This window comes from Anolis carolinensis, unplaced genomic scaffold, assembly GCF_035594765.1.
Source record: "Anolis carolinensis isolate JA03-04 unplaced genomic scaffold, rAnoCar3.1.pri scaffold_9, whole genome shotgun sequence".
NCBI classification, from domain to species: Eukaryota; Metazoa; Chordata; class Lepidosauria; order Squamata; family Dactyloidae; genus Anolis; species Anolis carolinensis.
The window spans coordinates 20,172,608-20,460,965 of NW_026943820.1; the positions used below are offsets into that span (position 1 = coordinate 20,172,608).

General features: G+C 39.8%; 1 protein-coding gene across 1 annotated transcript; it reads left to right on the forward strand.

The window, feature by feature from the left end:
• Window positions 1-82,475: 82,475 nt before the first annotated feature.
• cdh11 (cadherin 11) lies at window positions 82,476-199,765 on the forward strand. Its single transcript, XM_003222973.4, has 13 exons — window positions 82,476-82,638; window positions 124,975-125,092; window positions 143,560-143,964; window positions 149,820-150,114; window positions 154,210-154,329; window positions 158,080-158,247; window positions 166,373-166,560; window positions 170,061-170,314; window positions 172,251-172,387; window positions 174,248-174,369; window positions 180,503-180,620; window positions 194,101-194,352; window positions 198,464-199,765. The coding sequence occupies exons 3-13, from the start codon at window positions 143,737-143,739 to the stop codon at window positions 198,958-198,960; spliced, it is 2,379 nt and encodes a 792-aa protein (XP_003223021.2). The 5' UTR covers window positions 82,476-82,638; window positions 124,975-125,092; window positions 143,560-143,736; the 3' UTR covers window positions 198,961-199,765.
• The last annotated feature ends 88,593 nt before the right edge of the window (window positions 199,766-288,358 follow it).

The window sequence follows — 288,358 nt, forward strand, 5'->3', positions numbered from 1 at the left end:
GCCCCAGAAGTATGTCAAACAACCCCAGAGCCTACTTCTCCCGTGTTCTTGCGCCGGGAGTTTTGTAAACAACAGAGAAGTTTGGATTCAGCTTCGCGCAGGAGTGCGAGGATAGCAGCTAAGAATGTTGCCAATTAACATTGGTTCTCGTGAGAATCTTTAAGGAGTTTAACATCTGGTCTCAGAGTTTAGCTTTCGTTTCTGATTCCCAGAGAACCGCTTTGGTGAGAAAGTTGGACTCTATATAGGTGTTTTGCCCGCGTAGCAACTTCGCGGAGTCAATTCGTCAGCCTACGGAGCGAGTTGTGTCTGGACAGCGCGCTCCGATTCAAGCCTCGCTTCAGCTCAAGCCTTGCCTTGCTATCCAGCCTTCGCCTTGCTTCCCAGCCTTTGTTTACCTACGGACTTTGCCTTGTTTCCCAGGACTAATCCTTGCCTTGTTTCACGGATTTTACCAAGTTATTCCACGGACCTTGTTCTTGTTCTTAGTTACCTTGTTCCACGTTCAAGCCTTGTTTCAAGTATCAAGTTATTTCCTAGCCACGCTCAAGTTTTATGGACTAAGGACCTTGTCATCTCCCCTCACTTTGCTTGGCAAAGTGAGTGTTTCGGTTATTGGATTACAACTTTGGACCTTAATATTTCTTATTGGACATTGCTTTTTTGGACTAATTCTGACCTTTCCTGAAGGGTCTAATTCTGGACTATTTTCTATACTTGTTTTATTAACTTTATATATTCCTTCAATAAAGATATTAGTTAGATTCTGGCCTCTGTGTATGGTTATTGGTGCCTCTGCCGCCTAGGTCGTGACAGTTTGACTCCGCCCCCCATAAGCACCAACTAACCGAGGCCAGGATGTCTACCGGAGCCGCGCCGGCTGGACAGCCGCTCAGCTACACCATCAGCAAGGACGAAGTGGACCGCATCCGTGACAGACTCAACGCGCAGGATGGAGAAATAAAAGGGTTGAGGGAGCGCGGAGTTCGCCTCCCGGCCATGGCGTTGCCTACCAAGTTTTCTGGAGAAGCTGCTAAGGTTCATGTTTTCCGCCGCCAATGTCAAGCTTATCTAGAGGCCCGTGATGCCGAGTTTCCCCAAGAAGACATCAAGGTGGCGTGGGTCTACAGTCTTCTAGACGGACCAGCGGCTAGCTGGGCGACGGCCCTGTTTGATCAAGCCTCCCCCCACCTAAGTTCAGCACAACGCTTCTTGGATCACCTTAAGGAGACCTGGGGAATCGAGGACAATTTGGAGGCAGCCGGTCACAAACTCCGGCGCCTCCTTCAAGGAGACAGACCCATGTCTCAGTACATAGCCGAGTTCCGCGTGCTGGCCCACAACACCGGCTGGAACGATGTAGCCCTCAGAGGACAATTTCGGGAGGGTCTCAACATTGAAATGCTGGAAGAAATCTCCAAGGTGGATCCTCCCCAGACCCTCGAGGCACTCATTGATCAATGTTTACGGGCTGAAGTCATGATTGCCAACAGGAAACAATGGGTTCGAGGCCAGGGCGGTAGAGCCGGGGCAAAACCCCCCGCTCCCGCCAGTGTTCAGCCACGTCCGGTGTGGAGACCCCCGCCGCCAACCCCATACCCCAGAGGAGGCGAGGAGGTGCCGATGCAGTTGGGCAATGTGCGTCCCAGACTAGATGCCGCCGAGAAGGCCCGTCGTCAACGCTTGAACCTCTGCTGGTACTGCGGGAACGGGGGCCACTTCGCCAGAGAGTGCCCAGCCAAAGGGAAGCCTGCCGCCCGTCTTGCGGCGGCGTCCTCCACGGAGTCGAAGGCGTCTGAGCCGACTGGCACACAGCCGGCGGGGGAAGCCAACGACCGGGTGTAGAGAGGCTCGCCAACCCGGTCAAAAAATCCATCCAAGAGCCGCCAACCGGGGTCCTGTTCCTTCTCGTGGTCACATTATGGTCAGCAAAAAGGGGACCCGTCATGATCCACGCCATGATAGACTCTGGAGCTACCAACAATTTCATCGATAGAGAGTATGCCGACTCTCTGGGATTACAATATCATGATTTCAAGAATGCCCGTGTGGTGCAAGCCATAGACGGCCGTCCCCTCAAGACGGGCCCCGTAAGCCAGTGGTCGGAACCCACCAGGATGTGGATACGGGAACATATGGAAGAGATTTCCTTCTTTGTTACCGAGGTTCCCCATTTCCCTGTGATTTTGGGAATTCCATGGCTGACACTCCACGACCCTAACATCTCCTGGTCCAACAGAGAACTGCAGTTTGCTTCACCGTACTGCCAAAACCATTGCCTCGTAGCCAAGGTATGCCATGCCACAGACTCCGAGCCCATCATCACCTTGCCAAAGAAGTACTCCGAGTATTGGGATGTATTCAATGAGAAAGAAGCCGAAAAATTACCCCCACATAGACCTTATGACTGTGCCATTGACTTGGTGGAGGGGGCCCCGATCCCGCGAGGGCATCTCTACTCCCTGACTGAACCAGAGCAAGAAGCTCTCAGGGAATTCTTAGAGACAAACCTTCGCAAGGGGTTCATCAGACCCTCTCAATCCCCAGCCGCCTCCCCAGTGATGTTTGTGAAGAAGAAGTCAGGGGAATTACGCTTGGTGGTGGACTACAGAGCATTGAACAATATCACCAAGCGGAACAGCTATCCCCTGCCCTTAATCTCGGATCTACTGGACCGACTTCGAGGAGCCAAGGTCTACACCAAGCTGGATCTTCGGGGGGCTTATAATCTAGTTCGCATCAGAGAAGGGGACGAGTGGAAGACCGCCTTCCAGACTAAATTCGGATTATTCGAGTCCCGAGTTATGAATTTCGGTTTATGCGGAGCTCCCGCAACGTTCCAGCATTTTGTCAACGATATTTTTCAGGACTATCTAGACAGATTCTTGATAATCTACCTGGACGATTTTTTGGTGTTTTCCAGATCACAATCAGAACATGAGAACCACGTCAAAATGGTGTTGCAACGACTGCGGGATCATGGACTTTATGCCAAGCTAGAAAAATGCGCTTTTGATCTACAAGAGGTAGATTTCCTTGGCTACCGCATCTCGCCTCTAGGGCTTTCCATGGATCCAGCCAAAGTTTCAGCAGTATTGGAATGGCGGGCGCCAACTAACAAGAAAGAGGTGCAGCGTTTCTTGGGGTTCGCGAACTACTACCGCAAGTTCATTCCAGATTTTGCCCGCTGGTCCGACCCCATCACTAGCTGCATCCGTGGAAAGCAGCCTTTCCGCTGGACTGATCAAGCAGAGAAAGGGTTCCAGCAACTGAAGAAACTATTCACCTCCCAGCCAATTCTACAGCACCCAAATCCTGGAACCCCTTTTGTGGTGCAAGCGGACGCCTCTGATGTGGCAATTGGGGCTGTACTCTTACAACCGGTGGGAGATCACCTCCACCCCTGTGCCTTTTATTCTCGTCAACTAACCACACCAGAGAGGAATTACACCATTTGGGAAAAAGAACTACTGGCCATAAAGGCAGCCTTTGAAACTTGGAGACATTGGCTAGAAGGGGCCAAATTCCCCATTGAAGTCCACACTGATCATCGTAATCTAGAACATCTAAGAACTGCCCGCAAACTAAATCAGAGGCAGCAACGTTGGGCTTTATTCTTTGAACGTTTCAACTTCCAGATCCATTATGTGACCCCAGCTCAAACCAAGCAAGCAGACGCCCTGTCACGTAAACCGGAATACGCTGCAGGACGCAAGGAGACCTTTGAATCCCAACTGCTACAACCTGAGAACTTTGCCACGCTCACAGTGGGGAACACCAAATCCAGTCCCATTGGTTCAACTTCCCCTACTCCAGGACCCATCTGTGCTCAAGAAATCAGGGCTAGTCAGCAAGCAGATGCCTGGGCGCAGGACCAACTTCGCCAAGGTCTGCATTTTCCCTTTTCGCTTAAAGATGGGCTGCTCTGCTATAGAAATCATGTTTATATCCCACCCGGACCGGGCAGGGAAAAAGCGCTTCGTCTGTGTCATGACTGCAAACCAGCAGGACACTTCGGACTATTTAAAACCATGCATTTGATCCTAAGAGATTTTTGGTGGCCCAAGATCCGCAAGGATGTGGAAAAATATGTCAACACCTGCCCAGTATGCCAGCGCTCCAAGATACGAAGGGAGAAGCCCTCAGGGCTTTTGCACCCCCTTCCTACCCCATCTCGCCCATGGGAAATAATTTCCGCGGATTTCATCACTGACCTACCACCTTCCTGTGGATTCACCACGATCTTAGTGGTGGTGGACCTATTCACCAAGTTAGCCCATTTCATTCCCTGCGAAGGCCTCCCCACGGCCAAAGAAACTGCGGATCTATTTCTTCAGCATGTTTTCAGACTACATGGATTGCCCAAGAGTTTAGTCACAGACCGTGGATCTCAATTCACCTCTCGTTTTTGGAAGGCACTACAAAAACTACTGGGCATAGACTCTCGCTTATCTTCAGCTCATCATCCCCAAACAGATGGGCAAACGGAGCGCACCAATGCCACTTTGGAGCAGTATCTTCGCTGTTATGTAAACTACCAACAGGACAATTGGGCTTCTCTGTTACCACTGTCTGAGTTTGCCTACAATAATGGAGTTCAAGCTTCTACAAAAGAAACGCCGTTCTTCGCAAACTACGGTTTCCATCCACGTTTCTTTCCCCCTGTCATTGAAACTTCAGTAGTTCCCGCAGCAGAGGATTGGCTGCAGGAACTCACAGCGGTGCAACAACTTTTGCTCCAGCAACTGGACCAAGCCAAGGAGGACTATAAACGCCACGCTGACAAACACCGCCAGCCGGGCCCCGAAATCAAGGTAGGAGATCGGGTTTTTCTGTCCACTCGCTTCCTGCCCTCCCACCGCCCATGCCGGAAGTTAGATGCCCGCTTCATTGGCCCCTATCCAGTGGTGGCGCAATTAAACCCCGTGACTTTCAAACTCCAACTTCCGCGTTCAATGCGCATTCACCCAGTGTTTCACCGTTCCCTGCTCCTTCCGGCGGATGGTGTGCGTCCTGATACAGACCAACCGGCCCCCCCTCCTGTTTTGATGAATGGGGAGGAGGAGTTCGAGGTTGAGGACATTTTGGATTCTCGCTTTCATCGCCGCCGCCTACAATATCTCATTGACTGGGTGGGTTTTGGGCCTGAGGAACGCTCTTGGGAAGACGCCTCCACAGTCCATGCTCCTGATCTAACCCGTCGCTTCCATCTGACCTATCCCACCAAACCGCGACCTCGCGCCTCGGGGAGAGGACCCCAGTTTGGGAGGGGCCCTGAGGAGGGGGATAGTGTGATGAACCATGGGCCTTGTAGTCCTGCTCAGGACATTGTAATCCCTGATGAAGATGAAAACTTGGGTTTTTTACCTTCCCAGTCTGAACTGGATTCCTCTCAGCCAGATCCTTCCCAGGCAGATCTGGAAACCTTGCACCTGCAAGAAAGTTGTGCCCCAGAAGTATGTCAAACAACCCCAGAGCCTACTTCTCCCGTGTTCTTGCGCCGGGAGTTTTGTAAACAACAGAGAAGTTTGGATTCAGCTTCGCGCAGGAGTGCGAGGATAGCAGCTAAGAATGTTGCCAATTAACATTGGTTCTCGTGAGAATCTTTAAGGAGTTTAACATCTGGTCTCAGAGTTTAGCTTTCGTTTCTGATTCCCAGAGAACCGCTTTGGTGAGAAAGTTGGACTCTATATAGGTGTTTTGCCCGCGTAGCAACTTCGCGGAGTCAATTCGTCAGCCTACGGAGCGAGTTGTGTCTGGACAGCGCGCTCCGATTCAAGCCTCGCTTCAGCTCAAGCCTTGCCTTGCTATCCAGCCTTCGCCTTGCTTCCCAGCCTTTGTTTACCTACGGACTTTGCCTTGTTTCCCAGGACTAATCCTTGCCTTGTTTCACGGATTTTACCAAGTTATTCCACGGACCTTGTTCTTGTTCTTAGTTACCTTGTTCCACGTTCAAGCCTTGTTTCAAGTATCAAGTTATTTCCTAGCCACGCTCAAGTTTTATGGACTAAGGACCTTGTCATCTCCCCTCACTTTGCTTGGCAAAGTGAGTGTTTCGGTTATTGGATTACAACTTTGGACCTTAATATTTCTTATTGGACATTGCTTTTTTGGACTAATTCTGACCTTTCCTGAAGGGTCTAATTCTGGACTATTTTCTATACTTGTTTTATTAACTTTATATATTCCTTCAATAAAGATATTAGTTAGATTCTGGCCTCTGTGTATGGTTATTGGTGCCTCTGCCGCCTAGGTCGTGACAGTTGCATCTGTCAAGTAGGGAAATTTAGGTACGCTTTATGCGGGAGGCTAATTTAACTAATTTCCAACATCATAAAACTGCCAGCAAAACACGAGGAAAGGAATGAGGAAGTACAGCCACTAGTGGACAGTGAAGCAACAGCTCCCCCTGTGGCCGGAATCGTGAAGCTGGAAAAAAATGTTAAATGCCTCTGTGTCTGTCTATATATGTTGTTTGTCTGTTGGCATTGAATGTTTGCCATATATGTGTTCATTGTAATCCGCCCTGAATCCCCTTCGGGGTGAGAAGGGCGGAATATAAATACTGTAAATAAATAAATAAGTAAATATGACACAGCAAACGAGATGTATATGTTGGATTTCGTATCACAAAATCACAAGTCAAACACTTCCCAAGCGTTTAGGACTGTGATTTTGAATGATGCGCACAGATCCACGTAAGATGACCTTTTGCAGTTGACGCTCAGATGTTTGATGTTTTACCATCCTGTGGGAGGCTTCTCTCATGTCCCTGAATAGGGAGCTAGAGCTGACAGACAGGTGCTCACCCTGCTCCCTGGTTTCAAACCACCGATCTTTTGGTCAGCAGTTTAGCTGGCACAAGCGTTTAACCCACTGTGCCACCGGGGGATCTGATGATTGAAGATAACATGACTTCAAGAGGCAGATTTAAACTTGCCGTTTTGGAGACCTCCAATAACTACAGTAGAGTCTCACTTATCCAACACTCACTTATCCAACGTTCTGGATTATCCAACGCATTTTTGTAGTCAATGTTTTCAAAACATCGTGATATTTTGGTGCTAAATTCGTAAATACAGTAATTACTACATAGCATTACTGTGTATTGAACTACTTTTTCTGTCAAATTTGTTGTATAACATGATGTTTTGATGCTTAATTTGTAAAATCATAACTTGATTTGATGTTTAATAGGATTTTCTTTAATCCCTCTTTATTATCCAACATATTCACTTATCCAACGTTCTGCCAGCCCGTTTATGTTGGATAAGTGAGACTCTACTGTACTAGTGAAAAGAGAAGGAATGAGAGAGAGAGAGAGAGAGAGAGATTGAGAGAGAGAGAGAGCTCTATTAATTTTTCAATACATCTGTTGGTAATAAAATGTTGAAATGGTTATGGTGAATATTTGGAAAATTGTTATTAGATGAGTTCGATATTTCTGAATCTTTTTTATTTTATTTCTAAATAAAACAAATGGTATTAATTCTCTGTTTACCCTTTGTGATGATTTATTAGTCTAAAGCTGTTTATGAGACTCTGTGTGGAGTGGAATGTATTCTTCTCCCTTCCTCTGATCCCCCCTTATCCCAAATGTCTCTTTTTGGTGGTGGATATACAGTAGAGTCTCACTTATCCAACATAAACGGGCCAGCAGAATGTTGGATAAGCGAATATGTTAGATAATAAGGAGGGATTAAGGAAAAGCCTATTAAACATCAAATTAGGTTATGATTTTACAAATTAAGCACCAAAACATCATGTTATACAACAAATTTGACAGAAAAAGTAGTTCAATATGCAGTAATGCTATGTAGTAATTACTGTATTTAAGAATTTAGAACCAAAATATTACGATGTATTGAAAATATTGACTACAAAAATGCGTTGGATAATCCAGAACGTTGGATAAGCGAGTGTTGGATAAGTGAGACTCTACTGTACTTGATTTCTCAGTGTGATTCATTTTGTAAAACAATCTCCCACTCGTTTGAGGAAATTTTGGACTGCCAACAAATTGATTTGTTATCTAATTGACAAAGTACATTATTATGATATTGAACATTTAATTCATATTCAGGAGCATATTTCTCATTTGATTAGAAAGTAAACCAGTTTTATGTTCTTTTGCTCTCCTCATTAGTTAAATGTAGATTCTACTTTGCTGTTTTAATAATTAATATTAATAATGATGCAACTGACCATTCATTTAACTTAATCATCAGGCATCTTGGTTCAGGAGGGTAATAATATACCAAATTATTCATTTCTGGGTCAAAAAGCAAGTTCTGTGAAACCTGAGAAACCCCATAGGAAGAATAGGTCAGGGAGAATATCACAATTTGCAAAAGCACTGCAGTGGGCCAGAATAATAGGGTATCTTGTTGCTAATTACAGTAGAGTCTCACTTATCCAACATAAACGGGCCAGCAGAATGTTGGATAAGTGAATATGTTGGATAATAAGGAGGCATTAAGGAAAAGCCTATTAAATATCAAATTAGGTTATGATTTGACAAATGAAGCACCAAAACATCATTTTAGATAACAAATTTGGCAGAAAAAGTAGTTCAATACGCAGTGATGCTATGTAGTAATTACTGTATTTATTAATTTAGCACCAAAATAGCAAGACACATTGAAAACACTGACTACAAAAATGCGTTGGATAATCCAGAAGGTTGGATAAGCGAGTGTTGGATAAGTGAGACTCTACTGTAGTTTGTTGGTAGACTACATGCTTTATGTGTGGAAAGTTCCACACATAATAGAGTTCCAGTTGCTTCAGCTATGAATTGCAGTCTGGGTGAAAGGCAAACTATAAATTCTATTAATATAAACGCAGACGGGAGAGCAATGAGTCACTGACCAGGAGGTCATAAGTTCGAGGCCCGCTCGGAGCTATGTTGTTCGTCTTTGTCTTGTGTTAAAAAGGCATTGAATGTTTGCCTATATGTGTCATGTGATCCGCCCTGAGTCCCCTTCGGGGTGAGAAGGGCGGAATATAAATGATGTAAATAAATAAATAAATAAATAATGTGCTAGAACAGTGATGGTGAACCTATGACACGCGTGTCAGCACTGACACACATAGCCATTTTCAATGACACGCGGCCGCATGCGGCCACATACAGAGAAGTATGGGGCCGCATACCAAGAAATATGTTTCATCCTCAGCTCCTGCATGGCCAGGACTCATAGCCAAGGATAAAACATTTGCTGTAGTGTTGACACCCTGTGCCGGAGGTCTATAGACCAAAACCACAGAATTCCAACACAGAGCGTCTAGTTCTGGGACTTCTAGTTATTTATTTATTTACAGTATTTATATTCCACCCTTCTTTCTCACCCTGAAGAAGACTCAGGGCGGATCACAATGCACATATACATGGCAAAGATTCAATGCCATACGACATGCAACATATATAGACAGACACAGAGGCAATTTAACATTTTCCAGCTTCCGGCTTCATGAGGATATGCTCGATTCCGGACACAGAGGGAGCTGCCGCTTCATCGTCCTCTTGTGACACCTGAGTTCTTGATGGTATTACTTCCTCATTCCTTTCTGCATGCTGCTGGAAGGTTTTATAGTGTCGTAAATTAGTTAAATTAGCCTCCCCACATAAAGCGGTATCTAGATTTTCTACTCGACAGATGCAACTGTCTTTTGAGCTGTATAGATCAACAGCGAGATAGACTATTAATAGTTGGGACCTCACTCCGACCCGGGCTGGCCTTGAAATCATGACCTTTTGGTCAGTAGTGATTTATTGCAGCTGGCTACTAACCAGCTGGGCCACAGCCCTGCCCGGTTAGGCCTTTAGGAGATCTTTGACCTCACTCCCAGCTGGAGGAGCAGGGAACAGTGGAATGGCGTGAGGGATGTATCTTTGAGGGCTTTGTGATTGCTCGGGCTCTGGCGCAGGCTGGAGAGCAGCTGCAATAAATCACTGCAATGAATCACTCTGACCAGGAGGTCATGAGTTCGAGGCCCGCTCGGAGCCTATGTTTGTCTGTCTTTGTTCTATGTTAAAAGGCATTGAATGTTTGCCTATATGTGTGATGTGATCCGCCCTGAGTCCCCTTCGGGGTGAGAAGGGCGGAATATAAATGCTGTAAATAAATAAATAAATAAATAAATTACCAGAAACCACATAACCACAGCAACCATTTATTTATTTATTTATTTATTTCCAACATTTATATCCCGCCCTTCTCACCCGAAGGGACTCAGGGCGGCGTACAAAATTCGCAACAATTCGATGCCTATACATATCCAACCATCATCCAATCTACTGTTCTGGGGTGTCGTGGATTTCTAATTGACCATCATTACTGAGATAAGTGAGGGGGAGACTGGGAGAGGCAAGGGCCTGTGCTATGGGTGCTGTTTCCTGCCATTGGAAATAGTGAAATGACAGAGTACCTGAGTTATGCTCGGTTCTTTGGCGAATTTTGACACACCAAGCTCAAAAGGTTGCCCATCACTGTGCTAGAAAATGCATTTTAAAGATGTCAACACAGTGCTGCAGAGGGCACAGCCCAGTGCATGTGGCTGCCATCAGAGCTAATCTGGGGCAAAAATGCTCCAGACTAGTTCCAAATTAAGCACTCTGTATAGACACAGCCTCTGAGTTCTGAACTGTCCATTTGCTGCTCCATTTCTAACATCCATGTGTCTATTGTTGCTTCTAATGAAATTTGGAGATAATTATTTCTACTTGGTCTATAAACAAGGTTGCGGTGTCACTATTGTTACGGATTGATGATGATAAATGGAAGCTCTTATGTGTGCCCGCGATCCAGAGTCATCCGCAGAACAATAACATGCACTCAGGTTTGCAGAACAAACATACAGGAACTTTACTGATTCCAAAAGATCAAAAACAGTAGTATATTTACAATGGTCCCGCTGCTTCAGAGAAGGATACAGTCCTGGTTCTTCTCCCTCTTTTCTCAGCAGCAAAATAGGCCTCAAAATAGCAAGGCCTCTCTGAGTACACTGCTCTCTTTACCAGAAGTAGTCAGCAACTGAAAACTTGACCAAACTGGTTCTGCAGCAGCAGAATCAAATCAATCCCCAGGTCTTCGCAGGCTCAGCCAATCGGCTCCATACACTTCATTTTCCAGTTAACACACACACCACAATGCCTTTGCAAACTATGACAACTCTGTGTCTTTATTGAATCTGTTAGATTTGTGTCTCAGATGGGATTAATTATTGGTTTAGATTTGATTTAGCCATTGGTTGCAGGATGCATTGTCCACTGCATATTTTGACCATTAAAGAGCTACTTTCCAGCTCTTCAGGTTACTAGGGCCCCATCTACATGGACCATTTAATGCAGTTTGAAGCTAGCTAGCTTCAAACTGTAGCAGCTAGAGCAGGGGTCCTCAAACTTTTTAAGTGGGGAGCCGATTCATGGTCCTTCAGATTGTTGAGGGGCCGAATTATCATTTGGAAAAAAAAACAAAAACAAATTCCTATGCTCACTGCACATGTCTTATTTGTAGTGCAAAAAAATAAAAATAAACCCCAGCAGCATTTATTTATTTATTTATTACATTTATACCCCACCCTCTCTCACCCCGAAGGGGACTCAGAGCGGTTTACAAGTTGTATGTACATACAATATATTATATTATTAGCATAGCACAATATTAGCATTATATATTACTATATTGTACTACACCATTATACCGTAATATTATTAGTAATATTACATTTAATATATAATATATAATTAATATTATTATATTATACATTATTATTATATTGTATTATTATTATTAGCCGCCCTGAGTGCCCTATTGGGTGAGAAGGGCAGGGTAGAAATACTGTAATAAATAAATAAATAAATATTTTATTGTACAGTAGAGTCTCACTTATCCAACACTCGCTTATCCAACGTTCTGGATTATCCAATGCATTTTTGTAGTCAATATTTTCAATACATCGTAATATTTTGGTGCTAAATTCGTAAATACAGTAATTACTACATAGCATTACTGCATATTGAACTACCTTTTCTGTCAAATTTGTTATATAACATGATGTTTTAGTCCTTAATTTATAAAATCATAACTTAATTTGATGTTTAATAGGCTTTTCCTTAATCTCTCCTTATTATCCAACATATTCGCTTATCCAACGTTCTGCTGGCCCGTTTATGTTGGATAAGTGAGACTCTACTGTATTACATTATAATATTTATTATCAATATTATATGTATACACAATATTTTTTTTTATTACAATATATTATATTATTACCATATCATTCATTTACAATATTTCATTTACAATATTGGTAAATGAAAAAACAATACAATATTTAAAAATAAAAATAATTTTAACCAACATACCGTAAACTTATCAGGATTTCAGTGGGAAGTGTGGGCCTGCTTCTGGCCAATGAGATCATCAAGCAGGATTGTTGTTGTTGTGCCTTCAAATCATTTCAGACTTTGGGCGAGCCTAAGTCTAAAACTGAGGGTAAGGGCTGGGTAAATGGCCTTGGAGGGCCACATCCGGCCCCCGCGCCTTAGTTTGGGGACCCCTGAGCTAGAGTCATTTACTGATAAGGAGAGCAAATGAACATAAAACCAGTGGTTCTCAACCTGGGGTCCCCAGATGTTTTTGGCCTTCAACTCCTAGAAATCTTAACAGCTGGTAAACTGGCTGGGATTTCTGGGAGTTATAGGCCAAAACATCTGGGGACCTGGGGACAAAAAGAAGCCCTTAATGCACATCAGTACACTGTGGTTTATGTAATCTCCATCGGATAGATAGAAAACAAAGTGGAAGAGGAAGAGAAGATGAGAAGTGAACCTGCTCAAATTCATCTTGCATTATCCTTGTTCTCTAAATGCTCCCTGTCCCCTTCACTGAGAGCCAAAATGAAGTTTAAGGCTGTGATAAATCTCCATATAATCGAATTAGGTGCGAGTTTGCCAAGCAATTAGTTAGAACAAGGTCATTATGAAAACATGGACCACCAGCCTACTTTATGAAGAGGCAAAATATTATGTCAGATTTTTTTTAGTTACTTAAGAGTGAATAATAGCTCTTTTCTTGTTACATCCAAATGTGAGTCCAAATGCCTTTTTATTGAAGTCTAGGCTGGAACTTTGAAATTATTAAGGTTAACTAGTATGTTATTATGGCTGTAAAATGCATTTGACAATGTGAAGGACTTTGAATAGAATACATTAAAATACATTTAACCCTGGCAAAATTTTGTAGTTTTTTACTTTCAGCTTATTCATTTTCTATGACAACAAGTGTTACGTATTTTTGCCATTTTTTTTTAAAAAGAGCATAGTCACACACCCCAGATTCTTTAGCACTTTTATGATCCTCATGTGCTTTTTCTCAAAGGGGGGGGGGGTTTCCAGGGAATAATGAAGATTTCCATTTAATTTGCTCTTTTTCTACACTAGCCATTGCAATTGCTCTGAGTGAAGAGAGAGGGAATTTAGGATAGATAATAGCAATATGGTTGGCAGACCCATAGCCAGGATTTTGATTCAAGGGGGGGGGGGGGAGCTGGGATTTTGGTTTGGGGGGGGGTGAGTCTGGGTGAGAGAGGATCTACCCTAGCAAACCTTTTGAGCATGGTGATCAGATCAAGATATGAATAAACGTAACAATTTAAATAATAAATGTAAGGCCTTCTTGCGGACCACCCTGAGAATTGGGGGGGGGGGGGGGCTGAAGCTACATGCCTGGCAATAGGTATTATTTCCTAAGATCTAATGGTGGTTTTAAAGAGACTACTGTTCTTTGGGATTATACACATTTCACTTCCAACTCTGGTTAAATAGAATGGTAAATTGGGTAGATTTTTGTATTTACCATCACTATGTAAAAGTGATGGCCCTGGTGGCCCAGCGGGTTAAACCGTTGAGCTGCTGAACTTGCTGGCCGAAAGATTGGTGGTTCGAATCCAGGGAGTTGGGTGAGCTCCCTCTGTTAGCCCCAGCTTCTGCCAACCTAGCAGTTCAAAAACATGAAAATATGAGCAGATCAATAGGATCCACTCCAGCTTGAAGGTAACTGCACTCCATGCAGTCACACCGGCCACATGACCTTGGAGGCGTCTACGGACAACGCCGGCTTTTTGTCTGGCTCTTTGCCCACCCTGGTAGCATTCAGAAAGAGCTTGAAAACCTGGCTCTTTACTCAGGCCTTTAGATAAAGATTGCTCATCCCCATAGCAATCTGTATCTGTGACCATTCTTGTACCGTTTGTACTTTTTACCTTTGTCAACTTGATATAGACACAGGGTCTATTCCCATCCCAATTTGCACTTTCAAGAATTTGCAGCACTTTATCAGTCACCTCGTGTTTACAATATTTATATGATGGACCTTACCCAGGCTACTTTTACAACCTCTCCATTTTAATCCATGTTTTTATTAGTTTTTGCTAATGTTTAAATTTTATAATTGTGCATGTTTTTTGTCTATTGTTGTGTTTTATATTGCTACTGTTTTTATTCGGGCTTGGCCCCATGTAAGCCGCCCTGAGTCCCCTTTATTATTATTATTATTATTATTATTATTATTATTATTGACACAACAACATTGTATGACACAGCAAACGAGATAGATATGCTGGATTTCGTATCACAGAATCACAAGTCGAACACTTCCCAAGTGTCTAGGACTGTGTGATGTATTATTATTATTATTATTATTATTATTATTATTATTATTATTATTATTATTATTTGTCTTAGAAATGGAGATGAACATTAACCTCCACAGTCGGACATGACTAAACTTAATGTCAGGGGAAAATCTTTATTTTTACCTATGTAAAAGGTGTATGATTAATCAGTAAACACTCTTTTCGACATTGGATACATCTGGAGATACTTTGAACCTCTTCAGACAAAGCAGAGGGAAACCATTTTATTTAATTCTCTCCCAATTTTCCCCATCATGTGGGATGGCCAGCCATTTCATGTTCTTACCATGTTGATTCTCGTCTTTTCCCCACTTTCTCCCATCTTAAAGCTGTTTGGAGATGGGTATAGGGCTCCGTTTTCATATGCTGCAGAAATGGAGCTCCACTAAGTCCTACTGGACGTGGTCTTACACCATGTGATAGCCTCCATGGGACTTCTGTGAGGCTCCATTTCCACATCACATGGAAATGGAGCCCTACACATGTCTGATAGGGTTCAAAAAGATGTGGTCAACTGAAGCAACCACAAAAGGAAAACTATCAGCACATGAAGGGGGCATATAATTTACATACAATTCGTATTAATTATATATTCCTTTTCCTTCAGAAACTGTCATTTGTTGTTTACTAACAACCCTACAGATCTTTTCAAATACAGTAGAGTCTCACTTATCCAAGCCTCGCTTATCCAAACTTCTGGATTATCCAAGCCATTTTTGCAGTCAATGTTTTCAATACATCGTGATATTTTGGTGCTAAATTCGTAAATACAGTAATTAGCATTATTGCATATTGAACTACTTTTTCTGTCAAATTTGTTGTCTAACATGATGTTTTTGTGCTTAATCTGTAAAATCATGACCTAATTTGATGTTTAATAGGCTTTTCCTTAATCCCTTCTTATTATCCAAGATATTCGCTTATCCAAGCTTCTGCCGGCCCGTTTAGCTTGGATAAGTGAGACTCTACTGTACTAGAATTCTGAGTTCTCAACCTCGCCTTCAAATGTGACTAAATATGTTGAAACAGAGAGCAAAAAAATGCAAAAAAGGTTTGTTTTTGCCTACATGCAGCATGCTTCAATGGTGTCAATAGTAATTAAATGCAAATGCCTTTTAATGTTGCAGAGCTTCATTCAACGGGCATTAACAATGATCTCAATCCTGACATTTTCTCTATGTTACCATTTAAAACATACTGATATCAGTTCACATTTCATCGAACAGCGGCTTGAATGTTGAACTATGACCCTTCATCCATGGAAACCCATTGGGCAAACTGTGACGAATCACATTCTCTAAGCCTCAGAGGAAGGCAAAGACAAATATTTTTTGAACAAATCTTGCCAAGAAAACTCCATGATAGAGTTGCCTTAAGGTTGCCATAAGTCAGAAATGACTTTGAAGGCATACCACAACTAGCAACAGCAATAGCTTTCTAAATCTAGACTAGAGGGATGTTTCTCAATATTTGAAATTTTAACAAAATGGAGAATTAAGATTGCTACAGAAGACACACAGATTACTACATAAGATACGCAGGCAAAAATGCAATTTGTTGATCCAAATGAAAAGTACTGAAGCACTTTCACTGGAAAAACAATTGTACAATGTGTGTTCTAATAACGCTGGAAACCAGGTGAGTACAATTTATTTTCACCTGTGTAGATAATCTTTCATAAACCTGCACTATTTGCATTTCAGTTAATGTAGGCAGCTTGCATGCCCTATGCAGAGAAAACACTAATAAAAATAACATTTCTCCAGTTAACTGATCCTTTGAGAGTTACTTCATATTATGTCAGGCCATTGTCCAATGAGGGTTGTGAAAAACTGGCTGACCACACTTCACTTGTCCAATCTAGCTTGCTTTGAACTCTACTATTCATCTGCTAAACATCCAGAATTTAAATGCAGGATCTTGCATTCTCTCCTCCAGTTTCACCATGCTGATGAATAATAGATAATAAAGAGCTGGTCTGTTACATTAATAAAGTGCTTAGCATCCATTGCTGGGACTGAAATTCCCATTGAATGTGTGGACCATTCCAGCATACAATGTATCCACTGTGAAGATGTGTTTCTGCCAGATATCTCTTTTGTGGTGAAGTATATAAAATGTATCACAGTGTTCCAAGGAGTCTATTTGAGAAAGGTCAGGTATTGATACTTCAGTCAATTTTGTGTCCTCTGGTACAGAGGGATGCATCCACGTGAGCACATAATAGATTACAACATGGAAATCTCAACAAGGGACCCTTGGCCTAAATGTCCTCTGTCTAATGAACAGTTATGTTATTACATGGCCATGCTGTTAACTTGAGTTATTTGGGGAGGGGGAGAGTTGGAAAAGTTGGCCAGAATCATGTATGGGAGTTACATCTTTGTAGGTGGACTTAACATATGCTGGAATTAGAATTGGCCAGTTTCTTAAAATCCACATTGAGTAAAAGGGCTGCTATTACGTTATGATACAGCAGAGTTGGCAAAGTGCCTGACTCTCATTATGCATGGATGTACTTTGGGCACTTTTACTGGTGTTCTGGTACACATATTTACAACACTGCTTGAGCTCTGCGAGTGCAGCATTTTTCAGAATGAAGCAGAGAGTGCTTGATGATCAGGACATTCGTAGAGATCCCAAGGTGCTTGTTTTTAAAGCCATTGTCCTCCCAACCCTGCTCTATGCCTGCGAAACGTGGACAGTCTACAGACATCACACTCAACTCCTAGAGCCTTTCTATCAGCGTTGCTTCAGAAAAATCCTGTAAATCTCTTGGGAAGACAGGCGGACAAATGTCAGTGTGCTTGAGGAAGCAAAGACCACCAGCATTGAAGCGATGTTCCTACGTCATCAACTCTGCTTGACTGGCCACGCTGTCCGAATGCCCCATCACCATCTCCCAAAGCAGCTACTCTACTCCCAACTCAAGAATAGAAAACGTAATGTTGGTGGGCAGGAAAAGAGATTTAAAGATGGGCTTAAGCCAACCTTAAAAACTGGGGCATAGACATAGAGAACTGGGAAGCCCTGGCCCTTGAGCACTCTAATTGGAGGTCAGCTGTGACCAGCAGTGCTGTGGAGTTTGAAGAGGCACAAACGGAGGGCTTAAGGGAGAAGCGTGCCAAGAGGAAGGAGCATCAAGCCAACCCTGACCGGGACCACCTTCCACCTGGAAACCGATGTCCTCACTGCGGGAGAACATGCAGATCAAGAATAGTCTCTTCAGCCATCTACGGACACACACCCAAGATGGAAGACAATCATCCTCGATCTACGAGGGATTGCCTAAGTAAGTAAGTAAGTACACATATTTGCAATTCAGTAACAAAAATTTTGGCACCTCTGCTATCACCTGGGTTGGAAGGGTTAGTCCAAAAGAATTCCTTTAAAAACTCTAGTTGTTTTCTTGCTTTCAATTTATTTTGCAGTTCACAAAGCAAACTTTGCCCATCTGATTATCTGATATAAAAAGAAAGCTTTTGGAATTCAATGTAATTTAAAAGATGATTTCAGTGTCAACTGTTGCCCCTTCACCTCCTTCCCTCTTCTCTGTAAGTTCTCTCTCAGCTGCCCAACCAAAATTGGAATAGTCAGACAGGTCAAGAAAGAAAAGAATCTCAGAGCCCAGACAGTTCACTGAGCAAGTTGGGAAGAAGAACGAGGAGGAGGAGGAGGAGGAGGAAGAAGCAGCAGGGGAGGAGCAGACTAGGTGGGGAGAGAGTGAATTAACAAGGATAAGAAGGAAATGGGGATCAGAATAGTTATGCAGCTCAATAAAAAAGAAAGTGTAGAGCCCCAAGAGTTCAAGATAAATTGTGCTTTTTAAAAAAGTCCCAGAAATATGGGTGAATGAGGGGACAGCAGCAGAGAAGTATCCTTTTTGGGGATAAAGCAAATTCTCAAGAATGAGAAGGAATAAGGGAGTTAGAGTAGACAGACAGATCAAGAAAGAAGGGGAGTATAAAGCCCAGGAAGTTCAAGAAGCAAGTTGCACAAAAAATAGCCCAAAAAAAGAGAGGCCAAGGACAAAGGGGAAGGCCAGCCTTGATGGAATGAAGTGAAATGGAAGAGAAAATATTCAACATTTTCAAAGTTAAGCTGTAAAACTTGGGCTTTGTATTTAAGGAATGGTGTATTGCAGGGGTCCTCAAACTAGGGTCCATAGGCTGAATGTGGCCTTCCAAGGTCATTTATTTATTTACAGTATTTATATTCCGCCCTTCTCACCCCGAAGGGGACTCAGGGCAGATGACATTGCACATATAAGGCAAACATTCAATGCCATAACATAGAACAGAGACAGAGACAGATGCAGGCACAGGCTGGCCTCAAACTCATGACCTCTTGGTCAGAGTGATTTGTTGCAGTTGGCTGCTAACCAGCCTGCACCACCCCCACCCCCACCCCACACACCTTAAACTTTAGACTAGGGTCATCCTAAGTCTGGAACTACTTAGGGTGCTTCCACACAGCAGAAAAGTCCACACACCAGCCGTAAAAGCCTATACTTTTGCAGCTGGGTGTCCAGATGTGCTCCCAGTACCTTCCAGGAAAACACCAGACACCCTTACCCGTAATTTAGCCCAGAAAATCATGGGACTGCTGTCTGGACTGCAGTCCTGACAGCAGAAGTAGTGGGTTTATCCTGCACCTTCCAAGAAGGCGTGGAAAAAAACCCACTATCAAATTAATTTACCACCAACCAGGTGAATTAATTCGTGTTTTTTCATGGACATCATCTCGATAGCCCTCTTTTTATTTCTACATTTTTTCCCTCTACTTTGGAGAAAAAATATATTTTCCCCACTGTTCTGGCCTGGATTAACAAGTCTTGAAGTACAGTAGAGTCTCACTTATCCAAGCCTCGCTTATCCAAGCCTCTGGATAATCCAAGCCATTTTTGTAGTCAACGTTTTCAATATATTGTGATATTTTGGTGCTAAATTCGTAAATACAGTAATTACTACGTAGCGTTACTGCGTATTGAACTGCTTTTTCTGTCAAATTTGTTTTATAACATGAGGTTTTGGTGCTTAATTTGTAAAATCATAACCTAATTTGATGTTTAATAGGCTTTTCCTTAATCCCTTCTTATTATCCAAGATATTTGCTTATCCAAGCTTCTGCCGGCCCGTTTAGCTTGGATAAGTGAGACTCTACTGTATTTGACAAATTATTCAACACAGAAATGATTATTCTGTCTTGGGCATCTCTCACAGGATCTCTACCTTAGATTAATCAGATGGCACTTTAGTTACAGCAACTGCGTTATGTTAGTTTGTTTCTTCGTGATAAAATTTGTGATAAGGTTACAAGATTTCAAAATACTACTTGGTTACAATTGCTATACACAAAGTCTCCTTCCCTATAGTCACTGTGCTTTAATTCATGTAGCATTGTGGTAACAAGAACAGACATCAGATTGGGGGGAAAATCAACTTATATCACCATACCAAGAAAGGGAAACACTAAAGAATGCTCAAATGTTTGTACAGTGGCGCTTATTTCCCATGCCAGTAAGGTAATGCTCAAGATCCTGCAAGGTAGACTTCAGCAATACATGGAGCGAGAGTCGCCAGATGTAGAAGCTGGGTTTAGAAAAGGCAGAGAAATGAGAGATAAAAATTGCCAGTATCTGCTGGATAATGGAGGAAGCCAGGGAGTTTCAGAAAAAAAACATTTATTTCTATTTTATTGACTATTCTAAAGCCTTTGACTGTGTGGATCATTATAAACTGTGACAAGTTCTTGGTGGTCTGGGGATACCAAATCACCTTGCCTGTCTCCTGAGGAATCTGTATAAAGACCAAGTAGCAACAGTAAGAACAGACCACAGAACAGACTGGATCAAGATTAGGAAAGGAGTATGGCAGGGCTGTATACTCTCACCCTCCCTATTCAACTTGTATGCAGAACACATCATGCAACATGCAGGGCTTAATGAATCCATGGCTGGAGTTAAAATTGCTGGAAGAAACATTAACAACCTTAGATATGCAGATGATACCACTCTGATGGCTGAAAGCGAGAAGGAGCTGAGGAGCCTCCTAACCAAGGTGAAAGAAGAAAGTGCAAAAGCTGGGTTGCAGTTAAACATTTTTAAAAAACAAGATTATTGCAACCAGATTGATTGATAACTGGCAAACAGAGGGAGAAAACATGGAGACAGTGACAAGCTTTGTATTTCTAGATGCAAAGATGACTGCAGACGTGGACTACAGCCAGGAAATCAGAAGACGTTTCCTTCTTGGGTCTCTCTCCACCAATTTAACAAAGTTTCAGCCACAAAAACAAAGTTTCTGAAGTAGAACAATGACTTTCAAAGTAAAGACAACCCAATGAAACAGGAAATAAGACTTTCGAACCAGGAACATATTTCTGCAATTATTAAAAATGGTTTATTATAAAAGCTATGAAAATTCGCCAAAAATCAGAGGATAAGGAAAACGTTCTGAAATTTTGTGAGCTAACCGTGGTAAATGTGTTCTACCACTGTAGAAAATTTCATTAGGATAGCTCAAAAAATGAGGGAGAGAGAAGCCTCTCAATTTTTCCCATTGACAATAATGTTTTCCTTCATGCGCATCCACCATTAACAAAGTACATACGAAGATTTGGAAGTTTCGGAAAGCTTTAAATATTTTGCTTCAAAATTCGGAAATAACTTTAGAAACAAAGCAGCAGCACCCCCTACTTTTGAAGCGAGTTTTGAACCATTTTTTTTTTCATGGATCACACATGCCTAGTAGAGACATCACACTGGCAACGAAGATCTGTATAGTTAAAGCAATGGCATTCCCCATAGTAACCTCTGCATGTGAAAGCTGGACCATAGGGAAGGCTGAGTGAAGGATTTTCAAATACAGTGCACAGTTAAAAACGGGGATAGGTGCAAAAAACACAAGGACAAGGGAAAAATACAAAAAAAAATAAACTCAAGGAAAGGGGAAGTGAGGGGGTAAAGAAAAGGACGGGAAATGGAGGGATGGGAACAGGGGGAAAGGGGGCACACATTACAGGAACAAAAATATTTTCCGTTTTCCGTTCATATCTTTCAAAAGGAACGTAAGTTTGTCCATATTTTGAATTTCTTCTCACTTCTGTATCCAAAGATCTTTTTTTGGAGTTTTTTCCGCTTTCCACATTTTCGCAAACGTCATCCTAGCAGCTGTGGCACAATATGTAAATAAAATATCATCATTTTTATCAAATTTAGATTCATTATCTGTAATCCCTAATAAATAATATTCTGGTTTTAGTGGGAATTTCCTTTGTAATATTAACTGTGTTTCTTGATGGATCATTTTCCAATATTTTTTTGATTTTTCACATAGCCACCATAGATGATAATACGAGCCTTCCTGAGTTTTGCATTTCCAGCACCTCTTATCATAATTTTTATACATTAAGCCTAATTTTTTTGGTGTCATGTACCACCTATGGAATACTTTCAACCAATTTTCTTTTAAGTCGGAGGCATATGTATATCTCAGCTTTTTATTCCACATCTCTTCCCATTCTATTAGTTTGATTGAAGATAAATGCTTTTGAACTGTGGTGTTGGGGGAAAATTCTGAGTGCCTTGGACGACAAGAAGATCAAATCAGTCCATATTCCAGGATATAAAGGTGGCTCACTGGAGGGAAGGATATTAAAAGCAAAGATGAAGTACTTTGGCCACATAATGAGAAAATAGGAGACTTTGGAGAAGATAATGATGCTGGGAAAAATGGAAAGAAAAAGGAAGAGGGGCCAACCAAGGGCAAAATGGATTGATGTTATCCTTGAAGTGATTGACTCGACCTTGAAAGAGCTTGGGTTGGTCAATGGGGTCACGAAGAGTCGGAAATGACTGAATGAATAAACACACACACACTGTTGGTAAACATGCCAATTCAGCTAAAACTCACCCTTATAGTTGCAATATATTGAGCTTTCCATCTCAGAAGATTTGAAAACAACAACTGTTGCCATAACCAGGCAAAGAATTGTCTAATCTTATGGATGCTTTATAGAGTGCAATGCATCTCTTTTGAACTGTTAGTAACAAGCCCTAAGAGAAAGAATATGTGACTTCCCAGGTGAGGCATTAGGAAAATTAACTTCTGGAGAATAAATGTTGGAAATATCCCTTCATGAGAATAACCTACAAGTGCATTTGTGCATTTCTGCTAAGAATTTGCATGCAGAAGCATAAATCTAAATTAGAAGCTGGCTAAACATGTTTTGCATAATTTTTAAATTCACTAGGATATAATGGCTTTGAAATATTGACTCTGGCTGAGATGCTTGCAATGCTTTCCCTCGTGGATATTGCATGAAAATCTGACACCATGAAAGAGAAAAAGAAATATATCTTTGGAAGATTTTTTTTCTCTCTAAACAAAACAACAAAAACCCTGCCTGATGTCTTTAGAGCTTTAATCCAATTCATCAGAGTTAAAATCCAATACAGCAATAGGGCAAAGAATTTCAAACCAAGGTACAACACATGAGAATTCTCTGAATGGGTTTTATTGTATCTACAGATGGTCTGGAAACCAACGGTCATATTTAGGGTTGTGAAAGAATTAATGATGAAGCTGGCAGTGTTAGAGGACTTTAGTTGTCCAGCCTCTACAGCTTGGAGTTTGGTTCACATGTCAGAATTTGCTCCAACATCTCTTTATGGGAAATCTGTTCCTTATGACAAATAACTTGCAAATAAAAAAATGTCCTGTATTATTAGATATATTTCAGTGTGTGCATCCTGATGATGTGGACAGGATCCTATGAGATTTGAGATCCACCACATGTACACCGGATTCTTGCTATCCCTGGCTTTTGGGAGCACTTGTCTAAACAGGGGAAAGGAGTGGTGAAAGCCTCATTGCAGCAAGGAAAACTTCCATCCTGCCATGACTTAAAAAAAGGTCTCCTCAGAACCCATAATTCTGGGTAATTATCAGCAAATCTCTAACATTCCATTTCTAGACAAGGTTCTGAAGTGAGAGGTGCCTTTTCAGCTCCATCAATTTCTGGATGACATGAATTGTCTGGATTCAATCGAACTTGGCTTCAGGCTTAGTTATAGTGAAAAGACAGCCTTGATTGCCTTCCTCTTTTTTTAAAAAAAATATTGTGATTATGTAAAAAAAGAATACAATCTACAAAATTTAACAATCAAAATACAAATATTATTTTGATTCCATTGACCATTGTATCATTTTAAGCTTTTCTGAGATTGGATTTGAGACAACTGTTAAATAGTGATCGCAGTCTCTATTGGAGGTGTGAACTCAAATTAACTATGAACTACATTGACAGTATTATTAACTATTAACCTACTTAGTGTAATGCAAATTTTATTTATCCATACAACTAAAAAGTATTTATTTATTTATTTATTACAATATTTATATCCCACCCTTCTCACCCAACAGGGGACTCAGGGCAACTTACAATAAAACGCATATATAAAAATTATACAGTGCAATATAAATCAGTTAAAATTATTATTAACTTACATCAGTATTCATAAAACACATTATAAAATACAGGTAGGCATGTTCAGTTCAAAAAACTGGGTCTGTAGATTGAGTTCCAGCGTACATGATAGTAAGCATAAAGTAAGCATATTTCTACTTATAGTAACATCTACTCTTCTTCAAATGATAAAACATCAGCTATTCCAAGAATCTCTTAGATGTGCAACAACTGGTAATCAGTCTTGCTTAATTGTTTTCTGTTGGACACATCCTGGAAATCAAATTTTTGTTGTTAAGATAAAATTGTGTTTCAAAGTCTGATTTAGGACAAGTGTACATGAGCAACAAAAAGTGGATTCCGCTCCGACATGGTGCTGGCTGTCCCCATGATGTACACTGACATCTGATTGGTGTCATAAGACTTTTTGATCTAATAACTTAAACATTGCTCTGTTTTGGGCAAAGTTTGGAACTACTCTGGAGCCTGCTGGAAACTCCAGAGTACCCCAGGCCTTCACGGCAGTCTAGACAGCTGTATTGAGTCCAACTAGTCTGATTCACTTTTCCAGATAGATATCCCACCCTCTCTGATCAGCACAGTGAAAAAAATAGCTTGTCTCTGCTAGCCATGGAGCTCTGTCCAAATGCCTAACTCCCATAGTCTTGGCTGTGATGTCAAAATGGTCTTCGTCTTCTTATTGGCCCATATCTTCTCCTTCTTATAGGTTATGTATGGTTCCTATTTTGTCATTGCAAACATAACAGGTGATTGCCAAGCACTCAGAGGGAGCTCCATGTCCAGCAAGGAGCAGCAGTGGTGATGGTCCAGGGACCAATACGGTCTCAGCTTAGTGGACTGACTAGCAGCCAGTATAGATTTGCCGTTAGTTAACTCACAACTATACAGTTTGTTTGTCTATTTTAAACCTCTCACTCAGTTGTCTGGTGGTATGTCCATCACTTTCAAATATCTCCATTATTTTCATCCTATATTGCCCATTTTCCATCACCAGCATGTTCTTGTAAGCATCCCTCTCTTGAAACCTAATTTCCTCAGAGAATATTATTTCAGAATATCGCCAAGGATGCATATTTCCTTACCTCCAAAAATTTCGGATAGAATCTCAGAAAGTGATGGGATGTTTTTGTTGGTGTGAAGTTGTTCAATGTGAAGTTAATTGCAGTTTTAAAAAATACCAATAGTTTTTTAAAAGTAAAAAACTATGATTAACGGTCAAAAGTTTAAGGTTTCCAAAGTTTAGTGAAATGCCAATGATAATAGTGGGAGATGTATATGTCAGCTGCTTGTTGAGGCTTTGAAATGAAATGTTTCCACAAAAACATTTGAAGTGTGTCACTTGTGTACAGTAGATGAATGAGAAAAATGTTAAGTGTTCCTACTCAAGTACTCTTCCTTGTAATTGCTAAATCAAGGACTTTTGTATCTCTGTGCTACTGATTCTTAAGGGTAGATAAAAATGTGCTTGGGAAAGACAGTAACTCCAAAGGTATGCAGGGGAGGGAATGACTCCAGAGATGTTCAAATAAGATCCATTTTTTAGAGAAGGACAAAAGTAGGTAGCAGAGGTAGTATAGAATCACCTAGGGACTCTAAATCCATCCAGAGTTAAGGGAACCATGAAGAGCATCCAAGGAAAATAAGGGATTTGCAGATGTCACTCAAGATCTTCTGTGACTAATGTTTGGCTGCACCCAGTTTGGCTGCACCCAGTTTGATGGCTGAAATCTATGGAATTCTAGGATTTGTAACTTTGTGAGATACTCTTCTATGTCAGAAAGTGCTGGTGTCACACCAAACTACAAATCCTAGGATTCTATAGAGTGGAGCCATGGCAGTTAAAAAGGTGTCAAACTGCTATAAATTGATCTAATAAATGAAAGTGAAGTATACCTTGTTTCCAGTAGGCTTTTGGCAATGTTTCTCATAGTATTCCATGCTCCATGAGCTGGGGAAACTTAACCTGCAAAAGAGAAGGTTAAGAGGAGATATGTTTAATATATCTGAAAGGATGTCATAAGGAAGAGGGAACAGGCTTGTTTTCTGCTGCCCTGGAGACTAGGGCTGGATCTACTTCCTGATATCCCAGGATCTGATCCCAGATCATCTGCTTTGAATGGAATTATATGAGTCTACACTGCTAGATAATCTGGGATCAGATCCTGGGACAGGGGTCCCCAAACTAAGGCCCGGGGGCCAGATGCAGCCCTCCAAGGTCATTTACCCAGCCCCCGCCCTCAGTTTTAGACTTAGGCTCGCCCAAAGTCTGAAATGACTTGAAGGCACACAACAACAACAATCCTACTTAACTTGACTATCTCATTGGGCAGAAGCAGGCCCATATTTCCCATTGAAATCCTGATAGGTTTAGGCTGGTTACAATTGTTTTTATTTTTAAATATTGTATTGTTCATTCATTTACTAATATTGTGCTATGGTAATAATATAATATATTGTGTATACATATAATATTGATAAAATATTATAATGTAATGCAATATAATATTTATTTATTTATTACAGTATTTCTACCCCGCCCTTCTCACCCAGTAGTGGACTCAGGGCGGCTAATAATAATAATACAATGTAATAATATTGTATAATATAATAATATTAATAAATATTAATAGGAGCCTCCGGTGTCTCAGTGTGTTAAAGCGCTGAGCTGCTGAACTTGCAGACTGAAAGGTCGCAGGTTCAAATCACAGGAGCGGAGTGAGCGCCTGCTGTTAGCTCCAGCTTCTGCCAACCTAGCAGTTCGAAAACATGCCAATGTGAGTAGATCAATAGGTACTGCTCCCAGAGTTGGACACAACTGGACTTAACGTCAGGGGAAACCTTTACCTTTACTAATAATATTAATTATATATTATATATTAAATGTAATATTACTAATAATAATATGGTATAGTGGTATAGTACAATATAATAATATATAATGCTAATATTGTGCTATGCTAATAATATAATATATTGTATGTACATACAACTTGTAAGCCGCTCTGAGTCCCCTTTGGGATGAGAAAGGGTGGAGTATAAATGTAGCAAATAAACAAACAAATAAATAATTGTTGTTTGGGGGGTTTTTGTACCACAAATAAAACATGTGCAGTGTGTATAGGAATTTGTTCGGTTTTTTTCCCCTTCAAATGATAATTTGGCCCCTCAACAATCTGAGGGACCATGAATCGTCCCTCCACTTAAAAAGTTTGAGGACCCCTGTCCTGGGATATAGGGCAGTGTGGAAAGGGCCTAGGGCTCCAAGTAATGGGTTCAAATAATGGGAAGTGAGATTCCACCTGAACATTAGGAAGGACTTCCTGACCATAAGAAGAGCTGTTCAACAATGGAACTCTCTGCTTTGGAGTCAGATGGAAGTTCCTTCTTTGGAGACTTTTCAGGCTGAATAACCATCTGTCCGGTGTGCCTTGATTGCGCTTTTCCTGCATGTTAGTATGAGGTTGGACTGGATGGCCCATGAGGTCTCTTCCAATTCTGTAGTCTATAATTCTTGTAGGTAGGCTGAATAATGTTGTTTAGCTAATGCTACTCTTAGTGGGTAGGCTGACAAAGCTCAAAGAATAATCTTTATTTTCCTGGAAAGGATGAAGAAGTGGCAGTCCCCAGAAAACAGAATCTAGATATAACATGACCTTCACAGTTTCAAGAACTGGGGTAGAGACAATCAAAATGCATTTCAAATCATCACAATAGTGAAAACAAATATTTTCCTCAGTATTCTCCCTATGTTTAAATGCCAATTTTATGGGAGTGTAGTGGCAGAGGGAACCACCTTGTTTTGCTCTACGACATTTTGGGATGCTCTAATGATCAGTCGTACGTCTGATCGGAGTATTGGGTGGCAACCTGTGCTTGACGGGGTCGCATTCCCCCTGAAGGCGCAGGTCCGCAGCTTGGGGTCCTCCTGGATTCGGGGCTGACGCTTGAGGCTCAGGTGTCGGCCGTGGCCGGGAGGGACTTTGCACAATTAAAACTTGTGCGCCAGCTGCGACCTTACCTTGTGAAGTCTGATCTGACCATGGTGGTCCATGCCTTAGTTACCTCTAGACTGGACTATTGCAATGCGCTCTACGTGGGGCTGCCTTTGAAGACGGCCCGGAAATTACAACTAGTACAGCGATCGGCAGCCAGGCTTCTAACTGGAGCGAATTACAGGGCACGTTCAACGCCTCTGTTTAAGGAGCTCCACTGGCTGCCGTTTATTTTCCGGGCCCAATTCAAGGTGCAGGTTATCACCTACAAAGCCCTGAATGGTTTGGGACCCACCTACCTTAGAGACCGCATCTCCCCCTATGAACCCGCACGTTCTTTTCACTCGTCGGGGGAGGCCCTCCTCTCGCTCCCACCACCCTCACAGTCATGGTTGGTGGGGACGAGAGAGAGGGCCTTCTCCGTCGTGGCCCCCCGGCTTTGGAACTCTCTTCCTAGAGAGATCAGGCAGGCCCCTACCCTCCTCTCCTTCCGTAGGAGCTTAAAAACCTGGCTCTTTCAAAAGGCCTTTGACACTTAATTTGTTGTCGGACCGATCTATCTGCCATTTTATAACAGCCCCATTCTCGAGGTGTTGCCAATGTTATATTGCACTTTGTCCATTTCTACTGTGAAATTACCTTCCCCATTTTGGCCCATTTTGGCACATTCTGCACTTTGCCTGGGTTCTATGAATTAGTGTCCTGTGTTAATATTGTATGTTTTATGTCGATTTTAACGATTGTTTTTACTGTAATTGATGTTTTTATGGGATAATTGTTTTATTGCTGTGTTTTGATATTTGATTGTTTTATCGGGCAAGGCCCCATGTAAGCCGCCCCGAGTCCCTTCGGGGAGATGGGGCAGGGTATAAAAATAAAGTTATTATTATTATTATTATTATTATTATTATTATTATTATTATTATTATTATTAGAAGAAGAAGAAGAAAATTGCATAAAAATTTTCTGGACTATTATTTTTTCTAAATTGAGTTTTCCAACTCTCAGGAAAAACAATGTTTTTTTCTAATAACCTGCAACTGTAAATATCCCTTCCATCCCAAGTCCTGAGTTCTGCCTCCCTTAGCCATTTGGTAGAAAAGTGTCAAAGTAGCAAAACAAGACAATGCAAGGTCATCAGATCATAATAATCAGATTATTTTGGTGGGAAAAAAATCTTTCACTTGGGAGAAGCCATAATCTCTTCTCCCACCGATACACCTCGGTTTTCCATAAGAGATGATTTCTTGTTTATCGCTGCCATCTCTGGGACTGAAAATCACGAGGAATCGGTCATGTCGTTCATGGAGTTCATTAGCATTTGCAAAACATATTTCCATCATTAATAACCTCAGTGCAATTATTCAGATCAGCTGTGGGAAAACTCCAGCTTTGCAAGATGTTTCTTTAAAAACAAACACAAAACAAACCATAACCAAACAGGATGTGAAAAAACCACAAAACGGCACCCAGCATTAGAAGACATACATGCTAAATTCAGATCTGCATCATTTTTATTCACCTTTCTAATGATATACAAAATGTCATTTCCATTTAATTACAGCTTCAGCTCCCTCACCAGCCAAACAGAGGGACTTTATTTCTTATTTTTATTACATCGTCAAAAATACGGCCAAAATAAAAAAAAACAATGACACTAGAATAAACAAACAAGAAACTGCAGTCCCCTAACCCTGTCTCCCCAAGGAGGAACTTTTTATATTCTTCCTATTGCTGGGATCATTACGCATCCTTGCAGAGGAAGAATGTTTCCTTCTCTAACGGTGTCCACCTTGTGTTCTCCATTGTCTCTTGAGATATCATCATTGTCTTTACTGACAATGGGAAAACATGGAGGAGAGAAAAAGGAGAGGAAAATCAAAAGTAGGTCAGACAGTATGAAAATACTCAATGACAGACCACTAATATAAGTGATGCTGATATACAGCTTTCAGACATAGTGGTCAGCAATCCGTCTAGAGCAGGGGTCCCCAAACTATTTAAACAGGGTGCCAGTTCACAATCCTTTGGACCGTTGGAGGGCCGGACTATAGATGGCCAACAAGCAATAATAATAATAATAATTAATAATAATAATAATTATTATTATTATTAATAATAATAATAATAATAATAATAATAATAATAATAATAATAAAGAGGATTGGAAGAGACTCCTTGGACCATTGAGCCCAATCCCCTTCTGCCTTTGTGCACCGAAAGCACAAGCAAAGCACCTCTGACAGATGGCCTCCCAGTCTCAATGTTAATAATAATAATAATAATATAGGCCACCCTGCTGGGATCTGCGTGCATCATCCGAAAATACATCACAAAGTCCTAGACACTTGGGAAGTGTCCAACTTGTGATTTTGTGATATGAAATCCAGCATATCTATCTTGTTTGCTGTGTCATCATAAAATAATAATAATAATAATAATAATAATAATAATAATAATAATAATAATAAAAAGAGGGTTGGAAGAGACCCTTTGGGCCATTTAGTCCAATCCCCTTCTGCCTCTGTGCACCAAAAGCACAAACAAAGCACCCCTGACAGATGGCCACCCAGCCTCAATGATGATAATAATAATAATAATTATTATAATTATAATTATAATAATAAAAAAAATTACGATCTGCCAACTGCAAAAGGCCACCCTACTGGGATCTGCACGCATCATCCGAAAATACATCACACAGTCCTAGACACTTAGGAAGTGTTCGACTTGTGATTTTGTGATATGAAATCTAGCATTTGGATCATTGATGTCGCCATCCCAGGTGACAGCCACATTGACGAAAAACAACAGGAAAAACTCAGCCGCTATCAGGACCTCAAGATTGAACTTCAAAGACTCTGGCAGAAATCAGTACAGGTGGTCCCGGTGGTGATGGGCACATTGGGTGCCGTGCCAAAAGATCTCAGCCGGCATTTGGAAACAATAGACATTGACAAAATTACGATCTGCCAGCTACAAAAGGCCACCCTTCTGAGATCTGCGCGCATCATCCGAAAATACATCACACAGTCCTAGACACTTGGGAAGTGTTCGACTTGTGATTTTGTGATATGAAATCTAGCATATCTATCTTGTTTGCTGTGTCATAATAATAATAATAATAATAATATAATAATAATAATAATAATAATAATAATAATAATAATAATAATAATAATAATAATAGGGTCATTTAGCCCAACCCCCTTCTGTCCTTGTGCTGTGTGGGCCGGATAAATGGCTTCGATGGGCCGCATCTGGCCCCCGGGCCTTAGTTTGGGGACCCCTGGTTTAGAGTGTATTTTCCATCACTTATACACATGCATTAAAATAGATCTATTTTTTACATTAACAAAATCTAACTCAGTTTACGAAAAAAGTAAGAGAGCATTGTCATTAGTCACAGCTTTCTGCCTTTCCCTTGTACTGTTGCAGCATTATTCCCATCTCCCTCTCTCCTCCTTCTATCTGTGACATTTTGCTTGACCTATTTATGACTGTAGCATCAGAACACCTGGCACTACTTACATTTTTTAATACAGGAGCTGACCTGGAGACTCTACAGCTAATGATGGAAGGTAACATCCTTCAATAACAATGACCTCAAGAAGTGCCTTCCATGCTGCCCGAACTATAACGGTTTTCTAAGCAAATAGTACAAGAAGATGTTGGTGCACTGTTGAACTGGCTGGAACCAGAAGAAAGAAAGAGAAAAGGTCTGGAAGTTCTTTTTCTGTGTTAGTTCCTACAATTTCCTCTAACATGGATGAAAAAAGGTTGCATTGGATACTTCCACAAATAAATTATGACTTCTTTCTAAAGCTACAGTAGAGTCTCACTTATCCAAGCCTCACTTATCCAAGCTTCTGGATTATCCAAGCCATTTTTGTAGTCAATGTTTTCAATATATCGTAATATTTTGGTGCTAAATTCATAAATTGGGACCGGGCTGTGGCGCAGCTGGCTAGTAACCAGCTGCTATAAATCACTACTGACCGAGAGGTCATGAGTTCGAAGACTGGGTCCGACCATTAAAAGCCCTGGCTTGCTGTTGACCTATGCAGCCCTGAAAGACAGTTGCACCTGTCAATTAGGGAAATTTAGGGACGCTTTATGCAGGAGGTTAATTTACAACACCATAAAACTGCCAGCAAAACACGAGGAAAGGAATGAGGAAGTACAGCCACTACTGGACGGTGAAGCAACAGCTCCCCCTGTGGCCAGAATCGTGAAGCTGGAAAAATGTTTTTAAAAATGCCTCTGAGTCTGTCTAATGTATGTTGTTTGTCTGTTGGCATTGAATGTTTGCCATATATGTGTTCATTGTAATCCGCCCTGAGTCCCCTTCGGGGTGAGAAGGGCGGAATATAAATACTGTAAATAAATAAATAAATAAATAAATAAATAAATAAATACAGTAATTACAACATAACATTACTGCATTTTGAACTACTTTTTCTGTCAAATTTGTTGTATAACATGACGTTTTGGTGCTTAATTTATAAAATCATAACCTAATTTGATGTTTAATAGGCTTTTCCTTAATCCCTCCTTATTATCCAAGATATTCGCTTATCCAAGCTTCTGCCGGCCCGTTTAGCTTGGATAAGTGAGACTCTACTGTACTTGCTAAAGCAATCTAGGGATGGGAAACCTGTCGTTTTTGCTTTTTCCTCATTCTGTTTTATTCTTTTACTTCAAGGTGTTTCCATCCCAGATCTGAATAAATTTGTTAACTGCAAAAATGTGTAACTTGCCATCAAATATGACCATACAAATGTGAGACCTCCAAGTCACCCTTTTATCAACAGCTCAGGTCAGATCTTGCAAAATTGGGACTGTGACTTCCTTAGTTGAGTATGAGTACATCTATTTTTAGTGTGGCCTTTCATTTTTTCCTACTATGTTTTCATGCCTTGCCAAACCTCATTGTCTTTTCTAATGAGTCCTGCCTTCCCATAGTATGTTCAGAGAATGACAATCTCCATTTAGTCATCTTAGAATCCTAGTCACAGGATCATGAAGTAGGAAGGAGCCCTATAGGCTGTTCAATCTATTCCCCATGTGAAATTTAAATCCTTAGTGATGCATGGAAACCAACTGAATGACATTAGACAAGTCGGGTGCTTTCTAGTCTTAAGGGAAGGCAAGAGAAGGCAAACCTTCACTGAATAAATGTTGCCAAGAAAGTTCTAGGACAGAATTGCCATTGGAGCTGACTAGAAGGTATAAATTTATTTATTTATTTATTTATTTACAGTATTTATATTCCGCCCTTCTCACCCCGAAGGGGACTCAGGGTGGATCACATTATACACACACAGGGCAAACATTCAATACATAGAACCGAGACAGAGACAGACAGACGCAGAGGCAATTTAACCTTCTCCTGAGGGGATGTTCGATTCTGGCCACAGGGGGGAGCAGCTGCTTCATAATCCACTGTGACCGCACTTCCTCATTCCAACGTTGTAAATTAGTTAAATTTGCCTCCCCACTTTTTATAAGTAGTACCTTATCTCCTACTTGATAGATGCAACTATCTTTCGGGTTGCTAGGTCAGCAACGAGCAGGGGCTATTTTTTATTTTTAATTGACGGGTGCTCACCCCGCCACGGGCTGGCCTCGAACCCATGACCTCATGGTCAGAGTGGTTTATTGCAGCAGGCTGCTTTACCAGCCTGCGTCACAGCCCGGCCCCTGCATGTCTGTTATGCCTGCATGTTCATAGGACCAATTAGCAAATTGTATTTCTTTCATATTTCATATTTCTTTCATATTTCTTTCATATATCTTTTTTTGTAACCTGGTCTGTTTGGTTTAGCTACAGAAGAGAAAACTACAGTCTTTATGATCCCTATTTATTATTTATTTATTTCTGATATTTCTACCCCGCCCTTCTCCCCGAGGGGACTCAGGGCGGCTTACACAACTGGCAGGATCACTATCAGTATATCATAATACAATAAAATAACAAAACAGTTAAAAGAGTTAAATAACATATTAAAATACAATATATAAAAGATTTAACACAGTGCAACGCTGAATATATATGCCAGTTATCCATCAGACCTTGTGCAAGAGCCTTAATCCAATCCATGTCAACGCTAACTATTGAGATTTTTAAAGATAGTAATTGCATTTTCATATACAGTAGAGTCTCACTTATCCAACATAAACGGGCTAGCAGAATGTTGGATAAGCGGATATGTTGAATAATAAGGAGGGATTAAGGAAAATCCTATTAAACATCAAATTATGTTATGATTTTACACATTAAGGACCAAATCATGTTAAACAACAAATTTGATAGAAATAGTAGTTCAATACGCAGTAATGCTATGCAGTAATTACTGTATTTACGAATTTAGCACCAAAATGTCACAATATATTGAAAACATTGACTACAAAAATGCATTGGATAATCCAGAACATTGGATAAGCAAGTGTTGGATAAGTGAGACTCTACTGTACTTGCATTTTCATATACAGTAGAGTCTCACTTATCCAACATAAATGGGCCGGCAGAATGTTGGATAAGCGAATATGTTGGATAATAAGGAGGGATTAAGGAAAAGCCTATTAAACATCAAATTATGTTATGATTTTACAAATTAAGGACCAAATCATGTTATACAACAAATTTGACAGAAATAGTAGTTCAATACGCAGTAATGCTATGCAGTAATTACTGTATTTACAAATTTAGCACCAAAATGTCATGATGTATTGAAAACATTGACTACAAAAATGCGTTGGATAATCCAGAACATTGGATAAGCGAGTGTTGGATAAGTGAGACTCTACTGTAATTGCATTTTCATATATTCATATACAGACCCCTGACTGAAAAGGAACAGGTTAAAAATTGCATGATAAAATGGACCCAAAATTTAAGAAGGCCAGTCCAAATGAAAGAATGGGAACAAATGTGGAACAAAAAATTAAAATATACATATGCAACGGATTTGAAAGAGAACTGGATAAAAATGTTCCACAGATGGTATACTACACCGAAACAATTAGCCATAATGTACAAAACAGTTTCTGATAAGTGTTGGAAATGTAAAGAACAAGTTGGCTCCTTCTATCACATGTGGTGGACTTGTAAAGAAGCAACAAAGTTTTGGATGAAGATTCATGAAGAATCACAAAAGGTTTTAAAGAGAACATTTATAAGAAAACCAGAGTATTATCTATTAGGATTTACAGATTTAGACTTACTATTGATTGAACAAGAAGATAAACTTTTCACTTATATTACGACCACCGCTAGAATTGTTTTTGCTAGAGAATGGAAACAGGAATCAGTCCCACCAATTGAGGAGTGGGTGGAGAAGATCAGAGAAATAAAGGATATGGACGAACTGACTTTTTTGGTGAAGAAAAATACAGTCAAGATAATGAAAAGAAAAAATTGGGACGATCTTCAGGACTATCTGGATAATTTGAGAAAATGAAGATTACAAGAGACAATTTTGCTATTTTTTTTTTCTCCTTAGCAAGAAAAAATATTATTGAATAATAAGAAAATATTGTCCAAGAAGATGCAATGGAAGTCACATTTTTTTGTGTGTGTGTGTGCGGGTATATTTTTGTAGATTGTAGACTTTTATCTTTCTCTCTTTTTCCTACTTTTCTATACCTTGGTTGTTCTCACTCTTTCGATGTAGTATAAAAAAATTAATAAAATTCTTTTTTAAAAAATACAGACCCCAATAAGGCTTATTTCTGAATAGATGTGGGTGTGTTTACCTTCAAAATATGTTCAAAATCCTATGAAATATACCCACTTGCTTTTGGTTTACCATCTTGTCCCTTCTAGCAAATGACCCATGCTACTTCCAAAAGATTTTCTGCATTAGTTCTTCACTTTGACTGATACCCTTGAGAGTATATAGTGGTTAATCAATCTCAACATGTGACAAAACCATGGTGCTTGTCAGAGATAGAGCCATGACATCACTTTGTGACAGATCTGGCTGCCAAAACCATCTTCAATCATTTCTTCTGAGATGGGGAGAGATTTGCTGCTGCCTCAAATCTTTCATGTTCATTTAATTGCACCTCTTGCTCAAGGCTGAAACATTACACCACTGGGACTTGTGGTTCTGCTTTGATTTCATTTCCCTCCTTCTCCCTAGACACGGCAACAAACAACACCACTTTTGATGGAAAATGTCGATTGGAAGGGTGACAAAGCAGGCTGGAAGCAAAGGCCAATTTCCTCACCTCAGAGCAACATTCCCCAGGTTGTAAAATAGAGATGAAAGAAATTGCTCATGACCCTCAAAGCTCTCCTTAATCCTTCTTCACTGTCTGTGCCTTATTCTTAATCTTTACTTCAGTGACATCTGTCCATTAGTTGCCTAAATGGCACCGTCTGTCCACCAAAATGCATTTAATGTGAAGAGTGGAATGGAAGAACTCCGCATAGCTTCTATATATGGGAGGTTGGATCTATGATGAAGGGAAAGTGTTTTGCATGGACAAAGGCGATGTTCTGAAACACATTTAGAGAGAACTAGCTGTGCCCGGCCACACGTTGCTGTGGCGAAGTATGGTGAGACTCTACTGTATATTGATAATCTTATATTATCTGCTTAGAACTGGATTATATGAGGTCCCTTCTTCATAGCTGTATAAAATGCACACTGAAGTGGATTATATGGCAGTGTGGAGTCAAGATAATCGAGTTCAAAGCAGATAATATGAGATTCTAAATGGGTTATATAGCTGTGTGGAAGGGCCTTGAGTCTACACTGCCATATAATCCAGTGCAAATTAGATAATCTGTGGAAGAGGCCTAAGTTAGGCCTTTCCCCTGGGCTGAACAGGTTGCTAGGAGACCAAGTGGGTGGAGCTTAGCCTTCTAACTGGCAGCAATTGGATAAAAACAATTATTCCTCTCCTTCTAATTAGAACTTTATTTTTCTTTTCTTTTTGTTGTATCAACCTAGAGCCGTGGATGATGGGTTGTGTTGTCAGATTTCGAGGTTGGGGGGCCTGTAGTTTTGTTGTTTTGTCCACTGCCCTGATTCCATCACTCTTTTATATAGATAGATTGAGCTCCACTAGTCATAGGCGTAAATACTGGTGTTAAAAGCCCCTCCACTCCACAATGTCCATTGGATAAGCGAATATGTTGGATAATAAGGAGAGATTAAGGAAAAGCCTATTAAACATCAAATTAGGTTATGATTTTACAAATTAAGCACCAAAACATCATGTTATACAACAAATTTGACAGAAAAAGTAGTTCAATACACAGTAATGCTATGTAGTAATTACTGTATTTACGAATTTAGCACCAAAATATCATGATGTATTGAAAACACTGACTACAAAAATGCGTTGGATAATCCAGAACGTTGGATAAGTGAGATTCTACTGTAATAATAATAATAATAATAATAATAATAATAATAATAATAATAAAGAGGGTTGGAAGAGATACCTTGAGCCATGTAGTCCAACCCCCTTCTGCCTTTGTGCACCAAAAGCACAAGCAAAGCACCCCTGACAGATGGCCACCCAGCCTCAATGTTAAATAATAATAATAATAATAATAATAATAATAATAATAATAATAATAATAATAATACATCACACAGTCCTAAATGCTTGGGAAGTGTCTGACTTGTGATTTTGTGATACAAAATCCAGCTTATATATCTCGTTTGCTGTGTTATACTGTGTCTTTGTGTCAATAATAATAATAATAATAATTTACCAAAGGCAAGAAGATTAAATGCTGGAAATGTGGAAGAGGTGAAGGATCATATCTACACATATGGTGGTCTTGTGAGAAGGTAAAACCATACTGGAGGGAAATCCATGACAAATGTCAAAAAATTTTAAAGATAAAAATACCACTACTCCCAGAATTCTTTCTATTGGGCATGACGAATAACCAATGGGGAAAGAATGAAGGCAAAATCTTTACACACTTAACAACAGCTGCCAGATTAGTTCTTGCAAGATTGCAAAGTGGAAGAATGGATAAAAAGAATATGGGATATAATGAATATGGACTACCTAACGTTCCTGCTATCAACAACACAAAATAAGCCCAAAAAAAGGATAGATTGGACACCGGTAAAGGACTGGATGAAGAAAGAAAAAGTTAGAATATTGTTATAAAGCTCTTAACACGAAGGAGAAGTGTCAACTGTCGACACAAAAAAAAATGAATGATACCAACAACATAAATAATACAAATAGTTACGACAACTTTATAGAGAAGAATGGAAGTCAAGAATCGACAAGGACCCCGACCTCCCCTACCCTTATTACCCCTTTCCCCCTCACTTTCTACCACCCTCCTCCCTACCCCCCATCCTTTCTTCCCCCCCCATCCTTTCCTAACCCACTAAAGTGGATTTTATTGTTATTTTCAAAATTTAATAAAAATTAAATAATAATAATAATAATAATAATAATAATAATAATAATAATAATAATAAAGAGGGTTGGGAGCGACCCCTTGGGACATCCAGTCCAACTCCCTTCTGCCTTTGTACACCAAAAGCATTAGCAAAGCACCCCTTAATAATCAATTATTAATTAAATAATAATTAAAATTCCGTTATAAACAAGCAAAGCTTTGGAAGGCATGCACTTGGTGGAGGAGGAGGAGCCACTGCTGTGAGGGCCGGATAAATGGCTTCGATGGGCCGCATGTGCCCCCCGGGCCGTAGTTTGGGGACCCCTGGTGTAAGGTGTAAAGCAGGGATCCCCAAACTAAGGCCCGGGGGCCGGATGTGGCCCATCGAAGCCATTTATCCGGCCCCCACAGCACAAGGGCAGAAGGGGGTTGGGCTAAATGACCCTATTATTATTATTATTATTATTATTATTATTATTATTATTATTATTATTATTATTGTATGACACAGCAAACAAGATAGACATGTTGGATTTCATATCACAAAATCACAAGTCGAACACTTCCCAAGTGTCTAGGACTGTGTGATGTATTTTCGGATGATGCGTGCAGATCCCAGTAGGGTGGCCTTTTGCAGTTGGCAGATCGTAATTTTTTTTTTATTATTATTATTATTATTATTATTATTATTATTATTATTATTATCATCATTGAGGCTGGGTGGCCATCTGTCAGGGGTGCTTTGTTTGTGCTTTTGGTGCACAGAGGCAGAAGGGGATTGGACTAAATGGCCCAAAGGGTCTCTTCCAACCCTCTTTTGTTATTATTATTATTATTATTATTATTATTATTATTATTATTAACATTGAGACTGGGAGGCCATCTGTCAGGGGTGTTTTGCTTGTTCTTTTTGTGCACAAAGGCAGAAGGGGGTTGGACTCAATGGCCCAAGGGTCTATTATTATTATTATTATTATTATTATTATTATTATTATTATTATTATTATTATTATTATTGACATTGAGACTGGGAGGCCATCTGTCAGAGGTGCTTTGCTTGTGCTTTTGGTGCACAAAGGCAGAAGGGGATTGGGCTCAATGGTCCAAGGAGTCTCTTCCAATCCTCTTTATTATTATTAATAATAATAATAATAATAATAATAATAATAATAATAATAATAATAATAATAATAATTGCTCGGTGACCATCTACAGTCCGGCCCTCCAACGGTCCAAAGGATTGTGAACCGGGGCTGTGGCGCAGACGGGAGAGCAATGAGTCACTGACCAGGAGGTCATAAGTTTGAGGCCCGCTCGGAGCTATGTTTGTTTGTCTTTGTCCTGTGTTAAAAAGGCATTGAATGTTTGCCTAATATGTGTAATGTGATCCGCCCTGAGTCCCCTTCGGGGTGAGAAGGGCGGAATATAAATGATGTAAATAAAATAAATAAATAAAAAAACTGGCCCCCTGTTTAAAAAGTTTGGGGACCCCTGGTGTAAAGGAAACTTAAACACATTTCATGTTCAGACTTGGATCCCATTCCAAGATAACTCATTATGCATGGATTGGATATGGAAACATTGGCATTCCAAAATCCAAAAAACATCCAAAATTCCAAACACTTCAGGTCTCAAGCATTTCAGATAAGGGGAACACAACTTGTGTTATCTCAAGCCTATCATGCAGGCCAGCACCAAGTGATGGAAGTCTGTTCTGCTGGTGATCAGGATGCAGCAAGTTGATATACCAGTGATCTCCAGTGTAATAAAGAATTGTCCGATTGTCACAGACTCATACACCGATGAAAAGAGGCTGGAAATATCATCCTTTGTATCAGTTATGAACAGATCAGACACCCTTCTCTCAGAGTGCTTTGGCGGGGGGCATTTATAATTATGGAAATGCTGCTACAGTTAATAAAACAAAGCATAACTGAATACAGAGCAGTTATGGCTCCATAGCTGTATTTTGCAAAAATGTAAGTGTAATATTATTTACAAGACCATAAGTACAATACGGAATGCCAACCATTATTTTCACGCTTTTATTTTGTAATAAGCAGAGATGCATAAAGGTTGTGTGTGCATGTAGTTCCCATCCAAGGGTTTCTAAAGATGGTTATCATCCAGTAACAAAGCAGACACCAATATAACATGACCGGGGATGAGATTAGATAAGTTTTTAGGTCGCAAGCTAAAAGTTTGCTAATGCTCCCAGGCATTCCTTGTCTAGGAATGTTTGTTAAACTCCCTTCCCTTTGCTGCGTTTCTTTAATCTCTCAAACAGCTGTCTTCCATAAAAATATATTTCTGTTTTTAGTTACAAATCTGTTTAGAGATAAAAACTCACCCATAAATACACAAGCACTTGCCCAGATTTTGGGTTGTTTTTATTCTGCTGACAATTGAAAACTGAGACCAGATGAATAATATTAAAAGTTAGTTTGGGAATGTAAAAGTTTACTATGCTTAGCCAAAAAGAAAGAAGTGCATCTTTGTATTCCACAATAGCTCGTATTTTTAACACTGTGCCAGCAGCTCGTTGATAAAACTTTATTGCATCACTATTTCTGAGACATCATGAGCGGATCGAGGATCAGGGTCCGTCATACCATTACGCAGAAGAAATACGCCACAGATGCTGGGGGTGGGGTGACACTTTTCCAGCTGTTCTTACTAAACCTTCTGGCCTTCCTTTCATGGCTCTCAACAATGTTGTGCTTGCTACAAAGCCTATTACCCACACATCCTGTTCTCCTTCCATTGACTGCACAAAATGCTGTTGCACAGCTCCAAACAGAGACTCATTTGATGGTTGGCATAGATAAAAGGTCACCTAGTACTATTCACCATACTGGTAGCACAACGGGTTGTGGTGGCACAACGTTGTGGTGGCACAACGGGTTAAACCCTTGTGCTGGTTTAACTGCTGATCTGAAGGTTGGCAGTTCGAATCTGCAAGATGGGGGTGAGCTCTTCTCTGTCAGCCTTAGCTTCCCATGTGGGAACATGAGAGAAGCCTCCCAGCAGTATGGAAACACATCTGGGCATCCCCTGGGAAAAGTCTTTGTAGATGGCCGATTCTTTCATATGAGAAACAACTTGCAGTATGTTTGCTTCTGACACGATAAATAAATACAGTAGAGTCTCACTTATCCAAACCTCGCTTATCCAAGCCTCTGGATTATCCAAGGCATTTTTGTAGTCAATGTTTTCAATATATCGTGATATTTTGGTGCTAAATTCATAAATACAGTAATTACAACATAACATTATTGAGCATTGAACTACTTTTTCTGTCAAATTTGTTGTATAACATGATGTTTTGGTGCTTAATTTGTAAAATCATAACCTAATTTGATGTTTAATAGGCTTTTCCTTAATCCCGCCTTATTATCCAAGATATTCGCTTATCCAAGCTTCTGCCGGCCCGTTTAGCTTGGATAAGTGAGACTCTACTGTACCATACTTGACAAACGTTTTTTTTTTAAAAAAATAGAGAATGAATTGTTTATTGTACTAGCCATAGGCCATGACATCAGTAATATACAACCTTTATAAGCACTTTCCAATATAAACATTAAAACTTATTAAAAAATTTAAAACTAGCTCTTTAAAATTATGATAGCAGCAACATAACAATGACAGTGTCTGATTTGTATCATCCCAAACCATCACCATTTCCATTTCTGTCCTCAAGTATGGATTTTGCTACTTTAGCTCTGATCTTTTGGGCTGCAATTGCAAATGTGGCAACCTTTAGTGTTATATTTTTGGAATAATCTGCTAGCAAGTCACAGATCACAGCAGATTGTTGCCACGCTGCCCTTTCTTCCAAGAGTGTTCCCAGGAGATTTTTCCTAGGATCATTATACAAGGGGCAATGTAGCACATAGTGTGTTAGGTCTTCTTTTTCCCCCGTGCCACAAATGCAAAGTCGTTGTTAGCTTAACAAACGTATGTTAGCTGATAAAAGGACATGAGATCTCATGGCTTTTTATCAGCAGACAGGTGTTTTTTGAGAAAGTTGTGGTAAGGACCTTATAATATGGGGAGGGGGAAAAGTGAGGTAAAGCGGAGGAAACCGTCTTCTTTCATTCCCTACAATTGAGGTCCCATGTCTTTCTGTTTTCTGTGATGGCAAGTCACATGTTCTTTGTCCGCCTTTCCCTGCTTCTATCCATATTCTCTCATTGGGAATCAAGTAGCACCCAACTTCTGAAAAGGCAGTCTTTGTTTCCCTGCGCTCCCTGTTAGAACCTGGAAGCTTTTGGAATTAAGATACACTCACAATTAATATCTCTGGAAACAAAGTCTTTATTTCCTCTTGCCAGCATTCAAGAAAGTCAGTTCTCATTATCCTCTCTCTGTCCCTGATATATATCTAGAAGTTAATCCCCTCCCCTCTGCTAGTTTGCATTCTCACAGTCTGCACTTTTGATTCCCAAAACACTGCCAGATGCTCTTATCTCTGTAACATTCCCGCAATTCCTTCCCATCCTCCATTTTCTCTCCAGCATGGCTACTCTTCATGTCAGGACAACCTGGTGAGCCTCTTCACATGGCTGCATCGAGCTTCCTGACACTCCTGATATGGAGTCCCAGAGCAACCACCAGAAGTGGCCTTGTGTCATGTCTATATGCAGAGCCGGCCCTAGGTAATTTTCAAGTGTAGGCGAACAAAATTTTGGCGCCCCGCCCCCCAAACCAATCACTGAAAAATAAAAGCATTGGATAAGTGAAAATGTTGGATAATAAGGAGGGATTAAGGAAAAGCCTATTAAACATCAAATTACATTAAGATTTTACAAATTAAGCATCAAAACATCATGTTTTACAACAAATCAACACAAAAAGCAGTCTCGACTGCGCCCCCGTATGTTTTGCGCCCGAAGTGACTGTTTAATTCTGCTCATTGTTGGACCGGCTCTGACAATATGGTTACATTGTTTGTAAAAGTGTTTCAAAGGTGTTTTGAAAATTTTATTGCTTCAATGGTTATTCTATTTGGTTTGGATTTGTGCTGTCATATTTCTGCTCCCCTAATATGCTTCTGTAGTTGAAAATGTGCACTGCTTTATAAAATATTTTTTAAAAGTGGTACAACTTAAGTAAGATGTTAACATACATCTAATCCATAAAAATACTTTTAATACAAAAAGGAGAGAAAGCACCTTGTTTTTATGCTTGTGCTTAGACTCCATAACTTATGTTTTAATCAGATAGTATTCCACCAGGGTTGTATATTCGTAAGATGATGAGGCCAGTTCTGAATAATTTTCTTTCCATTTTTTTAAAATGACCATAGATTAGAATTTTATCCAAAGACTGACCTGCATTTAATTTGAACGATGGTTTCTTGAAGTAAGCCAGCTTCATTAAAAAAAACCTAAAGAGAGGGGATGAATGGAATATTTCTATCATGATGCTTATCTATATATATAAAAGAGTGATGCAGACAAAACAACAAAACTACAGGCCCTCCAACCTCGAAATTTGACAACAAAACCCATCATTGATGGCTCTAGGTTGATACAACAAAAAGAAAAGAAAAATAAAGTTCTAATTACAGGGAGAGGAATAATAGTTTTTATCCAATTGCTACCAGTTTGAAGGCTAAGCTCCGCCCACTTGGTCTCCTAGCAACCTACTCAGCCCAGGGTACAGGCACAGTTAGACCTCACTTAGGCCTCTTCCACAGATTATCAGATTTGAACTGGATTATATGGCAGTGTAGACTCAAGGCCCTTCCACACAGCTATATAACCCATTTAGAATCTTATATTATCTGCTTTGAACTGGATTATCTTGACTGCACACTGCCATATAATCCACTTCAGTGTGCATACTAAACATAAAGACTACCATACAACAGACATTCAGTACCACCACTAACTCAACAATTTCTCACCAACACCACCAGACAATGCCACAGCAACGCGTGACCGGGCACAGCTAGTCATCATATATGACTCTAGTCACCACCTTTAAATACTGAATTCAAACCATAATTAGTCTCTGCAAATGCACCAATCAAAAGTTTAGTATCTTTCATTTATACTTCTTTCGGAAATGTTAGTTAACAGTCATGTATTAAATCATGATTATCGGCCATCAAATAATGAATATTTAGGGAATAAGAAAAATTGACATTATGAAATTTAAAACAAAAAGCTTTCATATCCTGAATGAAGCTTCAGACTCTTTGTATGTTGCTGTTCGTTTCTGTTATTTCTTTTGACCCATCCTCAACAAAACTGTATAACACTGAACAAGTAAAAAAATGAAGTGTTTTCATGTGTTTTGTTTAAAGCCACTCCTCTGGTGCCCACATGTCTGACACATCTGTTTTACTGATTAAAATGGGGCCAACATTTTAGAAAGAAAACATCCAGGAAGATCACTCTTTAAAAGAAAAAGAAAAGAAATGAAATGAAATGCAACCCTGATGGTAAGAATTTGAGGCTTTGATGTTGCATTAAGACAGAGATAGAACAAGTATGTTCACATGGAGATATTTTTATTACTATTATTTATTTATTTTCACAAGAAAGTTCAGGCAATGGTATTTCCTCTGTGATTTCATTTGTATTTGGTTTTAGTATTGGGCAGTTCTCAAATGAAAAAGCAAAACAAAAAAGAACCAACTAAGGCTGATGATTAAAAAATAGTAATGACTTCTTGCATTAAACATGGTACAGGCAGTCTTCAAGTTACAAACAAAATAGGTTTTGAAAAATTGGGCTTCTAGTGGAAATGTTGTCGAACACGGCACCCCCCCCCCCCCCCACAGGATATATAGTTCACCTAGGACACACAATCAAAAAAGAGATAAAATTATTTCCTATTTCCTGCTCCACGAAGCCTCCGTGACTCCACGATGGGCCAGCAGCAGAATATGCTCCTCAATGCTCACTTTCCACCTTCTATATATACCGTATATACTCAAGTATAAGCCGACCCGAATATAAGCTGGCATCTAATTTTACCACAAAAAAATCTGGGAAAACATTGACTCCAGTATAAGCTGAGGGTGGTAAATTTCAGAAATAAAAATAGATACCAATAAAATTACATTAATTGAGGCCTCTGTAGGTTAAATGTTTTTGAATATTTACTAAGATAAGACTGTCCAACTCTGATCAAATCATTATTCTCATCTTCTTCAATGTAAATGTGCTTATGTATCCTTTTAATAATAATAGAGTAAAATAATACATGTAATAATAATAATAATAAATACAGGAAAATAATACAAGTAATAATAGAGTAAAATAACAAATATATTAATAATAATAAAAATAGAGTAAAATAAATGTAATAGTACCGTGTTTCCCCGAAAATAAGACAGTGTCTTATATTAATTTTTGCTCCCAAATTTGTGCTAGGTCTTATTTTTAGGGGATGTCTTATTTTTCCATGAAGAAGAATTCACATGTATTATTGAACAAAAAAAAATGAACATTTATTATATACTGTACAGTAGTTGTCATTACAAACCAACATAACCAAACCAGACAAACTATGACTCCTGTCAAGAATTTCTTGTTACTACTGTATAAATACAAATAATATAACATTTTAATATATTATTACCATTATTTCCATGTACAACTGGCATATACATTTACCGATCCTGCAAGTTCTGATGTTTTGTTTGGCGGGCGTCGGGCATGCTTCCAAACAAAAACTTTGCTAGGTCTTACTTTCGGGGGAGGCCTTATATTTAGCAATTCAGCAAAACCTCTGCTAGGTCTTATTTTTTGGGGATGTCTTATTTTTGGGGAAACAGGGTAGCAACAATAATAGAGAAAAATAATAAATGTAATAATACCAATAATAATAGAGAAAGAAATATATTTTTTCGTGTCAGGAGCAACCGGAGTTGCTTCTGGGGTGAGAGAATTGGCCGTCTGCAAGGACGTTGCCCAGGGGACGCCCAGATGTTTTGATGTTTTACCATCCTTGTGGGAGGCTTCTCTCATGTCCCCGCATGGAGCTGGAGCTGATAGAGGGAGCTCATCCACACTCTCCCCGGTTGGAATTCGAACCTGGCTGATGTGAGTTGCAGCTCACCCATGTCCTTATGCGTTTTCTAGTGGGACCATTCATAAAATTCAGAAACAAACAATGGCTTTTTCTAAAGTTTTTTCTTACCAAATTGCCTAACCCAGGCAACACTGGGTACCTAAATCTAGTAAATAAATAAAAGGAGACATGGAGAGATGGGACAGAAAGTGGAAATATTCTGAAAACAGAAAGAGGGTGAGAGATTAGACACATTTATCCTTCATCAGGATAAATAAGCAAGTCTATCTGTTTTGTTAGCATCTTTGTCTTTGTGATGCAAACAAAATTCTGCATAAAGGGAAGGGGAATACTCCCAAACATCATGTGATTGGCAAAATGCCAGTTGGATATTTAGAAGAAGAAAAAAACAAAGAAGAAATTGCAATAAGAAATACTATCATCCATGATACGTTTAAGGGCCCCCCACTGGTGGCACAGTGTGTTAAAGCGCTGAGCTGCTGAACTTGCGGACCGAAAGGTGCCAGGTTCAAATCCCGGGAGCAGAATGAGCGCCCGCTGTTAGCCCCAGGTCCTGCCAACCTAGCAGTTCGAAAACATGGCAATGTGAGTAGATTAATAGGTACCGCTCCGGTGGGAAGGTAACGGCACTCCATGCAGTCATACCAGCCACATGACCTGGAGATGTCTATGGACAACTCCGGCTCTTTGGCTTAGAAATGGAGATGAGCACCAACCCCCAGAGTCGATCACGACTGGACTTAACATCATGGGAAACCTTTACCTTTACTATGATACGTTTTGCCCATGTGGAAGATGCTTGCGAATCCTTTGTTTTGACTAAAGGATATAGTGAAATATAGCTCAATGGAATATACCTATATATAAAATACGTCACTGTGTGTGTTCTGCAACCTGATGTTTATAGAGCAAATATCCTCCTCAAACCAAGTGGATTAGAATTAATGATTGGGCGTGGGAAGTCCTAAATCAAGCAGAGAACGTTGCCTCTTGACATTAATTTTACTTTCTTTTAATTTAAGAAGTTTGCCTTTCCTCTTCCTCCTTTGAAACATGCTGGAAGTCTCCTGCTGAAAACATGCTTTGTCTTAGTTTGCATCCAATTCAGCAAAGCCTTCACAATTCAGTCCTTTCCTTTAGTTCCCCTCTGAGAAAATGTGGGAGTCCCCCACTGAGAAGAAGTTATTAGACCCTGTTTTAACTTCTGCTTCATCTATAAATCTTCCTCTTTCCAGTTCACATAATGAATTTGTCCTTACATTGACCCCAAATCTTCCCACAGCTTCTTTTCCATTCCCTAGCCCAGCCTTCTCTAACCTGACAACCTCCACCTTTAACTTTCAGGATTCCTGAAAGCTGGATGTTGTTGTTGCTGCTACTGTGATAGTGTACTTCAAGTTGTTTTTGACTTATGATGACCTTAACACAGGGGTCCTCAAACTTTTTAAGTGGAGGGCCGGTTCATGGTCCCTCAGACTATTGCGGGGCCAAATTATCATATGAAAAAAAAAATACGAACAAATTCCTATGCACACTGCACATCTTATTTGTAGTGCAAAAAACCTCCCAACAACATTTATTTATTTATTTATTTACTACATTTATACCCCACCCTCTCTCAGAGCGGCTTACAAGTTGTATGTACATACAATATATTATATTATCAGCATAGCACAATATTAGCATTATATATTACTATATTGTACTATACTGCTATACTGTAATATTTTTAGTAATAATATATAATTAATATTATTATATTGTATTATTATTATATTGTATTACATTATAATATTAGTACCAATATTATATGTATACACAATATATTATATTATTAGGTAGGTTTTCCCGCCTATGAACGCCCTCCCCATTGAAGTCAGGCAGGCTCCCTCCCTCCTATCCTTCCGTAGGAAGTTTAAAACTTGGTTGTGGGGCCAGGCCTTCGAATAAGAATCAGCAGCATTAATTACTATTATGTATGCTGGAACTCAATTGACAGACCCAGTCTTTTAAACTTGAACACGCCTATCTGTATTTTATAATGCGTTTTATGAATGTTTTATGTAAGTTAATTTTTAACTGATTTATAGTGTATTGTACAGGTTTTATATGTGTGTTTTATTGTAAGCCGCCCTGAGTCCCCTGTTGGGTGAGAAGGGCGGGATATAAATGTTGTAATAAATAAATAAATAAATAAATAAATAAATAAATTCCCCTGACGTTAAGTCCAGTCATGTGTGACTCTGGGGGTTGGTGCTCATCTCCATTTCTAAGCCGAAGAGTCGGCGTTGTCCGTAGACTCCTCCAAGGTCATGTGGCCACTGGCATGACTGCATGGAGCGCCGTCACCTTCCTGCCGGAGCGGTACCTATTGATCTACTCACATTGACATGTTTTTGAACTGCTAGGTTGGCAGAAGCTGGAGCTAATAGCGGGTGCTCATTCCGCTCCCGGGATTTGAACCTGCGACCTTTCGGTCTGCAAGTTCAGCAGCTCAGTGCTTTAACACACTTCGCCACCAGAGCTCCTATTATATTTTTACCATAGCACAATATTAGTAAATGAAAGAACAATTAAAATATTTAAAAATAAAAACAATTTTAACCAACATAAACCTATCAGGATTTCAATGGGAAGTGTGGGCCTGCTTTTGACCAATGAGATAGTCAAGTAGGATTGTTGTTGTGTGCCTTCAAGTCATTTCAGACTTTGGGTGAGCCTAAGTCTAAAACTGAGGGCGGAGGCCAGGTAAATGACCTTGGAGGGCCGCATCCGACCCCCGGGCCTTAGTTTGGGGACCCCTGCCTTAACACAATCCTATCATCGGGGTTTCTTGGAAAGATTTCTTTAGAGGGGATTTGCATTTCTCTTTCTCCAAGACCGACTTGCCAAAAGTCACCCATGGGTTTCCATGGTTGAATAGGGATCTCAAGCCACTCCAGCCTCTGAGTGATGGGATCCCAAATCCACACATCTAGAAGATGCCAGCTTGTGTGTGTGTGTGTGGGGGGGGGGCTGTCACAATCACAAACACACAAAACTCTAACAATATGCAGAGATAGGAAAGTTACTTTCCTGGACTACAGCTCCCTGCATCCTTCAGGAAATTCTGGGAGTGGTAATCTGGAAAAAGCATCTTTTTCATGCTCTGGTTTTCTTGGGAAAGTATTTTCTAAAGCCAAAGAAAAGCCTAGGATGTATTTTTGTAGTGCTAAGCATCACTATAATGGAGCATAAATTTAGGTGACAAAAAGTACATGGATGACAAAAATATAGAAATATGCTGTAGTAGAAATATAAAAATCACATGAGAGTGCACACATTTTGTATAATTACTGGTTCCTCTGATGCCTTGTAGCTGCAACAGCCAGTCTAATGTGCCACCAGAGAGGGTTTTCCTTGGCTTCCCTCATATTTGGTTAAGAAGCGGAGTGTTTATGCATGTGTAGGTCACTTCAATGTTATCATCTGGTTTCTTTCAAGTAATTCACGCTTTGAACAAAATAACAAAAAGTCCTTACTTCCCACATATCCCATCTCTTATTTTATTTCCCTTTAAATATATTCCCCAGCGAGACATTTGTGCTTCTCTCAACATTTAATTATTTCAGGATGAGGAAGGGAATGCTTTAAATTAGGATATTTTATTCAGGTTTTTCCCTTATCTATTTTGTTGCAGAGAGTGGATGTGTAAAAGACAAGTGCTAACATTACAGTTATTATACATCTGTTCAGATTACACAAAGGTAAAGCTGCAGGGCAGTTCTAAAGCTGCTTACTTGGAGGGCTGTTGCTGTTGTGATGGAGTCTTCGAGTAGAGATACTACTAGTTGTGTTAGAAGAGGCAGGAAAACTACTCGTGAGCAAGACTCCGATGAGGAGCAACAAAGGAAGAGAATTCGGGAAATACTTATGGAGCCCCCTGATAGTGATACCTTTGAGGGTTTTGAAGGGGATTGTGGGGCTGGGAGTCAGGAGGATGGGATGTCAGACTCTGGGAGTGAGGAGATGGATTGGACTAGGGTTCAGGAGATCCGGGAGATTCTTGAGGAGCCCACAAGCAGTGGTACATTTGAGGGATGGTACAGAGAAGATACAGACGGATCCTGGGGAGTTATGGGTTTGGATAGAAGGTAGTCTGGCTGGAGAGATCGTAGAAGGGCTGCAGCTGGAGGTGGGGCGTTGGGTGACTCCAGCTCTGATGAGGATTTGCAGCAACAAGGTTCAGCTGTGGATAGGGTGTTAGGTGGCTCAAGTTCGGAGGAGGACTTGTAGATAAAAGTAAGTTTGTTGCTAATGTAACCTTGCAATCGGCAAGGTGTTTTGTTGGGCGCTTTTCGGGATCTCTGTTTCAGAAGACGTGTTTGGAAGACTGCTTTGGGACCTGCCGGCTTGCCTCCGTCACTTTGACTCTTTGTGTTGACCTTGGACTGGAACTCGATGCCTGTGACTTCTCCCTAACGACGCGGACTGGAACTTGATGCCTGTGACTTCTCCCTAGTGACGCGGACTGGAACTCGATGCCTGTGACTTCTCCCTAGTGACGCGGACTGGAACTCGATGCCTGTGACTTCTCCCTAGTGACGCGGACTGGAACTCGATGCCTGTGACTTCTCTCTAACGACGTGGACTGGGACCCAATGCCTGTGACTTCTCCCTAATGACGCGGACTGGAACTCGATGCCTGTGACTTCTCCCTAGTGACGTGGACTGGAACTCGATGCCTGTGACTTCTCCCTAACGACGCAGACTGGAACTCGATGCCTGTGACTTCTCTCTAACGACGCGGACTGGAACTCCATGCCTGTGACTTCTCCCTAGCGACACAGACCAGTTGTGGCAACTGTGACTTCTCCTTTACGACGCGGTCTGGCTTCAACAATGTTTTGGGGCATAGTGTGGCCGCTGGTCACTGTGGGTAGTTGCTGGTAGCTTTCCTGTGATTGTTAAGCTCCATTGAGTAGGTGGAGCAAGTTTCCAGCCGTTTTGTCTTAGTTTGTTTTAATCCGGATTATTTCCCAGGATAATCCGGATTATATCCTGAGTTTGGGTTTTTTGAGATATTTTTGGACATTGTTACTTCACACTGAAAAGAAAGTGTTTTGAGCCCTTTTTTGGTTGTTTCCTGGGCTCTTTTGTGTTGTTTTGCAATAAGCTGAGTTATTTACATTGGCTGGCATCTGACTCAAAACAGTTGCAGTCAAGGGTTCAAGTGATGAAAACACTGGGTCCAAACTCAAGCCTTTGTTTTGTTTTAAGTAACAGTAAAATGACATTATCAGCCGTTCATACTTTTCATTCTTCCCTACTCCCTATATTGAACTGCAAAACTAAATGTCCATATCCTACCATGAGTTATAAAGCATTCTATATATGCTAGTTATTCTGTATTATATTTTTAATTGTATATGAATGGCCTATGATGCAAACATTGATAACAATTTACTACTAATATAGAAAAAGTATGAGTTGAATTGCATACTCATATTAGCCTTTACCTTAGGAATAATTACCAGAAGAAAAACAATGCAGCCACAGGAAGTGCATATTTGTGATCCTAGGAAAGGAAAGGATGCTCAATGCCATAGAATTTGTATAAAACCTTTCTTTTTGTATGCAGATTTATGGAATTGTGATTTATTAATTGCTCAATTGATTTTAATTCCTTGGCATAGATAGTATGAAGCAATACTAGCTGTGAGCTGTGATTACTTAGGAAAAGCACTCAGTACATACAACATGTGGTTATTTGTTATTGCTAAATTTGTGTGAGTTCATCCTTAGTTGTCCTCCCTCATGGCATCAATTGCTTGCTCAGTGGTGGATCTGTCAACAGCAGGAGGGCTGTCAACCTGGCAATCAGTCAACAGAATACTGCCAGCTTGATTGCTCAATTAAACTCACGGTGCCTCCTGATGTTTCCAGGATAATGGTAGTGATTGACAAGGCAACACATAACCCAGCTTCTTCTGTTATCATGCCAACATTTCCTTGCATGTGCAATGTTTTGATTTAGAGCCATTCATTTCTTTTCTTCCTTTTCCAGCTTTTTTCTTCTTCCTTCAAAACATTAAGTTTCATTGTTTATAATGGTAGAGTTGTAGTAGTTAAGTACTAGCTGATGTAAAAAAAAGGACAAGTGAAGTGATCAAGAGGCTGGAGCAACTCGCCTGTAAAGAAAGACAATTTGACAACTTGGGGGGCGGAGAGTCAAGAAAGGGGGATGTTTTAGAGCTGAACGAAATTACTAAGGCTGGATCTACACTGCCATATTATCAGTTTAAACTGCATTATATGGTCAGTGTAGACCAGGCCTGCAAAGCCTGTGACTTTCCAGGTACAGTAGAGTCTCACTTATCCAAGCTAAACGGGCCGGCAGAAGCTTGGATAGGCGAATATCTTGGATAATAAGGAAGGACTAAGGAAAAGCCTGTTAAACATCAAATTAGGTTATGATTTTACAAATTAAGCACCAAAACATCATGTTATACAACAAATTGGACAGAAAAAATAATTCAATACGCAGTAATGTTATGTTGTAATTACTGTATTTACGAATTTAGCACCAAAATATCATGATATATTGAAAATATTGACTACAAAAATGGCTTGGATTATCCAGAGGCTTGGATAAGCGAGGTTTGGATAAGCGAGACTCTACTGTATTTGGGATTTCAGTTCCCAGGAGCCCTAGCCAGCTTGTGCAGTCAAGAATTCTGGGAGCTGAAGTCTAAAACACTTGGAGGGCCACAAGTTGTACAGGGCTGCTGGATATGCATATAGTGTCATTTGAATTGCACTGAACTGCATTATATGGGTATCCATTGACCGTATTTATTTTTTATTTATTTACAGTATATATACCCCAGCCTGAAGGGGACTCAAAGCAACTTACAGAACATACATACAGCAAACATTCAATGTCGATTATACAATTAACATGGTCAGACAACACAAACTGTTGCACCCCAAGGCAGCGTGAATACTCAAAAACCAGACAAGAGCCAATATAACACACTATATCTTTATTAAAACAATTATAAATCCAAAAGAAACTAGGTATAGAGTCTGAGTAAGGAATACAGTAGAGTCTCACTTATCCAACGTAAACGGGCCAGCAGAATGTTGGATAAGCGAATATATAGGATAATAAGGAGAGATTAAGGAAAAGCCTATTAAACATCAAATTAGGTTATGATTTTACAAATTAAGCACCAAAACATCATGTTATACAACAAATTTGACAGAAAAAGTAGTTCAATACGCAGTAATGTTATGTTGTAATTACTGTATTTGCGAATTTAGCACCAAAATATCACTATGTATTGAAAACATTGACTACAAAAATGCGTTGGATAATCCAGAACGTTGGATAAGCGAGTGTTGGATAAGTGAGACTCTACTGTAGTTCTTTTCAGAAAGTCAACAACACTTTCAATTGTGTGAAGGAAAAGGTCTGATATTATAATCCACAATGAGAACTCGATAGCTCTCCCAAGAAATCAAAGTCCATAAAGTTAAACAGGGAAACAAGGCTGGGAGAAAACAGAGTTCTATCAACTGGAAATGCTTCGTAACAATCAAGGCAGCAAAGTTGTTAAAGCTGAGGCAAACTTGGAACAGGAACAAGGAATACCATCTGAAGTAAAAGCAAGGTCTACTCGAGAGCCGCGGCACAGCACGACCCAACTGGAACTGGGAAACTTGGCTTAGAAACAGGAGCTAGAAACGGGGAAACCTTTCTCCAAAAAGCATTGTTGACAACGCAAGGAAATCCGCCAAACAAAACACTTTTAACAGATTCTGGACTGTTCAGAATTTAGGGAGTACAAACTCCCAAAACTTTCCCAAGGGAAATGCTATCCATTATCCCATCTATTTGCCAGTCTCTGGCTGCGACGAATTTCCTGTTTTGCACTTCTTTCTCTAGTCACAAAATCTCTACGATTAAAAACCCCGATCCCAGGAGTTTCTTCCACATAACAAGGAAAATGTTGATCTTCTCTCCTTCTCTATTAAGAGGCTTGGTATCTTTTCCTCTTCCCTATTTGCTTTCAAGGACTTTGATTACAGATACAGTGTTTTGATGGTCAATGAGGCTTACACAGCCTTCCATACAGAAAATGCATAATGGTGTGGTAACCTTGTTATCTTCAACATCATTCCGCCTCTAATAGAACTTCTCTTAACCATTCCCATCAATCTCTACACATCATTGACATTGCAAGATGAAGTTGACATTTTTTCTCAGATTTGATTGCCCCGTTATAAATAGTTGGCTTAAGTTGCTGAAATACTTCCAGGTTTGTGTTCCATGAGTTCACAAGGTTGGCTCCTACCTTTTCTGTATAATTTTTTTTAAAGTAAAGCATATATCTGTAATGTTTTTATTCCATAGCAATGCATCAGGCTTGGGTAGGCTATTAAGAAAAGAGAGCCATGTGCCCCATGAACTCTTTTGGCTGATCTTCTTGAGTTCTATGGGTAATTGACTTTATCTTAGGGATGACTAGTGAATGTTAATTGTTCTTCTGCACAATTGAGGTTCAGCTCTTCAGTGGGTAGAGGATGCCATGAAATCTACTGTCAACTGCACAGAAAGTATAGGGGTGCCATCATCTCTTTTGACTCAAGTGGTTTGTTTTGGGCTTCCAAACCATGGAAAGCATAAATATATTTATTTATTTATTTATTTATTTACAGTATTTATATTCCGCCCTTCTCACCCCGCAGGGGACTCAGGGCGGATCACATTATCCACATACAGGGCAAACATTCAATGCCCATAAACACATAGAACCGAGACAGACAGACAGACAGACAGACGCAGAGGCAATTTAACTTTCTCCTGAGGGGATGTTCGATTCTGGCCACGGGGGGAGCAGCTGCTTCATCATCCACTCTGATGGCACTTCCTCACTTCCTCATTCCAACGTTGTAAATTAGTTAAACTTGCCTCCCCACTTTTATAAGTGGTACCTTATTTCCTACTTGATAGATGCAACTATCTTTCAGGTTGCTAGGTCAGCAACGAGCAGGGGCTATATTTTATTTTTAATTGACGGGTGCTCACCCCGCCACGGCCTGGCCTCGAACTCATGACCTCATGGTCAGAGTGATTTATTGCAGCAGATGCTCACCAGCCTGCACCACAGCCCGGCCCCAAGATAAATCCATCTGAAATTTGCAAAGATGCATATCTTTTTCCACTGACATTTTTAGGAGGACTTCCACTGCTGGCAGATAGAATATTAAAGAGGTGTAAATGTAGAAAAATTCTATTTTAGTTTAAATCATTATTATGAGATTACTGCATCATGGCCTAATAGCATATTTAAGTGCTGCAAACTTGTTCCTACAGAAAGGTGGAACACAACACCAGCATAGCCTTTCTTCCTATCGCATGGTCTCCCTAATCGCACTATCTGCAATATACAAGGGACCTTGAATATATATGGATTTGGGAGCCTGGAACCAAATCATGGCAGAAACCAAGAGTTTTTCAATAAGTACCCCCCTCTTGAATGTTAAATTCTTGTACAAATGGTTATCCTTGATCGGTTGTATCCACATGGGTAATTTCTCTATATAGCCTCAGGGTTCAACTCACTTTTGGGTTCTCCCCCATGTTCTTAGAGCACTTTTAACTTCCTCCATGTTTACAAGTCTCACTTAGTGCACTTTGATCAGCCCATCCTTATGTTTTTATTGATGTGTTTTAACTTTGTCTTATTAATGGTTTGATTTTAATCGTATGTTTTAATTTTTCATTTGTGCGTTTTCGGTATTCGATGTTTTTGTATGTATACTCTTTTGCATTTGTAAGCCGCCCTGAGTCCTTGCAGGGAGATAGAGGCGGGGTACAAGAATAAAATTATTATTTTATTATGACACAGCAAACAAGATAGATATGCTGGATTTCATATCACAAAATCACAAGTCGAACACTTCCCAAGTGTCTAGGACTGTGTGATATATTTTCGGTTAATACGCGCAGATCCCAGCAGGGCCTTTTGCAGTTGGCAGATCGTAATTTTGTCAATGTCTATTGTTTCCAAATGCCAGCTGAGATCGTTTGCCACGGCACCCAGTGTGCCGATCACCACTGGGACCACCTGCACTGGTTTCTGCCAGAGTCTTTGAAGTTCAATCTTGAGGTCCTGATAGCGGCTGAGTTTTTCCTGTTGTTTTTCGTCAATGCGACTGTCACCTGGGATGGCAACATCAATGATCCAAACCTTTTTCTTTTCCACAACTGTGATGTCTGGTGTGTTGTGTTCCAGAACTTTGTCAGTCTGGATTTGGAAGTCCCACAGTATCTTTGCGTGCTCATTTTCCAATACTTTTGCAGGTTTGTGATCCCACCAGTTCTTTAAATTATTATTATTGTTATTATTATTGTTATTATTGTTATTATTATTATTATTATTACTATTATTATTACTACTACTACTACTACTACTACTATAGAAAGTGTAATTCCGCTTCACAGTAACCATTTGGTTCCCTAGAACATTGTCTACCCGCCTCCCAATAACTACTTGGAAAATCACTTGGCATTTAGCATAGAAATGCCAGCCTCTGCTTTTAAACTTTATAGTGAAACATGTGCTTAACCACTTTGCAGACTCAGACTTAAAAGGCAAGCTGCCATAAACATATCTAATAACAAAGTGTCAATGCAACATACACATTGAAGAACAAAGTGAAGGTCTCATAAATATCCCTTTAGCATTCCTTACCTTTGGAACAACTTTCCTTTTATCTCTCTGGGGTATTCAATTCACTGCATTTGATCTTTTCCTGCCCAGATTTCAGATTTGTAAAGGAACTGCAAATGCTTCTTAACCCAGACCGTGTGTAAGTGTGCATGCGCACGTGCACATGAGCACACACATTTTCAAATCATGGCCAACTTATGGTGACCACATGCATTTCATAGATTTTTATTAGACAAGGAATATTCTGAGGTGGTTGACCATGGCCTTCATCTGAGAGACAGTCTCCATCACCTGGTATTAATCTAATTGGCAGTCTCCCATCCAAGTAATAACCAGGGTTGACTATGCTTAGTTTCCAAGATCAGATGGGATCTGGTACCTTTAGCATTTAGGCCCTTTCAATTAATATGCATATGGTGAGTCAACTGATTGATACATTTCATTGAGTAAATGGGTTTATTTTTATTTGGCTAGCAATAGGATTAAGACCAGCATCTAATAGTTTGAGAAAATAGATGCATATATTCTGCAAAACTCAGTAAACTTCACACACAGACCTTGGTACTGTTGTTTTGTCCAACGAAAGTAGACCCATTGAAGAAATAACTGAATAATAGCACCAACACTAAGTTTTGTGTTTTTAGGAATGCTAAAAACAACAAAGGTTTCTTGGTGTGGAGATGTACTTCCAAACATTACTTCAGAGTATTAAATCAGCCACAATGTTTGTTTCAAAACTTAATGTTTGTGCTTAAATCAAGTAGAAATTATTCTGTTGTAAACTTTAAAAAAATTCTTGGCAACAGCACTTTAATTGTATCCAAGTATCCAACCATCATAAAATCATGAATAATGAACAACCTTAGATTCCAAGGGAAAGCTGAGCTCCTCCCCAGATTATGTTTCACCTTGTTCTAACACCCACCTTGTGCTGGACATCCTCATGTTGTGTAGTAATATCCATGGAAGCACAGTGCAACCAATTTTTATCAGTATGAAATATTCACAAGGCATTTTCTCATGTGTCTGCATCTTTCTCTCTCTCTCTTACACACACATTGTCACATACAGCCTGGTAAGCATGGATGATGCAGAGATCCTGGTGGAAGGCTCAGCTATCAAATTGGAGTCCAACAGTGCCCAGAAGCTCCTTCAGCCAAGCTTTGAAGAAACATCCATGAAAGGAGCTACTACTTCTCAACCTGCAGAACAAGTTCAAGCGAGTTTTTTTAAGCAGACTGAGGAAGAATAAAGTTCCAACTTTCATGGACCTATGAAAAAAGAGGTCTCAGCTGTGAAGGTCCTGGAGACTAATTGACAAGAGAGGTTAACACCTGTGAATTTAGGATTTAAGGAACTGGCACCTTGTAATTTTCTGGAATCATTTCATCATCCCAGTTACCAAATTGGACCCTCTTCCTAGGGATCTCATTCCAAGTGTGCCAACACTCTCAGCAGCCATTGTATAAGGGGACAGGCTGTGGCGCAGCTGGCTAGTAACCAGCTGCTATAAATCACTACTGACCGAGAGGTCATGAGTTTGAAGCCCGGGTCGGGTTAAGCCTCCGACCATTAATAGCCCTAGCTTGCTGTTGACCTATGCAGCCCCGAAAGACAGTTGCATCTGTCAATTAGGGAAATTTAGGGACGCTTTATGCGGGAGGCTAATTTACAACACCATAAAACTGGCAGCAAAACACGAGGAAAGGAATGCAGAAGTACAGCCACTACTGGATGGTGAAGCAACAGCTCCCCCTGTGGCCGGAATCGTGAAGCTGGAAAAATGTTAAAAATGCCTCTGAGTCTGTCTAATGTATGTTGTTGTCTGTTGGCATTGAATGTTTGCCATATATGTGTTCATTGTAATCCGCCCTGAGTCCCCTTCGGGGTGAGAAGGGCGGAATATAAATACTGTAAATAAATAAATAAATAAATAAATAAAATCAAAATCCATTGTCCTGTTCTGGCCAGACAACAACAAAGCTATCAAACCCCATTACCTCCAACACAGTCTCCGGGCTGTGGCGCAGGCTGGAGATCAAGCCAGCTGCAACCAGCTGCAATGAACCACTCTGACCAGGAGGTCATGAGTTCGAGGCCCGCTCGGAGCCTATGTTTGTCTTGTCTTTGTCCTATGTTAAAAGGCATTGAATGTTTGCCTATATATGTAATGTGATCCGCCCTGAGTCCCCTTCGGGGTGAGAAGGGTGGAATATAAATGCTGTAAATAAATAAATAAATAAACACAGCACATTCCCTTTCTCCTAGACTCCTTTCCTAATCAGACCATGAATAGCTGCTAGAGTTCAAATTCAGTAAATGACCGTTGATTAAATTTCCTGCCACAGCTGGAGCCAATCAGCTGTGATGACGAGCAGCATTCCTGAACCTATCAAGGAGTGGATCCTAGCTGGCACTAATTTAGACCAATCAGCAGCCAGCATGGCAAAGTATCTTTGTTTTGAATAGCTGTCAAAATACTATAAATAAATCTGTTTGCAATTGCAGTTATGTCAGTCCTTGCATTTATTATCTTGCATCACGTACGCGAGATGATGGGAAAGGTGCGGGAAGTTTATCCTAAGCATGTTTGCACATCTGTCCTGTGCATCTTGGGGCATCCCTGTTTAGTTAGATGAAATATAGGAACACTTACAACAGAATAATAGTGTCATTCTACTTATGGTGTCCAGACAAAGAAAACATCGTTGTGTAGGAATAACATGCTTTTTACTCCATTCCCTCATTTTATGTTTTTATTGCATTGACATGGATTGGATTTAGGCTTTTGCACAAGGTCTGATGGATGATTGGTATATATATTTGGTGTTGCATTGTGTTAAATTTTTATATATTGTATTTTACTATGTTATTTAATTATTTTAACTGTTTTATTCTTATTGTATTGTATTATGATGTACTGGTAGTGATCCTACCAGTTGTGTAAGCCGCCCTGAGTCCCCTCGGGGAGAAGGGTGGGGTAGAAATATTGGAAATAAATAAATAATAAAATAAATAAATTGCTGTGTTTTTCATGTGTTTTATAATGATTGTGATTTTTAATGCCTTTTAAATTTATTTGTGTGTTTTTGTATTTGATATTACTGTATGCTGGTTTTATATCTGTAAGCTGCCACGAGTCCCTCTGGGGAGATGTGTCAGAGTAATTTACACAGCGCAGCAGCAGTTGGATGGAGTCAGAGGAACGCAGAACGAAGAGACATCAGAGACGATGGTAAAACTATATACAAAGTTTTACTGTACAAGACAAACAGACTTGCAGACAATGGACACAGGACTTGACTTCTCAGCAGACAGCAGAACAGAACTGAACTGATGCAATCAGTAAAGCATACACACTTGTGTCTGGACACTCCCCAGTTCCAGCCACACATCAAGGTCATCACAGCTTCTCAGTAATTAACGCTTTACAGACTATAGTATAATCTGGATGATGCAATCAGTATGCAATACAAGCAAGACACACATTGCATTTAAACACTACCAATACACAAATCCCACATTAACAAGATGGTGGCGGGGTACAAAAATAAAATTATTATTATTATTTTGCTTTAAAAATGTTTTTTTTCCATAATTGTTCAGTTGCTGTACCATGCGGAGGGGCAAAGTTACACAATCAAGGCAGTGCCCTCCATTTAGCATTGAAAATATGCAACTGTGGAAAAACTGTTTGCTTAAACAATGTGATTGCTGAGACATAACAGGATGATGTGATAAAGCATTAAGCAGGAGTTTCAGGAAAGTCCTTATACAGTGCTATATATGCTGTCAAAATTCCTCTTAACACTTTTGCCTGATCAAGAAGCCAATGAAGCTTTGAAAGCTTGCATGTCATTTGTCATGCGTATGCTCTATTATGGAACTTGGATGCAAGATGCAAACATTCCAAAGAAGAATAAATGTGAAATATGAAATGCTGGATGTGATTGGCTATTTCAAGGTGTGAGTTTTAAACATTGGCTAAGTGTCACCTTCTGATATTCCTCAATATCAGAGGGCCAGCAGCAATATATTTCATTTAGAAAACCTATTTTGCATACATTTGGTTCATTTGCAACCTTAAATCAGATGCTAACCTAAAGACAGCACAAAATGGGTCTGAAAGATCCTTCCAGGGAATGCAGAAAATTGTTTTGTTTTGTTTTTAAAAAAAAAAAAGAAGAAGAGGAGGAGGAGGGAAAATAAAGCCCATATAAAAACAGTCCAGTGATGATAGACTAACAGAGCAATCCCCTCAAAAATTATTATAGTGCTTAAATGTCCTTTAAGTTAACCTATTGCATTCACGATTCATACGTCATTTTTGGCAAGAAGAAGAAGAAGAAGAAGAAGAAGAAGAAGAAGAAGAAGAAGAAGAAGAAGAGGAGGAGGAGGAGGAGGAGGAGGAGGAGGAGGAGGAGGAGGAGGAAGAAGAAGAAGAAGAAGAAGAAGAAGAAGAAGAAGAAGAAGAAGAAGAAGAAGAAGAAGAAGAACTTTAGAAGCAGATGGAAGGAAAAGCAAGAGATTGCACTTATCTAGGACTGGAACTAAACTGCCCTATATTCCAGGATCTGACCTCATATTATCTACTTTGAATTGGATTATATGACTCTACATTGCCAGATAATCCAGTTCAAATCTGAATTTGGCAGTGTAGATGGGGCCTAGGAAACCAGGGGACAAAATCAGGCCCTTCCCTGTAAATCCAGGCAAAAGCAAACTGCTGCAGCCTCTCCTGATCTCTCCCATTGCATCCTGATGTTTCTTGGCTTTGTAAATCCTACTTTTCATTTGTAAAACATTGCAGGGTATATTTACATATTATAAGTGGTTATCTAGAAAAAAAAGGTGTTTAAGCATAAGCAGTGCTTTTAAGCCCGGTTGTTATGAAATCATAAAAAAAATGAAATAAACAAGAAAAATGTTTGTTTAGGGAGGATAAAGTTTCATCATCATTTCTAAAGCCTCCAATATGTGACATGGGTTGCAGAGAAAAATCTGTGGGTGGAGGTGGAGAGGGGAGAAAAGCGAGAGAAAGAGGAAAAGAGGGGAAAAGAAACCCCTTTTTTTAAGGAATGCTAGATGGAGAAAAACAATGCGACAAAGACCTAAAAAATAAAGCATTGCATTTTTGCCTTTTGTCTGATTTTACTTGACAAGTCTTTGAATTTGTAGATCAGTTGACCCTTGCATTGACTAAAATAGCATGAGCAACGGCCACTTTACTTCTTACAAAAAAGCTGAGGAAAAAAGATGCTTGGGATGAGTCACCGATCTATATTATGTACTGAATGACTCTTCCCCAAGCTAGTCCAGGGGTAAAAAGCAGGCATATGGCTTCACTCCAACTCAACATGCAGAACGAGTTCTGCTTTCATGCTAAAACTGTACCATGTCTTTCTCTGAGTTAATGGTGTGCTATGTTTTTAAAGGAGAAAGAAAGACAATTCAGTGGATGTCACTGAAAATATGCAAGATATCTTCAAGCAAATCTCTATGTTGCATTAAATAACACAGTATATTGTAGTCTTATATTCATACGCATCCCTCTTTTATTTCTTGATTGAGATGTAAGGTGGCTCGCAACAATAAAAATGTAATTTAAAATTCACAATGATGACCGAAACCCCGGCTTTTAAATTAATTTGAACTCGCAGCGGAGAGTTCCGCAGATCACTCACCAAAAGGGAACGGAGCGGGACCGCAGCAGACTATTATTAAAAGATCTTTTTTTCTTCACTTTCCCCTTTCCTGCACTATGTAACAAATCCCCCAATAAAAGTAGCATTTATTTTAACAGTAACACTCTCTATCTGGTTATTTTGTGTCATTCTCTGACTCCTTCCTTTGCATGTAATTTCTCTCTCTCTCTCTCACTAACCCGTCTGATCTTTAAAAACCCTGGCGGAGGCTTCTCCGCCATAGATTAATACGGCGGACGGTACAAATTGGCTCATATCTTTATCAAAATTACCCCTAGCACACTCATCTTTTAGTCCTGACCCTTTTTAAGGCCCCTGACTCAAGGACCACCAGCGGAACCGAAATCGGTCCAGTTCTCGGCACCTCAACAGCTGACTGTCAAACGGGACCGACTGCTCCTTTCAAGCCAAACTGCTGCCTTATCCCGGACTTTCCTCTCCCCGCGACCCGCGGAATGGTTTTAAGAGATCCCTAGCCCCTTTCTGTGAACTGGGGATGGGGGGATCGCTCTCTCGCTGGGGAGACATAGTTCTCCAAGGACCCTCACCCTCTCTACAGCTGCCAGGGGGTGCCCGGACAGGCGCCCTCCACGTTTCATTCATACCTTAATAATTTTATGAAGGAGAAGAACACTCGTCCCCAGACCTATCCCTGGACTTATGAAATCTTATACTTCCCAAGACTGCAACCCACATGTGCCCCTTCCCCATGCCATCTCTATGAATTCCTTCCATCACAGATGAACTCTTTTTCCTCATGTATCCGTGAATTTTCATATTCTATGTACCTGGACACCCACATGACTCACTGTTGTATGAATTTCTAATCGTTGGGCTAACTTCATGAATTGTGAAATCATGCTGCTAGAACTCCACTCCTATGACTTTCCATATTGGGTTCCCCAGATGTTGTGAACTTCATTCTTATCAAATGTTTTCAATTGTTTATATCATTCATGATTCCCCTTTATGCAATGTAACCCACCTTTATGGATTCTCCCTTGCTTCCTTGAAATCTATCTATCTGCCTATATGTATTTGTACTCTTTGGGATCCCCGGAAAATATGTGTTTTTCCCAGCTGGGTTTATGTTCTAACTTTATTTTAATTTTCATTCTATTTCATATAATCGTCAAAACATGAAATCAAATGGGAAATATTTTGACCCCAACATGAACCCCTGCTCCTATGACCCAGGCTCCCTTTCCCAAAAAAAACAAAAGGATAATCTGCCACAGCTTAACCCAATCTAATTCAGATTGCATGGACAATATAAGGCTTGAGTCACCAAATTCGGAGTATAGTCCTAAAGGTGATTCAGCCCCCAGAGCAAACATTGTCATATCCCAGGAAATTCCAGGACACCTCAGGAAGGCGCCCTGTGGAGCCTGTCAATTTTGGCTCATCAACACCCATCACCACTTCCCCTCTGACACCCCAAGGCATATCTAAAATCTGTGAACGTGACAGGAACCCGGACATCCTTGATGGGTGCCATTAATTCCTTTAGAAATCGGTCTGGCAGGAGTTAATCTGATATTTCCTGCCCTGGCACTTCATTGTTTCAATAGCTCCCGCCTCCTCCTCTCTGATTGGCCCGAGTGGGGACAAAAAGCGGCCCCCCATTGGGCCAGCAGAGCAAGGCGGGAAACGAAAGCCCGCCTCGTTCAGCCTTCTAGCCTATCCGCGATCAGATGGGCGGGGGAGCGGGGCGGGAAATTCAAAGGGCTGTCAGACCGAAACATTGTATAAATATGGCTTTATTTTGAATGTATGATACGCTAGTAGACTGAATGATCGCTACTAGTGTCCTTTTCAGCTGAATCGCTCAATAAAGACTCCTTGGCGGATTTTCCTTCATCTTTGGCGGACCTTCTTCATTTCGGCTCCAGGTTGTATTGCGGCTCATATTCTCTTATTGGCTCCGCCAAGGTCCGTTCTCTCAGGACCGGATCGGCTCTCTCCTTAAGGGGCCCGATCCCCTTGAAACGCGGTCGACAACAACAACATACAAATATTAAAATAGAATAAAACATGCCAGTCAATTAAAATCTATATATATAAAAGGGTAATGAAATTTCGGCCTAGGACAAAACAACAAAACTACACATCCCAGAAACACTAAACTTGGCAGCACAACCCCTCATGCATGCCTCTACGTTCATACAACAAACAGCTCCAGTTACTCCAGAAAACGGCCAGGCTTTGAGACTGCAAGGCTATTCACTGCTATTCCACCTGGCCAACAAAGGATTCCCATAAGCCACAGCAACGCGTGGCTGGGCAAAGCTAGTTACATATAAGCATCTAATTCAAGTCAATTATGGTCCATTTTTCAGTGTAACAGTAAGGTTTATATAGATAAGGATCACTGCCTCTTTGGAGCTTTTTGATCCCTTCTGTAATCTTTCAAGTGAGAACCCTTTAAACACTAGAACCCCAAAGATAAACTTTGATTGATGATGATATTGATGATGATGATGTTCTTACCCCACAGCAAACTCAAGGGCCCTGATCCACCATAGGTAGGCATAACACCCCTCCCCAACATTTTGCTTTAAAACTACCACTCAGTCCAACCCAGAGCTGCAAAAAGGATGGTTCTGGTGATGCTAACTGATTTTTTTCTTCTCTTTTTTCTCTCCACCTTCCATTAAAAATGAGCATTTAAGAAGAGAAATGAGGCTAACAAGGCCAAAATGAGGGAAATGCAGGTGGATTTGTAATTGGTTGAGTGACTAAACCCAATGGGTGTTCACCAGTGGTTCCTCTTCATCGTGGCAAGAGGTGACTAATGGGGTGCCATAAAGAGGGTTCTGTCCTGTGCCTTTCAGTGCTGGTCAACCTCTTTATTAATGGCATACTTATCAAGTTTGCAGATGACACTACATTGGGAGGGAGAGCTAATACTCAGAATTTAAAATGATCTTAACATATTAGAAAGCTGGGCCAAATCTAACAAAATGATTATCAACAAAGAGCAATGTAGAACAGTTCACTTAGGTAGAAAAATGAAATGCAAAGATAAAGAATAGGTAAGGCCTGGTTTGACAACAGAACACGTGAAAAATATTTTGGAGTCATAATGGACAACAAGTTGAACATGAGCCAACAGTGTGATGTAGGAACCAAAAACTCCAATGGGATTTTGCATCAAAATAAGTATAGTGCCGACATCAGGGAAGTCTTCTGTTCTGCTTCCTGCCCATAAGAGCTGTTTAACAGTGGAACTCTCTGCCTCAGTTTTTAAACAGAGGCTGGATGGCCATCTGTCAGGGGTGCTTTAATGGTATTTTTCCTATATGGCATGGGGTTGGACTAGATGGCCCATGTGGTCTCTTCCAACTCTATGATTCTAATATTCTATGAATCTATGATTATCTGTTTTGCAGGCAATCCAGATTATCTGATTTCAACTGGATTATATAATTCTACACATTCATATAATCCAATTCAAAGCAGATAATCTGGATTTTATATGACAGTGTAGATGGGATTGCAGTCTTTCATCTGCACAATTTGGATTTAATTTTAAGATTGTGTACTTGCTTTCCATTAAATTATTATTATATAATATTAATTATATTTTTAATAATTAAAAAAGAAGCCCTACAACCCACAAATATAAAATAGCAGAAGGCTGTACTTTAATAGATGAAGGCCTCAAGGAAGCTAATTTTGTTCTGTGATGCCCAGAATTGGACACAGTATTCTACTTGAGGTCTAACCAAAGCAGAATAGAGAGACACTATGACTTCCCTCGATTTTAAGAAACTCCCATCCGTCATTAACTTCCTTCTCTTTTAGTATTCTTGCCCATAGAATCATGCTCAATATTTCCTTAAATTTCCTGAAGTCAGCTCTCCTAAAGTCTAGAATGCATGTTAGACTTCTCTTAGTATCCTTTGTATCACAAACTCCAGGAGCACATGGTCACTCCCACCTAAGGATCTCATCACATCCACTCCATTGACCAGATCATCACTGTTGGTTAGGATTAGATCCAAAATGGCTGATCCCCTTGTCGCTTCTTCTACCTTCTGGACAATAAAATTGTTTGCAAGGCAAGTGAGGGATTTGTTGGACTTTGTACTTTTGGCAAAGTTTGTTTTCCAACAAATATCAGAGTAGTTGAAATCCCCCATTACTACTATATCTCTTCTTTCTGCATGTTTATTCATCAGGCTTTATCCAGTTCTTCAGTCTGGCTTGGAGGTCTGTAGTAGACCCCCATAACTACATCTTTTTTCAGTTCTTGTTTCCTTAATTCTTATCCAGATGCTCTCAGTCTAGTTTCCATTGAAGTTTTGCTACTTCACCCCCTCTCCTGTTTAGTCTATTTCTCTGAATATACCCCTCCATTGCTACATTCCAATCACCTTTCACTTTCAGGTCTGCCAATCTGTTATCACAGATGTTTCTAACTTAAACACATTGATACACATAAATATATCATGCTTAAAGTAGGTACATACTTTCCATGTTTATGTCTGAATTTTTGTCACTCTGACAATGTATTGATAGTGGGGAATTGTGAGCAAACTGTAATATTTGCTTACCTCTCCCTCTCTATATCTCTGTCCAGTTAAATGATAGAAAACATTGATTGGAACAAAACAGTCACAACATTCTAGAAAACATGCAGTTTTATAGATGCTACTAGCTGTGCCCGGCCACGCGTTGCTGTGGCGAAGTATGGTGGCATGGGAAATAAAGTATTGAGGAATTGGTGGTAGTTAAGGTAAAGGGTAAAGGTTTCCCCTGACATTAAGTCCATTATAAATGGGTTATATAGCTGTGTGGAAGGGCCTTGAGTCTACACTGCCATATAATCCAGTTAAAATCAAATAATCTGTATTTTATAGGCAGTGTGGAAGAGGCCTAAGTGAGGCCTAACTCTGCCTGTCCCCTGGGCTGAGTAGGTTGCTAGGAGACCAAGTGGGCAGAGCTTAGCCTTCTAACTGGCAGCAATTGGATAAAAACAATTATTCCTCTCCCTTTAATTAGGACTTTATTTTTCTTTCTTTTTGTTGCATGAACGTAGAGGCATGGATGAGGGGTTGTGCTGCCAAGTTTAGTGTTTCTGGGATGTGTAGTTTTGTTGTTTTGTCCTAGGCCGAAATTTCATTACCCTTATATATATATATAGATTGGATTACTATTTCTAGAGCCAATGGTGAGGAATTATATATGAACTACAGTCCAATAATATTGAGAAGGCTGTGTTGTATTATTTCCACCCGGGACTTCAAAATAGGTGAAACTGACATAGGGTGCATCTACATTAATTCTACAGCATACACTGGCATTATTTCTTATTTTCAAGAGAAATAATATGAAGCTACTTGGAACCTGGGACCATTGCTAGGTTTTCAATATTTTCTGGGAAAGAAAATATACACTTGACAACAAGCACACATTTGGAAAACAAATACAAACCCCAATGCACAAGCAGGTTTAATCAACAGGGACATGTACTCACAAATGCATTTCTTGAAAAATGAAAACATAGATTTCCCATCCCTTTCAATAAGAAAACAATCCAAATCGATGTGGGAACAAATGAGAAGGGGAATGATATACCATGAAACAGATTTAGCCGATTGGTCCATGTAAGGGCTAATGTTCATATATGGAAATAGGAACACATGTGGTCAAACGACATCAAAATGTGACTGAGATTGTCGAAATTATTAATGAGGAATAATGTACAAACTCAGAGAGGCTGCAGCAGTTTGTTTTTATCTGAGCCTACTGGGAAGTTCAAGAATCTGCCTCTCCTTACCCTTCTTCATGCTGAATTAATTTAGTGTGAACCACTTTTGCCATTGAACAATTGACATTAGCTGATGACAAAAGAAAAAGAATAGGAAGGGGAGAGAAAGACTCTGAGATCTGAAAAGCAGATGAAAAAGTGGAATGAGAGAGGATTAATTTGGTCTGTGTCTGTCTACCAAACTGGGACAGTTAGACAGTATGAGATTGCCTTTGCTCTGATTCATCGGCCTCTTCTTATTTTCTCCTACTCTTTTCTTGCAATAGGAAGAAAAGAAAATTGAGCATCTCATGAACAAATTTGTTCTTTTTCATTGTCAAGGTGTTGACATAACAGCTTGATTTCAGTTATAAGACGTTTCCTTTTCTAAACATGAAAGTTGATGCATTTTATGATTTAATACAATTTGCACTCTTAAATCTTATAGAACTGCATCTTCTCTTTTTCTTAGGACTTTTTTTTGTGGAAAGGCTCGTGTGGCTTCATATTACATCCACATGTTTTTGTTGGAGTTTGTGCTTTTTGGTTGCCAACACCTGAGTCAGTTTGTGAAAATTGTTGATTCAGCTGGACAGAGGATAAGTTTGCCTTTGATGGAGAGTATTGATTTTGGGATGAAATTATGATTGACCATCATCTCCTGGGTTGTATCCTCAAACTTACAATTTCGTGGCAAAGTGAAGCTGACAAGTCAAATGTAATAGGGTTGACACCTGATTGACCAATTACATAGCAAATGGCATTGGAGTAATTTGTTACAATTAAAAGAATGAATGAAAAATTTAAATATCAGTCATCAACTGCGCATCCCATTTGTGTCTATCATTGGGGATGGAAAATAAGTTCACTGAATTTGGGGCTGTATTTTAATGCAGATTCACTGTGGGGGGAAAAATCATCATTATGGGCCAAGTAGAGTCTTGGCGGTTGGTTAGTAAATAACTATAAAGACCTATTTCAGATCCATATGGTTTTCCACATTGATTTCAAGTGGAACGTGGTCACTACAAGGGTTTACTTGGTGCGCTTTCCTCTTGGCATATTTCTTTCTTTTGTCCTCTATTCATACCTCCTCAAAATCCATAGCACCATTTGTAACAGTTGACCTATGGTTGGAATGCTCAAATGCCAGGGCATCCCAGTTCTTGATATTTATATGATACTAGCTGTGCCCGGCCACGTGTTGCTGTGGCGAAGTCTGGTGGTATGGGAAATAAAGTATTGAGGAATTGGTGGTAGTTAAGGTTAAGGGTAAAGGTTTTCCCCTGTAGAGTAAAATCTCACTTATCCAACATTCGCTTATCCAGTGTTCTGGATTATCCAACGCAGTCTGCCTTTTAGTAGTCAATGTTTTTGTAGTCAGTGTTTTAAATTCATTGTGATATTTTGGTGGTAAATTTGTAAATACAGTAATTACTATATAGCATTACTGCGCATGGAACTACTTCTTCTGTCAAATTTGTTGTATAACATGATGTTTTGGTGCTTAATTTGTATAACGATTACCTAATTTGATGTTTAATCAGCTTTTCCTGAATCCCTTCTTATTATCACTTATATTGGGTAATGAAATTTCGGCCTAGGACAAAACAACAAAACTACACATCCCAGAAACACTAAACTTGGCAGCACAACCCCTCATCCATGCCTCTACGTTCATACAACAAAAATAAAAGAAAAATAAAGTCCAAATTAGAGGGAGAGGAATAATTGTTTTTATCCAATTGCTGCCAGTTAGAAGGCTAAGCTCTGCCCACTTGGTCTCCTAGCAACCTACTCAGCCCAGGGACAGTTAGGCCTCACAGGTTGAGAACCACTGTCCTAAGCCCTCTGAAGAAAGTCTGTGGTAACTTCCATAGTATCAGTTGGAGAATTTAGAAAATTTCTAGACAAAATACACAAAACTATATGAAGCCTTGGAAATCATGTTCACAATGCTGTCTTTTAGAACGGCAGAAATATGTTACATAAAATTGTGTACAAAATACACATTTTAGGAGGAATGTACAAACAAAATACTCATATACAGATTTTCATGATAGGGTTTTTTGTTCTTTTTTTAATGGTAAATTTTATGGTGAACTAAGCATTCCAGTGTAAAAAAGTTCAAAGTTCAAGACAAAGCATATAAAAGAGGGAGGAAATGAGAAATGCAAAGGAAATGGGAAACGCAAAATCTAAATAGACAAATTCATCCATTGTATGTACTTTGGGCAATTCTACTTTAATTTCTTTGGCAAATCTTTAGTTAGCAGTTTTAGCTTTGTTTAGTGAGGAGTGACTGGTTTTATTAAAATCTGGATCAGCATAGTTACCCAGATGCACATCTGCATGCACAGTTGGGAGAAGAGAATAAAGCTTGGAATGTTCCATTTCAAAACATTTAATTATAGTTATTGTCCAAGCTCCATTTTTCCACATTAGCTCCAGTTCTTAAAAGCAACTCTTCATTTTGCATCTCTCAAAAACTAACTAGTTAGTTCAGTATTGATTTTGAAATGAATCTGCACAAATTGCTGGCCCACAATTCATATTATACTCAGTTAGTTCCTGTTCATCTCATCTTTGTTTCAACATCCACAACGCAATGTGAGTCAGCAACACAAGGCACAGCATGGGACAATACTTGAATCATTTAGTATTTTTCCTGTCATTTTGTGAAACTGCATCCTGTTAACTGTAAAGGTGACCAAATTGTTTCAGCTACATTTCATGAGGAAAAAAGTCATTCCTTCTTTAATTACAATTAAAATGCAATGCAGTCATAGCAGGTATGGGCAAACATTGGACTTCCAGGTGTTTTGAACTTCAACTCCCTACCAGCTGTTAGGAATTGTGGTAGTTGAAGTCCAAAACACCTGCAGGGTTGAAGTTTCAAGCCATGTGCATAAGCTATATATGAAACATAAATGAATGTTTGTGTTTAGACTTAGGCCCCATCACCAAGATATCTCATTATGTATGTACAGTAGAGTCTCACTTATCCAAGCTAAACGGGCCGGCAGAAGCTTGGATAAGCAAATATCTTGGATAATAAGGAGGGATTAAGGAAAAGCCTATTAAACATCAAATTAGGTTATGATTTTACAAATTAAGCACCAAAACATCATGTTAGACAACAAATTTGACAGAAAAAGTAGTTTAATACGCAGTAATGTTATGTTGTAATTACTGTATTTACAAATTTAGCACCAAAATATCACGATATATTGAAAACATTGACTACAAAAATGGCTTGGATTATCCAGAAGCTTGGATAAGCGAGGCTTAGATTAGTGAGACTCTACTGTATATGCAACAATGGATATTCCAAAATCTGGAAAAAAGAACACCTCAACCATTCTTGTTTGGGATCTTGTGTGTTGTTACAATTGCTAAAGGGGTTATACTGGTATATATACAGTAGAGTCTCACTTATCCAACACTCGCTTATCCAACATTCTGGATTATCCAACACATTTTTGTAGTCAATGTTTTCAGTATATCGTGATATTTTGGTGCTAAATTCGTAAATACAGTAATTACTACATAGCATTACTGCGTATTGAACTACTTTTTCTGCCAAATTTGTTGTCTAACATGATGTTTTGGTGCTTCACTTGTAAAATCATAACCTAATTTGATGTTTAATAGGGTTTTCCTTAATGCCTCCTTATTATCCAACATATTTGCTTATCCAACATTCTGCCGGCCCGTTTATGTTGGATAAGTGAGACTCTACTGTATATTGTTCCATCGGCAGATCTCACTGCTTTCATTTCTCATGGATATGTATTTTATAGACAACTTCAAGTGTATTTTTGGAAATATGGTCAACATATACACACACATACATACATACCATATATCATATTCTATCGACAACTCCTTGTTTCTTTTTCTTTTTCTCTTCCTCTTTTCTCCTTGCTTAGTTGTCATGCATTTTAAAAATCCAGTAAAATGTAATAAAACAAAAAGGAGAAGGAAGTTTTATAGAGACGGCAAATGATATCACCTCTGTTCATCAAAATATTCCTCTGAGAGCTCTATTAGTAGAAGGAGCTCCATTGGCCAGTTGTGGAAATTGAGTTTTGGATGACATAGTACATATTAATAATAATAATAATAATAATAATAATAATAATAATAATAATAATTATTTATTTGTTTGACCAGTCATGTGACCATTTCAAAGTGCAACATAAATAAAAACAAGGCAAAAAGGATGGGAGGACAGGCAGCTGACCGTCTGTTTGCCGACAAAATCTTATTTTCCTGATTCTTCTTTCAGGAAATGTGCTCTTTTCTTGATAGCTTTCAGGATAAAAAGGCTTACTCTAATTATGGTGGATCTTTCTTGTCCTTGCAAGAGGACTGTCAGAAGATCACTTCTGTTGGGGGACCTAAAATTAGATAGTAATGGATGTAAATAACTGTGTCGAAGTTCAGCATATGCTGGGCAGTCAATCGAAAAATGTTCAATATCTTCCACTATTTGGTCTCCCCAGACACAGAATCTCTCATTTCTTGGGATGTTACAGTTGCGACCAGTTTGTATCATAATACCGAGTTGTTCAAACCTGGCCCTGGTATATATTCTTCTTAAGGGTAACGGAACTGGAATAGTCAAATAGTGTTCTAAATGAGTATTCATTTTGTGGGAGGCTAAAAACTTTGTGGCAGAAGACCTACCTATACTTGCTAGGTCCAATTGAGCATAGATATCATGAGTGCGTTGCATGAGCACTTGTTTTGCCCTAGGTCCTAGATCATTCAAAAATTGTAAAAGGAAGGCCAATTTTAGCCATCTCATTGTTTAAGGCCGCTACCCATGATGACTTGTGGGCACACTGGTCTTGATCCTCTAAACATAGGTGAGGAAGTCTACTGGAATTTATCTGATTTACCTTTCACCAGTAATTGAATTGTCTCATTAAAATTTGAGCTTTTACTGGGAGCATTCCTAGGTCTGCCCTTACAGCAGCCATCAGTGTTGTTCTGGAAAGTCCCAGGAGAATGCGAAGCTGCTTAACTTGGAAGGCTTCGATCTTGGCCAAATTGGTGTGCCCCCAAATTTCGGCCCCAAATATGAGTGTTGGCATTATTTTTTTGACATAGTACATCTTGAGAATCTTATTTGTCATGGAAGAATTGGAATATACCTTTTTGTTTCCTCTTTCCCAGTGTATTTCCCCTTGCTGTCTCTTTTATACTTCCCACTCCAACTGCACTCGGAGCAAACTCTTTGAATCAGAACATGCCATAGAGTCTGGAGATGCTCACACATATGTTTTGCATTTGGATAATGCCTTCCATACCCTGGCTTTTGGAATGTTTGTTTTATTTCCTTTTGTCTCAGAAGAAATGGGGCCTAGTCTCCCTCCCTCCCTCCCGTGTGAGATCTGACTTCTGCTGACGTTATTTGGAGAACTCATTGGGATTTAAGGAGCAATGGCAAGAAACAGAAAGCATCTGATGCTTTCTGCTTTCAGTAAAACACAAAGATTTGGGCCGTTTTTCTATACTGCAACTTTTAACATGGGGTGTGGAACCACTGCAAAGAGTCTTGCAGATTGTTTCAAATTCAGACCTACTCCCTTTAAAGCAGAGTTCTTCCCGAAGATAAATGCATTCAGGAAAACTGCTTTTCAGGCACATTCCTTCCTTTTGCAGTGAACTCCCTTAAGCACTTCCCTCTCATCTAAAGCACTGCCATCTGGACCTCCCGTATCTGTTTACATTTATATCCTGGAATATGTTCGGTTCCCTCCCCGCTATCCTCCTAACTCTACCCAGAGAGCTCTAGGAGGTTTTGTTCAGGAGATCTCAGTCCCAAGGGCATTGCTACCTCCCCAATACAAATCTCTGCCTTCTGGGCTGTTTCTGGCGAGCAAAGCTTCTAGGGCACAAGGCAAAGGACCAAGGTGAAAGGAGGAAGAAGCACCAGCAGAGAGGCCCTTCCTCTTTCTCCGGATTCCTGAAGGCGAAAAGGCTTGAACTACCCCACCCGTTGTGCAGGATGGACACAATTTGAAATCGCTACATTTCTGCAACCACAAATCCATCCATCAATGAAACTTTTACCCTTTGAAGGGATGGGGCATATTGTTTTGAAGGATTACTGCTGAATACCACTCTTTTTTTATTGTTGTTTTGTCGTTTTATCCCACTCCCACCCTCCCACCTTCTCCTCCTTGTACATGCACTTTATACAACAAACTACATAAGTTACATTTGAAATATCAATCTCAATCTTAATTTTTCCACTCCACATCTTAGTACGTTCTCTAAATAGTTCTTAACTGGTTCCCAGATCTCCTTGATTATTGCAATATTTTCAATTTTATCTATATTATTCCATTTGCAATTTGTGATTTCTACATTTAACATATCAACTATATACTTATACCAATTCGTCAGAGTCCATTTTGTTTTATCTTTCCAACCCCTCACTAAAACAATTTGTGCACATGCTATTAATTTGTCAACCATTTTTTCTTTTTGTATATCCTTCACTTCCGTTATCCTTGCATGTAGTACAGGGGTCTTCAAACTTTTGAAGCAGAGGGCCAGTCCACAATCCTTCAGACTGTTGTGGGGCCAAATTATCATTTGAAAAAAAAATACAAATTCCTATGCATACTGCACATGTCCTATTTGTAGTGAAACAACAACAACAACAACGAAAGAACAATACAGTATTTAAAAATGAAAACAATTTTAACCAACATAAACCTATCAGGATTTCAATGGAAAGTGTGGGCCTGCTTCTGGCCAATGAAACAGTCAAGTTAATTAGGATTGTTGTTGTCGTGTGACTTCACGTCATTTCAGACTTTGGCTGAGCCTAAGTCTAAAATTAATTATTTATTTACTGCATTTATTTACTATATTTATATCTCACCCTTCTCACCCTGAAGGGGACTCGGAGCAGCTATATGTACATACAATATATTATATTATTAGCATAGCAAAATATTAGCACTATATAATTCTATATTGAACTATACCACTATACTATTATGTTATGTAACATATAATTAATATTATTATATGGTATTATTATTAGTATTATATTGTATAACATAATATTATTATCAATATTATATGTATATACAATATATTATATTATTAAAACTAATACAAAAATATTATATTATAAAACTGAGGGCGGGGCCAGGTAAATGACCTTGGAGGGCCTCATCCGGCCCCCGGGCCTTAGTTTGGGGACCCCTGATGTAGTACATTTCTATTCACTATTACTATTTGTAGATTTAGCATTCTATTGATTTCTCCTTCAATCATTCTCCAGTATTCCGGCACCCAATCACACTCCCATATCATATGATTGAACAGAATTTTGGCGCTGCTCCCCCAAACCAATCACTGAAAAATAAAAGCGTTGGATAAGCGAAAATGTTGGATAATGAGGGATTAAGGAGAATGTTGGATAATGCGGGATTAAGGAAAAGCCTATTAAACATCAAATTACATTAAGATGTTTTGCGCCTGAAGCGACCACTTAATTCGCCTCATTGTTGGATCGGCTCTGCCATTGCGAAATTCACCAGTTTGACATCCGGCCCCTACCTCCAAAATTGCTTTTCTGGGACTGTATGTCTGTGCTTCAGCACCCAACTGGAGGAATCCTTTGTAAGTATATGAATGGGGAAAGGCCCATTCAGTGACTCTTCTGAACAGGCTGGCCAGAGAGGTGGTGCCCTCTGAGCATGCAAAGGCAGCTGAGCCTCCACCCTACATTCCTTGTCATTCTGGGGTTAACAGAAAGTCTAAGCATGTCCTCTGAGGAGCTTCTTCAAGAGGTCCATATATTATTTAGACTGCAGAAGAGAGGGTTGAGAGGAAACATGATAGCTATGTGTTATCGAAGGCTTTCATGGCTGGAATCACTGAGTTGCTGTGAGTTTTCTGGGCTGCATGGCCATGTTCCAGAAGCATTTTCTCCTGAGGTTTTGCCCATAGGTATGTCAGGCAGCCTCAGAAGTTGTGAAGTCTGTTGGAAACTAGGCAAGTGGAATTTATATATCTGTGGAATGTCCAGGGTGGGAGAAAGAACTCTTGTGTATTTGAGGCAAGCATGAATGTTACAATTAATCACCTTGATTAGCATTGAAAGGCCTTACAGCTTCAAAGCCTGGCTGCTTCCTGCCTGGGTGCATCCTTAGTTGGGAGGTGTTAGCTGGTCCTGATTGTTTCATGTCCCTTGTTTTTGAGTGTTCTTTATTTACTGTACTGATTTTAGAGTTTTTTTTAATACTGGTAACCAGATTTTGTTCATTTTCATGGTTTCCTCCTTTTTGTTGAAATTGTCCACATGCTTGTGGAATTCAATGGCTTCTCTGTGTAGTCTGACATGGTGGTTGTTAGAGTGGTCCAGCATTTCTGTGTTCTCAAATAATATACTGTGTCCAGGTTGGTTCATCAAGTGCTCTGCTATGGCTGACTTCTCTGGTTGGATTAGTCTGCAGTGGCTTTCATGTTCTTTGATTCGTGTTTGGACACAGTGAAGACTCCTGAGCCTGACATTCTTGGAGAGCCACTAGTATCTCCCCCTACGAACCACCTCAGAGTCTAAGATCATCTGGGGAGGCCCTGCTCTCGGTCCCACCACCTTCGCAAGCATGGATGCTGGGGACGAGAGATAGGGCCTTCTCAGTGGTTGCCCCTCGGTAGTGGAACTCCCTCCCAAGTGATGTCAGGTCAGCCCCCTCCCTCCTGGATTTCAGAAAGAGAGTTAAAACCTGTCTTTGGGAGCAAGCCTTTGAGAAGTAGTTGTGCATTAAGTTTACTTGAAATCGTGAAATTGACTCTGGATCAGCCTTAGACCTTGTATTTTGATGTTGTGTCTTAACACTGGATTGTATTTAAATATGTTTTTTATGTATGCTTATTTTAATTTTAATGTAACCTTCTCATGTTTTATGTTGTAGGCACTATGTAGTGCCGTTTCAGAAAGGCAGGATATAAATTATGGCCCGGTGCCGTTTGGGGGAGGATGGACCATGGATGATGGGATTTTCAGTACTTTCTATTGCTTTGGCTCCCACAGACCACTGCGACCCTCACCAGTAATGGAACTGGACCAGACTTGGCAGAAAGAACCCCCACGACCCCCTTTACATCCTGGTGTGGTTTGGGGGAAGATGGACCATGGATGATGGGATCTGCTGTACCTTCACTCACTTCCTGAGACCACTGTAAGTAAGTATCTTTATTCTTATACTCCGCCACCATCTTCCGACAGGGACTCGGGGCAGCTAACAAAACAAATACAACAGTTAAAACACATAACAGTAAATAAAACCACAATAAAATTGACACTAAAAAAACAAAACATTACAATGATCATAAAACTCATTTAAAAGCATAAAATGAGTACAGACATAGTAAAATGGAATGAACCACCAGGTTAATGGAGGGGGGTAGTATGGAGGGGGCATTTCAACAAAAGTTCAGTAATATTGTTATAAAGTGCTTTGGGAGAAGTGACAAGATGGAAAAAAAATTAATCGTTTACAGGGGATGGGCAACTGCAACTGCCACGAATTACAGAACTGAACCAAACATGGCACACATATCCCAAATGGCACATTTTACATGCTGCAGCAGATTGGGGGGGGGGGGGGGGAGGATGGACCAAAGATTATGGGATTTGCAGTACCTACACCCAAATCGCCTCCCACAGACCACTGTGAAACCCATGAATGATGGAACTGGACCACACTTGGACCATGAATGATGGGACTTCCAACACCTTCACTCACTTCCTGAAACCACTGCGACCCCCATCAATGACTGATCAAGACCAAACTTGGCACACAAAGCTCTCATGACCCACTCTATATCCTGGCACTGTTTGGAAGGGGATGTTACCATGAACGATGGGACTTGCATTTGGGAGTTGTAGTTCATCTGCACACACTGAACCCAGCTGACATTGGATCTAGACTACACTTGGAACACTGGTAAACAATGCCTTTCTCAAATAACCCAGGCACGGCTGGGTCTCCAAGCTAGTAATAAATAAATAATACTCTTCAGGAGAGTAAAGACAAAGATCCACCCAGAGAAAAGGTGTTCTTCTTACCATACATCAAGGGAACCACTGACCGCATAGGCAAACTGATGAACAACCTACAAACCATCTACAGACCAACAAAGAAAATCCAACAAATGCTACGGTCAGCGAAGGACAAGAGGGATCCTCTCACCTCTGTAGGAGTCTACCGGATACCATGCAGCTGTGGACAAGTCTACATAGGGACCACCAAACGCAGCGCCCAAACAAGAGTCAAAGAACATGAAAGGCACTGCAGACTAATCCAACCAGAGAAGTCAGCCATAGCAGAGAACTTAATAACCAACCTGGACACAGCCTATTATTTGAGAACACAGAAATGCTTGACCACTCCAACAACTATCATGTCAGATTACACAGAGAAGCCATTGAAATTCACAAGCATGTGGACAACTTCAACAGAAGGAGGAAACGATGAAAATGAACAAAATCTGGCTACCAGTATTAAAAAACTCAAAAATCAGAACAGTAAATAAGAAACAACACTCTGAAAACAGAGGAGTTCCAGACATGGGAATCAAGGGCAGCTAACGACTCTGAACAAAGGATGCCCCCAGGCAGGAAGAAGCCAGGAGATGAAACTACTCAATGCTGATTGAGGTGATTAACTACAACATTCACACTGGCCTCCAACTGACAAAGAGTTCTTCTCTCACCGTGGACTTTCCAGATACAGTAAAGTCTCACTTATCCAACATAAACAGGCCGGCAGAATGTTGGATAAGCGAATATGTTGGATAATAAGGAGGCATTAAGGAAATGCCTATTAAACATCAAATTAGGTTATGATTTTACAAATTAAGCACCAAAACATCATGTTATACAACAAATTTGACAGAAAAAGTAGTTCAACACGCAGTAATGCTATGTAGTAATTACTGTATTTATGAATTTAGCACCAAAATATCACGATGTATTGAAAACATTGCCTACAAAAATGCGTTGGATAATCCAGAACATTGGATAAGTGAAACTCTACTGTAGTTGTGCCTCTGTTTGTAGTCTGTCTGTGCAATTTTCTTACAGCAGCTGAGAATATGATCAATGGTTTTGTCGGTTTCCTTGCACACTCTGCATTTTGGGTCATCAGTTGATTTTTCGATCTTGGCCTGAATTGCCTTTGTTCTGATGGCTTGCTCCTGGGCTGCAAGGCCTGATGGCCTTCTGTCTCCTCCTTCAGGGTCCCATTCGTGAGCCAGAGCCAGGTCTTCTCCTTATCAGCTTTTCCTTTTGTCAAGGAACTTTCCATGCAATGTTTTGTTGTGCCAGCTGTCAGCTCTAGTTTGTAGTGCGGTTTTCTTGTACTGGTTTTTGTCTTCCGTGCTTTGTATTATTTTTATTATTATTACTAGCTTTGCCCGGCCACGCGTTGCTGTGGCGTTGTCTGGTGGTGTTGGTGAGAAATTGTTGAGGTAGTGATGGTATTGAATGACTGTTGTATGGTTGTCTTTATGTTTAGTATGCATTTGGTTGTTTGTGTACTGTGTAAGTGGTGAGGATAGAGGGGGTCTATGTCCCTGTGTAGTATTGTATAGTATTTATACATTGTCCATGTGTTGTGAATGCTTGGATTGTGTCCTGCTGCATAGTAGAAAGGGTTGGGCTGGATGGCCCTTAGGGGTCTCTCCAAACTCTTGTGCCTGTCCCCTGGGCTGAGTAGGTTGCTAGGAGACCAAGTGGGCGGAACTTAGCCTTGTAACTGGCAGCAATTGGATAAAAACTATTATTCCTCTCCCTGTAATTAGGACTTTATTTTTCTTTTCTTTTTGTTGTATCAACCTAGAGCCGTGGATGATGGGTTGTGTTGTCAAATTTAGAGGTTGGGGGGCCTGTAGTTTTGTTGTTTTGTCCGCTGCCCTGATGCCATCACTCTTTTATATATATAGATAGACTAGCTGTGCCCAGCCACGCGTTGCTGTGGCATTTTCTGGTGGTGTTGGTGAGAAATTGTTGAGGTAGTGGTGGTATTGAATGTCTGTTGTATGGTAGTCTTTATGTTTAGTATGCACACTGACGTGGATTATATGGCAGTGTGGAGTCAAGATAATCCAGTTCAAAGCAGATAATATAAGATTCTAAATGGGTTATATTCCTGTGTGGAAGGGCCTTGAGTACACTGCCATATAATTCAGTTAAAATCTGATAATCGGTGGAAGAGGCCTAAGTGAGGCCTAACTGTGCCTGTCCCCTGGGCTGAGTAGGTTGCTAGGAGACCAAGTGGGTGGAGCTTAGCCTTCAAACTGGCAGCAATTGGATAAAAACTATTATTCCTCTCCCTATAATTAGGACTTTATTTTTCTTTTCTTTTTGTTGTATCAACCTAGAGCCGGTTGTGTTGTCAAATTTAGAGGTTGGAGGGGCCTGTAGTTTTGTTGTTTTGTCCGCTGCCCTGATGCCATCACTCTTTTATATATATAGATTGTATGACACAGCAAACAAAATAGATATGCTGGATTTCGTATCACAAAATCACAAGTCGAACACTTCCCAAGTGCCTAGGACTGTATTTTCGGATGATGCGCACAGATCCCAGTAGGGTGGCCTTTTGCAGTTGTAGTTATTATTATTATTTTATTATGACACAGCAAACAAGATAGACATGCTGGATTTTGTATCACAAAATCACAAGTCGAACACTTCCCAAGTGCCTAGGACTGTATTTTCGGATGATGCGCACAGATCCCAGTAGGGTGGCCTTTTGCAGTTGTAGTTATTATTATTTTATTATGACACAGCAAACAAAATAGATATGCTGGATTTCGTATCACAAAATCACAAGTCGAACACTTCCCAAGTGCCTAGGACTGTATTTTCGGATGATGCGCACAGATCCCAGTAGGGTGGCCTTTTGCAGTTGTAGTTATTATTATTTTATTATGACACAGCAAACAAGATAGACATGCTGGATTTTGTATCACAAAATCACAAGTCGAACACTTCCCAAGTGCCTAGGACTGTATTTTCGGATGATGCGCACAGATCCCAGTAGGGTGGCCTTTTGCAGTTGTAGTTATTATTATTTTATTATGACACAGCAAACAAGATAGACATGCTGGATTTTGTATCACAAAATCACAAGTCGAACACTTCCCAAGTGTCTAGGACTGTGTGATGTATTTTCGGATGATGTGTGCAGATCCCAGCAGGGTGGCCTTTTGCAGTCGGAGATCGTAATTTTGTCAATGTCTATTACTGTCATGGGTGGTCTGTGGTTCGCTCTTCTCCACACTGGCATGGCGTGGACCCCTCTTTGTCGCCTAAGCTTGGCTTAGGTGCCAGAGCGCAGTGTGTTTCTTGAGCGCCTTCCAAGGCGCCTCAGTTTTCCGTGTGCCCAGGAGGGAGTCTCGCATTCGGTATGATAGAAATGAAAGGGGGTTGGGAAGGGGCTTTCTGAGGCCTCCTTCGCCGGGGAGCGGACGAGGCGCCCTGCCCTCCCTCCCTTTGCTTAACCTGCTCCTCCTTCCCCCCCTCCCTTGCCTGCTTCTCCGCCTCTCAGTCCTTCCTCTGGCTCCAAGCCGCCTCCTTCAGCGCCGTTGCCAGCGGAGGGGACCAGGCGGGAGAGAGAGAGAGAGAGAGAGAGAGGTGGGGGGATAGAGAGAGAGAGAGAGAGAGGGCGGGAGAAAGAGAGAAAGAGAGAGAGAGAGATGCGGCGACGCTGCTGCTTCCCCTCGTGAGCGGGAACTCAGCGCCTCGCTTGTCTCCAGAGGTGACCCGCTGAACGAACCGCCGGACTCTGAGGTGAGCCCCGCCGCCGTCTTTTGCGCCTTTTTTCTTGAAGGGGACGGAAGGGTTGGAGGCCCTCCAAGGTGTGGGGCCCGGGGTGGGGGGTAGCACGTCGCTCTGTCCCTGCGCCAAAGGCTGAGGGCTCCCGTTATGTCGCGTCCCTCAGCCCCGCGCCGTTGTTTTCGCCTTCTCCGCGCCTCCTTGTCGGGCCAGGCCCACAGCCCTATGGAGAGAAGTCTCTCCCTCAGAAAAGGCAGCCCATCTTCTTCCCCTCCGCACAACTTTCCCGTTCCCTGTCGCGACAGCGATGCCCACACGACGACCGGACTCCCCGCAGAATGGCCCCGTCCTTTGAGAAACGACACCGTTGCAGGACGTTGTGTCCTTAGCCAGGAGGGATGAATCTCCAGCAAATGAGCGTCTGAGCGCCATCCCAAGAAATGAGAAAGGCGCAATGGACCCCTTCGCCAGGCATCCCCATCCCACAGTAGCCTTTACTTTGTGGGAAGATCTCCCCATTTCTGCGCCTTCCCCATCCCCATTAATTTCCAAGCCAACCCAGTATTGCCCTTCTTCCTGAGCCTTCTCTTGTAATGGCACAGGGTGGATTTCATAGCCCTTGGCCTTTCCACACAGCCCTATAACCCCGAATTAAATATCAAGGCAGAATAACCCAAGCTTTGATCTGGGTTATCTGAATACACACTGCCATATATCCCAGTTCGAAGCAGAAAATGTGGGATGTTATTCAGCTGTGTGGAAGAAATCCAGCCCTTATGGAAACCCACTCAGTGACCTTGGGCAAGTCACACTCTCTCAGCCTTGGAGGAAGGCCAGGGAACAAAGCCTGTCAAAGAAACCCCTGCAATAAAGTCCAAAAGATACGAAGCGAGGACACCGAATGAAACCAGAAATGGAATCTCTAAGGAGCCATCCCTTTTGTTGCCCCCCCCCCCCCCAGATCTGTCTTTCTTTATTCCTCTTAATCCCACTCATTCCTGGACCTACTTCTCAGTTTGGAAGCACTCCCCTTGGTGGGTTGCTGTGAGTTTTCCAGGCTGTATGGCCATGTTCCAGAGGACAGCAAATGAAATCAGAAATGGAATATCTCAGGAGCCATTCCTTTTGTTTTGTCCCCCCCCCCCCCCCAGGTCTTTCTTTCTTTATCCCACTCATTCCTGGACCTACTTTTGAGTTTGGAAGCACTCCCCTTGGTGGGTTGCTGTGAGTTTTCCAGGCTGTAGGGCCATGTTCCAGAAGCATTCTTTTCTGACATTTCGCCTGAATCTGTGGCAGGCATCCTCAGAGGTTGTGAGGTCTGTTGGCCATGTTCCGGAAGCATTATTTCCTGACGTTTTGCCTGAATCTATGGCAGGCATCCTCAGAGGTTGTGAGGTCTGTTGGCCATGTTCTGGAAGCATTATTTCCTGACGTTTTGCCTGAATCCATGGCAGGCATCCTCAGAGGTTGTGAGGTCTGTTGGCCATGTTCCGGAAGCATTATTTCCTGACGTTTTGCCTGAATCTATGGCAGGCATCCTCAGAGGTTGTGAGGTCTGTTGGCCATGTTCCGGAAGCATTATTTCCTGACGTTTTGCCTGAATCTATGGCAGGCATCCTCAGAGGTTGTGAGGTCTGTTGGCCATGTTCCGGAAGCATTATTTCCTGACGTTTTGCCTGAATCTATGGCAGGCATCCTCAGAGGTTGTGAGGTCTGTTGGAAACTAGTCAAGTGGGGTTTATATATCTGTGGAATGTTCAGGGTGGGAAGAAGAACTCTTGTCAATCAGGGCCAGCTAACCCCTGCCGACAAAGGATCCCCCAGGCAGTAAGCAGCCAGACCTTGAAGCTGAAAGACTATTCAATACTAATTTATTTATTTATTAGACTTGTATACTGCTGCTCCCAATTTGGCTCGGAGTGGTTTACAGAAGTAGATTCAAACAATACAATTAGCTTTAAAATATCAATAAGGACAGACATAATCAATGTGGACAATTGCAACATTCACATTTGCCTCCAACTGGCAAGAGTTCTTTCTCACACCCTGAACATACCACAGATATATAAACCTGGCTTGACTAGTTTCTAACAGACCTCACAATCTCTAGATGCAGGCAAAACGTCAGGAAAGAATGCTTCTGGAACATGGCCATACACCTAGAAAACTCACAGCAACCCAGTGATTCCGGCCATAGAAGCCTTCGACAGCACTCCCCTTGGTGTTTGGAAAAACAGATCACGTTCATTCGGGAACCAGTGCTTCTCTCCACCCCCAGACTGAGTTCTGGAACAGGAGCCTTGTGCAATATCCAAAGTGTGCCTTGATGAACGCCAGCACCCCATTGGGATTTCAAGCTATGTTGTCCCTATAATTATTTCCATTCCTTGGGAATGGAGGGAGAACAAAAGTGCAGCTGTTTGCTTGGGTCCCACAGTTTCAGAGAACGGCATCCGCACAATTCCATGGTCTTGGAAGAAAGAGGCAATAAGAGGGAGCTTGATGCAGGCAAGAGCAGTGGGCTGTTCCTCCTCCTGCTGCTTCGGCATATTTTAAGGAGGTTCAGCACCCCAGGAAACAGAACTTTGAGTACAGTTGAAGAAGCAGCTTTTCTTACTGGCGCCTGAGTATAAATAAGGTCGGAAAGTGGGATTTCAGCACCTAAACTGGGGGGGGGGGGGGGATGCAACAAAGACGGCTCATGCTCAATGGAAAGATGGCTCATGCTCCCCCTGTTATGATTAATATGTGCTGGCTTGCTGAGCTGCAGCGAAGAAATTCTATTTTAACCCCCAAACCCAGTAATGCAAATAGAGGAATTTGGTGACAGGGAGAGGCTATTTATAGGTTGTTCAAGAGTTTCAGCTTTGCAGAAATGTACCAAGTTTTCACCTCTGGGCAAATTCATTAACAAAGGAACTGTGACAGTGTGCTCTGTCAATAGACTGGAGAAGAAATGCTATTTGCAGTTGTGATAGGTGATTTCTCATTGTGGATTCTGTGGAAAGGCCCATGTACAGTTGGCAGGACAAAACAAAGTCTTTTCTTTCTTCTTCCTAAATATGAAGGATGTGATGAATATGAATAAGGAGGAGGATTCTTGTGGTCCTGCCCCCATCTTCATTAGAGAAATCATTGCATTTTCTCATTTCTCTAGCAAATCGCAATTAGCACGTCATTTTTTCTTCAAATAGAAGGGCCTTGGGTTAACAAAAATCATTGTTGGAGTTCAAGTATTTGAATGATGCTGTCTGGATGGGATAAACATTAAGAATAGTTGGGTTGTTGTATGTCTTTCGGACTGTGTGGCCATGTTCCAGAAGTATTCTCTCCTGACGTTTTGCCCACATCTATGGCAGGCATCCTCAGAGGTTGTGAGGTATGGATAAACTAAGTAAGGAAAGGAAACAATATATATCTGTGTAGAGTCCAGAGTGTGGCAAGAGTCCTTTGTCACTGGGAAGCCAGCATTAATGTTTCAGTTAATCACCCTAATTAGCATTGGAAAGGTTTTTGTCTCTTGCCTGGGGGCATCCTTTGTTCAGTCATTAGCTGTCCTCTGCCCTCAGAGTGTTGGTTCCCATCTACTGTTTTGATTTTAGAGTTTTTTGATACTGGTAGCCAGATTTTGTTCATTTTCATGGTTTCTTACTTTCTGTTGAAGTTGTCCACATGTTTGTGGATTTCAATGGCTTCTCTATGTAGTCTGACATAATAGTTGTTGGAATGGTCCAGCATTTCTGTGTTCTCAAATAATATCCTGTGTCCAGGCTGGTTCATCAAGTGCTCTGCTATGGCTGATTAAAAATAGTTGTATGATAGTATTAAGAATCCAGTTCCGTTTTGTTTCTAGCGGGATCTTATTGAGTCAAGATCTTTGTAATTTAGCAACAAGATTGTGTGAGAATGCAAATAAGTTTTAGAGGGGGGGGGGGGAATCTCTTTTCCAAACTCTTGAAAATAGTTCTGCCTGGATTGTTTAACAAAGAACCCTGCCTGCAAGAAAGGAATTGCATTTTCATCTAAAAATGAGTGCTTGGGCTTCTTAATTCATTTGGGAGCCATTACGTGATGGCAAATCAGATGATCTGATATCTCTCTGTTATTATCAGACACTCACACCTACCTCCATCTATATGTCACTGAGCTTTAAAATGTCATTGTTTTTTCTTCCTTGTTTCATTGTACCTACCACTTTATATCAGTGAACATTTTCTGGGTTTCTGAGTAGACCAATCATCCATAGGAATTCCATATATACAGAATGCTGTGCATGGAATGATTATTATTTGAATTCCATATCCAAGCAAAAGGTATTTGGAAATGGGAAGGGAAGGGTTTCTCAGAATCAGACTTTAAATCACAGTTTGAGTAGATTGCAGTTTCCAGCAGCCTTAGCAAGCATTGCCAATGGTGAGGAATGCTGGGAGTTTCAATCCAGCATCATCTGAAGTGTCAGGATTTTAACTCCTTTAGATTTGTAATACAGTAGAGTCTCACTTATTCAACATTCTGGATTATCCAATGCATTTTTGTAGTCAATGTTTTCAATGCATTGTGATATTTTGGTGCTAAATTCGTAAATACAGTAATTACTACGTAGCGTTACTGCGTATTGAACTGCTTTTTCTGTCAAATTTGTTGTATAACATGATGTTTTGGTGCTTAATTTGTAAAATCATAACCTATGTTGATGTTTAATAGGCTTTTTCTTAATCTCTCCTTATTATCCAACATATTCGCTTATCCAACGTTCTGCTGGCCCGTTTATGTTGGATAAGTGAGACTCTACTGTATATGCATCCTTGCTGGACAATAATGGATAGGAATCACTTTGTGGTAAATAGATGTTGGATCAAACTATTAAATTGTGAAAAAGAGTTAGAAATCTAAAACATTGTCTTCAAATGCCTCAGAGTCATTGTTATCTCAGGCTCTTAAAGTGAATGCCTGGAAAAATAATTTAAAATGGCTTTAGTTCCATGTAAAGCATAGAGTTTTAAAAGAAGAGTCCATGGGTTTGGCTGTGCCTGCTTTGTTTGTGATTACTGCTCAAGTTGGATTTAAGAAATGGCATTGTGTTTGTGAAAGGCATTGCCAGACACGTCATGCCTTGAGGTGATATTCGGAGGAAGTCTATAGCCCTTGCCTGTATGGTATTTAGCAAGCCTTTCCGAAAGAGCCGGTCCTTGCAGGCGCGAGAGGGCGCTGATGCTCTTTTCTAAGGAGATGCTTAGAAAAGCCCATCTGCTTTTTAGGCCACGGTGGAAAACTGTTTTGTTACCACCAGCACTGCGCCACCTCTCAGGGGAGATGAAATTCAATCTCTCTGTGGTTCAGGGTAACGCTCTGGCAGTTTGTCAGGATTAACATCTTCCTAGTCAGTCTTTCTAGTGTTACCTTCAGCATCATATTGCCCACCTTGGAATTCTCTGCAAACTCCTGGAATTCTTTATCCCAAGAATATCAGACGGAAGAAAAAGCCGATTCTACTTTCCACCTTTTTACGTCATTTCAACCAAAACGTCTTATCAGAAATGGATGAAGTGATACATTTTCCAAACCGTGGCCAGCATCTGAATTTCAGCCATGGTGCATTAGAGGACTGGCCCTAGCTTCGTGGTAGGACATGTTCTTTTTGTGTGCAAGGTCCAAGATTTTGTTCCTGGCACTGAAATGTTAAACTTAACCAGCAGTATGTGATGGAAATGACTCCCCTGTGTGCCCAAGATCCCCGATAGGAGCTGCCAAACAGATAAGATTGCAATTTTCTCAATACAGTAGAGTCTCACTTATCCAACATAAATGGGCCGGCAGAACGTTGGATAAGCGAATACGTTGGATAACAAGGAAAGATTAAGGAGAAGCCTATTAAACACCAAATTAGGTTATGATTTTACAAATTAAGACCAAAACATCATGTTATACAACAAATTTGACAGAAAAAGTAGTTCAATATGCAGTAATGGTATGTAGTAATTACTATATTTACAAATTTGGCACCAAAATATCACGATGTATTGAAAACATTGACTACAAAAATGCATTGGATAATCCAGAACATTGGATAAGTGAATGTTGGATAAGTGAGACTCTACTGTACTTTCCACCTTTTTATGTCATTTCAACCAAAACATCTTATCAGAAATGGGTGAAGTGATACATTTTCCAAACCGTGGCCAGCATCTGAATTTCGGCCATGGTGCATTGGAGGACTGGCCCTAGCTTCGTGGTAGGGCATGTTCTTTTTGTGTGCAAGGTCCAAGTTTTTGTTCCTGGCACTGAAATGTTAAACTTAACCAGCAGTATGTGATGGAAATGACTCCCCTGTGTGCCCAAGATCCCAGACAGGAGCTGCCAAACAGATAAGATTGCAATTTTCTAAATACAGTAGAGTCTCACTTATCCAACACTCGCTTATCCAACGTTCTGGATTATCCAACACATTTTTGTAGTCAATGCTTTCAATATATCGTGATATTTTGGTGCTAAATTCATAAATACAGTAATTACTACATAGCATTACTATGTATTGAACTACTTTTTCTGCCAAATTTGTTGTCTAACATGATGTTTTGGTGCTTAATTTGTAAAATCATAACCTAATTTGATGTTTAATAGGCTTATCCTTAATCCCTCCTTATTATCCAACACATTTGCTTATCCAATGTTCTGCCGGCCCGTTTATGTTGGATAAGTGAGACTCTACTGTATACAAATATATTGACTTGGCATTTACATTATAGAGAGTTTTTTCCCCTAAACATTAGAAAGAGACTAGCTGTGCCCGGCCACGCGTTGCTGTGGCAAAGTATGGTCGTATGGGAAATAAAGTATCTTATATTATCTGCTTAGAACTGGATTATATGAGGCCCCTTCTTCACAGCTGTATAAAATGCACACTGAAGTGGATTATATGGCAGTGTGGACTCAAGATAATCCAGTGCAAAGCAGATAATATAAGATTATAAATGGGTAATATAACTGTGTGGAAGGGCCTTGAGTCTACACTGCCATATAATCCAGTTAAAATCAGATAATTTGTATTTTATAGGCAGTGTGGAAGAGGACTAAGTGAGGCCCAACTCTGCCTGTCCCCTGGGTTGAGTGGGTTGCTAGGAGACCAAGTGGGCGGAGCTTAGCCTTCTAACTGGCAGCAATTGGATAAAAACAATTATTCCTCTCCCTCTAATTAGGACTTTATTTTTCTTTTCTTTTGTTGTATCAACCTAGAGGCATGGATGATGGGTTGTGTTGTCAAATTTTGAGGTTGGGGGGCCTGTAGTTTTGTTGTTTTGTCGGTCGCCAGGATTCCATCACTCTGATGGTGAGAGCTGTTTGACAGATTGCCTTGGAGGGAGGTGGAGTCTACTTTTATGGAGGCTTTTAAACAGAAGTTGGATGGCCATTTGTTGGGATTGCTTTGATTGTGTCTTTTGATCTCATGTTGGCCCAAAACAACAAAACACCTCACAGCTGAAACATAGTTGTAATTCCTTTATGAGATCCTGCTACGTTGGCCATGTCCTTAGCTGCATGGAAGAACAATGGAAGTTTAAGTAATAAGAGATTATTACAAACCTTTTCACTCTATGGCAGATATTATGCACTCTTGTAAACTCCAGCCTTTGAAATAACTTCTGTAGTTCTGACCCAGTTTACTTTGTCCTTTGATATGAATGTGAAATTGTCTTGGTGAAATGTGAGATTCTAAGGCAATACTGATTGATTGATTGATTGATTGATTGATTAACTGTGTATATAGTCTGCCTTTCAGGGATGCCTATTCATACAAAGGAAAGACCCAGATATAATGTTTAGAAATTGTCCAGTTAGTTTCATTTGATTCTGTTGCTCGTTACAGTATTTGGAACAGAGTCTAGAAATGAAGAAATGTTAACATGTTAGATATTTCTAGTGACCTTTCTTAACATTTTAGATTTTCTCAATTGCATTGAGTTAATTCCACATCTTAAGACATATTAATTTTAGAGCCTGCATACATTTGTTATAGGACTGACTATCATTCCGATAAGTTCAATAGAATAAGAAGGCCTAAGTATAATAATTAAGAATAATAGCTTTGTTCCTGGTTGTGCAGAAGGAGGGTTTTTCATTTGCTCAGAAACTTAAAGCATTTCTGACTCAGACTTCTCAACTCTCACTTAATCTTTTTAGTTAGCTATATTTTTCAGTATCTAAAGAAGAATGCATTCTACAGCATTTGAAATTGACACGTCATTTCTATCTGACTCTTAACATTACTCCTAATTTACAATAAGGTATCTGAAGGGCAAGTGGTATATATATGTTTTATATATATATATATATATATATATATATATATATATATATATATATATATATATAAGCTGTGCCCGGCCACACATTGCTGTGGCATTGTCTGGTGGTGTTGGTGAGAAATTGTTGAGGTAGTGGTGGTATTGAATGTCTGTTCTATGGTTGTCTTTATGTTTAGTATGCATTTGGTTGTTTGTGTACTGTGAAAGTGGTGAGGGTAGAGGGGGTCTATGTCCCTGTGTAGTATTATATAGTATTTATATGTTGTCCATGTGCTGTGAATGCTTGGATTGTGTCCTGCTGCATAGTAGAAAGGGTTGGGCTGGATGGCCCTTAGGGGTCTCTCCAAACTCTTGTGCCTGTCGAGGTTGGGGGGCCTGTAGTTTTGTTGTTTTGTCCGCTGCCCTGATGCCATCACTCTTTTTTATATATAGATATATGTGTATATATATATATATGTGTGTGTGTGTGTGTGTGTGTGTGGTATATATATGTTGATGGGAGTGGTAAAAGGTAGGAAGAGCACAAGAGAGATTCAGATAGTAAAACTAATTGAACAGGTTGCAAGATAAGGCCCCATTATGTGGACCACCCATTTCCAACCTCATAGTTCCTAGAAATGAAATAACACCATCTCCATGTAACAATTGCATTATTGGCTTTGTAGTCTGTGGTTTAAAAATCCAAAAGGGGAAAACAACTTGAAAATGTTCAAGATAGCATTTTTAAGGATGCCAGTAGTAAAGCAGCCACTAACTAAGTGACAACTTTTGTGCCATTCTCTGTTAATCTTCTAATCCACACGTGTGAAATTTAAGGCTCACAGTCCAAATTCGGCCTACCAAGTCATTTTATGTGGCCTTCCAGATGCTGGACTACAACTTCTGTATTCCTCTTCATTAGACGTCATAACTAGAGCTGGTGGCAGTTGTGAAACAGTAGCATCTGGAAGGGTGCAGTTTTTTCTGTTTAGTCAGGATAGTAGATTTTGAATTTAGATACAAATCTTGTATCTGACGTCTCTGACTTTAAAATGTCCTTTAGTATAGTTCAATATATGCTAATATTGTGCTATGCTAATAATATAAAATATTATATGTACATACAGCTGCTCTGAGTCCCCTTTGGGGTGAGAAGGGCGGGCTATAAATGTAGTAACTAAATGTAGTAAATAAATAAATAATTTTAATGTGTTGTGAAAGGCTTTCATGGCCGGGATCACAGGGTTCTTGTATGTATTCCGGGCTGTATGGCCATGTCCCAGAAGTATTCTCTCCTGACATTTCACCCACATCTATGGCAGGCATCCTCAGAGGTTGTGAGGCATGGATGTCTGCCATAGATGTGGGTTAAACGTCAGGAGAGAATACTTCTGCCATAGATACATACAACAACCCAAATAATTTTAGACTTAGGCTCGCCCAGAGTCTGAAATGACTTGAAGACAGACAACAACAACAATCCTAATTAACCTGACTATCTCATTGGCCAGAAGCAGGCCCACACTTCCTATTGAAATCCTGATAGGTTTATGTTGGTTAAAATTGTTTTGATTTTTAAATATTGTATTGTTCTTTCATTGTTATTGTTGTTGTTGTTGTTTTGCAATACAAATAAGATATGTGCAGTGTGCGTAGGAATTTGTTCGTTTTTTTTTCTTCAAATGATAATTTGGCCCCTCAACAGTCTGAAGGATTGTGGACCGGCCCTCTGCTTTAAAAGTTTGAGGACCCCTGGCGTAAATTATTTAAACACATCTATTGAAATGATGGTGTCAGACATTAGTTTCAAAGCTACATCATTATGTCTTTTGAATATATATGACTTCCGGTACCACTCTGTGTGAAACAAATATCTCCAAAAAAAAAAAAAAAAAAGCCTACCCTTACCTTTACATTAATACATTCCCCTTGCCGCTACTTTAAAGTTTACTTTTGTCTTTTTTTCTAAATATCCAAATACAAGCCTCAATTTCTTAGCAAAATCTTCATTACCTCCTCCCCACATGTCATTGAAGAGCTTAGCCATTTGGATACATTGTAATAATATTTCTCTCCAGATCTTTAGAAGTAACTATTTTTCCACTTCCCATGATTTTGCTATTGTTATTCTTGCAGCAACAAAACTGTATTGACAAATTTCTGCATCTTCTTTACTACTTCTTTCACAAAATAAACCTAACAGACACATTTCTGGATTTTTCTTAACCTTTTTTAGTAATCATTTTATTTGTTTCTTTAATCACTTTCCCCCAAAAAAGTGTACCAACTACAAGTCCAAAAAGAATGTTTCTTTTAACAGGGTAAATTAAATTTTAACATGGTACAGAAATAACTTGGTTTCAGTCACTGGGAGAAGAGGGGGAAAACAGTGACATTAAAATCCATTTAATGTTGCAACCAGGGAACTGATTACACTTTAAACCATTTGCATATTTAAACAACATGTTTTTAAAAAGTTGTTTCCAGATATTCAATCCACAACATGCTTTGTCTTGAAAAGACACATCTTTCAGCAACATAGTAAAACAATGAATCATAAAAATAAATAAATTGAACCAAGATATGCTGACAGTAGCCCCTTTGAAATTTTCGTATAAGTTGACTTCATGTATTATAGTCGAGGGCAGGTATGGGTGCCAAAATTAGGTGATGTGACCCAGGCCTGTAGCGAGGGGGCGGTTTTAGGGGTTCAACCCCCCCCCCCCCCCCGAAATTTTTCAGGTTATAAAAAAAACCTGGTTTACTCATGAATTTTAACTGGTTAACCAAATCCCCATCCTAAGTCTGTGAGATGCAAAGCATTAAGAGTCCCTCCAGGCACTATCTCAAGCAGATATTGACAGGTTTGTAGCGGGGAGGGGTGTGTGCTAGGGGTTCAACCCCCCCCCCCCGAAATTTTCAAAACCCCTCCCGAATTTTTTTTCTGGCTACGGCCCTGATGTGACCCATGATAAACTGGGGAGACATTCTGTGAAAAGGCTAGAAGAGCCAGTGCCACCTCCAGCACCTGAAATGTTGGTGGAGAAATCCCTATTCCCAGGTATAACCCTGTTTCCCACTTTAGACAGCAAAAGAACTTGATCACCATTCTTTTCCTACACTTCATTCAAAGTCAGAGAGTAAACCAAAACGACTCCCTGGAGATTATTTATTTCAACTCCCTCATATGAGGGTGGTGGCAATGTTTCTTTATACCCTAGGGGTGGGATGAATATTTTAAAATATTTGAAAAATAGTTGCAAACATGTTTGTCAAGTGATCTGGACTGGTGAGAATCTTCACAGTTTGAAACACATTCTCAGCAAAATATTCACATGGTTGTATTTATGCATTAAGCAGAAGCTTCTGTGCACGTTGTCTGTGTGGAAAATGCTGTTTAATGCACAAACAAACAATGCAAAAACATACATACAAAATGTATGGAAGGAAAAAAAGGATCTCTTATTCTAATTAATACAGGAGAGTCTCACTTATCCAACACTCGCTTATCCAACGTTCTGGATTATCCAACACATTTTTGTAGTCAATGTTTTCAATACATCGTGATATTTTGGTGCTAAATTCGTAAATACAGTAATTACTACATAGCATTATTGCGTATTGAACTACTTTTTCCGTCAAATTTGTTGTATAACATGATGTTTTGGTGCTTAATTTGTAAAATCATAACCTAATTTGATGTTTAATAGGCTTTTCCTTAATCCCTCCTTATTATCCAACATATTCGCTCATCCAACATTCTGCCGGCCCATTTATGTTGGATAAGTGAGACTCTACTGTAGGTGTAGAGCTGCATCATTTTGAAGATGCTTGTCCCAGACATTTTGATGCCTGAGGTAGAATAGCAAAATCAAGTCAGTTATTTTGGATAAACGGACAGGAAACCACATTGGCAGCTGTTCTCCATGAAAAATGCAGCCATAGAAACAAACAATAAAAAACCCCTTAAACATGCTGTCTTCTCATCACACCTAAAACTGATTGCCAGATGTAGCTGCCTGATTCTGCATAGAGTTCTTAGATAACCTCTTGTTTGCAGCAGAAACTGGAAGGAAATGTTGTGGCATTTAAACATTTATTGCAACATAATAGAGCCAGCCCTTCGTTGGTTACTCACGGTGGAATGCCATTTTTTAAAAAAGAAATGTTAATGGTGCATGCATTTGATGGGAAAAACTGGATTCACAAAACTTCTGCAGAAATGACTGCCCTATGCTTATCGTCATGGCATTGTTAGGAAACTGAAATCTTCAGGTTTGGTAGTGCTTTTACATGCCTCCCCACTGTTTAGATTAGGGGCAGTCCTGATTAATCATCTGTCATCCCACTTTTCCAACTGCTTTTAAAACATCCCACTTTATCTTTCCTCATTCTCAAGTAGGTGCATTTGGTGAAATGGATGGGAGTCCACAAAAGCTTTTCTAGAATTCACCAGTGTATTACTGGATTCCTGTGCCTTTTCATACTTTCCAAAAGTAATTGAAGAAGTGAAAAGGCTTTATTATTTTAAAGAAACTGAGAGAAATATAGACTGAGAGCATTCAGAATAAGTTCATATAAATTAGAATTAATTGTAACCAGGGTGATTAATAATTATTTATTTACTAGCTTGGGGACCCGGCGGTGCCCGGGTCATTTGAGAAACTTGTGTGCCAAGTTTAGTCCAGATGCGAAGTTGTCTGGGTTCAGTGCTGTCTGTATAAGGGTGAACTACAACACACAGAGCACAGGCCAATCACCCCGATACCCTGCCTGTATGCATAGTGTGTCATTGGCTGGGTTTAGTGCTGTCTGGATAAGGGTGAACTACAACTCCCAGAGCCAAATGCAGATGAACTATAACTGCCTTTCTCCCCCAACTTGTCCTATACATTGTATTGGTTATGGGGGCTCTGTGTGGCAAGTTTGGTCCTGGTCCATCATTGGTGGGGTTCAAAGTGCTCATTCACTGCAGGTGAACTATAAATCCAAGTACCTACTACTCCCAAATGTCCAGGCCAATTCCCCTCTAAACCCACCAGTCTTCAAATCTGGGCATATCAGGTATGCATGGCAAATTTGGCCCAGAGCTATCATTGTTTGGGTTCATAGCGTTTTGGGTATAGATGAAGTACAACTCCTATAAATTTCCCAGTAGGAGTCACAATGCTCTGACTTGATGCAGGGTAAACTACAACTTCAATCTCCCAAACTCCTCCAGTAAGTTTAGTTGTAGCTTAATTTTGCTGTTTGCTATACAGACAGATTGGAAAGGGAAGGGGAGTAGGCAGGGTCATGCAAATTTCACAGCAATGGAGAACCCTGGAATGCCTGCCTGTGGTGGAAGAAAAAGCAAAATGTAGGATAAAATGGTCCCCAAATGAAAGCATTCCCTGGGTGGTGGTTTGTAGTGTTTGGGGAGGACATTGGCAGGGGTTGGGCGACATGTTCAAGGTGCTCGCTGTAACCTCAATGTGAGTGCAAAGGAGTGGGAAGGAGTGGGAAGTGTAGCCTGTTTGTGGAGGCTGGAGGCTGTCTGTGTGAGCGGACACGTGTGCCACATACACACATATGGGTTTTCACTTTTATTATGGATTTAGATTAGATTTAGATTTACATCCCCCTTTCTCCTAGGTGTGTTATAACAAAGCACAGTTAAAACTATGATAATACAGTAATATAATGTGCTTAGAAGCAGGAAGGTAGCCAAAATTTCAGAGTCTTTACTCAAATCCTCTACTCAACACAACTTTTAGCATTCTTAATTGCATGACTTTCCAACTCTTTCCAGATGTGTTGGCCTATAGTTCCCTTCATATCTGACTGTAATGTTGCTAAAGTAATGTTGGCTGGGACTAAACAGAGTTGTCGTTCAGCAACATTGGGAGAGAGTCTGGTCAGAAACGGCTAATCTACAGCTATACGATAATCCATAGAATTAACTGTATTTTCATATCCCACTACTATCGATCCATCTATCTTCCTATTTGCTTCTACAGTAGAGTCTCACTTATCCAACACTCGCTTATCCAACATTCTGGATTATCCAACGCATTTTTGTAGTCAATGTTTTCAATACATCATGACATTTTGGTGCTAAATTTGTAAATACAGTAATTACTTCATAGCATTACTGCGTATTGAACTACTTTTTCTGTCAAATTTGTTGTATAACACGATGTTTTGGTGCTTAATTTGTAAAATCATAACCTAATTTGATGTTTAATAGGCTTTTCCTTAATCCCTCCTTATTATCCAACATATTCACTTATCCAACATTCCACCGGCCCGTTTACGTTGGATAAGCGAGACTCTACTGTATTTATGCTACATGATTTGCAAATTTCATTATTTTTGATTGTATTCTGTCCTCCTTTCCTACAAGATTATCACTAAAGGATTTCACTACTATTATTTGCTTCAGTATACGTAAAAACACACTACTTTTGCTTGTAAGATTTTACAGTGAGATTTCAGAATTATCTAGTTTAACACAAAAGAGGTACGGAAACCCTGGAGGGTAGGGTAACCCAGTAATGAGTTAATATAGAAAAATCTTGCCCCCCATCCTAACTAATCCCACTTTGCAAAGGGAAATCATTTTTGTATGAAATCAGTATGTGAAGTTGTTCATTCAGCCTCAGTTCAAATATCTGATACATGTGTTATGTATAAACAAGCCATTGATAAATGTTGGAAATGTAAGACTAAGGAGGGCACATTTTATCATTGTTGGTGGACTTGCAACAAAGTAAGAGAATTTTGGAATATGGTGCATGGTGAAAGTCAGAAAATTTTAAAGATGAATTACTCAATGAAACCAGAGACTTACCTTTTGGGCATTTTGGATAAAAGACATTTTTCATGATATCAACAAAGAAAAACTAGTAATATTTTTGTCAACGGCAGCAAGGATGGTCCTTGCAAAGAAGTGGAAGATGGAGCAGATACCGGATAGAGAAGATTGGTTAAAAAAATATGGGAAATAAAAGATATGGACCAGCTAACATATTATTTGAAAAAAAAAATACTGGTAAGGGGGTAAAGAAGACTGACTGGTCAATATTTGAAGAGTACATGAATTTAAATTACAATCCTTGAAGAATAGACGGAAAAGAAAGATTTTCTTTTTAATCAAACGGGAGAGAATTAAAAAGAATTAGAACAAAAGAAAAACAGAACAGGAACAAGAGTTGAGCGAAAGTTCAAAAAACCTTTTTTAAAAAATACTATTTTTTTCTTTTTAAATATTTTTTCTTTATTCTATTTTTTTCTTTCTCCTCCTTTTCTATTTTTCTTAACTTTTCTATTAAATATTGTTCCCCCTCTTTCAATGTATAAGTTGTTTGAAAATTTTCAATAAAAATTATTTTTTTAAAAAAAATATCTGATACATTTTGGAAATGCTCTTTTACTCTGGGGGCATTCATTCTTGTACAATTAATGCAGTTTGATGCCACTAACTGCCATGTCTCAATGCTATGGATTCCTGGGAGATGTAGTTTTCTGGGGAAGAATGCTAATGCCATAACAAAATGTAAACCCCAGAATTCCTTAGCATTGAGTCATGGCCATTAATGTGGTGTCAGACCTGCATTAATTTGACGGTGTAGTTGAACCCTCTGTTGCCTTGCCAATTTAGTGTATCATATATAATTGCATCCCTGGAAAGTCCAATTATATTAATATATTAGTTCTTTCCTTGCCAATAATTGCAGAAGAAGAGGATTTTAAAGAGATCTAGCACTGTGTTTCAGGATCAAGGCATGATCACACAAAATGATACTGGATTTTTCACCCGAGACATAATCAAAATTTATTCTAGTTAATTTCATCATACTTAATGGCATAGCTACAGCTATAAAAAATTCTAGTTAATTTAGTGTATGAGTCAAGGTAAAAGTAGATAGGAATTGCCATTTGAAAACTGTCTTGAACTTGTATAATAGTATTGACCTTTTCCACCCCAGCTCTCAGCACAGAGCTACTTTTTTAGGTTTGAAAAGATTATTGAACTCAACTTTGTTAAACTTGCAATCTGCATATTTGCTTCTCTGTGAACTGACATTAAAATTAGTCTAATTTCCCAATCAAAACTGAAGCAGAGTTTTCTGCAATAATTAACATGATAGCAAGAAAAAAAGCTAAAATGGAGACTTTCAAAGATGTGACAGATGCCTGTTATCATGACCGTTCTTCTTTTATAAAAGGTTATGTTGAAGGTTGAAAAGCTCATTTTCTGTAGTTAACTATTTTTCATGGAATTTCTTAAACCATCTGTCTCCAATCTAGAAATATATACTGTATATACTCGAGTATAAGCCTAGTTTTTCAGCCCTTTTTTAAGACTGAAAAAGTCCCCCTCAGCTTATACTCGGGTGAGGGTCCTGGTTGGCTTATATTTGGGACAGCTTATACTCAAGAATATATGGTACATTTATTATTTTTCTCTATTATTATTGATATTATTACATTTATTATTTTATCTATCATTGTTGCTACTATTACATTTATTTTACATTATTATTATTATTATTATTAATACATTTATTATTTCACTCTGATCTTATTATTATTAGTGCATTTCTTATTTTACTCTATTTATTATTACATGTTTTATTTTCCTGTATTTGTCATTATTATTATTATTACTACATGTATTATTTTACTCTATTATTATTAAAAGGATACATAAGCACATTTACATTGAAGAAGATGAGAATAATGATTTGATCAGAGTTGGACAGTCTTAGCTTAAATTTGAGCCTTATGTAAATATTCAAAAACATTTGAGCTAATGATGCCTCAATTAATGTAATTTTATTGGTACCTATTTTTATTTCTGAAATTTCCCACCCTCGGCTTATACTGGAGTCAACGTTTTCCCAGTTTTTTTGTGGTAAAATTAGGTGCCTCGGCTTATATTCGGGTCGGCTTATACTCAAGTATATACGGTATATTTAAAATAAATAAATGAAACACAATCTTTTCACAGTGGAAGTAAATACTAGAAAAGTATACTACCCAACAGGCAATAGCATGCATTATTTAGATTGCACTTTTTAGGGTCCAAAACATTAAACAACTACAAAGTATAGGCCAATATTTATAATATTTAAAGGCAGTTTGGGGTACTGGGCCCAGTACTGGACTGGTGCTTAGGAGACTGTCATATCCAGTTTCATGCAAATTTTCTGAAATTGATGATGATGAGCAATATAACATGAGTTAAGCACGCCACTAGCTTTGATAGTCACATTCCTCTTTCCCCTTGTTTAATCTTTGTTCGGTCTGTGTCCTGGAAACAATAGCTGTGTATTCTAGTGGCCATCATTTTAGTTGTGGGGATGAAAAAAAAAGGCAAGTACAAATCTATTTCACTTAGAAAAAAAAAAGGTCATTCCTCCACAGTCAGCATAGAATGAATGCAGTATGACATCCCTTTAATTACTATGGATAAATGCTGTGGAATGATGGGAGTTGTCATTTTACAAAGTCTTTAGCCTTTTTTGCCAAGTAGTGCTGGTGCCATACCAAATTGCAACTCCCAGAATTCCGCAGCATTGAGCCATGGCAGTTGAAGTAGTATCAAACTATGTTATTTCATAGAATCATAGAATCAAAAAGTTGGAAGCAATGCCGGATTTACCATTGTGCTTAGGTGTGCTTAAGCACAGGATCTCCATTGGTGAAGGGGGCATCATCCTGCCATATATACGATAGATTTTGCTTATGATGTGCAGTACTAAATCTGCAGGCGTTCTGTTTCAAAACGATTCCAGACATAATGATAGAGTTGATAGTCTATGGGAGTATGCCCATAAATAGCACAGGGCTTCATTTGTCCTAAATCTGGCACTGGTTGGAAGAGACCACAAGCGACAATGGAGTTGAAAAGTGGATTAAACCAAATTGATTTCACTGCAAAGCACCTACACAATCACCCTAGGACAGGGGTCCTCAAACTAAGGCCCGGGGGCCGGATGTGGCCCTCCAAGGTAATTTACCTGGCCCTCGCCCTCATTTATAATATAATATTTTTATATCCATTTTAATAATATAATATATTGTATATACATATAATACTGATAATAATATTATCATTTTATACAATACAATACTATCAATAATATCATATAATAATATTAATTATATGTTATATATTACATATAATATTACAGTATAGTGGTACAGTTCAATATAGTATAATGCCAATATTGTGCTATGCTAATAATATAATATATTGTATGTACATACAGCTGCTCTGAGTTCCCTTCAGGGTGAGAAGGGTGGGATATAAATGTAGGAAATAAATGTAGTAAATGAATAAATAAATAAATAAATAAATAAAATGAATAAATTTTGGACTTAGGCTCGCCCAAAGTCTGAAATGACTTGAAGACACACAACAACAACAACAATCCTAAGCAGGCCCACACTTCCTATTGAAATCCTGATAGTTTATGTTGGTTAAAATTATTTTCATTTTTAAATATTGTATTTTTCTTTCATTGTTATTGTTGTTTTGCACTACATATAAGATATGTGCAGTGTGCATAGGAATTGGTTCGGTTTTTTTCCCCAAATGATAATTCGGCCCCTCAACAGTCTGAAGGATTGTGGACTGGCCCTCTGCTTTAAAAGTTTGGGGACCCCTGCCCTAGGACAATGATGGGCAACCTTTTGCGTTTGGTGTGTCAAAATTCACCAAAAAACCTAGCATGACTTGGGTGGTGTGTCACTTCGAGAAAAAAAACACCATAATTTCACAATATATATAGTTTAAATAACAAAAATATATAATTGTAATATATAACTGTATTTAATAAATCAAAAACTATTTACTACCATTATTTCCATGTACAACAATCTATGGTACCTCTTGCAATTTCCACGCTGATTTCTCTCTATTGTAGTTTCAATGTAGTCACGAATAATGAATAATAGAATAATAATATAATAGTAATAATATAATAATATACTACAATAATAATAGAATAATAGAATGATTATATGTGTGTGTGTGTGTGTGTGTGTGTGTGTAATGTGCATAATTCCCATGGAGTGAACAACAAAACCACTGGACCAAATCACACCAAATTTGGCCACAAAAGACATTAGCCATCCAATCAATCTGCATGCGGCAGCGTGTCAGCTGATTGCAGATTGGAACTGAACTCAGAAAATGCTGAATCTGTGGCTAAAAAGTGGCTGGGAAATTCAGGGTTTTTAAAACCAGTCTGCCGAGATGCACTGACGGCAGAGGCGGTTCAACCACCAGGCCAACTAGGCAGTTGCCTGTGGTGCCATCTTGTTGGGGGCACCATCGAGGCAACTCCTATCTCCTGCGGCCTGCCTCCGCAAGGTATTGAACTGCTTTTTCTGTTGATTTGTTGTAAAACATGAGGTTTTAGTGCTTAATTTGTAAAATCTTAATGTAATTTGATGTTTAATAGGCTTTTCCTTAATCCCTCTTTATTATCAAACATTTTCGCTTATCCAACGCTTTTATTTTTCAGTGATTGGTTGGGGGGGGGGGGGCAAAATTCTGTTCGCCTACACTTGAAAAATACCTAGGGCCGGCTCTGACTAATGAGCATATCCATGCCAATTTGGGATTCGTGCTTGGGTATGGTGAGGGCCAGGAAATGAGAATAAAGGAGCGGAAAGCAGGGATTCCCATGGGAATTATGTGGTTTCCTTTCTTGAGGATTTTTTTAACATTATGTTTCTGGCAAAATGAATGCTTCAGCATACATTGGGGCTGTATGTTTTGCGGGCACCGACCTTTGAGCCGGTCTTGAACTGCATTATACTGTCTGTGTAAAACTGCTCTGAGTCACTTAGGCCCCAGGCTAAAATCAATCTGAGGTTTCAGGCATCTGTGCTATTTTCCAGATTTAGAGAAATATGAAAACTTGTCCCATACTGAGTCAGGCTGTTATTCCATTTAATGCCAGGGAATATTAAATGTCCTGGTAAGATTTGAGCCATCCAAAATTTGTTCAGCCTTTTCCAATTTCCCTTCCAACCCTCCCATAGTTTCCAGTGACATTTATCTGCAGTCCCTGTATCCCTTGCATGCAGGGAAGCTCTTTGCCATCTCCAACCCACTTATTGTCTCAGTGCAAATATGTTTATTATTTTTTTACTGATCTGTGCCCATCAAACTCATTTTTTTAAAATGTGGTGGTTCTTTATACAGGACACCTGGGGCATTCTATCTATAAATTTCAGCAGGGAATAGAAACTGACGTAGCAGGAGGTTCATTGCTAGTCACAGGATATAAATGTGGCAATATGGAGCGAAAAATGCCTTTGGAAATGAAGATGAAATCAGAACACATGCAACCTAAATGAAAACATTAGTCTCTTCCCACCTGCACTCATTTATCTCTCAACTGATACCATTGGACCAGATTTTTGACATTACAAACACTTCAGCTAAGCTAATGATGTATATATTTCGGTCCCTGTATGTGTGTGTGCAAAGAATATAGATGATACATTAACTTTAATTTATAATATTGCTGGTTCAGGAGCTTATTTGGGAAAGAAATAAAATGGGAGGGGCTTCAGTGCTTTAAAAATGCTCTAGAACATTTCCTCCTGTCCTTTCCTTTTGTTTCTGCGAACTGAGGTCAAAGAGCCAAAGTAGTCCTATCTCTGATAGGAGAAGAAAAAAGAGGGCAAGAATGTTTGCCCTTTTCAGTTAGCTCAGGCAAAACCAAAATATTGCAATATCTCTGTTTTTGAGCACTTCCTCAGTTATCTATTTTGCTATCTTGACACAAATTGTGATGTCTCTTGGTCACACAAGTCCCAGTTTTTATCTGTGAAATGTTGGGAGGTGTGTTAATGTGCTTAGGACTGCAGCCATAAAGATGAATCAATAGACTGGGATCCTAATCAAAACTTTAAAGAACAAAGTATTTAGAGCTCTCCACCTGGTTTGGTAGTCAGTGTAGTGTAATACAAGTGCACAATCCAGATCAGAATGTGGATTAAATAAATCCAGTTCCAGCATCCCAGGAATCACAAAAAAAGTTCCTGTGGCATCCACAAAGTTCCTCTTATGCAGAATCGGCCCAACTCAGCAACATGAGCTTCCTTACCCCATTGGGAGAAATGCGCCCAAGTGCTGCAGTGCATTGGATGAGAATCAGCAATGGAACTCACCTTCTAACTCAAAAACAAAATGGGGAAAGCAATTTCCTTTTAAGGATTTCCTTTTCTGGATTTTACAGCATTTGTACATGTTGCCTATGATTTTGGAGACCAGGGTTTGAATCCCCACTCTTTTTGAGGACTCACTGAGGGCGCTTTCAGACAGTACTAAAATCCGCGCCAAAGCGGGTTTAAAATTCTCATCCCCACTCCCACCAAAAAAATCTGGGCTTTCCCAGGGTGAGGTGGTGTTACACCCCTAGGCAACTGGAGCACCGAAAACCAACACCAAGACCAATAACAATATAATATCTTTATTAAAGCAAATAAAGTTCCAAAAGGAAATAAGCAGCAAAGTTGAATAAGCAATTGACCTTTCAGGAAATATCAGATTTAGTCCAATAAGTAAAAGTCATACGTCCAGTATTAGAGTCCAAAATCCAGAAACCGAAACACACTCAAACTCCACTTGAGTATTGAGTGGGGAAAAAAGCAAGTAGCAAGAAGAGTTCTCTAGAATAAATGTCCAAAAACAGGATTTCAGGGCAAGGCAGGAACTATATGTTCAGGAGCTGAAACACAGTCCATACTTGGCAAGGAGGTAGCCCGGGGCCCAGTCTACTCAAGAGTAAGCGCACCGACAGGCCGCTTGGGATCCAGGAGCTGGAGACTATGATGTTTCTCAGTGAGAAGTAAAGTTGTCACCGCGAAGGCAAGTTCTCAACAAAATACTTTTATTGAAGTTCATAAGCTCCCCCAAACCAGGTGCCTGACTCCCTAAAACTTCCCAAGAGAACTGAGCTTGTCACAGTCACTGCACCAGGTGTCTAATTCCCCAATTCTTCCCAAGAGAACAGGGTTTAGCCATAGTAACCACGCTCCGCTAATCTGGCGCTTCTCCGCAGGCTTTGTCTTTGTGATCTTTCTGTTTGTACAAATGCTCTACGATCAAACACCAAACTTTCCGGAGAATCTGGGAGAGCCGGCACTGTTTCAAGGGCATTCTTAATTGGCTCTGGCTCAGAGATGTCAACATGAGGCATCTGGAAGGGTGTTGAATCTTGCTGACTTGGGAGAAAACCAAAATCTTCTTCATCCTGGTCAGGAATGGGCATAGGGTCCAAGGCCAAAGGTGCCCTAGGCATCACAGGTGGGGAGGAGTGGGGTGGGGTGGGGTGGCATGCAGCCACCCTGAAGCCCCAATTTCCCCCTAAAAATTAAATAATATGTACCTGGCCATCATACCTTTTGCTCCTCGTGCCCTCCTGGGGTTGTCACTCCATACAGAACCTAGCGAGCAATTCAGACTACTCACAAAGTTCACTTCAGATTTGGCTTTATTGCTCAAGCTTTTACAGTCAAAGAAAAAAGTAGCTAATGGCGTTCTCAACCAGAACCCCCTGCTTTTGCTACTATTCTCACTATGACGTCCATTCCAGTCCTTGCTTTTCCCCCAGTCCCTTATCATAATTTTCCCATCAGAAGTTAGTCCATCCAGTTGCCAACAGGTCTTTCCACCAGTGCCTCCTGTTGACCTTGAGATGTCATGGGGAAGATTTGTGGTGAATTTCTTAAACAGCAGAAATTAGCTCCTAACAGGCGCTGAAGTGGCTGTGTGGATTGGGCCTGGGAATCACTTGACGTGGTCCCTGGTCCAGTCCCTACCGGGCCTACACCTGTTAAGACCTGGATCTTACCTTAAGATCCTGATCTTACCTGGTATTTAATTAATTCAAAACAAACCGGAAGCATCGTTTGGATGCCTCTGGTAAAAACCCAGACAGGTCCCAGGATATGGACCTCTCTGGACGGGCCCCGAATAAACTTGAGCAAGTCTCCCTTTTTCAGCTTCAGAGGAAAACTCTGAAAACCTCTTTTGCCTCTTAACAAATCTTATTCAGAAAAACCCATGTTGGTGTCGCCATGAGTCGGAAAAGTCTTGAAGGCACACAGCAACAACAACCAACTTCAGTAACATTCTGCTTTGTCTATCATTGCAATTGAAACTCTTTCCTTTAAAAAGAGGGACACCATTAAATAGAGAAAGTTTCTTCCAAACAAATCGAGTGCGTTCACATAAACATAATTTACCTCTTATTGCATTTATACACCAGCAGGATTTTAATACATTGTCTGCAGAGTCCATCATCTAAGCAGCAAGACTGCAATGTTTATTTATATTCACTATATTGGTGTCATATTTACATTGTGAGGTGAGATGGACTTTCTCCTTCTTTCCTGCCTCCCTCCTCAGTTTTTATATTAACTGTGACTGTGATCATCATCTAGGATAGCTATATTTATTGAGATATGGAAGATTTTTCATTGATTTCCCACAGCAGAAATGATGGAAACATCTGTTACAGGGTGTTTTACATTTTGGAAAATGAAGATTCAGGATTATTAACTAGATAAGGATACCTTGGGCAGGGCACAGTTCTGGAACATGGCCATACAGCCCGGAAAACACACAACAACCCAAGGATAATATATGTATACTTTACTGGAAAATCAGTTGCATCATTGCGGTTTTCTTTCCATATAATCATTTTGGTCATATGGTGGTATATGTATGTTTATCATGTATCATTAGCCCCAGTGGAGTAATGGGTTCAACCCTTGTGCCAGCAAGACTGATGATCGACAGGTCAGCAGTTCAAATTTGGAGAGAGTGGGTAAGCTCCCTTTGTCAGCTCCAGCTCCCCATGCAGGGACATGAGAGAAGCCTCCAACAAGGATGGTAAAACATCAAACATTCGAGGGCAACATCCTTGCAGACGGCCAATTCTCTCACACCAGAAGCAACTTGCAGTTTCCCAAATCGCTTCTGACACAAAAAAGCAATAAAGTCATTTTAAAGAAAAAACTATATGACTGTGGCATGTATAGTTAGCATTCCATCTGAGGTGATTCCAGGGTTTTTTGGCTAGTGTAGACGATCCCTATAACTAATGGTGTCATTTTTAGTTTCTTCCTATAGTGTATCAGATATTTTTGGCAATCCACAACAAGAGTGTCATGAAATGTAACAACATTTCCTCTGCTCCATGGTTTCTCCATGCCATGTCTTTCTTAGCACTTCGTATCCATTGCCATACAGCCTCTAAATATGAATGTCCTACTATGCCACTTGGCTCCTCCATTAATTTGTATGAGTTTTTATGAAATCAAAATGTTAACTTTTTTTTTGACATTGCCTATTTTGGAATTCTTCAGAGAGTGGTTATAAAAGTTTACCAAAAAATCTTTTTAGAGTTTACATCCCAGATTGACACAGTCGGCATGGCCGTTTGTTATCACATGTAGAAAGATTGATATTTATTTTAAAATGCCTTAAATATAAGTGATATTGAGTAACATTATCCACCGTGTGGCTATTTCAAGCTGGTCTTGGCAGCTGAACAGGAAATCCAATGCCAGTGATGAGAGATGAGTAAAAATTCTTGGCAGCACATAACTTATATTAATGGCGAATCCCGAATAGGGACTTAAAGAATGGCCATGGGGGATTTGTTATCAAAATTGTTTTCATTCCTGTTGAAATACATTGAATGTTTTGCCTTCACAGGAACTTGTTAAGAAATCTGAATTTCTCCCTTCAGATTAAAGTGACTGGTAACACTTTCAGTTATTTATTTTTAAACAAGAACACATGGTCGTTCATCGCCAGGAATGTTGCATGCCTTCCAACATTCCACAAATGAAAACCAGGACATATGTGTCCAAAATGTATCAGAACATCATCCAAATACACGCTGTTTTGTATGTGCCTTCAAGCTGTATGTTGATTTATGGTGACCCCAATTTCATAGGGTGCTTTAAGGCAAGGGATACTGAGAGGTGGCTTTGCCAGTTATTTCCTCTGAAATAGACCCTGCAGTGGCTAGTATTCTTTGGCTGCTTCACATCCAAGTATTAACTGGAGAGCAAAGCAGGTGGTATGAAAGGTGGATAGGTTTCCTGCATGGCAGGGGGTTAAACTGGATGGCCCATCTATGATTCTAGGATTCAGAAGTAAAACCCCGTGAATTCAATGGGGCTTGTTCATTGGACTGCTTTTTTGTTTCAGTTGAGAAATGGTCTCCCTTGCCCATAATACCACACCCTCTAAGTATCCCCATTGGGCAGAGGTAGTCCAGATTAATCTTCTGTCATCTTGCTCTTCCAGCAGCTTTTACATTATCCCTTTGCCCTCCTTCCACTTTTCCCCTTTATCCTCTACCTCACTTTGTTGCTCCAAATTCAGTTCAAAGTGCAAAAGTAGTTTGCACTTAATTAAATCAGCAGGGAGAATAGGGAAGGATGTGGTGGAATCTGTAACACCCCTAAGCAGTGCGAACACTGGAAACCAACATGGAGGCCAATAAACAATCTAATATCTTTATTAAAGCAAATAAAGTTCTAAACGAAAATAAGCAGAGTAAGTCAAGGAATTGTCCTTTTAGGAAAGATCAAAAATAGTCCAAATAAATGAAGTTATATGTCCAGTATTAGAGTCCAAAGTCTATAATCCAATAACCAAAACACACTCAAACTCTTTGGAAGTTTGAGTGGGGAAAGAGCAAGGATTCACAGGGAGATTCTTGAAGTAAAGTCCAGACAAGGATTCGAGGCTAGGCAAGGTAAATTCGTGGTGGATCTGAAACACAGTCCAAACTTGACCAGGAGTGGGACGCAACTCCCGGTCTACTCGTGAGTAAGCACACCGGAGGGCCGCTTGGAAGCTCAGGAACAAGAGACGATGTTCTTCTTTGAATAGTCACGTTGACACCGCAATAGGGAAAGCTCAGTGCAGAACTTTTATTGAAGTTCAAGAGCTTCCCTCAACAGGTGTTTAACTCCCCAAATCTTCCCAGAGAACAAAGCTGTTTCAACATCATACCAGATGCCTGACTCCCTGAAACTTCCCAAGGGAAACGGTTTAATCACAATCGTCTCTCTCCACTAACTTCGTGCTTCGTCTTAGAAACTGCTTATGGGAGCGATGTGTTTTGAGAAAAGCCTTCCTATCAAACACCAAACTTTCTGGGGAACCAGGCTCTCTTTCAAGGGTGTCCCTAATTGGCTCTGGCACGAAAATGTCAACAGGGGACATCTGGAATGGAACAGAATCTTGCTGAGATGGGAAAAAGCCCAAATCCTCTTCAGTTTGATCTATGATGGCTGCGGGGTCATGGGCCAAAGGTCCCTGAGACATCACAGAATCTCACCCTTCCCAGGAGACTCAGGCAAAAGCAAGCTGCTGCTGGCTCTTTTTGCCTTTGTGTTCTTCCTCATTACTATCTTTTACTATCTCAATACTCTGATGCTGCATGGCTGGATGTATCTTGGTATTTTCTCCATAAAATGTTGGCAAATACCTGCTTATATCTAAACGTTCCCAGGCAATGCTTTATTGAACACCACCCTCGACAGATTGATCAAAATAGTAGTTTTCCTGTGCTCCAGTTGTTTCCCGATGTGGCACTCATAAGATTTGTCCTTTTTTGCACATCAGCTTTCTTTTGGTTCACATAATTGAGACTCCTTCTGGGCATCTTGCTGTCACAAATGTGTGGCACACTGAGAAGGATGCATTTATGAATTTTGACAGCGTAATGGTGTATGAACGGAATGGATGAGGACTGCAGTCAGTTTTTCAAATGTAATTTAGTGGATAAGAAAAAGATTTGTTCTTTTGTGCAAGCACTGTTTAGGAGGATTACTTGCCTGCTTTTTTCTCACTTCAGTTTACATGGATGAGAACATTTCAGTGGGGTACTTCTCAGAGCAGAGGAAGTACACCATTCGATGCATGTGCTTACATCTCTGACCATAATTTGGTATTGTCTTTTTTAATGCAACATAAAACTTCACATTGGGAAGCTGGAAGTCTAAACTATATGTGCAGCATACTTCTTGATTTTTTGATTTTCTAGAGGTAGTTTCATTAGGGAAGACAATTGATGGCCAACAATGAAATAATGAGTTGAACACAGAAACCTGAATTAAAAACGAGCCATTTACCCTGTTTCCCCTAAAATAAGACATCCCCAGAAAATAAGACCTAGTAGAGGTTTTGCTGAATTACTAAATATAAGGCCTTCCCCAAAAGTAAGACCTAGCAAAGTTTTGTTTGGAAGCATGCCTGCTGAACAGAACACCAGGGCATTCAAGATTAAATGTACATACCATAGAGTGCTGTACATGGAAATAACGGTAGTAAGAAATTCTTAATAGGACTCATAGTTTGTCTGATTATGCTGGTTTGTGATGACAACTACTGTACAGTATATAATGTTCATTTTTTTGTTCAACAATCAATGTGAATTCTTCTTCAGGGAAAAATAATACATCCCCTGAAAATAAGACCTAGTGCATCTTTGGGAGCAAAAATTAATATAAGACACTGTCTTATTTTCGGGGAAACATGGTAGTTGACCTAGAATGTATTTAATTGAATTGTGTCTGGGATGAGCAAAAATGGGAGAAAGGTCTATCTGAAATTACTAGGCATATCATGGACTAGTAATGTCGAATCTTGAGGTTCCAAGACCATGCTGGGATTTGATTTGCTGTTGTTTTATAACGGTCTATGTTCTTAACTGGTTTTAACTTTTACTTTTTGATAGTTTCATTACTTTTTAACTTTTGTATATGGTTAATTTAAAATATGCTTGCTTTAATAGAAAAAACTGGGGTGTGGTGCAGCTGGCTAGTAACCAGCTGCTATAAATCACTACTGACCGAGAGGTCATGAGTTCGAAGCCCGGGTCGGGTTAAGCCTCCGACCATTAATAGCCCCGGCTTGCTGTTGACCTATGCAGCCCCGAAAGACAGTTGCACCTGTCAATTAGGGAAATTTAGGGACGCTTTATGCGGGAGGCTAATTTACAATACCATAAAACTGCCAGAAAAACACGAGGAAAGGAATGAGGAAATACAGCCACTTCTGGACGGTGAAGCAACAGCTCCCCCTGTGGCCGGAAGCAAGAAGCTGGAAAAATGTTAAAAATGCCTCTGAGTCTGTCTAATGTATGTTGTTTGTCTGTTGGCATTGAATGTTTGCCATATATGTGTTCATTGTAATCCGCCCTGAGTCCCCTTCGGGGCGAGAAGGGCGGAATATAAATACTGTAAATAAATAAATAAATAAATAATAACAATATAACAATACACATGCAGATTAGAAAGCTTATTGTCTGTTTAAAATCAAGTGCATAGTTCCATAGTTTAGGTTGAAATGACAGAAATAAGGACTGTCACTTAAAGTCAGCAGACAGCTTCCCTTTAGAACTAGCTTTCAGTTCAAATGAAAATATGCAGGCTAGAGGTCCCAAACAAACTCCCGAGAAAACCATGATTCTCCCTTTATCTTGTTTCAGTTCAGGAAACACACCAATCTTCAACTTTTAATAGCTTTTCGGGGAGCTATTGCTTTCAAATCAGTGGAGGATCAAGGCTACGGCTGGTATTGCCAACTGTGGAAGAACAAGGGAAAATGTGAAATGTCATGTAACTAAATGAATCACAGCAGATCCCTGGAAGACAGTTCATATACACTGTAAATTATATGGCTTCCTCGGCACAATTAGATATCACATAAATAACGGCAGGTGAACAAGAGCTGTTCTGCCTTCTCCATCTTATGCTATAGCTGGCAGGGTTGTTTTCTGTTTTCAGAGAAAGCACTGGCAGAATCAAGTAACAGATTTGGCATTTGGGACATCTTTTTATTATTCTTATTATTTTCGCTGTACTGATTCTGGGCTTCCACAAGATAATTATCTATCAGATTGTCTGTGCTTCAGTGGATGCAGGTCATGAAGCAATGTGAAATTTGCACTCAATCTGTTTATGACAATGGTTAATTTCAAAAACAAATGAGAGTTGGAGGGGAGGGTGAGCAAATTCTGCTCAGTCAATAACATTCAGATTGAACACAGCAATCTTACAGCAATAGCAACGTGCAATATTTTGCACATATATTTTTCCGATATGGCATGTACTCAGCCAGGTGGCAGCTGATAAGAATTAAAAAATAATAGAATCACAGCTCTGAGATATAGAACGGAGAGAATTACATAAATGTTTATATGGATTTTTATAGGATTGAAAAATCCTTCATCATTGGGTCATTTTTGGTTGTTACAGAGAAAAACAACACTGCTAATATGTTTAGCTTACCCTAAATGTCAGTTGCTCTCACTTGTAGAATGTAACAGGACATCGTTTTATCCTATTCAATGTGTGCTTCCTTATTAGTTGGGAAATTCCTATGAATAATGAAAGGAAAATAAAGCACTATCCCCAAAGATACTGTATATACTCGAGTATAAGCCTAGTTTTTCAGCTCTTTTTTTAAGACTGAAAAAGCCCCCCTCGGCTTATACTTGGGTGAGGGTCCTGGTTGGCTTGTATTTGGGTCAGCTTATACTCGAGAACATATGGTACATTTATTATTTTTCTCTATTATTATTGGTATTATTACATTTATTTTACTCTAGTTTTATTATTAATAATAATACATTTATTATTTCACTCTGATATTATTATTATTATTGCATTTATTATTTTACTATTTATTATTTATTTTACAGACCTCCTGGTCAGAGTGATTCATTGCAGTGATTCATTGCAGCTGCTCTCCAGCCTGCGCCACAGCCCGAGCCCGAATTAGAGCTTTATGTAAATACAGTAGAGTCTCACTTATCCAACACTCGCTTATCCAACGTTCTGGATTATCCAACGCATTTTTGTAGTCAATGTTTTCAGTATATCGGGATATTTTGGTGCTAAATTAATAAATACAGTAATTACTACATAGCATTACTGCGTATTGAACTACTTTTTCTGCCAAATTTGTTGTCTAACATGATGTTTTGGTGCTTAATTTGTAAAATCATAACCTAATTTGATGTTTAATAGGTTTTTCCTTAATGCCTCCTTATTATCCAACATATTCGCTTATCCAACATTCTGCCGGCCCGTTTATGTTGGATAAGTGAGACTCTACTGTATTCAAAAACATTCAACCTACTGATGCCTCAATTAATGTAATTTTATTGGTATCTATTTTTATTTCTGAAATTTTCCACCCTCGGCTTATACTGGAGTCAATGTTTTCCCAGTTTTTTTGTGGTAAAATTAGGTGCCTCAGCTTATAGTCAGGTCGAGTATATATACTCGAGTATATATGGCACTTAATTATTCATAGAACCATTTTTTTCTAGATAGCCAATGGAAGGAAGGAATCTGCCCTATGAGACTTTGTTTTCAATATTTTAAACACTCGAGTTTTAGTTGCTAAAAATATGCAATTAACTCAACTCAATTGCTTCTATACGATCCAATTGCGAGTCAGGTAAAGACAGCTAAGATGTCCCATTTTTTCAGCTACCTTCTAAATCTCCCAAATTCTTTCTCCTCATTCAATTTTTCTCCTTTATCCTCAAAATAGTTTCCACTCAATTGACTCAGTTGGGTGGAGTGGGAAGGAGAAGAGGGCGAGGTGTAGGAGGAACCCTACATTGGTTCCAGTTTCCATTTGTGAAATGTTGGAGGATATGTTTCTGTTGGTCGATATTCTTACCCAAGTTCTCACTTGCAGTAACAGTATATCTCAGGACACGAGAAAATAATGTTTAAAGGCATGGCCCTCAGGGCTTCCATCTGCAAATAATTACCTGGGGGGAGAAGGGAAAAAGAAAAAGGGCTGCAAGCCCAGATCAAATGCTTTCGTCTTCTAAGGAAGCGAAGTGCTCACAGCCTCTTGAGGATCTCAACTGTGGCAACTGCCAGGAAGGTTAATGAAGAAGATTTGAATTATTAATGCAACAATATTAAAGAGGTATTATTAAACCCAAGGAGATGTCTGAAGAATGCCTATTTCTGACTGATCAAGATAATACCTTTCCATGTTTTTCCATTATTTACTGTGTAATTACTAAAACCAGGGCTCATCCACAGGCATTTTTTTTTCATATTTTTATGCAGTAGGAAGCTTAGGAAGCCTCTGCTCCTAACAATGTTCAGGGATGTAGTGCATCTTCAAAGTTAATTTGTGGAAGGACTAAAGAATTGGAGATTTTGTCTTCTGGTATTCTAATTTGTTGAGGAATTCTATGGGGATATAGGGATCAGCTTCCTTGTTAAAAGAAGCCTATGTATTATTTACAATCTGTATCTCAATATTTATGTTGCTGACCCCATTTTCAAAATAAGAAGAATGTGCTACATTTTAGAATGCTACAAATATTAAACCTGGGTGAGTGATCATTTTTATCAGGGTCATGTTCAGGATGTGTTCAAGAATAAGAGAATAGCAGAATACCCCCTATATATATATATATATATATATATATATATATATATATATATATATATCCACATATCTTTTCTTTCTCCAACTACATTAATATTGATGGCATTGCTAACTTCTTCCAAACTAGGCAGTGCTGCAAGCAAATCCCTGGTTTGTTGTTGCGGGATTTGTGAGAGGGTCTCTTCGGCCACATTTCAGCAGGTTCTGGTAGTGCTCTTTCCAACGTAGTGCAATTGATGTTTTGTCCTTCAGAATTTTGGATCAAGAATAGGTCTCTTCAGCCACCTAAGAACCCACCCCCAAGACACCAGAGATGGAAGACAATCGTCCTCGAACTACGAGGGATCGTCTAATGAATGAATGAATGAATGAATGACATTAATATTCGTTTACACATTATTAAGCAAATAATATGTGGGGTTTTTTTTAAAAAGATACCCCACTTTCATATACATAAAATAAGTTAGTTAATGACAGAAGCATTTATCCATATCTCCTACACGATGTCTTGGCTTTCTTTCACTCTAGACTTAATCCCTGCTTACTTGCTATGTTCTTGTTTTGTATGAATACATGAGCAAGTGTGGTTTAAAGCAAGGGTCCCCAAATTTTTTAAGCCAAGGGCCAGTTCATGGTCCCTCAGACTATTGTGGGCTGGACTATAGTTTGGTTTCCTATTAACATTGCACATATCTTATTTGTAGTTTAAAAAACATGAAAGAAGAATACAATATTTAAAATAAAGAACAATTTTAACCAACATAATCTTACCAGTATTTCAATGGGAAGTGTGGGCCTGCTTTTGGCTGATGAGATGTTCAAGTTAATTAGGATGGTTGTTGTGTGTCTTTAAGATGTTTCAGACTTAAGGCAACTCTCAGTTTAGGGTGGGGGCCAGATAAATGACCTGGAGGGCTGCATCCAACCCCCAGTTTGGGGACCTCTGGTTTAGAGTTTTGAATGGTGGACTATGAAGAGTCAAATTCTACTTTATCATGGAAATCTGATGACCTTGGACAAGTCATATCCTCCCAGCCTCAGAGGAAGTCAGTGTATGTGGAGAGGAACTTACCGTATAAGCAAATATAATTTGTGGCATTAGGCGATATTGCAGGTTAACGTACATATAGTATATCTGTTAAAGCATCTGTCTTAATCAAGAAAAAGGTGATAAAATATTGATGCAAATTGAGATTCAGTACCTTTGGAAAAATAAAACAACTGGGATTCAAGAAGACATAGATGACTTTTGAGGAATTCCAAATGAACTGAAAAAGCATTGGAATGAAATCGCTATACATTATCGCAGTTAAAAATGTTTGGAATACATATGGAACAACATCTCACTGATTCCTAGATTCTTGAAAAGGATCTGAATAATTGATTTAAAAAATCCAGGCAGTACAATTCTTTATTGATTAGTCATTTTTGACCATATCAAAACATGTAAAACATACAATGGGCTTTCCCTTAATCCCTCCTTATTATCCAACATTTTCGCTTATCCAACGCTTTTATTTTACAGCGATTGGTTTTTTTTTTGGGGGGGGGGTGCCAAAATTCTGTTCGCCTACACTTGAAAAATACCTAGGGCCGGCTCCGCTAAACAGTATAATTTCTCCAGTGGTGTAGGGCGCAGATATCCTATGCTAATGCGGCATGTCTCATTAAGAGCCACATCCACTGTTTTAACGTGGTGAGATGTATTCCATACTGGTCATGCATATTCAGCAGCAGAGTAGCAAAACACAAGGACAGATGTCTTGACTGTGTCAGGTTGTGATCACCAGGGCAGTCAGCTTTCATACGATATTATTTCTAGCGCCCACTTTTTGCTTGATAGTCAAGCAGTGCTTCTTATAAGTCAGGACACGGTCCATGGTAACTCCCAAGTATTTTGGTGGTCCAAGCAACTGCTTTCAGAGTACTCTGAACATCTTATTTATTCTTGTAATATGAACTGCCGTTTGAACTGAAAAGATGGTGGGATAATATATATCAAATTGGAAAGAACATCTGATATGCTTAAAGGGGGAATCCATTCTGTGGAAGTATAGATTTAAAGATATGGATTGTTCACAACATTTAGTATTCAGTGCTGTCTTTCAAACAAGCATAGTATGATTCAGGGCTACAGAATGTTTGATTAAAAAACTTCTTCAAATCATGAGCTTGATCTTCAGATTGGGAACAAATTATGAAATGGTTGCAATTAAATAATTATCCAAAAATAGCTACCAAAGCAAAAGAAAGGAGCACCTGTCAGGTATTCTTTACTTTGTAGGAGATCAAAGTTTTCCATTTACAGCCGTATGATATAATGAACAACAAGAAAAATGAACACATTATGGAGCCTGGAGGTAAAAGGAAATGATTTTGTTTTATTTGTAAATGTGAATCAAATGTTGCTCTTTTTATTCATATTTATAAATAAATGCTGCTGTTTTGATACCAAGTATCTGATAAATAGCCATGATCTGGTCAAAGTCAGCATTTTAAAATCCTGTTGATTTCAAAGGGTAAGAAAGGCACATAAGTAACTGAAATTACAGAGATTGAAAATACAGGATATTGCCTTGGACTTTGGTTGTAGCTAGGCTGCTTATTTTCACTCACAGATTGTGTGCATTTGTATTGGGGTCCATATGGATGAGAATGTTGTTTCCATAGGTTTTTCATAAGAATCTATGATTCTATGATTTACAAATGTCCACAAATTTAATCACAAATCACAAATAAGAATTTATTCTTATCCTAAATGTTGGTATAAACATATGGAAATATTTCTTTTAAGATTTTCATATTATCTAAATTGCTATTTCATTATACAAATTAGGCTAAGTTTTAAGGTCTTTGGGGAAGGTTTACTCTTATTGCTATACCCGCCTGTCCGGTTTTGATGGATTCGTTTCAACTTGAAGACGTTGACAAGATTCTTGGAACGTTGAGGATGACCACTTCTGTTCTAGACCCTTGCCCATCCTGACTTATTAGGTTGGCCAGCAGCGAATTGACCGAATGGCTTTCGAGGGTAATAAATGTATCATTAGAACAGGGACACATTCCAGCTTGCCTCAAAAGAGCAATAGTATGGCCTTCTCTGGATCCCTTGTTGCCACATAAGTACCAGCTGATTTCCAATCTTCAATTCTTGGGCAAGGTTCTAGAACTGGTGGTGGCTTCTCAGCTCCAGGAGCTCTTGGAAGAGACCGATTATCTAGACCCATCACAGTCTGGTTTTAGGCCTGGCCATGGTATGGAGACGGCTTTGGTCGCCTTGGTGGATGACCTCCACAGAGAGCTAGATGGGGGGAGTGTGTCCCTATTGGTTCTCCTGGATATCTCAGTGGCTTTCGATACCATCGACCATGGTATCCTTCTGGGACGGCTCTTGGGAATGGGTCTCGGGGGCATTGCTTTGCAGTGGCTCTGCTCCTTCCTTGAGAATCATACCCAGTTGGTGAAGCTGGGGGATGCCTGCTCGAATCTCTGGCCATTGACCTAAGGGGTCCGGCCAGGTTCTATTTTATCTCCCATGCTTTTTAATATCTATATGAAACCGCTGGGTGAGGTCATCTGGAGTTTTGGAGTTCGGTGCCACCTCTACGCGGATGACACCCAACTTTACTACTCCTTTCCACCTAATTTCAAGGAAGCCTCTCAGATCATGAACCAGTGCCTGACAACTGTGATGGGCTGGATGAGGGCTAACAAGTTGAAGCTCAATCCAGACAAGACGGGGGTCCTCCTTGTCAGTCAGGGGACCGAATGGCATATTGGGTGGCAACCTGTGCTCGATGGGGTAACACTCCCCCTGAGAGCGCAGGTCCACAGCTTGGGGGTCCTCCTGGACTCATCATTGTCACTTGATGCTCAGGTGGCAGTGGTGGCTGGGAGGGCCTTTGTACAATTAAAACTTGTGCCCCAGCTGTGACCATATCTCGAGAAGTCTGACTTTAAAAAAAAAAAGATTCTTCTGCCGGATGTCCCCTATCTGCCCTCCATCTTGTTCTGAGGAAGCCTTTGAGGATGGTGGGGGACCCAGTTCCAGGACTAACAGGTCTGTGTGGGGACCCGCAGTCAGGTCTCAGGACTTTTTACCCCCTTTAAAAACCTGGATTTTGGTGCTGTCTGGAAGTGACCTAAAACGGTCACCTCATTAACTAGTCCTTCATAGAGTTGCTGTGTATAGAGGCTGGGGAAAACCCTTTTCTACTTCTAAAGTCCTCAAAATGTAGGCAAACCATAAATATAACCATTAGTTTCAAATATATTCTGTTAGGGGCAGTTATTTTGATAAACTTGTCACCAGGCATAATTTTAATACTGGGACATGATTAAGGTTAAAACAAAACAGGAGATTGTAATCCAGGGTCAATTGCTCCTTTTGTGGCATTTGAAGCAATTGTATCAAATGCTACCCAATAGTTCACTAAAATAGCAGGCCAAAATGAAAAGAAAAAAAAAACTTAGCAAGGACTGCAAAAGTTTGCTCATGTCTGAGTCTGTGGAGAAAGACCAAACTCCACTCTCCTCCCACCCCAGTTAATTGAATATACAGTAGAGTCTCACTTATCCAAGCCTCGCTTATCCAAGCCTCTGGATTATCCAAGCCATTTTTGTAGTCAATGTTTTCAATATATCGTGATATTTTGGTGCTAAATTCATAAATACAGTAATTACAACATAACATTACTATGTCTTGAATTACTTTTTCTGTCAAATTTGTTGTATAACATGATGTTTTGGTGCTTAATTTGTAAAATCATAACCTAATTTGATGTTTAATAGGCTTTTCCTTAATCCCTCCTTATTATCCAAGATATTTGCTTATCCAAGCTTCTGCCAGCCCGTTTAGCTTGGATAAGTGAGACTCTACTGTACGTTATTTTTTCAGTTTGAACTCGGTTCCAGCAAATGACATAAGCCTAGAACAATGGTGGAAAGTGGAGGATGGAGAAATAAACTTTGATATTTTAGAAGTGTCTTATAAAGTGGGACAACAGAAGATTAATTTGGATTGCCCATATAAAGCTGGGACAGATGAAAAACATGCTGCCAAATATTTAGAAATAGAAATAATGTGCTGAAAGAGAGCTCTGCCTCTGGGCAGTCTACCCTTTAGCCCGTAAGATATTGTGCTCTTTTTAGGTGTTTCTGTGGAGAGAGTAGAGAATGTTTTCCCATCAGCAGTGTTAAAGAAACATTCTTCTGTTAGTTGTGGGAAATAAATCAGCTTCATTCTTGTATCCCCCACTTACTTCCCTGCCTTGCCTTGTACCTAAGTCATCATTAGAGATAGGCTGAGTAGGCATGTGATTCAGAAATCATGACTTATTAAACTGCCAATTGTTTGTTTTAAAAAGGATCACTGGAGACACAGGCTTTACCAAACTTCTTGGGAACTTAAATTAAAATCAATGAGAAGTGCATGACTAACATCCCTAATGGGATTCCTGGAGAATTTAAGGGTTATTTTTAATTTGCGAGTAACCGGACTGCTTTATCTACTTGAGAGATTGGAGTCTTACCAGCTGCTGACTTCAGTAACTTGAGCACATTTTTCTCCACTAAAGCTTTTGTGGTTTGCTCAGTGTTGATTATTTTTGGTGCTCCTGGGACTTCATATCAAATTACTAATGTTATCCATAGCAACTTTAGATTTCGGTGGCATATTGTCCTGAGCTATATTATTGGAGTCCAATAATATTGCTTCATTTTAAAAATTGATAACAAAGAGACTGGCAAGATGAGGTAGTCATCACAAGTTGCAGTGCGACATACCTTTCAAGTCTCACAAAAGGGCATAGACCGTCTCAATTGTACCCATTGTACTCTGTTGTGCCATTTTAAAATGTTAAAGCTTCTCTTTTGCCTTCCCACTTGTGAGCAAGCCCTTGGAGCAGTCTTTCCCACTTCTGTGCTTTCCAAATGCTGTAATCAACTATGGGCCCATTGAGACAGCCCCTTTAATGCAGGGCTTCCCACATTAAAAAAGGGGCTGTCCAGACATTTCTGGAAACCACAAATTAATTCACCACAAACCAGGAAAACCCTAGTTTGTGGCGAATTAATTTGTTAGTGGGTTTATTCCGGGCCTTCTAGTCCCATGGTTTTCTGGGCTAAATTAGACTGGAAAACTGTGAGGACACCTACCCCCTCTCCAAAAGCTCCCCAAACCACTTTAAAAGTAAAAAAAGCTTACTGGGCCTCCCATTAGCCTTCCTGCAGTTCCTTTTAGACTTGAGCATTTAAAGCAGTCTCCATTTAACAGATACTTCATGTTAAGCATTGAACAGTTTTTTTAAAAAATATTTTTATTATACACACACATTAGCATTGAACCGTTGATCAAGCAAGTGAAATCCTACTGATGTTTTTGCATGAGGAAGTAAAAGGAAGAAAATTTGATTTTTAAAAACCCACATTATGCATGTTGAAAATGTAGAGCAGATTTCCCGACTTTCCCCTAAACAGATTTTGTATCACTGGGCTTTGGGTGCCACAAAAAAAGCTTCAGGAAACTATATACAGGCTACACTTTTCCTCAACTCAGTGACAGTACATGAATGAGAGTGAGGGACGAGTCGCTTCCATGTAAGAGAATTCAAATGCAAGGAGGGTGTGATTGGTGAACTTACCACAATGTAGTTGCTTATATACATGTCACATGCATAGGTTTAGTCATATATCATCGCACTACAAAGCATTTTCTTTCTTTTTCTGTAGCACATGCTCTCCATGTAATAAAGCAGAGCCTGATACAAAGGCATATTACACCCGGCACATTTCATAATAAGAAGCTGGTGCCTCTGAAAAGGAGAGGAGAAAGCAGAGGTCTCATATTTTTCATGCCCCCTCTTCTTTTTTATTGATGTATTCATGTTAGCAAATTTACCACAAAGCTGTGAATATTTATTCAGTTCGCCTCATAATAGTTTTTCTAATGGGGAATTATTCGGGGGACAATGAAAGACATTCGTAAATTAAGCAGATAAGCCCCTTGGCTGACAAGGAATGTTTTGTTTAATACAAGAATTCTATTGTCCATTGCTTTAGTTGTCAAGAGCCCAGGGAGCCGAGGATTTATGAGGATGGCACAATGGTCCTTTCACTATGTGGGCTAAGAAGCTGTGAGATTCGGTTCCTCTGCTTTTCAGCCTCTAATCTTTTTATCATGTGAGCACAATGCAGGATTCAGCTGGTTCTTGGGACCCAGGACTATCCATTTAGCATCAGGCCCTGTGAAGTAATTTCCATCGGCACAATGAGCTTGTTTGACCACTCTCCTTGTCTTTTCTTTCTTTTTTTCATGTAAACTACCACCAATTTCCAAATTGCTATGGTTGCCATTTTGGATAAACACTGTCTTTAAGACATGGCTTAGTTTACAAGTGAAAGGGATAATCTCATTAAGAGTGTGGATAAAAGAACCACTATGTAAAATCGATTTGTACACCAGGAGCCCTTTATCGGCAAATTTTCAGTCCTCCATCTCTCTGGCTTGCGATAATTAAAGTCTGGACATCGGGCAAACTGAAACAGGGCCAAGTTGTGTGAACTGATGAAACAGACTTTCAAGAAGTGATCTGAATCCCATGTTCCCTGAAAGAGAAGCAGTATAACACATGTGCTAAATCAGAATGTGACTGATGAAGCTTATTGAGAAGGTACCTTGATGAAGTAGGAACAATACCCACTCCATCCTATGCCAAACATCCAATGTATTTTATCTTCAGTGTAATTTCCATTTTCATGTCTTTACATAATAAATGCCAGTGAGCTGATTTCACATCAGCTTAGAACAAGTGGAAGGTCTTAGGAAAAGGGAATGTAAGATCCTTCTGTATTAATTTTGTATATGCAGATTGTTTCAGTGCGTAGCCCATGCAATGCAACAGGTAATAATAATAATTTATTTGTTTGACCAGTCATATGACCATTTCAAAGTGCAACATAAATAAAAACAAGGCAAAAAGGATGGGAGGACAGGCAGCTGACCGTCTGTTTGCCGACAAAATTTTATTTTCCTGATTCTTCTTTCAGGAAATGTGCTCTTTTCTTGATAGCTTTCAGGATAAAAAGGCTTACTCTAATTATGGTGGATTTTTCTTGTCCTTGCAAGAGGACTGTCAGAAGATCATTTCTGTTGGGAGACCTAAAATTAGATAGTAATGGATGTAAGTAACTGTGTCTAAGTTCGGCATATGCTGGGCAGTCAATCAAAAAATGTTCGATATCTTCCACTATTTGGTCTCCCCAGACACAAAATCTCTCATTTCTTGGGATGTTACAGTAGTGACCAGTTTGCATCATAATACCGAGTTGTTCAAACCTGGCCCTGGTGTATATTCTTCTTAAGGGCAACGGAACTGGAATAGTCAGTGTTCTAAATGAGTATTCATTTTGTGGGAGGCGAAAAACTTTGTGGCAGAAGACCTACCTATACTTGCTAGGTCCAATTGAGCATAGATATCATGAGTGCGTTGCATAAGCACTTGTTTTGCCCTAGGTCCTAGATCATTCAAAAATTGTAAAGGAAGGCCAATTTTAGCCATCTCATTGTTTAAGGCCACTACCCATGATGACTTGTGGGCATGCTGGTCTTGATCCTCTAAACATAGGCGAGGAAGTCTACTGGAATTCATCTGATTTACCTTTGACCAGTAATTGAATTGTCTCATTAAAATTTGAGCTTTTACTGGGAGCATTCCTAGCTCTGCCCTTACAGCAGCCATCAGTGTTGTTCTGGAAAGTCCAAGGAGAATGTGAAGCTGCTTAACTTGGAAGGCTTCGATCTTGGCCAAATTTCGGCCCCAAATATGAGTGTTGGCATTATTTTTTTCTTAAAGACTTCCAGGGCAGGCCTGATTGTGCCTGGGTATCTATGATGGTACAGCTTGTAAATGGAACCTGCTGCTTTTGCTGCAATACAACAGGTAATTTAGACAATCTCTGTCTTTGGATCAGCTTTTTCATGACTGGCTCCAAGTGGGTTGCATAAAACTCATGTCTGCACATCCCTGATTTCATATCAATTGTCCCACTACAGTAGAGTCTCACTTATCCAAGCTAAATGGGCGGGCAGAAGCTTGGATAAGCGAATATCTTGGATAATAAGGAGGGATTAAGGAAAAGCCTATTAAACATCAAATTAGGTTATGATTTTACAAATTAAGCACCAAAACATCATGTTTTACAACAAATTTGATAGAAAAAGTAGTTCAATACTCAGTAATGTTATGTTGTAATTATTGTATTTATGAATTTAGCACCAAAATATCATGATATATTGAAAACATTGACTACAAAAATGGCTTGGATAATCCAAGGCTTGAATAAGTGAGACTCTACTGTATTTGTAAATTCTGATTTTCCTCACTTGCAGTCTATTTCATTGCCCATATTAAAAGGAATTCTTTCACTGCTGATATTAAAAGAAATTGGAACAAGCTTCCTGAAATGTTACAAAAGAACTCGAAACACGGTCATGGTTTGGTGCTGCAGTTTAATGTTTTTTCTTCACATTTAGTATTATATGTTAATGTGGGATTTGTGTATAGGTAGTGTTTAAATGCAATTTGTGTCTTGCCAGTATTGCATACTGATTGCATCATCCAGAGTGTACTATAGTCTGGAAAGAGTTAATTACTGAGGAACTGTGATGACCTTGGTGTGTGGCTGGAACTGGGGAGTGTCCAGACACAAGTGTGTATGCTTTACTGATTACATCAGTTCAGTTCTGTTCTGTTTGCCTAGAGTGAGAGTCCTGTGTTTGTCTGCAAGTCGGTTTGTCTTGTACAGTAAAACTTTGTATATAGTTTTACCAACGTCTCTGGATGTCTCTTCGTGCTGTGTTTCTCTGACTCCATCCAACTGCTGCTGCGCTGCGTAAATTACTCTGACATTACAGAAGTAGTAGAGGCATTATGGGGCATCTAATGCCCAGTGTAGAAATATACCTGATTGTTCTAATTTGCCTCAGAATGTTTTAAATGCTGGAGCCAAATTGACCGTGCAGATATTCTCGCTGTTATTTTTCTTACAATGTTTCTTGCTTCTAGAACATGTTTTATTTTATGAGATACTGTTTGGTCTTGAAGGTAATGAAATATTGAGGCAGTCTCTGCCAATTTAATGATTGGACCAATAACATGTCTGTATTGGGACCTTATCAGACACAGTCTTCTCTGTGTTTTCTCCCTGTTTTTCCCATTGCCAGAATGGAGTTCCACAGAGCCCATCACAGGCCAATTTCCAGTGGGACTTCGTGGGGCTCCGTTTTGGCAATGTGGAGAAATGGAGCCTGAAGTGGCTTTGGAGGAGTCATTGAGAAACATAAAGAGAAAGCGGGGAAAGGACAGGGAAAGGATGGGAAACCATGTGGGATGGGAGGCCATCCCAGAAGACCGGAAAATACTGTAGGAACTAAGGAGGACGGTTCCCTCCACTTTCCCCCTGCCCATCTGATGTCCTTCATTAGTTGTCCATTCTAGTCTTGGTATACAGGGGCACTCTAGAAACCTCTAAACTTATTCAACATACTCTTACCATTACTCTGGATTTCAACTAAACCATTTTAATGTTTGTCTTTTACAGAAAGACTGGCATATTGGATACATAGCAGCAATGAACTGACAGTTTCACTGGTACTGCTGGCTTATTCAAATGGATGGAATATGCTACTTCAGTCGGCATAGGATGCCAATGAGCGAAGGTAAGAAACCAGATGGAAAATTTATGCATAGATATTAGCAATCTCATTTTCTGCAGGACAACAGTGGCATTGTGAGTCATCCTGATGCTCCAGAGCAGGGGTCCCCAAACTAAGGCCCGGGGGCTGGATGCGGCCCATCAAAACCATTTATCCAGCCCTCACAGCACAAGGGCAGTAGGGGGTTGGGCTAAATGACCCAAGGGGTCTCTTCTTCTCTTACAACCATTATTATTATTATTATTATTATTATTAATAATAATAATAATAATAATAATAATAATAATAATAATAATAACAACAACAACAACATTGAAGCTGGGTGGCCATCTGTCAGGGGTGCTTTGCTTGTGCTTTTGGTGCACAAAGGAAGAAGAGGGTTGGACTAAATGGCTCAAGGGGTCTCTTCCAACCCTCTTTTTTATTATTATTATTATTATTATTATTATTATTATTATTATTATTATTATTAACATTGAGGCTGGGTGGCCATCTGTCAGGGATGCTTTGCTAGTGCTTTTGGTGCACAAAGGCAGAAGGGGGTTCGACTAAATGGCACAAGGGGTCTCTTCTAACCCTCTTTATTATTATTATTATTATTATTATTATTATTATTATTAACATTGATTCTGGGTAGCCATCTGTCAGGGGTGCTCTGTTTGTGCTTTCGGTGCACAAAGGCAGAGGGGGATTGGACTCAATGGCCCAAAGGGTCTCTTCCAACCCTCTTTTTTATTGTTGTTGTTGTTGTTGTTGTTGTTGTTGTTAATTATTATTATTGCTCGGTGACCAACTATAGTTCGGCCCTCCAACGGTCCGAAGGATCGTGAACTGGCCCCCTGTTTAAAAAGTTTGGGGACCCCTGCTCCAGAGTTTCGCTTTTGCATTTGCAATTCTTTCTTTGTCCTATTTAACGGGCTGAGAACAAAGTGTTTGAACCCACTAAGGCTGCTTTTACATAGCCATTTAATCTGAGTCACAGCAAGGATGAAAGAGAATTGGTTCATTGCAGAGTGCCTACACAGGCATCCCAGGAATTATTTCCAAGCTGGGACAGTGGTCACTCCTACCTCATCCAGCTATTCGAAGCATCCTGGCTGGTGAAAATTAGCACTGGAAGTAAACAGGGCAACGCAAGAAAGGGACACTGTCATGTCCTTGGGAGGTGGAGGAGGGGGGCGGGCTGTTGTTTAATTTCCTGCTGGGCTGTGTATCTGGTTTCTTTCTCCAAATGCTTTTGTACTGGGGTTTTTTAATACACTGTTTTGGTTTGGCACATGTTGCAGCTTGTATTGGATTGTGCATTTTGTGGATGCCCTGACCTTGAGCCAGCGTCAAACCGTAGAATTAATGTAGAATTAATGCAGTTTAACACCACTTTAACTGTCATGCTTAATGCTATGGAAGGTTTTTGCCAAAGTGTGCTGGTGCCACAGCAAAGTGTAAATCACACAATTCCACAACATTGAACCCTGAGTCCCCTATGGGTGAGAAGGGCGGGATATAAGTATTGTAATAAATAAATGTGGAGCCCCGGTGGCGAAGTACGTTAAAGCACTGAGCTGGAGACCAAAAGGTCCCAGGTTCAAACCCCGGGAGCGGCAGGAGCGGCCGCTGTTAGCTCCAGCTCCTGCCAACCTAGCAGTTCGAAAACATGCCAATGTGAGTAGATCAATAGGTACCGCTCTGGTGGGAAGGTAACGGCACTCCATGCAGTCATGCCGGCCACATGACCTTGGAGGTGTCTATGGACAACGCTGGCTCTTCGGCTTAGAAATGGAGATGAGCACCAACCCCCAGAGTCAGACATGACTGGACTTAACGTCAGGGGAAACCTTTACCTTTACCTTAATAAATAAATAAATAAATAAATCTATATATATAAAAGGGTAATGAAATTTCGGCCTAGGACAAAACAACAAAACTACACATCCCAGAAACAATAAACTTGGCAGCACAACCCCTCATCCATGCCTCTACGTTCATACAACAAAAAGAAAAGAAAAATAAAGTCCTAATTAGAGGGAGAAGAATAATTGTTTTTATCCAATTGCTGCCAGTTAGAAGGCTAAGCTCTGCCCACTTGGTCTCCTGGCAACCCACTCAGTCCAGGGGACAGGCAGAGTTAGGCCTTACTTAGGCCTCTTCCACACTGCCTATAAAATACAGATTATCTGATTTTAACTGGATTATATGGCAGTGTAGACTCAATGCCCTTCCACACAGCTATATAACCCATTTATAATGGACTTAATGTCAGGGGAAAACCTTTACTCTTTACCTTAACTACCACCAATTCTTCAATACTTTATTTCCCATACCACCATACTTTGCCACAGCAACGCGTGGCCGGGCACAGCTAGTAAATAAATAAAAGTGGTGTCACACTGCATTCATTCTGCAGTATAGTTGCACCCTTAAACTGGCCAGCTATCAAAAACCCTATCTCATCTGTCAACAATATTACTGTACTCAACCTACTCTCCATCCACTTGATTTCATTTAATTTTATGTGTTGAATCCAAACCCGTTTTGTCACATATGGATTCCAATATACTTTAAATATTGCCTGGCCATATCCTAAAACATTCTGTTCTGTTATTGACTTTGATGGAGATGCAAGGAAGGGATCATTGCAGGTGGTGCTGGGTACCTTCATCTGCAGTTATCAAAAAAGTACATTTGGCAGCATGATTTGCAGTTGCTCCTATCTTTGTTTAGAGTGGCTGCAAGGAAAGACAGCTTATCCACAATGATGCTAATTTAGTGGCTGAAAGACAATTTAGCCACAAAGAACAAGTGAGGATTGATTGTGCTGTCTTGCACTCTCTTCTCAAATGTGCTGGCTGGTTTTTATTATTACCCTGCAGATTCATGATATTCCCTCATTGAATATGCATGCTCTTGAAACCTCTAAGAATGCTCACATTAAGAGAGGCCCAACCTTTTCTGCATTGATTGTAATGAATATGATGCCAGCACCAGTCTCTAGCAGCATTGAAATTCCTACCTGAATTGTGATGCTCATAATGCAGTACACAAGTCTTTGACATTATGGCTCAATGCTTAGCTGATTCATTCATATTATTTTGTAGTCAGGGTAGCAATGTTCTGCTTGAGAGCTACTTCATTTTTGCCCAGAATGTCCTTGAGTGTTGATGATCTTATTTCTGGCAGCTAAATAACCTGTGCATTGTGATGTCCCTTTGAGAGGGAAAAAAACCTAGCTATTTGCACGCTATATGTGACATTCATTTGCCAGTTTAGGTAAATAACACTATCAAACCTTTGAACATGATTTGATATTTAAACCAATGAGCATCCTCTCAATTTATGTAGGTTAGACAGCTAAACTATTGATAGACAGTTAAACTATTTTATCAATAATGAAGATAGTTAATTGCTAAGGACAGACAAAATAATAGAACCAGGATATGCAACTGTCAAAACTTTTTTATCCCATCACTGAAAACAATATACACAGGTCCATTTATTTTGAATATACAGTAGAGTCTCACTTATCCAACACTCGCTTATCCAACGTTGTGGATTATCCAAGCCATTTTGTAGTCAATGTTTTCAATACATCATGATATTTTGGTGCTAAATTCGTAAATACAGTAATTACTACATAGTATTATTGCATATTGAACTACGTTTTCTGTCAAATTTGTTGCATAACATGATGTTTTGGTGCTTAATTTTTAAAATCATAACCTAATTTGATGTTTAATAGGCTTTTCCTTAATCCCTCCTTATTATCCAACATATTCGCTTATCCAACATTCTGCCGGCCCGTTTATGTTGGATAAGTGAGACTCTACTGTACATATGTTTCTCGGTGTGTTTGTGTGTTTCTGTGTACAGCAGAACCTCAACTTAAGAGTGTTTTAAGTTAAGAGCATTTGCTCAGCCCTAGTTTTGCTTTGACATACAAGCAGCATTTTGAGTTAAGAGCTAGCATGAGAGGGAGTCTAGGACTGTAGGGCTTCAAGGGAGCAATCTCCATGCCTCATGTTCTTGTTTGCTTTGAGAGATTGCTGCCTGCTTTGCTTTTGTCTGCTTTGAGGAACTTTGGATTAGTTGATTTTGTGGGTTTTTAAAATTCCTGGTATGGGGTTGTTGTATGTTTTCCGGGCTGTATGGCCATGTTCAAGAAGTATTCTCTCCTGATGTTTCGTCCACATCTATAGCAGGCATCCTCAGATGTTGTGAGGTATGGAGAAACTAAGCAAGGAAGGTTTATATATCTGTAGAAGTTCCTGGGTGGGGGGAAGAACTCTTGTCTGTTGGAGGCCAGTGTGAATGTTGTAATTAATCACTCTTGTTAGCATTAAATTGCCTTCCCAGCCTCGCATCCTGATCAGGGGGAATCCTTTGTTCAGAGTCTTTAGCTGCCCCTGTTAGATTCCAGTCTGGAATTCTTCTGTTTTCAGAGTGCTGCTCTTTATTTACTGTTCTGATTTTGGGTTTTTTTTAATACTGGTAGCCAGATTTTGTTCATTTTCATGGTTTCCTCCTTTCTGTTGAAGTTGTGGATTTCAGTGGCTTCTCTGTGTAGTCTGACATGATAGTTGTTGGAGTGGTCCAGTATTTCTGTTCCCTGAACCCCTTGCCTTCAAATGTAGGGAGAAAAGAGACTATTACAGGAAGAAGCCCACAGTTTAATGAAACATGAAGTTCAAATGGTACCAGGTATTGCTGAACAAAGATTTCATTGTGAATTAATGCACCAAAACCAATATCCAAATCCCAAGTACTGTTTTTGTGGAACTCTTGCAGTGGAAGCAAAATAATCCAGCAGAAGTTGGTTTAAGACATTTGTCTGTCTCAGCCTCTTTGTTCAGTTGTGACTAGAATTTCATTCTAAAACCAACCATAAATGAGTGGGGGAAACAGGTATGATTTTGGTATATGTTCCAAATCCATTAGGCAAATTGGTCTAATTATAGATCATATCAGACCCTATGTCAGATATACACTTTCAGAAAAGCCATCTATAATCCCAAACTGCTCAGCAGGGTTCAGGAAGAATGCACAAAACTCTTAGGACTCACAAGATAAAAAAACAACAACATATGTTTCTTTGTATAACATACTAGCTGTGCCCGGCCACACGTTGCTGTGGCGTTTGGTGGTGTTGGTGAGAAATTGTTGAGGTAGTGGTGGTATTGAATGTCTGTTGTATGGTTGTCTTTATGTTTAGTATGCACACTGAAGTGGATTATATGGCAGTATGGAGTCAAGATAATCCAGTTCAAAGCAGATAATATAAGATTCTAAATGGGTTATATAGATGTGGAAGGGCCTTGAGTCTACACAGCCATATCATCCAGTGCAAATTAGATAATCTGTGGAAGAGGCCTAAGTGAGGCCTAACTCTGCCTGTCCCCTGGGCTGAGTAGGTTGCTAGGAGACCAAGTGGGCGGAGTTTAGCCTTCAAACTGGCAGCAATTGGATAAAACTATTATTCCTCTCCCTGTAATTAGGACTTTATTTTTCTTTTCTTTTTGTTGTATCAACCTAGAGCCGTGAATGATGGATTGTGTTGTCAAATTTCGAGGTTGGGGGGCCTTTAGTTTTGTTGCTTTGTCCGCTGCCCTGATGCCATCACTCTTTTATATATATAGATTATCTGAATAAATGAGGAGCCTCAAAGTTATGTCCCTGTTAATATTTCTTGTTCACATGGAAAATGGTAGAAGGAACCAAAAGCATTATGTCTAAAACAGAGGGTAAGTCACAAGCCATAATAAACAAAGATCTCAAAGATGTGGAGAACCAAGCGACTTATATGATTTATGGGCCCTCAAGTGTATAAACTGCATAGTCCTGTGACATGGAGCATATTCCTGTGACATTTATAAAAGGCATCACACTTGAATGTAATTAATATACAGAAGTGTCACACTTTTATGTTTGGCGTGAGTCAGACATTCAGAAAGACAAATAGCTTAAATTAAAGTTAAAGACCGAAAGCTTGGAAAAAAATCCATTAATTGGCTCATTAATTTAACAGTTTGATAGATTTCTTCTTAACATGGCTGAACTCTATAGATTTCCAGATTAATGCTGAATTTAATCCTACATTTGAATGAGTTAATTGGTTTAGATTGTTAGATTTTGTAGAGGGCAGGTGACTCCTTTTCTAATATAAAAGTGTGTGTGAAAGAATGAGAATGTATAAGAGAATTTGGGTTGTTGTATGTCTTTCGGGCTGTGTGGCCATGTTCCAGAAGTATTCTCTCCTGACGTTTCGCCCACATCTATGGCAGGCATCCTCAGAGGTTGTGAGGTATGGATAAACTAAGGAAAGGAAAGAATATATATCTGTGGAGAGTCCAGGGTGTGGCAAGAGTCCTTTGTCACTGGGAAGCCAGCATTAATGTTTCAGTTAATCACCCTAATTAGCATTGGAAAGGTTTTTGTCTCTTGCCTGGGGGCATCCTTTGTTAGTCATTAGCTGTGCTCTGCCCTCAGAGTGTTGGTTCCCATCTACTGTTTTGATTTTAGAGTTTTGTAATACTGGTAGCCAGATTTTGTTCATTTTCATGGTTTCTTCCTTTCTGTTGAAGTTGTCCACATGCTTGTGGATTTCACTGGCTTCTCCGTGTAGTCTGACATGATAGTTGTTGGAATGGTCCAGCATTTCTGTGTTCTCAAATATAAGAGAATTTATTTCTCAAAATAGCCACATGCCTCTCTTTGTGCCGGAGTCAGAATATTTTTAGGAAAAGCAAGATTAGCGACTTCAGGAAGCATTTTACAAGGCTGTGTGCTAACATCTTTGTTATTATGTCAAGTTAGCTAATATGGTTATGAATATGGCTTTATTTGAAAGGAGAAAGAGAGTCAGAGTAATTATCTATGGGCAGAAGATCTGTGATGCAATTGAAGAAGCACAGGAGTAGGGAGGAAGAGGAAAATGAATCTCAACCTGAGAAGAAGGGATGGAATAGAAGGGGGAAGGTGCACTAGCTTTTTAAGAGCAGGAGGCTTTCAAACAGCCAGTACCCTTTTAGAAAGTTGGAGTGCTTAAATCAGAAGGCTGATGCCTCTTCCCACATGCTTTGTTGGCCTGTAAAGACGTTAATTGGTTTTTTTCTCCCTGAAGATGGTGTGGGTGTTATAACTCTTAAATTCTTTCCATCCATTGATGTTATTCTGATTTTTATTCTCCACTAGACAATCGATCATAATGAGAAACAAGCAGCATTTTTTTTGGGTGCCAAAAAAATTCTATTGGCCTTTCATGGTGGCCATGTTAGAAAAAATAGATTTGGGGAAGAATTGCACTTCATGGATAGAAGTGATTTATAATATCCAAAAGGCCCAAATTTTGTTCAGTGTAGACATTACTAAATCTTGTGACATTTAAAGAGGCAAGGAAGCCCTTTGTCACCTTTGCTTTTTATATTGATTCTAGAAGTTCTGAATAGAGCAATAATACATGAGGAAAGAATAAAGGGATTGGAGGGGAAAGGGCAAACCCTTAAATGAAGTGCTTTTGTGTATGATTTATGTTTTTTTTTTTTAAAAAAAAAAGATTATCTGGAGAGTGTAGAGACTTTTAATCATAGATTTGGAAGAGATCACAAGGGCCATCCAGTCCAACTGTCATGGTTAGACTCAGCTACTTCTGAGTGCTTGGAAGGGGTTAATCTGGCTCAGCTGCTTGAAAGAAGTCAAGCTGATCTTCCTTTCTGAGGGATGCTTCATAGACTCAAGGGATTATTGGTGAAGGGCTACTGAAATGAACAGCAGCTGAGACTTTCTGGATAAAACGGTACTCTTTGGTAACAGTCACATCGTACTTTGGTACTCTTGCCCTGGATCTTGGTTGTTAACCCCCAGGTTAGACTTCTGGGTCAAGACCTCATTTTTGTAATCCTGTTTTAGACTCTGCTGTATCCAGTAGTCCAGCTTTGGACCTCGTTGTACTTTGAAACTTTGAATCTGAACTCTAGACTGACTTCCTGGCGTGATTTATGGACTTGATTTATGGTTTGTACTTTTAGTCTTCAGTTTAGTTCGGATTATCTTGTTTGACTCTGGAACTCTTCCGATTTTTTACTTTTGGAACTTTGAATGGTGTTACACCAGCTATGTGCTGTATTTCAGTTCTGTTCGCCAACTCTTATTTATTTATTATTTATTTACAATATTTATATTCCACCCTTCTCACCCCGAAGGGGACTCAGGGCGGATTACAATGAACACATATATGGCAAACATTCAATGCCCAATCTAAATAGGTTCCTGAGTCAACTCAACACAAATGACCTACTCTATACACAATTGAAAATAAACCAGTTCAGTAAACAATATGTCTGTCAAATTAGTTATACTGTTTAAATTCACAGTAATAACAAACAACGTCAAATGGATTGTCCAATATACAATGAAATGCAGTCGGTGTTGTGTATTCTAATGCCGAGAAGAATAAGTCCACCATGACCGGTTTCGGCCTCACATCAGGCCTTCCTCTGGTGGTCTGAAAATAGTTATGTACACTAACATAAGTAAGAAAATATATCCATAGAACATCATCCATTGCCAAATACTAACATGGTTCCAAACTTAACACTTGTTCTCTTTAGAGATACATGTCATTTACACTGTGAAATATATATCAAAGAAACTAATAGTTACATACATAAAATATAAGTAACTACCTATCCATTGAACATCAACTATAAAAAACATTGCAAAATACTTACAAAGTTCCAAATTTAACACTTGTTCTCCTTAGAGATACATGTTTTTTACAGTGGAATCTAGGTCAAAGGAACAAGGAGTGGCTGTAAGCATTAAAGAGTTACATACATCCAAAATAATTGTTTTAAACAAATTGTATTTTTCCTAAACAGTATATACTCATGGGATACTCTGTTATGTGTTGGGTTCTAATTGCGAGTATGAAAAGCATCAAGGGGTTGTCTCAATTTAAAGGGGAAGATGCCAACAGACAAACAACATATATAGACAGACACAGAGGCATTTAACATTTTTTTTCCAGCTTCACGATTCCGGCCACAGGGGGAGCTGTTGCTTCACTGTCCACTAGTGGCTGTACTTCCTCATTCCTTTCCTCGTGTTTTGCTGGCAGTTTTATGATGTTGTAAATTAGTTAAATTAGCCTCCCGCATAAAGCGTACCTAAATTTCCCTACTTGACAGATGCAACTGTCTTTCGGGGCTGCATAGGTCAACAGCAAGCTGGGCTATTTAATGGTCGGGGGCTTAACCCGACCCGGGCTTTGAACTCATGACCTCTCAGTCAGTAGTGATTTATTGCAGCTGGTTACTAGCCAGCTGCACCACAGCTAGTATTGGAAATACTCAATGTTTTAGTTTAAGGTTTTGGCTCATCCTGGTTGAGAATCTCCTGGAACACAACACCATTCTACCATGCAGCAACACATGATCAAAGTACTCCCGACAGATAGCCATCCAGCCTCTTTTTAAACATCTCTAGAGAAGCAGACTGCACCACACTTCCAGGCAGCATATCCCACTGCTGAACATTCATAACTACCAGGTGGAATATCTTTTCTTTCAATTTGAATTCATGGCTCCATTGTTTTCTAGTCTCTGCTGAAGCAGAAACAAACTTCCCCCCTCCTCAATGTGACCTTCTTTCAAATATTTAAACATGGCTATTTTGTCCCCTCTCAGTCTTCTTTTCCTCAAGCTAAACATACCCAGCTCGCTTAGCCACTCCTCATTGGGTTTGGCTTCCAGTCGTTTTGACTACTATGTTTCCCTGAAAATAAGACAGTGTCTTATATTAATTTTTTGCTCCCAAAGATGTGCTAGGTTTTATTTTCAAGGGAGGTCTTATTTTTCTATGAAGAAGAATTCACATTTATTGTTGAACAAAAAATGAACATTATTATATACTGTACAGTAGTTGTCATCACAAACCAACATAACCAGACAAACTGTGAATCCTATCAATAATTTCTTGTTACCACAATTATTTCCATTTACAACTGGTATGTACATTTATCAATCCTGCATGCTCTGGTGTTCTGTTTGGCAGGCGCTAGGCATCCTTCCAAACAAAAACTTTGCTAGGTCTTACTTTCAGGAGAGGCCTTATATTTAGCAATTCAGCAAAACTTCTACTAGGTCTTATTTTTCGGGGGTGTCTTATTTTCGGGGAAACAGGGTATTACTGGCATTTGACAGAAAGGGAAGGAATTTATTGTTTTATTTGGCTCAGTTTTTGCTGCTCTACCTCAGGTAGTAAAATATCCTAATGCAGCACTGCATATGGTAACCTTCATTAAAGGATGTGATTATGGTTATAAAATCTTTGCTTTGCCTGGAGAGGAGAGCTGTTTTCAAAATCTAATATGTGCAAGGCTTGTTATCATTAAAAGGTTGCCTAACCTAACTGTGGTGAACCAATTAATTCTTGCAAAGTTTAATTAATCTTCACTTAATAGGTAAACATGCTCTGTGTGTATACATTAGCAGTTTTAGCACATAGTGTTTCTTCTCAAAATGAAGAGTGTGGGAATTTTCTTTTATACATTGCGCTTTGTTTTATGTCTGGATAAATGATCACTGTCGGAGAACAGCACAGTGATGTACACTTCCAAATGGAGACACATAATGGGTAAATGTTTTGCTAGTGAAAAGCTAGGAAGTAATTTTCTATCATCATAGCCATCTTACTTATGTAGAGATAAGATACTAAGGTATTTCTTTTTGACTGAATAGAGAGAATAAGAAGCACACGAAATATGAATATCTGGGCGGATTTCAGTCTTCATGTTGGGAACACTTTAAAAAATCAGCTACAGGCTTTCCTCAACATGGTTTCAGCCCAATCTATTTTGCTGGACACACTCATGTCCTGGTAAATCCATGCAAGCTTCAGCTGGACTTATGCAGTCTATGGGGTCTTCTGTGATACAGTTTTAGAGATTTTTTTGTGTCAGGAGCATCTTGAGAAACTGCAAGTCGCTTCTGGTGTGAGAGAATTGGTTCTCTGCAAGGATGTTGTCCAGGTGACGCCCGGATGTTTTTGATGTTTTACCATACTTGTTGGAGGCTTCTCTCATGTCCCTGCATGAGCTGGAGCTGATAGAGGGAGCTCATCCACTCACCCTTTGTTTCCCTTCCTCTCATGCAAAGTTACTCAGACACATGCTCATGCATTTTGTTGCTTATTCAGACTGTTTTGTTATTAATCTATTTTCAATTTGTTGAATGATTGTCATTGTTGCTTTGTTAATTACAATTAGTCTCCATTTAGGAGAATTGCTTATTATTCTAGCCAAGGGAATAAATAAAATAAAATTACCAATGGCAATTATTGCTAATGATATAACCGGTAGCAAAAGATTGTATATTTCCTTGTACACTCATCTAGATTGTAAAGCACATATATCTACCATGTGTTTAAATTAGCTTGCTATTTGACTGTGAAATGTGATAGATTAATTTTTGGCAGAAGGCTGCAAATGAAAAGAAAGGGTCTAAGGTTAATATTGGCTTTCTTATACACGGGGTCTTTGTAATGGAAAGCACCCAGAGCTGGCTAAAATGTGAACATGACATATAATAATTGGCACTTTCTTGACTTAGGTTATTTTCCCCCAAAGGCATCTTATCTAACTGTTCACTTATATAACAGCAAGAGTACTGGAACTAGAGGAAAGAAAGGCTATCGTGATATTGGATTTTGAGCTCACATTAAATTATGAATTTTCCATTTAGTTACAAGCTGCAAAGTCCACAATGATTATTTAAAATAAATTCTAAGAGCATTGTCATTATTTCAAATGATACCTTCAATCATTATATCCTTTAATAAGACTACTTAGGCTGGCTGTTTTCTCTGTCTGGCAAAGTTTAGGCTTGAAAGCAGACAGTTTGTATCACATTTATTTCAAGTGCATCTCCCAGAGGGTAGCAAAAGACATAAAATTCCTTTTGCAACCATTTTTCATTTCCTGAACCTTTCAGTATTTGTGTTTCCCAAGGCTGTTTCAATGTCATTTAGTTCGGGCTGTTTTGTTCCCTTTACACTTTTAAAATGTGTTTGCACTAGATACTGACTGTACATGGCTGCAAATTAAACTAACGTCAGAAAAACAGAAATTTTGTGACAAGCCTAGTCAGCTTCTCACACATCATACCGGTCTGTCAAAAAGCACAATATAGATGCCTCCATTCAGTCAAATGAAAAGATGAGATAGAAGTTGGATTGTGGACCCAGCTTAAGGCTAATACAGTAGAGTCTCACTTATCCAACACTCGCTTATCCAACGTTCTGGATTATCCAATGCATTTTTGTAGTCAATGTTTTCAAAACATCATGATATTTTGGTGCTAAATTCGTGAATACAGTAATTACTACATAGCATTACTGTGTATTGAACTACTTTTTTCTGTCAAATTTGTTGTATAACATGATGTTTTTGGTGCTTAATTTGTAAAATCATAACCTAATTTGATGTTTAATAGGCTTTTTCTTTTTTGTCAAATATTTTTATTGAAAATTTTATTTTAAGGGATATGAGAAAGAAAGAAAAAGTTTGCACATCGAAAGTGGGAGAACATTGTTTGTTTATAGTAAAGTAGGAAATAAGATAGAAGAGAAAAAAGAAAAAGAAAAAAAGATTTTGTTGACTTCCATCTAACTTTAACTGGTTCATCCTAAAAAAAAAACTATATATATAAAAATTCATAGATCACTGCATCCCCTTCATCCTCGATGACCTCATGAGTTCGAGGCCAGTCCATGGCGGGGTGAGCACCCATCAATTAAAAATAAAATATAGCCTCTGCTCGTTGCTGACCTAGCAACCTGAAAGATAGTTGTATCTATCAAGTAGGAAATAAGGTACCATTTATAAAAGTGGGGAGGCAAGTTTAACTAATTTACAATGTTGGAATGAGGAAGTGCCATCAGAGTGGATGATGAAGCAGCTGCTCCCCCCTGTGGCCAGAATCGAACATCCCCTCAGGAGAAGGTTAAATTGCCTCTGCGTCTGTCTGTCTGTTGTCTCTGTCTTGGTTCGATGTGTTTATGGGCATTGAATGTTTACCCTATATACATAATGTGATCCGCCCTGAGTCCCCTTCGGAGTGAGAAGGGCGGAATATAAATACTGTAAATAAATAAATAAATAAAATTGGGGGCATATTAGTTTAAATGTGGGTCTGTGTTTGATGCCAGTGTAAAAAAAATTGGAAGGACAATAATATAAGTCATTTAACAATAACTGATAATTTGATGAAGGCAAACTATTTTGCAGATCCTTCTCCTCCTTTCATGGCTATTTTGATTTTTAAGGCAGCATCAGTAGATAGCGTCAAGTACTATACTGTGAATCTAATGAGTCCCATGCCCTGGCCTTGTTAGCCTGTTTAATAATTTTTCCCATTAAAAAAAAGTCTTGATCTCCATCCTCTTAGGGGAAAAATAACAGATGGAATATTTTCAACTGTTCCATGCACTTTATATTCATAAAATATATGGAGTTTTAAAATCTTCAGTAGGCCTTAAACTCACACTGAAGACTTGGTGATATGTAAATACATTTCCACTTAATTAAGTACCTAATAAATCATCAGTTAAACAACACAATTAATCTTCATCTTTTGACAATTCAATTGTATCATTTAGAAGACACTTCCTTTCTTAGAAAACAGAATATTCAAATCATATTCCTTATTCCGTCAGTTCCATAATACAAAATATCCAAGCAGCCACAGATGGAAAGTGACTTTTAAAAAGCTATTTTCAGGAACAGGGGGGATTACCAGACTTAAGCATTTATCCATTATAAAGCCATGGGAGATAATTCTTAAATGTATGGGATTAAGATTTCCATTCATAACTTTGCACAGAATGGGATTTTTGAAGCTACCCCAAGACATCTTCCAGGTTAAAAACTGGAGGGAGAGACTTAATATGATAAGACTGTAATCCATTCAAAGACTGATATGCAACGGTGCATACTGAGCACAATTATGCCCCCCACAATTATGTGTCAGTCAGTGAAGACACATAGAAGCTTGGTTGAGGAAATGCCAAAAATAGTGGTCCCAAGCAGCAGTTGAGTGCATGGCATTTGGGCATTCCCAACTCTGGACATTGCATTTTTGGTTGCTCCCTGTATGTATACACAGGTTAAAATGGTCTTTTTCTTCATCATTTTAGTGGGAAAATGACAGATGGAATATCCTCAACTGTTCCAAAAACTTTCTATTAAGAACTTAAGTGGAGCTTAAATATAAACCATCATTTGAGACCCTTTGTAGGAATAAATTAAAGAACTTTAAATAACTGGGGTCGCTACTCCTGGGAGCCCTGTAAGAACACAACAGGGGCTCATTTCACAATGCAGATTCAAGATTTTGTTGTTTTTCATATGCAACATAGCAAGATTTCTGAGTAGTAGCTAAAATGCTACTTCATGCTGATATGCTACTTTAGGTGGTGGAATAGTGAGATTGTTCTGTCACGCACTGGGCCTGTAACTATTGTCTTTGTATAGGACGTATACTTTATGCCCAGTGGGAAGCCAGGGCGCCTCGAAAGAGAGGTTCTTGAGGATTTCCCTGAAAAGGATGGCCTTTTGAGTCTTTAGTGAAATAACAAAGTCTTTATTGATGAACAAATAATAAATCTTCAAGGAGTCAAAAAACACTTCAAGGTTTCCTTAATAAACTGTTGGCAAACTTGCTTAAATATCTTTTGGTAATATTTCAGTTGGCCTGAAAAAAAATAGAGACAAATTGATGCCAAAATACTGTATATTTGATTTGAGTAATAGTGTAATTTAGCCAGGCGTTCTTGAATATTTACATATGCATTTGTACAAAGGTAAAAATCCTCACTTCAAGTTTGAGCCCAATCAAAAATGTCTGGTTTTTGGAGGCGATATGTAAAATTTTGGTCCCATTTTACATGGGTGAAATAAAGCAGAATATATAGGTGCTGCCTGTAGACATGAATAGGTAGATATCATAGTTTTGTTTTAGTTATATAAATGTTGACCAAGTTCTTTCTTAAAGAAAACAATGAGTAATTTTCACAGTTTTCTTCCAGTTGTGAGAAAGTATTTGAAAACAACATCATTTTCAAAGGCAATCAGTTACTGAGGGTTATTCTTGTTGGATTATGGATGTATGTGTATGAAATGTAAATCAAGTGTTTCTGCTGTTAGGCAAGAGTATGTGTTTCAGCAATGAAACAGTTAACAGCAGGCTAGTTTTGACTGAAAGCCTGTTGTGATTGCTATGACCTATCAGGCATGGTTTCCGGCTTTGGAGGTTGGAACTTCCTGCAGACTGAGGAATGTGCTTTCTTATCTCTGTGTGTGTTGAGCTGTGCTTGCCGGAGCGAAGAGGTTATAGAAGAATGCCAGCTCAGAGCGATGGCTTTTGCTATGCTTTGTAAATATGTATTATAGATATTGAGATAAATGTTTGGACTTCAGACTACAGATGTGTTTGAGTCTGACATTTGAAAAGAGGAATTGGTGTGGCAGCTGATTCACCAATTCATCAGGGTGCTGGAGAAGATGATTGATGGAGTTTGAAGACACCCACCCGGCACGCACCCTGAACCCCACACTGTCAATTCTGACAATTTATTATGGGTTGATCTGGAGTTGTAAATGCCAGATTGGTCCCAGGGTAGTTTAGAGCCCCATTCTCCTTGGCAGCCAGTAGTTATGATGTCAAGGGCTTTGGTGTCCTGGGCACCAGAGCAATGCAGAAGAAGAGTTAGAGCATGCATTCCCCAAATCCAGCCCTCCAACTGCTTGAACCTCTAACTCTCCGATTTCTTTATCATTGAACAAGCTGGCTAGGGCTTCTGGGAGTTGGAGGCCCAAACAGCTGGAGGGTTGGAGTTTGGGGATGCCTATGATAGGGAGAGGAGTAATTGCCCTTTCGTCTTTCCTCCTTTCTCCAGTCACCTCATCTAAATCTAAAGGATTTGTTATCCTGTGGGCCCAAAGCAACAATTTCTTCCTGGATTCTTGGGGGAGAATTCAGAGCAACTCACAGCTTTGGTTAAAATGCTTCAAAGCTGTGTTAAAATGGCCTTGGCCCATGCTCACCTGAGTCACTTCTGTGCATTCTTTAGCTGCCACCGGCACATATTTCTATTCGAAAACATTAATTCTGTGCAGACTATGTCATTTTCTGCACCAAAAAACCATGTAGAAGTTTTGCATGGAATAAGTCCCAAGCTACTAAGATTCTAATCTGTTCAGGATTCTTCTCAATCAAATTCTTAAAATGATGTGTTCTTAGAATTTTTCAAACACTTTTTCAATCTCATCTCCAGAAAATTAACTCCCTTAGCCTAACTTTGGTAGATGTGCATGCAGAAGGCATGCAAAAGCAAGTACAGTAGAGTCTCACTTATCCAACACTCGCTTATCCAACGTATTTTTGTAGTCAATGTTTTCAATACATCGTGATATTTTGGTGCTAAATTCGTAAATACAGTAATTACTACATAGCATTACTGTGTATTGAACTACTTTTTCTGTCAAATTTGTTGTATAACATGATGTTTTGGTGGTTAATTTGTAAAATCATAACCTAATTTGATGTTCAATAGGCTATTCTCTCCTTATTATCCAACATATTCACTTATCCAACGTTCTGCCGGCCCATTTACGTTGGATAAGCAAGACTCGGCTGTATGTTGTTTCAGTCAGGTATTTTTCTAAGTAAAGATGAGGTTAAATTATCTGGACTGTATATTTTTATAAAACTCCCACTCCCACTATTTCACAAACTGTCTAATCCATCATAATATATAGCACACTCTGGAAATCTGTCTTGTTAAATATGTATCCCTGTGGAACCACTACTATTTTAATTTCTTATGCTGACATGGCTGTTAGACAAATCTAAAGGATTGTTTCATTGACTGAGCATGAGCACACAATGTGTGGAATAAAGATGCTTTATTTTGAAAAAATTGTTTGGTTCTGTTGGGAGTTTATCTGCTGAATAAAGAGCAGACTTAAATATCATTGACCAGGAATGTTTTCCCAGACTCTAGCCTTGCTATAAAAAGATAATCTGTCTTGACTCTTTGAGGGGCTATGATTTATTTGTTAACTTTCCCTCATAAGACATTTTAAATTGGAATGTTTTGCCACATATATCAGTAAATAATATTCATTTAAAACAAAGTATAGAAAGAAATGTAATCTTTACATTTCATGGGTTCCTATCCCATGATTCATTTTGTATGTTTAGCTTTAATATACCACACACAGATACAGATATGTAATCCAGTGGTTTTATTATTCTGCTTTCATACCTTCTAACCGCCTAAATTTAGGAAGGACAGTCCCAATTAATCCTTTGTAATCCCAGTTTTTCAACTGCTTTTAGAATGGCCTACTTTCTGTCTCCTCCTCCCATTAATACCCTACAAGACAGGCTCAGAATTAAAATTGCCTTAACAGATTGGAGAACTGGGCCAAACCAAGAAAATGTATTTTAACAGACAAGGAAAATAATAAAATGTAGAGTTAAAGGATGGGTGACATCTAGCTTGAGACTTGTGCGCCAGCTGCACCCGTACCTTGGGAAGTCTGACTTGGCCATGGTGGTCCACGCTCTGGTTACATCCCCTTTGGATTATTGCAAAGCTCTCTACGTGGGGTTGCCTTTGAAGACGGCCCGGAGGCTCCAACTAGTACAACGGGCGGCAGCCAGATTAATAGCTGGGGCGGCATACAGGGAGCATACCACCCCCCTGCTAAGCCAGCTCCACTGGCTGCTGATATCCTACCGAGCCCAATTCAAAGTGCTGGTTTTGACCTATAAAGCCTTAAATGGTTCTGACCCAATCTACTTGTCTGAACGTATCTCCTCCTATGAGCCAGGAAGATCCCTAAGGTCATCTGGTGAGGCCCTGCTCTCGATCCCACCTGCCTCACAGGCACGGCTGGTGGGAACGAGGGACAGGGCCTTCTCGGTGGTGGCTCCCCGGCTGTGGAACTCCCTCCCCAGAGATATACGGCAAGCCCCAACCCTTTTGAGTTTTAGAAAAGTCTTAAAAACATGGCTATGTGCCCAGGCTTTTAACGAATAAATGACAAAGTTGACCCAGACTTTTATATGGATAAAGTAGGAGGATATTGGACGAATGGATTTTAAGCATATGTTTTATGTTTTATATTTTATACTGTATTTAACTGGTTGTTAACATTTTTATATGTTGTTGTGTTTAATGATGTGTTGGCATTGAATTATTGCCAATTGTACGCCGCCCTGAGTCCCTTCGGGTGAGAAGGGCGGGATAGAAATATTGGAAATAAAATAAATACATTTATTGAAAAACCGCAAAATGGCGAGTCCACGAAAAGTGAACTGCAAAGTAGTGAGGGAACACTATAGTTAAAACTCTGTGATTCTATGACACAGGGAGGGAAAAATAACTTTTCTTCTGTTCTCTCCACTCTGCAGGAAATAGTTTGAAGTCGATACAAGATTGAAGAGATGTACCTAAGGAGAAATAACATCTTGGATTCAGGAAACAACTTCTAAAATTTCCAGAGGATTATACTGTCCCTTTTTATCGTCGTGGTGAAATTGTGTGAAGAAAGGATATATTGGGATATACTTTGTTGCCAATAACCAAATATGAAGGAGGACATCTGTTTACATGCTGCCCTAATCTGTCTTGGGATGCTCTGCTACAGCTTGGCCATGGTGACAGAAAAACGGAACCATACAAGGCCATTGCTCCATGGTCACCATGAAAAAGGAAAAGAAGGGCAAGTTCTCCATCGTTCAAAAAGAGGATGGGTGTGGAACCAGTTCTTTGTAATAGAGGAATATACGGGACCGGATCCTGTGCTAGTTGGCAGGGTAAGGTATTCCCATATTTGACTGATACATTTAACTCTTTAGGAAAATTATGTAACAAGCTTTAATGATTATTTGTGACACTTCTATTTCTCCAGAGAGTTGGATAAGTATAACTCATCCAACCATGTTTCAGGAATGTAGGCAGTCCTCAAGTTACGAACAAGATAGTTTCTGTAGATTTGTTCTTAAGTTGAATTTATTTGTAAGTCAGAACTATATAAGCTTTAGATAGCATAAGGAAGAGTTAACACTCCTGTGGTGCTTGTTTTCCTGTCTGTGCCCTGTTCAGAAGATTTCACCTAACTTCCTGTCTCTGTGATAATTGAATTTTGAAAAATGTAGCATGCTGTGGAAAAAAGGATTGATGATAAAGCTTTAATTGAGACACCTTTCCCCATGATAACTCTTTTAGGAGTAAATTCCCGTCCAAGAGTTAGATTTCTCTCACTTCCTGTTGTTTCATTCCCATTCTTAACTATGAGTCATTTGTTAGTCAGATGTTTGTAACTCGGGGAGTGTCTGTATATCACTTTAGATCCAGCAGAAGTGCAGAGAGGTAACATTCTATATGGTTAAGGTTTAAAGGTGATTAGTAATACAGTAGAGTCTCACTTATACAAAATAAATGGGGGGGGGGCAAAATGTTGGGTAATAAGGAAAAGACTATTAAACATCAAATTACATTATGATTTTACAAGGGTTGAATGAAAAGTAATGCCTCCACCTTCGTAACTCCTCAACAGATGGCAGTACTGGTATGCAGCAGGCATTGGCTTGTTCAGTAGACTCTCCTCTACAGTTCCATTTGGCAGGAAGCCTTAGCGTTTAATGGTTGTGTTGTTAAAGTGCAAAGTATGGAACCCTGCACAGACAGTCGGTCAATGCGACTTAAGCAACGTGTAGTCATTGAATTCTTGACAGCAGAAGGTGTCACCACAAAGAAGAAAGGCATCACCTTCATTCTCGTAACGTGAGAGGAGTTCCTGGCAAATTTCAAGTCTGTGCGCTTTCATTTCAGGTGTTGGCATCCTGGGTACCTGTCGTGCACAGATCTTCTGATAGCCAAGCAAAGCAATTATGTGACCCACACGTTCTTGTGAAATGCCGATTATGCTTGAAATTTCTCTCTGAGTGATACAATGATCATCCTGAATCAATCTGTCAACCTTTTGCTTGTGAAACTCATGGTTGCTGTCACAGGATTTCCAACTCTTTGTTTGTCATGATGTTCCCACCTCAACATCTTTAAACTTACTTGCCCAACAATGCACAGTACTCACATAAACACAATCACCATAAACAGCTTGAATTCTCCTTTGGGATGACACCTTCTGCTGTCAAGAATTCAATGACTGCAAATTGCTTAAGTTGCATTGACCGACCATCTGTGCAGGGTTCCATAAAAATCGACTACAAATAAAGATAGAATTACAGTAACACATTGTCAGAAGGTAACTCCATAAAAAGTTTGGTCCTTATTGCCTAGAGAAGCATCTGTGGATCTGGGCGGGAGGCAGACGGCTTTGGATAATCCAGAATGTTGGATAAATGAAGGTTGAATAAGCGAGACTCTACTATATAAGTTTATATGCAACACAGGCCTCCTATTACTGTTGGCTATGCTAGCTGGACTGCCGAGTGTTGCCGTCCAGTACAGCAACCTCTTGAGAATCATACCTTGCTAGCCCATCGTCATTGTGGCTGAGAAATTGTTTGATATCACTTTCCAGATGGCAATGGGCCAATTATAGCATCTTATGATTTTTTGAAATTTTTGAAAGAGCGTATATTAAATCTATGCATGTCATTGAGACAATTTCCTTGAAGGAAGGGATGCACCCATTGCGGCCCACAGATTTAGTTAGGGGGTCCCAAATGGGATTTGGAACCCCAGATTTAAAAAGCTCTGTAATAGAGTTCAATATAATGCACACAAGAGGAGAACGCATGGGATATAGCAAAGGATGTTTATGCAATGCTATCTTTACACTGTAGGTACCAGGTCAGGACCTCTTTTATTTGTGCAGGGCCCATGGGAAGTAGTATGTAGCAGGTCAGGGCATTTGTCCTTTTATGCTCTATTTATTTATTTATTATTTATTTCCAGCATTTATACCCCGCCCTTCTCACCCGTGGGGACTCAGGGCGGCTTACAACAGTTGGCAACATTTAATGCCAAGAACATAATAATAAAACAAAAACAGTACATATAATCAATTCAAACTATAAAAATAGATCATCAAAATACATTATAACAATAACAATGTATTTGTGAGCCTTGGATTTGGTTGTGAATGAAAAGGGTAATTGTATCAGTTAATTAATCAATTTATTCATATGTAAATGGAGTAAAATCTGGTCTGGATGGCTATATCTTTTTAACGTTCTTACACAATTATCTTCTACCTGCTCCCAGCTGTCTTCCACCTGATCGCTTTGAAATGGAAAAGCCAAAGACTAAGTCTCGATCTTCTTCATTTTACTGAGCTATCCAATCCCACAAAGAGCCCCCAGTGGTGTAATGGGCTAAACCCTTGTCAGGACTGCTGACTAAAAGGTCGGCGGTTCAAATCCGGGAAGCAGGGTGAGCGTCCATCTGTCAGCTCCAGCTTCCCATGGGGGGACATGAGAGAAGCCTCCCACAAGATGGTAAAACATCCAGGCATCCCCTAGGCAACGTCCTTGCAGACAGCCAATTCTCTCACACCAGAAGCAACTTGCAGTTTCTCACAAAAAAAAATCTAATTCCCCAACTGTTTTTTTTAAAAAAATGAGCTCTGATACTGAGCATATTCCGCCTCTGCCATCTAGCTGATTTAAACTGCAGTTTAAGTGCATTTCTGCTGTTTGTAATAATTATATGGTCTTAAAAATATTCAGTAGCAATTTATGGGACATCACATGAAAGCTCTGAAATAAAAAGGTGTGCTAGAACACATTTAATACATTTAATAAGTAAAATAGGTCTCTAAAAATAGTCAGGAAATTTCCTTCCTTCGCAACCCCAGGTGCGAGGAAATTTATCAGAAAAAAAGCATCCTTATAGTCAAAACATTTTTGCCTATATTTTTTCTTTGTAACAGGAGTGCTAAGAAACACTGTTACTGAATTGAGAAGGTATGCAACATTTGTCAATTGCAGACATTCTTCTCTTGGGCATTTTAGTTGTTTTTGTATACATTGTCTACTTCTTTCTTATACTGACTTAATTTAATGTGTGCTGTGTTTCCTTTTAATAATCTGAAATCTGCTCATTTGTAGGGTGAACTAAAAAGATAATAAATCACTTAATATTTTCAATCAAATGTAACTAACTTGTGTTTGGAAAAATGTGAATGTTATAGAACGTGGAAAGGAGAACTTTATTGATTTCTGGTGCCAAGTAGCTATATCTTCAGGTCATGATCAAATGTCTATCTGAGGATTTTAATTGCCCCTCAATAATCTGTCTAAACCAGGATTACATAGAATGGAATAATAGTATGACTGTCCTCACAAATAGAATACAGTAGAGTCTCAATTATCCAAGCTAAACGGGCCGGCAGAACCTTGGATAAGTGAATATCTTGGATAATAAGGAGGGATTAAGGAGAAGCCTATTAAACATCAAACTAGGTCATGATTTTACAAATTAAGCATCAAAACATCATGTTATACAACAAATTTGACAGAAAAAGTAGTTCAACACGCAGTAATGTTATGTTGTAATTACTGTATTTACGAATTTAGCACCAAAATATCATGATATATTGAAAACATTGACTACAAAAATGCCTTGGATAATCCAGAACCTTCGATAAGGGAGTTTTTGATAAGTGAGACTCTACTATACCAGACTATAGTACAACTTGGTTGAAAATCCTTCCACCTGACAGGGGGAACAGAGATGACTAGTCAAAAAGTGCATCCCAGAATTTTCTTATATATGATCATCTGTAATAGATGAACTTACTAGAGTAATAGATGAACTTGCATGTGTGATTTCTTGGAAAACAAAAGATATCCCAGCATGCTGGAGCAAGGGAAATGTCTCCCGTTTTCAAAAAGAACCCGCAAACAACTGAATTGTTTCCTGAGGTTTCCGGGAGCTGCACTTCTCAGACCCCATCTGCACTGCCAGATAAAATCCAGATTATCTGCTTTAAACTGGATTTTATCTGGCAGTGTAGATGGGGCCTCAGACTCAGGAGCTGGCACTTCCCCTTTGCTGACTGAGTTCTGAGAGCAGGGCATGATGAATGTTTTGCATACCACATTCAAAATACCCTGTTGCCAAATAACGCCAAAGCACTACCTAAATAAATAGGCATTTGCCTCTTTGTGGAAACAGAAGGAGCTAACATATCTCCTGTGGAAGGGAGTTCCATAATTGAGAGTGTTCTACACTGACAAATAATGTAGTGTAGAGTTGCATCTGGGGAACCTCTCATGAAAAAAAGTTTGATGAGACTTTGGAAGGGAGGAAGGTTGAGAATTGCTTAGGTCTGACTTGTAATGAGCCCAGAGCCAGAGTAGTAGAGTAGAAAAACAGCATTTTTGTGTGCAAGCTCAATTAGCGACTTTTGCTGGATGTAGAAACTTAAGCAAATATTGATCTGTAATATCCAGTGGCCTGGCTTGCTGAAGGAGTTTTGCAGTACATTACATCTGTCCTGCCTTAAAGGCGGTTGACAGCAACCTTGTGTATATTTGAAAAATGTGCACCACGATAAAGGTTCAAACCATAGAACACAATATGTATATTAGAGCATCATATACATAATAATGTTAACAATAATACAACTAATAATACAAATAATAATAAAATGTATAGACTGCAATCATCCAGATTTGAATGCTACACAGAGCAGTTTTCAATATAAAACATATATCAGACATATATCAACAATATCAACAAAACTCCAACTAAAGTTTGTTAGCGACACAGTATGTGTACATTCAGTCTCTCCAAATGCATGTAATATGCTCTAAAACTCAATATATCAGTGTGCAAATCACTTGGCTCAAACTTGGCTTGGAGTCAAAACAAATCAAAGTCTCTGTAGTCTTGGAGCATTTCTGTAGGACTCCTCAGGATGTAAATGCAGTCAGTAGGCTGTAGCTTCAGTTTGTTGACAATAAATGGTCAAATAGATGTTATTTTAGAGTAGATGGCTGTGAGCCGAAATAAGCTGTTTACAAGCTGTTTACATAAGCCGTTTACTACTGGTTCCCAGGTTTACTCCAGTTTCAGTTAACCCTTCACCTGGTAAGCGGCAATGTTTTGAATATCTGTATAGTTGGCTCAGCTTCAAGTTTTATGTTCGCAGTGTCTACGTGCTGATTGTGGATTCTATACTGCGAGCAACCTTGTGTAGCCAACTATGTAGCTCCAAACCAGTATTTTTCATACTAGTTGGAGCTGCACTACGTAGCTATATAGAACCACCCTGAGATAACCCTAGTATCTTCACCAAATGTGTCTGTGGTGGTGGTATGACTGAAAGAGATCCTTTCCTTGTAGATCATAAAACTTGTACTGGCTTGAATATTGTTTATGTGTTTGTATAGGATCTGGGAATGGAGTGATTAAACCATTGGAAAACCCTAGTGAAATTGAATTATGATGTTGGCAAATATTTTTATATCTATATGTATCATTTAAGGAGTAATGATCTATCTGCTCTATCTTCATTTAAATGTATTTTGTAATCATCATTTTTGTGTGAGCAATTTTTAGACATGTGAATTATGTACATCAATCCATGTGCTTAATTTTGTTTCCATCTATTTATTTGCAAACAATCATAAAAAATCTGGCAGCCACTATTCACGGGCTTTCAGATGCAAGCTTATACATATCTTAAATTTTGCAGCTTCATTCCGATGTTGATTCTGGTGATGGGAATATAAAATACATTCTCTCAGGTGAAGGAGCAGGAATCATTTTTGTTATTGATGATAAATCAGGGAACATCCATGCAACTAAGACTCTGGATCGGGAAGAAAGAGCTCAATATACCTTAACAGCACAAGCTGTGGACAGGAATACCAACCGACCCCTGGAACCACCTTCAGAATTCATTGTCAAAGTTCAAGATATCAATGACAACCCTCCTGAATTCCTACATGAAAATTACCATGCCAATGTACCAGAGAGGTCCAATGTAGGTATGTAATGCAACAAGGTACTATAAGTCCTCATAATTATAAGTTGGGAAATCTGAGCAGTAATTATTAACTTGACCATTTATTACAATTTAGACTAAGAATAATCAGACCTAGTAATAACAAATAACAGTGAAGGGGTAAACCTTTGTCTTGATTATATCACTCCCTGCAAGGACTTTAAAGTGAAAAGGCACACTGTCCCAAGAAAAATACATAGTAATCTCTAGTCTATGGAGCTAAAGGTATCTCTTCCTATATCTATATATATAAAAGGGTAATGAAATTTCGACCTAGGACAAAACAACAAAACTACACATTCCAGAAACACTAAACTTGCCAGCAGAACCCCTCATCCATGCCTCTACGTTCATATAACAAAAGGAAAAGAAAAAATAAAGTCCTAATTAGAGGGAGAGGAATAATCGTTTTTATCCAATTGCTGCCAGTTAGAAGGCTAAGCTCTGCCCACTTGGTCTCCTAGCAACCCACTCAACCCAAGGGACAGGCCGAGTTAGGCCTCACTTATAGGCCTCTTCCCCACTGCCTATAAAATACAGATTATCTTATTTTAACTGGATTATATGGCAGTGTAGACTCAAGGCCCTTCCACACAGCTGTATAACCCATTTATAATGGACTTAATGTCAGGGGAAAACCTTTACCTTTTACCTTAACTACCACCAATTCCTCAATACTTTATTTCCCATACCACCATACTTCGCCACAGCAACGTGTGGCCGGGCACAGCTAGTTTGTCTTCTAAATCTAGAGGCCCTCATCTGAGATCCATTTCCAGGTACAGTGTTCCCTCACTTATCACGGGGGTTATGTTCCAGGAGCTCACGCAATAAGTGAAAATCTGTGAAGTGGGGACACTATATTTATTTTAATATTTATACTTTATTTTAGCAGTTACAATACAGTATACAGGACACAGGCAGAGAGGAAGAATGGAAGCTAAATAACCCTTTTTTTTATTTCCAACCCTTCCCTACCCCCTATCCCTTTAATTCTCCCTTTCCCCCTTCCAAAACCCTTTCTTACTTTTTTACCATGTTTCACTTGATAAATCTTAATAAAACCTGTGAAACAGCAAAAATACCATGATAAATGTGTGCATTAATATTTATTGAAAATCCGCAAAATAGCGAGAGCGCGAAAAGTAAACCGCGAAGTAGTGAGGGAACACTGTATTCCTTAAAAAAACCAAAGTAATTTAGTTAGCTACAAGAGGTCTTTCTAATGGTAGCTTGCCATCTTGAGCTATAGATGCTTTGGAGTTTCTCATCAGATATATCCAATAGTTGATGCAAAACCTTGTTTGTAATTCAATTTTCGTAAGAGTCGTACATAAGAAGCGATATTAAGAAATGGGAGGGGCGACCACACAAAAGACTTAAGATTAAAAACACTGACTTATGACTTTCGGAAGAGTTATTTAAGTCTTGTAAGTCTCGTAAATGGCTTCATAAGTAGTTAAAATGGTTTTAAACAATACAAAATACTTGAACCGTTCATCCACAGAACCTTGTACATAAACCTTAGTCCAGACCGAGTCGAAGCCAACAAAACTTATTCTTTGAACACTTGCTCGCATAGCCAGGTCTTCACTTTCGTTCTAAAACTCAAAAGGGATGGAGCCTGCTGGATGTCACTAGGGAGGGAGTTCCACAGCCAAGGAGCCACCACCGAGAAAGCCCTGTCTCTTGTCCCCGCCAGCCACATCTGTGAGGCTGGTGGGACCGAGAGCAGGGCCTCCCCTGAAGATCTTAAATTACATGGTAGGTCATAGCGGGAAACACGTTCGGACAAGTAAGCTGGGCCAGAACCGTTTAGAGATTTATAGGCTAAAGCCAGCACTTTGAATCGTGCTCGGTAGCTAATCGGCATCCAGTGGAGTTGACGTAACAGAGGAGTAGTGCGCTTCCTGTACGCCGCTCCGGTTAACAACCTGGCTGCCTCCCGTTGGACTAATTGAAGCTTCTGGACAGTCTTCAAAGGCAGCCCCAGGTAGAGTGTGTTGCAGTAGTCTAATCGGGATGTAACAAGAGCATGGGCCACCATGGCCAAGTCCGGCTTCTCAAGGTATGGGCGCAGGTGGCGCACAAGTTTAAGCTGTGCAAAGGCTCCCCTAACCAGCACCGAGACCTGGGGCTCCAGGCTCAACGCTTGAAGCTTTAACGCTTGAAGCTAGCAGAATCCTGCGAAACGTAGTTTAGGGCAGGGCCTTTTGAATTCTCTGCCACAGGAGTCGTCACCTTCCCAAACTACATTTCCCAAAATTCTGCTTACAGCCTTGTGCCTCCTATTCCTTCCTGAAAGTTTTGATGGGGGAAAACCTGTGTTCATTCTCTAAAGGGATTTTGAGATAAAAGGGGATTGTTGGGAGTTGAACCAACCCTGTAAGATAGGCAAAGTTGAAAGGCAGTAATTCCAAATTTTATCTGGTAGTTTTCCTATTACTATTATTATTATTATTATTATTATTATTATTATTATTATTATTATTACTATTTCAATGCCTGGACTGGCATTGTTTGGGGGGTTGTTTGACTGTGCTTTTCCATCCTGGAAGACTCCAGGGGCCTAGACTGAATGGCCCCTGGAGTCTTCCAGTGAAATAATACTGTTAATTTAAGTTTATGTTGCTTACAATTCTCTAGAAATCAGTGAATGTGCAAATCGTTCTGAAACTTGGGTGGGAATGATGCCCCAGTTATGTTGTATAATTGAAAATAGAAATTTTCAATGATGCAACATAACCAGGGCATAAGAAAAAGAAAAATCTTGTAGTTTTTTAAAATAAAAATGTTGTTCTTAAAAGTTATTTAAAATTCCCAAAAATCTTTGGATGAGTAAAACGTTCTGAAACTTGGGGGGAGGGTAACAGTGGTAAATGTCTTCTACTATTGTAGCAAGTTTCTAAAATAGCTCCAAAAATGAGGGGGAAAGGAGCCCCGGAAGCTCCCTCCTGCACAACTACTTTCATTATATCGTTATAGTTAAGATACAGACCCCTAATAATATTTTAGAAGCACTTTAGAAATGATTTGCCACCACACACACACACACACACACACCAATTTAGTAATGAGTATTTAATAATTTTTTCATTGATCGCACAGGCCTAATATTGGCTCCAAATGATTTTTTTTTTTTCATTTTGCAAGGGATTTTATGAATGGTATAGATCAGTGATTCCTGAACTCCCCTCCTGGTTTAGATCAATGCAGTAGTTCTGATTTTACATCTGTTTTTATCTTCCATGCAGTTTCATTTCCCAAAAACTGAAGAGTATTTATTATTTATTATTTATTTACAGTATTTATATTCTACCCTTCTCACCCCGAAGGGGACTCAGGGCGGATTACAATGAACACATATATGGCAAACATTCAATGCCAACAGACAAACAACATACAGTATAGATAGACACAGAGGCATTTAACATTTTTCCAGCTTCACGATTCTGGCCACAGGGGGAGCTGTTGCTTCACCGTCCACTAGTGGCTGTACTTCCTCATTCCTTTCCTCGTGTTTTGCTGGCAGTTTTATGGTGTTGTAAATTAGTTAAATTAGCCTCACGCATAAAGCGTACCGAAATTTTCCTACTTGACAGATGCAACTGTCTTTCGGGGCTGCATAGGTCAACAGCAAGCCGGGCTATTTAATGGTTGGGGGCTTAACCCGACCCGGGCTTTGAACTCATGACTTCTCGGTCAGTAGTGATTTATAGCAGCTGGTTACTAGCCAGCTGCACCACAGCCCGGCCCGAGTATTGTGTGTTTGTTTGTTTTAATGTATCGATTAGTGAAGATGACATCCAGTTTTAGGGGTTTAGTTATTAGGGTTTTTTTTCCAAATCTACATCCATATTTGCAGTTTTCCTCAGTTGGCTGCAAAGCTCCAATTTAATTTAGTGATTCCAATTTAATTAATGATGGCATATTAGCAAATAACCAAAACAACAAAAGTTAAACCCATGAAAGTTGAGGTCCAGCTACAATACTTTTTGTTTGAAAAAGAAGTCTTATGTTGTTGCTGTTGTTGTTTTGAAGATCTTTTGTCATGGGTGTGTTTCCTTCCATATTTTAGGTACTTCTGTTATTCAGGTAACAGCCTCAGATGCTGATGATCCTACCTATGGAAATAGTGCCAAATTAGTTTACAGCATCCTGGAAGGGCAGCCGTACTTCTCAGTAGAAGCACAAACAGGTACTTTTCTAGCTTTTTCTAATTACAGGCATCAAACACATAACAATCCCAATGACAGGAGAAGGCAACTTGAGGTTCATCAGAGGTTGGCTTACAACCCAGAGACATCTAGAGTATTACAGAAGTTCCCATTTTGTGCCTTAGGATGACCTGAGTAATATTCTTTTATATGTTTTACATTTCAGTTTCATGGGGAAAGGGGTATTTTAACCAAATTTCTCCCCACTTCAAGAAAATTCCTGAAGACTGCACAACTTTAAAAATTGTTTGCCATGCTTGATTTATTCAGTAAAGATCAACTCATTGGAGGGTTTCTTTTTTTCTCACAGAAAAGAACATTTTCTTTGCATAAATAATATTTTCTGTGTTTACCCCCCAACAGTTGCCCACACCTTTTGCAGAGGCTGTTTGGGGATAAAAACTGTCAACTGGGTCTAAGGAAGGGATGGGAATTACGTAGCCTTCAAGCAATTGGACAGTAGCCCTAACATTGCCGGTGGTGACTTATGTGGGACTCGTAGTCCAACAGCATATGCATAATTCCCAATCCCAATTTGTGATCTGGGGAGTCACACTATGAGTTCTAAGAGGTCTCATTGTCTATATTTTGTCCACCCTGATTTCAATAAATCTGAAGCCAATTTCATAATTTTAAATCTATCGTAGCCTAACAAAATATAGATTAAGGGTAACACCACCAATGATCCACCAATATATTGGACCTCTCAGCAGCCTCTGATTTTTTCTAAAAGATTGTACCTCCAAATGCTTTCCAAAGGATGAGTGGCACAATTTGCCACAGTTCTTATACTTCCAGTGACTCAGAGGTCAACTTGTACATCACTGTATTGGGGGAAAAGGCCTCTTCTGGACCGGAATTTGTTGAAATTGCCTCAAAAACCCTTGGGAGCATTTGCAGGAATCTCCCCCAAAAAATATGCTTTAAAAGAGAAATATAGCATTTATTCTACCCTGTTTCCCCGAAAATAAGACAGTGTCTTATATTAATTTTTGCTCCCAAAGATGTGCTAGGTCTTATTTTCAGGGGATGTCTTATCTTATTTTTCCACAAAGAAGAATTCACATTTATGGTTGAATTTTTTTTTAAATGAAAATTTATTATCTACTGTACAGTAGTTGTCATCACAAAGTAGCATAACCAAACTGTGAATCCTTTCAAGAATTTCTATATTATATTTTATTGCTATACTGTTATTAAATTACTGTTTTAAAATTCTGTTTGCATGTAAATTTATGTTGTTGTTGGGCTTGTCCCTGTGTAAGCTGCCCTGAGTCCCTTCTGGGAGATGGAGGTGGGATACAAGAATAAAGTTATTATTATATTATTATTATTTCTTGTTACTACCTTTATTTCCATGTACAACAGTCTATGGTCTGTACATTTACCGATCCTGCATGCTTCCAAACAAAAACTTTGCTAGGTCTTACTTTCAGGGGAGGCCTTATATTTAGCAATTCAGCAAAACCTCTACTAGGTCTTATTTTTTGGGGATGTCTTATTTTCAGGGAAACAGGGTAGCAGTTGTACTTGGCCACTCAACTCGTCTAATGTATGTGGGTGTCTCCCTCAACAACTGTAACTAACTGTCCAGTCATCCCTAGTCTGGGGACAAAAATATTCCACAGGGCTAAGTTGTGGAAATTAGCAAAATTGCCAAGTTATTGCCACTAGCAGTATTATCTGGGTAGGGAAAGGAAGAAATTGGAACGGTAGAGGAAAGTAAAATAGTGGTTACAGCCCTCCACATTTCCAGAGTGAAGATGGTCCCAGATCACTGGACATTGCCTCCCCAGTGAATGGACCTACTGAAATCAAGTGACATATAATTTATTCATGAATTCTCTCATTCATTAATAACCTAAGTATCACAGATTTATTAGATCTGCTGTAATCGTCTGGAATCACTCTGGAATCATCTATTTTGTTTAGTTCAGATTCCAAAATGAAATCAAGCCCTGCTGATTTTATATTACTCTAACAATAACTTAAGTTATAGGATACAGCTCACTGAAGGTTTCACTGTTGGTTATATATACTATCATGAGAGGAGGTATGAAAGTATTAGAAGTTATAGGCCCGTAAACATTAAGAAGCTTCCCATTTTCTCCACAGCTTACTTTAGTTCCTGCAAATTGAATTGAAAATGAAAAATAAGTACAGTAGAGTCTCACTTATCCAACATAAACGGGCCAGCAGAACGTTGGATAAGCAAATATGTTGGATAATAATGAGGCATTAAGGAAAAGCCTATTAAACATCAAATTAGGTTATGATTTTACAAATGAAGCACCAAAACATCATGTTAGACAACAAATTTGGCAGAAAAAGTAGTTCAATACGCAGTAATGCTATGTAGTAACTACTGTATTTATGAATTTAGCACCAAAATATCACGATATATTGAAAACATTGACTACAAAAATGTGTTGGATAATCCAGAACGTTGGATAAGCGAGTGTTGGATAAGTGAGACTCTACTGTATTATGAAAGTAATAGATAAAGAGCAGGAGCAGGATCACCATAAAGAAATGTGGGAGTTAGATTGCAATAAGGAAATACACCCTCAAATCTGGAAAGAAATGTGGAATATGCGTATATTAAAAAACATGTCTATAAGAATAAAAGAGAATTATTATAAAGTGGTTTGGAGATGGTACCTCACACCAATTAGATTAAATCTAATTGATAAGAAATACTCTAAGCAGTGCTGGAGGGGCTGTCAGGAAATCGGTACATATATACATATGTAGTGGTCCTGTAAATATGTTCAAAAAATTTTGGGAGAACGTTTTTAAAGAAATAAAGGGAATCACCAAAACAGAAATAATAGGAACGCCTGAAATAGCACTGTTGTCATTTATGGATGATATTCAAATATCAAAAGAGTTAAAGGAACTAATCGCCAACTTGGTAACAGCAGCAAGATTGTCAATAGCCAAAAAATGGAAAGGAAGGGAGGAGTGTCAATTGGAAGAATGGTATAAGGAGATTTGGGATATTGCGATAAATGATAAATTGACATGTAATATTAAAATTAAAAGAGGGTTATTAAAAAAGGATGATTTTGGGAAGATATGGGGAAAATTTATAGAGTTTGTATACATAGAAGGAAAGGGGGGGAAATCTGTAAAAGAAACAATAGAATTTTGGAAATAAATATTGTAATTGGCTGGTCTAGGGTGAAGGGATAGCACTAGGTGAAGGGTAACAAAAGGTAAATAATATGAGTATGTAATATAGTTAGAGAGTGAAAATACCATAGGAGCTATGATATACATAACTCTGTATTGCAAATTTGTTAAAGAATGTATAAGTTTTAAGTACTGAATATGTAAAATTCAAAATTTTTCAATAATTTAAATAGAAAGTATTAGAAGTTATAGGCCCATAAACATTAAGAAGCTTCCCACTTTCTCCTCAACTTACTTTCGTTCCTGCAAATTGAATTGAAAGTGAAAAAGAAGTAATTTGCAATCAATTGATTAAGCAGGGAGAGGGAATGGGGAGGGAAGAATCCGAATTTCCCCAAAGGCTCCCAGTCAAAACAGCTTTGTCGCTTCTTCTAATTCATGTGGTATTCCTAATTAATCAATCACTTTACTCCCTTGACCAGACTCTGATGTTGCTTGACTACACACATTCTGACATTCATGTATAAAATCTTGAAGCTAATACAGAATTGTTTTTTAAAAAATAATTTCTGAGTCTTTTCATCTTGTATGTGAAGGTATTATCAGAACGGCTCTTCCCAACATGGACAGAGAAGCAAAGGAAGAATATCATGTTGTCATACAAGCGAAAGACATGGGAGGACACATGGGAGGACTCTCAGGGACAACCAAAGTCACAATTACGCTTACTGATGTCAACGACAACCCGCCAAAGTTCCCACAGAGTAAGTTAAGAGTATAAGGGAAACTCTGCTGAAGTAAACCAGATAATTATTTATTTATTTGCAGTATTTATATTCCGCCCTTCTCACCCCGAAGGGGACTCAGGGCGGATCATATTACACACTAGCTGTGCCCGGCCATGCGTTGCTGTGGCGAAGTATAGTGGTATGGCAAATAAAGTATTGAGGAATTGGTGGTAGTTAAGGTAAAGGTGTGGAGTCCAGATAATCCAGTTAAAGCAGATAATATAAGATTATATGGGTTATATAGCTGTGTGGAAGGGCCTTGAGTCTACACTGCCATCTAATCCAGTTCAAATCTGATAATCTGTATTTTATAGGCAGTGTGGAAGAGGCCTAAGTGAGGCCTAACTCTGCCTGTCCCCTGGGTGAGTGGGTTGCTAGGAGACCAAGTGGGCGGAGCTTAGCCTTCTAACGCAGCAATTGGATAAAAACAATTATTCCTCTCCCTCTAATTAGGACTTTATTTTTCTTTTCTTTTTGTTGTATCAACCTAGAGGCGTGGATGATGGGTTGTGTTGTCAATTTTTGAGGTTGTGGGGTGTTTAGTTTTGTTGTTTTGGCGGTCACCAGGATTCCATCACTCTTTTATATATATAGATATAAGGCAAACATTCAATGCCTTAACATAGAACAAAGACAGAGACAAACACAGGCTCCGAGCTGGCCTCGAACTCATGACCTTTTGGTCTGAGTGATTTGTTGCAGCTGGCTGCAGCTGGCTGCTCACCAGCCTGCACCACAGCCCAGGCCTAGTTATCCAACTAGTTCACCACAGTGACTACCCAAAAGCCTATGAGAAGTTTATTAAACTGCCAACTATTGTTCTTTTGGTGGCATGTAGTATACTTTTCATTCATCACATTTCTGAGTGATCAACTGTAGTGTAACATTGAATATCTGGTAAGTATTTTGGCTCTCTTGACTTTGAGAGAAGACAAAAGAGCACAACTGAAGGCTCATCAACATGAGCAAAATAACCCATTCTTGTCATGAGTTTGATTTGAGTTGTCTCCACAATGTTCCTGCATGTCTGGTTGATATCATACAGTTTAGCCTCACATCACAAAAAGTTACCTTTTGGACTACAACCCCAAATATCATAATCAATGGCCATGCCTAAGAGCAGTGGCTCCCAACCCATGGATCGCAACCTCAAATGGGGTCGCTGGGCAGTGGGAGCTATGAAAAATTTAAAAAGGGAAAACGTCATCGAATCCTGCACAGATATTTGTTTATGTAAGCGTGTTCTTTCATTCATCAGGTTAGCTTCTTATAAGGTCAAGTTCATGCGCAGTTCAGTAACTGGCTCTATGGTAATTGACCAGGGTGCTGCTCTGCTTGTGATTGGTCAATTATTATTATTATTTATTTTATTTACAGCATTTATATTCCGCCCTTCTCACCCCAAAGGGGACCCAGGGCGGATCACATTACACATATAGGCAAACATTCAGTGCCTTTTAACATAGAACAAAGACAAACAAACATAGGGGGCCTCGAACTCATGACTTCCTGGTCACAGTGATTCATTGCAGTTAATTGCAGCTGGCTTGCTCTCCCGCCTGCGCCACAGCCCGGGCGCAGGCGGGAATTACTAGTCCCTAGCCTTGTTTCTTGCTGACAGCAATGGTTTTTCTTCGATACCAGTGAATTCTGCAAAATATAATAAATTATATGTCAACAGGAAATGAATGATCCTGCTTCCAGGAATCTCACACCCAGCACATTGAGTTATTTCCCTTCTTTGGCCAGCTGAGCAGCCAGCCAAGACCTATCAACCATGAGCCAAGCAGTTCAGTCACTGTAGCAGCGCCAAAAGCTCTAATTTTTAATGTATCGGGGTTGCAGGTCACTTTGCCTCTATAAAATGAGGTCACACTTCAAAAAAAGGTTGGGAACCACTGTGTTAGAGGCTTATGGGATTTGTAGTTCCAAAAGTAACTTTTCTGAGATCTGTAAAGTATTAATGTCGTAAGAGTAATGAGGTTCACAGGTTTTTGAAGAAAGAAGGAATGATCAAAATGGAAATTTTCTGGCCTGGTGCATTTCCTCATAAGTTGTTTCCACCCTATTTCTATGCCAGTTTATGATTTTGTAAAATATGAACAAAAGGTAAAGGTTTCCCCTGATGTTAAGTCCAGTTGTGACCGACTCTGGGGATTGGTGCTCATCTCCATTTCTAAGCCCATAGACATCTCCAAGGTCATGTGGCTGGCATGACTGCATGGAGCGCCGTTACCTTCCCACTGGAGTGGTACCTATTGATCTACTCACATTTGCATGTTTTCGAACTGCTAGGTTGGCAGGAGCTCATTCTGCTCCCGGGACTTGAACCTAGGACCTTTTGCCCCTAATTGAATATTTACAGATACACTCATTCAAATATATGTATTTTTTAATTCATGTAGATATAGTTTTATGGGGAGCATAAAAACAAGCAGATAATCCATAATGCAAATATGATCTCACATCATAGGCAATTTAGTATCTTGTTTTGGGGTCATCAGTTTTCTCAGTATGGGGTATTGTCTCTTCACAAAACCATGATGTCATCCTTTTACTTTTGTCTGGATATTGACTCCCTTATCTTCTCCCCCATTTTTTTCCTATAATTTGTTACTTCTGAAGATAAGCAGCCTTGAATAAACCATCTGAAACCCTTCTGGGACTTGAAGGTTGTTCTGTGATTCATTTTCAATATGCTTTTCACTAGATTTCCTCTAACATCTGCAACATGAATTACAGCTTTCATGTTGCAATAAGTTCTGCATTTCAAATCCATGGTCCTATAATGCTGGTCACCTTCGTTGGAATGCCCCTAGCTGAGAAATAATTATGTCTTGGATAGTGAAAGATGTGCTCTTTTTTCTTTTAATTCTGAGAACTGCTGTATTTCTGACCGCACTGGATTTAAATCCCCTCTCAGCCTTGAAGCCTCTGCTGGATGTAATTGAGCCAATAATATTTTTTCTTAGCTGAACTGATCTTCCTACCACATTAGAGGTGACATGCACCATCAGCTATAGCATTTTATAGAAATCTTTGGGCTCATCTGGTAAAAATGTGTCCTGGAACAGGCTTGAAACTAGGGTCATTGTTCACATAGCCAAGGAGCACAGCCACATTTTGTTTTCTCTGTGTCAGCACCACTGCCACTCCTAGGGGTCGCGGTGGCACAACGGGTTAAATCACTGAGCTGCTGAACTTGCTGACTGGAAGGTCAGTGCCAGTCCCCCACGACCTTCTGGCAAACAAACTAGTAAAATGTGGGCTAGACAAAACTACGGTGAGATGGATCTGTAATTGGCTAAGTGAACGAACCCAAAGGGTGCTCACCAATGCGTCCTCTTCATCATGGAAAGAAGTGACAAGTGGAGTGCCACAGGGTTCTGTCCTGGACCCGGTTCTGTTCAACATCTTTATTAACGACTTAGACAAAGGGTTAGAAGGCATGATCATCAAGTTTGCAGACGACACCAAAATGGGAGGGATAGCTAACACTCCAGAAGACAGGAGCAGAATTCAAAACGATCTTTACAGACTAGAGATGGGCCGAAACCAACAAAATGAAGTTCAACAGGGATAAATGCAAGATACTTCATTTCGGCAGAAAACATGGAATGCAAAGATACAGAATGGGGGACACCTGGCTTGACAGCAGTACACGTGAAAAAGATCTTGGAGTCCTTGTGGACAACAAGTTAAACATGAGCCAACAATGTGATGCAGCAGCTAAAAAAGCCAACGGGATTCTGGCCTGCATCAATAGGGGAATAGCATCTAGATCCAGGGAAGTCATGCTCCCCTCTATTCTGCCTTGGTCAGACCGCACCTGGAATACTGCGTCCAATTTTGGGCACCGCAGTTGAAGGGAGATGTTGACAAGCTGGAAAGCGTCCAGAGGAGGGCGACTAAAATGATTAAGGGTCTGGAGAACAAGCCCTATGAGGAGCGGCTTAAAGAACTGGGCATGTTTAGCCTGGAAAAGAGAAGGCTGAGAGGAGACATGATCGCCATGTACAAATATGTGAGGGGAAGTCCTAGGGAGGAGGGAGCAAGCTTGTTTTCTGTTGTCCTGCAGACTAGGATGCGGAACAATGACTTCAAACTACAGGAAAGGAGATTCCACCTGAACATCAGGAAGAACTTCCTCACTGTGAGGGCTGTTCGACAGTGGAACTCTCTGCCCCAGAGTGTGGTGGAGGCCCCTTCTTTGGAGGCTTTTAAGCAGAGGCTGGATGGCCATCTTGTCGGGGGTGCTTTGAATGCGATTTCTTGCTTCTTAGCGGGGGGTTGGACTGGATGGCCCATGAGGTCTCTTCCAACTCTACTATTCTATGATTCTATGAATCTGTGGAACAAGGTGTGCTCCTGCTGTTAGCCCCAGCTTCTGCCAACCTAACAGTTCGAAAACATGCAAATGTGAATAGATCAATAGGTACCATCTCGGCGGGAAGGTAAACAGAGCCCAGACACATGACCTAGGAGGTGTCTATGGACAATGCAGGCTCTTCAGCATAGAGATGGAGGAGAGAACCATCCCCAGAGCCGGAGATGAGCATCACCCCCCAGTACCTGAAGGGGAAGCCTTTACTGTTATCTGTGTTTCATTGTTTCTAGGCATTGAATGTTTGCCCTTGGGGAAATAGGGTGTGGGCACACCGTTTTGGTGTCGGTAGAGTTAGCTGTGATGGTGAGGCGCTCACACAGACCTCCATGGCCAACTGAGAGTGGCAGTCATGGTGACATGGCTGCAGTCCATCCCCTTTCCTTCTGCTGATGAGTGCCAGGAAAGATGATGGTGGATTGGGCCAAATTGGACCCCCTCCGGTTTTCCATACTGCCTTGAAGTTGCAGGATACTCTGCTAAAACCCCAGGATACTCCCTGGAAGGAGCCATGCATCATGAGGACAGCCAGCCTTCCATCTGCGGCAAATCTGGGATTTTGGACTAGTTTTGACCATGTCTTTTAGGCTAAATTAAATTCATGCTAAATTTAAACATAACCTTAAATTGATGTTGGTTGCATGCTTCCTTGTGACCCCACGATGTAGGGTGGCATGCAAATATTTAAAGTTTAAAAAATTTAAAGTACCCTTGAAGCCTGGGGACACAACCCTGAGTCAATTTAGGTTCAGGAGAGATCTTTATTTATTTATTTTTTCCTTTTTTGGGCAGGAGGGGGAGAAGGAAATTGTTTCTTCTCATTCTCTGTTTTTAAGAAAACTACTCTGGCAAGTCTAAAATAGCCAAAGGGTTCCTGAGCTCTGCTGTAGAGTATCTTTGGAGGCATTTGAGGACATTTATCGTGATTTTCAGGAGATATACTGGGCGGATGGGTTTATATCCCTCCCTAATCTTTGAGGGTTGCTCATCATAATTTAAAGAAAGAAACAAGTGCTTCACAGTCAATTCTGTTCCAAGAATGTCATATTGACTGGGAGGCCTTAGTCCTCTTCTTGGAGGCCTGACTGGTTTTAATATTTCCTTCTTTTTTGTGTTCTTCTCTCAAGCATTTAAGGCTTAGCTTCATTTTTGGTTCATTAGATCGTGTGCAGGGCTTTTGTTGATCTTGTTGATTTATACCAGGGGTCCCCAAACTACGGCCCGCGGGCCACATGTGGCCCATCGGAGCTATTTATCCGGCCCGCGGGGCAGTAGCTCCCTCCTCCTCTGCCAAGAAAGATGTGTGTGGCAAGGAGAAAGAGGAAAAGGCCTTTCCCTTCTCCCTCGCCCTGCGTGCACCTTTTCTGCTGCCGCTACCGCCGAAGAAGGAGCACGCAGGGCGAGCGAGGAGGCAGGGAAGGTGAGTGGCTTTCTCGCCTCGCTCGCCCCGCGCGCTCCTTTCCTGCCGCCGCTGTCGAGGAAGGACTGCACGGGGCGAGCAAGGAGAGAAAGCCACTCACCTTCCCTGCCTCCTCGCTCGCCCCGCGCGCTCCTTTCCTGCCGCTGCCGCCGAAGAAGGAGCGCACAGGGCGAGCGAGGAGGCAGGGAAGGTGAGTGGCTTTCTTGCCTCGCTCGCCCCGCGCGCTCCTTTCCCGCCGCTGCCGCCGAAGAAGGAGCGCGCAGGGCGAGCGAGGAGGCAGGGAAGGTGAGTGGCTTTCTCGCCTCGCTCGCCCCGCACGCTCCTTTCCCGCCGCTGCCGCCGAAGAAGGAGCGCGCAGGGCGAGCGAGGAGGCAGGGAAGGTGAGTGGCTTTCTCGCCTCGCTCGCCCCGCGCGCTCCTTTCCCGCCGCCGCTGTCGAGGAAGGAGTGCACGGGGCAAGGAGAGAAAGCCACTCGCCTTCCCTGCCTCCTCGCTCGCCCCGCGCGCTCCTTTCCCGCTGCCGCTGTTGCCAAGGAACATAAGCACTGGGCAAACAAGAAGAGAAAGGCACTCACCTTTCCTGCCTCCTTGCCCGCCCCGTGCGCTCCTTTCCAGCCACCGCTGCCACAGAGGAACTTAAGACCTTGCTTGAGGTACCACATTAAATGTACATTGGGGAAAACGGCACACTTCGTTTTGTATTGCACAGAATGTATCCAGTGGCAGTTTCCAAAATGAATACAGAGGCACATCTTATAGAAATAGGTTAACTGTGTTAGTAGGTGGTTGAATTATGTTGGTCAGGGATGCTTTGATTGTTTTGGTGCACAAAGGCAGAAGGGGGTTGGATTAGATGGCCCAAGGGGTCTTTTCCAACCATTTTAATTATGGTATTATTATTATTATTATTATTATTATTGACACAAAGACAGAGTATGGCACAACAAACGAGATATATATGATGGATTATTACTATCATTGTATGACACAGCAAACAAGATAGATATGCTGGATTTCGTATCACAAAATCACAAGTCGAACACTTCCCAAGTGTCTAGGACTGTGTGATGTATTATTATTATTATTATTATTATTATTATTATTATTATTATTATTATTATTATTTTATTATGACACAGCAAGCAAGATAGATATGCTGGATTTCGTATCACAAAATCACAAGTCGAACACTTCCCAAGTGTCTAGGACTGTGTGATGTATTTTCGGATGATGTGCGCAGATCCCATTATTATTATTATTATTATTATTATTATTATTATTATTATTATTATTATTATTATTATTATTATTATTGAGTGACTATCTGTCAGGGGTGCTTTGATTATGTTTTGTTGCACAAAAGCAAAAGGGGTTTGGACTAGATGGCCCAAGGGGTCTCTTCCAACCCTCTTTATTATTTTTATGATGATGATTATTATTATTAACATTGAGGCTGTATTTGTTCCCTTTTTGTTTGTTTTTTTACTTCATAATAAGATATGTGCAGTGTGCATAGGAATTTGTTCATTGTTCAAAAAAAAAAACACTATAGTTCGGCCCTCCAACGGTCTGAGGGACCGTGAATTGGCCCCCTGTTTAAAAAGTTTGGGGACCCCTGATTTATACCATATCCTCCCAATTGTTAGGCAATGGCAGTCCCTCTTGCCACCCCACTTTTTTCAGATTCTTTTAAAATATCTCAGTCTTTTCTTCTCCCACCAATCTTTCTGTTTGGCCTGCTTCCATTTCAGCAAACTGAATTCAAAGTACATTCAGTTAACTTATTGAGGTATGTCTGTAAAATCTTGCCCTTCCCAGTAGACTCAAACAAAAGCAAACCACTCCAGTGTTCTTCCTCATTTGTAGCTTTTCCATCTTGCCCACACTTCAATTTTGGTTGAACACACTGATTTCATTTTTCACTGTGACATGTCTCAACCTCTCCTCTGAACTGCAGTTAGGATTGAAATAAGGAAGAGGCTAAACTTATTGAGCCATCAAAGTGTATTTTCTATGTAATTCCGGGATGTTGTTATGTCCTCTTAAGATGAGCCCTTCTTCTCAGGGACAAGACACTGCCCTCTGGTTGAATATTCAACATTTCTAAGTCTAATGTGCTTTTGTACAAGAAATAAGACTTATCTGGGCTTTAGCTTCTGGCAGCAAAATCTTTTGAGTCAGACTTAGGCAGTAACTCTTCTGTTCAACAAAGTGTCAGGGTTCTAACCCTTGTGCTACTTTTCATTTCTAAAAAGAATGTAATCATGGTTTGCTTACAAATCTGCACCTTTTGCCTAGGTGTTTATCAGATGTCAATATCAGAAGCATCCATCCCAGGAGAGGAAGCTGGAAGAGTAAAGGCCAAAGATCCCGATATTGGAGAAAATGGCTTAGTAACGTACAATATTATTGATGGAGACGGTGTAGAGATGTTTGAAATTACAACAGATTATGAGACTCAAGAAGGGGTTGTGAAGCTTAAGAAGGTAAGTAATGTGATCCTTTCATTCCAGTTAATGGATAATATACTTCATTTTCTTTCCATGCCTTGCAGAAAATATAATAGGCATAGATTATCACTCATCATAAAAAAATCACAGCAAATGCAGTTTTGGATAATTTGTTTATGAAGCTATGATTAACTTCCACCATCCCATTTTACTGTTATCTGCTAATGCCTAGAGCCAGAATGCAAAGAAAGAGATTATGAAAAGAAACTATTGATGCATAGAAGCTTCTTAACATCTTCTTAAAGTGAAGAAAGTAGATTATTCTTTTACTGATCTTCCACTTGAGAAATCAACACTGCTCCCTTTTCAAAGTATTAACTTGGAAATAAATGAGCGGATTGCTTTGCATATAACCAAGCATTCAAGTTGGCAGTTCTGTCTGAATTTTTCTATAATGTGAAAATTACAAGGAATTTCTTTTTGTTCCTGTGTTTCAGATGAAAATGTAATTTTGTCTGTCAATATTACTTCCAAATGCACTTTATGTTAAGAGAAAGGAAAGAGGGGGAAACAGGCAGAGAAAGCAAACCTAGGCAGAATTGTATTATACTCTTGTCAAGGAATTCAGCCTTACTAAGCCACTTATTGGGTTTCTGTTTTGCAATTCATAAAGAGGTTGTCTTTCATTATACAGCTGATGTCACTGTTGAAATCACATCAAGTATCCAATGCAAAATACCAAATGAAAGCAGTAAGATATTCCCTTTAGTACCAAAACTTCAACCAACAATATAAACTGATAGTTCTCTCTATATTTTACTTTGAGTGTACACTTCTTAGGACCTCCTAAGCCATTTTAAAGTGGTGTTTTAGTGCTGCAGCATGGCTAGAGAGCAAATGCTCTTCTTCACATTCACCTTAGATTGGGTGTCAAACTCATTTTCATCATAGGCTACATCAGCCTTATGGCTGCCTTCAAAGGACCATTGAATCAATGGATGGAGAATACGTGGATACAAAAGACCAACTATAATTTGTACATAGTGGTCACTACTCTTTTGTTTTTTACCAATTTGGGTTCCCAGATGTTATTGAACTACAACTCCCATCACTTTAGATTATCTGTCATTCGCTCTGGGGATAATGAGAATTGCAACCCAACAATACTTGTGGTTTTCAGGTTAGGGAAACATTAAAAAACGTTTTAACATCAGACATCATATCCACAAGTTTTGTATCAGATTCAAACCTTTCTATCCTGGCTAAACAAAACAAACTGCAGCCTTCCATATGTCCACAACTCCCATCAGTTCTAGTCGTGATGTCTTATGATGAGGAACATAGGAGTTGTAGTCTAGCATCTGTGGCACCCTATAAAATGACATGGTGTTCCAGATTCAGCCCACAGGCCTTGAGTTTGACACATGTGCCTTAAAGGATCTACTACCTGGTTCAGCCTACTGAAGCCATGACTGGCAAGCTGGCCAAGGCTAAAGAAATAGGCAAAGTGGGCACACCATCTGATCCCACCAGCACCACAGTTATAGAGAATGACAACGGCATTCCTATCTGACTCTTTATTTATTTCGTGTCAAAAGCACTGCATAATAAATAAGTTTAAAAGCGATACAATAAAGGAATCACAAGCAGCTAAATAGTTTTAGACCAAAAGCAGGCAACAACAACTGCATTTTCCGTAGCTTTAAACAACTCCTCCTCTGTACATGAGGCAGGACATTGTGGGCAAGCATACATATGCGGAGTTGTTTGTTCTGCTCCACAGTCACACAAGGTGGAGGATTCCTCCAGGTAGTGCCACCTTGCCAAGTTGTCTTTACATCTGCCCACTCCACTTCTGAGTCTGTTCAGGGACTTCCAAGTTGCCCATTCTTGGTTTGCCCCTGGAGCAAGACCCTCTTGGGGGGCCATCCAGTTGTGATTGTCTGGTTTAGCTGCCCAGAGAGACACCCTTGCTGTTGCTGGAGGAACATCAAGAGGAGTGGTGGTTTTCATGAAGCTTTTCCTTGATTTGAGTCTGGTGGGAGGAGGCTGATAGTCATGCAGTGGGTGGCTTTCACAATGTTCGACCATATTTCTCTCGGAGTTAGCAGCAAATTCCCGTCGAACGTCAGGAGGGGCAATGCCAGCTAACTTGTAGAGTTTATCAACAGGTGTAGGTTTAAGGCATCCTGTGATTATTCTGCATGTTTCATTCAGTGCTATGTCCACCTGCTTTGCATGGGCAGACTTTTGCCAGACAGGACAGGCGTACTCAGCAATTGAGAAAGACAAGGCCAGGGCTGATGTTCTTATTACTTGTGGGTCTGCTCCTCATGCGCTGCCAGTCAGTTTCCGCAGGATGTTGTTGTGTGCAGCTACTTTGTGCTTGGTGTTCATGCAGTGTTTCCTATATGTTAGTGTTCGATCTAAGGTGACACCAAGATATTTAGGATGGAAACGGTGTTTGAGCTCTTGGCCTTCCCAAGTACCTTTCAGTTTCCTGTTGGCTTCACGGTTACGTAGGTGGAAAGCACACACTTGTGTCTTGGCAGGGTTGGGCTTCAGGTGGTTCTCTTTGTAGTAGCTGGAGAGATATTTCAAGGCATTAGTGAATTGCTTTTCAACTGTTTCAAAATCTTTAGCTTGTGTTATAAGGCCAAAGGTCATCAGCATATATAAAGCTCTTTGTGAGTGGTGGTAGTGGCTGATCGTTTGTGAAGATGTTAAATAAGTTCGGTGCAAGAACGCTGCCTTGGGGTAAACCGTTCTTTTGCATCTGCTTTTCTGGCCCTGAAACTCCACGTAAAAGCTGCGGTTTTCATCGGTGTAAAGATGTGAATTTGGGTACAAAGCAAACTGGAAGCTTGGTTATGAGTCATGCTTCAATGGAAGTCCATACAGATTTTGGGCAATTGGATATGGAACGAAATGCATTCTAGGGTTAGATTACTGTTTTATCTGTTTTATATTGTGATTGCATTATGTTGCTTATATTTTGTCCTTATGTTGTTTAGGCCTCTGCCCCATGTAAGCCGCCCCGAGTCCCCACGGGGAGATGGTGGCGAGGTATAAATAAAGTTTTATTATTATTATTATTGGATATAGGCTGTGGCATGTTAACCCAGAATGTTATCATGTGACCTCTGACCTTTGTATAACACCTGTACAAAGTGATCAGTTAGATGTTTTGTTGACAATGGTTTTATTGTACTCGGGACACCAGCAATGTCAGTGCCTTGCTAGAGCATTACTTGTACACTTAATGTTAGTAAAAGACTGTCATACAGATAGTAATCTATTCAGATAGTTCATCCATTGCTTAAAGCAAGAGGTGCCACCTAGATATTTTGAATCACAATTATATCACAATCCCTTACCACTGGCCTTGTTGAATGGGGCTGGTGTGTTAAAATTTTCTCATTCTTGCTCTAATCTCATGCATTCAAATTATGAAATTAAAAACAAAACCTAAGTGTGTTATCTAGAAAACTATCCTAACCATTGATTCTAATAAACAATGTTCCTGTTTCTTTCAGCATGTTGATTATGAAACTAAAAGGATCTACAGTCTGAAGGTAGAGGCAGCCAATATACACATTGACCCAAAATTCATCAGCAATGGACCATTCAAAGATACTGTTACAGTGAAAATTAATGTGGAAGATGCCGACGAGCCACCGATATTTTTTGCACCATCTTATATTCTTGAAGTGGAAGAGAATGCCGGCCCTGGTGCTTCAGTTGGGAGGGTCCATGCCAAAGACCCTGACGCCAAAAACAGCCCAGTAAGGTATGCAGTAGGAATGATGGCTTAAGAGATAAAATTAAACAAATTGGAAGCATCAGGCTACATCTTCATTGCCAAGCAGGAAATGATTGTGTCATTGTTGAAATCCCTAAAGGACCTCAGTAGGTTATTGCAGGTTTTTTTTGGTTGGTTTCTCTTTTATTGAAAGAGAAAAATCACAAAACAACTACTGAAAAGAGCCAACTAATTATAAATTATACATTCTTCCAAAAAAAAAAATCCTACTAATCTAGACTCCCATCTACACTGCCATTATAATGCAGATTGAACTGTATTATATGGTCAGTGTAAGCTCATGTAATACAGTTTAACTATAATAATAATAATAAACTTTATTTTTATATCCCACCCCATCTCCCCAAAGGGACTCGGGGCGACTCACAACAGGGACAAGCCCAAAACAACAGCACAACATATTTGACAAAAACTTAAAACATTCCAACATACACAAAATAAAATAATGAACAATACATTAAAATCCAAGCAGATAAAATCAGAGTAATTAAAAGCAAACCAGTGGGGACAGGTTTCATAAAGTGCTGTATCATGGAAATAAGTAACAGTGATAAAGTGCCATATGCTTTTAAAACAGAAAGAAGTATTCTAATGACAGCTCTATTGGGCCTGTTCATTTAAACGCATTCATTTTAACTGCATTGAACAGACTTGTATGAGTCTACACTGACCATATAATGCAGTTCAATTTGAATTTCTAACTAATACTATTACAATACAACAAAGAATTCGCTACAAATGACAGCACAGGAAACATATAAGCATGGAAAATAGAAAATAATGGAAACTTCTAATAAAGATTTATATTTTTAAAAAAGAAAATAGAAAATAAACCAAACCACAGAGATACACAGAAAATACACATACTAAAGCAAGAATAACTAACAAATATAAAAAAAATAATCTACAGACATCTCACTCTCTCGCTAATGGGTTCCAGTTCTCACTAGTCTGCCCCTTTTAAGAAATATACAACTACACCTACATTTAATAACATTCTACGAGCATATAAATCAGGAGCTCTGGTGGCAAAGTTTGTTAAATCACTGAGCTGAAGTGGGTTTTTATTTGTGGAAGCAAGTATGAATGTTGTAATTAGTCACCTTGATTAGCATTGAATGGGCTTGCAGCTTCAAAGCCTGGTTGTTTCCTCCCTGGGGACTCCTTTGTTGGGAGGTGTTAGCTGGCCCTGATTGTTTCCTGTCTGGAATTCCCCTGTTTTCAGAGTGTGGTTCTTTATTTACTGTCCTGATTTTAGAGATTATATTGTTCTGTATTATACCACTATAATTTTTATATATTATATTTATATTTTTGTATTATTTGCTTAGAACTGGATTATATGTGGCCCCTTCTACACAACTGTATAAAATCCACACTGAACTAGATTATATGGCAGTGGGGACTCAAGATAATCCAGTTCAAGGCAGATACTGTGGATTATCTGCCCTGGCATTCTGGGTTATATAGCTGTGTGGAAGGGCCTTGTATCTCTACACTGCCATATAATCCAGTTAAAATCAGATAATCTGTATTTTATAGGCAGTGTGGAAGAGGCCTAAGTGAGGCCTAACTCTGCCTGTCCCCTGGGCTGAGAGGGTTGCAGGAGACCAAGTGGGTGGAGCTTAGCCTTCTAACTGGCAGCAATTGGATAAAAACAATTATTTCTCTCCCTCTAATTAGGACTTTATTTTTCTTTTCTTTTTGTTGTATGAACGTAGAGGCATGGATGAGGGGTTGTGCTGCCAAGTTTAGTGTTCCTGGGATGTGTAGTTTTGTTGTTTTGTCCTAGACTGAAATTTCATTACCCTTTTATATATATAGATGATATACTGTTTGAATGACATGGACTGAAGGCACTGAATAATTTTTCTCTAATCGCTTACTTTACACCCGCTTTTAGATATACAATTGATCGTCACACTGACTTTGACAGATACTTTAGCATCAGCCCAGAAGATGGTTCAATTACAACCACGAAGAACCTGGATAGGGAAGAAAAGGCCTGGCATAATATTTCAGTAATTGCATCTGAAGTCCGTACGTATCCAAAGGAGTGTGATGGTTGGCTACTCTTTAATTTTTTCCTATTATTTGTAGCATTTAGTAACATGGGCAGTAGGTATTAGACATTGGAAAGATATGGAAAGATATTTGAAATCCAGATGAAAATGTCCTATCCCAAGTGCTGGAAAACTCTAACAAGGAAAATCCTAAATCTTCACAGTATTGTGTTCGTTCTATTCCAAAAACCACATTTTTTTCTGATTCATTATACTTGCAGAAAGTGTGTTTCTCAAGCAGAAAGCATGCTTACTCTTTCCCTTGGGGGAAAATGTGTCTTTTTTGCAGACACGGTGAATAGTTCTTGGAAACTGCAATTATCAAGGACTTTCTCAAAGCAGGGAGAAAAATGGTTAAATGAGTCATCTTTGTCCATCACTACAAAAATTCAAAGATTTTTCATCCTGGTTAGCCATTGTATTTCTTCATCTTGTGGCCAGCTCAATTTACAGTCAGTGATGAGATATCTGGAATATGCTATCTCTGAGGGTGAATGCTGAAAATTAATCTGTCCATCTGACAAGAATTAACAATAAAAGCATTTTAGACTTGCCATTCAGCCAGAACTCAATTTCAGTTGAGTTTATAGAATCAAATATTAACATGTGGGCTTTTGAACATGACTTGATTTCATTAATAAGAGGTTGGGGAAATCTTCCAAAGTGCAGCGCACAGATCTCTTATCTGAAGTACTTAAAATCTGAAGTTGTCCATGTGGGTGGCTGAAATAATGACTTCTTTACTTTCTGAAAAACTTTATTTCATGCATAAAATTATTAATATACAGTAGAGTCTCACTTATCCAACACTCGCTTATCCAATTTTCTGGATTATCCAACGCATTTTTGTAGTCAATGGTTTCAATATATTGCGATATTTTGGTGCTAAATTCGTAAATACAGTAATTACTACATAGCATTACTGTGTATTGAACTACTTTTTTTTGGTCAAATTTGTTGTATAACACGATGTTTTGGTGCTTAATTTGTAAAATCATAACCTAATTTAATGTTTAATAGGCTTTTCCTTAATCTCTCCTTATTATCCAACATATTCGCTTATCCAACGTTCTTCCGGCCCGTTTACATTGGATAAGCGAGACTCTACTGTAAATATTGATAAAATAAAAATATCACAAATGATGTATATAAAATTATCTTCAGGGTATGTATGGGTGGGATGTATGAAACAGAAATGAATTTCATGTTTAGACTTCGGTCCCACCTCCATTATATCTGTTTATGCAACAACAGATTTTTAATTTAATTTTTTTTAAACTCTTGAGAATCCAGAGCAATTTTTATTTCAAGTATTTTTGCATACTGTTAAAATTATTGCCCTTTAAGTAGCACAAAAGACAGGACATCTGTTCAGAAACAAGAAGTGTATAGATATCTTCCCTGGACAAAATTAATTTATTTCATTGTGTTGTTCCTTATTATTAGTAATACTAGCTTTGCCCAGCCACGCGTTGCTGTGGCTTATGGAAATCCTTTGTTGGCCATGTGGAATAGCAGTGACTAGCCTTGCAGTTTCAAAGCCTGGCTGTTTTCTGGAGTAGCTGGAGCTTTTTGTTGTATGAACATAGAGGCATGGATGAGGGGTTGTGCTGCCAAGTTTAGTGTTTCTGGGATGTGTAGTTTTGTTGCTTTGTCCTACGCTGAAATTTCATTACCCTTTTATATATATATATAGATTAGTATTTATATCTGACATTTTGTTTACCAAAGAACACTCAAAGAGGCTAACACTAAAAAGCATAACAATGTGCAAATTAAAACCTAACACATATAAACATTAAAATAGAATCTCCCTTACTTCTCAATCATTTTATAGATAATCGTCATCAGGAAGCCAAGGTTCCAGTGGCAATCAAGGTCCTTGATGTAAATGACAACGCTCCAGAATTTGCAACTCCCAATGAAACAGTTATTTGTGAAAAACCACAGATTCATGAGGTAATCTTTGTCACGTATTTTGCAGTGGGCATTGGCAGAGTTTTCTGAAGTGTGATTTAAAATAAAAATGCAATTTATCATATGTAAAGAATCAAAATCTCCACCTATTTCATTCTCACATGGAAAGAATTTTGAAAAGTTTTCAATTTTAAAGGATTTCAAAAGTATTCTCTATGTTGGAAGATTTTTATTTTATAGAGAACAGTCGCTGCATATTAGACATTGCTTATGAGTATGCTTGTGGGGCCATGGTGGTACAGTGGGTTAAACCACTGAGCTGCAGTGGCCATGGTGTAATTCAAGAAAACTGGTATAAGATGTTTTTTAGATGGTACCTCACCCCTGCCAAACTAACAAATTTTAACAAACACAATATGAACAAATGCTGGAAATGTAACAAGGAAGTAGGAACCTTCTTACATCAATGGTGGAAATGTAAGAAAATCAAAGAATACTGGAAAAATGTCCACAAGGCGTCACAATCAATACTAGGACTCAAGTTTCCTCTATCACCAGAGACATATTTATTAGGTATACCAAATGTAAAAACAAACAAGAATCAAGACAAATTACTATTTTTTATTGGAACCGCAGCAAGACTAGTTGTAGCTAGAATATGGAATCAAAAGGAGGTACCATCCATCAACTGGTACGACTGGATTTTAAAACTGTTCGATATAATACAAATGGATATTTTAACTCAAAGACTAAGAGAAGTCAAAGAAAAAACAGATTGGTTGGGCTTCAGAGACTTTATTCAGAAAGAAGGATATAATTTAACAATAGACTTATTTGATATGTGATATACATCAAAGTTACAAGACTGTTAATACCAGAGATGAAAATAGACTATAAGATTTTAAAACCCTCAAGAGGTCAATGGGAAGTCATTCAAATTTTTCTTTCTTTTTTCTCTTTATTATCCTTATTTTTTCATATTTTTTCTTCTTTTTTTCTTTTTTCTTTTTTTAATTTTGTTTTTCTCACACCTATTTTTAAGTTTATTATTTATTTTTATTTTTTCTCCTGGTTTTATCTTCTTTTTCTTCTTGGTCTCTGGTCTCTACTTTCACCCCACTTTCTAAACACAATTGTTTTCCTCGCTTTCACTGTAATTATAGATAAAAGCACAATAAAAACTATTTTAAAAAAAAACCACTGAGCTGCAGAAGTTGCTGAATAGAAGGTCAGCAGTTCAAATCCGCTGAGCGGGGTGAGCTCCTGTTGTTAGCCCCCGCTTCTGCCAAACTAGCAGTTCGAAAACATGCAAATGTGAGTAGATTAATAGTTACCGCTCCAGCGAGAAGGTAACGGTGCTCCATGCAGTCATGCTGGCCACATGACCTAGGAGGCGTCTATAGACCATGCCAGCTCTTCAGCTTAGAAATGGAAATGAGCATCACCTCCCAGAGTTGGACTCGACTCAATGTAATGTTAAGGGGAAACCTTTACCTTGAGTATGCTATCAAGAGGCTCAGGCATTGGAGGTGAGTGGGGTTTCACTGAAATCAAATAACTTTTAAAAGCCATCCCCCTCCAAAAAAAGTTCAGACAAGATAAATTCCCCCCAGATCCTCAGACGTTGAAACTTTCCTTTATTACCACACTGAGAACAAGAACATGTGCAAGTGTTCTTTATATCCTCAGTACAGATGTAATTTTCCAAGGCATACAGGACCTATTTCAACTTAAATATTTTCCCCTTTTAAAATTTTTTAGTTCCAGTGATACTTTTCGGTGTAATTGCATTTATAATCCATATATCTATATGCAGCTGCAGGGTGTCCAATATTGTAGCAAAAGAGCCTGTGTGCCTTTTTTTTTTGCTTTGAATGTCAGAATTTAAATTTATTTGAAATGTGAGACAATTCACTGATCCACCTGGTTTGGTTTTGCTACTCCGGGTTGAGTCCTATCTAGAAATCCCTTAAGATGAAACAGAAACTTTCCACAAGCAAGACATGTACATTGGCAACCACCCTTTCCTGCTCACACTACACTATTTTCCTTTATTTCCAAAGAGAACACTCATTTTAACATATAAAGTTTAGTATAATTGAAACCCTTCCACACAGAGTCAGGGCACACATCTTCAATAACATTTTATTTGCAACATTCAGTACTGTTATCTGGCATATATTTATACTGCTGTTTCTGTCATATTGAAATGAAGCACTGTGTTATGACTGATGTGGTATCTTACCTGAATTATGGTTTTTAGAAAGTACAGTAGAGTCTTACTTATCCAACATTCACTTATCCAACATTCTGGATTATCCAACGCATTTTTGTAGTCAATGTTTTCAATACATCATGATATTTTGGTTCTAAATTTGTAAATACAGTAATTACTACATAGCATTTCTGCGTATTGAATTACTTTTTCTGTCAAATTTGTTGTATAACATGATGTTTTGGTGCGTAATTTGTAAAATCATAACCTAATTTGATGTTTAAAAGGCTTTTCCTTAATCCCTCCTTATTATCCAACATATTCGCTTATTCAACGTTCTGCCGGCCCGTTTATGTTGGATAAGTGAGACTCTACTGTATTTACATATCTCCATGTTCTATGTGTTTCATGCTTTATTTTCCCAGAAGAACTAAACCAGGAAAATTAGTCAGAAAGATAATTGCAGCAAACTTGATTTTGTGAATCTGGGTTGGGCCTCACAGTATACAATAGCTCATAGTATACAATAAACCTGAAGTACACTTTGTGCTATTTATTTATTTATTTATTTACAGTATTTATATTCCGCCCTTCTCACCCCGAAGGGGACTCAGGGCGGATTACAATGAACACATATATGGCAAACATTCAATACCAACAGACAAACAACATACATTAGACAGACTCAGAGGCATTTTTAACATTTTTCCAGCTTCACGATTCCGGCCACAGGGGGAGCTGTTGCTTCACCATCCAGTAGTGGCTGTACTTCCTCATTCCTTTCCTCGTGTTTTGCTGGCAGTTTTTTATGGTGTTGTAAATTAGCCTCCCGCATAAAGCGTCCCTAAATTTCCCTAATTGACAGGTGCAACTGTCTTTCGGGTCTGCATAGGTCAACACCAAGCCGGGGCTATTAATGGTCGGAGGCTTAACCCAACCCGGGCATCGAACTCATGACCTCTCGGTCAGTAGTGATTTATAGCAGCTGGTTACTAGCCAGCTGCGCCACAGCCCGGCCCCAGTGCTAGGTTTTTTTCTGCCTTATAGTGGCAATGCATCATGTTTAAGGATGGCTCAAAAAATGAGACAAGATCAATTCCTAGAAGGTAAATTTGTCCACAGATACAAGGCATTGATAGTTGTATTTTCACGTTTAGAAGCTGTATACTCAGAATGAGAGATGCCCGTATGATTTGTTGTACTCAATACTTTCAACAAATATAGTATTTTCATGCTGCCTAGTTTTCTGGCATACCAATGAAAATAAAGTGGTTCTTAATTCAGTAAAGAGCCTCTTTATTTTCAATGTGTCTCTATTGCTAAAGCACAAAAGTGATGTCATTACCAAACTTTTTTTTCCATGACTGGAACGTCTCCCTATGGCAGTGGTGGCAAACCTATGGCACACGTGACAAGGAGGCATAGTATTCCAGAGTTGGAAGAGATCCCAAGGGGCCATCTAGTCCACCCCTTCTGCCAGTCAAAAGGACCCCAAACAGATGGACATCCAATCGAACCTTTGTAATAATAATAATAATAATAATAATAATAATAATAATAATAATAGCAGTAGCAGCAATCCCTGGGGGCATGCAGTCCAATCCACTTCCACTAGGCAGTAAAAGCATAATCAAAGCACCCCAGACAGATGACCATACATCTTTTGCAGTAGTAGTAGTAGTAGTAGTAGTAGTAGTAGTAATTACTGTTTACACTTGAGTATAAGCCTAGTTTTTCAGCCCTTTCTTAAGACTGAAAAAGCCCCCCTTGGCTTATACTCGGGTGAGGGTCCTGGTTGGCTTGTATTTGGGTCAGCTTATACTCAAGAATATATGGTACATTTATTATTTTTCTCTATTATATTGTAATGCGATATAATACTAATAATATAATATAATAATATTAATTATATATTATATTTTACATGTAATATTACTAATAATATTACAATATATTGATACAGTACAATATAGTAATTTATTACCAGTATTGTATTATGCTAATATAATATTGTATGTAAATTTAACTTGTAAGCCGCTCTGAGTCCCCTTCGGGGTGAGAAGGGTGGCATATAAATGTAGCAAATAAATAAATAATAAATATTATTATTGGTATTATTACATTTATTATTTTTCTCTATTATTGTTACTACTATTACATTTACAGTAGAGTCTCACTTATCCAAGCTAAATGGGCCGGCAGAAGCTTGGATAAGCGAATATCTTGGATAATAAGGAGGGATTAAAGAAAAGCCTATTAAACATCAAATTAGGTTATGATTTTACAAATTAAGCACCAAAACATCATGTTATACAACAAATTTGACAGAAAAAGTAGTTCAATATGCAGTCATGTTATGTTGTAATTACTGTATTTACGAATGTAGCACCAAAATATCATGATATATTGAAAACATTGACTACAAAAATGGCTTGGATAATTCAGAAGCTTGGATAAGCGAGGCTTGGATAAGTGAGACTCTACTGTATTTTACTCTATTGTTATTATTATAATTATTATTATTACATTTATTATTTCACTCTGATCTTATTATTATTATTATTATTGAATTTATTATTTTACTCTATTTATTATTACTTGTATTATTCTCCTGTATGGATTTAACGTCAGGGGAAACCTTTACTATTTATTTATTTATTATTAAATGTATTATTTTACTCTATTATTATTAAAAGGATACATAAGCACATTTACATTGAAGAAGAGAATAACGATTTGATCTGAGTTGAAGAGTCTTATCTTAAATTTGAGCTTTATGTAAATATTGAAAAACATTTAACCTACGGATGCCTCAATTAATGTAATTTTATTGGTATCTATTTTTATTTCTGAAATTTACCACCCTCGGCTTCTACAGGAGTCAATGTTTTCCCAGTTTTTTTGTAGTAAAATTAGGTGCCTCGGCTTATATTCAGGTTGGCTTATACTCGAGTATATACGGTATATCAATAATAATAATAATAATAATAATAATAATAATAATAATAATAATAATATCAGGAGCAACCCCAAAGACCATGTAACCCATCCTGCTTCAACCATGCAGGAAAAGCACAATCAATGCACCCCAAACCAATGGCCATCCAGTCTTTGTAATAATAATTGTTATAATTGCAAAATCTTAAAAAGGATTTTCACATCCCTAGTTTGAACTGTCTACTGCTTTGGAGAAACCTCTTGCCCTCTTGTCTTACCCTTGGATTTCCAACAAGTATGTGGTTGGGCATTTTAAGAAACAAAGAATATATAGGACAGAAATGGGTAAAATGTGACTTAACGGTTGCTGTTGGACTACAACTCCTCTAACAACTCCCCATTGGCTGTGCTTCCTGGGTCCAATGGGATTTATAGCTGTTACTTTTGTAATGTTGTGAGCCGCCCCGAGTCCCCACGGGGAGATGGTGGCGGGGTATAAATAAAGTTTTTATTATTATTATTATTATTATTATTATTATTATTATTATTATTGTTATTATTGTTATTATTGTTATTATTGTTATTATTGTTATTATTATTATTACAAGTTGTTGACGGTATTTCCCAGTGCCAAATCTGCGGAAGCTTAAATATGCTTCAGAAAGAGTAGTTTTGTGGGGGGCAATGGTGTCACATTTGGTCATTTGCAACTGTAAATGTGAATCTGCAGCGCTCAAACAATTGTAAATCCATCTTGCAATGTCAGATGCCAGAAATTATTTTTAAATATTGAAAAGTGTTTGGGGAAGCTGAAACCTATTTAAATGATAAACAGTTGCTTTCGGAAGACTGATGGGATCAGAAAAGAGGTGTCTGAGGTGCAAGGCAGGCCTGTTAGAAAGCCATATTTTTCCCATCTCTCAACTATAAGTTTGTGTACAACTTTTACTCATGCTAAGAAAAAAACAGAAAAGATACACTTTTAAAATTCACTGCATGCTTACAATTGCTTTTCTTTTACAGCCATTATTTACAATTAGTGCAAAGGACAAGGACAATACTGCCAATGGCCCAAGATTAATCTTCAGTTTGCCACCAGAAATGATCTACAAGCCTAATTTTACTCTTCGAGACAACAGAGGTTTGTATTGGGATATACTCCAATGAACAGAAGCAAACTACCTCTCCCATTTTGAAATATTCTGCACTTTGGCCCAGATCCGTGTTTTTAGTCTCCCGTTTTTAACATTTTATGCTGTATGTTGATTTTTATGACTGTTTTATTGATACTGATGTTTTATTGTTGGATATTTGTTTCATTGTTTTATTGCTGGTTGTGTCGGGCTAGGCCCCATGTAAGCCGCTCCGAGTCCCTTCGGGGAGATGGGGCGGGGTATAAAAATAAAGTTATTATTATAATTATTATAACTGCTCTTTTGATGCTCTGGAGTGATATTTTTGCTCACTTCCAGTAGCTATGTGTGTTCCTAGTTATCTTGGGCTCAGAGCTTGGAAACATGCAGAAAATACAAGAGATGCTCAGAGTCTTTCCTGCAGTGTGTTGTCACCAACATTCATCCTGATAAGGGAATGCAAAATAAATCTGTGGGTAATGTATTTGGATTACAAACACTAGTTGGGAAAGTGTTTAATGCATTCAGTGCTTAGTATTTTTCTTCATTAAATCTCACTTGTGGCGTTTTCATGGTTACAGAAAAAACTAACCCAGCACTTTCCAACATCTCGACTTTTAAGTGCATCTCAGACTGTGAGAAAATGATGAAAGGAAAATACAGAAATATGGAAATATGTCGCATTCTATCTAATCCAGATTCCAGACTGATACCAGTATTTCTTTGGAGAGGGGAAGATTTTGGCTTTCCAAGTAAAGAGTAGAGTGAACCACTCTGTGCTTTATTTCAAACTAGCTTGGGGACCCGGCGATGCCCGGGTCATTTGAGAATTGTATTATTTGTCTTTTAATGTTATGTTTTCTGTTTGGAGTGGGTGAACTACAATTCCCAGAATCGTGGCTGAACCCTCCTGAAACCCTGCCAGTATTATAAGTTGGCCATTTTGGGCATGTGTACCAGGTATGTTGAAGTAGTGTCTGGATGGGGGTGAACTACTGCAACTTCTAGATTCCCGGGGCAATTGCCCCGAAATATCTATCAGTATCCACAGCAGGCAATATTCAGTCTGTGTGCCAAGTTTGGTCTAGATTCGTCATTGGCTGGTTTCAGTGGACTTTGGATGGAGGTGAACTACAACTCCCAAAATTAAGGCCCCTTCCCACAAATACCTGCAGTATGTTCAGTATGTCATGAGGCTTCTCTGTGTGAAGTGTGGTCCTAGTGCATTGTCGGTGGGAGTCAGTGTTTATCTGGTTGCAGGTGAACTATAACTCCATTTTCCCCAAACTTGCCCAATATGTTGTATTGGTTATGGGGGCTCTGTGTGCCAAGTGTGATGATCATTCACTGCAGGTGAACTATAATAATAATAATAATAATAATAATAATAATAATAATAATAATAATAATAATAATAATAATAACTTTATTTTTATACCCCACCCCATCTCTCCGAAGGGACTCGGGGCGGCTTACATGGGGCCTAGCCCGATAAAACAATCAATATCAGTCACACAACTATAAAACAATTATACCAGTAAAACATCAATAGCAATAAAACAATCGTTAAAATCGGCAAGAAGCATAGAAATTATATTTGCTTTGAATGCCAGAATTTAAATTTAATTGAAATGTGAGACAATTCACTGATCCACCTGATTTGGTTTTGCTACTCCGGGTTCAGTCCTATCTCGAAATCCCTTAAGCTGAAACAGAGACTTTCCACAAGCAGGACATGTACATTGGCAATCACCCTTTCCTGCTCACACTACACTATTTTCCTTTATGTTCATCCCAATAATAATAATAATATAATAATAAGAACTATAAATCCTAGTACTTCTGAACTTCCAGTCCAGTTCCCCTCCAAACCCACCAGTAGTCAAATCTGGGCATATCGGGTCTGCATGGTAAGTTTGGCCCAGACCCATCCTTGTTTGGGTTTATAGCGTTCCGGGTGTAGGTGAACTACAACTCCTCTAAATTCCCCAGTAGGAGTGACAGTGCTCTGACTTGATGCAGGGTGAACTACAACTTCCACCATGTGGAGTCAATCCCTAAACTCCTCCAGTAAGTTTAGTTGCAGCTCAGTTCTGCTCTGTTTGTTATGCAGAGAGATGGGAAAGGAAAGGGCAGTGGGCGGGGCCATGCAAATACCACAGCAATGGAGAACCCTGGGATGTCTGCCTGTGGTGGAAGAAAAAGCAAAATCTAGGATGAAATGGTCCCCAAACGAAAGCATTCGTTGGGTGGTGGGCTGTAGTGTTTGGGAAGGACATTGGCAGGGGCTGGGCTGCATGTTCATGGCGCTCGCTGTTACCGCAATGTCAGTGGAAAAGAGTGACTTGCTAGATTCTTAACCCTGGGAACTATAGCCTGTTTGTGGAGGTCTGTGTGAGCAGACATCCGTGCCACATACACACATACGGATTTTTGCTTTTATTATGGATTTAGATTTAGATTAGATTTTAAATGAGCTGTCTGAGGTGCTGAACCTATATGTGGGATAGGATTCAGTTCCATAGAAACCTTCTTTCAAGTGTGGACTAAAACTTCAGAGTGGATTCATCACCTCCCCAACATGGAACCACCAACTGCCAGTCTTCTGTTAATCTTCTTAAAGCATCCAAATAAATGCCTTAATTGTAGGGTTATTATTCATTTATTCATGCCTTTCGTGTTTTTCATGGGAAGCTGTGCTTTTCCTGCTATGCTTTCACCAGTAATATATTTATGGAGATATGTTATCTTTTAAAATGTGTGTTTTCACATGGCTTTATATGGTTTTGTGTGGTTTTAATTGTTTAAAATGTTAATTGTGAATGTTTTATTCACCTGGGAGAAAGATGGCATATAAATACTACAAGACTTTTCTATCGCTTTTGAACTAGCTTCTCAATACAGTAGAGTCTCGCTTATCCAACGTAAATGGGCTGGCAGAACGTTGGATAAGCGAATATGTTGGATAATAAGGAGAGATTAAGGAAAAGCCTATTAAATATTAAATTAGGTTATGACTTTACAAATTACGCACCAAAACATCATGTTATACAACAAATTTGACAGAAAAAGTAGTTCAATATGAAGTAATGCTATGCAGTAATTACTATATTTATGAATTTAGCACCAAAATATTATGATGTATTGAAAACATTGGCTATAAAAATGCATTGGATAATCCAGAATGTTGGATAAGCGAGTGTTGGATAAGTGAGACTCTACTGTACCTGTATAAATAATATAACTTGTCACATTGTCATATAAATCCTCTTTCTACTATCCCTACCAGATTCTTGATTTGTCAAATGTAATAGTTCATATTAAAGAACAGATAAATGTTTGTAAAATAATAATAATGCATTAATAATGTAATTATAGAATAATAGAGTTGGAAGAGGCCACGTAGGCCATCTAATCCAATGCCCTGCCATGCAGGAAAAACACAATCAAAGTATCCCTTACAGATGGCCATCCAGCTTCTGTTTAAAAGTTTCCAAATAAGAAGATTCCACTACACTCTGAGGCAGAGAGTTCCACTGTTGAACAGCTCATACAGTCTGGTACTTCTTCCTAATGTTCAGGTGGAATCTCCTTGCCTATGATTTGAATCTTTGCTCCAAATCCTAAATTCCAGGGCAGCAAACAAAAAAGCCTGGTCCCTCTTCCTTATTTCATCCTTTCACATATTTATACATGGCTATCATGTCTCCTCTCAACCTTCTCTTCTGCAGGCTAAACATTTATTTATTTATTTATTTATTTACAAATCCCGGGAGCAGCTTGAGCGCTCGCTGTTAGCCCCAGCTCCTGCCAACCTAGCAGTTCGAAAACATGCAAATGTGAGTAGATCAATAGGTACCGCTCCGGCGGGAAGGTAATGGCGCTCCATGCAGTCATGCCGGCCACATGACCTTGGAGGTGTCTACGGACAACGCCGGCTCTTTGGCTTAAAAATGGAGATGAGCACCAACCCCCAGAGTCAGACATGACTGGACTTAACGTCATGGGAAACCTTTACCTTTTTACAGTATTTATAGTCTGCCCTTCCAAGTTCTTTAAGATGCTCATCATAGGGCATGTTCTCCAGAACATTCCTGACAGGTTCTATAAGCTGATATGGTCTTCCTACTTTTATGGACTCTTTAATCTGAGCCTTTTATTTTTAGACAAACATACTGAATTGAAAGGAAAGCATAGAAATAATTGGTAATCTATTCAATCCATCTGCAACCCTGCTTTGACAATTTATTAACTGATGTTGATGCCACATTGCTAGGCCATATAGTTTTGTCTTTTTCCCCTTCCTCAAATACGGAAAACATTTGTAGTTTTCAGCTCAAGCAAGAATATTTCTTTTCTGTTCTTTTCCCAGCTCCACCACCATTTGACCCTCCTTTCCTTATACTGTAAAAATATTCAGGTATTTCACATGAGGGTGAAAAGCCCATAGTATTGTTAATTGAATAATGTGTGTGAGTTTATAAAAGGTTAGACTAGAGCATCAAATTGAAGAGCAGAAATCCGAAGGGCTTTCAGCAAGTAACCTTTTTCCTCAGACAGTCTTGTAATTTGCAAGTCAAATAACTTAAAGGTTTTCCTTGCTCTTTCCCTTTTTTATTTGTGAATCACAACAATTCTTAGACAATATCTTAAGCACTTTTCTAGTTTAGAAGAGAGGCCCCGGTGGCGAATGCGTTAAAGCGCTGAGCTGCTGAACTTGCAGACCGAAAGGTCCCAGGTTCAAATCCTGGGAGCGGCTTGAGCGCCTGCTGTTAGCTCCAGCTCCTGCCAACCTAGCAGTTCGAAAACATGCAAATGTGAGTAGATTAATAGGTACCGCTCCGGCAGTCATGCCGGCCACATGACCTTGGGAGGTGTCTACGGACAACGCCAGCTCTTGGGCTTAGAAATGGAGAGACAGACATGACTGGACTTAACGTCAGGGGAAACCTTTACCTTTTAGTTTAGAAGAAGAATTACTTTATTAACTTTGTTACTGATGTGTTCCTTCAATTCATTTCATATTTCTGATTTATGGTGTGTGTGTGTGTGTGTGTGTGTGTGGTGGTGGTGGTGGGGGGGTGTTGGCCTTCCTTTGAGGTTGAGAGAGTATGACTTGCTCACACAGTGGGTTACAATCTGCCAAGTTTTGTTAGCCCATTTTCTACAGAAAGTACAGGGAGTAATATCACCCTGTTTGTGTATGTGTGTGTGTCAGGAGCGACTTGGGAAACTGCAAGTCACTTCTGGTGTGAAAGAATTTGCCATCTGCAAGGACGTTGCCCAGGGGACACCCGGATTTTGGATATTTTACTGTCTTGTGAGAGGCTTCTCTCATGTCCCCGCATGGGGAGCTAGAGGCTCCCTGGATTCGAACCGCTAACCCAGGGGTCCCCAAACTAAGGCCAGATGCGGCCCATCGAAGCCATTTATCCGGCCCCTACGGCACAAGGGCACAAGGGGGTTGGGCTAAATGACCCAAGGGGTCTCTTCTCTTAAAACCCCTATTATTATTATTATTATTATTATTATTATTATTATTATTATTATTAACAATGAGGCTGAGTGGCCATCTGTCAGGGATGCTTTGCTTGTGCTTTTGGTGCAAACAAAGGCAGAAGGGAGTTGGACTCAATGGCCCAAGGGGTCTCTTCCAACCCTCTTTTTTATTATTATTGTTGTTATTATTATTGTTGTTGTTGTTGTTAACAACAACATTGAGGCTGAGTGGCCATCTGTCAGGGATGCTTTGCTTGTGCTTTTGGTTCACAAAGGCAGAAGGGGGTTGGACTAAATGGCCCAAGGGGTCTCCCAACCCTCATTATTATTATTATTATTATTATTATTATTATTATTATTATTATTATTATTAACAACAACAACATTGAGGCTGGTAGGCCATTGGTCGGGGGTTTTTTGCTAGTGATTTTGGTGCACAAAAGCAGAAGGGGATTGGACTCAATGGCCCAAGGGGTCTCTTCCAACCCTCTTTATTATTATTATTATTATTATTATTATTATTATTATTATTATTATTATTAACAATGAGTCTGAGTGGCCATCTGTCAGGGATGCTTTGCTTGTGCTTTTGGTGCACAAAGGCAGAAGGGGGTTGGACTAAATGGCCCAAGGGGTCTCCCAACCCTCTTTATTATTATTATTATTATTATTATTATTATTATTATTATTATTATTAACAACAACATTGAGGCTGGTAGGCCATCGGTCGGGGGTTTTTTGCTAGTGATTTTGGTGCACAAAAGCAGAAGGGGATTGGACTCAATGGCCCAAGGGGTCTCTTCCAACCCTCTTTATTATTATTATTATTATTATTATTATTATTATTATTATTATTTATTGCTCGGTGGCCAACTATAGTCTGGCCCTCCAATGGTCTGAAGGATCGTGAACTGGCCCCCTGTTTAAAAGGTTTGCTAACCTTTCGGTCAGCAGTTCAGCTGGCACAAGGGTTTAAGCCATTGTGCCACTGGAGACTCCATATCATCCTCTGATAAAGCACTTCTTTCATTTGTGCTTACTAAGACAGCTGTGCTTCTTACCACACACTCTTTTTGTGCACTTGGCACCAATGCTAATCCCATGATGGCTCTGAGAATGTACAAGTATTGCCGGAAGATCAGTGGCAAGTAATTTGAAAGGGATTATATACACATGAACTGTTTTATACTTCTTATCCCTTAACACTAGAAGAAGTTAGCAACATAAAATAGCTCCAGCTTGTGTGGACCTGGCCATGTAGAGCACTGCTTAAGAAACTTTGGGTCTCGACACCAAATGGGGATCCCATAGCTCACTGTTGGGGTCATGAAAAAATTGACAACAGTAAAGGTTTTATGAATGCCACCCATGTACATAAATCTGTTAGCAATAATGTACAACGTTTACAATGATCTCTACAGAAAATGCTTCACCTGTATTCCACAAAAATGGGAAATCAGGCTGTTTAGCAAGCCTTGCAAATGCTGATTTATCATAAATGTTTGATTTTTATACCTATTTTTATAGCTACATACTGGGGTTCATCTACAAATTTCCCGGGTAGAAAAAGATTACAATGGGAAACATTTAAGTGAGGATTACAACCCTGGTCTCCTGAACCCTTATCAATGTTCAAACATTTCACCACATTGTTCCTAGTCAAAAGTCATGAAATAGATTACTATAGAAGCAGTTGTTAGGATAGCATCATTAATGCCAAGTAGCAGGAAATTGCGTTCAAAGCACCCCCGACAGATGGCCATCCAGCCTCTACTTAAAAGCCTCCAAAGAAGGAGCCTCCACCACAGTCCAGGGGAGAAAGTTCCACTGCTGAACAGCTCTCACAGTGAGGAAGTTCTTCCTGATGTTCAGGTGGAATCTCCTTTCCTGTAGTTTGAAGCCATTGTTCCGTGTCCTAGTCTGTAGGGCAGCAGAAAACAAGCTTGCTCCCTCCTCCACACATATTTATTCATGGTCATCATCATGTCTCCTCTCAGCCTTCTCTTCTGCAGGCTAAACATGCCCAGTTCTTTAAGCCTCTCCTCATAGGGCTTGTTCTCTAGACCTTTGATCATTTTAGTCACCCTCCTCTGGACGCTTTCCATCTTGTCAACATCTCCCTTCAACTGCGGTGCCCAGAATTGGATGCAGTATTCCAGGTGTATTCTGACCAAGGCAGAATAGAGGGGAGCATGACTTCCCTGGATCTAGATGCTATATATATAGATTAAGTTGAATTTGTAAGTCAGAACAGGTGTGCCATAGCAACTTTATATGGATAAAGTATATGGATAAAGTAGGAGGATATTGGGCGAACGGATTTTAAGCATATGTTTTATGTTTTATATCTTATACTGTATTTAATTGGTTGTAATACATTTTTATATGTTGTTATTTTTATTGATGTGTCGGCATCGAATTGTTGCCAATTGTACGCCGCCCTGAGTCCCTTCGGGTGAGAAGGGCGGGATAGAAATATTGGAAATAGGAAATAAATAAACATGCTATGCGCTTATATATATATATATATATATATATATATATATATATATATTGTGCATTATACATTACTATATTATAATTATATATAATTTATAATAATTTATAAATATATATTGTACATACTTATATTGGTAATTATATTATAATGAAATACAATATTAAATGACTAATAATACAATATAATAATATTAATTATATATTATATATTAAATGTAATATTACTAATAATATTACCATATAATGATATAGTACAATATAGTAATTAATACTTATATTGTGCTATGGTAATAATATATTGTATGTACATTTGATTTGTAAGTCGCTCTGAGCCCCCCTCGGGGTGAGAAGAGCGGGATATAAATGTAGTAAATAAATAAATAATAATAAATATACCCCTATTGATGCAGGCAACATTCCAGGTCGACTCTGGGACATTGTGTCTGCGTAGAACTGCCCCTTGTCCTAACATTCACTTACTATCTACAGACTTGTAATCTCATTAGAACTGGCATTTCTCTTCCATTAACTACCTTGAAGGTAATTCTCATAGAATCTGAATGTTAGGGAATTTTTACTGAGCACTGGCTGTCCCATGATAATTGAATATTTACAATGATTATGAGAAGCAGAGCTTCATGATCGAACTAATTCTGTAAAATTTTAGTACAGTAGAGTCTCACTTATCCAAGCTAAACGGGCCGGCAGAAGCTTGAATAAGCGAATATCTTGGATAATAAGGAGGGATTAAGGAAAAGACTATTAAACATCAAATTAAGTTATGATTTTACAAATTAAGCACCAAAACATCATGTTATACCACAAATTTTGACAGAAAAAGTAGTTCAATACGCAGTCATGTTATGTTGTAATTACTGTATTTACGAATTTAGCACCAAAATATCACGATATATGGAAAACATTGACTACAAAAATGGCTTGGATTATCCAGAAACTTGGATAAGCGAGGCTTGGATAAGTGAGACTCTACTGTACTATGAATTCAGCTGTCACATCATGACTGGTCTGTGTATAGCAGTTTAGAGATTGTTACAGGTGAACTGTACCCAATTCCCTCATCCAGGAAACATCTATGTGAACTGGATTTAAACATTTCAAGTCTACTAACCCCAGGCTTTTAGATTTTATAGACGTCCCCTATGTGTGCAGAGGTCATTCATTCATATACATTTTATTGACCTCAGCAAGACTTTCTCTCTAATGCATCCTCCGGCTGACTACGTTCAAAGATGTTTTGTCTGCTGTACTGAATCACATCTCCCTACTGTTACAGCAGGTAGCAAATGCAGTACTAAATATTTGGCTGGCATCTTTAGGGGAGAAAAAGTTAAGTAAACAAAACGGATATTCCAATGAAAACAAAAGCAACCTGAAATACTTTTCTGGTAGTATCCAGAGGAATAATCAAGCATGAATGAATACTAGTGGATATCATATACCATAAACATAGAAAATAGCAGCAACCAGCATACAAAGGATTTGATCTCAAAGTACCAGATGGCAGCTGGTACGCTAGAGATAAATGTTGAGAGAGAGGGAGAGAATACTTCAGATGGAGTTATGGTAAAAGGAGAATAAGAACCACAAAGCTTATGGAATACTCTGGAAAGCTCTTATAAGGGAAAAGGAAAATGTATCAGAGGAACAGATGGCAGCCCTGTAGAAACCACAGGCTGACCACCAGACATGCTCTTGTTGTTTTATTAGTAGATACAATGAATTGTCATTCTGGTATCTCCATCAAGAAAGATGATCTTCCAGTATTATTTCTATTGATTTTTTTTTTATAAAAACCCCCCAGAGATTCTCTTTCACACATATGTACATATTTCAGGCCTATACCTAAAACCTAGGGACAACCGAAAGAACGGACCATGGTGATATTACAATGAATATATAATGAATTAGCTGTGCCCGGCCACGCGTTGCTGTGGCGAAGTATGGTGGTATGGGAAATAAAGTATTGAGGAATTGGTGGTAGTTAAGGTAAAGGGTAAAGGTGTGGAGTCCAGATAATCCAGTTAAAGCAGATAATATAAGATTATAAATGGGTTTTATAGCTGTGTGGAAGGGCCTTGAGTCTACACTACCATCTAATCCAGTTAAAATCTGATAATTTGTATTTTATAGGCAGTGTGGAAGAGGCCTAAGTGAGGCCTAACTCTGCCTGTCCCCTGGGTGAGTGGGTTGCTAGGAGACCAAGTGGGCGGAGCTTAGCCTTCTAACTGGCAGCAATTGGATAAAAACAAGTCTTCCTCTCCCTCTAATTAGGACTTTATTTTTCTTTTCTTTTTGTTGTATCAACCTAGAGGCGTGGATGATGGGTTGTGTTGTCAATTTTGGAGGTTGGGGGATGTTTAGTTTTGTTGCTTTGGCAGTCGCCAGGATTCCATCACTCTTTTATATATATAGATAGCAATCCCTGGTGATGTCTTTAACCATGCTTCCTTCAACATCAACTACACTTATAGAATATATCAATGAAATAATGAACATGCAAATTTGCATGGACATATATTTTTAGGAGCCCCGGTGGCGAAGTGCATTCAAGCGCTGAGCTGCTGAACTTGCAGACCAAAAGGTCCCAGGTTCAAACCCCGGGAGCAGCGTGAGCAGCCGCTGTTAGCTCCAGCTCCTGCCCATCTAGCAGTTCGAAAACATGCCAATGTGAGTAGATCAATAGGTACCGCTCCGGCGGGAAGGTAACAGTGCTCCATGCAGTCATGCTGGCCACATGACCTTGGAGGAAAACTATCAGCCCTGCAGATTTCCAGGAGTGTTGACATGTGTTTTTTGCTTCCCTGGTTATCTTTTGCAGAGGGAACATAGAATATGTTTGGGAGACTGGGTCTCACAAAAAATTACTTGTTATGGCTGGTGGGAATGAGAGAGAGGGCCTTCTCGAGGGTGGCCCCTTGGCTCTGGAACTCCCTACCAAAGGACATTAGAATGACAAAAATGTGTTGGATAATCCAGAATGTTGGATAAGCGAATGTTGGATAAGTGAAACTCTACTGTATATGCAACTGCATTTGATACATTGCACATTGCAACATCAACCTGGTAACAAAACTAGGCACGGTCCCTGTGACATCGCAATAGCATCATTCCAAAGTCTCAGGTTTGGGTCTGGAAATTCAGGGTTTCAGATAGTCCTGACTTGGCAACCTTAATCCTAAATGTAGTTGCGCAGAAGTAAGTATTAACATGGTATAGGTGCAATTCTGTTTCATGTTTGTGTGTTTAGGATTGCAGTTTAAAAAAAAAATTAGGCTAACTGAGCTTGATCAAGCCCTGTCTTATAAAGGCCAGTTAGAATTATTTATTTATTTATTTATTTATTTACAGCATTTATATTCCGCCCTTCTCAGGGCGGATCACATTACACATATAGGCAAACATTCAATGCCTTTTAACATAGAACAAAGACAGACAAACATAGGCTCCGAGCGGGCCTCAAACTCATGACCTCCTGGTCAGAGTGATTCATTGCAGTGATTCATTGCAGCTGCTCTCCAGCCTGTGCCACAGCCCGAGCCCCAGTTAGAATCATCCTACACAGGAAAAAAAAGTGTTGAAATACTATTCTAGAACAATGAACTGACAACATCTGATTTTATTTAGACACTCAGACAGGAACTATTTCCAGTAGTGTTTGGCTTGCATCCACATCTTTAAAACAGTAAATAATGTCAGAGGAAATGATGGCGTTAGAAATTAGCTTCGAGGTTGAGCCAAATTTAGTTCCAGGGCTGACTTCATTGGAATTGTGCTCAGTGACATCATGTCTAAATATGTGCCATCTCTTTCAACTGCTTGAAAACCATGAAGTCTGCAAAAGGCAATAAACTGAATGCATAAAGATTGGGGGAAGATTTATTTTGACAGCTGTAAAGCAGGGGTCTCTGCATTCGATCTTAGGTAGCAGCAGGACATTATGGCAAAGGCTGCTGCTTTCGACCTAAGGCACAGTGTCAAAAGATAGCGAATTACATCTTATGTCTTAATGTTTTTGCTTGCTGGGATGTTTTATTTCCTTATGATGGCATAGTTATGCTGTGGAGCAAAGGGGAATGTAGTTAAATTAACATACTGACAAAAAAAATGAATCAGGAGAACATTTGGCTCCTCCTTACTTTCAATCAGCTCATATTTGCTTTATTCAGCAGTGCACCCAATTTGTTGTCGAAGGCTTTCATAGCCGGGATCACAGGATTGTTGTATGTTTTTCGGGCTGTATGGCCATGTTCCAGAAGTATTCTCTCCTGACATTTTGCCCAAAAAACATACAACAACACTGCACCCTATTCTTCACTAAGCCAAGCGACAAGCCGTAGAGCACGGGTCCCCAAACTAAGGCCCGGGGACCGGATGCGGCCCTCCAAGGTCATTTACCTGGCCCCCGCTCTCAGTTTTAGACTTAGGCTCGCCCAAAGTCTGAAGTGACTTGAAGGCACACAACAACAACAATCCTACTTAACTTGACTATCTCATTGGGCAGAAGCAGGCCCACACTTCCCATGAAAATCCTGATAGGTTTCTGTTGGTTAAAATTGTTTTTATTTTTAAATATTGTATTGTTCTTTCATTTACTAATATTGTCCTATGGTAATAATATATTGTGTATACATATAATATTGATAATAATATTATAATGTAATACAATACAATATTTATTTATTTATTACAGTATTTCTATCCTGCCCTTCTCACCCAATAGGGGACTCAGGGCGGCTAATAATAATATTTATAATATAATAATATTAATTATATATTATATATTACATGTAATATTACTAATAATATTATAGTATATTGGTATAGTACAATATAGTAATATATAGTGCTGATATTGTGCTCTGCTAATAGTATAATATATTGTACTAGCTTTGCCCGGCCACGCGTTGCTGTGGCTTACGGGAATCCTTTGTTGGCCAGGTGGAATAGCAGTAAATAGCCTTGCAGTCTCAAAGCCTGGCCGTTTTCTGGAGTAGCTGGAGCTTTTTGTTGTATGAACATAGAGGCATGGATCAGGGGTTGTGCTGCCAAGTTTAGTGTTTCTGGAATGTGTAGTTTTGTTGTTTTGTCCTAGGCCGAAATTTCATTACCCTTTTATATATATAGATGTACATAAAACTCGTAAGCCGCTCTGAGTCCCCTTCGGGGTGAGAGAGGGTGGGGTATAAATGTAGTAAATAAACAAATAAATAAACGTTGTTGGGTGTTTTTTTTGCACTACAAATAAGGCATGTGCAGTGTGCATAGGAATTTGTTTGAGTTTTTTTTTCAAATGATAATTTGGCCCCTCAACATTTGAGAGACCATTAACCGGCCCTCCACTTAAAAAGTTTGAGGACCCCTGCCGTAAAGTGTGCAGTAGCAGAGAGAGTGTGCCTTAACAGGCAAAGTTATTTGTGTTTGGAAAGACATGATGAAAGACAAATAATCATTCTTTCTCATTTAAAATAGATAACACTGCAAGTATTTATGCAAAGCGCACAAGCTTCAACCATCAGATCCAGGAGATGTACCGTCTGCCTATCGTGATCAGCGATGGGGGAAGCCCTCCACAGAGCAGCACCAACATGTTCACCATTCGGGTTTGTGGCTGCGATGGAAATGGCGTTTTGATCTCTTGCAACCCAGAAGCCTACACTCTTAATGCTGGACTTAGCACTGGGGCTCTCATTGCAATCCTTGCTTGCATTGTGATATTATTAGGTAAGGAAACCTCGGCATTTTCCTCCTCTTTTTTTATGGATCCCCTGCTGCTGCTACTGAATAAAATGTTCACTTTAACAAAATGTAGTTGTCATTTCTGCTTAAAACAGTGGAAATCTCACAATCAGCAGATGAATTGTTAATTTGAAAATGAAGGGTAAAACACTTATAACCCTTGTATATAAGTTAACTAGCTGTGCCCAGCCACGCGTTGCTGTGGCGAAGTATGGTGAGACTCTACTGTATATTGATAATCTTATATTATCTGCTTAGAACTAGATTATATGAGGCCTCTTCTTCACAGCTGTATAAAATGCACACTGAAGTGAATTATATGGCAGTGTGGAGTCAAGATAATCCAGTTCAAAGCAGATAATATAAGATTCTAAATGGGTTATATAGCTGTGTGGAAGGGCCTTGAGTCTACACTGCCATATAATCCAGTGCAAATGAGATAATCTGTGGAAGAGGCCTAAGTGAAGCCTAACTCTGCCTGTCCCCTGGGCTGTGTAGGTTGCTAGGAGACCAAGTGGGCAGAGCTTAGCCTTCTAACTGGCAGCAATTTGATAAAAACAATTATTTCTCTCCATCTAATTAGAACTTCTTTTTTCTTTTCTTTTTGTTGTATCAACCTAGAGCCGTGGATGATGGGTTGTGTTGTCAGATTGCGAGGTTGGGGGGCCTGTAGTTTTGTTGTTTTGTCCGGTGCCCTGATTCTATCACTCTTTTATATATATATATATAGATTAAATTTCCACATTATATGCAAGGCCACATTACAGTAACAGATCAGTCTAAAATTTAGCCTTCTGTCACCCACCTTCCCTTCCTCAGTCCCTGTCAATCTTCTTGCTGATAAATTACACTCTGCTCTATTATCTTAATACTTTTAATAATAACATATATTTTCCATGTCATTTAACCAAAATCTCACGATCTGAGAGTGGTTTAAATTTGCTTTTACACTGGAACATATACCTAATAAATTGCCTCCATATGACCTCAAACAAAATCATTCTTATTTCTCCTCTCTCCAATAGTACTTTGTATATTACTTTTTCAGATCAAGATATGGCCCATATTGTTTTAATCCAATTTTGTATCGATAGATTATCTAATATTTTCCATACCTTGTCTATCTCTATCCTTGCACTGCATACTAAAGATACTGTGAGGTGTTTGGTAGATTCTCATTTTTGTCTTCCCATAAGGAGAGAAGCAGAAATGCCCCTCTAAAGTAAACTTTTCACCCTATTATTTAGCTTATCTGAAAAACCGTAATGACCTTAACAGCTAAGCAGCTGCACTAAGCAATTGGAGATCGGCTGTGATGGCAAACAGGCCAAACAGGGTGACATTTTCAGCCCCTTCCCGCTAGCAGATCTCTGGTATGGCAAGGAATTATGGCATGGTTCTGGATCCTGATAGTCACTGCCACATTCTCTGCTGGGAAGAGGCTGGAAACAACATTCTGCCATATCTAATCATCTGTTGCTTGGAGGGTCTCCCTAGATTTGAGGTGGATTTTAGGAGGTATTTATAATTGTGGCAATAGTGTCAAAATTGTGAACAGTGAATATGGAGATGTTCTCGATCCACAACTTTAACACAAGATGCCAGCACGAAATCAGTGTTCGTGAGAACATGGAAAAAGATCAGGTGAATGTTCTGAGAGTCTCCTTGCACCCCAAATGAGGGTATTTTACTGAATATTCCTTTGATGTCCTCCACCATCTTGGAATGTGGTTGCTCTCATCCCTGCCCACCACAGTTCTATGTCTGAGCAGAGCTTGGTTTGCACTCATTCTTGAGGCAGTTTTGAACACAATTGTTTGAAATGAGTCGAAGCCAAAGATTTCACTGTATTTGCAGTGGGATTTTTTTATTCATGAAAGAATGGTTATACAGTCAGTCCTCCACAATTACAGGTTTTACTTTTGCAGGTGTGATTATTCACAAGTCTTGTTAAATTTCTCTAGTAATCTCTTAAGTCAGAGATCCTCAAACTTTTCAAGCTGAGGGCTGAAGATTCATGGTCCCTCAAACTGTTTTGGGGCCAGACTATAGTTTGAAGAAAAAAAACATGAAGACTGCACAGATCTTATTTGTAGTGTAAAACAAAACATGAAATAACAACACACTATTTTAACCAACATAAAAATACCATTATTTCAATGGGAAGTATGGACCTAATTTTGGCTTTTGAGATAATCAAGTTTATTAGGATTGTTGTTATTGTGGGCCTTTGAGTCATTTCAGACTTAGGGTGACCCTAAGTCTAAAGTTTAGGACAGGGGTCAGGTAAATAACCCTAGAAGGCTGCATCTGGTATGCGGGCCTTAGTTTAAGGCAGGGGTCCCCAAACTAAGGCCCGGGGGCCGGATGCGGCCCTCCAAGGTCATTTACCTGGCCCTCGCCCTCAGTTTTATAATATAATATTTTTATATCAGTTTTAATAATGTAATATATTGTATATACATATAATATTGATAATAATCTTATGTTATACAATATAAAACTAATAGTAATACCATATAATAATAATTATATGTTATATATTACATATTATATAATAGTATAGTGGTATAGTTCAATATAGTAATATATAATGCTAATATTGTGTTATGCTAATAATATAATATATTGTATGTACATACAGCTGCTCTGAGTCCTCTTCGGGGTGAGAAGGGTGGGATATAAATGTAGTAAATAAATGCAGTAAATAAAAAAATTAATTTTAGACTTAGGCTCAGCCAAAGTCTGAAATGACTTGAAGGCACACAACAACAACAACAATCCTAATTAACTTGACTATCTCATTGGCCAGTAGCAGGCCCACACTTTCCATTGAAATCCTAATAGGTTTATGTTGGTTAAAATTGTTTTCATTTTTAAATATGGTATTGTTCTTTTGTTGTTGTTGTTGTTGTTGTTGCACTACAAATAAGACATGTGCAGTATGCTAGGAATTTGTTTGTATTTTTTTTTCAAATGATAATTCGGCCCCTCAACAGTCTGAAGGATTGTGGACCGGCCCTCTGCTTAAAAAGTTTGGGGACCCCTGGTTTAAGGACTCCCTGAGCTAGGTATTTCAGTGTGACTCTATGGTCAACTTTTGACAGAGTTATGTGGGAGATATAGAGATTCCTAGAGAGAATACTTCGCTAGGCATTTGTAGGTCTTCCGGTGTGATTCTATGATTAACATCTGATAGAAATGCCTTACCAGTCCTGGTTCCCAGGTAGTAAACGGCTTACTTCAGCTCACAGCCAGCCACTCTAAAATAACATCTGTTTGACTGGGCTTCCTGGCTGGGAACTGTAAACGACTGCAACATCTGTTCCCCTATTTGGAAGCTTATCTCTGAAAAACTGAATTTATTGTCAACAAACTGAAGCTACGGCTAATTGACTGCATTTACAACCTGAGGAGTCCTATAGAACTGCTTCAAGACTACGGAGACTTAGATTTGTTTTGACTCCAAGCCAGGTTTGAGCCAATTGATTTGTATACAGATATATTTAGTTTCACAGCATATTACATACCGTTTTGGAGAGACTGAATGTACACATATTGTGTTGCTAACAAATTTTAGTTGGAGTCTTGTTGATATATGTCTTATATATGTTCTGTACTGAAAACTGCTCTGTGTAGCATTTAAATCTGGATGATTGCAGTTTATAAATGTTTATACTCTGTAAGTTACGACTGTGTGCCACTACAGCTGACTGAATTTGGTCATCAGTTGTATTATTATTTGTATTATTGTTAACATTATTATGTATATGATGCTCTAATATACATATTGTGTTCTATGCTTTGAACCTTTATCGTGGTGCATATTGGTATGGTGTTTAGTTATTATTAGAAAGCTGAGCCTAACAGTGGAAGCTCATCCTGCTAACTGGATTTGAACCACCAACCTTTTGGTCAGCAAGTTCAGTAGTTCAGTGGTTTAATCCACTGCGCCACCGGGGAGCCCACTATTTCTGTTTGTAGAATGCAACACCTAGAATTAACGCAATATCATAAGAAAGTCATATATTTCGTTGTGTGCCCCCTTTTAAAAAAATAATAGGAAATAAAATAACTCTCTTGTTTCTTTCATCAGTGATTGTAGTGTTATTTGTAACACTAAAGCGCCAGAAGAAAGAACCTCTGATTGTTTTTGAAGAAGAGGATGTCAGAGAGAATATTATTACGTACGATGATGAAGGCGGAGGGGAAGAAGACACAGAAGCTTTTGACATTGCTACTTTGCAAAACCCTGACGGCATCAATGGATTTATTCCTCGCAAAGACATAAAGCCAGAGTATCAATACATGCCAAGGCCAGAGCTTCGGCCAGCTCCAAACAGTGTTGACGTTGATGACTTTATCAACACAAGGATACAAGAGGCAGATAATGACCCAACAGCACCTCCATATGACTCTATCCAGATCTACGGCTATGAAGGAAGAGGCTCAGTGGCTGGTTCACTTAGCTCCTTAGAATCAGCAACGACAGATTCGGATTTGGACTATGATTATCTACAAAACTGGGGACCTCGTTTTAAGAAACTAGCAGACTTGTATGGCTCCAAAGACACTTTTGAAGATGATTCTTAACAATAACATTACAAATTTGGCCTTAAGAACTGTGTCTAATGTTCTGAGAAAAAAAAATCAGAGGAAAATGTAAGCAGGTATCTTTTTTTAAACAATAAAACAGTGAAAGGCTCATATCTAGTTTGGTGGGAATGGGAGGATGTCCTTTAATATAAAAGGGACATAAAAAGTGGTATATACTGTGAAGTACCCTTTTGATGCAAAAGTATTCAACTTCACTACAAAGGGGAAAGAAAATAACCACTTCTCTAATACAAAAAACCTATGGAATGGATAATTCTGAAGGCAATCTTTTTGTGTATTATGAAGAATTAAGTCTTTTATGTCAAAGAAGCTTCCACAAATTAGAAAGAATAACAGTTCCGAGCTGTAATTTCGCCTTAAACTATGGACACTCCCTATGTAGTGCATTTTTAAACTTGAAATATATAATATTCAGCCAGCTTAAACACATATGATGTATGTACAGGAAAATGTACAATTATAATGTCTCTTTGAGCATCCAACTTGTTTCTGCTGACTCTTGTAAATCTTTTTGCTTATACTTTCATCTTAATCTAATATGTGCCAGATATAAAACGCTGTCTTGTTAAAGTGGGAGGCGCCCTATTTCTATGTCATTTTTAAATGTATCTATTTGTACAATTTAAAAGTTCTTATTTTTAGTATACATACAAATATCAGTATTCTGACATGTAAGAAATGCTACATCACACTTATATTTTATGAACATTGTACTGTTGCTTTAATATGTGCTTCAATATATGAAGCAGACTTTGAAATAAAAAGGATTCTCTTTTTTAAACTCTTGTTTAGTTTGTTAAACGTATGAAAGGCAAGCAATTTTTCTAAAGCCTAATTTGTATTATGATATGACTCTATATTTATGTTTTTCTAGCTACCAACTTCAGTTTTAATAGCTGTTGATGTTATATAGGTAATATAGCTTGTTAAAATTATTGTTTAAATGCAGTTACAAGTTTATATTTAAAAGTAGTATGTATGAAGATACATTACATTCTGCTCCATTTCTTTTTCTAAACAAAGCCATGTTATATGCATATGTCTTACCTCTTGGCAATCCCACAATCTTCAAGAAATGGCTTTACAACTGAGCAAGCATAAGTCTATTTATAAGTTAGGATGCTGCAAGTAATATACACTGTTATATAATCTATGGAAAGACCAGTGTGTATATTTTAAACAATTTTTGTAAAGGAGGCCTTCTATAGAAAGGATTCTTTTTGCTATACCTTTTCTTGCAATACCCCTAGTCCTGCTTTTTTGGATCTTACACATATGTTATTTCATGTTAATGAAGTATATTATCCATCTTTTTCTGGGTCACATATTTATATCTAGATCTGGCTGATTCTAGGTTAGAAACACCTTTTAAATAATCTCAAAGGTCTGTGATCAAAAACTTTTTTAAAACATTGTACAGTAGAGTTTCACTTATCCAACATTCGCTTATCCAACACATTTTTGTAGTCAATGTTTTCAATATATTGTGATATTTTGGTGCTAAATTCATAAATACAGTAATTACTACATAGCATTACTGCGTATTGAACTACTTTTTCTGTCAAATTTGTTGTATAACATGATGTTTTGGTGCTTAATTTGTAAAATCATTACCTAATTTGATGTTTAATAGGCTTTTCCTTAATCCCTCCTTATTATCCAACATATTCGCTTATCCAATGTTCTGCCAGCCCGTTTATGTTGGATCAGTGAGACTCTACTGTAGCTATTTTTATGTATTTTTGGTGCAGAATTCACGAATACCACAAAAAATATTGTGCTACACACAGTACTTTCACAAGTTTTATCAGCAATTTCAGTATTAACTTCAGTCAGTTCTTACAACTTAAATATGCCAAAGCAAGTCGTGAAAAGACTGTACGTGATGGAGCAGATCTGATGTCATTTCTGGATGTGGAATGCAAATTTCTAGATGACTAACATACCTTTTTTAAAGTTTGTGTGACCCTCAATTTTGAAGGCTTGTGAATTCAATGATTTCCTTAGTACTGTATTATGTATTTGCAATGTAAGTAGGTATGTAGTTGAGTTTCTTCAACCGGTAGCTTGTCAACAAAGGCTGAATAGACCACACTGACCATGAAGTTGCTGCTGGCTGTCTTCATGTTTCCAAGGGACTTCCAGCCCTTACCATGGGGGCTCCACATTAAGGAAAGTCTGGGGATATTCCAGAGTTCATTTGAAATTCCAGAGCAATCCCACAGTTTGGGCACAGCGTTAACAGCATGACTAGGTCTGATGTGGACCAGCCCAATGTCCACATGGTGCTGCACCTGCCACTTCCTTTGCCCTACAGTGTTTAGAGCAGAAAAGGGAGGATGGATCGGACCTATGTTGCCATTAACGTTGCCAGATAGCTGCAGATTTCTAGAAGAACTCCTCGCTGTCTCGGGCATCAGCATAGGTATCTTCATAACAAGGAGGGGACAATCACCTCTCTTCTTCCTAGTCATTTGGGCACCTATGCTGATGAAAGCACGAGGTCATTGTAACAATGACAGTGATGGCAAGGTGACAGGACTGGTAAGACATAAACTCCACCCGAGGGTGTGACTACCTCTTAGGCCTCAGGAATCGGTCCATTACTTCCCTGCTCCATACTGGCTCTCTAGAATAACCCTAAGAAGAAGAAGAGGGAGAAAAAATGGGGAGAGAAATAACTTATTCTAAAAAGGATCTGTCCATAAATATAATAATAATAATAATAATAATAATAATAATAATAATAATAATAATAATAATAGCTATTTTTATACCCCGCCCCATCTCCCCGAAGGGACTCGGAGTGGCTTACATGGGGCCTAGCCCGACACAACCAGCAATAAAACAGTAAAACAAATATCCAACAATAAAACATCAGTATCAATAAAACAGTCATAAAAATCAACATACAGCATAAAATGTTAAAAACGGGAGACTAAAACACGGATCTGGGCCAAAGTGCAGAATGTTTCAAAATGGGAGAGGTAGTTTCACAGCTCAAGTAGTCAATAAAGTGCAAAGTAATAATGGCAAAAAATCCTATTATTGAGTGGGCAGATAGTTCGAACCTACAATAATTAATCATTGAAGGCCTTTTGGAAGAACCAGGTTTGGTTCAGAGGAGATTATCTGTGCAATCCAAATGCATGTATAAATTGGCTAGAACTCTCCATCCACTGGTAAACTATAACTCCACTAGTATATGTGCTGTCAGAAGAAGGTGTCCAAGGTCCCATTTGCAGCTGTGGAAAGCTCTAAAACCATTGCAAACCATATCCTTGCCAATATTGCTATCAGGATACCCCAAGAGAGTGATATGGGGTAGGTCAGGGCAGCTCCAGGAGGATTTAGGATCAGTTCCATGGTGGGCCAACATTGCACAGAGATGATCCATGGTAGAGTGGGTTGAGGCAACAAGGTTAACACAACCTTGTCCTGTGTTAAATAAAGTTGTGGGATACTCCGAATTCTAGCCCCAAATTTGAACTGTTCTCCTGACTTTGGGCCCATCTGAACACCTGGGCTGTTTCTGGAATGGTACTAGCCACAACTGTTCTCACTGCTATCCTATTTTTCCTGGTGTTGGGAAATGTAAAGATTACTGTCCCCTCAATTCCCATCTCCCCTGCCATCCTCTCTTGTCTTTGGTCATCTGTAGTGAAGGCCAGGGTGAAAAGGCAATTGGGAAAAGGATGGAAGAGAGAACAGCAGAGTTCATCTGCTCCTTCTTCCCCTTTCTCATTACTCCACCATCCCAACCAATGTTACTGCAGATGTGACAAGTGGTGTTGCATTCAGAGGCAGACACATGGAGAATAGGAGGGAACAGACAATAAGGATGGCCACTGGGCAGTTGGAATTCTGTCCGGTCTCTGCAGCACCGGGGAGGGGAAGGGCTGTCCAACCCATCATTGGCCTGATCCAGGGGAACACACAGGATTCTTCCCTGTTTATTGAGTCAGTAAAGAACTACCCTGAATTTTTTAGTTTTAAGTAGAATTAATTTTAATATTTATTTTTAATATTTAGTTGTAATATTTATTTATTTTATTTATTTACTGTATTTATATTCCGCCCTTCTCACCCCGAAGGGGACTCAGGGTGGATCACATTATATACATATAGTGCAAACATTCAATGCCCATAAACACATTGAACCGAGACAGAGACAGACAGACGCAGAGGCAATTTAACCTTCTCCTGAGGGGATGTTCGATTCTGGCCACAGGGGGGAGCAGCTGCTTCATCATCCACTCTGACGGCACTTCCTCATTCCAGGTCGTAAATTAGTTAAACTTGCCTCCCCACTTTTATAAGTGGTACCTTATTTCCTACTTGATAGATGCAACTATGTTTCGGGTTGCTAGGTCAGCAACGAGCAGGGGCTATATTTTATTTTTAATTGATGGGTGCTCACCCCGCCATGGGCTGGCCTCGAACTCATGACCTCATTGTCAGAGTGATTTATTGCATCAGCTGCTCACCACAGCCCGACCCCTAATAGGACATAGAGATATGTTTTTGTGTATGTAATAGTAAGCTTTCAATTTAGAAAAGCCGTTTTTCTATCATTTTGAATGATTGCAACTTATTTTGGGTGCAAAAACTTGGGGAAATCCAGGCGGTGTATGGAAATCCATTATTATGTCTCAGATAATTACACAGAGGGGAAAACACTCCTTCCAATTTTAATTTGCCCCTAAGAATGCCAGTTGCCATAGTTTGACAGGTCTGACTCTGCATTGCTTATAGTACTCTTCAAAGTTCCATGTATATCTAATTTAAAGTAGGTGCTGTCTTGCATTTTCCTAGATTGAGGGATACTCCACGACCCAAATACATTTTCCCAAATACTACCCAAATACATGTGCTACATTTTCATGCTTCTCCAATATGGAGTATTTTTGAATTAGCTGTTTATATTAACATGTAGAAGAAAAGTAAATCAGCTGCTAAGTTGCCATTTCCGTTCATTATCCTCTCCAAAATCTTTGCTCTCAAGATTTTCACTTTGTGATATGTTACTTGTTAATGCATCATTAGATAATTTTAAAACACTTCATTCTTTTAAAAGAGAAAAGGCACTGACAATTGCTTTTTCATACGTTTGAATACTTGATGTGGTTTTGTCTCTTGTTTTTTTTTTGTTTTTTTTCTATTTCATTCTTACAAGTATGGGAATACATTTACTTCCCAAAAGTTTTGCCATTTTTTTAAATCTATTCATCTATTCAAAGACAATCCTTTTCCCCAATATAAACTTCTTGAGAAAGTGTGAGAGTGAGTGTGTGTATTCTGTTGGCAATACTGAAATTAGTGTGCATATTAGAATCAATAGCATTTAGACAATAGACAAACAGTAGATATGTCATCAACAGCTGTCCCCATGTGTCACTCCTCTTGCTGGAAATTGAGCATCTTTGGTTTTCTATTATAATGTTGATGAATTTGTTGACTTTCAGAAGATATAAAAAGAATATTGACCAATGTGCAGTTAGTTTCCTTCTTAGGTAAACCCTGATTTGGAGATAACCAGTAAGTCAACCTGTCTATGTTCATAATCTCTAAAATTTTATTTAACCAGTCCTCTTTTTTCGGTATTACTTTTTGCCTCCACACCCTGGCATAGACCATCCTTGCTGCTGTAACCAAAAAATTAAACAAAATCTCTTTATTTTTGTCGTTTTCTATATCTAACATACCCAGCAGAAAGAATTCAGGGTCTCTTTGAATTTTTATTTTTAGAATTGATTGTATAACTTCATTTATCATTTTCCAGAACTGTTGTGCTTTCGGACAAGACCACCAGGTGTGAAAAAATGTTCCTGTCTGTTGTTCGCATTTCCAACATTTGTTGGATGCATTCTTGTAGCATTTAAAAATTTTATATGGAGTTATATAGCATCTATATTGCATCTTGAGCCAGTTTTCTTTCAAATCATATGAATAAGTGTACTTAAGCCTTTGATTCCAGGCTTTATTCCAGTGTCTCAATTCGATTGGATGGCCAACATTCTGGGCCCATTTCACCTGAGTCTTTTATTTGTTCTTTGTCTGTTACCCACTCTAGTAGTTTGTTTTTTTGTTGTAAATTTTAGTAATCAATTTTTTCTCAGTTTTCATTATACTGTCCAAGAAGCCGTTTTTATCTGCAAAGCCCAGATCCCTCTCTTTCTTAAAAAGTTCGAATACTTGCCTATATTGAAACCACAAGAAGTTTGGAAACTTAAGTTTAATGTCTTTTTCCTCTTTTAAGTCTACTTTATCTTTTTGTTTTATCAATAGGTCATCATATATTGGCCAGCTTTGCCAGCCCAGTTATTTTCTTTGGAAAGCTTACAGGGGGGATAACCATAGGGGGGGGGGGTGTCTGTCTATAAAGTCTTGATTTGTATCTGTTCCATCTTTTTATCAGGCCAGCTCTTATACAGATGTAACTGTCTTTTGGGCTGCATAGGTCAACAGCAAGCTAGACTATTAATGTTCAGGAGCTTACTCCGACCCAGACTAGCTTCCATCTCATGACCTCTTGGTCAGTTGTGAATACTGCAGCTGGCTACTAACCAGCTGCGCCACAGGTCAGTGACAATAATCACCAAAATATGAAGATGGCCTGTAGAACTAGCTGAAAACCAAGACATTGTGATGTTCAGTGTTTTTTTTTTTTGTTTTTTTTTTGCAAAACAAGTTTCTTCTGGTGTGAGAGACATTGCCTAGGGGATACCCGGATGTTTGATGTTTTTACCATCCTTGTGGGAGGATTCTCTCATGTCCCCGCATGGAGCTGGAGCTGATAGAGGGAGCTCATCCGTGCTCTCTGCGAGTTGGATTTGAACCAGTAACCTTCAGGTCCGCAACCCAACCTTCAAGTCATCAGTCCTGCTGGCACAAGGGTTTAACCCACTGTGCCCTGGGGGCGTGATGTTCATGGATTTCTTTATTTCACATTAAAATGGAAATATGTGGCACTGCAGTTGATGTGGATCTAAAAACAGCTTCATTAGCACACATCTCCATTGTGTCGCCATGTCCTCCTTTGCTGTGCTTAGCTCTTTTGTCATGTCATATTCTATAGCTGGGAGAAAACGATGCTACATTTATCTGATACATTATTTATCGTGAGCTCTTTCCCACCACTTAAGATACATGCTAACTACATCCAAACGACAGCCTGTCAAATCTTATTGGAAAGATCACCTTAAAGTGTTCTGGGGGAAAGTGAATCTGGAGGCCAAAAGGAAGAGCTATGCCTGATTTGATTACTAAACACAATTGGAGAGATAAAGCACTTATACTAGGTGTAGTGATGAGAGATTAAAAGTATAAGTAACAAGCAAAAAACTTTTTGAAAGTATTCTGTGGTTGTGTTCTTAAACAGATGGACCAAGATATATAAAATAATAATAATAGTAATAGTAGTAGTAGTAATGAATTCTAGTCTCTGACCAACACAGTCAGAATCTTCAAAACCGCAAATTAACATGCAAATTAAAAGTTAAAAGAGGGATATGGAAAAAAATGTTTTTGAGGATGTGTGGGGGAAATTTATTGAGAAATGGCTCCAAAAAAGGGATGGAGGGCTACCGCCTCAGGAAGAAATAAGATTTTGGTTAGACAATACATAAGAAGTGGCTCGGGGTGGGAGGGGAGATAATAATAATAATAATAATAATAATAATAATAATAATAATAATATGAATAATAATACCTTTATTTTTATACCCCGCCCCATCTCCCCGAAGGGACTTGGGGCGGCTTACATGGGGCCTAGTCTGATAAAGCAAACAAATATCAATAACACAGCAATAAAACAATAAAACCAATAAAAACATCAATATCAGTAAAAACATCAATATCAGTAAAAACAGATCGTTAAAATCGACACAGTGGTGAAGAAATATAGATGGACAAATGTTAACATGGTAGTAGATATAAATCAACAATAGATATAAAAGAATAATGCAAGTATTGTATGATATATATCTGCTATGTGATAAAAGTAATTATTGTATGAAAAATTTTAAATTCAATAAAAACTATTTATATATAAAAAAGAATCTTCAGCACTGACATCAGTATGGAGTTAGGCCTAGACAAATGTGCCACAGTGGCATTAAAGAAAGGGAAAATTATTCACAGTGAGGGCATAGAGATGCCAAATGGACAAACCATAAAGTGAAATCAGCAAGAAGCCCTCTGACCACTCGAAACAACACTGCTGGATGGTTCCTTGCAGATGCAATGGTGGCAGCAAGGAACAACTTCTCTGCTAGCTCCATTACCAAAGAGTAGCCTTTCAAATACTCTCTAGTCAGATTCTCTTCAAGTGCTCCATCAATGTCGCCTTAGTCTCTGTCTCACTTCCTTCCTCACTTCCAACTCAAGAAGAACAAGAACAAGAAGAAAATACTTTTTTTATTTTTTTAAAAAAATATTTTTTGGGGAAAGGAAAGTGTAGGACAGTGTACAGATTAGAAGCAAGAAGATTAAAGGCCCAGTCCTAAACTACATTACCCAGGCTGCATCAGCATCAGAAAGCACTAATCAAGATAGTGGAGAAAGAGTTCTGTCCCTCCCTAAATTTTTGAAAATTCTCCAAAAATATGTGGATAAGTGAAACTTTCTGAAATTTTGTGGATTAACAGCAGTAAATGTGTGTTGTCGAAGGCTTTCATGGCCGGGATCACAGGGTTGTTGTATGTCTTTCAGGCTGTGTGGCCATGTTCCAGAAGTATTCTCTCCTGACATTTCGCCCACATCTATGGCAGGCATCCTCAGAGGTTGTGAGGCATGGATAAACTAGGCAAGGATATATATATATTTTCCTTCCTTGCCTAGTTTATCCATGCCTCACAACCTCTGAGGATGCCTGCCATAGATGAGGGTGAAACGTCAGGAGAGAATACTTCTGGAACATGTCCACACAGCCTGAAAGACATACAACAACCCAGCAGTAAATGTGTTCTACCATTGTAGCAAGTTTCACCTCAATAGCTTTAAAAAAGAGGGAGTTAGGAGCCCCTGAAGTTTTCCCAATTATAAAAATTTAATTATGTGCATGTGCAATTACTGTAACAAAATAGTAACAAAATTTCATTAGTTTAATTATAATAACAACATTTTCACTAAATATACTTTAGAAACTTTTTAGAAATGAAGCGCCAGCACCCCATAGTTTTGTAATGACTTTTGAACCATTTTTAATGGATCTCACATCCCTACTAACTAGCACGCACTATCTTTCTCTTCTCAGAAGCCAGAATGCCTCAGGAAAATGGAGGCACTCACTCTGGTGTTTATAGACCAGCTTGACTAAAAGACACGTAAGCGGCTTTCTTCTCCTTGGCTCAGGCAGCAGAGCTCAGAGGGAAACCTGTGATGTCTCAGGTACCTTTGGCCCCTGATCCAGCAGCCATTGCGGATCTAAGTGAAGAGAATTTGTTTTTTCCCCACAGCAGCAAGATTCTATCCCTTTCCAGATGTCTCCTGTTGACATTGCAGAGTCAGAGCCAATTAGAAATGCCCTTGAAATGTTGCCGGCTCTTCCCGGATCTCCGGAGAGTTTAGAATTTGATAGAAGGGCTACTTTCCAAACAGATCGCTCTCGAAGACAAAGTTTAAGGAGAAGTGTGAGATTAGCGGAGCAAGGAGATTGTGGCTAAGCCAGTTTTCCTGGGAAGAATTGAGGAGGTAGGCATCTGGCGTCTCGTTGTTAGCAGCTTGTTCTCTTGGGAACTTTTGGGGAGTCACGCACCTGCTTGGGGGAAGCTTTTGGACTTCAATAAAACTTCTGTGCAGAGAATCTCTGTTGCGGTGTCAACTGGACTTCTAACAGAAGAACACATCGTCTCTTGATCCTGTGCTTCTAAGCGGCCCATTGGCGCGCTTACTCTTGAGTAGACCAGGTGTAGCGGCTCGTCCCTTGCCAAGTTTGGACTGCGTTTCAGATCCACCACGAATTGCCTTGCCTTGCCTTGCCTTGAACCCTGGTTCTGGACTATTATTCAAGTACTTTCCTAAGGAACTTTGCTCCTTTCCCCACTCAAACTTCCAATAGGTTTGAGTGTGTTTTGGTTATTGGATTTTGGACTTTGGTCTCTAATATTGGACATATAACTTTCATTCTTTGGACTAATTCTGATCTTTTCTAAAAGGTCAACTGTTTGACTATCTACTCTGCTTATATTTGCTGAAAACTTTTATTGCTTCAATAAAGATATTAGATTGTATATTGGCCTCCGTGTTGGTTCCCAGTGTTTGCGCTGCCTAGGAGTGTTACAAAACCCCAGTTATGTGTGTGGCTGCCACTCTGTGTGCTCCATGTGAAGCCGAAAAAATCAGAAAGCTGATGTTTTCAGCAGCTGCGTGTTTTGTTATGGTCATCCTGCCCATGCCGTTACAAGCAATATGAAGCCCAGAGATGCATAATCATCCAGTGCTCATTTTGAAAAACAGAATGGTGCACAACCCTAGTAGACACTATTTGGAGTTTTGAACAGTTTCGTTTGGAGATTGAATTGAATCAGGACTGGGTTTTGGTTTCTCTTCTGCTTGTTCCTTGAAAGTTTGTTGTTATTGAGAATTGATTGGTCGACCTCAGGCTGTACGACTATGCTGTTGGAGATCCAGGGCAAGGGACCTGACAAGAAGCAAGTTCGAATAGTCTCATCAAAGGACATCTTCTCAAAAACAAAAACAAAAAAAAACATCCACAAGAAATCTTGGGTCTTTGAGTGCTAACATTCATTTGCCTACTGGGATGACCTATCTGATTCATCAACTTATCTCATCCTTTGCAAAGTGTATCCACTTTTTCTGACAACTGAATCCTTGTGATTTGTTTCCTCTATCAATGAAAGACTGCTCAATTTTCCAGCTTCCACATTCAATTATTATAGCAAACATTGCACCATTAATCATCATTAATCAGGGACATGCACATTTAATACAAGTTTCTCTTATATAAAGTTAATGGCCGTGATATTCTGTGGCAATATTTTTAATATGCCTTGTAGCATATTATAGGTCATTCATATTTTAACTCGCTCTTTTTAACTGACATAAGCAACATTTAAAGGTGTTTTATTTCCAGCATTCATGTGCATATTATAACGTCATTGTTGTTGTTGTTTTTTGGGGGGGGGGGGGGGTTTGAACTAAAGGAGGAGAAATAGCTCACAGCATTAGTGCAATTTTGCCATAACATCTGTTTCTAGTTAACTTCTTAAAGCATATTAATCTCAGTTCAATAATTTGCTAAATCTGCAGTCAACTCATGACTGATATGTATGTTATGAAAAGCGAAATGGATTCTTCTCCAAAAATCATAATCAAAGTTGGAATTTTTTCTAAAGTTGCCAAACTGCACTATAGAACTAATGAAGTTTGACATCACATTAACTACCATAGCTGAAGGCTATGGAATCATGAGATGAAGCAGCTGCTCCCCCCTGTGGCCAGAATCGAACATCCCCTTAGGAGAAGGTTAAATTGCCTCTGCATCTGTCTGTCTCTGTCTCGGTTCTATGTGTATATGTGTGATGACCCATGGGCCTTGTAGTCCTGCTCAGGACATTGTAATTCCTGATGAAGATGAAAACTTGGGTTTTTTACCTTCCCAGTCTGAACTGGATTCCTCTCAGCCAGATCTTTCCCAGGCAGATCTGGGAACCTTGCACCTGCAAGAAAGTTGTCTCCCAGAAGTATGTCAAACAAGCCCAGAGCCTACTTCTCCCGTATTCTTGCGCCGGGAGTTTTGTAAACAACAGAGAAGTTTGGATTCAGCTTCGCGCAGGAGTGCGAGGATTGCAGCTAAGAATGTGGCCAATTAAGACTGCTTCTCGTGAGAATCTTTGGGGAGTCTCACATCTGGTCTCAGAGTTAGCTTTCGGTTCTGATTCCCAGAGAACTGCTTCGGCGGGAAAGCTAGACTCTATTTAGGTGTTTTACCCGCGTAGTAACTTCGCGGAGTCAATTCGTCAGCCTTCGGGGCGAGTTGTGTCTGGACAGCGCGCTCCGATTCAAGCCTCGCTCCTGCTCAAGCCTTGCCTTGCTATCCAGCCTTCGCCTTGCTTCCCAGCCTTGTTTATCTACGGACTTTGCCTTGTTTCCCAGGATCAATCCTTGCCTTGTTCCACGGATTATCAAGTTATTCCACGGACCTTGTTCTTGTTCTTAGTTACCTTGTTCCACGTTCAAGCCTTGTTTCAAGTATCAAGTTATTTCCTAGCCTCGCTCAAGTTTCATGGACTAAAGGACCTTGTCATCTCCCCTCACTTTGCTTGGCAAAGTGAGTGTTTCGGTTATTGGATTACAACTTTGGACCTTAATATTTCTTATTGGACATTGCTTTTTTGGACTAATTCTGACCTTTCCTGAAAGGTCTAATTCTGGACTATTTTCTACACTTGTTTTTATTAACCTTATATATTCCTACAATAAAGATATTAGATAGATTCTGGCCTCTGTGTATGGTTATTGGTGCTCTGCAGCCTGGGTCGTGACAGTTTGACTCCGCCACCCTAAGCACCAATTAACCTCGGCCAGAATGTCTACCGGAGTCGTACCTGGGCCGAGCGGCCAGCCGATTACCTACACCATCGACAAGGAAGAGGTGGACCGAATCCGTGATAAGCTCAATGCACAGGATGGAGAAATAAGGGGTTTGAAGGAACGCGGAGTTCGTCTTCCGGCCATGGCGTTGCCAACCAAGTTTACTGGAGAAGCTTCTAAGGTTCATGTCTTCCGTCGCCAATGTCAAGCTTATCTGGAGGCCCGTGCTGCCGAGTTTCCCCAAGAAGACATCAAAGTGGCATGGGTTTACAGTCTTCTAGACGGGCCAGCGGCCAGCTGGGCGACGGCACTGTTCGACCAAGCCTCTCCACACCTAAGATCAGCGCAACACTTCTTGGACCACCTCAAGGAGACTTGGGGAATCGAGGACAATTTGGAGGCAGCCGGTCACAAACTCCGTCGCCTTTTCCAAGGAGACAGACCTATGTCTCAGTATATAGCCGAGTTCCGAGTGCTGGCCCACAACACCGGCTGGAACGATGTAGCCCTCAGGGGACAATTCCGGGAGGGTCTCAACATTGAAATGCTGGAAGAAATCTCCAAGGTGGATCCTCCCCAGACCCTCGAGGCACTCATTGATCAATGTTTACGGGCTGAAGTCATGATTGCCAACAGGAAACAGTGGGTTCGAGGCCAGGGCAGTAGAGCCGGGGCAAAAACCCCCGCTCCCGCCAGCGTTCAGCCACGTCCGGTGTGGAGACCCCCACCGCCAACCCCATACCCCAGAGGAGGCGAGGAGGTGCCGATGCAGTTGGGCAATGTGCGTCCCAGACTAGATGCCGCCGAGAAGGCCCGTCGTCAACGCTTAAACCTCTGCTGGTACTGCGGGAACGGGGGCCACTTCGCCAGAGAGTGCCCAGCCAAAGGGAAGCCTGCCGCCCGTCTTGCGGCGGCGTCCTCCACGGAGACGAAGGCGTCTGAGCCGACTGGCACACAGCCGGCGGGGGAAGCCAACGACCGGGTGTAGAGAGGCTCGCCAACCCGGTCAAAAAATCCATCCAAGAGCCGCCAACCGGGGTCCTGTTCCTTCTCGTGGTCACATTATGGTCAGCAAAAAGGGGACCCGTCATGATCCACGCCATGATAGACTCTGGAGCTACCAACAATTTCATCGATAGAGAGTATGCCGACTCTCTGGGATTACAATATCATGATTTCAAGAATGCCCGTGTGGTGCAAGCCATAGACGGCCGTCCCCTCAAGACGGGCCCCGTAAGTCAGTGGTCGGAACCCACCAGGATGTGGATAAGGGAACATATGGAAGAGATTTCCTTCTTTGTTACCGAGGTCCCCCATTTCCCTGTGATTTTGGGAATTCCATGGCTGACTCTCCACGACCCTAACATTTCCTGGTCCAACAGAGAACTGCAGTTTGCTTCACCGTACTGCCAAAACCATTGCCTCGTAGCCAAGGTATGCCATGCCACAAACACCGAGCCCATCATCACCTTGCCAAAGAAGTACTCCGAGTATTGGGATGTATTCAATGAGAAAGAAGCCGAAAAATTACCCCCACATAGACCTTATGACTGTGCCATTGACTTGGTGGAGGGGGCCCCGATCCCGCGAGGGCATCTCTACTCCCTGACTGAACCAGAGCAAGAAGCTCTCAGGGAATTCCTAGAGACAAACCTTCGCAAGGGATTCATCAGACCCTCTCAATCCCCAGCCGCCTCCCCAGTGATGTTTGTGAAGAAGAAGTCAGGGGAACTACGCTTGGTGGTGGACTACAGAGCATTGAACAATATCACCAAGCGGAACAGCTATCCCCTGCCCTTAATCTCGGATCTACTGGATCGGCTTCGAGGAGCCAAGGTTTACACCAAGCTGGATCTTCGGGGGGCTTACAACTTAGTTCGCATCAGGGAAGGGGACGAGTGGAAGACCGCCTTCCAGACCAAATTCGGATTATTTGAGTCCCGAGTTATGAATTTCGGTTTATGCGGAGCCCCCGCAACGTTCCAGCATTTTGTCAATGACATTTTTCAGGACTATCTAGACAGGTTCTTGATAATCTACCTGGACGATTTTTTGGTGTTTTCCAGATCACAATCAGAACATGAGAACCACGTCAAAATGGTGTTACAACGATTGCGGGATCATGGACTTTATGCCAAGCTGGAAAAATGCGCTTTTGATCTACAAGAGGTAGATTTCCTTGGTTACCGCATCTCGCCTCTAGGGCTTTCCATGGATCCAGCCAAAGTTTCAGCAGTATTGGAATGGCGGGCGCCAACTAACAAGAAAGAGGTGCAGCGTTTCTTGGGGTTCGCGAACTACTACCGCAAGTTCATTCCAGATTTTGCCCGCTGGTCCGACCCCATCACTAGCTGCATCCGTGGAAAGCAGCCTTTCCGCTGGACTGATCAAGCAGAGAAAGGGTTCCAGCAACTAAAGAAACTATTCACCTCCCAGCCAATTCTACAGCACCCAAATCCTGGAACCCCTTTTGTGGTGCAAGCGGACGCCTCTGATGTGGCAATTGGGGCTGTACTCTTACAACCGGTGGGAGATCACCTCCACCCCTGTGCCTTTTATTCTCGTCAACTAACCACACCAGAGAGGAATTACACCATTTGGGAAAAAGAACTACTGGCCATAAAGGCAGCCTTTGAAACTTGGAGACATTGGCTAGAAGGGGCCAAATTTCCCATTGAAGTCCACACTGATCATCGTAATCTAGAACATCTAAGAACTGCCCGCAAACTAAATCAGAGGCAGCAACGTTGGGCTTTATTCTTTGAACGTTTCAACTTTCAGATCCATTATGTGACCCCAGCCCAAACCAAGCAAGCAGACGCCCTGTCACGTAAACCGGAATACGCTGCAGGACGCAAGGAGACCTTTGAATCCCAACTGCTACAACCTGAGAACTTTGCCACGCTCACGGTGGGGAACACCAAATCCATTCCCATTGGTTCAACTTCCCCTACTCCAGGACCCATCTGTGCTCAAGAAATCAGGGCTAGTCAGCAAGCAGATGCCTGGGCGCAGGACCAACTTCGCCAAGGTCTGCATTTCCCCTTTTCGCTTAAAGATGGGCTGCTCTGCTATAGAAATCATGTTTATATCCCACCCGGACCGGGCAGGGAAAAAGCGCTTCGTCTGTGTCATGACTGCAAACCAGCAGGACACTTCGGACTATTTAAAACTATGCATTTGATCCTAAGGGATTTTTGGTGGCCCAAGATCCGCAAGGATGTGGAAAAATATGTCAACACCTGCCCAGTATGCCAGCGCTCCAAGATACGAAGGGAGAAGCCCTCAGGGCTTTTACACCCCCTTCCTACCCCATCTCGCCCATGGGAAATAATTTCCGCGGATTTCATCACTGACCTACCACCTTCCTGTGGATTCACCACGATCTTAGTGGTGGTGGACCTATTCACCAAGTTAGCCCATTTCATTCCCTGCGAAGGCCTCCCCACGGCCAAGGAAACTGCGGATCTATTTCTTCAACATGTTTTCAGACTACATGGATTGCCCAAGAGTTTAGTCACAGACCGTGGATCTCAATTCACCTCTCGTTTTTGGAAGGCACTACAAAAACTATTGGGCATAGACTCTCGCTTATCTTCAGCTCATCATCCCCAAACAGATGGGCAAACGGAGCGCACCAATGCCACTTTGGAGCAGTATCTTCGCTGTTATGTAAACTATCAACAGGACAATTGGGCTTCTCTGTTACCACTGTCTGAGTTTGCCTACAACAATGGAGTTCAAGCTTCTACAAAAGAAACGCCGTTCTTTGCAAACTACGGCTTCCATCCACGTTTCTTCCCCCCTGTCATGGAAACTTCAGAGGTTCCCGCAGCAGAGGATTGGCTGCAGGAACTCACAGCGGTGCAACAACTTTTGCTCCAGCAACTGGACCAAGCCAAGGAGGACTATAAACGCCACGCTGACAAACATCGCCAGCCGGGCCCCGAAATCAAGGTAGGAGATCGGGTTTTCCTGTCCACTCGCTTTCTGCCCTCCCACCGCCCTTGCCGGAAGTTAGATGCCCGTTTCATTGGTCCCTATCCAGTGGTGGCGCAATTAAACCCCGTGACTTTCAAACTCCAACTTCCGCGTTCAATGCGCATTCACCCCGTGTTTCACCGTTCCCTGCTCCTTCCGGCGGATGGTGTGCGACCTGATACAGACCAACCGGCCCCCCCTCCTGTTTTGATGAATGGGGAGGAGGAGTTCGAGGTTGAGGACATTTTGGATTCTCGCTTTCACCGCCGCCGCCTACAATATCTCATTGACTGGGTGGGTTTTGGCCCTGAGGAACGCTCTTGGGAAGACGCCTCCACAGTCCATGCTCCTGATCTAACCCGTCGCTTTCATCAGACCTATCCCACCAAACCACGACCTCGCGCCTCGGGGAGAGGGCCCCAGTTTGGGAGGGGCCTTGAGGAGGGGGATAGTGTGATGACCCATGGGCCTTGTAGTCCTGCTCAGGACATTGTAATTCCTGATGAAGATGAAAACTTGGGTTTTTTACCTTCCCAGTCTGAACTGGATTCCTCTCAGCCAGATCTTTCCCAGGCAGATCTGGGAACCTTGCACCTGCAAGAAAGTTGTCTCCCAGAAGTATGTCAAACAAGCCCAGAGCCTACTTCTCCCGTATTCTTGCGCCGGGAGTTTTGTAAACAACAGAGAAGTTTGGATTCAGCTTCGCGCAGGAGTGCGAGGATTGCAGCTAAGAATGTGGCCAATTAAGACTGCTTCTCGTGAGAATCTTTGGGGAGTCTCACATCTGGTCTCAGAGTTAGCTTTCGGTTCTGATTCCCAGAGAACTGCTTCGGCGGGAAAGCTAGACTCTATTTAGGTGTTTTACCCGCGTAGTAACTTCGCGGAGTCAATTCGTCAGCCTTCGGGGCGAGTTGTGTCTGGACAGCGCGCTCCGATTCAAGCCTCGCTCCTGCTCAAGCCTTGCCTTGCTATCCAGCCTTCGCCTTGCTTCCCAGCCTTGTTTATCTACGGACTTTGCCTTGTTTCCCAGGATCAATCCTTGCCTTGTTCCACGGATTTATCAAGTTATTCCACGGACCTTGTTCTTGTTCTTAGTTACCTTGTTCCACGTTCAAGCCTTGTTTCAAGTATCAAGTTATTTCCTAGCCTCGCTCAAGTTTCATGGACTAAAGGACCTTGTCATCTCCCCTCACTTTGCTTGGCAAAGTGAGTGTTTCGGTTATTGGATTACAACTTTGGACCTTAATATTTCTTATTGGACATTGCTTTTTTGGACTAATTCTGACCTTTCCTGAAAGGTCTAATTCTGGACTATTTTCTACACTTGTTTTTATTAACCTTATATATTCCTACAATAAAGATATTAGATAGATTCTGGCCTCTGTGTATGGTTATTGGTGCTCTGCAGCCTGGGTCGTGACAATATGGGCATTGAATGTTTGCCCTATATGTATATAATGTGATCCGCCCTGAGTCCCCTTCGGGGTGAGAAGGACAGAATATAAATACTGTAAATAAATAATAAATAAGTTCCCTCCCATTTTCACATACACAAGTTCCAGTGTCTAGTACAGGGGTCCTCAAACTTTTTAAGCCGAGGGCTGGTCTACAATCCTTCTGACTGTTGAGGGGCCGGATTATTATATGAAAAAAAAATACAAACAAATTCCGATGCACACTGCATATGTCTTATTTGTAGTGCAAAAACAACAACAACAACAATGAAAGAACAATACAATATTTAAAAATAAAAACAATTTTAACCAACATACATTTATCAGGATTTCAATGGGAAGTGTGGTCCTGCTTCTGGCCAATGAGATAGTCAAGTTAATTAGGGTTGTTGTTGTTGTTGTGTGCCTTCAAGTCATTTCAGACTTTGGGTGAGCCTAAGTCTAAAATTTATTTATTATGTATTTACTGCCTTTATTTACTACATTTGTATCACACCCTTCTCACCCCAAAGGGGACTCAGAGTGGCTTACAAATTATATGTACATACAATATATTATATTATTAGCATAGCACAATATTAGCATTATATATTACTATATTGAACTATATCACTATACTGTAATATTATTAGTAATATTATATGTAATTAGAATATATAATTAATAGGCTTGCTCAAATAATTCGTTTTCCCCGTTTACCGTTATTGATTCGTTATTTTCGTTTGTTTTGAAGCAATATCGAACCTTGGTTGTCCACACGCCTGGATATCGCGGTTTCGAACCGCGATTGGCCGTTTTCCGTTATGGCGCCTTTTTTTCGTTTTTAAAAAATGCTTTGGCAAATCATCCAAACTTGTTTAAGTCCACTGGGGCAATCTAGCGTGTTGTTTGCACCTTGTAGCCAATCAGAGAGCACGTTTAACCAGGGGGAGGGGCTGGTAGGACGTCCTGAGCGTGCACACGCCTCGTGGCTCAGTCGCACTGGGAATTTTGGAGAGGGTGGAAGGGAGATTTTGGTGCAGGCACTGGCAGGCAGGAAAGATTGCTGCGTCACAGCATGGCTGTGTGAAGACCGGGAGAAAAGGTGGGGTGGCTGGCTGAGTTTGGGTGGTGTGTGTTAGTTGGGTCTTTCTTTTTCTTTTGTTTTTGCAAAGGGCTGTCCTGTGGGTGCTTTTTTCCTGGCGCAGCAATTTTTCTACTGCGCCATTTTTCTTCTTGCGGGCGGGGTGGGCTTTCTCCTTTCTTTTTTCCACGCAAAAGTGTTTTTGGAAACAAGGGATCCGAGCCAGGGACGCTTCCTGATAATCCTAAGCCAAGTTTGGGAAAGAGTTGCATATCCCATACTTCCCTGTACAAAATACAACTCCTTTTGGGGAAAGAAGAGGGGGTGCCTTTGTCCCTTCACCGCTCTCAAACACAAGCGGGGCTGCTTGTGTCTCAGCCAGGGACGCTTTCTGATAATCCTAAGCCAAGTTTGGGAAAGAGTTGCATATCCCATACTTCCCTGTACAAAATACAACTCCTTTTGGGGAAAGAAGGGGGGTGCCTTTGTCCCTTCACTGCTCTCAAACACAAGCGGGGCTGCTTGTGTCTCAGCCAGAGACGCTTTCTGATAATCCTAAGCCAAGTTTGGGAAAGAGTTGCATATCCCATACTTCCCTGTACAAAATACAACTCCTTTTGGGGAAAGAAGGGGGGTGCCTTTGTCCCTTCACCGCTCTCAAACACAAGCGGGGCTGCTTGTGTCTCAGCCGGGGACGCTTCCTGATAATCCTAAGCCAAGTTTGGGAAAGAGTTGCATATCCCATACTTCCCTGTACAAAATACAACTCCTTTTGGGGAAAGAAGGGGGGTGCCTTTGTCCCTTCACCGCTCTCAAACACAAGCGGGGCTGCTTGTGTCTCAGCCGGGGACGCTTCCTGATAATCCTAAGCCAAGTTTGGGAAAGAGTTGCATATCCCATACTTCCCTGTACAAAATACAACTCCTTTTGGGGAAAGAAGGGGGGTGCCTTTGTCCCTTCACCGCTCTCAAACACAAGCGGGGCTGCTTGTGTCTCAGCCGGGGACGCTTCCTGATAATCCTAAGCCAAGTTTGGGAAAGAGTTGCATATCCCATACTTCCCTGTACAAAATACAACTCCTTTTGGGGAAAGAAGAGGGGGTGCCTTTGTCCCTTCACCGCTCTCAAACACAAGCGGGGCTGCTTGTGTCTCAGCCGGGGACGCTTCCTGATAATCCTAAGCCAAGTTTGGGAAAGAGTTGCATATCCCATACTTCCCTGTACAAAATACAACTCCTTTTGGGGAAAGAAGGGGGGGTGCCTTTGTCCCTTCACCACTCTCAAACACAAGCGGGGCTGCTTGTGTCTCAGCCGGGGACGCTTCCTGATAATCCTAAGCCAAGTTTGGGAAAGAGTTGCATATCCCATACTTCCCTGTACAAAATACAAGCGGGGCTGCTTGTGTCTCAGCCGGGGACTACACCAATTTAACAAAGTTTCAGCCACAAAAACAAAGTTTCTGAAGTAGAGCAATGACTTTCACAGTAAAGACAACCCAATTTAACAGGAAATAAGACTTTCAAACCAGGAACAGATTTCTGCAATTATTAAAAAATGGTTTATTATAAAAGCTATGAAAATTTGCCAAAAATCAGAGGATAAGGGAAACGTTCCACATTTTGGTGAGCTATCAGTGTTAAATGTGTTCTACCACTGTACCAAGTTTGAAGAAGATCACTCAAAAAATGAGGGCGGGAGAGCCCCCTAAGTCCCCCCCCCTTCGGGCTGTTTTTGGGCCACCGCGCATGCGCGTCCGCCATTAACGAATTAATTTCGAAAATAACGAATTTTCGTTAATTTCGAAAAATTTTGGGGGCCAAATTCGTTATTAGCAACAAAAACGAAAAAATGCCCCCTCTAGTTTTGAAACGAGTTTAGAATCAAATTTTTCATGGATCGATCAAGCCTAATAATTAATATTATTATATGGTATTATTATTAGTGTTATATTGTATTACATTATAATATTATCAATATTATATGTATATACAATATATTATATTATAAAACTGAGGGCGGGGGCCAGGTAAATGACCTTGGAGGGCCGCATCCGGCCCCCGGGCCTTAGTTTGGGGACCCCTGGTCTAGTACGTTTTGGACTTCCGTGACTGAGAATAAGGAGACTGGAAAGGAAAGGAGAGGAGCCCAGAGAAAGAAATTGTGTCTGTCTTAAGAATGATGCTTTCTGTCTCCTTGAGAGTAAAGAGAGGGAGAAGAGCCCAGAGAAGTGGTGTATGTCTTAAGAAAACAATTTCTCCTGCTTTCCTCTGTTTTCCCCAGCTCTGCCTTGTCAAGAGGTACTGTTACTAAAAGGCACTTTACTCACTTCAAGAATATCTTCTTAACTTATGATGAAGCAACATGGCCAAACTTTTTGTTTTTTAAGTTGTGAGCTCAACCAATCAAACTCATTCCTTTGGAATCAGCAAAATTTTACCACAGGTGTGGTTAACCATGTGTAGATTTAATGTACTGTTCTTACACTGCCAAAAATCAGAAAAGCTTCAAGGGTTGGCAGTACACATTATTCAACTTTCATTATTTTAAGTAAGAAAAAGCCAGTGGGTTTAATTTAGACGCTTGAAGAAATTAAGTGTAGACCATCTGTTTTCCATCCTCAAGAATTGATAAGCCAACATATTAGATGAACATTTTGTTCTAAAAAGCAGCCTGGAAAATGCTAACACTCGTATACTGCTAATCTTGGTGGCTCTTTTAGCAACAAGGAGGTGGTTGAAGCTCTAGGTTCCTGGTGCCAATTTTGTTCCAACAGTGATAGTTGAAATTAGATCTTAGATATGATTCAAAGGCTTTTCTTGAAAACTGTTGATGTGTTTTGAGACCCATATGGCTACTTGTGGCTTGTGAAAAAGCTGAACAGTGCAAAGGTTGCCGTTTCTGTTAATATAAATGATTGCAAATAGATCCCAACCATATGATACTGTTCTACCTTACACATATTGGGAATATCTTCTTTAACAATCCAGAATTTATTTTCTGAAGGTGTATATGCATGAATTGAGTTAGGCATGAATTAAAACTGAATTTTTAAAAGTTTTTTTAGTGACTAACGCTGTTTTATATGAATGGGAACATGTCCTGCTGGAACAGCTGAGGCAATGTGGTGCAGTTTTTGAAAAATGATATTAAATCAATGGCTGAATATAATTCTTCAGGGCATGTGAACTATATACTTTACTCAGGCCAGCCATGCAAAGTGAGAATATATTACAATGGCATAAACATGATGTTGACGGCAGGAAAAAATAAAACACATGGAATCTCAGATGTTTTTATTTGTGTGTGTGTGTGTGTGTGTGAATGTCAAAAGTCAGACGCCAATTAAAGAGCAAAATAGAGTTTATTAAAGCAACAGTCCAAAAAATAGCTCAACAAACTAAAAAGACTTAAAACACTTAACTTTCAGTGTTATTAAGTAGAACAAGCGGGTAAAACCCCAAAAAACAAGAACTGGCAAATAATCCGGATTAGCCAGAGATATAATCCGGGTTAAACTTATCAGATGAACATTTTGTTCTAAAAAGCAGCCTGGCCAGTGAGAGCAGCAAAGCCAGCAAAACAGCGAGACGCTGGCGAGCTTGCAGCAACCGCTGCTGGAACATACACCAAACCAAGAGTTAAAGGAGCAGAGCGGGAAAGTGTCGTCAAGCCGGTCCGAAGTCGGGATAAACCAGCAGCGCCAAGCTGCTGCAGAAGCAAACGCCAGGCCAGGAGTTAAAAGAGCAGAGCGGGAGAACGTCGTCAAGCCGATCCAAAGTCAGGATAAGCAGACAGTGTCGGTATCAGGAGTGAAGGTAGTAGTCAGCAATGGCAGACAGCCACGGAATAGAGAACGACGCCAAGCCACGGATTGAGAGAGAAGAGCAAAGCCGAGTCAAGTTCCAGTCCAAGGTCCAAGGTCCGAGAGGTTGAAGTCATCCAAGAAGGTCACAACACGAAATGGCACAGAGAGCCAAAGCAACGAGGGCGAACAGCAGCTAATACAAAATAGTAATAACAGTGCAGTCCAGGAAAACCCACACAATTCCAGCCCTCTGTTGCAGAATAACCCAGATTAAACTTACATCCATTGCAAAGTCCCAGTCCAGTCTTCAGTAACACACACAGGAAACCCAATGGTGCCCAGCAACACCTTGCCACATGCAAGGTATAATGGCCAAACAACCCCAATATATCCAGGTCTCCCTGGGCTTCCAAACTATCCACACCCAAAGAGCAGGTGTCTCAACTTCTTAATCTGAATCAGAACTCCACACAGCCAATGCCCTTGGGTCAGGTGTTCCAAATTCCTCATCAGAGTTCCAATCATCCTGCCCATGCCCAACTCTATCCACACCTGTGGACCCCCTTTCACTCCTCCAAGCAGACCAAGTGGGATCTGCTTCTGAAGACACCCAAGCTTCCCCAGCATCAGCAGTATCCATGGGCCCCGATTCGTCCCCAAGCATCTCTGGTGCCTGTGCCCAGTCCGTGCCCAATTCCTCCGTTAACACCTGTTCCCCAGCATCCATTTCCACCTCAGGATCCCCACATGAATCCTTCTCAGAAGACTCTCCATCAGTCTCCCTGACCCTTTTCCTAAACAAATCCTCCAACGAGCCCTCCTCGCGAGGGTTTTTCCTTCCTCTCCTGATCCCACCACTATCATTCACAGTCTCCGAAGGTGCATTCACAACAGTGAATGTCAGACTGTTGAATGACTTCAGTTAACCACTAAATGAAAGTTTAGAGCTTGGCGTGCTTCACTACTGTAAAGACCAGATCAAGACATGAACCAAGTTTGAAGGCAATGAACAGAAGTTTATTCTTTCTGGCCAGGAAGGATGTCAGTACAGAGTCTGTGCTCAAAAAGAACTGAAATAAGGCATGTAGAGAAGTATAAAGCATTTTATCCCGTTGACAGCCATTCAAAACACCCTGATTGGCAGGAAAGCTGTCCTGGATTGGATCTGGGGTCCAGTTGGCTGGAGATTCCTCTTGATGTCACTGGCTGTAGGAGCAGAAAATAGGAACAGCTGTGGTTGGTTACTTTAAATTCAAGTCCTGTGAGGAATGTGAGTCCAATACACAGCTCCTTCCAATACACAGTTTTAGATGTTCACAAAGATTTTGCACTGGATTTTCAAATCTCCATCCATCTATTCCCTTGATATATATGCATATTACTTTGATACTGCACCTTTCCTTTGTCGCTGCTGAAACAATACCCCCCTTTCCCCATATCTAACCCAGTGCATTGAAGCACATTCTCTCAGGATCCTCATTAGGCAATGTTAATTATGGCAATCAGCCTGCCCAGTTTGGCCAATTAAAACTAATTAGCTTGTCCTCTTTATTTCAAAATTGCGCTCTAGTGAGTTTTTTTTTTTTCACTTTTAGATTTTATTTTTAAAGCAAAGGTTATCCACATTGCTGTTGCAAAGATTTTTTTTTCTTATTAGGGGAGAATCCATCAAACCAGAAAAGAATCAGGCTACTTATAGATAAGTGGTGCCGAGGAATCCATGTTTAGTCTGAGTCTCAATAGCTTGCCTTGAATAAAACTTCCTGGATCATTAACAACAAGAAGAAAAATTCCACTTTGGGACCCTCCTATTAATGCTTGGATGCAGCCATGGCAAAAATATGGCATACATTTGAAAACTGTAGATGGGAATGTTTCTAATTATGCTTAAGCCCAGTAGACATAGCCTTACAATGATCTTGCATTTTTATGAGTTGCGGTAGTGCAAGACAGAACCAGCATGGTTTGAATACTGGACTCTGACTCTGGAGACCAGGATTCACATCACTTCAGGCATGGAAACCTGCTGAGTGACCTTGGGCATGCCATATTTTCTGAGCTCCTGAAGGCAAAAGAAACCCTGCCTTTGAACAAACCTTGTTAAGGTAGTTCCATGATAGGTTTGCCTTAGTAATTATAACATGGTTTGAAAGTATACAACAGTAAGTTGGGCCCTGCTGTGTCGCAGCTGTTTAGTAGCCAGCTGCAATAAATTATTACTGACCGAGAGGTCATGAGTTCGAAACCGAGGTCGGATTGAGTGCCCGACCATTAAATAGCCTAGCCCGTTGTTTACCTAAGCTACCCAAAAGACAGTTGCATCTGTGAAGTAGGAAAATTTAGCGACTGCTTATGTGGGGAGGCTAATTTAACTAATTTATGACACCATAAAAATTGTCCAGCAGTGAAGTACGGAAGAATGAGGAAGTATACCATCAAGGACTCGGTGTCACAATGGATGATAAAGCAGCAGCTCCCCCTGTGGCTGGAATTGAGCATACGCTCATGAAGCCGGAAGCTGGAAAATGTAATAATAATATGAATATATGACCTACTGACAGACCCTCACCTGGACATGGAAAGCGCCTTAAATGTATATTTAAATGTATAATTATGTATATTTTAATGTATATTCTTAATTTTATTGTAATTTTTAATCTTGATGGATTTTTAAATTTGATGAAAACTGTTTTTTGATGTGTATGTTTATATTGTAAGCCGCCCTGAGTCCCCTGATGGGTGAGAAGGGCGGGGTAGAAGTGATGTAATAATAAATAAGAAATAAATGTTAAATTGCCTCTGTGTCTTTGTCTCTGTCTGTGTTTGTATGTCGTATGTCTAATGGCATGAATGTTTGCCATGTATATGTACATTGTGATCCGCCCTGAGTCCCCTTCGGGGTGAGAAGGGTGGAATATAAATACAGTAAAGTTCCAGTTAACTGAGTTCCGGTTAACTGAGACTCTGTATTATTCGAAGTGCCTCAGGGGCGCACCTCGAATAATACGCAGTCTCGGTTAACTGGAACTCGGTTAACCGGAACTCTACTGTATTATATTTTCTGATAATGCAAAAAAGAAGAAGTTTGGAACACTTTCAATTTTAATGCGCATGCATTCAGGCATTGGGCGCCTTACTTCGGGTTTTTTGTAACTTTATCATTAATGCATCCTTTTCTCTCTCTTGCAGGCTGTCTCACCCCTTCTATAAATACACTACACCTGAAACTCTCCTAAGTCTGTAGCAACCAAGCAGAAAAGTCAAATAAGGATTACATTTCTCTTTACACTTAAATAACTTCAGTTTCTATGTCTTGCGATCATTTTCTTTCATGTCTTATTTGTTCTGCTCTCATTCCAGTAATGATGGTGCCTGAGATTCTGCATCACACGCTGCTGTGCATAATTTCACAATGTTGGAACCGTGTTGTTGACATATTTTAAAAACCCCACAGAATTAATATAATATGATATCACTTTAACAGTCATGGCTCAGTGCTATGGAGTCATGGGCTTGATGTAAACTATCATATAATCCATATTATCAAAGCAGATAATCCACATTGATTGCTTGAGGTCACTTCTACACTGCTCTATATTCCAGAATCTGATCCCAGACTATCTGCTTTAAACTGAATTATATTAGTCTCCACTGCCAGATAATCTAGGATAAGAAAATAATCTGGGATCAGATCCTGGGATATAGGGGCAGTGTGGAAGGGGCCTGAGACCCCTTCTACACAGCAATATAATCCAGGTTACCAAAACAGATAATCCACATTATCTGCTTTGAACTGGATTATATGAGATCCCTTCTACACAGCTATATAAAATTCAGATTGCCTGCTTTGAACTTCATTATATAGCGGACTCAGATAATTTATTTCAAAGCAGATAATGTGGATTATCTGCCTTGATATAGTAGAAGGGCTCTTATTTACACTGCCATATAATCCAGTTCAAAGCTGATAATTTGGATTTTATACGATGGTTTAGAAGGAGCCATAGATCCCTATCTATGGCCCCTTCCAAACTGCCATATAATATCCACCATAGCTCAAAACCTAATTGATGGCCATTCACAACAATAACCAGAATGGGGACTGGGCATGTATACTACTAGCTGTGCCTGGCCACGCGTTGCTGTGGCTAGGACTTTATTTTTCTTTCCTTTTTGTTGTATGAATGTAGAGGCATGGATGAGAGGTTGTGCTGTCAATTTTCAAGGTTGTGGGGCATTTAGTTTAGTTGTTTTGTCCAGTGCCGTGATTCCATTACCTCTTTATATATATAGATTGGAGGAAAAGAATGGAATGCTGGAGTACAATAAAGCAGCCGGAAGGGAGATACAAACTCTACAAAAGTACTGTCTGGCATTGGTTCTTCAGGATTTTAGTTACCTAGACCTTCCGAGACATATGCATGGATGAATCTGAGACCATCTGTATGTAATACACACATGTTTTACCACTACACTCATGTTACCAATACCTGAAAAAATGAGAGACTGAAAAAATAGCACCCATTGTGGACCGAAAGGTGCCAGGTTCAAATCCCGGGAGTGGCATGAGCGCCCACTGTTAGCCCCAGCTCCTGCCAACCTAGCAGTTCAAAAACATGCCAATGTGAGTAGATTTATTTATTTAAAGTATTTATATTCCGCCCTTCTCACCCCGAAGGGGACTCAGGGCGGATCACATTATACACACATAGGGCAAACATTCAATGCCCATAAACACATCAAACAGAGACCGAGACAGACAGACACAGAGGCAATTTAACCTTCTCCTGAGGGGATGTTTGATTCTGGCCACAGGGGGGAGCAGCTGCTTCATCATCCACTCTGATGGCACTTCCTCATTCCAAGTCGTAAATTAGTTAAACTTGCCTCCCCACTTTTATAAGTGGTACCTTATTTCCTACTTGATAGATGCAACTATCTTTCGGGTTGCTAGGTCAGCAACGAGCAGGGGCTATTTTTTATTTTTAATTGACAGGTGCTCACCCCACCACGGGCTGGCCTCGAACTATGACTATGACCTCATGGTCAGAGTGATTTATTGCAGCTGCTCAACCTAATAGGTTCCGCTCCGGCGGGAAGGTAACAGCGCTCCATGCAGTCATGGAAGTGTCTATGGACAATGCCGGCTCTTTGGCTTAGAAATGGAGAAGAGCACCAACCCCCAGAGTCGGTCACGATTGGACTTAACGTCAGAGGAAACCTTTACCTATGAGCCTTCTAGAACTCTTAGTTCATCAGGGGAGGCCCTGCTCTCGGTCCCACCAGCCTCGCAGGTAAGGGACAGGGCCTTCTCGGTGGTGGCTCCTCGGCTGTGGAACACCCTCCCCAGCAACATACGGCAGATACCAGGAAAGCCTTAAGGAAAGCCTTAAAGACATGGTTGTGCAGGCAAGCTTTTAATGAATGAGAACATGGACTTTACATGACCTGTACGAAGACTTGAGGATTCTGGATGAATGGATTTTAATCTTGGACATTCTTAAATTTTTATATAATGTGATTTTATTTTGTAATGGTATCTGTTTTATATGAACTGTTGTTTTGTAGATTGTTTTATATGAATTGTTGTTTTTACATTGTTTTTAGGCATTGAATTTTTGCCTATTTACTGTAAGCCACTTTGAGTCTCCTTGGAGAGAAAGGCGGGGTAAAAGTGATGTAAATAAATAAAAGTGATGTAAATAAATAAATTTACCTTTTACTTGCTCCTTTTATATAGAAGTGACCAGGGCCTGTTAAATGACACAGGGCCAATTGTGATCTTTCACATCCATAAGGTAAGCTATTTATAACTAACTTTGTTTTCCCCACCCCCACCGCCACCCGCCATTGATAGATCAAGACCTATTTTGAGCCAGTTTGGGAAAGCCTCTCCTATTGCTGATACGTGTTAAACTTCTTTTCTCCGTTGAGTCTTGGTTCTTGTTTTTGCCCTCACCTTTTAGCATCATGCGTCTTGTCTTTGGTTTTTGCTGGAGTACTACAAAACGATCTTTCACTTTCTCACTAGCCTTTGCAGTCCATTATCCTGCCCCAGAGAAAATGCTGTGTGTAATGTTCCTCTCTGGATTTCTACAATGCTTCTAACCTTTTGGCTCTCTTCTATAAAGCAATGCACTCCGGCAGACTCTCGCTGGCTCTTATCTCTCCAATCCGTACAAAGGTGTCAGAATGTCCCAGGGACCCATTCATCAACAGCCCTGCTCTGACATCAGCTCCTTAGAAGCCTTCGGTAGCCCCTTAATCTATCTGGTGGTAGCCAGAGGAAGCTTTTTGATGGAGCAATAACTTTTCATAGATCAACTCACCTGACTGATTGAGGATTAAATATTCATGCCGCAGAAGCCGAAAGACTGAAACATGCAATTTCAGTTTACAGGAGAGGTCGAGTTGCAGCACTTTTATTTCTCCCCATGAAACTGGAGTTGTGGGTGGAGTTATCCTGCTGTTGATGCAGCCCATGCACTTCAATTACATCATTAAAACAAATGGTAAACACCAAAAAAGGGAAATATAAGCAGACTATCTAAAACAGGGGTCCCCAAACTAAGGCCCGGGGGCCGGATGCGGCCCATCGAAGCCATTTATTCGGCCCCCATGGCACAAGGACAGAAGGGGGTTGGGCTAAATGACCCAAGGGATCTCTTCTTCTCTTACAACCCTTATTATTATTATTATTGTTGTTATTATTATTATTATTATTATTATTATTATTAACATTGAGGCTGGGTGGCCATCTGTCAGGGGTGCTTTGCTTGTGCTTTCAGTGCACAAAGGCAGAAAGGGATTGGACTCAATGGCCCAAGGGGTCTCTTCCAACCCTCATTATTATTATGATTATGATTATTATTATTATTATTATTATTATTATTATTATTATTATTATTAACATTGAGGCTGGGTGGTCATCTGTCAGGGGTGCTTTGCTTGTGCTTTCGGTGCACAAAGGCAGAAAGGGATAGGACTAAATGGCCCAAGGAGTCTTCCAAAACTCTTTTGTTGTTGTTGTTGTTGTTGTTGTTGTTATTATTAATTATTATTGCTCGGTGGCCAACTATAGTCCGGCCCTCCAACAGTCTGAAGGATCGTGAACTGGCCCCGTTTAAAAAGTTTAGGGACCCCTGATATATTGTATGTACATACAACTTGTAAGCCGCTCTGAGTCCCCTTCGGGGTGAGAGAGGGTGAGGTATAAATGTAGTAAATAAATAAATAAATAGTTGTTGTTGGGTTGGTTTTTTTTTTGTTTGTTTGTTTGTTTTGCACTACAAATAAGACATGTGCAGTGTGCATAGGAATTTGTTGGTATGTTTTTTTTCAAATGATAATTCGGCCCCTCAACAGCCTGAGGGACCATGAACCGGCCCTCCACTTAAAAAGTTTGAGGACCCCTGATCTAGATAGTCTTTGGGGGTCTCTTTGCTTACCTATGGATTTATGAGATCGTCAAGATCAGGAGTCCCCAAACTAAGGCCCTCCAAGGTCATTGACCTGGCCTCTGTCCTACACTTTAGACTCAGGCTTGACCTAAGTCTGAAATGACTTGAAGGCACACAACAAAAACAATCTTAATTTTGGACTATTTCATCACAGTCCGGCCCCTCAACAGTCTGAGGGACTGTGAATCGGCCCTCCACTTAAAAAGTTTGAGGACCCCTGATCTCAAAGGTAAGTCAAAGGTAATCCCTTGTTTGTAATTTAGAATACCGCATATTTTGGGGTGCTTTGACATGTCTATTTTCACAAAGTCTATATAATTTATGATTTATCTATATATATAAAAGAGTGATGGCATCACGGCGACCCACAAAACAACAAAACTACAGGCCCCCCAACCTCGAAATTTGACAACACAACCCATCATCCATGCCTCTAGGTTGATACAACAAAAAGAAAAGAAAAATAAAGTCCTAATTAGAGGGAGAGAAATAATTGTTTTTATCCGATTGCTGCCAGTTAGAAGGCTAAACTCCGCCCACTTGGTTTCCTAACAACCCACTCAGCCCAGTGTTAATAAAAGAATAAAAAAATAAAATAAATACAAATAATACAATAAAAATAATAAAAAACACCAAAATAATTAATACAATAAAATACTATAACAAAATAACTAAAAATAATACAACAAAATAATAAAATATAATAAATAAAAAAGATAAGTTACAATAAAATTAATTAAAAAATACAAAGAACGTCAAATAAAAATTCCACAACAATTTTTAACCAATACCACCACCACTTTGCTACAGTAACGCGTGGCCGGGCACAGCTAGTATCTTATAAAGAGCACAACATTAGACACATTTCCTTTTATTTTTTATTTCCGTTAAGAATCCCTGAAGCAGAGCCATCAATAAAGAAATGATAAAACACTAGCTGTGCCCGGCCACGCGTTGCTGTGGTGAAGTCTGGTGGTATGGGAAATAAAGTATTGAGGAACTGGTGGTAGTTAAGGTAAAGGGTAAAGGTTTTCCTGTGATAATAAATCCAGTCGTGTCTGATTCTGGAGGTTGGTGCTCATCTCCATTTCTAAGCCGAAGAGCCGGCGTTGTCCATAGACACCTCCTCATGTGGCCATTGGCATGACTGCATGGAGCACCATTACCTTCCCGCCGGAGCGGTACCTATTGATCTACCCACATTGGCATGTTTTCGAACTGCTAGGTTGGCAGGAGCTGGGGCTAACAGCGGGCGCTCACTCCGCTCCCAGGATTTGAACCTGGGACCTTTTGGTCCGCAAGTTCAGCAGCTCACCACTTTAACACACTGTGCCATCAGGGGCCCCTTTTACACTGCCATATAATCCAGTTCAAATCAGATAATCTGTATTTTATAGGCAGTGTGGAAGAGGCCTAACTCTGCCTGTGGCCTGGGCTGAGTGGGTTGCTAGGAGACCAAGTGGGCGAAGCATAGCCTTCTAACTGGCAGCAATTGGATAAAAACAATTATTCCTCTCCCTCTAATTAGGATTTTTTTTTATTTTTGTTGTATGAACGTAGAAGCATGGATGAGGGGTTGTGCTGCCAAGTTTAGGGCTTCTGGGATGTGAAGTTTTGTTGTTTTGTCCTAGGCCGAAATTTCATTACCCTTTTATATATATAGATTTGCTGCTTACCAGAAGAAGGGTTACCAAAACTGGGTTAAGCCCCCGACCATTAAATAGCCCAGTTGACCTATGCAGCCCCAAAAGACAGTTGCATCTGTCAAGTAGGGAAATTTAGGTACGCTTTATGCGGGAGGCTAATTTAACTAATTTACAACATCATAAAACTGCCAGCAAAATATGAGGAAAGGAATTAGGAAGTACAGCCACTAGTGGACAGTGAAGCAACAGCTCCCTCTATGGCTGGAATCGTGAAGCTGGAAAAAAATGTTAAATGCCTCTGTGTCTGTCTATATATGTTATTTGTCTGTTGGCATTGAATGATTGCCATATATGTGTTCATTGTAATCCGCCCTGAGTCCTCTTCGGGGTGAGAAGGGCGGAATATAAATACTGTAAATAAATAAATAAATACTTCTTGGTGTATCTGAGGGAGTTGCTGTTCCTGGCTGGGCTTTAGTTCAGTAGCCAAGCACTTACTCAGCAAATCCTCATCATCCACACTATCCCTGACAGATATCATGACTGAACATGTGCTTGATCTAGACCTGTTTGAGGCAACCTAATTGTTTATATTATTGGGGAAGTTTTGGGTACAACCAGCTATAACAGAATACTTTAAGAATCAGCTGGCTGGGTGAGTGTTATTTTTAATATTACTCAGTATCTTCCCACTGCTACTAATCTTAACCATCTGGTAGTCAGTAGTATATAGCCTTTCAGAATGGGTATTGCACATTTTGGCTATCATTTGCCCTCTATTTTCTACATCTTTATGGAATCCTTTGCTATGACAGTATCCTGCAGTGCTGAGAATCATAGTTAACCTCATCTCTTTTGAAAATTGCATTTTGGCAAGGGCTAGTCAGAGGAAAGACAAAAACCAGAACCCTCAAATCCCTGAACAAACATATTGCTCTCATATATACACACACAAATATGTTTCCAGGAAACCATTTATAAAGGACAAATAAATCAAGGCCTTCTTCCTGTCTGGAAGCTACCTCTGAAAGAACGGCATAACAAATCAAACATCCTCAGCTTCACATGTAACAATGCTGTAAAAGACTTCCCAAGCCTGTTTAGAAGCTGCTTTTGAAAAAAATGTGGCTATAGACCAAAGCACTTGTCTGAAGGGTGTGATATTGGCCTATTCTAGCAGCATAACCTTGCAATTTTGAGAGATTTTGCAATTGGAATTTATTAATTGCACATGGTAAGAAAATATGAGTTAAGAATTAATTTTAGGGGGGAAAAGATCCTGTTCAGTACACCATTGTACCATCTCAACATCAATAGGCAAGTTTTCTTCCCAACATCAATAAGCATGCCATGCCAACAGAACATGCTCAGTTAATAATAATAATAATAATAATAATGATAATAATAATAATAATAATAATAATAAACAAGCAGTCAAAGAAGAAGAACATGTCCTGGCAGAATATGTAAAGCAAAGTGAAGAACCTGCTTTGATTGAAGTCAAAAATCAGAAACTCCTCAAAGCACAGCAGACAAAAAACCAGTACAAGAAAACCGCACTACAAACTAGAGCTGACAGCTGGCACAACAAAACATTGCATGAAAAGTTCCTTGACAAAATTGAAGGAAAAGCTGATAAGGAGAAGACCTGGCTCTGGCTCACGAATGGGGCCCTGAAGAAGGAGACAGAAGGCCTGATCCTTGCAGCCCAGGAGCAAGCCATCAGGACAAAGGCAATTCAGGCTAAGATTGAAAAATCAGCTGATAACCCAAAATGCAGACTGTGCAAGGAAACCGACGAAACCATTGATCATATCCTCAGCTGCTGTAAGAAAATCGCACAGACAGACTACAAACAGAGGCACAACTATGTGGCCCAAATGATTCATTGGAACTTATGCCTCAAGTACCACCTCTCAGCAGCAAATAACTCGTGGGATCACAAACCTGCAAAAGTATTGGAAAATGAGCATGCAAAGATACTGTGGGACTTCCGAATCCAGACTGACAAAGTTCTGGAACACAACGCACCAGACATCACAGTTGTGGAAAAGAAAAAGGTTTGGATCATTGATGTTGCCATCCCAGGTGACAGTCGCATTGACGAAAAACAACAGGAAAAACTCAGCCGCTATCAGGACCTCAAGATTGAACTTCAAAGACTCTGGCAGAAACCAGTGCAGGTGGTCCCAGTGGTGATTGGCACATTGGGTGCTGCGCCAAAAGATCTCAGCCGGCATTTGGAAACAATAGACATTGACAAAATTACAATCTGCCAACTGCAAAAGGCCACCCTATTGGGATCTGCATTCATCATCCGAAAATACATCACACAGTTCTAGACACTTGGGAAATGTTCGACTTGTGATTTTGTGGTATGAAATCCAGCATATCTATCTTGTTTGTTGTGTAATAATAATAATAATAATAATAATAATAATAATAATAATAATAATAATAATAACAACAACAATAATAACAATAATAATAATGTTATCCCACATTATTCTGCATCAAATTCCATAATGTATAAAGGCTCATTTCCTTTGGCGATTCCTGAACCTTTGCCCAAACAGCTTGACTTGATGGCCTGGGTTACGGTCTTATGAGACATATAGAAAAATGACTTGCTATCCACTTTTTTTTTGTCCAAAGCATAATTTTACCAATTTCCAGCCAATTGGTCTGATCCTTTCTCGTGTAATGCAGTGCTTTTTCAAAGAAAGGAAAAGGAAAGAAAAAGAAACAGGTATTTTTACTAAAGATATTAAAGACTGGACATAAAAAGTTCTGCATTAGATTTGTTGCTAAACTATGGTCCCTTCCCTGACTGATTGGAATGATGAAATGCACAAACCACATGAAACCTGAGAAATGATTAAGTTTCATTTCCATCCTGGCATAGGTTTCCTCTCTCTATCTCTCTTTTATGGGATATTTCTTGACAAAGGAAACATTATAAAACCATTACTGGGCCTTCAGAGTGGAGTTGTCCCTTAAAATTCTTTATACATTAGGTGTAGTTTTAAAATGAAATATGCCTCATTCAAAATACCTTGTTTCAGAAAACGATTTCATATGAATGAGTAAAAGGATATAGAAATAAGATATGATAAGTAAGACTGGATTCAATCATGCTATCAGGATTCACATGTAGATAATAATGAGAAGCGGGCAATTTTAGCCCCCTTACAATAAAGACAATGTGGTTGCTATTGTTATATATCCTGGCTTTATAGACATTTCAAGAAATCATTTAAGTTTTCTAGAAGTTTCTTTCTGGAAAAAACCCCCAACTTTGAGCCTCATTTCTACCTCAAGTAGTCAACTTAGTACCTTTGTGTTGACAAAAGTGGAACTGATGTTAGCATGAACGGGAAAGTATCTCCAGCCCCTTGAAAATACTTTTTCAGGTAATGCAGTACAGTATGTTTTTATTACAGGCAACAAACCATAAACCCATAAACCTGAGTTTAATACAGGAAGTTGTTTTATCCTCGCTACCTCTGAGAAAAACATGGGGAAGATTATCATCTTGTAAAAATTAACATAGAATTGAACCAGAGCCGGTCCAAGGTAATTTTCAAGTGTAGGCAAACAGAAATTTTGGCGCCCCCCCCCCAAAAAAACCCCCAATCACTGAAAAATAAAAGTGTTGGATAAGCAAAAATGTTTGATAATAAGGAGGGATTAAGGAAAAGCCTAAATAAACAACACTCTGAAAATGGGAGATCCAGACAGGAAGCAATCAGGACCAACTAACACCCCCCAACCAAGGATGTCCCCAGGGAGGAAGCCCCACTTGCCTTGCTTCCTAGACTTCCTACAGAGGAGGAGGCTGAGTTGGATGACCCAGTAGTCTGAATCAGTACAACTATTTCTGACAATATATGTCAGATTTTCTCAAACTGACATTTTCCAGAAGTGCTGGACATTCATTACTGCAACACATTACTTGCACATCCATTAGAAAGTGTAGATTCTATATCTCTGCTAAACTAAATAGTTGCATACAGGTGTTAAAACTTTAATCCTCGGGAAAATCTACTTATAAATGAAGGTACTAGGACTTATTTAACAATTTCCCTCCTTTCTCATAAATGGGGCCAAAAGTGGCTCACCTATGAATTAAAACAAACTCCATAAATTAAAAAGTAACAGTAGAAAATGAACATTCAATTAAATAAGTGTGTATGCATTAAATTAATTCACCCAAGTTAGGTAAGATAAGCAATACTTACTTCACAGGCTTCCCAAAAACCATATTGTTTTCCTAGGCTCCTTTCTGCCGCAGGAAACAGGAGTTGCCTCGATGGCGCCCCCAACAACATGGCGCCACAGGCAAATGCCTAGTTTGCCTGGTAGTAGAACCGCCTCTGAATTGAACTGACCTGCCAGGTAGGTTGCTCAATAATAGGTTAATGATGTGTTTTTTTTAGGTATTTCTAATTTGCTAAAGTACATACAATCTCATAATATCTGAACAAAGCGGCAACCAAGGTTGATGATATGTTTTGTGGAAACATGACTACATAGGATATTATGTAATGCCTGGAATCTCTTCAAGCTCTTATATTTTTTTAGTTAGGTCACAGCACACCAAAAGAATTATTATGCTCTAATCAGAAAATCAAAATATCTGGGTCAGAATATTGAACTCCAATTAATTATTTTATTGGATACCTGTCTTTTATAGAATTGAAATAGCTGGACAGAGGTGAATTTTAGGACTTCTTAAGATAATGGAGGGGGAGCATATTAATGCATCAATGTAATGCATTGCTTGAAGGGCTTGCAATGCTTGGCTCAAATTTATTACTATTTTTCGAATATAAAAACAATGCCCTATAATCCTGAGGTGGTGGTCACAATTGTCTTCTCCTGCTCAACGGCTCATTAGAATGTTCTTGGACCTCAAAGATGGCACGAAGTCAAGGAAGACCTGTTATTACAACCAACATGATGCAGTCACAACTACTGCAGCTACTAGTCTAGCAACATAGGAAACAGATATGAAATGATCACTGGCAGCTATTCTTAACCTCATAGCAATGGGTAGCATCCAAACAGTTGAAGGTTGCCGAGTTCAACTGTCTACTTAGCTTCCCACGGTGACACTGATGCAATGTCACTCTGCAGTTTGTGGTTGTTAGTTCATTTCATCTTATAGTGATTTTATGAGCAAGAGACTTGACATCTACTGCTCTTTTCAGGTTTTGGAAACACAAGAGCTGCCACTACATTGATTGAATTAATACAGCTTTTTCATTCTGGAACAGAGATGCAATATTACTCAGGCACTAAATTCTGTAATATTACCAAGAACATATTGGGATCATTTTCTGGCCTGAACAGGAGAATTAAATCTTCTTAAATCTCCTTTAAAGATAAGAAATAGTCTTGGTTTGTGAGATGCAAGCATAATAATGTCATTGTTTGGCTTAATACTTCTGAACATCTTCCGTAAGAAATTATTTATTTATTTATTTATTTATTTATTTATTTATTTATTTATTTATTTACAGCATTTATATTCCGCCCTTCTCACCCTGGAGGGGACTCAGGGTGGATCACATTACACATATAGGCAAACATTCAATGCCTTTTAACATAGAACAAAGACAAGACAAACACAGGCTCCGAGCGGGCCTCGAACTCATGACCTCCTGGTCAGAGTGATTCATTGCAGTTAATTGCAGCTGGCTTGCTCTCCCGCCTGCGCCACAGCCCGGGCCCAACATTACCAACATTTCAATTCAAAAAGAAAAAGGACTCTACCTGTGATGCAGTAAACGGTCTTGCCAAGATTCGTGATGTTTGACAGAAACCTTAGAGCCCGTGGGCCAGATGCGTCCCTCCAAGATAATTTATCCAGCCCCACCCTAAACTTTAGATTTAGGGCCATCCTTAGTCTGAAATCAGGAGCCCCGGTGGCGAAGTGTGTTAAAGCGCTGAGATGCTGAACTTGCAGACCGAAAAGTCCCAGGTTCAAATCCCGGGAGCGGCTTGAGCGCCCGCTGTTAGCTCCAGCTCCTGTCAACTTAGCAGTTCGAAAACATGCCAATGTGAGTAGATCAATAGGTACTGCTCTAGCAGGAAGGTAACGGCGCTCCATGTAGTCATGCCGGCCACATGACCCTGGAGGTGTCTACAGACAACATTGGCTCTTTGGCTTAGAAATAAAGATGAGCACCAACCCCAGAGTCAGACATGACTGGACTTAACGTCAGGGGAAACCTTTACCTTTACCTTTAATATTCATCTACTGGTTCAAAGTACCAATAAAATAAATTTAACACTTATTTTTATAGTTGTTAAAGACCTTACTACTTGGCCCGCAGCCTATAAACTGAATAATACCCATCAGCTGTAGCATAGGTTAGAGGCCATAAGATGTTTCCTACAAAATGCAAGTTTTCTTAACACAAATGACTTGGATGTCTTTTCTGTATGTGGATTTTCTCTCCGCCCAGTGTTGACAGGATTATAAAATCTGAAACCCTATCTCCATTTTTAGACAGCTCATGTGAGGCTCAGGTTTGACCCTTCAATGAAAACAACATCTTTGTCCAAGGCATTCCTTTCAAAAATAAAAACAAAGACCTTGTTCTGGCTCACATGAATTAATTAATCTTAAGAAAATGCTACCGTGTTCAATTTTTTTGACAGCTGAAAAGGTCAGAAAGGCTAAATTGGAGGCCTTGAGGGCAATGGATGAAGCTGAATATAAACCCTTGCTACTTTCCATTTGTTTTCATCGGTAGATTTTAGAGCCATCAAACATGACTCTTGACAGAATAGATGCCAGGAGTATTTCTTTTGCTGCAGGGTGATAGTTACACTTGGTCTTATTTTCCTCCCGTAAAAAAGTACATGTTCACCAAGCTCATGACACTATCTCACACACAGAATTCAAGTCTAACATGGGTTTAAGGCTCTTTTTCTGTGTACTTTGGAAATGGAGCCCCACGGGAGTCCCATGGAGGCCATTAGATGACATAAAGGCACTTCTGGTAGGACTGTGGGGTTCTGTTTCCAAAGTACATGGAAACAGAGTCCTACATCCATAAAAAAGTAGGAAAAAAGCAGGGGAAAGATAGGCATCTGTGAAGGATTTAGGATGGCTGGGAAAGATACCGAAAGACAGGAAGGAACGGGGTAAGATGGTTCCCTCTGCTATAATAATAATAATAATAATAATAATAATAATAATAATAATAATAATAATAATAATAAGTTAAGGCCAAGATCAAAAAATCAGCTGATGACCCAAAATGCAGACTGTGCAAGGAAACTGATGAAACCATTGATCATATCCTCAGCTGCTGTAAGAAAATCGCACAGACAGACTACAAACAGAGGCACAACTATGTGGCCCAAAGGATTCATTGGAACTTATGCCTCAAGTACCACCTTCCAGCAGCAAAGAACTGGTGGGATCACAAACCTGCAAAAGTATTGGAGAATGAACACTCAAAGATACTGTGGGAATTCCGAATTCAGACTGATAAAGTTCTGGAACACAACACACCAGACATCACAGTTGTGGAAAAGAAAAAGGTTTGGATCATTGATGTTGCCATCCCAGGTGACAGTCGCATTGACGAAAAACAACAGGAAAAACTCAGCCGCTATCAGGACCTCAAGATTGAACTTCAAAGACTCTGGCAGAAACCAGTGCAGGTGGTCCCGATGGTGATGGGCACACTGGGTGCCATGCCAAAAGATCTCAGCCAGCATTTGGAAACAATAGACATTGACAAAATCACGATCTGCCAACTGCAAAAGGCCACCCTACTGGGATCTGCACGCATCATCCGAAAATACATCACACAGTCCTAGACACTTGGGAAGTGTTCGACTTGTGATTTTGTGATATGAAATCCAGCATATCTTGTTTGCTGTGTCATACAATAAAATAATAAGTTTATTTATATCCCGCCTCCATCTCCCCCGAAGGGGACGCGGGGTGGCTTACAGCAAATAAAAAACAATGATAAAATAAAATATGAAACATCAAAGAACAATAACAAAAACCAATAATAATATATACACATCAACTGAAAAAACACAACACGGTCTCCTTAAAAGGTTTCACCCCATGGAAACAACCAGGATTATCTGGAATTAGTTATTTAGTGAAAGGATGTGTAGGATGTAATAAGTATTAAAATGAATAGATGGGAAAAACCCTAGGATTGAAAGAAAAGTTGGGGAGATATTTACAGAAAGAAATTGATGATAATCGTTGGAAGGGTACGTGATCTAAAACCCACATTTTACTCAAGGTCAGCATGAACAAGAGAACATTCCATTAGTGTTCTGCCCATAAATGTTACTTAACTTCAGTCACTTCAAGGCACATTCATAATACAACATCACCAATATCTTGACGTGAAAGGCCTTAATGAGATCCTTCTTCATCACAAGGAATGAGTGTCGTGCCTAGTCAATGTGATCAAGTCTGTGCTGTGGCAATGCAACATGGTATCTTCATTTTGGAAAGCAAATTGGTATTAAATTATCCTATCATTGATCTAAAGAGGTTGCAATGAACATAATAAATGTTTTCCTTCCTAAAAGCAGCTATCTGCCAATTTGTAGCTGAAAACTGGAAATAAATAACACCCATTAAATGTCATACATGGTATAGAAGATCATCTTAGATGATGAACAAATAATGGCATATTGACAAATGAAAGAATAAAATACATCATTTGTGACCTGGTTTGTTTTATTGACTCTGATAGCAAACAAAGGCGTCAGAAAGATCTTCCACCAATAGGTGGAGAGTTATGAATTAATTCCCTTATAACAAATGAATAGAAACATTTGAATACTATGTCATTATTATTGTTGTTTATAAGTAAAATTTGATTTGATTGCAATATTTTCATTTCAACGCAATGTTAAAATCCAGTAAGGTATTTTAAAAGTTAGATAAATTTCCATATCTCTATATTGCCTAGAATAATCTTCAGAAATCATGATTGCCATCATAGTGCATGTGACTAATAACTAAAGCCACTTTTCATTATGTGGTGAAAGTGCACCTAAGTGTGAACCATCATTCCTCTGACCTTTAAGGTATTGATCCTTGTAATTTCCTGCAAGGCACATTTTTTCCTGTATGAGAAAATGCACAGTCTATAAGTTTCTAATCCAAGTTAAATAATGACTTTAATACACTTGAATAACTGCTTAAAATTATTTTAATTTGGACTTGAAATAATGGTCTGGGTGTTTTTAGTACCTTTTTAGTCGCAGAAGGTGATCTACATGGGGAAGCACAATTCCTTGCATTCCTCATGAAATATGGCACATTAATGTTTGCAACCTTAAAAGGGAAAATATATACAGTAGAGTCTCACTTATCCAACATAAACGGACCGGCAGAACGTTGGATAAGCGAATATGTTGGATAATAAGGAGGGATTAAGGAAAAGCCTATTAAACATCAAATTAGGTTATGATTTTACAAATTAAGCACCAAAACATTATGTTATACAACAAATTTGACAGAAAAAGTAGTTCAATACTGTTACACCCCTAGACAGCGAAAGCACTGAAAACCAACACATAGGCCAATAACAATATAATATCTTTATTGAAGTAAATAAAGTTCCAAAAGGAAATAAGCAGCAAAGTTGAATAAGCAATTGACCTTTCAGGAAAGATCAAAATTAGTCCAATAGGTGAAAGTCTTATGTCCGATATTAAAGTCCAAAGTCCAGAAACCGAAACACACTCAAACTCGGCTTGAGTATTGAGTGGGGAAAAAGAGTAAAGTGGCAAAGAAGAGTTCGCTGGAGTAAATGTCCAAAAGCAGGATTTCAGGGCAAGCATGAACTAGATGTGCAGGAGCTGAAATGCAGTCCAAACTTGGGCAAGGAGGTAGACCGGTGCCCTGTCTACTCAAGAGTAAGCGCACCTACAGGCCGCTTGGATTCCAAGAGCTAGAGATGATGATGCTTCTCAGTCAGAAGTAAAGTTGACACCGCACAGGAAAGTTCCCAGCACAATACTTTTATTGAAGTTCATAAGCTCCCCCAAACCAGGTGCCTGACTCCCTAAAACTTCCCAGGAGAACTGAGCATGTCATGTCACCACGCCAGGTGTCTGACTCCCAAACTCTTCCCAAGAGAACTGGGCTTAGCCATAGTCACCAAGCTCCGCTAATCTGGCGCTTCTCCTCAAACTTTGTCTCTGCGATCTGTCTGTTTTCAAAAAGGCCCTGCGATCAAACACTAAACCTTCAGGAGAATCTGGGAGAGCCGGTACTCTTTCAAGGGCATCCTTAATTGGCTCTGGTTTGGAGATGTCAACAGAAGGCATCTGGAAAGGAGTTGATTCTTGCTGACGTGGGAGAAAACCAAAGTCTTCTTCATCCTGGACAGTAATGGCCACAGGGTCAGGGCCAAAGGTGCCCTAGGCATCACAAATACACAGTAATGCTATGTAGTAATTACTGTATTTACGAATTTAGCACCAAAATATCACGATATATTGAAAACATTGACTACAAAAATGCGTTGGATAATCCAGAATGTTGGATAAGCGAGTGTTAGATAAGTGAGACTCTACTGTACTTCTTTCCTTGAGTGACGTAGGTGGGGGGGGGCACCAGAGTAACATAGGAGGTGGCAGGAGAGAACAGAGGAATTATTCCCGTTTTTCCTCCCTCCCTTCTCTTGGGACTCTGGCCAACATATCTCCAGAAAATGAGTGATGGACAGTAACCATGTTGCACCTGCTGGCCACAACAACAAAAATGGGAGAGGCATGGTGAGTGCAATCCCGTGTCCCCATCCTTTGCAGCAATGGAAGTACCGTGTTTCCCCGAAAATAAGACAGTGTCTTATATTAATTTTTGTTCCCAAAGATGCTCTAGGTCTTATTTTCAGGGCATGTCTTATTTTTCTATGAAGAAGATTTCACATTTATTGTTGAACAAAAAAATGAACATTTATTATATACTGTACAATAGTTGTCATCATAAACCAGCATAACCAGACTGACAGGGGATGATGGGGTGCAGAGTGTAATCCAAAAACATCATCCCGGTCTCACCTCCTTCTCCAGACTGTCTTCCCATGTGGATAAACAGCACTGGTCAAACATACTCCAGCAGACCAGGGTTCGGTTGAAAATCCAACGGCAATAAATCTTTATTTACATAACTATATACAAATAGAGCAATTCAGTCCTTTCTCCATGAGTGCTCTCGCCGAAGCAACTCACACACACACACAGGAAACTCCTCTGCATTCCACAGTCCAAGAAGGATGTCCCGGTCAAAACAAACTTGACCCCATTGGTCCTGTGATACGTCAGTCATAGCAGGTTCTCATTAACTCCATAACTACTGGAATGCCTTGCCGAAAACTAACACAGAAGGCATTTCTAACAACCCAGATTGATTTTAACATTTCACAATACACAATACCCTGACACAGACAAACTGTGAATCCTATCAAGAATTTCTTGTTACTACCAATATTTCCATGTACAACACTTTATGGTACGTACATTTACCGATCCTACATGCTCTGGTGTTCTGTTCGGTGGGCATGCTTACAAACAAAAACTTTGCTAGGTCTTACTTTCGGGGGAGGCCTTATATTTAACAATTCAGCAAAACCTCTACTAGGTCTTATTTTCTGGAGATGTCTTATTTTAGGGGAAACAGGGTAGTCTGGGGACAAAGCAGGAAGTAGGAGGCTGAGAAATGGGGACATTTTTTTAAAGTAGGAGAGCAGGAGAATAGTCAGAATTGTACTTACCAAATTGGAACATTTCGAAGATATGCAAAATACAGGCCACTTGGATCATGGTGTCTATATATTTCACATTCAGCTGATCCTTCACTGCATCATTTTTGAAGCAGGTGGAAAGGAGGATAATGATGATAGTAATAGTCATGATAATAGTGTGTCTGCCTCATTTGCACTTTCGCTTGTTTACTGTACAGGCAGTCTCCAAGTTATAAACAAGATAGGTTCTGTAGGTTTCTTCTTAAGTTGAATTTGTATGTAAGTCAGAACAAGTATACAGTAGAGTCTCACTTATCCAACACTCGCTTATCCAACATTCTGGATTATCCAACGCAGTTTTGTAGTCAATGTTTTCAATATATCGTAATATTTTGGTGCTAAATTCGTAAATACAGTAATTACTACATAGCGTTACTGCGTATTGAACTACTTTTTCTGTCAAATTTGTTGTATAACATGATGTTTTGGTGCTTAATTTGTAAAATCATAACCTAATTTGATATTTAATAGGCGTTTCCTTAATCTCTCCTTATTATCCAACATATTCGCTTATCCAACATTCTGCCGGCCCATTTACGTTGGATAAGCGAGACTCTACTGTATTTTAAAAGATTTTTTTTAGCCTTTGCTAGCATATGGAAGGGTTAACATCACCCTCATTCTTAACTATGAGTCAAATTGGAAGGGGAGGCAGGGAGGAAAGAGAGAAGGAGAAAGAGGGAGAGGGAAGAAAGAGAGAAGGATGAAAGAGTTAAAGGGAAGGAAAGATGGAGAAATAGGAAGGTAAGGAAAGAAGGGAGGGAGGGAGGGAGAGAAGGAGGAAAGAAAGAGAGAAGGAAGGAAAGACAAAATGGAGGGAAGGATGAAAGGGTGGAAGGGAATGGAGAGAAGAAAGGAAGGAAGGAGAAAAAGGGAGAGAGTGAAGGAGGGAGGGAGAAAGAGGGAGGTAAGGGCGGAAAGGAAGGAAAGAGAAGGAAGGATAGGATGAGAAAAGAGCCCAAGGGACCGCATCCGGGCCTGAGTTTGCCCATACTTGGTTTAGAGAAAGATCTTCAGAGAAGAATAGAAGGATTTCAAGTAGATTCTTAACTACACTGTAATAGAAGTCTTTCAGAATTCTAAACAAAAAAACCCTCTCCAACCCCAATGCTGAAAAGAACAAACACTGTTGGCAACTTTTATTATTTTAATCCTTAAGATTTGTACAGTAAATGTTCATTTTTAGATTAATAGGACCAATCTAAGCTATTTCATCCTTCATAGCTTGCTATCGCTGTTACTGATTAAAAGGGTATTTTTCACTTGTTCTGTGGTCTTTCAAATTCAAGACTCCTGATTTGCTCATCTCAATAAGAGGGCTCTAGAATTACTTGCTAAGGAGATACCTTCTTAATCACCAGCTGACAAAAAAATTCTTTTATCCTGGCAGGCTTTTAAGAATATTTGAATATTTAACTACAAGGTTTGTAGTTGGGTGCCGAAATGTGCTGCTTTTTAAATGGCTTTTAAATTATTTTAATTGTATCTTTTAAGTAGTTCTTGATTTTTTGACAGTTTAATTACATTTCAATGCTAACCTTTTGTCACTGTATTGTGTCTGACTTACTTAACCTGGAAGCAACCTTAAGTTCCAGTTTTGTGAGAAAGATGGGATGACAAATGAATTTCTTCATCATGATGCTCATAATCACCACCAATCTTGCATTTCTTTGGACTGGGGAATCACAACTTTAAGAAAACCAAATGACTTGTCTTTTTAGTAGAAATAGAATGTTAACTTTCTTCCTTTTTGAAATAATGTAGGCCAACCAAAGAAGACGAGAGCAGATGTAGCTTCCTAATTGAGAGCGTATTATTTTTAGTCTCTCAAAAGGACCAGTGGCAAGAAAACAATTAGGATCTTTTGTCAAGTTAATTAATTTTTAGTAAGTGTAGTAATCTCAGAGGGTTTGGTTCACTAGAGGAAATGCTAATTAAAAACTCTTTGCAATTTCTTTGCAATTCTTTGCAATTCTAATAAGGAGTGCCAACTCTGGCAGTGTATGAAACCTTTGCACAGCAGCATTAAAAGAAGAAAGTTTTTTTTTTTACTGTAAGAAACAACAGGGAAGACACAGACAGAACAACTACACATATTGAGTGTAACTGGCCTGTTTTCCAGAATACATCAAATTTTTGAGAAGCGTTGCTACTTTCCTAAAGGAAGTAAGAGAAAAGGTACAACACTTAGAGAAAATGTAACCTGGCATCCTATTATTGTGTTGTCAAAGGCTTTCATGGCCGGGATCACATGGTTGTTGTATGTCTTTCAGGCTGTGTGGCCATGTTCCAGAAGTATTCTCTCCTGATGTTTCGCCCACATCTATGGCAGGCATCCTCAGAGGTTGTGAGGTATGAAAAAAGCTAAGCAAGGAATGATTCATACCTCACAACCTCTGAGGATGCCTGCCATAGATGTGGGCGAAACGTCAGGAGAGAATACTTCTGGAACATGGCCACACAGCCCGAAAGACATACAACAACCACATCCTGTTAGTGTTTTACGCATGTATGAATTACATTACAAAGACATCTATATTCAACACATAATGTTTACATTTGATCCAAACTTATGGAAGCAGAGTTACACATGTGGTGCCATTGTGAGTAGTGGCCCATTGTCTGTAAGAACATGATGCCATGCTCAATATTTTTGCACATTGTACATTGATTCACATACACTTTTGATCATAGATTAAACTGGCCACAAAAGGGACCCAATACAGCATCCAGCTGCATTAGGCCCACTTAGGTGGCCCAGTTCAGATTGACTGAGCTGCCTTCACTTCACTTCACTTTATTTCTTAATTAGTCGCTCTCCACCAGAGTGCTCCGAGTGACTTACAATTTAAAATATCATTCCACAATATAAAAACATTCAACATAAAAACATTCAACATAAAAAACATTCAACAGTGACTATTTGGCAAATTAGATCTAATTTACTTAAATGCACAACCAAACAGCTAAGTCTTGAGCGCTTTTACAAAAGGTCGCAACTCCGATATTGCTCTAACATATGGAGGCAATGAGTTCCACAGAATTGGAGCCTAGGCCGAAAAGGCTCTACGCCTTGTAGCTTCCAGGTGTACCTCCCTAAGGCCCGGTACGTATAGGAAATTTTCCTGGGAGATCGAGGTGACCACTGATGGAAAAAAGGAATGAGGCGGTCCCTAAGATATAATGGTCCTTGGCCATTTCGAGCTCTAAATGTCAAGATCAGTATCTTGTAAGAGATCCGATGTTCTATTGGTAGCCAATGCAGTTGTTTCAGAATCGGTGTATTATGGGATCTTATAGATGAGCCCGCTAGCAGCCTGGCCGCCGCATTTTGGACCATTCAGATCTTCTGGGTTTTTGTCTTCGGAAGGCCGGTCTATAAAGCGTTACAATAATCCAACCTCGTGGTGTCTGTTGCATGGATTACTGTTGCCAATGCTTCTGTCGAAAGGTAGGATGCCAATTTTCTTACCTGGCGAAGATGAAAAAAGGCCTGCTTACTTATGGCAGTGATCTGGGCCTTCATTGTCAGCGATGAGTCCAACACAACCCCAAGGCTTTTAACAGTAGCAGACGGAACCAGAACTTCCCCATTGAAATCAGGCAGTGACTGGGTTAACTCTGGTGGTTGGCCGGGCCAGAGTATCTCAGTTTTCGCGGGAACTTTTAGTCTACTCGCTCGCAGCCAACTCATCACTGCTTCCAAACACAGCTTAAAGTTCTCAGGAATCGTGGTTGTCCCAGGTTCGAGATGCAAGAGTAGTTAGCTGGGTATCATCTGCATACTGGTAGCACTCTATGCTAAAGCTCCGCACTAGCCTTGACACCACTATCTACCTTGCTGCTCATACCTTCTCTCCCCTCCTCCCTGCCTCCCCAGACATGGAAAGGTACCCGTGGAAAGGTAGCTGGGATGTCACAACTATCGCAACATAAGGGAAGGGGATCAGAGGAAACTGACATTCCACATCCCTAGGCCACCTGATCCTGGGAAATGTAGAATGGCATCCAAGACTGCTGCTGCTGATTCCAATTCGGAACTGGCCCACCTGTCTTGACATCCACTAACTTGGGCAGGATTCAGGTTTTCCCCTGAGTTAGCTTAAGGAAAACAAAGAAACATTCAGGGAGATGGGCATGTCCAGATGATGAAGAGAAGATCAAAGAGTGACATGAATGCATTTTTAAATACCTAAAGGGCTGTCACAGAGAGGAAAGGGCAGGTTTATTTTGCTTTCTGCCGGGCTGTGGTGCAGGCTGGTGAGCAGCCTGCTACAATAAATCACTTTGACCATGAGGTCATGAGTTCGAGGCCAACCCGTGGCGGGGTGAGCACCTGTTAATTAAAAAAAAAAATAGCCCCTGCTCGTTGCTGACCTAGCAACCCGAAAGATAGTTGCATCTATCAAGTAGGGAATCAGGTACCACTTATAAAGTGGGGAGGCAAATTTAACTAATTTACGACATTGGAATGAGGAAGTGCCATCACAATGGATGATGAAGCAGCTGCTCCCCCCTGTGGCCAGAATCGAACATCCCCTCAGGAGAAGGTTAAATTGCCTCTGCGTCTGTCTCTGTCTCTGTTCTATGTGTTTATGGGCATTGAATGTTTGCCCTATGTGTGTATAATGTGATCCGCCCTGAGTCCCCTTCGGGGTGAGAAGGGCAGAATATAAATACTGTAAATAAATAATTAATAAATAAAGGGTAGAACCAAATCAAAGCATTTGAATTTACAGGAAGGTATATTTTGAGTGAACATTGTGAACATATTGGTGTATAAGCAGTTCAACAATGGAAGCAATTACCTAGAAATCTGGTGAATCTCTTTTTCTGGATGTCTTTTTAAAAATAAAGCTGCATAGCACCTGCTGAAGATGCTCTCTCTCACTGGTTCTCAACCTGTGAGTCCCCAGATGTTTTGGTCTTCAACTCCCAAAAATCCTAACATCTGGTAAACTGGCTAGAATTTCTGGGAGTTGTAGGCCAAAATACCTGGGACCCACAAGTTGAGAATCATTGCTGTAACCAGAGCTGGCCCTAGGTATTTTTCAAGTGTAGGCGAACAGAATTTTGGCACCCCCCCCCCCAACCAATCACTGAAAAATAAAAGTGTTGGATAAGCGAAAATGTTGGATAATAAAGAGGGATTAAGGAAAAGCCTATTAAACATCAAATTACATTAAGATTTTACAAATTAAGCACCAAAACATCATGTTTTACAACAAATCAACAGAAAAAGCAGTCTCGACTACGCCCCCGTATGTTTTGCACCCGAATTGATCGCTTAATTCGCCTCATTGTTGGACCAGCAGTGGCTGTAACTGACGTTCTTGCATTGAATGGAGGTTGAACTTTGAGATTGAGGGGATCTTTTCAATTCTATGATTCTATTAATCTTATTCTCACATATCTTCCATTTCTGAAAAGTTTTCTGGACTCTACTTAGAAGAAGAAGAATGCAATCCAAAAGCCCTTTTCTTCAGAGTAGTCCTGAACTTTCCATCAAAGTGCTGTGTCAGAAATAGATTGTGGAACGCTGCCCTTGTCTGTTACCAGAATCTCATTAAGGCTGCAGAATATGCTGTTTTATGACAACTAGTACATTACCATCAATCATTTTTGTGTTTACTTGTCAAAGTAATAGAACAGTGTATGTTCTGAGATGTGTAGTACTTCAAAACAAAAGAAAACAAAAAAAACGCCAAGTATATTGGCCAACTTAAGAGAGTAATTCATATCCCCCGCCCAGTCATTAGTGCAATTACTTGCTTCTAAATTCACCATTGAGGGAAGTTGCCATAAGAGCCCCACGGAGCATGAAATTTTCTCAAATTTAACAGCTATATGCTTTGAATAGCAGAAAAATAGAGGCAATAAATAGTCCTTTACCTCTCAAGAGAGAAACCACAATCCATGTGATTTTTTCTGTTTGTTCAGTCATTTGGGAACAGACAGAGGATGACACAGTGCTGCAAAAACTACTTTAGACTCGACTTTTTTTGTGTGTAATTAGTCTGAGCCAAAGATGAAGGGAACAGACTGCTGAAGACATCCCCTGAGGTCTAGTTACATGGCCTCACTGAGCTTGAGTTCTGTTCTTTTTTAATGCTAACATTTTATGGAGATTAAAATATACAAGCAAGTCACATTGTCAAAAACAGCATTAAGCACAGACAACATTCAGTGCATTGAAAATATGCATTGTTTAACATATCCATCCACCCCTTTCCATGTAATGACAAGGAAATGTGTTATCACAGTACCAACATGTTCTTTGCTTTTTTTCTGTGTTAATAAAGTATCAAAGAGGTCTAATTTAAGAATGAGGTTAATTTCAATATATGAGTTAAAGTGTGTCCCCATAAGGACCCTCAACTTATACATAGTGAGAAAAGATGCTATGTATTTCAGTCAGATGGAATCAAATTCTTTTGGTACATGAGGGAATTTCAATTTTACAAACATTTTTGTAATTCTAATAAGGAGCTAAAGACTGAAAGGTCCCAGGTTCAAACCCCGGGAGCGGCGTGAGCGGCCACTGTTAGCTCCAGCTCCTGCCAACCTAGCAGTTCGAAAACATGCCAATGTGAGTAGATCAATAGGTACCGCTCCGGTGGGAAGGTAACGGCGTTCCATGAAGTCATGCCGGCCACATGACCTTGGAGGTGTCTATGGACAACGCCGGCTCTTCGGCTTAGAAATGGAGATGAGCACCAACCCCCAGAGTCGGTCACGACTGGACTTAACATCAGGGAAAACCTTTACATTTACCTTAATAAAAAATAACCGAAAAAAATTCACCCAATGAACTGTTGATCACCCCAAGATCTCAACTGAAGGCAACACATTGCCAACACCAATTATAATGTGTCACTGCTCCTCTGTATGAGGAGATCTTTGAGTTTAATGTTGTCATTTTATACTAGATAGCTCAAATAAGGTATGTTCTTCTAATTACATTTTCATTATACCTCTGGATTTTTTTAGAAGTACTGAAATGTCATGTGCAGCCACATTGAGATAATATGTTCCACTGATTCCCCCACCCCAATTCCAACATAAACCTATCAGGCTTTCAATAGGAAGTGTGGGCCTTCTTCTGGCCAATGAGATAGTCAGGTTAATTAGGATTGTTGTTGTTGTGTGCCTTTAAGTCATTTCAGACTCTGGGCGAGCCTAAGTCTAAAATTATTTATTTATTCATTTACTACGTTTATTTACTACATTTATATCCCACCCTTCTCACCCCGAAGGGGACTCAGAGCAGCTGTATGTACATACAATATATTATATTATTAGCATAACATAATATTAGCATTATATATTACTATATTGAACTATACCACTATACTGTAATATTATATGTAACTAGCTGTGCCCGGCCACGCGTTGCTGTGGCGAAGTATGGTGGTATGGGAAATAAAGTATTGAGGAATTGGTGGTAGTTAAGGTCAAAGGTAAAGGTGCCGGTCTGTTTCTGTTGGATAAGTGAGACTCTACTGTATATTTATAATCTTATATTATCTGCTTAGAACTGGATTATATGAGGCCCCTTCTTCACAGCTGGATAAAATGCACACTGAAGTGGATTATACGGCAGTGTGGAGTCAAGATAATCCAGTTCAAAGCATATAAAATAAGATTCTAAATGGGTTATATAGCTGACTCTACACTGCCATATAATCCAGTGCAAATGAGATAATCTGTGGAAGAGGCCTAAGTGAAGCCTAACTCTGCCTGTCCCCTGGGCTGAGTCGGTTGCTAGGAGACCAAGTGGGCGGAGCTTAGCCTTCTAACTGGCAGCAATTGGATAAAAACAATTATTCCTCTCCCTCTAATTAGGACTTTATTTTTCTTTTCTTTTTGTTGTATCAACCTAGAGCCGTGGATGAGGGGTTGTGTTGTCAAATTTCGAGGTTGGGGGGCCTGTAGTTTTGTTGTTTTGTCCGCTGCCCTGATACCATCACTCTTTTATATATATAGATATATAACATATAAGAAATATTATTATATGGTATTATAATTAGTATTATATTGTATAAAATGATATTATTATCAATATCATAAGTATAGGCCCAGGCTGTGGTGTAGGCTGGTGAGCAGCCAGCTGCAGCCAGCTGCAACAAATCACTCTGACCAAGAGGTCATGAGTTCGAGGCCAGCTCGGAGCCTGTGATTGTCTTTGTTCTATGTTAAGGCATTGATTTTATGCCTTATATGTGTAATGTGATCCGCCCTGAGTCCCCTTCGGGGTGAGAAGGGCGGAATATAAATACTGTAAATAAATAAATAAATAAATACAATATATTATATTATTAAAACTGATATAAAAATTTTCTATTATAAATGAGGGCGGGGGCCAGGTAAATGACCTTGGAGGGCCGCATCCGGCCCCCGGGCCTTAGTTTGGGGACCCCTGCTCTGGAGTTTGCTTTGTAATATTCTAGGGCTTCAGGGAAGCCTGGGCAACTGGATTGGATCTGATTCAACCTGTTCTACTGTCCAGACACCACTGCCATCATCAGCGTTCAGGGGAGGGGGAGGAGATGGATTGTGACCAAGTCACCACTGCTGTTGCCTCTCTGAGCCCCCTACAGAACTCCATCTAAGATCCTGATCCCTCTCTTTTCTTGCTGGTTGCACAGGTACCACATCCTGGCAACATCATAGGTACCCTATGACATTCAAGAGCTGTGACAGAACTCCATGGCTGGCTAGGAACTGTGGTGGTGGTGACACAGAGGGGATGACAACCCGGGGCCAGATTTTGTTCCAAGTAATCTGGACAGTCATCTAAAGCTGCTCTAAGGGGAGATTGGGCTTAACTATCCAGTATACCGTGTTTTCTCGAAAATAAGACAGTGTCTTATATTAATTTTTGCTCCCAAAGATGCTCTAGGTCTTATTTTCAGGGGATGTCTTATTTTTCCATGAAGAAGAATTCACATTTATTGTTGAACAAAAAAAAAACATTTATTATTTACTGTACAGTAGTTGTCATCACAAACTAGCATAACCAGACAAACTGTGAATCCTTGTTAATAGTGGTATTAACAAGAATTTCTTGTTAATACCACTATTTCCATGTACAACAATCTATGGTACATATATTGACCAATCCTGCACACTCTGGTGTTCTGTTTGGTGAGAATGCTTCCAAACAAAAACTTTGATAGGTCTTACTTTCGGGGGAGGCCTTATATTCAGCAATTCAGCAAAACCTCTACTAGGTCTTATTTTCTGGGGATGTCTTGTTTTAGGGGAAACAGGGTAGATGTGCCCCTGGGCTGAGAAGATGTTCAGGACTTAGTGTTTATTTGCATCAGCCACAAGTTATCACAATAGAAATACAGTATTCTTGTAAACAGGAGTTACAGTTTTACAGACTTCACAAATCATTATAGTTAAATTAAGTCCATATAATATACAAAGCAAACCATTTTGAAACTAATATAAAATCAGAAAATGATGCTCAATCTTATTTTCACAGCGCCCACTATGAATTTTGCAGACATAGTAATCAATTCAGAACTAATTCTAGGACGTCTTCTGTTTACGTGGAAAACAATAAGTTTTGTGGAGAACAAGTCCCAAATTGCCCATAGGCTTTGAAAACAGAGACTTTCTGACAGTGGGGATAATTGCTAAAATTACTCATTGCTTCCTTAGTGAAACTTTGTGAATTACATTCCTAACTGGATGTGACTATTTGTACAAGTCCCAAAGTCCTAAAAAAGCAAACTTTTGTGTGGTTCGTTGGTAGTCTGAACTTTTCACTGGTTCAAAAAAAGTCAGAATCGCCAAATCACTCAACACCTACAGAGGGGCTAAAATGTATGATTTGTTAATGTGGGATTTGTGTATTGATAGTGTTTAAATGAGTTTTGTGTCTTGTCTGTATTGCATACTGATTGCATCATCCAGAGTGTAACATAGTCTGGAAAGAGTTAATTGCTAAGAAGCTGTGATGACCTTGATGTGTGGCTGGAACTGGGGTGTGTCCAGACACAAGTGTGTATGCATTACTGATTGCATCAGTTCAGTTCTGTTCTGCTGTCTGCTGAGAAGTCAAGTCCTGTGTCCATTGTCTTCAATTCTGTTTGTTTTGATTATTACTGCTTACAGTAAAACTTGTATATAGTTTTACCAACGTCTCTGGGTGTCTTTTCGTTCTGCGTTCCACTGATTCCATCCAATTACTGCTGAGCTGCAAAATACTCTGACATGATTAAAGTCCTGAAACGACTCCTAGAATCACTTTGAATTGATGAGTTCATAGGGGAATTCTGCAAAATATTGAGTGACACCCCCAGCGATTTCTTTTTGAAGAAATCTGTTCAGAGGGAAAGTTCAAGAGATGGATTAGAAGGGTTGTGGGACTTTCTACACTGGGGTAGATTCTTTATCAAAGCTTCAAAATATTTTCTATGACATTAGACAAGTGCATTATTGTGGTTATGTCAATAGATGGAATATTTATTCTTGTCTCACAAATGGCAGAAATTATCCAAAATGTTTTAGACATAATGCATTGTCAAAAAAGCTGGTCCTTATTCTTTAGCATCATAGGTAAACATTGTGTAAGCATGGCAGTGAAAAATCAGTTGGGTAATTGTCTAAATGTTGGCTATCAATTAAATTATAGCTGGTTCTACACTACAATGTCATGGTGGTAATGATTTTTAGGCCACTGGCCTTCAACCTTTTAGAGACCTGATTGTCTAAAAGTCCAATTCTCCTTGCAATGACTAAGGTCAGCCGAAGAAGCACTTTAAAAGATATCACTTTCTGAGGCCCATTAATTAGTAATAAAAGTCATATATTGACGCCACCAAAGTATAATAGACTTCCCCTTCAGAGAAGAAATTTGACTTTATTTAATTTTGTTCAAAAATATCTTTTCTTTGAAGACTTTTCCATTGTTTCTAATTGATTTAAGGGTTTGGTGTTAGCTTTTATTTCATATTTCTGAGGTTTTTGTCTTTATTTTATTTATTTGTACAATAGGGTGTATAAAATTTTTATGAATTAATATTTTTTATTTACGGTTTTGTTGCATATTTCAAAGATTGGACCATTTCTTTGAGAGTTTTAGGAATGAATCTCTCACCTTTTCTTCTCAAAGTGGCATGTAACACCATCTTTCCGAACTTGTTGTGTTGCCTTTCCATATATATATATATATATATATATATATATATATATATTAGAAGTTTCACACGTTAATAATAGCATGATCGAAGACTCAGACTCTGTGGCTGTTTCAGATGGTATTAAAATAGGCTTGGGATTTTCTGAAAATGAAATGAATTACTTTAACAGAAATCATTATCATTAAATTACGGCATCACCATAGTAGAGTCCAGAAATAATGAAAAGTGAAATAAAAGAGGCATTGAAGACTAGGGACTTGCATTGTAATAGTGATAAAATATCTAACGTTATTTGGGAGAGAGAAAATACCCTTAGTTAAGGGACTGATAGATGCTTCTCGGAAAGCATCAAGTACTCTTAAAGTATTCCAGAGATTTGAAAAAGACATATCCATGCTTCAAAGAGATGGAAGATTTCTCCATTTGAAGCCCCAATAATCACATAGTATTATTGTTCATTTTCTTTCCCGCTCCTTTTTTTCTCATCATATCCTGCGATGCATGAAAACCTACAGATACTTACACAAGGCTTTCTACTGAAATGTCACACGAAATGAAACTAGGAATGAATCTGGATGGCTTCTCGGTGAGCAAGAACATTAAAGGTATTTCAAGACAGCGAAGAAGAGTTTTAGGAAGGCTATCAAGATTTCTCACTGATTTTGGGCAGCTTTTACTTTCTCCATTCCAGAATACTAGCATTATCCAATCATCATTTATTTCTTACAGATTTGTATTTAAAGATATTCATTCTCTATTTTATGTTATTTAATTTATCCTCAGTTTTCCACTAAAGACAGCAATTTGATGGGGAACTAATAAGCATTAAGAGAGACAGAGGGTAGAGTGGTTTGAAGGTGACTAGGGTTTGATTTCCCACTCGTTCATGGAAACCCACTGGATGACCTTAGGTAAGTGACACTCTCTCAGCCTCAGAGGAAGGCAATGGCAACTCCCGTTGAACATCCTGCCCTGAAAACCCAATGAGAGATTCATTTTAAGGTAAAGGTAAAGGTTTCCCCTGACGTTAAGTCCAATCGTGACCGACTCTGGGGGTTGATGCTCATCTTCATTTCTAAGCTGAAGAGCCGGCGTTGTCCGTAGACCCCTCCAAGGGCATGTGGCCAGCATGACTGCATGGAGCGCCGTTACCTTCCCTATTGATCTACTCACATTGGCATGTTTTCAAACTGCTACGTTGGCAGGAGCTGGAGCTAACAGCAGCTGCTCACACCGCTCCCGGGATTTGAACCGGGGACCTTTCGGTCTCCAGCTCAGTGCTTTAACGCACTTCACCAGGAGTACTATAAGTAATAAACAATCTGAAAGCACACAACATTAGCAATGGCTAACAATTAAAGGTAGGTAAAGGTAAAGGTTTTTCCCTGACGTTAAGTGCAGTCGTGACCGACTCTGGGGGTTGATGCTCATCTCCATTTCTAAGCCGAAGAGCCGGCATTGTCCATAGACACCTCCAAGGTCATGTGGCCGGTATGACTGCATGGAGCGCCGTTACCTTCCCGCCAGAGCGGTACCTATTGATCTACTCACATTGGCATGTTTTCGAACTACTAGGTTGGCAGAAGCTGGAGTGGGCGCTCACTCCGTTCCCAGGATTTGAACCTGTGACCTTTTGGTCTGCAAGTTCAGCAGCTCAGTGCTTTAACACACTTCGCCACCGTGGCTCTGAGGGTTAACAACTAAGTATGATAAAATAAAGTAGTAAAGCTGTTGTGTCCGGGCATAGCCCCATGTAAGCCGCCCCGAGTCCTTTCGGGGAGATGGGGCGGGGTATAAGAATAAAGTTATTATTATAAGTTATTATAGTAATAATGTAAAATATCATTATTATAATTATTATAATAAGAATTACATAATATTTAACATATACAGTTGCAAGTGTTTAGTGATCTTGGGCTGGTCAGGAAACTCACCAGACAAGGAAAGAATCCATAAGGTCATTAAGAAATCCAGAATGGCAAGCTGGGTCTTGTGCACAGAGACAATTGTAACAAGCCGTTTCATAGGATCAAACAAATGTGATGGTCAGAACAGAAACCAAGTTTGAATAATGGTGTAAATTCCTACTACTACGCCATTAATAAAGGGTCGGCATAGTATAGTAATTTAAATGGTAGGCTAAGGGTGCACCTACACTGTAGAACGAATACAGTTTGACACCTATTTAGCTGCCCAGCTTCAATGTTATGGAATCCTGGGAGTTGTTTGGTGTGCACAAGCACTCTTTGGCAGAGAATGTTAGAGACCTTTTAAAACCACAACTTTCATGATTCAACAACAACAACAACAACAACAACACTTTATTTGTATTCCACCCTATCTCAGGGTTGATTCCAGCATACACAAACACAAATGCAAACATTCAATGCCTAGAAACAACAAAACACAGATTAAGGTAAAGGCTTCCCTTCAGGCTCTAAGGGGTTGTGCTCATCTCCGACTTTGGAGGTATGGGCCATAGCAGTTAAAGTGCTGTCAAACTATTTATTATACAGTGTAGATGCACTCTAGACTCCAGAGGACTAGTATTTGAATCCAAACTGCTGCTGAGAGACTGAAGTTGCTTAGAATAACATAGTCCATACATGTGCCGTCGCGCCAGGGGCTATAACTCTTAGTGAAAGAGGCATGGACATGACAGGGGATTGCTTCTTGCCCTCCTTTAGGGAAACTGGAACTCCCAAGGTCCAAAACACTGTAGATAACTCAAAACTGGTTTTATTGTTCACAAAAGGTTATCCCTTTAAGGCAATAAGCTGGAAGTTTCAAAGGGGTCAAGGAAAATATACATTACAGTCTTTGGTTGTTTTAAGTCCAAGGAGCTCTGCAGCTGAGAAGCTTTTCCAGGTCCCTCTTTCTCAATGGCTGTGAATGCCGGAGTAATCCTCAGCCTCAGTCCAAATGGCCTATGTTTGAAGACACAGTCTTCCTCTGATGCCAAAGAACTGATTTGAAGGCGCTTGAGACTCCTCAACGTCGTTCCGGTTGGCCCTGAACATGAAGCATAAGTCTCAAGGGTAAGAACTTCAGAATTAGTGCTGAGAGGTAACTTAATTAAGAGCTTTTAGAGCCAAGTCTCTCTCTCACTTCCATCTGGTAGAAAGCTTGATGGTGGAATGAAAAAGGAAACACTGTCCTACTCCAGGAAGAGGTGGAGTCAAACAATTGAGCTGAAGGAGTAAATAACTGGTGCAGACAACATTGATTGACAGCTATAAATAACCAATCAGTCCAACTACATTTACAGGGTAAAAACAAAATCAGGCATGATACAATTCAAATCTTGCAACTTACAGTTTGACATATAGATGGCTCCACTCGCGCAGTCACAATACATGTTCTGTAGGAGACTTTGCAGTTCATCTTGTCTGAACCATGAGGGCCTATACTTTCAGATTCTGTCTTGTCTTGATACTTGAGGTCAGGCTCTGCTTTGGTCCAACTTGAAATGTCAATCACAACTTTTAATATCAGGTCTATAAGACCAGCTTTCCTTCAGGGTTTGTGGATTTTCCCTTGCTTGGAGAGGCTTCAAAACAAGCTTATTGTTGTTATGAATTATAAATAATTCTACTATTATAACATTTTCATACATCAAACTATGTAATATTTGGTGTCTTTATTGAAGAGTAAGTGTTTTTATTAAGTACTGTGACTGTTAGCTGTATTACTGCAGCTGTATAGACAGTAATAAAGAAATGGTAGAGGAAGCCAAGAAAAAGTGCAGTCCTATTAATTTTAGATTATTTCCAGCACTCTTCTGAATATCTGTGATTTAATAACCCAGCAAATATTGAGCTAATGCATCAACCACTGAACATCTTTGTGACAAAATACTTTTAAAGAACTGGAAACATGGAAATATGCCTCGAATGAGCGAGATAGCAAATATTAACATTCTCAAGCAATGAATATGTTTTGTTCTAGTGGTTTTCTTTCTTGTTTGCAGATTATCCAGGTGGCTTGGCAAGTGTGTGTTGGCATTAAATTTGAACAGAAGGCCAAGGTGATAACCAATAATAATGAGCAGTTTGGGCTGGAGTTCTATATCGGCTTATTTTGGGAGTTAGCGTCACTGAACCAAGTGAGACTTTCATTTGAGTAGACTTACATAGGCTTACAGTATAAGTGTCTAACATTTTGAGATACTTTTAGGGTAATTAGTTCCGAAACACAAATAACTCTTTGGCTCAGCTGAGCAATAACCCAGACTTAGCTGAGGAATCTTTACTCCTGTTTTCTGCCTTGCTGTTGAAAAGAGCTGTGATTAATAACCAACCAATTTTGAAACCCTAGTTGGAAACAGTTTTCAAAATTCATTGTTTGGGCAAATGAGATATTAGCAGTACTTTTCGATGAACGAATTGTTGAAGTGGGAATGATTGTATATAGAGTTGTTTAAATGTAATTGAGTTATAGTGTTGCAATATGAGCTGGTGATTGCATCATGCACTATCTGCTGTCCACTATGCGAGTGTGTAAAGAGTTAACTGTGTATTGCATCAGACAGCAGGAGTGGTTATAAATAGCTTGCTGTGTTATCTGTTCTTCCCTCTGCCCTCTGCTCTCTGCCTATTTGCACTCTGTATGTATATGTTGTCTTGAGAGTTATCCGTTTGTCAGTAAATCTTTTGTAGATAGCCAAACAGGCTTCAGCCTCTTTATTGGTGCCAGTGATTCTTCATTGATCTTCCGCTGCATGTGTGTTTATCCAAACCGCGCGCTCTAACAGTGGAATCACATTTTCTCCACTTCCCCAGAGAAAAGTTGAAAGGCTGGACAATATAAAAAATACAAAACAACACTAAACAGACTGTACATATCTCCCATCATACTCATTTGGGTAGTTTGCAAGGAAACTAACTGAAGGAAGCAAACAAAGAAGAAATACCTTTTGTGCTTTTGTGTTTTATTTTTCAGAAGAGTCTTCTTACAAATAATTAGGAATGTGATTCTTCCCAGTTTCTTCTTGAAAGCAACAAAGAGTAATGTTTTTAATGAGTTTTTTCATAATTTAAGGTTGGGAGATACAATCCATTCATTAGAGGAAGGAGAAATTGGTGTATAAACTCAAGCAAACAATGGCTATTTGTATGAAATGAAACCTATGTCAACTTTTTAAAGAAAGAGATTTTAAAATATCTGGAAAATCTATGCAGCTGTATATTTCACAACACAATGGCAAAACACCCAGATAAACAATATTTTCATATCAACCTGAACAGGCTTTGGTTCACTGAATGAGATAAAAAGAAAAGGAGGTGTGTTGTAACTATTGCAGATTAGAGTTTATAGTAACTCACTTCATTTTATCACTGCTAACAAAATAGCCATCCTGTAAATAAATCAGCATAAATGGTTGATTTGATATTTCCCTTGTTCCTTCTAATAAAAAAGGCATAGTAGATATCAGGAAAAGGTGGGAGGACAATGCAAACTGCAAAGAGGTAATGAGAATCATTAATTTTGGCTTGTTGGTTTTTCCTCTTTGGTTTCAGTTCATTTGCATGAAAATCAAATTGTCTAGATGATACATTCTAGAATATGCACACATCATGCGCCGTGGTGGGTACTGTTAATATGAGTGATAAGTATCAGCCGAAGAGAACAGATTTTCCCATAACAAATATATTCCTTTCAGTACAGTTTCTCCATTTCGAAGTCACTGAGACATCTGCTCTTTTGTGTGAAATGCATCTATTCTCCCAGGGAAAGAGAGAGCAGACTGGAGGCGGGAAGACTCTATGGCAAGCATATCAATGAAACAGAGGTCCTGGAAAGATTTAGCTTACTGAAGATGAAGAAGCTTTCAGAAGCTTTTTCTTAAGGCAATACAACATCCGACAATGACAGGGAGAGGTGCTGGTTTCATCCTATAATGATCTTCAACCCTTAACGCTCGCTCAAAGTATATGTGTTTGTTTCTCTATTTGTACTACAAAGGTTATTGCTAGGTAAAGTGACCCTCTGTGATGTCACTGGATTGACTGCTGTTGGGGGAAGAACTGGCTGTTTCTAGTGTCATTGGGAAAGAAAGGTGATGTGTATGAGGGGATCCATTGCCTGAGACCCCCACGACCTTCTGGCAAACAAACTAGTAAAATGTGGGCTAGACAAAACTACGGTTAGGTGGATCTGTGATTGGCTAAGCGAACGAACCCAAAGGGTGCTCACCAATGCATCTTCTTCATCTTGGAAAGAAGTCACGAGTGGAGTGCTGCAGAGTTCTGTCCTGGGCCCGGTTCTGTTCAACATCTTTATTAACAACTTAGACGAAGGGTTAGAAGGCACGATCTTCAAGTTTGCAGATGACACCAAACTGGGAGGGATAGATAATACTCCATAAGACAGAATTCAAAACGACCTTGACAGACTAGAGAGATGGGCCGAAACTAACAAAATGAAGTTCAACAGGGACAAATGCAAGATACTTCACTTCGGCAAAAAAAATGGAATGCAAAGATACAGAATGAGGGACGATGCCTGGCTTGACAGCAGTACGTGTGAAAAAGATCTTGGAGTCCTCGTGGACAACAAGTTAAACATGAGCCAACAATGTGATGCAGCTTCTAAAAAAGGCCAATGGGATTCTGGCCTGCATCAATAGGAGTATAGCGTCTAGATCCAGGGAAGTCCTGCTCCCCCTCTATTCTGCCTTGGTCAGACCACACCTGGAATACTGTGTCTAGTTCTGGGCACCGCAGTTGAAGGGAGATGTTGACAAGCTGGAAAGCGTCCAGAGGAGGGCGACTAAAATGATTAAGGGTCTGGAGAACAAGCCCTATGAGGAGCGGCTTAAAGAGCTGGGCATGTTTAGCCTGCAGAAGAGAAGGCTGAGAGGAAACATGATAGCCATGTATAAATATGTGAGGGGAAGTCCTAGGGAGGAGGGTCCTAGGGAGGAGGGGAGCAAGCTTGTTTTCTGCTGCCCTGCAGACTAGGACACGGAACAATGGCTTCAAACTACAGGAAAGGAGATTCCACCTGAACATCAGGAAGAAGTTCCTCACTGTGAGAGCTGTTCAGCAGTGGAACTCTCTGCCCCGGACTGTGGTGGAGGCTCTTTCTTTGGAGGCTTTTAAGCAGAGGCTGGATGGCCATCTGTCGGGGGTGCTTTGAATGCGATTTCCTGCTTCTTGGCAGGGGATGGGACTGGGTGGCCCATGAGGTCTCTTCCAACTCTACTATTCTATGATTCTAGGATTCTAGGATGGGAGTCCTAACCATCCAGACCCAGGAAAGACACCTGGGAACCACTGGGAATCTACATGAGTTTAAATATATAAATATTACTAGCTGTGCCCGGCCACGTGTTGCTGTGGCGAAGTATGGTGGTATGGGAAATAAAGTATTGAGGAATTGGTGGTAGTTAAGGTAAAGGGTAAAGGTTTTCTCCTGACATTAAGTCAATTATAAATGGGTTATATAGCTGTGTGGAAGAGCCTTGAGTCTACACTGCCATATAATCCAATTCAAATCAGATAATCTGTATTTTATAGGCAGTGTGGAAGAGGCCTAAGTGAGGTCTAACTCTGCCTGACCCCTGGGCTGAGTGGGTTGCTAGGAAACCAAGTGGGTGAGCTTAGCCTTCTAACTGACAGCAATTGGAATAAAAACAATTATTCTTCTCCCTCTAATTAGAACTTTATTTTTCTTTTCTTTTTGTTGTATGAACGCAGAGGCATGGATGAGGGGTTGTGCTGCCAATTTTAGTGTTTCTGGGATGTGTAGTTTTGTTGTTTTGTCCTAGGCCGAAATTTCATTACCCTTTTATATATAGAGATAAACACTGACAACGTAGTGGAGATAGCTGCAGCAGTTACTTTTAAGATGCTTATACTTTGGAAAGTGAAAAATCCTACAACCCTCCACTCATATACAGAATGTTCAATGGTTGGCCATTGTGCCTACCGGGGAAAGGAAAGTGGGGATCAAATGACAATGGGATCATACACAATGGCCATTCACAGTGGTCACTTTAATTAGTTATTTTGGTGAATGCATTTGTATTCATCTTCCCATAAAGATAAAAGGCTGAGATTTTAAACAAGATTAAACCAAGTATTACTAAAACAAAACTAAAACATACACTTTGCAATTTAATAATGGGCTTCAAAAGCAGTTGCAGGACAGGATGGTAGATACCAAACAAGAAAACGCATGGAAATCATAATAGTTTAGAAATGCTATATGCATGCATTTTCATAGGTTTCTTAAAAAAAAAATCTGGCCTGATGAGAAACCAGAATGGAATGAAGTTTGCAGTATAAAAATGAAAACCTGAAAGGAATTGAGCATGACAGATCTGTCCACTTATGCCCTGGGGCTAAAATGGTTGACTTCAAAGCAAGGAATTATGTGTCACTAAGGAACCGCAGCAGTGTAACAAATTTTGATACTGATGCAGATTTATAGAAAAGCTCAATGCCTGCTGACAAAATGTTATAGGTGGAATGCCATCTTCAAATATGCCTGTACATATTTATATACATAATATATAAGAGAAATCTTTATATATTATATTATATTATATTATATTATATTATATTATATTATATTATATTATATTATATTATATTATATTATATTATATTATATAGCTAAAGGTAAAGATTTTCCCTGACATTAAGTCTAGTTGTGTCTGACACTGGGGGTTGGTGCTCATCTCCATTTCTAAGCCGAAGAGTCGGCGTTGTCCATAGACACCCCCAAGGTCATGTGGCTGGCATGACTGAAGCACCGTTACCTTCTCGCCAGAGCAGTACCTATTGATCTACTCACATTTGCATGTTTTCAAACTGCTGGGTTGGCAGAAGCTGGAGCTAACAGCGGGCGCTCACTCCGCTCCCAAGATTTGAACCTGGGACCTTTCCGTCTGCAAGTTCAGCAGCTCAGTGCTTTAACACACTTTGGCACTGGGGCAATATAAATTGGTGGAAATGACAGTGTGAATAAATTGTAAAAATTTAGTTGAGATAATGTTTGCAGTTCTTGAGGGACTCTTAATTTTTTACTTCTCATAGACTTAGCATGAGGATTTGATTAACAAGTTGAAATTCATGAGTAAACCAGGTATTTTTTTTTACCTGAAAAAAAATTGTGGGTAGTTTGAAATCAAGATATGTTGCATCCACATTACTCCCTTTGTCTATAATTGAAGAACCTTAGTTTTGTACATTTAAGAAGTACATGCAATTTAAACCCTGTCTTTATCTGGGACATGATTCAAGGAAGCTGAAAACAGTTTAAAGCAAAATTAAATACAAATCTGAAAACTGCATTATTTAAAAATTAGGTAAACAATGTTATGAACCAAAAATAAATTACATTATGAAACATTATGAAACGCTTGAATCAATACTGGTTAATTTCCTTTTCAAGAACTGCATTTCTCCTGTCTTTAAAGAAATTCAGCAAATGATTTGGCAATAGGTTGCAATCTTCTAATAGTCACCTATACAGTGGATAGGTGGTTCTAGGTCTAATGTAAAGTGTGATTTAAAACAGGAATGAAAAAGTATTTGTTCATTTCTGATGATAATTTACAAAAAAAAAGAGTGTGAGAACATGTGTGTGTGTGTGTATGTGTGCATAATATTTCTTCAGGATGCAAAGAACAGGAGTGGAAAAGAATTAACATTTGTCTAACCAGCAGTGGACCTTGTGTGTTTGGGTTGTAATCTTAATAATAATAATAATAATAATAATAATAATAATAATAATAATAATAATAATAATTATTATTATTATTATTATTATTATTATTATTATTATTAATTTGTTTGACCATTCATATGACCATTTCAAAGTGCAACATAAATAAAAACAAGGCATAAAGGATGGGAGGACAGGCAGCTGACCATCTGTTTGCTGACAAAATCTTATTTTCCTGATTCTTCTTTCAGGAAATGTGCTCTTTTCTTGATAGCTTTCAAGGGTTGTAATCTTAATATTTGACAGTTATAATCAGGGAAGTCCAATGTGGACCTTGCCATGTCAGGAATAACCATATCTATTTGCTTTAGTAGAAACAGAGAATTTGTCTCCCTAAACCGCATACTAAAGAAGCAAACCAAATTATGAAATTTAGAGGCAGATTGTGGTGATGCAAGTGCTCATATAACAGAGCAGCTAAATATTCCCCTGCTGTATGGGAAAGACTTGTTATTTTATTTTGATTTTTTTTAAAAAAAAAAGGTAATTGTGGAAAAGTGGTAATATCTGATTGCAGCTCATTATAAAGAACCTAGGCTTTGAGAAACATTAATTAATTAGTTTTCATTAGATTGATTTACATCCATTGGGAAATGCTTGTGCGAATGCTTCACAACATGGAAAAAGAAAGCAGCTGATAAAATCACAATGAAAGCAGATGTACCCCTTTTTCAGAAGTAGAATGCAGATCCTGCAATATAATGTAAAAAAAATAAACCAAGGCATTTATAAAACACTAGCTTTGCCCGGCCACGCGTTGCTGTGGCTTGTCGGAATGTTTTGTTCACCAGGTGGAATACCAGTGAATAGCCTTGGAGGTTCAAAGCCTGGCCGTTTTCTTCATATGGGAATCCTTGTTTGGTGAGGTGGAATACAATGAGTAGTCTTTGTGTGGGAGGTATGAATGCTGTTATTAGTCACCTTGATTAGCATTTAATGGCCTTGAAATCTGAAAGGCGGAGTGCTTTCTGGGTGGGGTAATCATTTGTTGGGAGGTGTTAGCTGGCCCTAATTGTTTCCTGCCTTGTAGCTTCAAACCCTGGGTGATTCCTGCCTGGTGGAATCCTTTGTTGGAAGGCGGGGGTGGGAAAAGGTGTGCGCGAGGGTGCGGTCATTGAGGGGTGGGTGGGGGTTGTTTTGTCTATGCGGGGTCGCTTTTGGCGCATGCGCAGATGATTTGTTGCCTTTTTTGTTTTTTTTTAGCCCTCTTTTAGGTTCTTGTTGTGGTTTTTTGTTGTATGAACCTTGAGGCAAGGGTGTTGCATCATGTTGTCAAGTTTGGTGGTTCTGGGGTGTATAGTTGTGTTGTTATAGTCACGGCACAAACAACTTTACCCTTTTATATATATATAGATTGCAATTCTTACTTGAAAAATACTTTGGTTGCCCTAATTAGGCAATGATTTTTTTTGAATGGTTATTTAAAGTGTGTGTATCTACAAGAAAACTTTGATACTATGTGTCTGGGGGAATACTGTGTGGGTGTTTTTGGGGAGTGGGGTTAAATAACCGTTGAGCAAACATCATTGAAACAAGAATAATTCCTGTTTAAAACTCTACACCAGTTATTTCCTTCCCAAACACTAGCTTTAAATAGACCTTGACTTAGTTTGATGAGCCAATCTGAATTGTGTGATCCTTGCCCCAACCCTGTTCCCTTTGATCACTTGTGCTGATTAAAATTGCTCAGAATAGCATTGTTTCCAGAAACATTAGTGAGGTGAGTGTCCTATAATGACGGAACAAAAGATGCCTGTGCATTCTGTTTCTTCTGAAACCCTGTTATTATTATATGGTTCAAGCAAGATGAATGGTAACATTAGGGTGGTTAACATGCTTTTGGTTTCTTAATTCCATATAAGGAGGTTGTGGAAAGAAGGAAAGAATGAAAAAAAGGAGGGAGGGAGGGAGGGAAGGGAGAAATTACTGGGCTGGTTAATTATGTTTTCAAAAAGGATCTTTCTAATTGTTAGTCAAACCTTCTGCCTTGTAACATCCATTGTACATGGATTGTAGTGTAATTCAAGAGAAATAAAGTGCTCTGTTAGTACTTCTGCATATGTATTATGTATATCTAAATCCATAATAAAAGCGAAAACCCGTATGTGTGTATGTGGCACAGGTGTCCGCTCATACAGACAGCCTCCGGCCTCCACAAACAGGCTACATGTTCTGTCATGCGCTGGGCCTGTAACTGATTGTCTATTGTATAGGACGTACACTTTATGCCCAGCGGGAAGCCAGGGTGCCTAAAGAATGGTTGTTGAGGATTTCCTTGAAAAGATGGCCTTTGAGTCTTTAATGAAATACCAAAGTCTTTATTGATAAACAAATAATAAATCTTCAAGGAGACTTGTCCCCAAGGGACAGGCAATTGGCTTTGAATAACTGTGAAAACCCTCTTATAACCTCTCCCAGGCTGTCTATTATCTGGGCCTAGCTGATCTGGGACCCACTGCCGACTCCAAATGTGTCTGGGTACCGAGTGGACCTACCAGCCAAAGCTTGCAGATGTTTCAACTGGGGTTCTGTGGATCTGTGCTGCTGTTCTCTCTTTGAGTCTTTAGAAACTTGGGGCTGTTTCCCTCAGGAGCTGTGAGGCTGAGAGGCTGCGAGCTCTCAGCCAGAGCTTTTGGGACTTTTCCCCTGGAATTCCTGTCCCTGATTTCTCTGATGTTCTGTATCCCTGGACAGTCTTGAAATATGAAGCTTTTCTACGGGACAAGCTGGTCTACGTCCTATAGCTGAGCTTCCTAAGTGAGACTAACTTAAAAATGGCTCCTACCCTCCCAGAGCCCTGAACAAGGGGCGGAACCAAACTTAATGGTGATTGACAGGTGGCCTGTCCTATGACTGCAAACATTTGCAGCAAGAAAATAAAGTTGAAGTTTCTGGTACAGCTGTACCAGCACACTACAGTTCCCAGGGCTCAGAATCCAGCAAGTCACTCCTTTGCACTGACATTGCAGTTACAGTGAGTGTCATGAACATGTAGCCCAAACCCTGCCAATGTCCTTCCCAGACACTACGGCCCGCCCCCCAAGGAATGCTTTCGTTTGGGGACCATTTCATCCTAGATTTTGCTTTTTCTTCCATCACAGGCAGACATCCCAGGGTTCTCCATTGCTGGGGAATTTGCATCGCCCCGCGCACTGTCCTTCCCTTTCCAATCTGTCTGCATAACCAACAGCAGAACCGAGCAGCAACTAAACTTACTGGAGGAGTTTGGGGATTGATTGCACATGGTGGAAGTTGTAGTTCACCATGCATCAAGTCACACCATTGTGACTCCTACTGGGAAATTTAGAGGAGTTGTAGTTCACCTACACCCAGAACACTATGAACCCAAACAATGATGGGTCTGGGCCAAACTGGCCATGCATACCTGATATGCCCAGATTTGAATACTAGTGGGTTTTGGAGAGGAATTGCCCTAAACATTTGGGAGTAGTAGGTACTGGGATTTATAGTTCACCTGCAATGAATGAGGACTTCTAACTCTACCGATGATACACCAGGACCACACTTGGCACACTGATCCCCCATAACCGATACAACATATTGCACAAGTTTGGGGAAAAGGGAGTTACAGTTCACCTGCATCCACAGAAATAGAGCCCCCATGACTTACTTTACATCCGGGCGGTGTTGGGAGGGGGATGGACTGTGTATGAAGGAACTTGCATATGGGAGTTGTAGTTCCCTGCACCAACTGAACCCAGCTGACACTGGATCTACACTAAACTTCGAACACAGGCAAACAATCCCTTTCTCAAATGACCCGGGCACCGCCGGGTCCCCAAGCTAGTAGTATATAATTTTATATGCATAATAAGATGCAATGACATACTGTACAGGAAAATCAAGATCATGCAAGTATCCAGTGCTAGTATTTTTTTCTACAGCTATAAGACAATTGATGCAAACACCCTGCTTTCTGCTGCATTCTCAAGTGAGTTGGCACTCGAAGTGAAGATCAGAAGAATATTGAAGGTGACACGAAGTCCAGCTCAATCCTATCAGGATGAAGGCAGGCATAGCAGGGTGCCAGAGGTAGGAATGGAAAGAATATCCAGAACTATTTTTAAATAGTAAAAAAAAAACCCTTTTGTGTGTATGTCGAGCAGCATAAGAAAAAGAATCTGAAACTGATGAGAATTGCACATTGGGACTTATTCTGTGCAAAATCTGCATGCGGATGTTTTGTGCAGGAAATAATCTCGGTATTTAAGATGGGGGAAAAAAAACACATTTACAGCTGCATGATCTATGAAGAGCTAAATATTAGAACCTTGGGCTAGAGTTAGATTTTGTCCCTTGGACATTCCTTTGCTCTGCTTCTCAATTTAACTTGTCTTCTCTTCTCAGCCAAAAATGAAACGTACTTGTTAGCCTGCAGTGAAGAAGTAAGTTTGTTTATTCTATAGCTGTTATAATGAACAGAGGAGGACTGGGTGCTTATTGCTAAAGGGTGAAATAAAGAGATAATTTAAAGTGATTTAGAGGGAAAAAATCTACCAGAGGTATCCTTTACTCTTTTTTTTATACTGGCATTTTTTTCCTTGAGTATTTCATGGCACAAGATGAAGCAACCCAAGAGGAATAGAGACTGTGCTGCAAATGCTACAGGCCATCCAGGCTATAACTCAGGGCTCATTTCTGATTTGCCTAATGCATGCAGCTCATGAGACCTTTTCTGGATTTCAGGGCAATACATTCAAACTAGCAATGCATTTTTAAAAATCTAGTTGCTTTCCAGTTTCCACTTCACATAAAAACCAGTTAAAAACTTTAACTTTGGAGAGACAGCCATTGGATGACCAGCCTCATTATAATTATAATTCTATTCTGAATGTTATTAGGTTCCTTTCATTGGGATATTTTAATCTAATGATTTTATCTTATATTGCTGCTATAGTCCCCCCACCTTTGAAGTTGACTGAATCGCATTGGTGGTTGTTTGATATTATTACTATTGATATTATTACTGTTGTTTAAATCTTTGTTTTAACTTGTTTTATCATCTTCTTGTGTTTTAAACTGTGTGTATTGTTAATGTATTTGTGTTGTTACTTTTGTAACATTGTGAGCCGCCCCGAGTCCCCACGGGGAGATGGTGGCAGGGTATAAATAAAGTTTTATTATTATTATTACTATAAAACTTCATTGTTCAACAAGGAGAGTCTAAATGTTAGCCAGGACAGTAGAAGGATAGCTAATTCAGGAGGATGTGTTGTCGAAGGCTTTCATGGCTGGGATCACAGGGTTGTTGTATGTCTTTCGGGCTGTGTGGCCATGTTCCAGAAGTATTCTCTCCTGACATTTCGCCCACATCTATGGCAGGCATCCTCAGAGGTTGTGAGGTATGGATAAACTAAGTAAGGAAAGGAAAAAATATATATCTGTGGAGAGTCCAGGGTGTAGCAAGAGTCCTTTGTCACTGGGAAGCCAGCATTAATGTTTCAGTTAATCACCCTAATTAGCATTGGAAAGGTTTTTGTCTCTTGCCTGGGGGCATCCTTTTTTCAGTCATTAGCTGCCCTCTGCCCTCAGAGTGTTGGTTCCCATCTACTGTTTTGATTTTAGAGTTTTTTTGATACTGGTAGCCAGATTTTGTTTCCTTACTTAGATTTTGTTTCCTTACTTAGTTTGTTTCCTTACTTAGTTTATTCTTTTCCTTACTTTATTTATTTATTTATTTACAGTATTTATATTCCGCCCTTCTCACACCGAAGGGGACTCAGGGCAGATTACAATGAACACATATATGGCAAACATTCAATGCCAACAGACAAACAACATACTTTAGACAGACTCAGAGGCATTTTTAACATTTTTCCAGCTTCACGATTCCGGCCACAGGGGGAGCTGTTGCTTCACTGTCCAGTCGTGGCTGTACTTCCTCATTCCTTTCCTCGTGTTTTGCTGGCAGTTTTATGGTGTTGTAAATTAGCCTCCCGCATAAAGCGTCCCTAAATTTCCCTAATTGACAGGTGCAACTGTCTTTCGGGGCTGCATAGGTCAACAGCAAGCCGGGGCTATTAATGGTCGGAGGCTTAACCCGACCCGGGCTTCGAACTCATGACCTCTCGGTCAGTAGTGATTTATAGCAGCTGGTTATTAGCCAGCTGCGCCACAGCCCGGCCCTTTACCTCTGAGGATGCCTGCCATAGATGTGGGCAAAACATCAGGAGAGAATACTTCTGGAACATGGCCACACAGCCCGAAAGACATACAACAACCCAATTCAGGAGGAGTTTACAAAAAAAAATGGTGATACAATCCTTCATGTTGTGCGCACCTACATTACAGAATTAATGCAGTTTAATCACACTTTAACTTCCATGGCTCAGTGCTGTGGAAACCTGGGGATCGGGGTCTGGTGAAATATCAGTACTTTTTGGCAGAAAAGACTAAAGATTCTGTAAAATTTCAGCTTTAACGAGTTTCAAACCTTATTATATGGCAGTGTAGATATAGGAGGAAACTGATGCTTCAAAATTTACTAATTAAAATATTTAGACCTCTCTAACAGGCAGCAAAAATGAGGCAGTAAATTTCAAGGGAAAAGATTATAAAATGGGAAGCATTCCTTTTTAAATAAAGATAGATGTAATTGGCAGAATAAAAGATATACAGTAGAGTCTCACTTATCCAAGCCTCGCTTATCCAAGCTTCTGGATAATCCAAGCCATTTTTGTAGTCAATGTTTTCAATATATCGTGATATTTTGGTGCTAAATTCATAAATACAGTAATTACAACATAACATTACTGAGTATTGAACTACTTTTTTCTGTCAAATTTGTTGTATAACATGATATTTTGGTGCTTCATTTGTAAAATCATAACCTAATTTGATGTTCAATTGGCTTTTCCTTAATCCCTCCTTATTATCCAAGATATTCGCTTATCCAAGCTTCTGCCGGTCCGTTTAGCTTGGAGAAGTGAGACTCTACTGTAATACTAATATACAACCTATTGAGCATATGAATAAAAACAAACATATTTGCTGCAGAGAAACTGTGTGGCGGAACTGTCTGTTTCTATTTTGTGTTCTTAAGCCTTTGTTCAAAACCGTTTGGTGAAAAGAGTGGCTATTTCTTAATATTCTTAGATGGACACCGGAACAGGTAAAATGTATTCTGATTGAGCTTAGATGTTTTGAATTCTGATACCTGAATGGTCTGCCCACTTAAAAACAAAAACAAATTTCTCTTGACAATTGATGGGAATACAATGATTTCCTTGTGGCTGAATTAACTTCAGATTGGATGGAATGAATTTAGTGCTGAGATTTAAAAAAGATGCAGTTTCTTGTACAGTCTAAAAGTGACTCCAGTAAGTAAATATTTGGCTGGAGACCATCACTAATGCTATTTCCCTCCAGCAAGCTATTATCCTTTTAATAACTGCTTGATTTTCGTCTGGCTCACCTGGAACATCAAGAGAGCATCTGCAAAGTTAGGTCTAGTGTGCCAGCTGCAATTATTCCTTATGAAGCCAGATACGCCTATGGTAATACATGCCAATTGGACTACCATATCACACCCGATATGGGGTTGCCTAACTGTTTGGAAACTTAAGGGGGTGGAATGGTTCTAAAAATATTGGTTGTCAGGAGACAAAGAGGTCAACCCATAACAATAAGACTATCATTTAATTTCTGTAACAAATAGTAAAAATCCAATCTATACTGATCTATATATATATATAAGAGTGATGGCATCAGGGCAGGGGACAAAACAACAAAACTACAGGCCCCCCAACCTCGAAATTTGACAACACAACCCATCATCCACGGCTCTAGGTTGATACAACAAAAAGAAAAGAAAAATAAAGTCCTAATTAGAGGGAGAGGAATAATTGTTTTTATCCAATTGCTGCCAGTTTGAAGGCTAAGCTCCGCCCACTTGGTCTCCTAGCAACCTACTCAGCCCAGGGGACAGGCACAGTTAGGCCTCACTTAGGCCTCTTCCACAGATTATCAGATTTTAACTGGATTATAAGGCCCTACCACACAGCTATATAACCCATTTAGAATCTTATATTATCTGCTTTGAACTGGTTTATCTTGACTCCACACTGCCATATAATCCACTTCAGTGTGCATACTAAACATAAAGACAACCATACAACAGACATTCAATACCACCACTACCTTGACAATTTCTCACCAACACCACCAGACAGCACCACAGCAATGCGTGGCCGGGCACAGCTAGTTACCTATAATATTGTAGCTTCTCTCCCAGTATTGCCTGGACACTATGTTATGCTCTGCCTTGAGATGTGAGGAGAGGAGGGTAAGAATTTTTATCACAATCATCATCAGAACAGAATTATTTTTTCTGTTATTTATTATATTATTAGACATAAATATTCTTGAAATTTATTAATTTTTTAGAAATAGGAATGCAACCTCTATTTTAGTTGCATGCAAATATAATGTTGGAACTTCTATTACATTTTCAAGCTATTAAAAAGTCATTAACATTTTAAACAGGGGCCTCTGGTGACACAGTGTGTTAAAGCACTGAGCTGCTGAACTTGCGGACCAAAAGGTTCCAAGTTAAATTCCCGGGAGCAGAATGAGCGCCTGCTGTTAGCCCCAGCTCCTGCCAACCTAGCAGTTCAAAAACATGCAAATGTGAGTAGATCAATAGGTACCACTTCGGCGGGAAGGTAACGGCGCTCCATGCAGTCATGCCGGCCACATGACCTTGGAGGTGTCTACGGACAACGCCGGCTCTTCGGCTTAGAAATGGAGATGAGCACCAACCCCCAGAGTCGGTCACGACTAGACTTAATGTCAGGGGAAAACCTTTACCTCTACCTAACATTTTAAACATATTGTCTAAACATATTGCCATTGGGCAAGCTGAGTCTCTGGTCAGTTTGCCACTGGTCCAAAATATTGTGGCCAAGATATGGTGACAGAAAAAGATGAGCACAAACCCCACTCCTGGAGAAGGATATTGAAAATTTGATATAAATAAATAGAAGGAAGCATTTGGATATAGGCAATCAAAACAATTCCGGTTCATCAACACTTTAGATTTAGCAGAGAATTCCATAGTTTCAGAAGTGGGAAATATTTTATTTTAAAATGTTGTTTACAATGGTACACTGAGAGAAATAATTTTTCCACCCTTTGTATTGGCTACAATTTCCTATTTGCCTGAAGGTATTCTTACAAGAGGTAGGGTGATTGCAAAATAATAGCCTATGTCACGAAATCTACAAATCCAAGGGCTGTCTGCAAGAGGTGGATCTAAAATGGTTAGACAAACAATATTATTTATAAGGCACAACTTGCACATTCCTAAAATACTACCTTTTCAGAAGGTTTAGAAAGAAATATAAAATGATCTATTTGCAAATTAGGGGACTTGTTAACAGGATATTAAGTATCTGGAGAGCTGAAAATAGACCATGTATTGTGACAAAAGGAATGCCCCTCGAGAACCCAATGTAGCTTGCATTGGTTTCTTCTGATTGCACACTTGAATAGCAGCCTGATTATAAAAGATGTAAATTATTTATTGTCTGGAGTTTTGTTGTGAGATCATCAAAGACTGATTAACGGAACTTCACATTTTTGTTTTATTTTTGGTCTTCATCCAGAGCATTTAAATCGCTCGCTCTTGCTGCTTATATGGTCAGCAAAACAATATTGGCTGATTATTTTACACACTTGTATTTTTAGATGATCAAACAAGAAAACCCTACAGTTGGCCGGGCTTCAACAATTGCTTTATTATGCAAATACATTCCCCTTTAAAAATACAATAGGTGAAGTAAATAATTTAAAAATTAATCATTGTACAATAATTGCCGACGAACAAGGTATTTAACGTGAAACATCATCACAATCAATGGGTTATTATAAATGCACACAGATTTTGAATATATTAATATGTGAATTATTCTTTTTAAGGGTCCAACTGTATTATTTGTAAAAACCTGATAAAACACATATCCAAACTATGTTAAGGTAAAGGTAAAGGTTTTCCCCTAATGTTAAGTCCAGTCATGTCTGACTCTGGGGGTTGGTGCTCATCTCCATTTCTAAGCCGAAGAGCCGGCGTTGTCCGTAGACACCTCCAAGGTCATGGATGGTCCAGAGTGTACTGCAATTCACTGTGTCAAATGCCTTTGCAAGGTCAATGAATGCCATTTACAGAGGTTGATTTTGTTCCCTGAATTTTTCTTGAAGGTGTTGTGCAGTGAAGACTGTTCCTCTGGAGGGGCAGAAGCCATTCTGGGATTCTGGGAAGGTGTCTTCTGAGATAGGTAGAAGGTGGTTTACAAGGATTGTTGTGATGATTTTGCCAGTGGAGGTAAGAAAGGAGATATGTTGATAGTTTCCAAAGTCTGTTCTTCTTTTTCAAAAGGGTGATGATAGTGGCATCCTTGAAGTCTGCTGGGCGATGCCATGGCCTACGTCATCTGATGGGAAATGTCCAGATCAGTAGCCGAAGAGGAACCCCAGTGTGGTAAGGGGCAAAAAACCCACTGTGTGATGAGATGGTAGGTGTCATTCAAAAATCTTTTAATGTTGGCAATTTTTTCACTATCCCAATATTGAGCTATATGGACTCTATTTGGGGTTAGGACCCACATTTAAAAAAAACAGTGGTCTAGAATAGACACTTGGCCTCAGTTATTTATTATTTATTTATTTGCAGTATTTATATTCCGCCCTTCTCACCCCGAAGGGGACTCAGGGCGGATTACAATGAACACATATATGGCAAACATGCAATGCCAACAGACAAACAACATATATAGACAGACACAGAGGCATTTAACATTTTTTTCCAGCTTCTCGATTCCGGCCATAGGGGGAGCTGTTGCTTCACTGTCCAGTAGTGGCTGTACTTCCTCATTCCATTCCTCGTGTTTTGCTGGCAGTTTTATGATGTTGTAATTAGTTAAATTAGCCTCCTAAAGTGTACCTAAATTTCCCTAATTGACAGATGCAATTGTCTTTCGGGGCTGCATAGGTCAACAGCAAGCTGGGCTATTTAATGGTCGGGGGCTTAACCCGACCCGGGCTTCGAACTCATGACCTCTCGGTCAGTAGTGATTTATTGCAGCTGGTTACTAGCCAGCTGCGCCACAGCCCACATTGAATCCACATTGGGGATCCACATCCTCCTCTTGCACTTTTCAGGTCAAATCAATTTAAATAGGAAACAGATCAACTAAAGTACCACTTATTTAACCCAGCTTTCTGTGTCTGGTCTCATTATGCCCTGATTAACCACCAAATTGCACATGGAAGGGAGACGTGGCAAATAACAGCTCTATTTTATAGAATGACTTCATAAAATCTTCCTTTGCCATAAATGTCCATAGCTCTTCCTTGTTTATTATAAACCAACTTCGTGTTTCAAATGCATCTTGCAATCACAAATGTGGTCTCCGGATTCATTTTATGACTAATGCAGCAGTCAGACTACATAGAATATATGCTGTCATTTTTCATTCCTCATTCAACAACTTCCCCTGTTAATATGTGAACTGAGATAGCAAGTAAAGTTAGAATTCAATTATAAAAGTTAATTCTAGCCACAAGAATTTGAAGTGTCAGATTTTTTGAAAAGTAAATTTATTCCAAGAGAAAGAGAGAGACCAGCACCTTTTATGTCCTCCTCTGAGTCTTGCTATCACTTTGGCACATTGCTAAACATTGCTCTTACCCTCTTCTTTTAACAGTGGGCAGTTCAGGATTCTGACTTGAAACAGACTATTTCATCTGAGTCGGCTTTAAGCAGGCCAAGGGAGTGACAAGAGAACAGAGTATGTAGTCAGTGCTAATGACAAGTGCAACATTTCTATAGACGAAAGGTCGAGCAATGAATTTCAATTATGGAGTGTCAAGATGCCCAAACGTAGGTACCCGATAACAAGCCCAAAGCTTCAAGCTCCTGCAGATTCTTTCTTTAGAATTTCAATAATGCTCTTAGCCCTTAGCACATTTTTCTTTCCTTTCCTTCGTCTCTTTTTTTTCAAAAAAGCAGAGATATTATCTTTCCTAGAAGAAAATCTATTTGGTTTCCCTTCAGGTAGAATGGTATAACAACTAAATGAAGCATGTTTTAGAATGTTGTAGACATCCAGTGGATTCCCCCCTCCTGCAGATTTTCCTTCTTATTGACAAGACAACAAACACCAATATCTCTCTATAGCCCTGTGAACAGCATCTTTGTAGTTTAGAGACAACACTACACATAAGCTGTAGGCTAGAGCTTGGAAAATTGCCTTTAGATAGATACAGTTAATTAGTGACAAGACCCCAAAGAATAGGTACTGTTTTTCCCCCCAAAAAGTATTTACATTCCTATTTTTCAAACATAATTAAGGACGTTAGCACACAAAGCCACTGTTCCACAGTATTTGCACAATCAGGGCCGGGCTGTGGCGCAGGCTGGTAAACAGCTGCTGCAATAAATCACTCTGACCATGGGGTCATGAGTTCGAGGCCAGCCCGTGGCGAGGTGAGCACCCGTCAATTAAAAATAAAAAATAGCCCCTGCTTGTTGCTGACCTAGCAACCCGAAAGATAGTTGCATCTATCAAGTAGGAAATAAGGTACCACTTATAAAAGGGGGGAGGCAAGTTTAACTAATTTACAACGTTGGAATGAGGAAGTGAGGAAGTGCCATCAGAGTGGATGATGAAGCAGCTGCTCCCCCCTCAGGAGAAAGTTAAATTGCTTCTGCATCTGTCTGTCTGTTGTCTCTGTCTCGGTTCAATGTGTTTATGGGAATTGAATGTTTGCCTTATATGTACATAATGTGATCCGCCCTGAGTCCCCTTTGGGGTGAGAAGGGCGGAATATAAATACTGTAAATAAATAAATAGAAGCAAGTTATCACAATGCTCACCTCTGCTATTACACCTCTCCAAAGTTGCACTAAACTTTCAGCCATTTTTCTTGTTAGGGATGTAATCCCTCTTGCAATTCAGTAGCTCCCGTCCGTATTTTAAATTAATTTTTATAAGCAACTCTGCAAGCCCAGTAAAGGTAAGGTTTTCCCAGTCCAGTCGTGACCGACTCTGGGGGTTGGTGCTCATCTCCATTTCTAAGCCGAAGAGCCGGCGTTGTCCATAGACACCTCCAAGTTCATGTGGCTGGCATGACTGCATGGAGCGCCGTTACCTTCCTGCCGGAGCAGTACCTATTGATCTACTCACATTTTCGAACTGCTAGATTGGCAGGAGCTAGGGCTAACAGTGGGCGCTTATTCCGCTCCCGGGATTTGAACCTGGGACCTTTCGGTCTGCAAGTTCAGCAGCTCAGCGCTTTAACACACTGTGCTACCACCAGGGGCCCAACAAGCCCAGTATACTTTAGTACAAATAAAAATGAAAAACTTAGTACAAATTATTAAAAAATATTAAAAACTCTGGATTAAGGGTGGTGCTGCTGAACACCAGGTTTGTTAACTGGAAAACAGCCTTTATCCAGGACTTAATTCTGGATGAGTGTGTAGACCTGGTGTACATAACGGAGACCTGGTTGGATGGGGAGGGGGGTAATCTCCCACCGCTTTGCCTGCCAGGCTACTCCATGCAGCACCAGCCAGGATCTGGAGGGCAGGAGGTCACAGTGATCTATAAGGATTCCAACTGCCTGAGTAACCCATCCTGCAGTCAGAGGCGGTCCAACCATAAGGCGAACTTGGCACTTGCCTGTGGCGCCATCGTCCTGGGGGCACCTTTGTCCCAGGAGGATGGCGCCACCCACAACCTCCTTCTCCTTCGGGCCATCTGGCGGCCGCGCTGGGCCTCCCGGTGCCCGTCCTGGGCCTCCCGCCTTTGTGCCGTGCGGGCCCACCTTTGGGGCCTTCAGAGATTGTGAGGTCTGTGGGAACCTGGAAGCTAGGTAAGTGGGGTTTATATATCTGTAGAAGGTCCAAGGTGGAGAAAGAACTCTTCTTTGAAACAAGTGTGAATGTTGTAATTAATCACCTTGATTAGCATTTAATGGCCCTGTGGCTTCAAGGCCTGGTTTCTTCTTGCCTGGGAGAATCTTTTTTGGGAGGTGTTAGCTGTCCCTGATTGTTTACTGTCTGGATTTTTCCTGTTTTCAGAGTGTTGTTCTTTATTTATTGTCCTGATTTTAGAGTTTTTCCTGGAGGCTATCTGGGTTATCTAAGTCCACACTGCCCTATATCCCTGTTCAATGTTTGGTGCTAAATTTGCAAATATAGTAATTCCTACATAACATTACCATGTGTTAAACTTCTTTTTCTGTTGATTTGTTGTAAAACATGATGTTTTGGTGCTTAATTTGTAAAATCTTAATGTAATTTGATGTTTAATAGGCTTTTCCTTAATCCCTCCTTATTATTCAACATTTTCGCTTATCCAACGCTTTTATTTTTCAGTGATTGGTTTCGGGGGGGGGGGGGGGGGACCAAAATTCTGTTCGCCTACACTTGAAAATTACCTAGGGCCGGCTCTGCCTGCAGTCAACCTCATTTGACTAGGTAGGTGACTGGGACAGAATAGGGATTTTGTTAGTGTACCGACCACCCCTTTGCACTACAGTCCCCCTGCCTGAGCTAGCTAGGATGATCTTGAGACTGGTGTTAGAGTGTCAGTGGCTTATAGTGCTAGGGTACTTCAATGTCCAAGCAGAGACCAGCGCTATAACACACTATGCCACCATGGACCGCTCACTGATAGAAAGGATTGCAGTAAAAACTGCTGCCTGTTTACCATGCAGCTAGAACAAAGACTTGAGCAATATAAACACTTTAATGTATTGTGATAAAAATCTTTACTGAAAATTGAGCCCACCCAACATAAACTGACTGATTTCAATTATCTTTTCTGTTCAAAACAAGGTATTTAAAAAAGCTATTACAGACTTAGCATTTTGTGACAATAAAATCCCCTTCAAGTCCCCAATACTGAAAACATCCTGGCCTCTATTGTAAAAGAGTACAGCTGAATAATAGCAGAAATGATATATAAATAACTATTGCCTGAACTTTCTATCAACGAATATTGTTTTCTGTCATCACAATTTCACCATGAAATATGAAAGTTCAATTTCCTCTTCATTTCCTTTTAATAAAACTTCTGTTCATTTCATTTTTGAAAAGAGATTGGATCTAAATTACTTTGACTTCTTTTGGCCTAACTTTTGTGGATGTTACTAAAAAGAATCTGAAACCCTTTAAAACTTCACTGTGGAGATTAAGGACTCTATTTCACTAGCCTGCCACTGCCTTATGCACTTTATATCTCTCGGTGTCCAGATCTGTTATATTTCCAGATGAGTGTATTGATTGCAAAAGCTTATTGAAAGAAAGCATAAGATTATTGGAGTGTTCAGATAATTTCTTCCATAAATTGCTTTTAAAACTTAAATTGGTAGATATAAGTCTAAATCCAGCCTTCCTCTGATTGTTCCTGCCTGTAGAGTTTAAGTGAGTAAAAGGTTTCCCAATTCCCAATTGGGGGAAGGGATAATGGAACTTCTCTTCTAATAAGACTTGTATTCCATTCTTGACCGACAATTTTCAGAACTACATTGAGAAGCTCAAATGTCCAGAAGAAGGTGATATCGGGTGTATCTACAGTATAGAATTAATGCAGATTGACACCACTTACTCTGCCATGGCTTTACACAATGGGAACTATGGGAATTGTAGGTTTCCCAGATATTTTGCCTTCTTTACTAAAAAAAAGTTGTGGTGCTTTACCAGATTACAAGTCCCAGGATTCCATAGCATTGTAACACCCCTAAGCAGCGCGAACACTGGAAACCAACACGGAGGCCAATAAACAATCTAATATCTTTATTAAAGCAATAAAAGTTCCAAACAAAAATAAGCAGAGTATATAGTCCAGCAGTTGACCTTTTAGAGAAGATCAAAATTAGTCCAATAAAATGAAGTTATATGTCCAGTATTAGAGTCTAAAGTCTATAATCCAAATAACCGAAACACACTCAAACTCTTTGGAAGCTTGAGTGGGGAAAGAGCTAGGTTTCGCAGGGAGATTCTTGAAGTAAAGTCCAGAACAAGGATTCAAGGCTAGGCAAGATATTTCGTGATGGATCTGAAACGCAGTCCAAACTTGGCAAGGAGTGGGATGCAACTCCTAGACTACTCGTGAGTAAGTGCACGGGAGGGCCGCTTGGAAGCTCAGGAACAAGAGACGATGTTCTTCATTCAATAGTCACGTTGACACTGCGATAGGGAAACCTCAGTGCAGAACTTTTATTGAAATTCAAGAGCTCCCCCAAGCAGGTGTTTGACTCCCCAAATCTTCCCAGAGAACGGAGCTGTTTCAACATCGCACCAGATGCCTGCCTCCCCGAAACTTCCCAAGGGAACCGATTTAGCCACAATCACCTCTTTCCGCTAATCTCACGCTTCTCCTTAAAATCTGCCTTTGGGAGCGATCTGTTTTGAGAAAAGCCCTTCTATCAAACACCAAACTTTCCGGAGAACCAGGCTCCGTTTCAAGGGTGTCTCTAATTGGCTCTGGCACTGAAATGTCAACAGGAGACATCTGGAAAGGGATGGAATCTTGCTGAGATGGATGAAAGCCCAAATCCTCTTCAGTTTAATCTATGATGGCTATGGGGTCATGGGCCAAAGGTGCCTCAGACATCACAAGCATTAAGCTAAGGCAGTTAAATGACTTCATCAGACGGAGCTGGCAAAAACAGGGGAAAGCAGGGGAAATAATTTTTGCATGGTGGTTCATCTTTAAAGAAGATGGAAAATTTGCTTACCTTCATCACACAGGATCAACTTCTCCCAGCTCAACCACCAGCTTAGAGGAGACGAAAGGCATTGTTCTTAAGACAAGATACGACTACTTACTGTAAGCTCCTTTCCTTTCCTTCCCAATATCTGTACTCTCAAGGTGGCAAAAGGGAATGCTCTTAAGACAGACAACATTTTTTTTTCTTTTTAAAAATGATTTTTATTGAAATTTCTACAATACTACATTTGTGTGACTAAAGGGAGAGAAAAGGTAGGGAGGGAATAGGCTGTTAGGGAAGGTATGGGGAAGAAGCGTAGGGGATATATAGGGTTGGGTATTGGGAGGTGGTGGGGTTCCTAGCTGAGAGTGTGGGGAGGAGAGGTTAGGGGAAACCTAACGAATTATTATTCTATGATAATAATAACTCTATTATTCTATGATTCTATTTTTTTCATGTCAGGAGCAACTGGAGTTGCTTCTGGAGTGAGAGAATTGTCCGCCTGCAATATCCCATTTCTAATTTCTGGTTTGTAATTGAGAAATGTACCTTTGATTTTGTTTTGTTCTTTGTTGGCAAAATATTACAGAACCCTTCATCTGGCAGAGTTGGTTAAAATTAAAAAAGCAAATTGAGACTTCTGACCTCAATTTCACTTATTATAATAAATCAATTTCAAGCTCATTTGTGTTTAATCTCCATTGGAAATGTACATTACCCAATCAGAACTGAACAAGTCCCACAGGGTAGATCTAATGTCACATAAAAACTCATCTAGAAATTCATATAATAAATCAGAAGAAGAAGGTTTGCATGTATGGTTAATATATTAAGCCCATCTAAATTCAATTAAGAACCTCTGAATCCCATTTCAGACAGATCAAGAAAGAAACTTTGTAGATGAAGCACCCCAGAGAGACTCCTCAAACTCCACATGCAAACATTTAATAACTGGAAAGATATTTGCACAACTAAAAGTAGGTAGTTTGTTTTTGGTGTACGTAATAAATTGCATGCATCAATTTTCACCTCTACTCCTTTTTCTGGAAACTTTGAATTTCCTACAAAGTGCTTGTAACATATTGCATTATATTATCAACATCTGAACAAAAGGAGTGTCTAAGCCAAAGGAAAGTACATTTTAAAAAGACCACCCAACCGCTTTGGTCTGTGAAACTTCCCAGCAATTTTGTCTGCTAGAATATTTGATTGCAGATTTTTAAGGGTTGAAAAGAGAGTTATTTCAGATCAAATTACATTGCTTAAGTGTTTACATACTGTCCCCAGTTTACATCTGCTATTATTATTGGCTTTCTAACCATGATTCATGAGACTGTAATATATGAACATTTAGCCAATTGTAAATCCCAGAGAAATGAAAAGAGGGAAATGTAATATTAAGAGAGGCGTTGACCCAATTTTTATCAAACACTGAAATGTTCTTTTAGTTGTGAGGTCTCACCACACACATGCATACATACATAATTCACATCTGATTGTGATGGTTGTGGGATGATTGTGAAGGAGCCTCTGATGGCGTAGTGGACTAAAGCCTCGTAACCTGAAGGTTGGGTTGCTGACCTGAAAGCTGCCAGGTTCAAATCCCACCCGGGGAGAGTGCGGAAGAGCTCCCTCTATCAGCTCCAGCTCCATGCGGGGACATGAGAGAAGCCTCCCACAAGGATGGTAAAAACATCAGAAAAAAACATCTAGGCATCCCCTGGGCAACATCCTTGTAGACAGCCAATTCTCTCACTGCAGAAGCGACTCAAGTTGCTCCTGACAAGGAAAAAAAAAATCGGATTGTGAAAGCTTGTTGCCACTTTCATGACTCTTGTCGTGTGTGCTTAAATTGTGTTCAACTCTTCTTGTTGCTAACTTTTAACCTATTATTTCAAATTAATATGCATATATACACACACATACACATATATATATTAGAGTTGTGCATTTATTCGTTTGTCCTTGTAATTCGGATCAAATTTGTTAAATTCATACATATGCAGCAATATCTGATGCATGGGTCTGACCTGAACCAAAAATTTAAGAATTAAAACTTGCCCCATACTTTTTCATTTTAGTTTTGTAAGTCTCGGAACCCAGCTGACAACAAATCTGGATCAAACTTAGCACCCATACCTAACATAGAGGCCGGGCTGTGGCGCAGCTGGCTAGTAACCGGGTTGAGTTAAGCCCCCGACCATTAATAGCCCCGTCTTGCTGTTGACCTATGCAGCCCCGAAAGACAGTTGCACCTGTCAATTAGGGAAATTTAGGGACGCTTTATGCGGGAGGCTAATTTACAACACCATAAAACTGCCAGCAAAACACGAGGAAAGGAATGAGGAAGTACAGCCACTTCTGGATGGTGAAGCAACAGCTCCCCCTGTGGCCGGAATCATGAAGCTGGAAAAATGTTAAAAATGCCTCTGAGTCTGTCTAATGTATGTTGTTTGTCTGTTGGCATTGAATGTTTGCCATATATGTGTTCATTGTGATCCACTCTGAGTCCCCTTCGGGGTGAGAAGGGCGGAATATAAATACTGTAAATAAATAAATAAATAAATAAATAACATGCCAAACTTTGATTACTGGTAGGGTTTCAAGTAACTGACCTTAGAGGTTGGGAGTTATTGTTCACCCACATCCACATAGAGCTGTGAATCCAACTGATTATGGTTCTTGACCAAACCTAGCATCAATACTCAATATGACCAACTTTGAATACTGGTGGGGTTTGGGGCAACTGACCCCACATGATGGAAGTTGTAATTCTCCCTGCATCCAGAGAGCACTGTGAACTCTACCAATGATGGATCTGAACAAAATTTTGCACAAATCCAACATGACCAACAGAAAATACTGGAGGGGTTTGGGACAGTGACCCAGCATTATGGGAATTGTAATTCATTTTGCAGCCAGAAAGCACGTCAACCCCACTGATAATGGATCTGGACCAAACCTGGCACACAGACCCCCCATGACTAATAGAAAATACTGGAGAGGTTTAAGGAGATTTGACCCTGGATTCTGAGAGTTATAGTTCACCCATAATCCAAAGCCACTGTGAATCCAACTGATAATGGATCTGGATCACACTTGGTACACATTCCCAACATAACGAACTTTGAATACTGGTGGGGTTAGGGAGGAGATTGACTCAAAATTTCAGAAGTTATACGGCCACTGTGAATCCAACCAACAATGGACCAACAATGACATACCTAGAAATCACCTCTTGTGATGCTACCACTACACCAGAAAGTCAATGCATTCTGCTTTTGGCAATTTTCAACAATGGTGATGCCTCTGTTGTTCATTTTGAGTAAGAACAATAAGATTCCAGATATCACGTGAAAATCATGCTATCTCTTGTGTGCGCCTATTGTACATATATTTCTGATTTGTTGTTCTTCTTCTCCTTCTCCCTGTGATTGTGTATTTTAGCTGGAGAGAAGTATTCCAAACATCCCTTTGCCAAAAGCATAAAATCAGTTCACAGAAAATGGTTTCATTCACAGCATTGCCTTTCTTATGTTAAAATAAGAAGTATCAGCTACCACACAAGATACAAACATGGACTCGGTGCAGCTTGCCAATTTTTCTTTGTTTGGCATACCAAAGGAATTTTATGAGATGTCCTTCAAATGAAAATAGCAAAATGTTGGAAAGATGCCAATTTCTGGAGATTTTCCTCACAGTAAATATTGAAAGCGGAGAGAAAATTATGCTGCTGAAGAGAAACAGAGCAAAGAAGAGCTAGGCTAATACAGATGCTCTTGATTAGAAACAAATGATTGTTTTCCAATATAGTCGAGGAGCCTCCGGTGGCTCAGTGTGTTAAAGCGCTGAGCTGCTGAACTTGCAGACCAAAACCTGGGGAGTGGAGTGAGCGCCCGCTGTTAGCTCCAGCTTCTGCCAACCTAGCAGTTTGAAAACATGCAAATGTGAGTAGATCAATAGGTACCGCTCCGGCGGGAAGGTAACGGAACTCCATGCAGTCATGCCAGCCACATGACCTTGGAGGTGTCTACAGACAACGCCAGCTCTTTGGTTTAGAAATGGAGATGAGCACCAACCCCCAGAGTCAGACATGATTGGACTTAACGTCAGGGGAAACCTTTACCTTTACCTATTGAATTTGTCCTTTGCTCATGTATAAGTCGACTTCATGTCAACTTATATATAACCATAAGACAAGGGGACAAGTTTTGGGGTCAAAATTATGGATTTTGATATGACCTCTGGATAGGTCAAGGGACATTCTTTGGAGAAGATAATGCACCAATGCCACCAGTATTTCCCATAAAAAGTCCAGAAGCAGAGTCACATTGAGACAGTAAAGAGTGCCACTGCTATTTTTAGGTTCTCTCAAATGAATTAAGCTCTCTCCTTTTACCAAATTATTCAAAGAAGGTTCTTCTTCATCTTTGGTTGAATTAAGGTACAGTATTCACATTGACCCATGGATGACGATTTCTTGAAAGACAAAAAGCAAATTCAGAGGAGAATTTTTTTGTTGGCAGGAAAAGAACACGCTTATTTTTCTGGAGGCTGTTCAGCTTCTATTTTCATAACAAATGCCTATCATAATTGCATAGATCGCAATAATTGTCTGTGCTTGATAAGGCCAACTGGCTAATCAATAAATTGTTGGTGTTGCATAGATCGCAATAATATATGCTTTAATTCATGTATGTCAATAGCTGGAACCCATAACGTAATATAGGACTACGTAATTGATGAATAGTGATGGATTTAGTATCCCACAATACATTTTATAACAAACTAGCTGTGCCCAGCCACCCGTTGCTGTGGCAAAGTGGTGGTGGTATTGGTTAAAAAATTGTTGTGTAATTGATGTTATTTGTATTTTTAAATTAATTTTATTGTAAGTTATCTTTTTATTTATTATATTTTATTATTTTCTTGTATAATTTTAGTTATTTTTTGTTATTAATTTTTTAGTGTTTTTAATTATTTTTTAGTGTTTTTTATTATTTTTATTGGGTTGCTAGGAGACCAAGTTGGAGGAGCTTAGCCTTCTAACTGGCAGCAATTGGATAAAAGCAATTATTCCTCTCTCTCTAATTAGGACTTTATTTTTCTTTTCTTTTTGTTGTATCAACCTAGAGCCGTGGATGATGGGTTGTGTCGTCAAATTTCAAGGTTGGAGGGCCTGTAGTTTTGTTGTTTTGTGGGTCACCGCGATGCCATCACTCTTTTATATATATAGATAAAGCATCCATGGCAATATAAAGCTTTATATATTTATCCCCAACCAAGTAATGTATGAAGGTACATAGTTTTCTATTTGAGTCAGAATCCAGTCCTCAGCTTTTAAGAATTACTAGCTAAGAAACAGCACAGCTCTGTTTGTGAGATACAACACACACACACACACACACAATACCTCATTTCCATATGGCACAAAGGATTTTATTTGAAACACTGGAGCGCACAAAGCATTGTCAGATCCACTGATTGGCACAGAGCCAGATGCTCCTCCCATCAAGTAGGAAGATTTTTTTTCTTAGGGAAAAAAGTCTTTATTGAATTCTGCACAGATGACGGCTGCAGAGACACAAATAACGGTGGGAGCATTAAAGGTCATGCTGAAATTTAGTGCAGACAGAAAAAAGCAATAATAGACAGAAACACGAATTGCATGTGGAATTAAACAGGATGAAGTAAGATAGTAACACAGAGCCACAAGTTCTTCTTTTTAAAGGTCTGCTCCAGAGGCCTCATAAACATAAAAAAGATCAACATTGGATTTCATTACTGCTTTTACAAAGTGCAAAGTGCATCTGTTGAAAAATTGTGTCTAGCATTCTCCAAAACTTCACAAAATAGCTCATGATTTGCAAACTTTCTGTTGTAGTTTGGAATTCCATAGATATGTTCCAAATTATTCTAATTATTCAAATGCTTTGAATGGGAAGGTTAATTCCGAATCGCCAAACCACCTCGGAACCCCGTTTGGAATCAAAAATAGAAATTATTTTATTCCAATTAACAACGATTCCGAGGAATTTGCACATGCCTAATAGATAGATAGATAGATAGATAGATAGATAGATAGATAGACAGATGATTATTCTGGTCCTAAAGATTGGAGTCAGGTGCTAAGAGGCTAGGTTGCCTGTGGACGAACTATCACTTGCATTTGGAATGTCTTTGTCTACAGAGGTTGAGAGTGATTAGACTGGCGATTTTTAGCTTGCTCAATGTATGAGTTGTGATGATTCTAAAAGTGTGAGAGAAATAACATGCCTTGAATCCAGGCAGTTGGCAAAGATAGGGTGGAATTTGAACTGGGACAAAATGTCGGTTCCTCATTGCTTCTATTGTAAAAACATAGGGAAAGTTGATTACAACTTTGTTTGTGTGTCACAAACTTTGATAAATGTATGGATGGCATTGTCTCATTTGCCAGGACAAGGTTTTTGCCCTGTAATCAACTTTCACCAGGTTTTTATGATAGAACCAATAAGGAACTGATGTTTTTAACCCAATAAAAAAACTTTTATGAATAATGTACATATTCGCATCAGTGCTGGAATTTCTGGCAGATGTCCTGCAGGGGCAACCTTGTGGGCTTCTAAATCCTGGAACAAAGCAGCAAGTCTGAACATCACAGGCACAAATCCCAGGACCAACAGGTCTGTGTGAGGACCTGGTCTCAGGTCCCTGGTTTTTTTGTCCTACCTATTAAACCCACAATTTGGTGCTGTCTGGAAGCACTCCTAGAGAGTTATCTGAAAAATAAATAGGGCTAATCAGTGCCATGACGGTGTGGTGAATGAACTAGAACCAGACATCCTGAGGAGTGAGGTTGAATGGGCCTTAAGAAGCACTGCTAACAACAAGGCAGCAGGAGATGATGGGATCTCAGCTGAACTGTTAAAAATCTTGAAAGATGATGCTGTCAAGGTGATGCATGCCATATGCCAGCAAATATGGAAAACACAAGAATGGCCATCAGATTGGAAAAAAATAAATTTACATCCCCATACCAAAAAAAGGGAAATGCTAAAGAATGTTCAAACTTCCGTACAGTGGCACTTATTTCCCATGCCAGTAAGGTAATGCTCAAGATCCTGCAAGGCAGACTCCAGCAATACATGGAGTGAGAGCTGCCAGATGTCCAAGCTGGGTTCAGAAAAGGCAGAGGAACCAGAGACCAAATTGCCAATATCCTCTGGATAATGGAGGAAGCCAGGGAGTTTCAGAAAAATATCTACTTCTGCTTTATTGACTACTCTAAAGCCTTCAACTGTGTGGACCATAAAAAACTGTGGCATGTACTTGGTGGTATGGGGATACCAAGTCACCTTGTCTGTCTCCTGAGAAATCTGTATAAAGACCAAGTAGCCACAGTAACAACAGACCACAGAACAACAGACTGGTCCAAGATTGGGAAAGAAGTGCGGCAGGGCTGTATACTATCACCCTCCCTATTCAACTTGTACGCAGAACACATCATGCGATGTGTGGGTCTTGATGAATCCAAGGCTGGAGTTAAAATTTCTGGAAGAAACATTAACAACCTTAGGTATGCAGATGATACCACTCTGATGGCCGAAAGTGAGGAAGAGCTGAGGAGCCTTATCACCAAGGTGAAAGAAGAAAGTGCAAAAGCCGGACTGCAGTTAAACATCAAGAAAACCAAAATCATGGCAACCAGACCAATTGACAACTGGCAAATAGAAGGAGAAAAGGTGGAGGCAGTGACAGACTTTATATTTCTAGGTGCAAAGATGACTGCAGATGCAGACTGCAGCCAGGAAATCAGAAGACGTTTACTTCTAGGGAGGAGAGCAATGGCCAACCTTGATAAAATACTGAAAAGCAGAGACATCACACTGGCAATGAAGGTCCGCATAGTGAAATCAATGGTATTCCCCATAGTAACCTATAGATGTGAGAGCTGGACCATAAGGAAGGCTGAGCGAAAGAAGATA

Bases quoted from the DNA above. Each gene is read 5' to 3' on its own strand.
- cdh11 (XM_003222973.4), top strand. From the start codon at position 143,737: ATGAAGGAGGACATCTGTTTACATGCTGCCCTAATCTGTCTTGGGATG. The intron at 150,115-154,209 runs GTATGTAATGCA...TCCATATTTTAG, and splicing joins ACCAGAGAGGTCCAATGTAG to GTACTTCTGTTATTCAGGTA. The intron at 154,330-158,079 runs GTACTTTTCTAG...TTGTATGTGAAG, and splicing joins CTCAGTAGAAGCACAAACAG to GTATTATCAGAACGGCTCTT.